Here is a 269246-nt window from a genome sequence, read left to right as displayed (position 1 = left end):
GTATATAGGTGACATCTCTGTTATGTTCTTGGTCCTGTATAAGCCTTGTGTTATTATCAGTGTGTGTGATGTGTGTATTAGTGTATATTATATATATATATTATATATAGTATATAGGTGACATCTCTGTTATGTTCTTGGTCCTGTATAAGCCTTGTGTTATTATCAGAGTGTGTGATTGTGTGTATTAGTGTATATTATATATATATATAGTATATAGGTGACATCTCTGTTATGTTCCTGGTCCTGTATAAGCCTTGTGTTATTATCAGAGTGTGTGATGTGTGTATTAGTGTATATTATATATATATATATAGTATATAGGTGACATCTCTGTTATGTTCTTGGTCCTGTCTAAGCCTTGTGTTATTATCAGAGTGTGTGATGTGTGTATTAGTGTATATATATATATATAGTATATATAGTATATAGGTGACATCTCTGTTATGTTCTCGGTCCTGTCTAAGCCTTGTGTTATTATCAGAGTGTGTGATGTGTGTATTAGTGTATAATATATATATATATATATAGTATATAGGTGACATCTCTGTTATGTTCTTGGTCCTGTATAAGCCTTGTGTTATTATCAGAGTGTGTGATGTGTGTATTAGTGTATATACTATATATATATATATATATAGTATATAGGTGACATCTCTGTTATGTTCTTGGTCCTGTCTAAGCCTTGTGTTATTATCAGAGTGTGTGATGTGTGTATTAGTGTATAATATATATATATATATATATTGTATATAGGTGACATCTCTGTTATGTTCTTGGTCCTGTATAAGCCTTGTGTTATTATCAGAGTGTGTGATGTGTGTATTAGTGTATATTATATATATATATATATATAGTATATAGGTGACATCTCTGTTATGTTCTTGGTCCTGTATAAGCCTTGTGTTATTATCAGAGTGTGTGATGTGTGTATTAGTGTATATTATATATATATATATATAGTATATAGGTGACATCTCTGTTATGTTCTTGGTCCTGTCTAAGCCTTGTGTTATTATCAGAGTGTGTGATGTGTGTATTAGTGTATATTATATATATATATATAGTATATAGGTGACATCTCTGTTATGATCTTGGTCCTGTCTAAGCCTTGTGTTATTATCAGAGTGTGTGATGTGTGTATTAGTGTATATTATATATATATATAGTATATAGGTGACATCTCTGTTATGTCCTTGGTCCTGTATAAGCCTTGTGTTATTATCAGAGTGTGTGATGTGTGTATTAGTGTATATTATATATATATATATATAGTATATAGGTGACATCTCTGTTATGTTCTTGGTCCTGTCTAAGCCTTGTGTTATTATCAGAGTGTGTGATGTGTGTATTAGTGTATATTATATATATATATAGTATATAGGTAACATCTCTGTTATGTTCTTGGTCCTGTCTAAGCCTTGTGTTATTATCAGAGTGTGTGATGTGTGTATTAGTGTATATTATATATATATATATAGTATATAGGTGACATCTCTGTTATGTTCTTGGTCCTGTCTAAGCCTTGTGTTATTATCAGAGTGTGTGATGTGTGTATTAGTGTATATTATATATATATATATAGTATATAGGTGACATCTCTGTTATGTTCTTGGTCCTGTATAAGCCTTGTGTTATTATCAGAGTGTGTGATGTGTGTATTAGTGTATATTATATATATATATATATATATAGTATATAGGTGACATCTCTGTTATGTTCTTGGTCCTGTATAAGCCTTGTGTTATTATCAGAGTGTGTGATGTGTGTATTAGTGTATATTATATATATATATATATATATAGTATATAGGTGACATCTCTGTTATGTTCTTGGTCCTGTCTAAGCCTTGTGTTATTATCAGAGTGTGTGATGTGTGTATTAGTGTATATTATATATATATATATAGTATATAGGTGACATCTCTGTTATGTTCTTGGTCCTGTATAAGCCTTGTGTTATTATCAGAGTGTGTGATGTGTGTATTAGTGTATATTATATATATATATATATATAGTATATAGGTGACATCTCTGTTATGTTCTTGGTCCTGTCTAAGCCTTGTGTTATTATCAGAGTGTGTGATGTGTGTATTAGTGTATATTATATATATATATAGTATATAGGTGACATCTCTGTTATGATCTTGGTCCTGTATAAGCCTTGTGTTATTATCAGAGTGTGTGATGTGTGGTTTAGTGTATATTATATATATATATAGTATATAGGTGACATCTCTGTTATGTTCTTGGTCCTGTATAAGCCTTGTGTTATTATCAGAGTGTGTGATGTGTGTATTAGTGTATATTATATATATATATAGTATATAGGTGACATCTCTGTTATGTTCTTGGTCCTGTCTAAGCCTTGTGTTATTATCAGAGTGTGTGATGTGTGTATTAGTGTATATTATATATATATATATAGTATATAGGTGACATCTCTGTTATGTTCTTGGTCCTGTATAAGCCTTGTGTTATTATCAGAGTGTGTGATGTGTGTATTAGTGTATATATATATATATAGTATATAGGTGACATCTCTGTTATGTTCTTGGTCCTGTATAAGCCTTGTGTTATTATCAGAGTGTGTGATGTGTGTATTAGTGTATATTATATATATATAGTATATAGGTGACATCTCTGTTATGTTCTTGGTCCTGTATAAGCCTTGTGTTATTATCAGAGTGTGTGATGTGTGTATTAGTGTATATTATATATATATATATATATAGTACATAGGTGACATCTCTGTTATGTTCTTGGTCCTGTCTAAGCCTTGTGTTATTATCAGAGTGTGTGATGTGTGTATTAGTGTATATTATATATATATAGTATATAGGTGACATCTCTGTTATGTTCTTGGTCCTGTCTAAGCCTTGTGTTATTATCAGAGTGTGTGATGTGTGTATTAGTGTATATTATATATATATAGTATATAGGTGACATCTCTGTTATGTTCTTGGTCCTGTATAAGCCTTGTGTTATTATCAGAGTGTGTGATGTATGTATTAGTGTATAATATATATATATATATAGTATATAGGTGACATCTCTGTTATGTTCTTGGTCCTGTATAAGCCTTGTGTTATTATCAGAGTGTGTGATGTGTGTATTAGTGTATATTATATATATATATAGTATATAGGTGACATCTCTGTTATGTTCTTGGTCCTGTATAAGCCTTGTGTTATTATCAGAGTGTGTGATGTGTGTATTAGTGTATATTATATATATATAGTATATAGGTGACATCTCTGTTATGTTCTTGGTCCTGTATAAGCCTTGTGTTATTATCAGAGTGTGTGATGTATGTATTAGTGTATAATATATATATATATATAGTATATAGGTGACATCTCTGTTATGTTCTTGGTCCTGTATAAGCCTTGTGTTATTATCAGAGTGTGTGATGTGTGTATTAGTGTATATTATATATATATATAGTATATAGGTGACATCTCTGTTATGTTCTTGGTCCTGTATAAGCCTTGTGTTATTATCAGAGTGTGTGATGTGTGTATTAGTGTATATTATATATATATATATATAGTATATAGGTGACATCTCTGTTATGTTCTTGGTCCTGTATAAGCCTTGTGTTATTATCAGAGTGTGTGATGTGTGTATTAGTGTATAATATATATATATATATAGTATATAGGTGACATCTCTGTTATGTTCTTGGTCCTGTATAAGCCTTGTGTTATTATCAGAGTTGTGATGTGTGTATTAGTGTATATTATATATATATATAGTATATAGGTGACATCTCTGTTATGTTCTTGGTCCTGTATAAGCCTTGTGTTATTATCAGAGTGTGTGATGTGTGTATTAGTGTATATATATATATATATATATATATATATATATAGTATATAGGTGACATCTCTGTTATGTTCTTGGTCCTGTCTAAGCCTTGTGTTATTATCAGAGTGTGTGATGTGTGTATTAGTGTATATTATATATATATATATATATATATATATATAGGTGACATCTCTGTTATGTTCTTGGTCCTGTATAAGCCTTGTGTTATTATCAGAGTGTGTGATGTGTGTATTAGTGTATATTTTATATATATATATATATATATATAGTATATAGGTGACATCTCTGTTATGTTCTTGGTCCTGTCTAAGCCTTGTGTTATTATCAGAGTGTGTGATGTGTGTATTAGTGTATATTATATATATATAGTATATAGGTGACATCTCTGTTATGTTCTTGGTCCTGTATAAGCCTTGTGTTATTATCAGAGTGTGTGATGTATGTATTAGTGTATATTATATATATATATAGTATATAGGTGACATCTCTGTTATGTTCTTGGTCCTGTCTAAGCCTTGTGTTATTATCAGAGTGTGTGATGTGTGTATTAGTGTATATTATATATATATAGTATATAGGTGACATCTCTGTTATGTTCTTGGTCCTGTCTAAGCCTTGTGTTATTATCAGAGTGTGTGATGTGTGTATTAGTGTATATTATATATATATATATATTATATATATATATAGTATATAGGTGACATCTCTGTTATGTTCTTGGTCCTGTCTAAGCCTTGTGTTATTATCAGAGTGTGTGATGTGTGTATTAGTGTATATTATATATATATATATATATAGTATATAGGTGACATCTCTGTTATGTTCTTGGTCCTGTATAAGCCTTGTGTTATTATCAGAGTGTGTGATGTGTGTATTAGTGTATATTTATATATATATATATATTATATATATATATAGTATAGGTGACATCTCTGTTATGTTCTTGGTCCTGTCTAAGCCTTGTGTTATTATCAGAGTGTGTGATGTGTGTATTAGTGTATATTATATATATATAGTATATAGGTGACATCTCTGTTATGTTCTTGGTCCTGTATAAGCCTTGTGTTATTATCAGAGTGTGTGATGTGTGTATTAGTGTATATTATATATATATATATATATATATATATATATAGTATATAGGTGACATCTCTGTTATGTTCTTGGTCCTGTATAAGCCTTGTGTTACTATCAGAGTGTGTGATGTGTGTATTAGTGTATATTATATATATATAGTATATAGGTGACATCTCTGTTATGATCTTGGTCCTGTCTAAGCCTTGTGTTATTATCAGAGTGTGTGATGTGTGTATTAGTGTATATTATATATATATAGTATATAGGTGACATCTCTGTTATGTTCTTGGTCCTGTCTAAGCCTTGTGTTATTATCAGAGTGTGTGATGTGTGTATTAGTGTATATTATATATATATATAGTATATAGGTGACATCTCTGTTATGATCTTGGTCCTGTCTAAGCCTTGTGTTATTATCAGAGTGTGTGATGTGTGTATTAGTGTATATTATATATATATATATAGTATATAGGTGACATCTCTGTTATGTTCTTGGTCCTGTATAAGCCTTGTGTTATTATCAGAGTGTGTGATGTGTGTATTAGTGTATATTATATATATATAGTATATAGGTGACATCTCTGTTATGTTCTTGGTCCTGTCTAAGCCTTGTGTTATTATCAGAGTGTGTGATGTGTGTATTAGTGTATATTATATATATATATAGTATATAGGTGACATCTCTGTTATGTTCTTGGTCCTGTCTAAGCCTTGTGTTATTATCAGAGTGTGTGATGTGTGTATTAGTGTATATTATATATATATATATATATATATATATATATAGTATTTAGGTGACATCTCTGTTATGTTCTTGGTCCTGTATAAGCCTTGTGTTATTATCAGAGTGTGTGATGTGTGTATTAGTGTATATTATATATATATAGTATATAGGTGACATCTCTGTTATGTTCTTGGTCCTGTCTAAGCCTTGTGTTATTATCAGAGTGTGTGATGTGTGTATTAGTGTATATTATATATATATATATATATATAGTATATAGGTGACATCTCTGTTATGTTCTTGGTCCTGTATAAGCCTTGTGTTATTATCAGAGTGTGTGATGTGTGTATTAGTGTATATTATATATATATATATTATATATATATATATAGTATATAGGTGACATCTCTGTTATGTTCTTGGTCCTGTCTAAGCCTTGTGTTATTATCAGAGTGTGTGATGTGTGTATTAGTGTATATTATATATATATAGTATATAGGTGACATCTCTGTTATGTTCTTGGTCCTGTATAAGCCTTGTGTTATTATCAGAGTGTGTGATGTGTGTATTAGTGTATATTATATATATATAGTATATAGGTGACATCTCTGTTATGTTCTTGGTCCTGTATAAGCCTTGTGTTATTATCAGAGTGTGTGATGTGTGTATTAGTGTATATTATATATATATATTTAGTATATAGGTGACATCTCTGTTATGTTCTTGGTCCTGTATAAGCCTTGTGTTATTATCAGAGTGTGTGATGTGTGTATTAGTGTATATTATATATATAGTATATAGGTGACATCTCTGTTATGTTCTTGGTCCTGTCTAAGCCTTGTGTTATTATCAGAGTGTGTGATGTGTGTATTAGTGTATATTATATATATATATAGTATATAGGTGACATCTCTGTTATGTTCTTGGTCCTGTCTAAGCCTTGTGTTATTATCAGAGTGTGTGATGTGTGTATTAGTGTATATTATATATATATATATATATATAGTATATAGGTGACATCTCTGTTATGTTCTTGGTCCTGTCTAAGCCTTGTGTTACTATCAGAGTGTGTGATGTGTGTATTAGTGTATATTATATATATATAGAGTATAGGTGACATCTCTGTTATGTTCTTGGTTCTGTCTAAGCCTTGTGTTATTATCAGAGTGTGTGATGTGTGTATTAGTGTATATTATATATATATATAGTATATAGGTGACATCTCTGTTATGATCTTGGTTCTGTCTAAGCCTTGTGTTATTATCAGAGTGTGTGATGTGTGTATTAGTGTATATTATATATATATATATAGTATATAGGTGACATCTCTGTTATGATCTTGGTCCTGTCTAAGCCTTGTGTTATTATCAGAGTGTGTGATGTGTGTATTAGTGTATATTATATATATATATATAGTATATAGGTGACATCTCTGTTATGTTCTTGGTCCTGTATAAGCCTTGTGTTACTATCAGAGTGTGTGATGTGTGTATTAGTGTATATTATATATATATAGTATATAGGTGACATCTCTGTTATGATCTTGGTCCTGTCTAAGCCTTGTGTTATTATCAGAGTGTGTGATGTGTGTATTAGTGTATATTATATATATATAGTATATAGGTGACATCTCTGTTATGTTCTTGGTTCTGTCTAAGCCTTGTGTTATTATCAGAGTGTGTGATGTGTGTATTAGTGTATATATATATATAGTATATAGGTGACATCTCTGTTATGTTCTTGGTCCTGTATAAGCCTTGTGTTATTATCAGTGTGTGTGATGTGTGTATTAGTGTATATTATATATATATATATTATATATAGTATATAGGTGACATCTCTGTTATGTTCTTGGTCCTGTATAAGCCTTGTGTTATTATCAGAGTGTGTGATGTGTGTATTAGTGTATATTATATATATATATAGTATATAGGTGACATCTCTGTTATGTTCCTGGTCCTGTATAAGCCTTGTGTTATTATCAGAGTGTGTGATGTGTGTATTAGTGTATATTATATATATATATATAGTATATAGGTGACATCTCTGTTATGTTCTTGGTCCTGTCTAAGCCTTGTGTTATTATCAGAGTGTGTGATGTGTGTATTAGTGTATATTATATATGTATATATAGTATATAGGTGACATCTCTGTTATGTTCTCGGTCCTGTCTAAGCCTTGTGTTATTATCAGAGTGTGTGATGTGTGTATTAGTGTATAATATATATATATATATAGTATATAGGTGACATCTCTGTTATGTTCTTGGTCCTGTCTAAGCCTTGTGTTATTATCAGAGTGTGTGATGTGTGTATTAGTGTATATACTATATATATATATATATATAGTATATAGGTGACATCTCTGTTATGTTCTTGGTCCTGTCTAAGCCTTGTGTTATTATCAGAGTGTGTGATGTGTGTATTAGTGTATAATATATATATATATATATTGTATATAGGTGACATCTCTGTTATGTTCTTGGTCCTGTATAAGCCTTGTGTTATTATCAGAGTGTGTGATGTGTGTATTAGTGTATATTATATATATATATATATAGTATATAGGTGACATCTCTGTTATGTTCTTGGTCCTGTCTAAGCCTTGTGTTATTATCAGAGTGTGTGATGTGTGTATTAGTGTATATTATATATATATATAGTATGTAGGTGACATCTCTGTTATGTTCTTGGTCCTGTATAAGCCTTGTGTTATTATCAGAGTGTGTGATGTGTGTATTAGTGTATATTATATATATATATATATATAGTATATAGGTGACATCTCTGTTATGTTCTTGGTCCTGTCTAAGCCTTGTGTTATTATCAGAGTGTGTGATGTGTGTATTAGTGTATATTATATATATATATATAGTATATAGGTGACATCTCTGTTATGATCTTGGTCCTGTCTAAGCCTTGTGTTATTATCAGAGTGTGTGATGTGTGTATTAGTGTATATTATATATATATAGTATATAGGTGACATCTCTGTTATGTCCTTGGTCCTGTATAAGCCTTGTGTTATTATCAGAGTGTGTGATGTGTGTATTAGTGTATATTATATATATATATATATAGTATATAGGTGACATCTCTGTTATGTTCTTGGTCCTGTCTAAGCCTTGTGTTATTATCAGAGTGTGTGATGTGTGTATTAGTGTATATTATATATATATAGTATATAGGTGACATCTCTGTTATGTTCTTGGTCCTGTATAAGCCTTGTGTTATTATCAGAGTGTGTGATGTGTGTATTAGTGTATATTATATATATATATATATATATAGTATATAGGTGACATCTCCGTTATGTTCTTGGTCCTGTATAAGCCTTGTGTTATTATCAGAGTGTGTGATGTGTGTATTAGTGTATATTATATATATATATATATATATATATATATATAGTATATAGGTGACATCTCTGTTATGTTCTTGGTCCTGTCTAAGCCTTGTGTTATTATCAGAGTGTGTGATGTGTGTATTAGTGTATATTATATATATATATATAGTATATAGGTGACATCTCTGTTATGTTCTTGGTCCTGTATAAGCCTTGTGTTATTATCAGAGTGTGTGATGTGTGTATTAGTGTATATTATATATATATATATATATAGTATATAGGTGACATCTCTGTTATGTTCTTGGTCCTGTCTAAGCCTTGTGTTATTATCAGAGTGTGTGATGTGTGTATTAGTGTATATTATATATATATATAGTATATAGGTGACATCTCTGTTATGATCTTGGTCCTGTATAAGCCTTGTGTTATTATCAGAGTGTGTGATGTGTGGTTTAGTGTATATTATATATATATATAGTATATAGGTGACATCTCTGTTATGTTCTTGGTCCTGTATAAGCCTTGTGTTATTATCAGAGTGTGTGATGTGTGTATTAGTGTATATTATATATATATATAGTATATAGGTGACATCTCTGTTATGTTCTTGGTCCTGTCTAAGCCTTGTGTTATTATCAGAGTGTGTGATGTGTGTATTAGTGTATATTATATATATATATAGTATATAGATGACATCTCTGTTATGTTCTTGGTCCTGTCTAAGCCTTGTGTTATTATCAGAGTGTGTGATGTGTGTATTAGTGTATATATATATATATAGTATATAGGTGACATCTCTGTTATGTTCTTGGTCCTGTATAAGCCTTGTGTTATTATCAGAGTGTGTGATGTGTGTATTAGTGTATATTATATATATATAGTATATAGGTGACATCTCTGTTATGTTCTTGGTCCTGTCTAAGCCTTGTGTTATTATCAGAGTGTGTGATGTGTGTATTAGTGTATATTATATATATATATATAGTATATAGGTGACATCTCTGTTATGTTCTTGGTCCTGTCTAAGCCTTGTGTTATTATCAGAGTGTGTGATGTGTGTATTAGTGTATATTATATATATATAGTATATAGGTGACATCTCTGTTATGTTCTTGGTCCTGTCTAAGCCTTGTGTTATTATCAGAGTGTGTGATGTGTGTATTAGTGTATATTATATATATATATATATAGTACATAGGTGACATCTCTGTTATGTTCTTGGTCCTGTCTAAGCCTTGTGTTATTATCAGAGTGTGTGATGTGTGTATTAGTGTATATTATATATATATAGTATATAGGTGACATCTCTGTTGTGTTCTTGGTCCTGTCTAAGCCTTGTGTTATTATCAGAGTGTGTGATGTGTGTATTAGTGTATATTATATATATATATATATATATATATATATATAGTATATAGGTGACATCTCTGTTATGTTCTTGGTCCTGTCTAAGCCTTGTGTTATTATCAGAGTGTGTGATGTGTGTATTAGTGTATAATATATATATTATATATATAGTATATAGGTGACATCTCTGTTATGTTCTTGGTCCTGTATAAGCCTTGTGTTATTATCAGAGTGTGTGATGTGTGTATTAGTGTATATTATATATATATTAGGGGTGTGCACCGGCCACTTTTCGTGTTTTGTGTTTTGGATCTGGATCTTTCTTCGTGTTTTGGATCTGGATTGGTTTTGCCAAAACCACCCTTGCGTGTTTTGGGTTCTGGGTTTTGTGTTTTGGATCTGTATTTTTTTGAAAAAAAGCATAGAAACAGCTAAAATCACAGAATTTGTAGGTTTTTCTGCTCCTATGCTATTATTAACCTCAATAACCTTAATTTCCACTCATTTCCAGTCTATTCTGAATACCTCACACCTCACAATAGTGTTTTTATGTCCAAAAGGTTGCACCGAGGTAGCTGGATGACTATGCTAAGCGACACAAGTGGGCGGCACAAACACGTGACCCATCTAGGCGTGAAACTGCAGTGGCAGACAGGATGGCATTGAAAAACTAGGCCCCAAACTGTACATAATGCAAAGAAAAAAAAGAGGTGCAAGATGGAATTGTCCTTGGGCCCTCCCACCCACCCTTATGTTGTATAAACAGGACATGCACACTTTAACAAACCAATCATTTCAGCGCCAGGGTCTGCCACACAACTGTGGCTGAAATGATTGGTTCGTTTGGGCCCCCACAAAACAAGCTGGCAATTTATCTGTCCCTGCACAAACTGGCTCTACGGAGGCAAGATGTCATCCTTATCCTCCTCATCCACCGATTCCTCACCCTCTTCAGTGTGTACATCCTCATCCTCACAGAGTATTAATTCGTCCCTGCTGGAACCACAGGTCCCTCTGTACGTTCTGGAGGCTGGTCTCCCTGGAAGAGTTGATAATTCATTTTATGAACATCATCTTCTCCACATTTTGTGGAAGCAACCTCCTACGCCTTTCGCTGACAAGGTTCCCGGCTGCACTAAACACTCTTTCGGAGTACACACTGGAGGGGGGGCAACTCAGGTAAAATAGAGCCAGTTTGTACAGGGACCTCCAAATTGCTTCTTTTTCCTGCCAGTACAGGTACGGACTGTCTGACATGCCTACTTGGATGCTGTCACCGATGTAATCCTTTAACAGACAGACGCACGCTTGTCGCTGCTGCTTTGAGGATTCAAGTGCGGCTACAGCCCACACAATTCACAAAGACAGAAAAAAAAAAGAATATTTTTATTGTTTGTGGAGCACACTTTGAGGGTTACACCACCCTTTAACAGACAGACGCACGCTTGTCGCTGCTGCTTTGAGGATGCAAGTGCGGCTACAGCCCACACAATTCACAAAGACAGAAAAAAGAAGAAGAATATTTTAATTGTTTGTGTAGAACACTTTGAGGTGTCACCACCCTTTAACAGACAGACGCACGCTTGTCGCTGCTGCTTTAAGGATGCAGGTGCGGCTACAGCCCACACATTTCACAAAGACCTACACAAACAATTAAAATATTGTTCTTTTTTTTTCGAACACTTTGAGGGTGTCACCACCCTTTAACAGACAGACGCATGCTTGTCGCTGCTGCTTTAAGGATGCAGGTGCGGCTACAGCCCACACAATTCACATAGACAGAAAAAAGAATATTTTTATTGTTTGTGTAGCACACTTTGAGGGTGTCACCACCCTTTAACAGACAGACGCACGCTTGTCGCTGCTGCTTTAAGGATGCAGGTGCGGCTACATCGCACACAAGTCACAAACACATTAAAAAAATAGTTTTTTATTTTTTGGAGCACTTTGAGAGTTACACCACCCTTTAACAGACAGACGCACGCTTGTCGCTGCTGCTTTAAGGATGCAGGTGCGGCTACAGCCCACACATTTCACAAAGACCGAAAAAAAAAGAACAATATTTTAATTGTTTGTGTAGAACACTTTGAGGGTGTCACCACCCTTTAACAGACAGACGCACGCTTGTCGCTGCTGCTTTAAGGATGCAGGTGCGGCTACAGCCCACACATTTCACAAAGACCAAAAAAAAAAGAACAATATTTTAATTGTTTGTGTAGCACACTTTGAGGGTGTCACCACCCTTTAACAGACAGACGCACGCTTGTCGCTGCTGCTTTAAGGATGCAGGTGCGGCTACAGCCCACACAATTCACAAAGACAGAAAAAAAAAGAACAATATTTTAATTGTTTGTGTAGCACACTTTGAGGGTGTCACCACCCTTTAACAGACAGACGCACGCTTGTCGCTGCTGCTTTAAGGATGCAGGTGCGGCTACAGCCCACACATTTCACCAAGACCAAAAAAAAAAGAACAATATTTTAATTGTTTGTGTAGCACACTTTGAGGGTGTCACCACCCTTTAACAGACAGACGCACGCTTGTCGCTGCTGCTTTAAGGATGCAGGTGCGGCTACAGCCCACACAATTCACAAAGACAGAAAAAAAAAGAACAATATTTTAATTGTTTGTGTAGCACACTTTGAGGGTGTCACCACCCTTTAACAGACAGACGCACGCTTGTCGCTGCTGCTTTAAGGATGCAGGTGAGGCTACAGCCCACACAATTCACAAAGACAGAAAAAAAAAGAACAATATTTTAATTGTTTGTGTAGCACACTTTGAGGGTGTCACCACCCTTTAACAGACAGACGCACGCTTGTCGCTGCTGCTTTGAGGCTGCAGGTGGAATCTAGACGGGATTTGGAACCGAGGACACACTACCTCCATCAATTGTCTAAATCCCACTGCACTAATGTCGGATACCGGACGCACGTCTAACACCAACATAGCAGTCAAGGCCTCAGTTATACGTTTTGCTTCAGGATGACTGCTGTCGTACTTCATCCTCATCACTAGGGACTGTTGGAGGGTCAATTGTTTAGTAAAAGTAGTGATGTTCCTACTTCCTCTCTGGGATGATGAACAACTCCCAGCAGCAGCAACAGCACTAGGAGGAAGTGGTTCTTGATCTTTCCCTATTTTATTTTTATCGGAGAAAGTTTGGTCCTCCATTTATGTTATATTGATATATATACGTGCGGCTAAAGCGCACACAAACACAGAAAATATTATTTTATTTTTGCTGGAGAGTAGTGCACTTTGTGGGTTACACCACCCTTTAAGAAATGAGCCAGCCGGCTCTTTACTTATGGGACACAGGCGCACGCTTGGCGCTGCTCCTTTGTTGATGCACGTGCAGCCACAGTGCACACAATTCACAAACACAGAAAATAATTTTTTTTTTGGTTTGGACTGGAGTGTACTTTCGGGGGTTACAGCACCCTTAACGGTCAAGCCAGCCGGCCCTTTACTTATGACACAGGCGCACGCTTGGCACTACTTTGTTGATGCACGTGCGGCTACTGCGCACACAATTCACAAACAGAAAATAATTTTTTTTTTGGTTTGGACTGGAGTGTACTTTCGGGGGTTACAGCACCCTTAACGGTCAAGCCAGCCGGCCCTTTACTTATGACACAGGCGCACGCTTGGCACTACTTTGTTGATGCACGTGCGGCTACTGCGCACACAATTCACAAACAGAAAATAATTTTTTTTTTGGTTTGGACTGGAGTGTACTTTCGGGGGTTACAGCACCCTTAACGGTCAAGCCAGCCGGCCGTTTACTTATGACACAGGCGCACGCTTGGCACTACTTTGTTGATGCACGTGCGGCTACTGCGCACACAATTCACAAACACAGAAAATAATTTTTTTTTTGGTTTGGACTGGAGTGTACTTTCGGGGGTTACAGCACCCTTAACGGTCAAGCCAGCCGGCCCTTTACTTATGACACAGGCGCACGCTTGGCACTACTTTGTTGATGCACGTGCGGCTACTGCGCACACAATTCACAAACACAGAAAATAATTTTTTTTTTGGTTTGGACTGGAGTGTACTTTCGGGGGTTACAGCACCCTTAACGGTCAAGCCAGCCGGCCCTTTACTTATGACACAGGCGCACGCTTGGCACTACTTTGTTGATGCACGTGCGGCTACTGCGCACACAATTCACAAACACAGAAAATAATTTTTTTTTTGTTTGGACTGGAGTGTACTTTCGGGGGTTACAGCACCCTTAACGGTCAAGCCAGCCGGCCCTTTACTTATGACACAGGCGCACGCTTGGCACTACTTTGTTGATGCACGTGCGGCTACTGCGCACACAATTCACAAACACAGAAAATAATTTTTTTTTTGGTTTGGACTGGAGTGTACTTTCGGGGGTTACAGCACCCTTAACGGTCAAGCCAGCCGGCCCTTTACTTATGACACAGGCGCACGCTTGGCACTACTTTGTTGATGCACGTGCGGCTACTGCGCACACAATTCACAAACACAGAAAATATATTATTTTTTTAGCACTTGGGGGGAGCACCCCTGATGGACAGAGCACCCCCTGGACAACACTGCAGCACTCCTTTAGGACTGGGACACTGCACAGGACTTTGGAGTGGACACAGCCCCTATGGAGAACTGACTGCACAACACAGTCCAGCCAGCCCCTATGGACTTTGAAGTAGTGGACACAGCCCCTATTAACAACAGCAGCACAGCACAACACAGCCAGCCCCTATGGACTTTGAAGTAGTGGACAACAGCAGCACTACACTACACTACACTACACAGCCCTAACTCCCACCCTCCCTCTTCACTGTCCACAGCCGAGTGAGAAAATGGCGCCGACGTGGGTACCTTATATAGGATCCAAAACCCGCGAGACTCGGAAGGCGGGATGATGACGTTTTGCCTCGATTTCAGATCCGAGTCAGGCGGGAAAAGTCGAGCCTGATTCGGATCGGACTCGGATCGGGGGGGCTCGGGGGGGTTCGGATTTCAGAAATCCGAACCCGCTCACCCCTAATATATATATAGTATATAGGTGACATCTCTGTTATGTTCTTGGTCCTGTCTAAGCCTTGTGTTATTATCAGAGTGTGTGATGTGTGTATTAGTGTATATTCTATATATATATATATAGTATATAGTAGGGGTGAGCGGGTTCGGTTTTACTCGGTTTTACCCGGATCTTTTTATTGGCTGTCGCCGAACATGTGTTTTGGATAGCGAATTAAATCGAGCCAAAGTTGCGGTAAAGTGGCGATAAGAACCGAGTAAAACCGAGTAGAACCGAACCCGCTCACCCCTAGTATATAGGTGACATCTCTGTTATGTTCTTGGTCCTGTCTAAGCCTTGTGTTATTATCAGAGTGTGTGATGTGTGTATTAGTGTATATTATATATATATATATTAGTATATAGATGACATCTCTGTTATGTTCTTGGTCCTGTCTAAGCCTTGTGTTATTATCAGAGTGTGTGATGTGTGTATTAGTGTATATTATATATATATATATAGTATATAGGTGACATCTCTGTTATGTTCTTGGTCCTGTATAAGCCTTGTGTTATTATCAGAGTGTGTGATGTGTGTATTAGTGTATATTATATATATAGTATATAGGTGACATCTCTGTTATGTTCTTGGTCCTGTCTAAGCCTTGTGTTATTATCAGAGTGTGTGATGTGTGTATTAGTGTATATTATATATATATATAGTATATAGGTGACATCTCTGTTATGTTCTTGGTCCTGTCTAAGCCTTGTGTTATTATCAGAGTGTGTGATGTGTGTATTAGTGTATATTATATATATAGTATATAGGTGACATATCTGTTATGTTCTTGGTCCTGTCTAAGCCTTGTGTTATTATCAGAGTGTGTGATGTGTGTATTAGTGTATATTATATATATAGTATATAGGTGACATATCTGTTATGTTCTTGGTCCTGTCTAAGCCTTGTGTTATTATCAGAGTGTGTGATGTGTGTATTAGTGTATATTATATATATATATAGTATATAGGTGACATCTCTGTTATGTTCTTGGTCCTGTCTAAGCCTTGTGTTATTATCAGAGTGTGTGATGTGTGTATTAGTGTATATTATATATATAGTATATAGTATATAGGTGACATCTCTGTTATGTTCTTGGTCCTGTATAAGCCTTGTGTTATTATCAGAGTGTGTGATGTGTGTATTAGTGTATATTATATATATATATATATATAGGTGACATCTCTGTTATGTTCTTGGTCCTGTCTAAGCCTTGTGTTATTATCAGAGTGTGTGATGTGTGTATTAGTGTATATTATATATATATAGTATATAGGTGACATCTCTGTTATGATCTTGGTCCTGTATAAGCCTTGTGTTATTATCAGAGTGTGTGATGTGTGTATTAGTGTATATTATATATATATATAGTATATAGGTGACATCTCTGTTATGTTCTTGGTCCTGTATAAGCCTTGTGTTATTATCAGAGTGTGTGATGTGTGGATTAGTGTATATTATATATATATAGTATATAGGTGACATCTCTGTTATGTTCTTGGTCCTGTCTAAGCCTTGTGTTATTATCAGAGTGTGTGATGTGTGTATTAGTGTATATTATATATATAGTATATAGTATATAGGTGACATCTCTGTTATGTTCTTGGTCCTGTATAAGCCTTGTGTTATTATCAGAGTGTGTGATGTGTGTATTAGTGTATATTATATATATATATATAGTATATAGGTGACATCTCTGTTATGTTCTTGGTCCTGTATAAGCCTTGTGTTATTATCAGTGTGTGATGTGTGTATTAGTGTATATTATATATATATATATATAGTATATAGGTGACATCTCTGTTATGTTCTTGGTCCTGTATAAGCCTTGTGTTATTATCAGAGTGTGTGATGTGTGTATTAGTGTATATTATATATATATATATAGTATATAGGTGACATCTCTGTTATGTTCTTGGTCCTGTATAAGCCTTGTGTTATTATCAGTGTGTGATGTGTGTATTAGTGTATATTATATATATATATATAGTATATAGGTGACATCTCTGTTATGTTCTTGGTCCTGTATAAGCCTTGTGTTATTATCAGAGTGTGTGATGTGTGTATTAGTGTATATTATATATATATAGTATATAGGTGACATCTCTGTTATGTTCTTGGTCCTGTATAAGCCTTGTGTTATTATCAGAGTGTGTGATGTGTGTATTAGTGTATATTATATATATATATACAGTATATAGGTGACATCTCTGTTATGTTCTTGGTCCTGTCTAAGCCTTGTGTTATTATCAGAGTGTGTGATGTGTGTATTAGTGTATATTATATATATAGTATATATAGTATATAGGTGACATCTCTGTTATGTTCTTGGTCCTGTCTAAGCCTTGTGTTATTATCAGAGTGTGTGATGTGTGTATTAGTGTATATTATATATATATATATATAGTATATAGGTGACATCTCTGTTATGTTCTTGGTCCTGTCTAAGCCTTGTGTTATTATCAGAGTGTGTGATGTGTGTATTAGTGTATATTATATATATATATAGTATATAGGTGACATCTCTGTTATGTTCTTGGTCCTGTATAAGCCTTGTGTTATTATCAGAGTGTGTGATGTGTGTATTAGTGTATATTATATATATATATATATATATAGTATATAGGTGACATCTCTGTTATGTTCTTGGTCCTGTCTAAGCCTTGTGTTATTATCAGAGTGTGTGATGTGTGTATTAGTGTATATTATATATATATATATATATATAGTATATAGGTGACATCTCTGTTATGATCTTGGTCCTGTCTAAGCCTTGTGTTATTATCAGAGTGTGTGATGTGTGTATTAGTGTATATTATATATATATATAGTATATAGGTGACATCTCTGTTATGTTCTTGGTCCTGTCTAAGCCTTGTGTTATTATCAGAGTGTGTGATGTGTGTATTAGTGTATATTATATATATATATATATAGTATATAGGTGACATCTCTGTTATGTTCTTGGTCCTGTCTAAGCCTTGTGTTATTATCAGAGTGTGTGATGTGTGTATTAGTGTATATTATATATATATATAGTATATAGGTGACATCTTTGTTATGTTCTTGGTCCTGTATAAGCCTTGTGTTATTATCAGAGTGTGTGATGTGTGTATTAGTGTATATTATATATATATATAGTATATAGGTGACATCTCTGTTATGTTCTTGGTCCTGTCTAAGCCTTGTGTTATTATCAGAGTGTGTGATGTGTGTATTAGTGTATAATATATATATATATAGTATATAGGTGACATCTCTGTTATGTTCTTGGTCCTGTCTAAGCCTTGTGTTATTATCAGAGTGTGTGATGTGTGTATTAGTGTATATTATATATATATATATATATAGTATATAGGTGACATCTCTGTTATGTTCTTGGTCCTGTCTAAGCCTTGTGTTATTATCAGAGTGTGTGATGTGTGTATTAGTGTATATTATATATATATATAGTATATAGGTGACATCTCTGTTATGTTCTTGGTCCTGTCTAAGCCTTTTGTTATTATCAGAGTGTGTGATGTGTGTATTAGTGTATATTATATATATATATATAGTATATAGGTGACATCTCTGTTATGTTCTTGGTCCTGTATAAGCCTTGTGTTATTATCAGAGTGTGTGATGTGTGTATTAGTGTATATTATATATATAGTATATAGGTGACATCTCTGTTATGTTCTTGGTCCTGTCTAAGTCTTGTGTTATTATCAGAGTGTGTGATGTGTGTATTAGTGTATATTATATATATATATAGTATATAGGTGACATCTCTGTTATGTTCTTGGTCCTGTCTAAGCCTTGTGTTATTATCAGAGTGTGTGATGTGTGTATTAGTGTATATTATATATATATATAGTATATAGGTGACATCTCTGTTATGTTCTTGGTCCTGTATAAGCCTTGTGTTATTATCAGAGTGTGTGATGTGTGTATTAGTGTATATTATATATATATATATATAGTATATAGGTGACATCTCTGTTATGTTCTTGGTCCTGTATAAGCCTTGTGTTATTATCAGAGTGTGTGATGTGTGTATTAGTGTATATATATATATATATATATATATAGGTGACATCTCTGTTATGTTCTTGGTCCTGTCTAAGCCTTGTGTTATTATCAGAGTGTGTGATGTGTGTATTAGTGTATATTATATATATATAGTATATAGGTGACATCTCTGTTATGATCTTGGTCCTGTATAAGCCTTGTGTTATTATCAGAGTGTGTGATGTGTGTATTAGTGTATATTATATATATATATATATATATAGTATATAGGTGACATCTCTGTTGTGTTCTTGGTCCTGTATAAGCCTTGTGTTATTATCAGAGTGTGTGATGTGTGTATTAGTGTATATTATATATATATATATAGTATATAGGTGACATCTCTGTTATGTTCTTGGTCCTGTCTAAGCCTTGTGTTATTATCAGAGTGTGTGATGTGTGTATTAGTGTATATTATATATATAGTATATAGTATATAGGTGACATCTCTGTTATGTTCTTGGTCCTGTATAAGCCTTGTGTTATTATCAGAGTGTGTGATGTGTGTATTAGTGTATATTATATATATATATATAGTATATAGGTGACATCTCTGTTATGTTCTTGGTCCTGTATAAGCCTTGTGTTATTATCAGTGTGTGATGTGTGTATTAGTGTATATTATATATATATATATAGTATATAGGTGACATCTCTGTTATGTTCTTGGTCCTGTATAAGCCTTGTGTTATTATCAGAGTGTGTGATGTGTGTATTAGTGTATATTATATATATATATAGTATATAGGTGACATCTCTGTTATGTTCTTGGTCCTGTATAAGCCTTGTGTTATTATCAGAGTGTGTGATGTGTGTATTAGTGTATATTATATATATATATAGTATATAGGTGACATCTCTGTTATGTTCTTGGTCCTGTCTAAGCCTTGTGTTATTATCAGAGTGTGTGATGTGTGTATTAGTGTATATTATATATATAGTATATATAGTATATAGGTGACATCTCTGTTATGTTCTTGGTCCTGTCTAAGCCTTGTGTTATTATCAGAGTGTGTGATGTGTGTATTAGTGTATATTATATATATAATAGTATATAGGTGACATCTCTGTTATGTTCTTGGTCCTGTCTAAGCCTTGTGTTATTATCAGAGTGTGTGATGTGTGTATTAGTGTATATTATATATATATATATATATAGTATATAGGTGACATCTCTGTTATGTTCTTGGTCCTGTCTAAGCCTTGTGTTATTATCAGAGTGTGTGATGTGTGTATTAGTGTATATTATATATATATATATAGTATATAGGTGACATCTCTGTTATGTTCTTGGTCCTGTATAAGCCTTGTGTTATTATCAGAGTGTGTGATGTGTGTATTAGTGTATATTATATATATATATAGTATATAGGTGACATCTCTGTTATGTTCTTGGTCCTGTCTAAGCCTTGTGTTATTATCAGAGTGTGTGATGTGTGTATTAGTGTATAATATATATATATATATATATAGTATATAGGTGACATCTCTGTTATGTTCTTGGTCCTGTATAAGCCTTGTGTTATTATCAGAGTGTGTGATGTGTGTATTAGTGTATATTATATATATATATATTAGGGGTGTGCACCGGCCACTTTTCGTGTTTTGTGTTTTGGTTTTGGATCTGGATCTTTCTTCGTGTTTTGGATCTGGATTGGTTTTGCCAAAACCACCCTTCCGTGTTTTGGGTTCTGGGTTTTGTGTTTTGGATCTGTATTTTTTTGAAAAAAAGCATAAAAACAGCTAAAATCACAGAATTTGTAGGTTTTTCTGCTCCTATGCTATTATTAACCTCAATAACCTTAATTTCCACTCATTTCCAGTCTATTCTGAACACCTCACACCTCACAATAGTGTTTTTATGTCCAAAAGGTTGCACCGAGGTAGCTGGATGACTATGCTAAGCGACACGAGTGGGCGGCACAAACACGTGACCCATCTAGGAGTGACACTGCAGTGGCAGACAGGATGGCAGTTAGAAAAACTAGGCCCCAAACTGTACATAATGCAAAGAAAAAAAGAGGTGCAAGATGGAATTGTCCTTGGGCCCTCCCACCCACCCTTATGTTGTATAAACAGGACATGCACACTTTAACAAATCAATCATTTCAGCGCCAGGGTCTGCCACACAACTGTGGCTGAAATGATTGGTTCGTTTGGGCCCCCACAAAACAAGCTGGCAATTAATGTGTCCCTGCACAAACTGGCTCTACGGAGGCAAGATGTCATCCTCATCCTCCTCATCCACCGATTCCTCACCCTCTTCAGTGTGTACATCCTCATCCTCACAAAGTATTAACTCGTCCCCACTTGAATCCACCACCACAGGTCCCTCTGTACGTTCTGGAGGCTGGTCTCCCTGGAAGAGCTGATAATTCATTTTGATGAACATCATCTTCTCCACATTCTGTGGAAGCAACCTCCTACGCCTTTCGCTGACAAGGTTCCCGGCTGCACTAAACACTCTTTCGGAGTACACACTGGAGGGGGGGCAACTCAGGTAAAATAGAGCCAGTTTGTACAGGGGCCTCCAAATTGCCTCTTTTTCCTGCCAGTACAGGTATGGACTGTCTGACATGCCTACTTGGATGCTGTCACCGATGTAATCCTCCACCATTCTGTCAATGGTGACAGTATCATATGCAGTGACAGTAGACATGTCAGAAATTGTTGCCAGGTCCTTCAGTCCGGACCAGATGTCCAAACTTGGTCCTGCCTGCCCTGCATCACCGCCAGCGGGTTGCTTAGGATACCTAAGTTTTTTCCTGGCAGCCCCAGTTGCGGGAGAAAATGAAGAAGGAGCCGTTGACGTGTCACGTTCCGCTTCAGCTGACAGTGTGTTCACCAGCAGGTCTTTGCACCTCTGCAGGCTTGTGTCGGCCGGAAAGAGAGACACCACATAGGCTTTAAACCTAGGATCGAGCACGGTGGCCAAAATGTAGTGGTCTGATTTCAACAGATTGACCACCCTGGAATCCTGGCAAAGCGAATGAAGGGCTTCATCCACAAGTCCCACATGCCGAGCGGAATCGCTCCGTCTTAGCTCCTCCTTCACTTTCTCCAGCTGCTTCTGCAAAAGCCTGATGAGGGGAATGACCTGACTCAAGCTGGCAGTGTCTGAACTGACTTCACGTGTGGCAAGTTCGAAGGGCTGAAGAACCTTGCACAACACGGAAATCATTCTCCACTGCGCTTGAGTCAGGTGCATACCCCCTCCTTTGCCTATGTCATAGGTGGATGTATAGGCTTGTATGGCCTTTTGCTGCTCCTCCATCCTCTGAAGCATATAGAGGGTTGAGTTCCACCGCGTCACAACCTCTTGCTTCAGGTGATGGCGGGGCAGGTTCAAGAGTGTTTGCTGGCGCTCCAGTCTTCGGCACGCAGTCGCTGAATGGCGAAAGTGGCCAGAAATTTTTCGGGCCACCCAAAGCGTCTCCTGCACGCCCCTGTCGCTTTTCAGAAAATTCTGCACCACCAAGTTTATTGTGTGAGCAAAACATGGGACGTGCTGGAATTTGCCCAGATGTAATGCCCGCACAATATTGGTGGCGTTGTCAGATATCACAAATCCCCAGGAGAGTCTAAGTGGGGTAAGCCACTGGGCGATGATTTCCCTCAGTTTCTCTAAGAGGTTGTCGGCGGTGTGCCTCTTACTGAAACCGGTGATACACAGCGTAGCCTGCCTTGTAACGAGCTGGCGTTTCTGAGATGCTGCTACTGGTGACGCTGCTGCTGTTGCTGCGTAAGGTGATACATCTACCCAGTGGGCTGTCACAGTCATATAGTCCTTAGTCTGCCCTGTTCCACTTGTTCACATGTCCGTGGTTAAGTGGACATTGTGTACAACGGCATTTTTCAGGACACTGAGGACACTTTTTCTGACGTTTCTGTACAGTCTCGGTATCGCCTGCCTAGTGAAGTGGAATCTAGACGGGATTTGGAACCGGGGACACACTACCTCCATCAATTGTCTAAATCCCACTGCACTAATGGCGGATACCGGACGCACGTCTAACACCAACATAGCAGTCAAGGCCTCAGTTATACGTTTTGCTTCAGGATGACTGCTGTCGTACTTCATCCTCCTCGCTAAGGACTGTTGGAGGGTCAATTGTTTAGTAAAAGTAGTGGTGTTCCTACTTCCTCTCTGGGATGATGAACGACTCCCAGCAGCAGCAGCAACAGCAGCAGCGGCAGCAGTAGGCGTAGCAATGCAGGATCCTCCGGAGGAATCCCGGATAGGAGAGTCAGTCATGCCAGTGATATGGCCTGCAGGACTACTTCCGATCCTGACTAAGGAGGAAATTGACGAGGAGGGAGTTGACGGTGTGGTTTGCAGGCGCTTGGATACAACAGGACAACGGGATTTAGGTGTCCCTGGACTGCTTACGGTCTGAGCCAAAGTTTCTGAACTTGACAGTAACTTTTTATGAACGCGCTGCAGGTGCCGTATAAGGGAGGATGTTCCTAGGTGGTTGACGTCCCTACCCCTACTTATTTCACCTTTACATATGGTACATATGGCAAGACAGTTGTTGTCCGGATTTGGATAGAAATATTGCCAGACCAAAGAGGTGGAATGTTTGGTCTTCTGCCCAGGCATGACCGTGATGGGCTTTTTCATCCCACGGACAACAACTGTCTCCCCCGGAGCCTGATTTAAACAAACCACATCACCATCAGAATCCTCCTCGCCAACTTCCTCCTCAGCGCCAGCTACACCAGTATCCTCATCCTGTTGTACTTCAACAGTGACATCTTCAATTTGCATATCAGCAAGTGGACTGTGGGTGCTCCTTTCAGCACTTGCAGGGGGCGTGCAAATGGTGGAAAGAGCCACCTCTTCCCGTCCAGTGCTGGGAAGGTCAGGCATCGCAACCACCACCACACTTGGACTCTCCTTGGGGATTTGTGATATCTTCTTAGAAAGCACAGTTCTTCGCTGTGCTTTTGCCAGCTTAACTCTTTTGATTTTTTTAGTGGGAGGAGTGCTTCCATCGTCATGTGAAGCTGAACCACTAGTCATGAACATACTAGGGATCGACCTTAGCCGTTCCTTGCCACTCCGTGTCGTAAATGGCATATTGGCAAGTTTACGTTTCTCTTCAGCTGATTTAAATGTCTTTTTCAAGGTCATTTTCCTGAACTTTGCCATTTGGGATTGTATGTGCCCTCTACTATGACATTGGGCATCGGCCTTGGCAGACGACGTTGATGGCATGTTATCGTCTATGTCATGACTAGTGGCAGCAGCTTCAGCACTAGGAGGAAGTGGTTCTTGATCTTTCTCTATTTTATTTTTATCGGAGAAAGTTTGGTCCTCCATTTATGTTATATCGATTTGATATATACGTGCGGCTAAACACAGAAAATAATTTTTTTTTTGGTTTGGACTGGAGTGTACTTTGTGGGTTACAGCACCCTTTAACGGTCAAGCCAGCCGGCCCTTTACTTATGACACAGGCGCACTCTTGGCACTACTTTGTTGATGCACGTGCGGCTACTGCGCACACAATTCACAAACACAGAAAATAATTTTTTTTTGGTTTGGACTGGAGTGTACTTTGGGGGTTACAGCACCCTTTAACGGTCAAGCCAGCCGGCCCTTTACTTATGACACAGGCGCACGCTTGGCACTACTTTGTTGATGCACGTGCGGCTACTGCGCACACAATTCACAAACACAGAAAATAATTTTTTTTTGGTTTGGACTGGAGTGTACTTTCGGGGGTTACAGCACCCTTTAACGGTCAAGCCAGCCGGCCCTTTACTTATGACACAGGCGCACGCTTGGCACTACTTTGTTGATGCACGTGCGGCTACTGCGCACACAATTCACAAACACAGAAAATAATTTTTTTTTGGTTTGGACTGGAGTGTACTTTCGGGGGTTACAGCACCCTTTAACGGTCAAGCCAGCCGGCCCTTTACTTATGACACAGGCGCACGCTTGGCACTACTTTGTTGATGCACGTGCGGCTACTGCGCACACAATTCACAAACACAGAAAATAATTTTTTTTTAGGTTTGGACTGGAGTGTACTTTCGGGGGTTACAGCACCCTTAACGGTCAAGCCAGCCGGCCCTTTACTTATGACACAGGCGCACGCTTGGCACTACTTTGTTGATGCACGTGCGGCTACTGCGCACACAATTCACAAACACAGAAAATAATTTTTTTTTTGGTTTGGACTGGAGTGTACTTTCGGGGGTTACAGCACCCTTTAACGGTCAAGCCAGCCGGCCCTTTACTTATGACACAGGCGCACGCTTGGCACTACTTTGTTGATGCACGTGCGGCTACTGCGCACACAATTCACAAACACAGAAAATAATTTTTTTTTGGTTTGGACTGGAGTGTACTTTCGGGGGTTACAGCACCCTTTAACGGTCAAGCCAGCCGGCCCTTTACTTATGACACAGGCGCACGCTTGGCACTACTTTGTTGATGCACGTGCGGCTACTGCGCACACAATTCACAAACACAGAAAATAATTTTTTTTTGGTTTGGACTGGAGTGTACTTTCGGGGGTTACAGCACCCTTTAACGGTCAAGCCAGCCGGCCCTTTACTTATGACACAGGCGCACGCTTGGCACTACTTTGTTGATGCACGTGCGGCTACTGCGCACACAATTCACAAACACAGAAAATAATTTTTTTTTGGTTTGGACTGGAGTGTACTTTCGGGGGTTACAGCACCCTTTAACGGTCAAGCCAGCCGGCCCTTTACTTATGACACAGGCGCACTCTTGGCACTACTTTGTTGATGCACGTGCGGCTACTGCGCACACAATTCACAAACACAGAAAATAATTTTTTTTGGTTTGGACTGGAGTGTACTTTCGGGGGTTACAGCACCCTTAACGGTCAAGCCAGCCGGCCCTTTACTTATGACACAGGCGCACGCTTGGCACTACTTTGTTGATGCACGTGCGGCTACTGCGCACACAATTCACAAACACAGAAAATAATTTTTTTTTGGTTTGGACTGGAGTGTACTTTCGGAGGTTACAGCACCCTTTAACGGTCAAGCCAGCCGGCCCTTTACTTATGACACAGGCGCACGCTTGGCACTACTTTGTTGATGCACGTGCGGCTACTGCGCACACAATTCACAAACACAGAAAATAATTTTTTTTTAGGTTTGGACTGGAGTGTACTTTCGGGGGTTACAGCACCCTTAACGGTCAAGCCAGCCGGCCCTTTACTTATGACACAGGCGCACGCTTGGCACTACTTTGTTGATGCACGTGCGGCTACTGCGCACACAATTCACAAACACAGAAAATAATTTTTTTTTTGGTTTGGACTGGAGTGTACTTTCGGGGGTTACAGCACCCTTTAACGGTCAAGCCAGCCGGCCCTTTACTTATGACACAGGCGCACGCTTGGCACTACTTTGTTGATGCACGTGCGGCTACTGCGCACACAATTCACAAACACAGAAAATAATTTTTTTTTGGTTTGGACTGGAGTGTACTTTCGGGGGTTACAGCACCCTTTAACGGTCAAGCCAGCCGGCCCTTTACTTATGACACAGGCGCACGCTTGGCACTACTTTGTTGATGCACGTGCGGCTACTGCGCACACAATTCACAAACACAGAAAATAATTTTTTTTTGGTTTGGACTGGAGTGTACTTTCGGGGGTTACAGCACCCTTTAACGGTCAAGCCAGCCGGCCCTTTACTTATGACACAGGCGCACGCTTGGCACTACTTTGTTGATGCACGTGCGGCTACTGCGCACACAATTCACAAACACAGAAAATAATTTTTTTTTGGTTTGGACTGGAGTGTACTTTCGGGGGTTACAGCACCCTTTAACGGTCAAGCCAGCCGGCCCTTTACTTATGACACAGGCGCACTCTTGGCACTACTTTGTTGATGCACGTGCGGCTACTGCGCACACAATTCACAAACACAGAAAATAATTTTTTTTTAGGTTTGGACTGGAGTGTACTTTCGGGGGTTACAGCACCCTTAACGGTCAAGCCAGCCGGCCCTTTACTTATGACACAGGCGCACGCTTGGCACTACTTTGTTGATGCACGTGCGGCTACTGCGCACACAATTCACAAACACAGAAAATAATTTTTTTTTGGTTTGGACTGGAGTGTACTTTCGGAGGTTACAGCACCCTTTAACGGTCAAGCCAGCCGGCCCTTTACTTATGACACAGGCGCACGCTTGGCACTACTTTGTTGATGCACGTGCGGCTACTGCGCACACAATTCACAAACACAGAAAATAATTTTTTTTTAGGTTTGGACTGGAGTGTACTTTCGGGGGTTACAGCACCCTTAACGGTCAAGCCAGCCGGCCCTTTACTTATGACACAGGCGCACGCTTGGCACTACTTTGTTGATGCACGTGCGGCTACTGCGCACACAATTCACAAACACAGAAAATAATTTTTTTTTTGGTTTGGACTGGAGTGTACTTTCGGGGGTTACAGCACCCTTAACGGTCAAGCCAGCCGGCCCTTTACTTATGACACAGGCGCACGCTTGGCACTACTTTGTTGATGCACGTGCGGCTACTGCGCACACAATTCACAAACACAGAAAATAATTTTTTTTTAGGTTTGGACTGGAGTGTACTTTCGGGGGTTACAGCACCCTTAACGGTCAAGCCAGCCGGCCCTTTACTTATGACACAGGCGCACGCTTGGCACTACTTTGTTGATGCACGTGCGGCTACTGCGCACACAATTCACAAACACAGAAAATAATTTTTTTTTTGGTTTGGACTGGAGTGTACTTTCGGGGGTTACAGCACCCTTAACGGTCAAGCCAGCCGGCCCTTTACTTATGACACAGGCGCACGCTTGGCACTACTTTGTTGATGCACGTGCGGCTACTGCGCACACAATTCACAAACACAGAAAATAATTTTTTTTTTGGTTTGGACTGGAGTGTACTTTCGGGGGTTACAGCACCCTTAACGGTCAAGCCAGCCGGCCCTTTACTTATGACACAGGCGCACGCTTGGCACTACTTTGTTGATGCACGTGCGGCTACTGCGCACACAATTCACAAACACAGAAAATATATTATTTTTTTAGCACTTGGGGGGAGCACCCCTGATGGACAGAGCACCCCCTGGACAACACTGCAGCACTCCTTTAGGACTGGGACACTGCACAGGACTTTGGAGTGGACACAGCCCCTATGGAGAACTGACTGCACAACACAGTCCAGCCAGCCCCTATGGACTTTGAAGTAGTGGACACAGCCCCTATTAACAACAGCAGCACAGCACAACACAGCCAGCCCCTATGGACTTTGAAGTAGTGGACAACAGCAGCACTACACTACACTACACTACACTACACTACACAGCCCTAACTCCCACCCTCCCTCTTCACTGTCCACAGCCGAGTGAGAAAATGGCGCCGACGTGGGTACCTTATATAGGATCCAAAACCCGCGAGACTCGGAAGGCGGGATGATGACGTTTTGCCTCGATTTCAGATCCGAGTCAGGCGGGAAAAGTCGAGCCTGATTCGGATCGGACTCGGATGGGGGGGGCTCGGGGGGGTTCGGAATTCAGAAATCCGAACCCGCTCACCCCTAATATATATATAGTATATAGGTGACATCTCTGTTATGTTCTTGGTCCTGTCTAAGCCTTGTGTTATTATCAGAGTGTGTGATGTGTGTATTAGTGTATATTATATATATATATATTAGTATATAGATGACATCTCTGTTATGTTCTTGGTCCTGTATAAGCCTTGTGTTATTATCAGAGTGTGTGATGTGTGTATTAGTGTATATTATATATATATATATATAGTATATAGGTGACATCTCTGTTATGTTCTTGGTCCTGTCTAAGCCTTGTGTTATTATCAGAGTGTGTGATGTGTGTATTAGTGTATATTATATATATATATAGTATATAGGTGACATCTCTGTTATGTTCTTGGTCCTGTATAAGCCTTGTGTTATTATCAGAGTGTGTGATGTGTGTATTAGTGTATATTATATATATATATATATATATATAGTATATAGGTGACATCTCTGTTATGTTCTTGGTCCTGTATAAGCCTTGTGTTATTATCAGAGTGTGTGATGTGTGTATTAGTGTATATTATATATATATATAGTATATAGGTGACATCTCTGTTATGTTCTTGGTCCTGTCTAAGCCTTGTGTTATTATCAGAGTGTGTGATGTGTGTATTAGTGTATATTATATATATATAGTATATAGGTGACATCTCTGTTATGATCTTGGTCCTGTATAAGCCTTGTGTTATTATCAGAGTGTGTGATGTGTGTATTAGTGTATATTATATATATATATAGTATATAGGTGACATCTCTGTTATGTTCTTGGTCCTGTATAAGCCTTGTGTTATTATCAGAGTGTGTGATGTGTGTATTAGTGTATATTATATATATATATATAGTATATAGGTGACATCTCTGTTATGTTCTTGGTCCTGTATAAGCCTTGTGTTATTATCAGAGTGTGTGATGTGTGTATTAGTGTATATTATATATATATATATATATAGTATATAGGTGACATCTCTGTTATGTTCTTGGTCCTGTATAAGCCTTGTGTTATTATCAGAGTGTGTGATGTGTGTATTAGTGTATATTATATATATATATAGTATATAGGTGACATCTCTGTTATGTTCTTGGTCCTGTATAAGCCTTGTGTTATTATCAGAGTGTGTGATGTGTGTATTAGTGTATATTATATATATAGTATATATAGTATATAGGTGACATCTCTGTTATGTTCTTGGTCCTGTCTAAGCCTTGTGTTATTATCAGAGTGTGTGATGTGTGTATTAGTGTATATTATATATATAATAGTATATAGGTGACATCTCTGTTATGTTCTTGGTCCTGTCTAAGCCTTGTGTTATTATCAGAGTGTGTGATGTGTGTATTAGTGTATATTATATATATATATATAGTATATAGGTGACATCTCTGTTATGTTCTTGGTCCTGTCTAAGCCTTGTGTTATTATCAGAGTGTGTGATGTGTGTATTAGTGTATATTATATATATATATAGTATATAGGTGACATCTCTGTTATGTTCTTGGTCCTGTATAAGCCTTGTGTTATTATCAGAGTGTGTGATGTGTGTATTAGTGTATATTATATATATATATATATAGTATATAGGTGACATCTCTGTTATGTTCTTGGTCCTGTCTAAGCCTTGTGTTATTATCAGAGTGTATTAGTGTATATTATATATATATATAGTATATAGGTGACATCTCTGTTATGTTCTTGGTCCTGTATAAGCCTTGTGTTATTATCAGAGTGTGTGATGTGTGTATTAGTGTATATTATATATATATATAGTATATAGGTGACATCTCTGTTATGTTCTTGGTCCTGTCTAAGCCTTGTGTTATTATCAGAGTGTGTGATGTGTGTATTAGTGTATAATATATATATATATAGTATATAGGTGACATCTCTGTTATGTTCTTGGTCCTGTATAAGCCTTGTGTTATCATCAGAGTGTGTGATGTGTGTATTAGTGTATATTATATATATATAGTATATAGGTGACATCTCTGTTATGTTCTTGGTCCTGTCTAAGCCTTGTGTTATTATCAGAGTGTGTGATGTGTGTATTAGTGTATATTATATATATATATATAGTATATAGGTGACATCTCTGTTATGTTCTTGGTCCTGTATAAGCCTTGTGTTATTATCAGAGTGTGTGATGTATGTATTAGTGTATATTATATATATATATATATATATATATATAGTATATAGGTGACATCTCTGTTATGTTCTTGGTCCTGTCTAAGCCTTGTGTTATTATCAGAGTGTGTGATGTGTGTATTAGTGTATATATATATATATATATATAGTATATAGGTGACATCTCTGTTATGTTCTTGGTCCTGTATAAGCCTTGTGTTATTATCAGAGTGTGTGATGTGTGTATTAGTGTATATTATATATATATATAGTATATAGGTGACATCTCTGTTATGTTCTTGGTCCTGTATAAGCCTTGTGTTATTATCAGAGTGTGTGATGTGTGTATTAGTGTATATTATATATATATAGTATATAGGTGACATCTCTGTTATGTTCTTGGTCCTGTATAAGCCTTGTGTTATTATCAGAGTGTGTGATGTGTGTATTAGTGTATATTATATATATATATAGTATATAGGTGACATCTCTGTTATGTTCTTGGTCCTGTATAAGCCTTGTGTTATTATCAGAGTGTATGATGTGTGTATTAGTGTATATTATATATATATAGTATATAGGTGACATCTCTGTTCTATCTCAGTACAGGAGGGGAGAGCTCAGCCATGTCACCCCCTAATATATGGTACAGGGCAGCCAGCACCACACACAGCGCCCCCTATATCACACCATCCTACACTCACACTGACGGGAACCCCAAGCCGGGGTTCTCAGCTGTAGCCGGACACTCCAGAGGCAGCGCACAATCCTTTTTCGGATGCTGCGTTCCAACGTACTTCCGCGTTCTACCCAACTTCCGGTCTTTGCGTTCCAGATTGTTCCAGGTTCCGCCCCTTCTTGAGGCCGCTGCGTTCCACCTGGTCCACGCCTCTTCCGCACTGCGCTGAGTTTTTTCTTCCATTAAAAGAACATCCGGGTGTTGTACGGGAGAGAGCGGAGGAGACATCAGGTGATCTACAGGGGGAGCAGCCTGTGGTGTCCTATGTATAGGGGGAGCAGCCTGTGGTGTCCTATGTACAGGGGGAGCAGCCTGTGGTGTCCTATGTACAGAGGGAGCAGCCTGTGGTGTCCTATGTACAAGGGGAGCAGCCTGTGGTGTCCTATGTACAGAGGGAGCAGCCTGTGGTGTCCTATATACAGGGGGAGCAGCCTGTGGAGTCCTATATACAGGGGGAGCAGTCTGTGGTGTCTTATGTACAAGGGGAGCAGCCTGTGGTGTCCTATATACAGGGGGAGCAGCCTGTGGTGTCCTATGTACAAGGGGAGCAGCCTGTGGTGTCCTATATACAGAGGGAGCAGCCTGTGGTGTCCTATGTACAGGGGGAGCAGCCTGTGGAGTCCTATATACAGGGGGAGCAGTCTGTGGTGTCCTGTTATTATTACTATTATTATACAGGGGGAGCAGCCTGTGGTGTCCTGTTATTATTATACAGGGGAGCAGCCTGTGGTGTCCTGTTATAATTATTCTATAGGGGGAGCAGCCTGTGGTGTCCTGTTATTATTATACAGGGGGAGCAGCCTGTGGTGTCCTGTTATTAATATTATACAGGGGGAGCAGCCCGTGTTAACCTGTTATTATTATTATACAGGTGGAGCAGCCTGTGGTGTCCTGTTATTATTATGCAGGGGGAGCAGCCTTTGGTGTTCTGTTATTATTCTTATTATACAGGGGGAGCAGCCTGTGGTGTCCTGTTATTATGATTATACAGGGTGAGCAGCCTGTGGTGTCCTGTTATTATGATTATACAGGGGGAGCAGCCTGTGGTGTCCTGTTACTATTATACAGGGAGAGCAGCCTGTGGTGTCCTGTTATTATTATACAGGGGAGCAGCCTGTGGTGTCCTGTTATTATTATTATACAGGGGGAGCAGCCTGTGGTGTCCTATTATGATTATTATACAGGGGGAGCAGCCTGTGGTGTCCTGTTATTATTATTCTACATGGGGAGCAGCCTGTGGTGTCCTGTTATTATTATTCTATAGGGGGAGCAGCCTGTGGTGTCCTGTTATTATTATACAGGGGTAGCAGCCTGTGGTGTCCTGTTATTATTATTATTATTATTATTATACGGCGGGAGCGCCTGTGGTGTCCTGTTATTATTATTATTATTATACAGGTGGAGCAGCCTGTGGTGTCCTGTTATTATTATAATACAGGGGGAGCAACCTGTGGTGTCCTGTTATTATTATTATACAGAGGGAGCAGCCTGTGGTGTCCTGTTATTGTTATTATACAGGGTGTGGAGCCTGTGTTGTCCTGTTATTGTTATTATACAGGGTGTGGAGCCTGTGTTGTCCTGTTATTAATATTTTACAGGGAGTGCAGCCTGTGGTGTCCTGTTATTATTATTATACAGGGGGAGCGTCTTGTGGTGTCCTGTTATTATTATACAGGGGGAGCAGCTTGTGGTGTCCTGTTATTATTATACAGGGGGAGCAGCCTGTGGTGTCCTGTTATTATTATACAGGGGGCGCAGCTTGTGGTGTCCTGTTATTATTATACAGGGGGAGCAGCTTGTGGTGTCCTGGTCTTATTATACAGGGGGAGCAGCCTGTGGTGTCCTGTTATTATTATTATTCTATTGGGGAAGCAGCCTGTGGTGTCCTGTTATTATTATTATACAGGGGGAGCAGCTTTTGGTGTCCTCTTATTATTAATATACAGGGGGAGCAGCCTGTGGTGTCCTGTTATTATTATTATACAGGGGGAGCAGCCTGTGGTGTCCTGTTATTATTATTATTCTACAGGGGGAGCAGCCTGAGGTGTCCTGTTATTATACAGTGGGAGCAGCCTGTGGTGTCCTGTTATTATTATTATACAGGGGGAGCAGCCTGTGGTGTCCTGTTATTATTATTTTACAGGGGGAGCAGCCTGTGCTGTCCTGTTATTATTATTATACAGGGGGAACAGCCTGTGCTGTCCTGTTATTATTATACAGGGGGAGCAGCTTGTGGTGTCCTGTTATTATTATTATACAGGGGGAGCAGCCTGTGGTGTCCTGTTATTATTATTATACAGGGGGAGCAGCCTGTGGTGTCTTGTTATTATGTTTATTATACAGGGGGAGCAGTCTGTGGTATCCTGTTATTTTTATACAGGGGGAGCAGCTTGTGGTGTCCTGTTATTATTATTATTCTATAGGGGGAGCAGCCTGTGGTGTCCTGTTATTATTATTATTCTATAGGGGGAGCAGCCTGTGGTGTCCTGTTATTATTATTATTATTATTATTTTATAGGGGGAGCAGCCTGTGGTGTCCTGTTATTATTATTATGCAGGGGGGGCAGCCTGTGGTGTCCTGTTATTATTATTATACAGGGGGAGCAGCCTGTGGTATCCTGTCATTATTATTATTCTATAGCGGGAGCAGCCTGTGGTGTCCTGTTATTATTATTCTACAGGGGGAGCAGCCTGTGGTGTCTTATTATTATTATTATTATTATTATTATTATACAGGGGGAGCAGCCTGTGGTGTCCTGTTATTATTATTCAGGGGTAGCAGCCTTTGGTGTTCTGTTATTATTATTATTATTTTACAGGGGGAGCAGCCCGTGGTGTCCTGTTGTTATTATTATACAGGGGGAGTGCCCTGTGGTGTCCTGTTGTTGTTGTTATTTTACAGGGGGAGCAGCCCGAGGTGTCCTGTTATTATTATTATTATTATTATTATTCAAGGGGGAGCAGCCTGTGGTGTCCTGTTATTATTATGCAGGGGGAGCAGCCTTTGGTGTTCTGTTATTATTATTATTATACAGGGGGAGCAGCCTGTGGTGTCCTGTTATTATGATTATACAGGGTGAGCAGCCTGTGGTGTCCTGTTATTATTATTATACAGGGGGAGCAGCCTGTGGTTTCCTATTATTATTATACAAGGGAGCAGCCTGTGGTGTCCTGTTATTATTATTTTACAGGGGGAGCAGCCTGTGGTGTCCTATTATGATTATTATACAGGGGGAGCAGCCTGTGGTGTCCTGTTATTATTATTATTATTATTATTCTACAGGGGGAGCAGCCTGTGGTGTCCTGTTATTATTAATCTATAGGGGGAGCAGCCTGTGGTGTCCTGTTATTATTATTATACAGGGGGAGCAGCCTGTGGTGTCCTATTATGATTATTATACAGGGGGAGCAGCCTGTGGTGTCCTGTTATTATTATTATTATACAGGGGGAGCAGCCTGTGGTGTCCTGTTATTATTATTCTATAAGGGGAGCAGCCTGTGGTGTCCTGTTATTATTATTATACAGGGGGAGCAGCCTGTGGTGTCCTTTTATGATTATTATACAGGGGGAGCAGCCTGTGGTGTCCTGTTATTATTATTCTACAGGGGGAGCAGCCTGTGGTGTCCTGTTATTATTATTTTATAGGGGGAGCAGCCTGTGGTGTCCTGTTATTATTATACAGGGGTAGCAGTCTGTGGTGTCCTGTTATTATTATTATTATTATTATTATTATTATTATACAGGGGGAGCAGCCTGTGGTGTCCTGTTATTATTATTATTATTATTATTATACAAGTGGAGCAGCCTGTTGTCTCCTGTTATTATTATAATACAGGGGGAGCAGCCTGTGGTGTCCTGTTATTATTATAATACAGGGGGAGCAACCTGTGGTGTCCTGTTATTATTATTATACAGAGGGAGCAGCCTGTGGTGTCCTGTTATTGTTATTATACAGGGTGTGGAGCCTGTGTTGTCCTGTTATTAATATTTTACAGGGAGTGCAGCCTGTGGTGTCCTGTTATTATTATTATACAGGGGGAGCGTCTTGTGGTGTCCTGTTATTATTATACAGGGGGAGCAGCTTGTGGTGTCCTGTTATTATTATACAGGGGGAGCAGCCTGTGGTGTCCTGTTATTATTATACAGGGGGCGCAGCTTGTGGTGTCCTGTTATTATTATACAGGGGGAGCAGCTTGTGGTGTCCTGGTCTTATTATACAGGGGGAGCAGCCTGTGGTGTCCTGTTATTATTATTATTCTATTGGGGGAGCAGCCTGTGGTGTCCTGTTATTATTATTATTATTATACAGGGGGAGCAGCTTTTGGTGTCCTCTTATTATTAATATACAGGGGGAGCAGCCTGTGGTGTCCTGTTATTATTATTATACATGGGGAGCAGACTGTGGTGTCCTGTTATTATTATTATACAGGGGGAGCAGCCTGTGGTGTCCTGTTATTATTATTATTCTACAGGGGGAGCAGCCTGAGGTGTCCTGTTATTATACAGTGGGAGCAGCCTGTGGTGTCCTGTTATTATTATTATACAGGGGGAGCAGCCTGTGGTGTCCTGTTATTATTATTTTACAGGGGGAGCAGCCTGTGCTGTCCTGTTATTATTATTATACAGGGGGAACAGCCTGTGCTGTCCTGTTATTATTATACAGGGGGAGCAGCTTGTGGTGTCCTGTTATTATTATTATACAGGGGGAGCAGCCTGTGGTGTCCTGTTATTATTATTATACAGGGGGAGCAGCCTGTGGTGTCTTGTTATTATGTTTATTATACAGGGGGAGCAGTCTGTGGTATCCTGTTATTTTTATACAGGGGGAGCAGCTTGTGGTGTCCTGTTATTATTATTATTCTATAGGGGGAGAAGCCTGTGGTGTCCTGTTATTATTATTATTATTTTATAGGGGGAGCAGCCTGTGGTGTCCTGTTATTATTATTATGCAGGAGGAGCAGCCTGTGGTGTCCTGTTATTATTATTATACAGGGGGAGCAGCCTGTGGTATCCTGTCATTATTATTATTCTATAGCGGGAGCAGCCTGTGGTGTCCTGTTATTATTATTCTACAGGGGGAGCAGCCTGTGGTGTCTTATTATTATTATTATTATTATACAGGGGGAGCAGCCTGTGGTGTCCTGTTATTATTATTCAGGGGTAGCAGCCTTTGGTGTTCTGTTATTATTATTATTATTTTACAGGGGGAGCAGCCCGTCTTGTCCTGTTGTTATTATTATACAGGGGGAGTGCCCTGTGGTGTCCTGTTGTTGTTGTTATTTTACAGGGGGAGCAGCCCGTGGTGTCCTGTTGTTGTTGTTATTATTATTATTATTATTATTATTATTCTAGGGGGAGCAGCCTGTGGTGTCCTGTTATTATTATGCAGGGGGAGCAGCCTTTGGTGTTCTGTTATTATTATTATTATACAGAGGGAGCAGCCTGTGGTGTCCTGTTATTATGATTATACAGGGTGAGCAGCCTGTGGTGTCCTGTTATTATTATTATACAGGGGGAGCAGCCTGTGGTTTCCTATTATTTTTATACAAGGGAGCAGCCTGTGGTGTCCTGTTATTATTATTTTACAGGGGGAGCAGCCTGTGGTGTCCTATTATGATTATTATACAGGGGGAGCAGCCTGTGGTGTCCTGTTATTATTATTATTATTATTATTATTATTCTACAGGGGGAGCAGCCTGTGGTGTCCTGTTATTATTAATCTATAGGGGGAGCAGCCTGTGGTGTCCTGTTATTATTATTATACAGGGGGAGCAGCCTGTGGTGTCCTATTATGATTATTATACAGGGGGAGCAGCCTGTGGTGTCCTGTTATTATTATTATTATTATTATTATACAGGGGGAGCAGCCTGTGGTGTCCTGTTATTATTATTCTATAAGGGGAGCAGCCTGTGGTGTCCTGTTATTATTATTATACAGGGGGAGCAGCCTGTGGTGTCCTTTTATGATTATTATACAGGGGGAGCAGCCTGTGGTGTCCTGTTATTATTATTCTACAGGGGGAGCAGCCTGTGGTGTCCTGTTATTATTATTTTATAGGGGGAGCAGCCTGTGGTGTCCTGTTATTATTATTATTATTATACAAGTGGAGCAGCCTGTTGTCTCCTGTTATTATTATAATACAGGGGGAGCAGCCTGTGGTGTCCTGTTATTATTATAATACAGGGGGAGCAACCTGTGGTGTCCTGTTATTATTATTATTATACAGATCGAGCAGCCTGTGGTGTCCTGTTATTGTTATTATACAGCGTGTGGAGCCTGTGTTGTCCTGTTATTAATATTATACAGGGGTGCAGCCTGTGGTGTCCTGTTATTATTATTATACAGGGGGAGCGTCTTGTGGTGTCCTGTTATTATTATACAGGGGGAGCAGCTTGTGGTGTCCTGTTATTATTATACAGGGGGAGCAGCCTGTGGTGTCCTGTTATTATTATACAGGGGGAGCAGCTTGTGGTGTCCTGTTATTATTATACAGGGGGAACAGCTTGTGGTGTCCTGGTCTTATTATACAGGGGGAGCAGCCTGTGTTGTCCTGTTATTATTATTATTCTATTGGGGGAGCAGCCTGTGGTGTCCTGTTATTATTATTATACAGGGGGAGCAGCTTTTGGTGTCCTTTTATTATTATTATAGAGGGGTAGCAGCCTGTGGTGTCCTCTTATTATTATTATACAGGGGTAGCAGCCTGTGGTGTCCTGTTATTATTATTATACAGGGGGAGCAGCCTGTGGTGTCCTGTTATTATTATTATACATGGGGAGCAGACTGTGGTGTCCTGTTATTATTATTATACAGGGGGAGCAGCCTGTGGTGTCCTGTTATTATTATTATTCTACAGGGGGAGCAGCCTGAGGTGTCCTGTTATTATACAGTGGGAGCAGCCTGTGGTGTCCTGTTATTATTATTATACAGGGGGAGCAGCCTGTGGTGTCCTGTTATTATTATTTTACAGGGGGAGCAGCCTGTGCTGTCCTGTTATTATTATTATACAGGGGGAACAGCCTGTGCTGTCCTGTTATTATTATACAGGGGGAGCAGCTTGTGGTGTCCTGTTATTATTATTATACAGGGGGAGCAGCCTGTGGTGTCCTTTTATTATTATTATACAGGGGGAGGAGCCTGTGGTGTCTTGTTATTATTTTTATTATACAGGGGGAGCAGCTTGTGGTGTCCTGTTATTATTATTATTCTATAGGGGGAGCAGCCTGTGGTGTCCTGTTATTATTATTATACAGGGGGAGCAGCCTGTTGTGTCCTGTTATTATTATTATTATTCTATAGGGGGAGCAGCCTGTGGTGTCCTGTCATTATTATTATTATGCAGGTGGAGCAGCCTGTGGTGTCCTGTTATTATTATTATACAGGGGGAGCAGCCTGTGGTATCCTGTTATTATTATTATTCTATAGGGGGAGCAGCCTGTGGTGTCCTGTTATTATTATTATACAGGGGGAGCAGCCTGTGGTGTCTTATTATTATTATTATTATTATACAGGGGGAGCAGCCTGTGGTGTCCTGTTATTATTATTCAGGGGTAGCAGCCTTTGGTGTTCTTTTATTATTATTATTATTATACAGGGGGAGCAGCCCGTGGTGTCCTGTTGTTATTATTATACAGGGGGAGTGCCCTGTGGTGTCCTGTTGTTGTTGTTATTTTACATGGGGAGCAGCCCGTGGTGTCCTGTTGTTGTTGTTGTTGTTATTATTATTATTATTATTATACAAGGGGGAGCAGCCTGTGGTGTCCTGTTATTATTATGCAGGGGGAGCAGCCTTTGGTGTTCTGTTATTATTATTATACAGGGGGAGCAGCCTGTGGTGTCCTGTTATTATGATTATACAGGGTGAGCATCCTGTGGTTTCCTGTTCTTATTATTATACAGGGGGAGCAGCCTGTGGTTTCCTATTATTATTATACAAGGGAGCAGCCTGTGGTGTCCTGTTATTATTATTTTACAGGGGGAGCAGCCTGTGGTGTCCTATTATGATTATTATACAGGGGGAGCAGCCTGTGGTGTCCTGTTATTATTAATCTATAGGGGGAGCAGCCTGTGGTGTCCTGTTATTATTATTATTATACAGGGGGAGCAGCCTGTGGTGTCCTATTATGATTATTATACAGGGGGAGTAGCCTGTGGTGTCCTGTTATTATTATTATTATTATTATACAGGGGGAGCAGCCTGTGGTGTCCTGTTATTATTATTCTATAAGGGGAGCAGCCTGTGGTGTCCTGTTATTATTATTATTATTATTCAGAGGGAGCAGCCTGTGGTGTCCTGTTATTGTTATTATACAGGGGGAGCAGCCAGTGGTGTCCTGTTATTATTATTATTCAGAGGGAGCAGCCTGTGGTGTCCTGTTATTCTTATTATACAGGGGGAGCAGCCAGTGGTGTCCTGTTATTATTATTATTATTATACAGGGGGAGCAGCCTGTGGTGTCCTGTTTTTATTATTCTATAGGGGGAGCAGCCTGTGGTGTCCTGTTATTATTATTATGCAGGGGGAGCAGCTTGTGGTGTCCTGTTATTATTATTATTCTATAGGGGGAGCAGACTGTGGTGTCCTGTTATTATTATTATACAGGGGGAGCAGCCTGTGGTGTCCTGTTATTATTATTATACAGGGGGAGCAGCCTGTGGTCTCCTGTTATTATTATACAGGGGGAGCAGCCTGTGGTGTCCTGTTATTATTATTATTATTATTATTATTATTATTATTATTATTATACAGGGGGAGCAGTCTGTGGTGTCCTGCTATTATTATTATACAGGGGGAGCAGCCTGTGGTGTCCTGTTATTATTATTCAGAGGGAGCAGCCTGTGGTGTCCTGTTATTATTATTATTATACAGGGGGAGCAGCCTATTGTGTCCTGTTATTATTATTATACAGGGGGAGCAGCCTGTGGTGTCCTGTTATTATTATTATACAGGGGGAGCATCCTGTAGTGTCCTATTATTATTATTATTATTCTATAGGGGGAGCAGCCTGTGGTGTCCTGTTATTATTATTATACAGGGGGAGCAGCCTGTGGTGTCCTGTTATTATTATACAGGGGGAGCAGCTTGTGGTGTCCTGTTATTATTATACAGGGGGAGCAGCTTGTGGTGTCCTGTTATTATTATTATTATTATTATACAGGGGGAGCAGCCTGTGGTGTCCTGTTATTATTATTCTATAGGGGGAGCAGCCTGTGGTGTCCTGTTATTATTATTATACAGGGGGAGCAGCCTGTGGTGTCCTGTTATTATTATTCTATAGGGGGAGCAGCCTGTGGTGTCCTCTTATTATTATACAGGGGGAGCAGCCTGTGGTGTCCTGTTCTTATTTTTATATAGCAGGAGCAGCCTGTTGTGTCCTGTTATTATTATTATACAGGGGGAGCAGCCTGTGGTGTCCTGTTATTATTATTATACAGAGGGAGCAGCCTGTGGTGTCCTGTTATTTTTATTATACAGGGGGAGCAGCCTGTGGTGTCCTGTTATTATTATTATACAGGGGGAGCAGTCTGTGGTGTCCTGTTATTATTATTATACAGGGGGAGCAGCCTGTGGTGTCATATTATTATTATACAGGGGGAGCAGCCTGTGGTGTCCTGTTGTTATTATTCAACAGGGGGAGCAGCCTGTGGTGTCCTTTTATTATTATACAGGGGGAGCAGCCTGTGGTGTCCTGTTATTATTATACAGGGGGAGCAGCTTGTGGTGTCCTGTTATTATTATAATTATTTTTATTATTATACAGGGGGAGCAGCCTGTGGTGTCCTGTTATTATTATTATTATACAGGGGGTGCAGCTTGTGGTGTCCTGTTATTATTATTATACAGGGGGAGCAGCTGGTGGTGTCCTGTTATTATTATTATACAGGGGGAGCAGCCTGTGGTGTCCTGGTATTATTATTCTATAGGGGAAGCAGCCTGTGGTGTCCTATTATTATTATTATACAGGGGGAGCAGCCTGTGGTGTCCTGTTATTTTTATTATACAGGAGGAGCAGCCTGTGGTGTCCTATTATTATTATTGTAATTGGGGGAGCAGCCTGTGGTGTCCTGTTATTATTATTCAACAGGGGGAGCAGCCTGTGGTGTCCTGTTATTATTATTATACAGGGGGAGCAGCCTGTGGTGTCCTGTTATTATTGTACAGGGGGAGCAGCTTGTGGTGTCCTGTTATTATTATTATACAGGGGTAGCAGCCTGTGGTGTCCTGTTATTATTATTATACAGGGGTGCAGCCTGTGGTGTCCTGTTATTATTATTATACAGGGGGAGCAGACTGTGGTGTCCTGTTATTATTATTATTATTCTATAGGGGGAGCTGACTGTGGTGTCCTGTTATTATTATTATACAGGGGGATCAGCCTGTGGTGTCCTGTTATTAATATTATACAGGGGGAGTGGCCTGTGGTGTCCTGTTATTATTATTATACAGGGGGAGCGGCCTGTGGTGTCCTGTTATTATTATTATTATTATACAGTGGGAGCAGCTTGTGGTGTCCTGTTATTATTATACAGAGGGAGCAGCTTGTGGTGTCCTGTTATTATTATTATACAGGGGGAGCAGCCTGTGTTGTCCTGTTTTTATTATACAGGGGGAGCAGCTTGTGGTGTCCTGTTATTATTATACAGGGGGAGCAGCCTGTGGTGTCCTGTTATTATTATTCTATAGTGGAAGCAGCCTGTGGTGTCCTGTTATTATTATTATACAGGGGGAGCAGCCTGTGGTGTCCTGTTATTTTTATTATACAGGGGGAGCAGCTTGTGGTGTCCTGTTATTATTATACTGGGGGAGCAGCCTGTGGTGTCCTGTTATTATTATATAGGGGGAGCAGCTTGTGGTGTCCTGTTATTATTATAATTATTTTTATTATTATACAGGGGGAGCAGCCTGTGGTGTCCTGTTATTATTATACAGGGGGAGCAGCTTGTGGTGTCCTGTTATTAATATTATACAGAGGGAGCAGCCTGTGGTGTCCTGTTATTATTATTATACAGGGGGAGCAGCCTGTGGTGTCCTGTTATTATAATTATACAGGGGGAGCAGCTTGTGGTGTCCTGTTATTATTATACAGGGGGAGCAGCTTGTGGTGTCCTGTTATTATTATTATTGTTATTATTATTATACAGGGGGAGCAGCCTGTGGTGTCCTGTTATTATTATACAGGCGGAGCAGCCTGTGGTGTCCTCTAATTATTATGCAGGGGAGCAGCCTTTGGTGTTCTGTTATTATTATTATTATACAGGGGGAGCAGCCTGTGGTGTCCTGTTATTATTATTATACAGGGGGAGCAGCCTGTGGTGTCCTGTTATTATAATTATACAGGGGGAAGCAGCCTGTGTTGTCCTGTTATTATTATTATACAGGGGGAGCAGCCTGTGGTGTCCTGTTATTATTATTATACAGGGGGAGCAGCCTGTGGTGTCCTGTTATTGTTATTATTATTATTATTATTATTATTATTATTATTATACAGGGGGAGCAGCCTGTGGTGCCCTGTTATTATTACTATTATTATACAGGGGGAGCAGCCTGTGGTGCCCTGTTATTATTATCATACAGGGGGAGCAGCCTGTGGTGTCCTGTTATTATTATAATACAAGGGGAGCAGCCTGTGGTGTCCTATTATTATTATTATTATTATTATTATACAGGGGGAGCAGCTTGTGGTGTCCTATTATAATTATACAGGATGAGCAACCTGTAGTGTCCTGTTATTATTATTATTATTATACCGGGGGAGCAGCCTGTGGTGTCCTGTTATTATTATACAGGTTGAGCAGCTTGTGGTGTCCGGTTGTTTTAATTATACAGGGGGAGCAGCCTGTGGTGTCCTCTTATTATTATTATACAGGGGGAGCAGCCTGAGGTGTCCTGTTATTATACAGTGGGAGCAGCCTGTGGTGTCCTGTTATTATGATTATACAGGGGGAGCAGCCTGTGGTGTCCTGTTATTATGATTATACAGGGGGAGCAGCCTGTGGTGTCCTGTTATTATTATTATTATACAGGGGGAGCAGCCAGTCGTGTCCTGTTATTATTATTATACAGGGGGAGCAGCCTGTGGTGTCCTGTTACTATTATACAGGGGGAGCAGCCTGTGGTGTCCTGTTGTTATTATTATTATACAGGGTGAGCAGCCTGTGGTGTCCTGTTATTATTATATAGGGGGAGCTGCCGGTGGTGTCCTGTTATTATTATTATACAGACGGAGCAGCCTGTGGTGTCTTGTTATTTTTATTATTATACAGGGGGAGCAGCCTGTGGTGTCCTGTTATTATTATAAAGGGGGAGCAGCCTGTGGTGTCCTGTTATTATTATTCTATAGGGGGAGCAGCCTGTGGTATCCTGTTATTATTATTATACAGGGGAGCAGCCTGTGGTGTCCTGTTATTATTATTATTATTATACAGGGTGAGCAGCCTGTGGTGTCCTATTATTAAAAATAACGACACCACAGGCTGCTCCCCCTGTATAATAATAATAATAGGACACGACAGGCTGCTCACCCTGTATAATAATAATAACAGGACACCACAGGCTGCTCCCCCTGTATAATAATATTATACAGGGGGAGCAGCCTGTGGTGTCCTATTATTATTATTATAAATGGGGGAGCAGCCTGTGGTGTCCTGTTGTTATTATTCAATAGGGGGAGCAGCCTGTGGTGTCCTGTTATTATTATACAGGGGGAGCAGCTTGTGGTGTCCTGTTATTATTATTATTATACAGGGGTAGCAGCCTGTGGTGTCCTGTTATTATTATTATACAGGGGGAGCAGCCTGTGGTGTCCTGTTATTATTATTATACAGGGGGTGCAGCTTGTGGTGTCCTGTTATTATTATTATTATACAGGGGGAGCAGCCTGTGGTGTCCTGTTATTATTATTATACAGGGGGAGCAGACTGTGGTGTCCTGTTATTATTATTATTCTATAGGGGGAGCAGACTGTGGTGTCCTGTTATTATTATTATACAGGGGGAGCAGCCTGTGGTGTCCTGTTATTATTATTATTATACAGGGGGAGCAGCTTGTGGTGTCCTGTTATTATTATTGGTATTATTATTATACAGGGGGAGCAGCCTGTGGTGTCCTGTTATTATTATTATACTGGTGGAGCAGACTGTGGTATCCTGTTATTATTATTATTCTATAGGGGGAGCAGACTCTGGTGTCCTGTTATTATTATTATACAGGGGGAGCAGCCTGTGGTGTCCTGTTATTATTATTATTATACAGGGGGAGCGGCCTGTGGTGTCCTGTTATTATTATTATACAGGGGGAGCAGCCTGTGGTGTCCTTTTATTATTATTATACAGGGGGAGCAGCCTGTGGTGTCCTGTTATTATTATTATTATACAGGGGGAGCAGCTTGTGGTGTCCTGTTGTTATTATTATTATTATTATTATTATACAGGGTTAGCAGCCTGTGGTGTCCTGTTATTATTATACAGGGGGAGCAGCTTGTGGTGTCCTGTTATTATTATTATACAGGGGGAGCAGCCTGTGGTGTCCTGTTATTATTATTCTATAGGGGGAGCAGCCTGTGGTGTCCTGTTATTATTATTATACAGGGGGAGCAGCCTGTGGTGTCCTGTTATTATTATTCTATAGGGGGAGCAGCCTGTGGTGTCCTGTTATTATTATTATACAGGGGAGCAGCCTGTGGTGTCCTGTTATTATTATTATACAGGGTGAGCAGCCTGTGGTGTCCTGTTATTATTATTATACAGGGGGAGCAGCCTGTGGTGTCCTATTATTATTATTATAAAGGGGGAGCAGCTTGTGGTGTCCTGTTATTATTATTCAATAGGGGGAGCAGCCTGTGGTGTCCTGTTATTATTATACAGGGGGAGCAGCTTGTGGTGTCCTGTTATTATTATTATACAGGGGTAGCAGCCTGTGGTGTCCTGTTATTATTATTATACAGGGGGAGCAGCCTGTGGTGTCCTGTTATTATTATTATTATACAGGGGGAGCAGCCTGTGGTGTCCTGTTATTATTATTATACAGGGGGAGCAGACTGTGGTGTCCTGTTATTATTATTCTATAGTGGGAGCAGACTGTGGTGTCCTGTTATTATTATAATACAGGGGGAGCAGCCTGTGGTGTCCTGTTGTTATTATTATTATTATTATACAGGGGGAGCAGCTTGTGGTGTCCTGTTATTATTATTATTGTTATTATTATTATACAGGGGGAGCAGCCTCTGGTGTCCTGTTATTATTATTATACAGGGGGAGCAGACTGTGGTGTCCTGTTATTATTATTATTCTATAGGGGGAGCAGACTGTGGTGTCCTGTTATTATTATTCAGGGGGAGCAGCCTGTGGTGTCCTGTTATTATTATTATACAGGGGGAGCGGCCTGTGGTGTCCTGTTATTATTATTATACAGGGGGAGCGGCCTGTGGTGTCCTTTTATTATTATTATACAGGGGGAGCAGCCTGTGGTGTCCTGTTATTATTATTATTATACAGGGGGAGCAGCCTGTGGTGTCCTGTTATTATTATTTTTATACAGGGGGAGCAGCTTGTGGTGTCCTGATAATAATAATAATAATAATAATAATAATATTATACAGGGGGAGCAGCCTGTTGTGTGCTGTTATTATTATTATACAGGGGAGCAGCCTGTGGTGTCCTGTTATTATTATTATTATACAGGGTGAGCAGCCTGTGGTGTCCTATTATTAAAAATAACAGGACACCACAGGCTGCTCCCCCTGTATAATAATAATAATAGGACACGACAGGCTGCTCACCCTGTATAATAATAATAACAGGACACCACAGGCTGCTCCCCCTGTATAATAATATTATACAGGGGGAGCAGCCTGTGGTGTCCTATTATTATTATTATAAATGGGGGAGCAGCCTGTGGTGTCCTGTTGTTATTATTCAATAGGGGGAGCAGCCTGTGGTGTCCTGTTATTATTATACAGGGGGAGCAGCTTGTGGTGTCCTGTTATTATTATTATACAGGGGTAGCAGCCTGTGGTGTCCTGTTATTATTATTATTGTTGTTATTCTTATACAGGGGGAGCAGCCTCTGGTGTCCTGTTATTATGATTATACAGGGGGAGCAGACTGTGGTGTCCTGTTATTATTATTATTCTATAGGGGGAGCAGACTGTGGTGTCCTGTTATTATTATTCAGGGGGAGCAGCCTGTGGTGTCCTGTTATTATTATTATACAGGGGGAGCGGCCTGTGGTGTCCTGTTATTATTATTATACAGGGGGAGCAGCCTGTGGTGTCCTTTTATTATTATTATACAGGGGGAGCAGCCTGTGGTGTCCTGTTATTATTATTCAACAGGGGGAGCAGCCTGTGGTGTCCTGTTATTATTATACAGGGGGAGCAGGTTGTGGTGTCCTGTTATTATTATTATTATACAGGGGGAGCAGCCTGTGGTGTCCTGTTATTATTATATAGGGGGAGCAGCTTGTGGTGTCCTGTTATTATTATTATACAGGGATAGCAGCCTGTGGTGTCCTGTTATTATTATTATACAGAGGGAGCAGCCTGTGGTGTCCTGTTGTTATTATTATACAGGGGGAGCAGACTGTGGTGTCCTCTTATTATTATTATTATTCTATAGGGGGAGCAGACTGTATTGTCCTGTTATTATTATTATACAGGGGGAGCAGCCTGTGCTATCCTGTTATTATTATTATTATACAGGGGGAGCAGCCTGTGTTGTCCTGGTATTATTATTCTATAGGGGAAGCAGCCTGTGGTGTCCTATTATTATTATACAAGTGGAGCAGCCTGTGGTATCCTGTTATTATTATACAGGGGGAGTAGCTTGTGGTGTCCTGTTATTATTATACAGGGGGAGCAGCTTGTGGTGTCCGGTTATTATTATTATACAGGGGGAGCAGCCTGTGGTGTCCTGTTATTATTATTATACAGGGGGAACAGCCTGTGGTGTTCTGGTATTATTATTCTATAGGGGAAGCAGCCTGTGGTGTCCTGTTATTATTATTATACAGGGGGAGCAGCCTGTGGTGTCCTGTTATTTTTATTATACAGGGGGAGCAGCTTGTGGTGTCCTGTTATTATTATATTTATTTTTATTATTATACAGGGGGAGCAGCCTGTGGTGTCCTGTTATTATACAGGGGGAGCAGCCTGTGGTGTCCTGTTATTATTATTCTTTAGGGGGAGCTGCCTGTGGTGTCCTGTTATTATTATACAGGGGGAGCAGCCTGTGTTGTCCTGGTATTATTATTCTATATGGGAAGCAGCCTGTGGTGTCCTATTATTATTATACAGGGGGAGCAGCCTATGGTGTCCTGTTATTTTTATTATACAGGGGGAGCAGCCTGTGATGTCCTATTATTATTATTATACAGGGGGAGCAGCCTGTGGTGTCCTGTTATAATTATTCATCAGGGGGAGCAGCCTGTGGTGTCCTGTTGTTGTTATTATACAGGGGGAGCAGCCTGTGGTGTCCTGTTATTATTATTATTATTATATAGGGGGAGCAGCTTGTGGTGTCCTGTTATTATTATTATTATTATTATTATTATTATTATACAGGGGGAGCAGCCTGTGGTGTCCTGTTATTATTATACAGGGGAAGCAGCTTGTGGTGTCCTGTTATTATTATTATACAGGGGGAGCAGCCTGTAGTGTCCTGTTGTTGTTATACAGGGGGAGCAGCTTGTGGTGTCCAGTTATTATTATACACTGGGAGCAGCCTGTGGTGGCCTGTTATTATTATTCTATTGGGGGAGCAGCCTGTGGTGTCCTGTTATTATTATTATACAGAGAGAGCAGCCTGTGGTGTCCTGTTATTATTATTATTCAGAGAGAGCAGCCTGTGGTGTCCTGTTATTATTATTATACAGGGGGAGCAGCCTGTGATGTCCTGTTATTATAATTATACAGGGGGAGCAGCCTGTGGTGTCCTGGTATTATTATTCTATAAGGGAAGCAGCCTGGTGTGTCCTCTTATTATTATTATACAGGGGGAGCAGCCTGTGGTGTCCTGTTATTTTTATTATACAGAAGGAGCAGCTTGTGGTGTCCTGTTATTATTATTATACAGGGGGAGCAGCCTCTGGTGTCCTGTTATTATTATACATGGGGAGCAGCTTGTGGTGTCCTGTTATTATTATAATTATTTTTATTATTATACAGGGGGAGCAGCCTGTGGTGTCCTGTTATTATTATTATACAGGGGGAGCAGCCTGTGGTGTCCTGTTATTACTATTATATAGGGGGAGCAGCCTGTGGTGTCCTGTTATTATTATACAGGGGGAGCAGCTTGTGGTGTCCTGTTATTATTATTATACAGGGGGAGCAGCCTGTGGTGTCCTGTTATTATTATTCTATAGGGGGAGCAGCCTGTGGTGTCCTGTTATTATTATTATACAGGGGGAGCAGCCTGTGTTGTCCTGGTATTATTATTCTATAGGGGAAGCAGCCTGTGGTGTCCTATTATTATTATACAGGGGGAGCAGCCTGTGGTGTCCTGTTATTATTATACAGGGGGAGCAGCTTGTGGTGTCCTGTTATTATTATACAGGGGGAGCAGCTTGTGGTGTCCTGTTATTATTATACAGGGGGAGCAGCTTGTGGTGTCCTGTTATTATTATACAGGGGGAGCAGCCTGTGGTGTCCTGTTATTATTATAATTATTTTTATTATTATACAGGGGGAGCAGCCTGTGGTGTCCTGTTATTATTATTATACAGGGGGAGCAGCCTGTGGTGTCCTGTTATTATTATTATACAGGGGGAGCAGCTTGTGGTGTCCTGTTATTATTATTATACAGGGGGAGCAGCTTGTGGTGTCCTGTTATTATTATTATACAGGGGGAGCAGCCTGTGGTGTCCTGTTATTATTATTCTTTAGGGGGAGCAGCCTGTGGTGTCCTGTTATTATTATTATACAGGGTGAGCAGCCTGTGTTGTCCTGGTATTATTATTCTATAGGGGAAGCAGCCTGTGGTGTCCTATTATTATTATTATACAGGGGGAGCAGCCTGTGGTGTCCTGTTATTATTATACAGGGGGAGCAGCTTGTGGTGTCCTGTTATTATTATACAGGGGGAGCAGCTTGTGGTGTCCTGTTATTATTATTATACAGGGGGAGCAGCCTGTGGTGTCCTGTTATTATTATTATACAGGGGGAGCAGCCTGTGGTGTCCTGGTATTATTATTCTATAGGGGAAGCAGCCTGTAGTGTCCTGTTATTATTATTATACAGGGGGAGCAGCCTGTGGTGTCCTGTTATTTTTATTATACAGTGGGAGCAGCTTGTGGTGTCCTGTTGTTATTATTATTATTATTATTATTATTATACAAGGGGAGCAGCCTGTGGTGTCCTGTTATTATTATACAGGGGGAGCAGCCTGTGGTGTCCTGTTATTATACAGGGGGAGCCGCTTGTGGTGTCCTGTTATTATTATAATTATTTTTATTATTATACAGGGGGAGCAGCCTGTGGTGTCCTGTTATTATTATTATACAGGGGGAGCAGCCTGTGGTGTCCTGTTATTATTATACAGGGGGAGCAGCCTGTGGTGTCCTGTTATTATTATTCTTTAGGGGGAGCTGCCTGTGGTGTCCTGTTATTATTATACAGGGGGAGCAGCCTGTGTTGTCCTGGTATTATTCTATAGGGGAAGCAGCCTGTGGTGTCCTATTATAATTATTATACAGGGGGAGCAGCCTGTGGTGTCCTGTTATTATTATTATACAGGGGGAGCAGCCTGTGGTGTCCTGTTATTATTATACAGGGGGAGCAGCTTGTGGTGTCCTGTTATTATTATAATTATTTTTATTATACAGGGGGAGCAGCCTGTGGTGTCCTGTTATTATTATTATACAGGGGGAGCAGCCTGTAGTGTCCTGTTATTATTATTATACTGGGGGAGCAGCCTGTGGTGTCCTGTTATTATTATAAAGGGGGAGCAGCCTGTGGTGTCCTGTTATTATTATTCTTTAGGGGGAGCAGCCTGTGGTGTCCTGTTATTATTATTATACAGAGAGAGCAGCCTGTGGTGTCCTGTTATTATAATTATACAGGGGGAGCAGCCTGTGGTGTCCTCGTATTATTATTCTTTAGGGGAAGCAGCCTGGTGTGTCTTCTTATTATTATTATACAGGGGGAGCAGCCTGTGGTGTCCTGTTATTTTTATTATACAGGGGGAGCAGCTTGTGGTGTCCTGTTATTATTATTATACAGGGGGAGCAGCCTGTGGTGTCCTGTTATTATTATACAGGGGGAGCAGCTTGTGGTGTCCTGTTATTATTATAATTATTTGTATTATTATACAGGGGGAGCAGCCTGTGGTGTCCTGTTATTATTATTATACAGGGGGAGCAGCCTGTGGTGTCCTGTTATTATTTTTATACAGGGGGAGCAGCCTGTGGTGTCCTGTTAATATTATTCTATAGAGGGAGCAGCCTGTGGTGTCCTGTTATTATTATACAGGGGGAGCAGCTTGTGGTGTCCTGTTATTATTATTATACAGGGGGAGCAGCCTGTGGTGTCCTGTTATTATTATTCTATAGGGGGAGCAGCCTGTGGTGTCCTGTTATTATTATTCTATAGGGGGAGCAGCCTGTGGTGTCCTGTTATTATTATTATACAAGGGGAGCAGCCTGTGTTGTCCTGGTATTATTATTCTATAGGGGAAGCAGCCTGTGGTGTCCTATTATTATTATACAGGGGGAGCAGCCTGTGGTGTCCTATTATTATTATACAGGGGGAGCAGCTTGTGGTGTCCTGTTATTATTATACAGGGGGAGCAGCTTGTGGTGTCCTGTTATTATTATACAGGGGGAGCAGCCTGTGGTGTCCTGTTATTATTATAATTATTTTTATTATTATACAGGGGGAGCAGCCTGTGGTGTCCTGTTATTATTATTATACAGGGGGAGCAGCCTGTGGTGTCCTGTTATTATTATTATACAGGGGGAGCAGCCTGTGGTGTCCTGTTATTTTTATTATACAGTGGGAGCAGCTTGTGGTGTCCTGTTATTATTATTATTATTATTATTATTATACAGGGGGAGCAGCCTGTGGTGTCCTGTTATTATTATACAGGGGGAGCAGCCTGTGGTGTCCTGTTATTATTATTCTTTAGGGGGAGCTGCCTGTGGTGTCCTGTTATTATTATACAGGGGGAGCAGCCTGTGTTGTCCTGGTATTATTATTCTATAGGGGAAGCAGCCTGTGGTGTCCTATTATTATTATTATACAGGGGGAGCAGCCTGTGGTGTCCTGTTATTAATATTATACAGGGGGAGCAGCCTGTGGTGTCCTGTTATTATTATACAGGGGGAGCAGCCTGTGGTGTCCTGTTATTATTATTATACAGGGGGAGCAGCCTGTGGTGTCCTGTTATTATTATACAGGGGGAGCAGCTTGTGGTGTCCTGTTATTATTATAATTATTTTTATTATTATACAGGGGGAGCAGCCTGTGGTGTCCTATTATTATTATTATACAGGGGGAGCAGCCTGTGGTGTCCTGTTATTATTATTATACAGGGGGAGCAGCCTGTGGTGTCCTGTTATTATTATTATACAGGGGGAGCAGCCTGTGGTGTCCTGTTATTATTATACAGGGGGAGCAGCCTGTGGTGTCCTGTTATTATTATTCTTTAGGGGGAGCTGCCTGTGGTGTCCTGTTATTATTATTATACAGGGGGAGCAGCCTGTGTTGTCCTGGTATTATTATTCTATAGGGGAAGCAGCCTGTGGTGTCCTATTATTATTATTATACAGGGGGAGCAGCCTGTGGTGTCCTGTTATTATTATTATACAGGGGGAGCAGCCTGTGGTGTCCTGTTATTATTATACAGGGGGAGCAGCTTGTGGTGTCCTGTTATTATTATAATTATTTTTATTATTATACAGGGGGAGCAGCCTGTGGTGTCCTGTTATTATTATTATACAGGGGGAGCAGCCTGTGGTGTCCTGTTATTATTATTATACAGGGGGAGCAGCCTGTGGTGTCCTGTTATTATTATACAGGGGGAGCAGCCTGTGGTGTCCTGTTATTATTATTCTTTAGGGTGAGCTGCCTGTGGTGTCCTGTTATTATTATACAGGGGGAGCAGCCTTTGTTGTCCTGGTATTATTATTCTATAGGGGAAGCAGCATGTGGTGTCCTATTATTATTATTATACAGGGGGAGCAGCCTGTGGTGTCCTGTTATTTTTATTATACAGGGGGAGCAGCCTGTGGTGTCCTATTATTATTATTATTATACAGGGGGAGCAGGCTGTGGTGTCCTATTATTATTATTATTATACAGGGGGAGCAGCCTATGGTGTCCTGTTATTTTTATTATACAGGGGGAGCAGCCTGTGATGTCCTATTATTATTATACATGGGGAGCAGCCTGTGGTGTCCTGTTATAATTATTCAACAGGGGGAGCAGCCTGTGGTGTCCTGTTGTTATTATACAGGGTGAGTGGCCTGTGGTGTCCTGTTATTATTATTATACAGGGGGAGCAGCTTGTGGTGTCCTGTTATTATTATTATTATTATACAGGGGGAGCAGCCTGTGGTGTCCTGTTATTACTATTATATAGGGGGAGCAGCCTGTGGTGTCCTGTTATTATTATACAGGGGGAGCAGCTTGTGGTGTCCTGTTATTATTATTATACAGGGGGAGCAGCCTGTGGTGTCCTGTTATTATTATTCTATAGGGGGAGCAGCCTGTGGTGTCCTGTTATTATTATTATACAGGGGGAGCAGCCTGTGTTGTCCTGGTATTATTATTATACAGGGGGAGCAGCCTGTGGTGTCCTATTATTATTATACAGGGGGAGCAGCCTGTGGTGTCCTGTTATTATTATACAGGGGGAGCAGCTTGTGGTGTCCTGTTATTATTATACAGGGGTAGCAGCTTGTGGTGTCCTGTTATTATTATACAGGGGGAGCAGCTTGTGGTGTCCTGTTATTATTATACAGGGGGAGCAGCCTGTGGTGTCCTGTTATTATTATAATTATTTTTATTATTATACAGGGGGAGCAGCCTGTGGTGTCCTGTTATTATTATTATACAGGGGGAGCAGCCTGTGGTGTCCTGTTATTATTATTATACAGGGGGAGCAGCTTGTGGTGTCCTGTTATTATTATTATACAGGGGGAGCAGCTTGTGGTGTCCTGTTATTATTATTATACAGGGGGAGCAGCCTGTGGTGTCCTGTTATTATTATTATACAGGGTGAGCAGCCTGTGTTGTCCTGGTATTATTATTCTATAGGGGAAGCAGCCTGTGGTGTCCTATTATTATTATTATACAGGGGGAGCAGCCTGTGGTGTCCTGTTATTATTATACAGGGGGAGCAGCTTGTGGTGTCCTGTTATTATTATACAGGGGGAGCAGCTTGTGGTGTCCTGTTATTATTATTATACAGGGGGAGCAGCCTGTGGTGTCCTGTTATTATTATTATACAGGGGGAGCAGCCTGTGGTGTCCTGGTATTATTATTCTATAACGGAAGCAGCCTGTGGTGTCCTGTTATTATTATTATACAGGGGGAGCAGCCTGTGGTGTCCTGTTATTTTTATTATACAGTGGGAGCAGCTTGTGGTGTCCTGTTGTTATTATTATTATTATTATTATTATTATACAGGGGGAGCAGCCTGTGGTGTCCTGTTATTATTATACAGGGGGAGCAGCCTGTGGTGTCCTGTTATTATACAGGGGGAGCCGCTTGTGGTGTCCTGTTATTATTATAATTATTTTTATTATTATACTGGGGGAGCAGCCTGTGGTGTCCTGTTATTATTATTATACAGGGGGAGCAGCCTGTGGTGTCCTGTTATTATTATACAGGGGGAGCAGCCTGTGGTGTCCTGTTATTATTATTCTTTAGGGGGAGCTGCCTGTGGTGTCCTGTTATTATTATACAGGGGGAGCAGCCTGTGTTGTCCTGGTATTATTCTATAGGGGAAGCAGCCTGTGGTGTCCTATTATAATTATTATACAGGGGGAGCAGCCTGTGGTGTCCTGTTATTATTATTATACAGGGGGAGCAGCCTGTGGTGTCCTGTTATTATTATACAGGGGGAGCAGCTTGTGGTGTCCTGTTATTATAATAATTATTTTTATTATACAGGGGGAGCAGCCTGTGGTGTCCTGTTATTATTATTATACAGGGGGAGCAGCCTGTAGTGTCCTGTTATTATTATTATACTGGGGGAGCAGCCTGTGGTGTCCTGTTATTATTATAAAGGGGGAGCAGCCTGTGGTGTCCTGTTATTATTATTCTTTAGGGGGAGCAGCCTGTGGTGTCCTGTTATTATTATTATACAGAGAGAGCAGCCTGTGGTGTCCTGTTATTATTATTATACAGAGAGAGCAGCCTGTGGTGTCCTGTTATTATTATTATACAGGGGGAGCAGCCTGTGGTGTCCTGTTATTATAATTATACAGGGGGAGCAGCCTGTGGTGTCCTCGTATTATTATTCTATAGGGGAAGCAGCCTGATGTGTCGTCTTATTATTATTATACAGGGGGAGCAGCCTGTGGTGTCCTGTTATTTTTATTATACAGGGGGAGCAGCTTGTGGTGTCCTGTTATTATTATTATACAGGGGGAGCAGCCTGTGGTGTCCTGTTATTATTATACAGGGGGAGCAGCTTGTGGTGTCCTGTTATTATTATAATTATTTGTATTATTATACAGGGGGAGCAGCCTGTGGTGTCCTGTTATTATTATTATACAGGGGGAGCAGCCTGTGGTGTCCTGTTATTATTTTTATACAGGGGGAGCAGCCTGTGGTGTCCTGTTAATATTATTCTATAGAGGGAGCAGCCTGTGGTGTCCTGTTATTATTATACAGGGGGAGCAGCTTGTGGTGTCCTGTTATTATTATTATACAGGGGGAGCAGCCTGTGGTGTCCTGTTATTATTATTCTATAGGGGGAGCAGCCTGTGGTGTCCTGTTATTATTATTCTATAGGGGGAGCAGCCTGTGGTGTCCTGTTATTATTATTCTATAGGGGGAGCAGCCTGTGGTGTCCTGTTATTATTATTATACAAGGGGAGCAGCCTGTGGTGTCCTATTATTATTATACAGGGGGAGCAGCTTGTGGTGTCCTGTTATTATTATACAGGGGGAGCAGCTTGTGGTGTCCTGTTATTATTATACAGGGGGAGCAGCTTGTGGTGTCCTGTTATTATTATACAGGGGGAGCAGCCTGTGGTGTCCTGTTATTATTATAATTATTTTTATTATTATACAGGGGGAGCAGCCTGTGGTGTCCTGTTATTATTATTATACAGGGGGAGCAGCCTGTGGTGTCCTGTTATTATTATTATACAGGGGGAGCAGCCTGTGGTGTCCTGTTATTTTTATTATACAGTGGGAGCAGCTTGTGGTGTCCTGTTTTTATTATTATTATTATTATTATTATTATTATTATTATACAGGGGGAGCAGCCTGTGGTGTCCTGTTATTATTATACAGGGGGAGCAGCCTGTGGTGTCCTGTTATTATTATTCTTTAGGGGGAGCTGCCTGTGGTGTCCTGTTATTATTATACAGGGGGAGCAGCCTGTGTTGTCCTGGTATTATTATTCTATAGGGGAAGCAGCCTGTGGTGTCCTATTATTATTATTATACAGGGGGAGCAGCCTGTGGTGTCCTGTTATTATTATTATACAGGGGGAGCAGCCTGTGGTGTCCTGTTATTATTATACAGGGGGAGCAGCCTCTGGTGTCCTGTTATTATTATTATACAGGGGGAGCAGCCTGTGGTGTCCTGTTATTATTATACAGGGGGAGCAGCTTGTGGTGTCCTGTTATTATTATAATTATTTTTATTATTATACAGGGGGAGCAGCCTGTGGTGTCCTATTATTATTATTATACAGGGGGAGCAGCCTGTGGTGTCCTGTTATTATTATTATACAGGGGGAGCAGCCTGTGGTGTCCTGTTATTATTATACAGGGGGAGCAGCCTGTGGTGTCCTGTTATTATTATTCTTTAGGGGGAGCTGCCTGTGGTGTCCTGTTATTATTATACAGGGGGAGCAGCCTGTGTTGTCCTGGTATTATTATTCTATAGGGGAAGCAGCCTGTGGTGTCCTATTATTATTATTATACAGGGGGAGCAGCCTGTGGTGTCCTGTTATTATTATTATACAGGGGGAGCAGCCTGTGGTGTCCTGTTATTATTATACAGGGGGAGCAGCTTGTGTCCTGTTATTATTATAATTATTTTTATTATTATACAGGGGGAGCAGCCTGTGGTGTCCTGTTATTATTATTATTATACAGGGGGAGCAGCCTGTGGTGTCCTGTTATTATTATTATACAGGGGGAGCAGCCTGTGGTGTCCTGTTATTATTATACAGGGGGAGCAGCCTGTGGTGTCTTGTTATTATTATTCTTTAGGGTGAGCTGCCTGTGGTGTCCTGTTATTATTATACAGGGGGAGCAGCCTTTGTTGTCCTGGTATTATTATTCTATAGGGGAAGCAGCATGTGGTGTCCTATTATTATTATTATACAGGGGGAGCAGCCTGTGGTGTCCTGTTATTTTTATTATACAGGGGGAGCAGCCTGTGGTGTCCTATTATTATTATTATACAGGGGGAGCAGCCTGTGGTGTCCTATTATTATTATACAGGGGGAGCAGCCTATGGTGTCCTGTTATTTTTATTATACAGGGGGAGCAGCCTGTGATGTCCTATTATTATTATACATGGGGAGCAGCCTGTGGTGTCCTGTTATAATTATTCAACAGGGGGAGCAGCCTGTGGTGTCCTGTTGTTGTTATTATACAGGGTGAGCGGCCTGTGGTGTCCTGTTATTATTATTATACAGGGGGAGCAGCTTGTGGTGTCCTGTTATTATTATTATTATTATTATTATTATACAGGGGGAGCAGCCTGTGGTGTCCTGTTATTATTATACAGGGGCAGCAGCTTGTGGTGTCCTGTTATTATTATTATACAGGGGGAGCAGCTTGTGGTGTCTTGTTATTATTATACAGGGGGAGCAGCCTGTGGTGTCCTGTTATTATTATTCTATTGGGGGAGCAGCCTGTGGTGTCCTGTTATTATTATTATTATACAGAGAGAGTAGCCTGTGGTGTCCTGTTATTATTATTATACAGAGAGAGCAGCCTGTGGTGTCCTGTTATTATTATTATACAGAGAGAGCAGCCTGTGGTGTCCTGTTATTATTATTATACAGGGGGAGCAGCCTGTGGTGTCCTGTTTTTATAATTATACAGGGGGAGCAGCCTGTGGTGTCCTGGTATTATTATTCTATAGGGGAAGCAGCCTGGTGTGTCCTCTTTTTATTTTTATACAGGGGGAGCAGCCTGTGGTGTCCTGTTATTTTTATTATACAAGGGGAGCAGCTTGTGGTGTCCTGTTATTATTATTATACAGGGGGAGCAGCCTGTGGTGTCCTGTTATTATTATTATACAGGGGGAGCAGCCTGTGGTGTCCTGTTATTATTATTATACAGGGGGAGCAGCCTGTGGTGTCCTGTTATTATTATTATTCAGGGGGAGCAGCCTGTGGTGTCCTGTTATTATTATTATACAGGGGGAGCAGCCTGTGGTGTCCTGTTATTATTATTATACAGGGGGGAGCAGCCTGTGGTGTCCTGTTATTATTATTATACAGGGGGAGCAGCCTGTGGTGTCCTGTTATTATTATTATACAGGGGGAGCAGCTTGTGGTGTCCTGTTATTATTATTATACAGGGGGAGCAGCCTGTGGTGTCCTGTTATTATTATTCTATAGGGGGAGCAGCCTGTGGTGTCCTGTTATTATTATTCTATAGGGGGAGCAGCCTGTGGTGTCCTGTTATTATTATTATACAGGGGGAGCAGCCTGTGTTGTCCTGGTATTATTATTCTATAGGGGAAGCAGCCTGTGGTGTCCTATTATTATTATTATACAGGGGGAGCAGCCTGTGGTGTCCTGTTATTATTATACAGGGGGAGCAGCTTGTGGTGTCCTGTTATTATTATACAGGGGGAGCAGCTTGTGGTGTCCTGTTACTATTATACAGGGGGGAGCAGCTTGTGGTGTCCTGTTATTATTATACAGGGGGAGCAGCCTGTGGTGTCCTATTATTATTATAATTATTTTTATTATTATACAAGGGGAGCAGCCTGTGGTGTCCTGTTATTATTATTATACAGGGGGAGCAGCCTGTGGTGTCCTGTTATTATTATACAGGGGGAGCAGCTTGTGGTGTCCTGTTATTATTATTATACAGGGGGAGCAGCCTGTGGTGTCCTGTTATTATTATTATTATTATACAGGGGGAGCAGCCTGTGGTGTCCTGTTATTATTATACAGGGGGAGCAGCTTGTCGTGTCCTGTTATTATTATTATACAGGGGGAGCAGCCTGTGGTGTCCTGTTATTATTATACAGGGGGAGCAGCTTGTGGTGTCCTGTTATTATTATTATACAGGGGGAGCAGCCTGTGGTGTCCTGTTATTATTATTCTATAGGGGGAGCAGCCTTTGGTGTCCTGTTATAATTATACAGGGGGAGCAGCTTGTGGTGTCCTGTTATTATTATTATTATTATTATACAGAGTGAGCAGCATGTGGTGTCCAGTTATTATTATTATACAGAGGGAGCAGCCTGTGGTGTCCTGTTATTATTATTATACAGGGGGAGTAGCCTGTGGTGTCCTGTTATTATTATTCAACAGGGGGAGCAGCCTGTGGTGTCCTGTTATTATTATACAGGGGGAGCAGCCTGTGGTGTCCTGTTATTATTATACAGGGGGAGCAGCTTGAGGTGTCCTGTTATTATTATTATACAGGGGGAGCAGCGTGTGGTGTCCTGTTATTATTATTATTATACAGGGGGAGCAGCCTGTGGTGTCCTGTTATTATTCTTTAGGGGGAGCTGCCTGTGGTGTCCTGTCATTATTATTCTATAGGGGGAGCAGCCTGTGGTGTCCTATTATTTTTATTATACAGGGGGAGCAGCCTGCGGTGTCCTATTATTATTATAAATGGTGGAGCAGCCTGTGGTGTCCTGTTATTATTATTCAACAGGGGGAGCAGCCTGTGGTGTCCTGTTATTATTATTATACAGGGGGAGCAGCTTGTGGTGTCCTGTTATTATTATTATACAGGGGTAGCAGCCTGTGGTGTCCTGTTATTATTATTATACAGAGGGAGCAGCCTGTGTTGTCCTGTTGTTATTATTATACAGGGGGAGCAGACTGTGGTGTCCTGTTATTATTATTATTATTATTCTATAGGGGGAGCAGACTGTGGTGTCCTGTTATTATTATTATACAGGGGGTGCAGCCTGTGGTGTCCTGTTATTATTATTATACAGGGGGAGCGGCCTGTGGTGTCCTGTTATTATTATTATACAGGGGGAGTGGCCTGTGGTGTCCTGTTATTATTACTATTATACAGGGGGAGCAGCTTGTGGTGTCCTGTTATTATTATTATTCAGAGGGAGCAGTTTGTGGTGTCCTGTTATTATTATACAGGGGGAGCAGCCTGTGGTGTCCTGTTATTATTATACAGGGGGAGCAGCTTGTGGTGTCCTGTTATTATTATTATTATTATTATTATTATTATTATTATTATACAGGGGGAGCAGCCTGTGGTGTCCTGTTATTATTATACAGGGGGAGCAGCTTGTGGTGTCCTGTTATTATTATTATACAGGGGGAGCAGCCTGTGGTGTCCTGTTATTATTATACAGGGGGAGCAGCTTGTGGTGTCCTGTTATTATTATAATTATTTTTATTATTATACAGGGGGAGCAGCCTGTGGTGTCCTGTTATTATTATTATACAGGGGGAGCAGCCTGTGGTGTCCTGTTATTATTATTATACAGGGGGAGCAGCCTGTGGTGTCCTGTTATTATTATTATACAGGGGGAGCAGCTTGTGGTGTCCTCTTATTATTATTATACAGGGGGAGCAGCCTGTGGTGTCCTGTTATTATTATTCTATAGGGGGAGCAGCCTGTGGTGTCCTGTTATAATTATACAGGGGGAGCAGCTTGTGGTGTCCTGTTATTATTATTATTATTATTATTATACAGAAGGAGCAGCCTGTGGTGTCCTGTTATTATTATTCTATAGGGGGAGCAGCCTGTGGTGTCCTGTTATTATTATACAGGGGGAGCAGCCTGTGGTGTCCTGTTATTATTATACAGGGGGAGCAGCCTGTGGTGTCCTTTTATTATTATTATACAGGGGGAGCAGCCTGTGGTGTCCTGTTATTATTATTATATTGGGGCAGCAGCCTGTGGTGTCCTGTTATTATTATTATACAGGGGGAGCAGCCTGTGGTGTCCTGTTATTATAATTATACAGGGGGAGCAGCCTGTGGTGTCCTCGTATTATTATTCTATAGGGGAAGCAGCCTGGTGTGTCTTCTTATTATTATTATACAGGGGGAGCAGCCTGTGGTGTCCTGTTATTTTTATTATACAGGGGGAGCAGCTTGTGGTGTCCTGTTATTATTATACAGGGGGAGCAGCCTGTGGTGTCCTGTTATTATTATACAGGGGGAGCAGCTTGTGGTGTCCTGTTATTATTATAATTATTTGTATTATTATACAGGGGGAGCAGCCTGTGGTGTCCTGTTATTATTATTATACAGGGGGAGCAGCCTGTGGTGTCCTGTTATTATTTTTATACAGGGGGAGCAGCCTGTGGTGTCCTGTTAATATTATTCTATAGAGGGAGCAGCCTGTGGTGTCCTGTTATTATTATACAGGGGGAGCAGCTTGTGGTGTCCTGTTATTATTATTATACAGGGGGAGCAGCCTGTGGTGTCCTGTTATTATTATTCTATAGGGGGAGCAGCCTGTGGTGTCCTGTTATTATTATTCTATAGGGGGAGCAGCCTGTGGTGTCCTGTTATTATTATTATACAAGGGGAGCAGCCTGTGTTGTCCTGGTATTATTATTCTATAGGGGAAGCAGCCTGTGGTGTCCTATTAATATTATACAAGGGGAGCAGCCTGTGGTGTCCTATTATTATTATACAGGGGGAGCAGCTTGTGGTGTCCTGTTATTATTATACAGGGGGAGCAGCTTGTGGTGTCCTGTTATTATTATACAGGGGGAGCAGCTTGTGGTGTCCTGTTATTATACAGGGGGAGCAGACTGTGGTGTCCTGTTATTATTATAATTATTTTTATTATTATACAGGGGGAGCAGCCTGTGGTGTCCTGTTATTATTATTATACAGGGGGAGCAGCCTGTGGTGTCCTGTTATTATTATTATACAGGGGGAGCAGCCTGTGGTGTCCTGTTATTTTTATTATACAGTGGGAGCAGCTTGTGGTGTCCTGTTATTATTATTATTATTATTATTATACAGGGGGAGCAGCCTGTGGTGTCCTGTTATTATTATACAGGGGGAGCAGCCTGTGGTGTCCTGTTATTATTATTCTTTAGGGGGAGCTGCCTGTGGTGTCCTGTTATTATTATACAGGGGGAGCAGCGCTGGTATTATTATTCTATAGGGGAAGCAGCCTGTGGTGTCCTATTATTATTATTATACAGGGGGAGCAGCCTGTGGTGTCCTGTTATTATTATTATACAGGGGGAGCAGCCTGTGGTGTCCTGTTATTATTATACAGGGGGAGCAGCCTCTGGTGTCCTGTTATTATTATTATACAGGGGGAGCAGCCTGTGGTGTCCTGTTATTATTATACAGGGGGAGCAGCTTGTGGTGTCCTGTTATTATTATAATTATTTTTATTATTATACAGGGGGAGCAGCCTGTGGTGTCCTATTATTATTATTATACAGGGGGAGCAGCCTGTGGTGTCCTGTTATTATTATTATACAGGGGGAGCAGCCTGTGGTGTCCTGTTGTTGTTATTATACAGGGTGAGCGGCCTGTGGTGTCCTGTTATTATTATTATACAGGGGGAGCAGCTTGTGGTGTCCTGTTATTATTATTATTATTATTATTATACAGGGGGAGCAGCCTGTGGTGTCCTGTTATTATTATACAGGGGCAGCAGCTTGTGGTGTCCTGTTATTATTATTATACAGGGGGAGCAGCTTGTGGTGTCTTGTTATTATTATACAGGGGGAGCACAGGGGGAGCAGCTTGTGGTGTCCTGTTATTATTATTATTATACAGGGGGAGCAGCCTGTGGTGTCCTGTTATTATTATACAGGGGGAGCAGCTTGTGGTGTCCTGTTATTATTATAATTATTTGTATTATTATACAGGGGGAGCAGCCTGTGGTGTCCTGTTATTATTATTATACAGGGGGAGCAGCCTGTGGTGTCCTGTTATTATTTTTATACAGGGGGAGCAGCCTGTGGTGTCCTGTTAATATTATTCTATAGAGGGAGCAGCCTGTGGTGTCCTGTTATTATTATACAGGGGGAGCAGCTTGTGGTGTCCTGTTATTATTATTATACAGGGGGAGCAGCCTGTGGTGTCCTGTTATTATTATTCTATAGGGGGAGCAGCCTGTGGTGTCCTGTTATTATTATTCTATAGGGGGAGCAGCCTGTGGTGTCCTGTTATTATTATTATACAAGGGGAGCAGCCTGTGTTGTCCTGGTATTATTATTCTATAGGGGAAGCAGCCTGTGGTGTCCTATTATTATTATACAAGGGGAGCAGCCTGTGGTGTCCTATTATTATTATACAGGGGGAGCAGCTTGTGGTGTCCTGTTATTATTATACAGGGGGAGCAGCTTGTGGTGTCCTGTTATTATTATACAGGGGGAGCAGCTTGTGGTGTCCTGTTATTATACAGGGGGAGCAGCCTGTGGTGTCCTGTTATTATTATAATTATTTTTATTATTATACAGGGGGAGCAGCCTGTGGTGTCCTGTTATTATTATTATACAGGGGGAGCAGCCTGTGGTGTCCTGTTATTATTATTATACAGGGGGAGCAGCCTGTGGTGTCCTGTTATTTTTATTATACAGTGGGAGCAGCTTGTGGTGTCCTGTTATTATTATTATTATTATTATTATTATTATTATACAGGGGGAGCAGCCTGTGGTGTCCTGTTATTATTATACAGGGGGAGCAGCCTGTGGTGTCCTGTTATTATTATTCTTTAGGGGGAGCTGCCTGTGGTGTCCTGTTATTATTATACAGGGGGAGCAGCGCTGGTATTATTATTCTATAGGGGAAGCAGCCTGTGGTGTCCTATTATTATTATTATACAGGGGGAGCAGCCTGTGGTGTCCTGTTATTATTATTATACAGGGGGAGCAGCCTGTGGTGTCCTGTTATTATTATTATACAGGGGGAGCAGCCTGTGGTGTCCTGTTATTATTATTATACAGGGGGAGCAGCCTGTGGTGTCCTGTTATTTTTATTATACAGTGGGAGCAGCTTGTGGTGTCCTGTTATTATTATTATTATTATTATTATACAGGGGGAGCAGCCTGTGGTGTCCTGTTATTATTATACAGGGGGAGCAGCCTGTGGTGTCCTGTTATTATTATTCTTTAGGGGGAGCTGCCTGTGGTGTCCTGTTATTATTATACAGGGGGAGCAGCGCTGGTATTATTATTCTATAGGGGAAGCAGCCTGTGGTGTCCTATTATTATTATTATACAGGGGGAGCAGCCTGTGGTGTCCTGTTATTATTATTATACAGGGGGAGCAGCCTGTGGTGTCCTGTTATTATTATACAGGGGGAGCAGCCTGTGTTGTCCTTTTATTATTATTCTATAGGGGAAGCAGCCTGTGGTGTCCTATTATTATTATTATACAGGGGGAGCAGCCTGTGGTGTCCTGTTATTATTATTATACAGGGGGAGCAGCCTGTGGTGTCCTGTTATTATGATACAGGGGGAGCAGCTTGTGGTGTCCTGTTATTATTATAATTATTTTTATTATTATACAGGGGGAGCAGCCTGTGGTGTCCTGTTATTATTATTATACAGGGGGAGCAGCCTGTGGTGTCCTGTTATTATTATACAGGGGGAGCAGCCTGTGGTGTCTTGTTATTATTATTATACAGGGGGAGCAGCCTGTGGTGTCCTATTATTATTATTATACAGGGGGAGCAGCCTATGGTGTCCTGTTATTTTTATTATACAGGGGGAGCAGCCTGTGATGTCCTATTATTATTATACATGGGGAGCAGCCTGTGGTGTCCTGTTATAATTATTCAACAGGGGGAGCAGCCTATGGTGTCCTGTTGTTGTTATTATACAGGGTGAGCGGCCTGTGGTGTCCTGTTATTATTATTATACAGGGGGAGCAGCTTGTGGTGTCCTGTTATTATTATTATTATTATTATTATACAGGGGGAGCAGCCTGTGGTGTCCTGTTATTATTATACAGGGGCAGCAGCTTGTGGTGTCCTGTTATTATTATTATACAGGGGGATCAGCTTGTGGTGTCTTGTTATTATTATACAGGGGGAGCAGCCTGTGGTGTCCTGTTATTATTATTCTATTGGGGGAGCAACCTGTGGTGTCCTGTTATTATTATTATTATACAGAGAGAGCAGCCTGTGGTGTCCTGTTATTATTATTATACAGAGAGAGCAGCCTGTGGTGTCCTGTTATTATTATTATACAGAGAGAGCAGCCTGTGGTGTCCTGTTATTATTATTATACAGGGGGAGCAGCCTGTGGTGTCCTGTTATTATAATTATACAGGGGGAGCAGCCTGTGGTGTCCTGGTATTATTATTCTATAGGGGAAGCAGCCTGGTGTGTCCTCTTCTTATTATTATACAGGGGGAGCAGCCTGTGGTGTCCTGTTATTTTTATTATACAGGGGGAGCAGCTTGTGGTGTCCTGTTATTATTATTATACAGGGGGAGCAGCCTGTGGTGTCCTGTTATTATTATTATACAGGGGGAGCAGCCTGTGGTGTCCTGTTATTATTATTATACAGAGGAAGCAGCCTGTGGTGTCCTGTTATTATTATACAGGGGGAGCAGCCTGTGGTGTCCTGTTATTATTATTATACAGGGGGAGCAGCCTGTGGTGTCCTGTTATTATTATTATACAGGGGGAGCAGCCTGTGGTGTCCTGTTATTATTATACAGGGGGAGCAGCTTGTGGTGTCCTGTTATTATTATTATACAGGGGGAGCAGCCTGTGGTGTCCTGTTATTATTATTCTATAGGGGGAGCAGCCTGTGGTGTCCTGTTATTATTATTCTATAGGGGGAGCAGCCTGTGGTGTCCTGTTATTATTATTATACAGGGGGAGCAGCCTGTGTTGTCCTGGTATTATTATTCTATAGGGGAAGCAGCCTGTGGTGTCCTATTATTATTATTATTATACAGGGGGAGCAGCCTGTGGTGTCCTGTTATTATTATACAGGGGGAGCAGCTTGTGGTGTCCTGTTATTATTATACAGGGGGAGCAGCTTGTGGTGTCCTGTTACTATTATACAGGGGGAGCAGCTTGTGGTGTCCTGTTATTATTATACAGGGGGAGCAGCCTGTGGTGTCCTATTATTATTATAATTATTTTTATTATTATACAAGGGGAGCAGCCTGTGGTGTCCTGTTATTATTATTATACAGGGGGAGCAGCCTGTGGTGTCCTGTTATTATTATACAGGGGGAGCAGCTTGTGGTGTCCTGTTATTATTATTATACAGGGGGAGCAGCCTGTGGTGTCCTGTTATTATTATTATTATTATACAGGGGGAGCAGCCTGTGGTGTCCTGTTATTATTATACAGGGGGAGCAGCTTGTCGTGTCCTGTTATTATTATTATACAGGGGGAGCAGCCTGTGGTGTCCTGTTATTATTATACAGGGGGAGCAGCTTGTGGTGTCCTGTTATTATTATTATACAGGGGGAGCAGCCTGTGGTGTCCTGTTATTATTATTCTATAGGGGGAGCAGCCTTTGGTGTCCTGTTATAATTATACAGGGGGAGCAGCTTGTGGTGTCCTGTTATTATTATTATTATTATACAGAGTGAGCAGCCTGTGGTGTCCTGTTATTATTATACAGGGGGAGTAGCCTGTGGTGTCCTGTTATTATTATTCAACAGGGGGAGCAGCCTGTGGTGTCCTGTTATTATTATACAGGGGGAGCAGCCTGTGGTGTCCTGTTATTATTATACAGGGGGAGCAGCTTGAGGTGTCCTGTTATTATTATTATACAGGGGGAGCAGCTTGTGGTGTCCTGTTATTATTATTATTATACAGGGGGAGCAGCCTGTGGTGTCCTGTTATTATTCTTTAGGGGGAGCTGCCTGTGGTGTCCTGTCATTATTATTCTATAGGGGGAGCAGCCTGTGGTGTCCTATTATTATTATTATACAGGGGGAGCAGCCTGTGGTGTCCTGTTATTTTTATTATACAGGGGGAGCAGCCTGCGGTGTCCTATTATTATTATAAATGGTGGAGCAGCCTGTGGTGTCCTGTTATTATTATTCAACAGGGGGAGCAGCCTGTGGTGTCCTGTTATTATTATTATACAGGGGGAGCAGCCTGTGGTGTCCTGTTATTATTATACAGGGGGAGCAGCTTGTGGTGTCCTGTTATTATTATTATACAGGGGTAGCAGCCTGTGGTGTCCTGTTATTATTATTATACAGAGGGAGCAGCCTGTGTTGTCCTGTTGTTATTATTATACAGGGGGAGCAGACTGTGGTGTCCTGTTATTATTATTATTATTCTATAGGGGGAGCAGACTGTGGTGTCCTGTTATTATTATTATACAGGGGGTGCAGCCTGTGGTGTCCTGTTATTATTATTATACAGGGGGAGCGGCCTGTGGTGTCCTGTTATTATTATTATACAGGGGGAGTGTCCTGTGGTGTCCTGTTATTATTACTATTATACAGGGGGAGCAGCTTGTGGTGTCCTGTTATTATTATTATTCAGAGGGAGCAGTTTGTGGTGTCCTGTTATTATTATTATACAGGGGGAGCAGCCTGTGGTGTCCTGTTGTTATTATACAGGGGGAGCAGCTTGTGGTGTCCTGTTATTATTATTATTATTATTATACAGGGGGAGCAGCCTGTGGTGTCCTGTTATTATTATTATACAGGGGGAGCAGCCTGTGGTGTCCTGTTATTATTCAGGGGGAGCAGCCTGTGGTGTCCTGTTATTATTATTATACAGGGGGAGCAGCTTGTGGTGTCCTCTTATTATTATTATACAGGGGGAGCAGCCTGTGGTGTCCTGTTATTATTATTCTATAGGGGGAGCAGCCTGTGGTGTCCTGTTATAATTATACAGGGGGAGCAGCTTGTGGTGTCCTGTTATTATTATTATTATTATTATTATTATTATTATACAGAAGGAGCAGCCTGTGGTGTCCTGTTATTATTATTCTATAGGGGGAGCAGCCTGTGGTGTCCTGTTATTATTATACAGGGGGAGCAGCCTGTGGTGTCCTGTTATTATTATACAGGGGGAGCAGCCTGTGGTGTCCTGTTATTATTATTATACAGGGGGAGCAGCCTGTGGTGTCCTGTTATTATTATTATACTGGGGCAGCAGCCTGTGGTGTCCTGTTATTATTATTATACAAGGGGAGCAGCCTGTGTTGTCCTGGTATTATTATTCTATAGGGGAAGCAGCCTGTGGTGTCCTATTATTATTATTATATAGGAGGAGCAGCCTGTGGTGTCCTGTTATTTTTATTATACAGGGGGAGCAGCCTGTGGTGTCCTGTTATTTTTATTATACAGGGGGAGCAGCCTGTGGTGTCCTATTATTATTATTATACAGGGGGAGCAGCCTGTGGTGTCCTGTTATTATTATTATACAGAGAGAGCAGCCTGTGGTGTTCTGTTATTATTATTATTATTATTATACAGGGGGAGCAGCCTGTGGTGTCCTGTTATTATTATGCAGGGGGAGCAGCTTGTGGTGTCCTGTTATTATTATACAGGGGGAGCAGCCTGTGGTGTCCTGTTATTATTATTCTATAGGGGGAGCAGCCTGTGGTGTCCTGTTATTATTATTATACAGGGGAGCAGCCTGTGGTGTCCTGTTGTTATAATTATACAGGGGGAGCAGCCTGTGGTGTCCTGGTATTATTATTCTATAGGGGAAGCACCCTGTGGTGTCCTGTTATTATTATTATACAGGGGGAGGAGCCTGTGGTGTCCTGTTATTATTATTATAAAGGGGGGGAGCAGGTTGTGGTGTCCTGTTATTATTATTATTATTATTATTATTATACAGGGGGAGCAGCCTGTGGTGTCCTGTTATTATTATACAGGGGGAGCAGCCTGTGGTGTCCTGTTATTATTATTCTTTAGGGGGAGCTGCCTGTGGTGTCCTGTTATTATTATACAGGGGGAGCAGCGCTGGTATTATTATTCTATAGGGGAAGCAGCCTGTGGTGTCCTATTATTATTATTATACAGGGGGAGCAGCCTGTGGTGTCCTGTTATTATTATTATACAGGGGGAGCAGCCTGTGGTGTCCTGTTATTATTATTATACAGGGGGAGCAGCCTGTGGTGTCCTGTTATTATTATTATACAGGGGGAGCAGCCTGTGGTGTCCTGTTATTTTTATTATACGGTGGGAGCAGCTTGTGGTGTCCTGTTATTATTATTATTATTATTATTATTATTATACAGGGGGAGCAGCCTGTGGTGTCCTGTTATTATTATACAGGGGGAGCAGCCTGTGGTGTCCTGTTATTATTATTCTTTAGGGGGAGCTGCCTGTGGTGTCCTGTTATTATTATACAGGGGGAGCAGCGCTGGTATTATTATTCTATAGGGGAAGCAGCCTGTGGTGTCCTATTATTATTATTATACAGGGGGAGCAGCCTGTGGTGTCCTGTTATTATTATTATACAGGGGGAGCAGCCTGTGGTGTCCTGTTATTATTATACAGGGGGAGCAGCCTCTGGTGTCCTGTTATTATTATTATACAGGGGGAGCAGCCTGTGGTGTCCTGTTATTATTATACAGGGGGAGCAGCTTGTGGTGTCCTGTTATTATTATAATTATTTTTATTATTATACAGGGGGAGCAGCCTGTGGTGTCCTATTATTATTATTATACAGGGGGAGCAGCCTGTGGTGTCCTGTTATTATTATTATACAGGGGGAGCAGCCTGTGGTGTCCTGTTATTATTATACAGGGGGAGCAGCCTGTGTTGTCCTTTTATTATTATTCTATAGGGGAAGCAGCCTGTGGTGTCCTATTATTATTATTATACAGGGGGAGCAGCCTGTGGTGTCCTGTTATTATTATTATACAGGGGGAGCAGCCTGTGGTGTCCTGTTATTATGATACAGGGGGAGCAGCTTGTGGTGTCCTGTTATTATTATAATTATTTTTATTATTATACAGGGGGAGCAGCCTGTGGTGTCCTGTTATTATTATTATACAGGGGGAGCAGCCTGTGGTGTCCTGTTATTATTATACAGGGGGAGCAGCCTGTGGTGTCTTGTTATTATTATTATACAGGGGGAGCAGCCTGTGGTGTCCTATTATTATTATTATTATACAGGGGGAGCAGCCTATGGTGTCCTGTTATTTTTATTATACAGGGGGAGCAGCCTGTGATGTCCTATTATTATTATACATGGGGAGCAGCCTGTGGTGTCCTGTTATAATTATTCAACAGGGGGAGCAGCCTATGGTGTCCTGTTGTTGTTATTATACAGGGTGAGCGGCCTGTGGTGTCCTGTTATTATTATTATACAGGGGGAGCAGCTTGTGGTGTCCTGTTATTATTATTATTATTATTATTATTATACAGGGGGAGCAGCCTGTGGTGTCCTGTTATTATTATACAGGGGCAGCAGCTTGTGGTGTCCTGTTATTATTATTATACAGGGGGATCAGCTTGTGGTGTCTTGTTATTATTATACAGGGGGAGCAGCCTGTGGTGTCCTGTTATTATTATTCTATTGGGGGAGCAACCTGTGGTGTCCTGTTATTATTATTATTATACAGAGAGAGCAGCCTGTGGTGTCCTGTTATTATTATTATACAGAGAGAGCAGCCTGTGGTGTCCTGTTATTATTATTATACAGAGAGAGCAGCCTGTGGTGTCCTGTTATTATTATTATACAGGGGGAGCAGCCTGTGGTGTCCTGTTATTATAATTATACAGGGGGAGCAGCCTGTGGTGTCCTGGTATTATTATTCTATAGGGGAAGCAGCCTGGTGTGTCCTCTTCTTATTATTATACAGGGGGAGCAGCCTGTGGTGTCCTGTTATTATTATTATACAGGGGGAGCAGCCTGTGGTGTCCTGTTATTATTATTATACAGGGGGAGCAGCCTGTGGTGTCCTGTTATTATTATTATACAGAGGAAGCAGCCTGTGGTGTCCTGTTATTATTATTATACAGGGGGAGCAGCCTGTGGTGTCCTGTTATTATTATTATACAGGGGGAGCAGCCTGTGGTGTCCTGTTATTATTATTATACAGGGGGAGCAGCCTGTGGTGTCCTGTTATTATTATACAGGGGGAGCAGCTTGTGGTGTCCTGTTATTATTATTATACAGGGGGAGCAGCCTGTGGTGTCCTGTTATTATTATTCTATAGGGGGAGCAGCCTGTGGTGTCCTGTTATTATTATTCTATAGGGGGAGCAGCCTGTGGTGTCCTGTTATTATTATTATACAGGGGGAGCAGCCTGTGTTGTCCTGGTATTATTATTCTATAGGGGAAGCAGCCTGTGGTGTCCTATTATTATTATTATACAGGGGGAGCAGCTTGTGGTGTCCTGTTATTATTATACAGGGGGAGCAGCTTGTGGTGTCCTGTTATTATTATACAGGGGGAGCAGCTTGTGGTGTCCTGTTACTATTATACAGGGGGAGCAGCTTGTGGTGTCCTGTTATTATTATACAGGGGGAGCAGCCTGTGGTGTCCTATTATTATTATAATTATTTTTATTATTATACAAGGGGAGCAGCCTGTGGTGTCCTGTTATTATTATTATACAGGGGGAGCAGCCTGTGGTGTCCTGTTATTATTATACAGGGGGAGCAGCTTGTGGTGTCCTGTTATTATTATTATACAGGGGGAGCAGCCTGTGGTGTCCTGTTATTATTATTATTATTATACAGGGGGAGCAGCCTGTGGTGTCCTGTTATTATTATACAGGGGGAGCAGCTTGTCGTGTCCTGTTATTATTATTATACAGGGGGAGCAGCCTGTGGTGTCCTGTTATTATTATACAGGGGGAGCAGCTTGTGGTGTCCTGTTATTATTATTATACAGGGGGAGCAGCCTGTGGTGTCCTGTTATTATTATTCTATAGGGGGAGCAGCCTTTGGTGTCCTGTTATAATTATACAGGGGGAGCAGCTTGTGGTGTCCTGTTATTATTATTATTATTATTATACAGAGTGAGCAGCCTGTGGTGTCCTGTTATTATTATACAGGGGGAGTAGCCTGTGGTGTCCTGTTATTATTATTCAACAGGGGGAGCAGCCTGTGGTGTCCTGTTATTATTATACAGGGGGAGCAGCCTGTGGTGTCCTGTTATTATTATACAGGGGGAGCAGCTTGTGGTGTCCTGTTATTATTATTATACAGGGGTAGCAGCCTGTGGTGTCCTGTTATTATTATTATACAGAGGGAGCAGCCTGTGTTGTCCTGTTGTTATTATTATACAGGGGGAGCAGACTGTGGTGTCCTGTTATTATTATTATTATTCTATAGGGGGAGCAGACTGTGGTGTCCTGTTATTATTATTATACAGGGGGTGCAGCCTGTGGTGTCCTGTTATTATTATTATACAGGGGGAGCGGCCTGTGGTGTCCTGTTATTATTATTATACAGGGGGAGTGTCCTGTGGTGTCCTGTTATTATTACTATTATACAGGGGGAGCAGCTTGTGGTGTCCTGTTATTATTATTATTCAGAGGGAGCAGTTTGTGGTGTCCTGTTATTATTATTATACAGGGGGAGCAGCCTGTGGTGTCCTGTTGTTATTATACAGGGGGAGCAGCTTGTGGTGTCCTGTTATTATTATTATTATTATTATACAGGGGGAGCAGCCTGTGGTGTCCTGTTATTATTATACAGGGGGAGCAGCTTGTGGTGTCCTGTTATTATTATACAGGGGGAGCAGCCTGTGGTGTCCTGTTATTATTATACAGGGGGAGCAGCTTGTGGTGTCCTGTTATTATTATAATTATTTTTATTATTATACAGGGGGAGCAGCCTGTGGTGTCCTGTTATTATTATTATACAGGGGGAGCAGCCTGTGGTGTCCTGTTATTATTCAGGGGGAGCAGCCTGTGGTGTCCTGTTATTATTATTATACAGGGGGAGCAGCTTGTGGTGTCCTCTTATTATTATTATACAGGGGGAGCAGCCTGTGGTGTCCTGTTATTATTATTCTATAGGGGGAGCAGCCTGTGGTGTCCTGTTATAATTATACAGGGGGAGCAGCTTGTGGTGTCCTGTTATTATTATTATTATTATTATTATTATTATTATACAGAAGGAGCAGCCTGTGGTGTCCTGTTATTATTATTCTATAGGGGGAGCAGCCTGTGGTGTCCTGTTATTATTATACAGGGGGAGCAGCCTGTGGTGTCCTGTTATTATTATACAGGGGGAGCAGCCTGTGGTGTCCTGTTATTATTATTATACAGGGGGAGCAGCCTGTGGTGTCCTGTTATTATTATTATACTGGGGCAGCAGCCTGTGGTGTCCTGTTATTATTATTATACAAGGGGAGCAGCCTGTGTTGTCCTGGTATTATTATTCTATAGGGGAAGCAGCCTGTGGTGTCCTATTATTATTATTATATAGGAGGAGCAGCCTGTGGTGTCCTGTTATTTTTATTATACAGGGGGAGCAGCCTGTGGTGTCCTGTTATTTTTATTATACAGGGGGAGCAGCCTGTGGTGTCCTATTATTATTATTATACAGGGGGAGCAGCCTGTGGTGTCCTGTTATTATTATTATACAGAGAGAGCAGCCTGTGGTGTTCTGTTATTATTATTATTATTATTATACAGGGGGAGCAGCCTGTGGTGTCCTGTTATTATTATGCAGGGGGAGCAGCTTGTGGTGTCCTGTTATTATTATACAGGGGGAGCAGCCTGTGGTGTCCTGTTATTATTATTCTATAGGGGGAGCAGCCTGTGGTGTCCTGTTATTATTATTATACAGGGGAGCAGCCTGTGGTGTCCTGTTGTTATAATTATACAGGGGGAGCAGCCTGTGGTGTCCTGGTATTATTATTCTATAGGGGAAGCACCCTGTGGTGTCCTGTTATTATTATTATACAGGGGGAGGAGCCTGTGGTGTCCTGTTATTATTATTATAAAGGGGGGGAGCAGGTTGTGGTGTCCTGTTATTATTATTATACAGGGGGAGCAGCCTGTGGTGTCATGTTATTATTATTATACAGGGGGAGCAGCCTGTGGTGTCCTGTTATTATTATTATACAGGGGGGGCAGCCGCTGGTGTCCTATTATTATTATTATATAGGGGGAGCAGCCTGTGGTGTCCTGTTATTTTTATTATACAGGGGGAGCAGCCTGTGGTGTCCTGTTATTATTATTATACAGGGGGAGCAGCCTGTGGTGTCCTGTTATTATTATACAGGGGGAGCAGCTTGTGGTGTCCTGTTATTATTATTATACAGGGGGAGCAGCCTGTGGTGTCCTGTTATTATTATTCTATAGGGGGAGCAGCCTTTGGTGTCCTGTTATAATTATACAGGGGGAGCAGCTTGTGGTGTCCTGTTATTATTATTATTATTATTATACAGAGTGAGCAGCCTGTGGTGTCCTGTTATTATTATACAGGGGGAGTAGCCTGTGGTGTCCTGTTATTATTATTCAACAGGGGGAGCAGCCTGTGGTGTCCTGTTATTATTATACAGGGGGAGCAGCCTGTGGTGTCCTGTTATTATTATACAGGGGGAGCAGCTTGTGGTGTCCTGTTATTATTATTATACAGGGGTAGCAGCCTGTGGTGTCCTGTTATTATTATTATACAGAGGGAGCAGCCTGTGTTGTCCTGTTGTTATTATTATACAGGGGGAGCAGACTGTGGTGTCCTGTTATTATTATTATTATTCTATAGGGGGAGCAGACTGTGGTGTCCTGTTATTATTATTATACAGGGGGTGCAGCCTGTGGTGTCCTGTTATTATTATTATACAGGGGGAGCGGCCTGTGGTGTCCTGTTATTATTATTATACAGGGGGAGTGTCCTGTGGTGTCCTGTTATTATTACTATTATACAGGGGGAGCAGCTTGTGGTGTCCTGTTATTATTATTATTCAGAGGGAGCAGTTTGTGGTGTCCTGTTATTATTATTATACAGGGGGAGCAGCCTGTGGTGTCCTGTTGTTATTATACAGGGGGAGCAGCTTGTGGTGTCCTGTTATTATTATTATTATTATTATACAGGGGGAGCAGCCTGTGGTGTCCTGTTATTATTATACAGGGGGAGCAGCTTGTGGTGTCCTGTTATTATTATACAGGGGGAGCAGCCTGTGGTGTCCTGTTATTATTATACAGGGGGAGCAGCTTGTGGTGTCCTGTTATTATTATAATTATTTTTATTATTATACAGGGGGAGCAGCCTGTGGTGTCCTGTTATTATTATTATACAGGGGGAGCAGCCTGTGGTGTCCTGTTATTATTCAGGGGGAGCAGCCTGTGGTGTCCTGTTATTATTATTATACAGGGGGAGCAGCTTGTGGTGTCCTCTTATTATTATTATACAGGGGGAGCAGCCTGTGGTGTCCTGTTATTATTATTCTATAGGGGGAGCAGCCTGTGGTGTCCTGTTATAATTATACAGGGGGAGCAGCTTGTGGTGTCCTGTTATTATTATTATTATTATTATTATTATTATTATTATACAGAAGGAGCAGCCTGTGGTGTCCTGTTATTATTATTCTATAGGGGGAGCAGCCTGTGGTGTCCTGTTATTATTATACAGGGGGAGCAGCCTGTGGTGTCCTGTTATTATTATACAGGGGGAGCAGCCTGTGGTGTCCTGTTATTATTATTATACAGGGGGAGCAGCCTGTGGTGTCCTGTTATTATTATTATACTGGGGCAGCAGCCTGTGGTGTCCTGTTATTATTATTATACAAGGGGAGCAGCCTGTGTTGTCCTGGTATTATTATTCTATAGGGGAAGCAGCCTGTGGTGTCCTATTATTATTATTATATAGGAGGAGCAGCCTGTGGTGTCCTGTTATTTTTATTATACAGGGGGAGCAGCCTGTGGTGTCCTGTTATTTTTATTATACAGGGGGAGCAGCCTGTGGTGTCCTATTATTATTATTATACAGGGGGAGCAGCCTGTGGTGTCCTGTTATTATTATTATACAGAGAGAGCAGCCTGTGGTGTTCTGTTATTATTATTATTATTATTATACAGGGGGAGCAGCCTGTGGTGTCCTGTTATTATTATGCAGGGGGAGCAGCTTGTGGTGTCCTGTTATTATTATACAGGGGGAGCAGCCTGTGGTGTCCTGTTATTATTATTCTATAGGGGGAGCAGCCTGTGGTGTCCTGTTATTATTATTATACAGGGGAGCAGCCTGTGGTGTCCTGTTGTTATAATTATACAGGGGGAGCAGCCTGTGGTGTCCTGGTATTATTATTCTATAGGGGAAGCACCCTGTGGTGTCCTGTTATTATTATTATACAGGGGGAGGAGCCTGTGGTGTCCTGTTATTATTATTATAAAGGGGGGGAGCAGGTTGTGGTGTCCTGTTATTATTATTATACAGGGGGAGCAGCCTGTGGTGTCATGTTATTATTATTATACAAGGGGAGCAGCCTGTGGTGTCCTGTTATTATTATTATACAGGGGGGGCAGCCGCTGGTGTCCTATTATTATTATTATATAGGGGGAGCAGCCTGTGGTGTCCTGTTATTTTTATTATACAGGGGTAGCAGCCTGTGGTGTCCTGTTATTATTATACAGGGGGAGCAGCTTGTGGTGTCCTGTTATTATTATTATACAGGGGGAGCAGCCTGTGGTGTCCTGTTATTATTATAAAGGGGGAGCAGCTTGTTGTGTCCTGTTATTATTATTATACAGGGGGAGCAGCCTGTGGTGTCCTATTATTATTATTATACAGGGGGAGCAGCCTGTGGTGTCCTGGTATTATTATTCTATAGGGGAAACAGCCTGTGGTGTCCTGTTATTATTATTATACAGGGGGAGCAGCCTGTGGTGTCCTGTTATTATTATTATACAGGGGGAGCAGCCTGTGGTGTCCTGTTATTATTATAATACAGGGGGAGCAGCCTGTGTTGTCCTGGTTTTATTATTCTATAGGGGAAGCAGCCTGTGGTGTCCTATTATTATTATTATATAGGGGGAGCAGCCTGTGGTGTCCTGTTATTTTTATTATACAGGGGGAGCAGCCTGTGGTGTCCTGTTATTTTTATTATACAGGGGGAGCAGCCTGTGGTGTCCTATTATTATTATTATACAGGGGGAGCAGCCTGTGGTGTCCTATTATTATTATTATACAGGGGGAGCAGCCTGTGGTGTCCTGTTATTATTATACAGGGGGAGCAGCTTGTGGTGTCCTGTTATTATTATAATTATTTTTATTATTATACAGGGGGAGCAGCCTGTGGTGTCCTGTTATTATTATTATACAGGGGGAGCAGCCTGTGTTGTCCTGGTATTATTATTCTATAGGGGAAGCAGCCTGTGGTGTCCTATCATTATTATACAGGGGGAGCAGCCTGTGGTGTCCTGTTATTATTATTATACAGGGGGAGCAGCCTGTGGTGTCCTATTATTATTATACAGGGGGAGCAGCCTGTGGTGTCCTGTTATTATTATACAGGGGGAGCAGCTTGTGGTGTCCTGTTATTATTATACAGGGGGAGCAGCTTGTGGTGTCTTGTTATTATTATACAGGGGGAGCAGCCTGTGGTGTCCTGTTATTATTATAATTATTTTTATTATTCTTTAGGGGGAGCAGCCTGTGGTGTCCTGTTATTATTATTATACAGGGGAGCAGCCTGTGTTGTCCTGGTATTATTCTATATAGGGGAAGCAGCCTGTGGTGTCCTATTATTATTATTATACAGGGTGAGCAGCCTGTGGTGTCCTGTTATTATTATACAGGGGGAGCAGCTTGTGGTGTCCTGTTATTATTATACAGGGGGAGCAGCTTGTGGTGTCCTTTTATTATTATTATACAGGGGGAGCAGCCTGTGGTGTCCTGTTATTATTATTATACAGGGGGATCAGCCTGTGGTGTCCTGGTATTATTATTCTATAGGGGAAGCAGCCTGTGGTGTCCTGTTATTATTATTATACAGGGGGAGCAGCCTGTGGTGTCCTGTTATTTTTATTATACAGGGGGAGCAGCTTGTGGTGTCCTGTTATTATTATTATTATTATTATTATTATTATACAGGGGGTGCAGCCTGTGGTGTCCTGTTATTATTATACAGGGGGAGCAGCTTGTGGTGTCCTGTTATTATTTTTATACAGGGGGAGCAGCCAGTGGTGTCCTGTTATTATTATACTGGGGGAGCATCTTGTGGTGTCCTGTTATTATTATAATTATTTTTATTATTATACAGGGGGAGCAGCCTGTGGTGTCCTGTTATTAATATTATACAGGGGGAGCAGCCTGTGGTGTCCTGTTATTATTATTATACAGGGGGAGCAGCCTGTGTTGTCCTGTTATTATTATTATACAGGGGGAGCAGCCTGTGGTGTCCTGTTATTATTATTATACAGGGGGAGCAGCCTGTGGTGTCCTGTTATTAATATTATACAGGGGGAGCAGCCTGTGTTGTCCTGGTATTATTATTCTATAGGGGAAGCAGCCTGTGGTGTCCTATTATTATTATTATTATTATACAGGGGGAGCAGCCTGTGGTGTCCTGTTGTTGTTATTATACAGGGGGAGCGGCCTGTGGTGTCCTGTTATTATTATTATTATTATTATTATAATACAGGGGGAGCAGCCTGTGGTGTCCTGTTATTATTATACAAGGGGAGCAGCTTGTGGTGTCCTGTTATTATTATTATACAGGGGGAGCAGCCTGTGGTGTCCTGTTATTATAATTTTACAGGGGGAGCAGCCTGTGGTGTCCTGGTATTATTATTCTATAGGGGAAGCAGCCTGTGGTGTCCTGTTATTATTATTATACAGGGGGAGCAGCCTGTGGTGTCCTGTTATTTTTATTAGACAGGGGGAGCAGCTTGTGGTGTCCTGTTATTATTATTATACAGGGGGTGCAGCCAGTGGTGTCCTGTTATTATTATACAGGGGAAGCAGCTTGTGGTGTCCTGTTATTATTATAATTATTTTTATTATTATACAGGGGGAGCAGCCTGTGGTGTCCTGTTATTCTTATTATACAGGGGGAGCAGCCTGTGGTGTCCTGTTATTATTATACAGGGGGAGCAGCTTGTGGTGTCCTGTTATTATTATTATACAGGGGGAGCAGCCTGTGGTGTCCTGTTATTATTATTCTATAGGGGGAGCAGCCTGTGGTGTCCTGTTATTATTATTATTATACAGTGGGAGCAGCCTGTGTTGTCCTGGTATTATTCTATAGGGGAAGCAGCCTGTGGTGTCGTATTATTATTATACAGGGGGAGCAGCCTGTGGTGTCCTGTTATTATTATACAGGGGGAGCAGCTTGTGGTGTCCTGTTATTATTATTATACAGGGGGAGCAGCCTGTGGTGTCCTGTTATTATTATTATTATTATTATTATTATTATTATTATACAGGGGGAGCAGTCTGTGGTGTCCTGTTATTATTATACAGGGGGAGCAGCCTGTGGTGTCCTGTTGTTATTCTATAGGGGGAGCAGCCTGTGGTGTCCTGTTATTATTATTATACAGAGAGAGCAGCCTGTGGTGTCCTGTTATTATTATTATACAGGGGGAGCAGCCTGTGGTGTCCTGTTATTATAATTTTACAGGGGGAGCAGCCTGTGGTGTCCTGGTATTATTATTATACAGGGGGAGCAGCTTGTGGTGTCCTGTTATTATTATTATACAGGGTGAGCAGCCTGTGGTGTCCTGGTATTATTATTCTATAGGGGAAGCAGCCTGTGGTGTCCTGTTATTATTATTATACAGGGGGAGGAGCCTGTGGTGTCCTGTTATTATTATAATTATTTTTATTATACAGAGGGAGCAGCCTGTGGTGTCCTGTTGTTGTTATTATTATTATTATACAGGGGGAGCAGTCTGTGGTGTCCTGTTATTATTATACAGGGGGAGTAGCTTGTGGTGTCCTGTTATTATTATTATACAGGGGGAGCAGCCTGTGGTGTCCTGTTATTATTATTATACAGGGGGAGCAGCCTGTGGTGTCCTGGTATTATTATTATACAGGGGGAGCAGCCTGTGGTGTCCAGTTATTATTATCCGGGGGGAGCAGCTTGTGGTGTCCTGTTATTATTATACAGGGGGAGCAGCCTGTGGTGTCCTGTTATTATTATTATACAGGGGGAGCAGCTTGTGGTGTCCTATTATTTTTATTATACAGGTGGAGCAGCCTGTGGTGTCCTGTTATTATTATTATTATTATTATTATACAGGGGGAGCAGCCTGTGGTGTCCTGTTATTATTATACAGGGGGAGCAGCCTGTGGTGTCCTGTTGTTGTTATTCTATAGGGGGAGTAGCCTGTGGTGTCCTGTTATTATTATTATACAGAGAGAGCAGCCTGTGGTGTCCTGTTATTATTATTATACAGGGGGAGCAGCCTGTGGTGACCTGTTATTATAATTTTACAGGGGGAGCAGCCTGTGGTGTCCTGGTATTATTATTCTATAGGGGAAGCAGCCTGTGGTGTCCTCTTATTATTATTATACAGGGGGAGCAGCCTGTGGTGTCCTGTTATTTTTATTATACAGGGTGAGCAGCTTGTGGTGTCCTGTTATTATTATTATACAGGGGGAGCAGCCTGTGGTGTCCTGTTATTATTATACAGGGGGAGCAGCTTGTGGTGTCCTGTTATTATTATCATTATTTTTATTATTATACAGGGGGAGCAGCCTGTGGTGTCCTGTTATTATTATTATACAGGGGGAGCAGCCTGTAGTGTCCTGTTATTCTTATTCTATAGGGGGAGCAGCCTGTGGTGTCCTGTTATTACTATTATTATACAGGGGGAGCAGCCTGTGTTGTCCTGGTATTATTCTATAGGGTGAGCAGCTTGTGGTGTCCTGTTATTATTATTATTATACAGGGGGAGCAGCCTGTGGTGTCCTGTTATTATTATACAGGGGGAGCAGCTTGTGGTGTCCTGTTATTATCATTATTTTTATTATTATACAGGGGGAGCAGCCTGTGTTGTCCTGTTGTTGTTGTTATTATTATTATTATTATTATTATTATTATTATTATTATTATACAGGGGGAGCAGCCTGTGGTGTCCTGTTATTATTATACAGGGGAGCAGCTTGTGGTGTCCTGTTATTATTATTATACAGGGGGAGCAGCCTGTGGTGTCCTGTTATTATTATACAGGGGGAGCAGCCTGTGGTGTCCTGTTATTATTATTATACAGGGGGAGCAGCCTGTGGTGTCCTGGTATTATTATTCTATAGGGGAAGCAGCCTGTGGTGTCCTGTTATTATTATAATTATTTTTATTATTATACAGAGGGAGCAGCCTGTGGTGTCCAGTTATTATTATCCAGGGGGAGCAGCTTGTGGTGTCCTGTTATTATTATTATACAGGGGGAGCAGCCTGTGGTGTCCTGTTATTATTATTATTATTATACAGGGGGAGCAGCCTGTGGTGTCCAGTTATTATTATCCGGGGGGGAGCAGCTTGTGGTGTCCTGTTATTATTATTATACAGGGGGAGCAGCCTGTGGTGTCCTGTTATTATTACTATACAGGGGGAGCAGCTTGTGGTGTCCTGTTATTTTTATTATACAGGTGGAGCAGCCTGTGGTGTCCTGTTATTATTATTATTATTATACAGGGGGAGCAGCCTGTGGTGTCCAGTTATTATTATCCGGGGGGGAGCAGCTTGTGGTGTCCTGTTATTATTATTATACAGGGGGAGCAGCCTGTGGTGTCCTGTTATTATTACTATACAGGGGGAGCAGCTTGTGGTGTCCTGTTATTTTTATTATACAGGTGGAGCAGCCTGTGGTGTCCTGTTATTATTATTATACAGGGGGAGCAGCCTGTGGTGTCCTGTTATTATTATACAGGGGGAGCAGCTTGTGGTGTCCTGTTATTATTATTATACAGGGGGAGCAGCCTGTGGTGTCCTGTTATTATTATACAGGAGGAGCAGCTTGTGGTGTCCTGTTATTATTATTATACAGGGGGAGCAGCCTGTGGTGTCCTGTTATTATAATTTTACAGGGGGAGCAGCCTGTGGTGTCCTGGTATTATTATTCTATAGGGGAAGCAGCCTGTGGTGTCCTGTTATTATTATTATACAGGGGGAGCAGCCTGTGGTGTCCTGTTATTTTTATTATACAGGGGGAGCAGCTTGTGGTGTCCTGTTATTATTATTATACAGGGGGTGCAGCCTGTGGTGTCCTGTTATTATTATACAGGGGGAGCAGCCTGTGGTGTCCTGTTATTATTATACAGGGGGAGCAGCTTGTCGTGTCCTGTTATTATTATTATACAGGGGGAGCAGCCTGTGGTGTCCTGTTATTATTATACAGGGGGAGCAGCTTGTGGTGTCCTGTTATTATTATTATACAGGGGGAGCAGCCTGTGGTGTCCTGTTATTATTATTCTATAGGGGGAGCAACCTTTGGTGTCCTGTTATAATTATACAGGGGGAGCAGCTTGTGGTGTCCTGTTATTATTATTATTATTATACAGAGTGAGCAGCCTGTGGTGTCCAGTTATTATTATTATACAGAGGGAGCAGCCTGTGGTGTCCTGTTATTATTATTATACAGGGGGAGTAGCCTGTGGTGTCCTGTTATTATTATTCAACAGGGGGAGCAGCCTGTGGTGTCCTGTTATTATTATACAGGGGGAGCAGCCTGTGGTGTCCTGTTATTATTATACAGGGGGAGCAGCTTGAGGTGTCCTGTTATTATTATTATACAGGGGGAGCAGCTTGTGGTGTCCTGTTATTATTATTATTATTATACAGGGGGAGCAGCCTGTGGTGTCCTGTTATTATTCTTTAGGGGGAGCTGCCTGTGGTGTCCTGTCATTATTATTCTATAGGGGGAGCAGCCTGTGGTGTCCTATTATTATTATTATACAGGGGGAGCAGCCTGTGGTGTCCTGTTATTTTTATTATACAGGGGGAGCAGCCTGCGGTGTCCTATTATTATTATAATTGGTGGAGCAGCCTGTGGTGTCCTGTTATTATTATTCAACAGGGGCAGCAGCCTGTGGTGTCCTGTTATTATTATTATACAGGGGGAGCAGCCTGTGGTGTCCTGTTATTATTATACAGGGGGAGCAGCTTGTGGTGTCCTGTTATTATTATTTTACAGGGGTAGCAGCCTGTGGTGTCCTGTTATTATTATTATACAGAGGGAGCAGCCTGTGTTGTCCTGTTGTTATTATTATACAGGGGGAGCAGACTGTGGTGTCCTGTTATTATTATTATTATTCTATAGGGGGAGCAGACTGTGGTGTCCTGTTATTATTATTATACAGGGGGTGCAGCCTGTGGTGTCCTGTTATTATTATTATACAGGGGGAGCGGCCTGTGGTGTCCTGTTATTATTATTATACAGGGGGAGTGGCCTGTGGTGTCCTGTTATTATTACTATTATACAGGGGGAGCAGCTTGTGGTGTCCTGTTATTATTATTATTCAGAGGGAGCAGTTTGTGGTGTCCTGTTATTATTATTATACAGGGGGAGCAGCCTGTGGTGTCCTGTTATTATTATACAGGGGGAGCAGCTTGTGGTGTCCTGTTATTATTATTATTATTATTATTATTATACAGGGGGAGCAGCCTGTGGTGTCCTGTTATTATTATACAGGGGGAGCAGCTTGTGGTGTCCTGTTATTATTATTATACAGGGGGAGCAGCCTGTGGTGTCCTGTTATTATTATACAGGGGGAGCAGCTTGTGGTGTCCTGTTATTATTATAATTATTTTTATTATTATACAGGGGGAGCAGCCTGTGGTGTCCTGTTATTATTATTATACAGGGGGAGCAGCCTGTGGTGTCCTGTTATTATTATTATACAGGGGGAGCAGCCTGTGGTGTCCTGTTATTATTATTATACAGGGGGAGCAGCTTTTGGTGTCCTCTTATTATTATTATACAGGTGGAGCATCCTGTGGTGTCCTGTTATTATTATTCTATAGGGGGAGCAGCCTGTGGTGTCCTGTTATAATTATACAGGGGGAGCAGCTTGTGGTGTCCTGTTATTATTATTATTATTATTATACAGAGGGAGCAGCCTGTGGTGTCCTGTTATTATTATACAGGGGGAGCAGCCTGTGGTGTCCTGTTATTATTATACAGGGGGAGCAGCCTGTGGTGTCCTGTTATTATTATTATACAGGGGGAGCAGCCTGTGGTGTCCTGTTATTATTATTATACAGGGGCAGCAGCCTGTGGTGTCCTGTTATTATTATTATACAAGGGGAGCAGCCTGTGTTGTCCTGGTATTATTATTCTATAGGGGAAGCAGCCTGTGGTGTCCTATTATTATTATTATATAGGGGGAGCAGCCTGTGGTGTCCTGTTATTTTTATTATACAGGGGGAGCAGCCTGTGGTGTCCTGTTATTTTTATTATACAGGGGGAGCAGCCTGTGGTGTCCTATTATTATTATTATACAGGGGGAGCAGCCTGTGGTGTCCTGTTATTATTATTATACAGATAGAGCAGCCTGTGGTGTTCTGTTATTATTATTATTATTATTATACAGGGGGAGCAGCCTGTGGTGTCCTGTTATTATTATTATTCAGAGGGAGCAGTTGGTGGTGTCCTGTTATTATTATTACACAGGGGGAGCAGCCTGTGGTGTCCTGTTATTATTATGCAGGGGGAGCAGCTTGTGGTGTCCTGTTATTATTATACAGGGGGAGCAGCCTGTGGTGTCCTGTTATTATTATTCTATAGGGGGAGCAGCCTGTGGTGTCCTGTTATTATTATTCTATAGGGGGAGCAGCCTGTGGTGTCCTGTTATTATTATTATACAGAGAGAGCAGCCTGTGGTGTCCTGTTATTATTATTATACAGGGGAGCAGCCTGTGGTGTCCTGTTGTTATAATTATACAGGGGGAGCAGCCTGTGGTGTCCTGGTATTATTATTCTATAGGGGAAGCACCCTGTGGTGTCCTGTTATTATTATTATACAGGGAGAGGAGCCTGTGGTGTCCTGTTATTATTATTATAAAGGGGGGGAGCAGCCTGTGGTGTCCTGTTATTATTATACAGTGGGAGCAGGTTGTGGTGTCCTGTTATTATTATAATTATATTTATTATTATACAGGGGGAGCAGCCTGTGGTGTCATGTTATTATTATTATACAGGGGGAGCAGCCTGTCGTGTCCTGTTATTATTATTATACAGGGTTGGGCAGCCTCTGGTGTCCTGTTTTTATTATTATACAGGGGTAGCAGCCTGTGGTGTCCTGTTATTATTATACAGGGGGAGCAGCTTGTGGTGTCCTGTTATTATTATTATACAGGGGGAGCAGCCTGTGGTGTCCTGTTATTATTATTCTATAGGGGGAGCAGCCTGTGGTGTCCTGTTATTATTATTATACAGGGGGAGCAGCCTGTGGTGTCCTGTTATTATTATTATACAGGGGTAGCAGCCTGTGGTGTCCTGTTATTATTATTATACAGAGGGAGCAGCCTGTGTTGTCCTGTTGTTATTATTATACAGGGGGAGCAGACTGTGGTGTCCTGTTATTATTATTATTATTCTATAGGGGGAGCAGACTGTGGTGTCCTGTTATTATTATTATACAGGGGGTGCAGCCTGTGGTGTCCTGTTATTATTATTATACAGGGGGAGCGGCCTGTGGTGTCCTGTTATTATTATTATACAGGGGGAGTGTCCTGTGGTGTCCTGTTATTATTACTATTATACAGGGGGAGCAGCTTGTGGTGTCCTGTTATTATTATTATTCAGAGGGAGCAGTTTGTGGTGTCCTGTTATTATTATTATACAGGGGGAGCAGCCTGTGGTGTCCTGTTGTTATTATACAGGGGGAGCAGCTTGTGGTGTCCTGTTATTATTATTATTATTATTATTATTATTATACAGGGGGAGCAGCCTGTGGTGTCCTGTTATTATTATACAGGGGGAGCAGCTTGTGGTGTCCTGTTATTATTATTATACAGGGGGAGCAGGCTGTGGTGTCCTGTTATTATTATACAGGGGGAGCAGCTTGTGGTGTCCTGTTATTATTATAATTATTTTTATTATTATACAGGGGGAGCAGCCTGTGGTGTCCTGTTATTATTATTATACAGGGGGAGCAGCCTGTGGTGTCCTGTTATTATTATTCAGGGGGAGCAGCCTGTGGTGTCCTGTTATTATTATTATACAGGGGGAGCAGCTTGTGGTGTCCTCTTATTATTATTATACAGGGGGAGCAGCCTGTGGTGTCCTGTTATTATTATTCTATAGGGGGAGCAGCCTGTGGTGTCCTGTTATAATTATACAGGGGGAGCAGCTTGTGGTGTCCTGTTATTATTATTATTATTATTATTATACAGAAGGAGCAGCCTGTGGTGTCCTGTTATTATTATTCTATAGGGGGAGCAGCCTGTGGTGTCCTGTTATTATTATACAGGGGGAGCAGCCTGTGGTGTCCTGTTATTATTATTATACAGGGGGAGTGTCCTGTGGTGTCCTGTTATTATTACTATTATACAGGGGGAGCAGCTTGTGGTGTCCTGTTATTATTATTATTCAGAGGGAGCAGTTTGTGGTGTCCTGTTATTATTATTATACAGGGGGAGCAGCCTGTGGTGTCCTGGTATTATTATTCTATAGGGGAAGCAGCCTGTGGTGTCCTGTTATTATTATAATTATTTTTATTATTATACAGAGGGAGCAGCCTGTGGTGTCCAGTTATTATTATCCGGGGGGAGCAGCTTGTGGTGTCCTATTATTATTATAAATGGTGGAGCAGCCTGTGGTGTCCTGTTATTATTATTCAACAGGGGCAGCAGCCTGTGGTGTCCTGTTATTATTATTATACAGGGGGAGCAGCCTGTGGTGTCCAGTTATTATTATCCGGGGGGAGCAGCTTGTGGTGTCCTGTTATTATTATTATACAGGGGGAGCAGCCTGTGGTGTCCTGTTATTATTATACAGGGGGAGCAGCCTGTGGTGTCCTGTTGTTGTTATTCTATAGGGGGAGCAGCCTGTGGTGTCCTGTTATTATTATTATACAGAGAGAGCAGCCTGTGTGTCCTGTTATTATTATTATAAAGGGGGAGCAGCCTGTGGTGACCTGTTATTATAATTTTACAGGGGGAGCAGCCTGTGGTGTCCTGGTATTATTATTCTATAGGGGAAGCAGCCTGTGGTGTCCTCTTATTATTATTATACAGGGGGAGCAGCCTGTGGTGTCCTGTTATTTTTATTATACAGGGTGAGCAGTTTGTGGTGTCCTGTTATTATTATTATACAGGGGGAGCAGCCTGTGGTGTCCTGTTATTATTATACAGGGGGAGCAGCTTGTGGTGTCCTGTTATTATTATCATTATTTTTATTATTATACAGGGGGAGCAGCCTGTGGTGTCCTGTTATTATTATTATACAGGGGGAGCAGCCTGTAGTGTCCTGTTATTCTTATTCTATAGGGGGAGCAGCCTGTGGTGTCCTGTTATTACTATTATTATACAGGGGGAGCAGCCTGTGTTGTCCTGGTATTATTCTATAGGGTGAGCAGCTTGTGGTGTCCTGTTATTATTATTATACAGGGGGAGCAGCCTGTGGTGTCCTGTTATTATTATACAGGGGGAGCAGCTTGTGGTGTCCTGTTATTATCATTATTTTTATTATTATACAGGGGGAGCAGCCTGTGTTGTCCTGTTGTTGTTATTATTATTATTATTATTATTATTATTATTATTATTATTATTATACAGGGGGAGCAGCCTGTGGTGTCCTGTTATTATTATACAGGGGAGCAGCTTGTGGTGTCCTGTTATTATTATTATACAGGGGGAGCAGCCTGTGGTGTCCTGTTATTATTATACAGGGGGAGCAGCCTGTGGTGTCCTGTTATTATTATTATACAGGGGGAGCAGCCTGTGGTGTCCTGGTATTATTATTCTATAGGGGAAGCAGCCTGTGGTGTCCTGTTATTATTATAATTATTTTTATTATTATACAGAGGGAGCAGCCTGTGGTGTCCAGTTATTATTATCCAGGGGGAGCAGCTTGTGGTGTCCTGTTATTATTATTATACAGGGGGAGCAGCCTGTGGTGTCCTGTTATTATTATTATTATTATTATTATTATACAGGGGGAGCAGCCTGTGGTGTCCAGTTATTATTATCCGGGGGGGAGCAGCTTGTGGTGTCCTGTTATTATTATTATACAGGGGGAGCAGCCTGTGGTGTCCTGTTATTATTACTATACAGGGGGAGCAGCTTGTGGTGTCCTGTTATTTTTATTATACAGGTGGAGCAGCCTGTGGTGTCCTGTTATTATTATTATTATTATACAGGGGGAGCAGCCTGTGGTGTACTGTTATTATTATACAGGGGGAGCAGCTTGTGGTGTTCTGTTATTATTATTATACAGGGGGAGCAGCCTGTGGTGTCCTGTTATTATTATACAGGAGGAGCAGCTTGTGGTGTCCTGTTATTATTATTATACAGGGGGAGCAGCCTGTGGTGTCCTGTTATTATAATTTTACAGGGGGAGCAGCCTGTGGTGTCCTGGTATTATTATTCTATAGGGGAAGCAGCCTGTGGTGTCCTGTTATTATTATTATACAGGGGGAGCAGCCTGTGGTGTCCTGTTATTTTTATTATACAGGGGGAGCAGCTTGTGGTGTCCTGTTATTATTATTATACAGGGGGTGCAGCCTGTGGTGTCCTGTTATTATTATACAGGGGGAGCAGCCTGTGGTGTCCTGTTATTATTATACAGGGGGAGCAGCTTGTCGTGTCCTGTTATTATTATTATACAGGGGGAGCAGCCTGTGGTGTCCTGTTATTATTATACAGGGGGAGCAGCTTGTGGTGTCCTGTTATTATTATTATACAGGGGGAGCAGCCTGTGGTGTCCTGTTATTATTATTCTATAGGGGGAGCAACCTTTGGTGTCCTGTTATAATTATACAGGGGGAGCAGCTTGTGGTGTCCTGTTATTATTATTATTATTATTATACAGAGTGAGCAGCCTGTGGTGTCCAGTTATTATTATTATACAGAGGGAGCAGCCTGTGGTGTCCTGTTATTATTATTATACAGGGGGAGTAGCCTGTGGTGTCCTGTTATTATTATTCAACAGGGGGAGCAGCCTGTGGTGTCCTGTTATTATTATACAGGGGGAGCAGCCTGTGGTGTCCTGTTATTATTATACAGGGGGAGCAGCTTGAGGTGTCCTGTTATTATTATTATTATACAGGGGGAGCAGCTTGTGGTGTCCTGTTATTATTATTATTATACAGGGGGAGCAGCCTGTGGTGTCCTGTTATTATTCTTTAGGGGGAGCTGCCTGTGGTGTCCTGTCATTATTATTCTATAGGGGGAGCAGCCTGTGGTGTCCTATTATTATTATTATACAGGGGGAGCAGCCTGTGGTGTCCTGTTATTTTTATTATACAGGGGGAGCAGCCTGCGGTGTCCTATTATTATTATAATTGGTGGAGCAGCCTGTGGTGTCCTGTTATTATTATTCAACAGGGGCAGCAGCCTGTGGTGTCCTGTTATTATTATTATACAGGGGGAGCAGCCTGTGGTGTCCTGTTATTATTATACAGGGGGAGCAGCTTGTGGTGTCCTGTTATTATTATTTTACAGGGGTAGCAGCCTGTGGTGTCCTGTTATTATTATTATACAGAGGGAGCAGCCTGTGTTGTCCTGTTGTTATTATTATACAGGGGGAGCAGACTGTGGTGTCCTGTTATTATTATTATTATTCTATAGGGGGAGCAGACTGTGGTGTCCTGTTATTATTATTATACAGGGGGTGCAGCCTGTGGTGTCCTGTTATTATTATTATACAGGGGGAGCGGCCTGTGGTGTCCTGTTATTATTATTATACAGGGGGAGTGGCCTGTGGTGTCCTGTTATTATTACTATTATACAGGGGAGCAGCTTGTGGTGTCCTGTTATTATTATTATTCAGAGGGAGCAGTTTGTGGTGTCCTGTTATTATTATTATACAGGGGGAGCAGCCTGTGGTGTCCTGTTATTATTATACAGGGGGAGCAGCTTGTGGTGTCCTGTTATTATTATTATTATTATTATTATTATTATACAGGGGGAGCAGCCTGTGGTGTCCTGTTATTATTATACAGGGGGAGCAGCTTGTGGTGTCCTGTTATTATTATTATACAGGGGGAGCAGCCTGTGGTGTCCTGTTATTATTATACAGGGGGAGCAGCTTGTGGTGTCCTGTTATTATTATAATTATTTTTATTATTATACAGGGGGAGCAGCCTGTGGTGTCCTGTTATTATTATTATACAGGGGGAGCAGCCTGTGGTGTCCTGTTATTATTATTATACAGGGGGAGCAGCCTGTGGTGTCCTGTTATTATTATTATACAGGGGGAGCAGCTTTTGGTGTCCTCTTATTATTATTATACAGGTGGAGCAGCCTGTGGTGTCCTGTTATTATTATTCTATAGGGGGAGCAGCCTGTGGTGTCCTGTTATAATTATACAGGGGGAGCAGCTTGTGGTGTCCTGTTATTATTATTATTATTATACAGAGGGAGCAGCCTGTGGTGTCCTGTTATTATTATTTTACAGGGGTAGCAGCCTGTGGTGTCCTGTTATTATTATACAGGGGGAGCAGCCTGTGGTGTCCTGTTATTATTATACAGGGGGAGCAGCCTGTGGTGTCCTGTTATTATTATTATACAGGGGGAGCAGCCTGTGGTGTCCTGTTATTATTATACAGGGGCAGCAGCCTGTGGTGTCCTGTTATTATTATTATACAAGGGGAGCAGCCTGTGTTGTCCTGGTATTATTATTCTATAGGGGAAGCAGCCTGTGGTGTCCTATTATTATTATTATATAGGGGGAGCAGCCTGTGGTGTCCTGTTATTTTTATTATACAGGGGGAGCAGCCTGTGGTGTCCTGTTATTTTTATTATACAGGGGGAGCAGCCTGTGGTGTCCTATTATTATTATTATACAGGGGGAGCAGCCTGTGGTGTCCTGTTATTATTATTATACAGATAGAGCAGCCTGTGGTGTTCTGTTATTATTATTATTATTATTATTATACAGGGGGAGCAGCCTGTGGTGTCCTGTTATTATTATTATTCAGAGGGAGCAGTTGGTGGTGTCCTGTTATTATTATTACACAGGGGGAGCAGCCTGTGGTGTCCTGTTATTATTATGCAGGGGGAGCAGCTTGTGGTGTCCTGTTATTATTATACAGGGGGAGCAGCCTGTGGTGTCCTGTTATTATTATTCTATAGGGGGAGCAGCCTGTGGTGTCCTGTTATTATTATTCTATAGGGGGAGCAGCCTGTGGTGTCCTGTTATTATTATTATACAGAGAGAGCAGCCTGTGGTGTCCTGTTATTATTATTATACAGGGGAGCAGCCTGTGGTGTCCTGTTGTTATAATTATACAGGGGGAGCAGCCTGTGGTGTCCTGGTATTATTATTCTATAGGGGAAGCACCCTGTGGTGTCCTGTTATTATTATTATACAGGGAGAGGAGCCTGTGGTGTCCTGTTATTATTATTATAAAGGGGGGGAGCAGCCTGTGGTGTCCTGTTATTATTATACAGTGGGAGCAGGTTGTGGTGTCCTGTTATTATTATAATTATTTTTATTATTATACAGGGGGAGCAGCCTGTGGTGTCATGTTATTATTATTATACAGGGGGAGCAGCCTGTGGTGTCCTGTTATTATTATTATACAGGGTTGGGCAGCCTCTGGTGTCCTGTTTTTATTATTATACAGGGGTAGCAGCCTGTGGTGTCCTGTTATTATTATACAGGGGGAGCAGCTTGTGGTGTCCTGTTATTATTATTATACAGGGGGAGCAGCCTGTGGTGTCCTGTTATTATTATTCTATAGGGGGAGCAGCCTGTGGTGTCCTGTTATTATTATTATACAGGGGGAGCAGCCTGTGTTGTCCTGGTATTATTATTCTATAGGGGAAGCAGCCTGTGGTGTCCTATTATTATTATACAGGGGGAGCAGCCTGTGGTGTCCTGTTATTATTATACAGGGGGAGCAGCTTGTGGTGTCCTGTTATTATTATAAAGGGGGAGCAGCTTGTTGTGTCCTGTTATTATTATTATACAGGGGGAGCAGCCTGTGGTGTCATGTTATTATTATTATACAGGGGGAGCAGCCTGTGGTGTCCTGTTATTATTATTATACAGGGGGGGCAGCCTCTGGTGTCTTATTATTATTATTATTATATAGGGGGAGCAGCCTGTGGTGTCCTGTTATTTTTATTATACAGGGGTAGCAGCCTGTGGTGTCCTGTTATTATTATACAGGGGGAGCAGCTTGTGGTGTCCTGTTATTATTATTATACAGGGGGAGCAGCCTGTGGTGTCCTGTTATTATTATAAAGGGGGAGCAGCTTGTTGTGTCCTGTTATTATTATTATACAGGGGGAGCAGCCTGTGGTGTCCTATTATTATTATTATACAGGGGGAGCAGCCTGTGGTGTCCTGGTATTATTATTCTATAGGGGAAGCAGCCTGTGGTGTCCTGTTATTATTATTATACAGGGGGAGCAGCCTGTGGTGTCCTGTTATTATTATTATACAGGGGGAGCAGCCTGTGGTGTCCTGTTATTATTATAATACAGGGGGAGCAGCCTGTGTTGTCCTGGTTTTATTATTCTATAGGGGAAGCAGCCTGTGGTCTTCTATTATTATTATTATATAGGGGGAGCAGCCTGTGGTGTCCTGTTATTTTTATTATACAGGGGGAGCAGCCTGTGGTGTCCTGTTATTTTTATTATACAGGGGGAGCAGCCTGTGGTGTCCTGTTATTATTATTATACAGGGGGAGCAGCCTGTGGTGTCCTATTATTATTATTATACAGGGGGAGCAGCCTGTGATGTCCTATTATTATTATTATACAGGGGGAGCAGCCTGTGGTGTCCTGTTATTATTATTCAACAGGGGAAGCAGCCTGTGGTGTCCTGTTGTTGTTATTATACAGGGGGAGCGGCCTGTGGTGTCCTGTTATTATTATTATTTTTATACAGGGGGAGCAGCTTGTGGTGTCCTGTTGTTGTTATTATTATTATTATTATTATTATTATTATTATACAGGGGGAGCAGCCTGTGGTGTCCTGTTATTATTATACAGGGGGAGCAGCTTGTGGTGTCCTGTTATTATTATAATTATTTTTATTATTATACAGGGGGAGCAGCCTGTGGTGTCCTGTTATTATTATTATACAGGGGGAGCAGCCTGTGTTGTCCTGGTATTATTATTCTATAGGGGAAGCAGCCTGTGGTGTCCTATCATTATTATACAGGGGGAGCAGCCTGTGGTGTCCTGTTATTATTATTATACAGGGGGAGCAGCCTGTGGTGTCCTATTATTATTATACAGGGGGAGCAGCCTGTGGTGTCCTGTTATTATTATACAGGGGGAGCAGCTTGTGGTGTCCTGTTATTATACAGGGGGAGCAGCTTGTGGTGTCTTGTTATTATTATACAGGGGGAGCAGCCTGTGGTGTCCTGTTATTATTATAATTATTTTTATTATTCTTTAGGGGGAGCAGCCTGTGGTGTCCTGTTATTATTATTATACAGGGGAGCAGCCTGTGTTGTCCTGGTATTATTATTCTTTATAGGGGAAGCAGCCTGTGGTGTCCTATTATTATTATTATACAGGGGGAGCAGCCTGTGGTGTCCTGTTATTATTATACAGGGGGAGCAGCTTGTGGTGTCCTGTTATTATTATACAGGGGGAGCAGCTTGTGGTGTCCTGTTATTATTATTATACAGGGGGAGCAGCCTGTGGTGTCCTGTTATTATTATTATACAGGGGGATCAGCCTGTGGTGTCCTGGTATTATTATTCTATAGGGGAAGCAGCCTGTGGTGTCCTGTTATTATTATTATACAGGGGGAGCAGCCTGTGGTGTCCTGTTATTTTTATTATACAGGGGGAGCAGCTTGTGGTGTCCTGTTATTATTATTATTATTATTATTATACAGGGGGAGCAGCCTGTGGTGTCCTGTTATTATTATACAGGGGGAGCAGCTTGTGGTGTCCTGTTATTATTATTATACAGGGGGAGCAGCCAGTGGTGTCCTGTTATTATTATACAGGGGGAGCATCTTGTGGTGTCCTGTTATTATTATAATTATTTTTATTATTATACAGGGGGAGCAGCCTGTGGTGTCCTGTTATTAATATTATACAGGGGGAGCAGCCTGTGGTGTCCAGTTATTATTATTATACAGGGGGAGCAGCCTGTGGTGTCCTGTTATTATTATTATACAGGGGGAGCAGCCTGTGGTGTCCTGTTATTATTATTATACAGGGGGAGCAGCCTGTGGTGTCCTGTTATTAATATTATACAGGGGGAGCAGCCTGTGTTGTCCTGGTATTATTATTCTATAGGGGAAGCAGCCTGTGGTGTCCTATTATTATTATTATTATTATTATTATTATTATTATACAGGGGGAGCAGCCTGTGGTGTCCTGTTGTTGTTATTATACAGGGGGAGCGGCCTGTGGTGTCCTGTTATTATTATTATTATTATTATTATTATTATACAGGGGGAGCAGCTTGTGGTGTCCTGTTATTATTATTATTATTATTATTATTATAATACAGGGGGAGCAGCCTGTGGTGTCCTGTTATTATTATACAAGGGGAGCAGCTTGTGGTGTCCTGTTATTATTATTATACAGGGGGAGCAGCCTGTGGTGTCCTGTTATTATAATTTTACAGGGGGAGCAGCCTGTGGTGTCCTGGTATTATTATTCTATAGGGGAAGCAGCCTGTGGTGTCCTGTTATTATTATTATACAGGGGGAGCAGCCTGTGGTGTCCTGTTATTTTTATTATACAGGGGGAGCAGCTTGTGGTGTCCTGTTATTATTATTATACAGGGGGTGCAGCCAGTGGTGTCCTGTTATTATTATACAGGGGAAGCAGCTTGTGGTGTCCTGTTATTATTATAATTATTTTTATTATTATACAGGGGGAGCAGCCTGTGGTGTCCTGTTATTCTTATTATACAGGGGGAGCAGCCTGTGGTGTCCTGTTATTATTATACAGGGGGAGCAGCTTGTGGTGTCCTGTTATTATTATTATACAGGGGGAGCAGCCTGTGGTGTCCTGTTATTATTATTCTATAGGGGGAGCAGCCTGTGGTGTCCTGTTATTATTATTATTATACAGGGGGAGCAGCCTGTGTTGTCCTGGTATTATTCTATAGGGGAAGCAGCCTGTGGTGTCGTATTATTATTATACAGGGGGAGCAGCCTGTGGTGTCCTGTTATTATTATACAGGGGGAGCAGCTTGTGGTGTCCTGTTATTATTATTATACAGGGGGAGCAGCCTGTGGTGTCCTGTTATTATTATTATTATTATTATTATTATTATTATTATTATTATACAGGGGGAGCAGTCTGTGGTGTCCTGTTATTATTATACAGGGGGAGCAGCCTGTGGTGTCCTGTTGTTGTTATTCTATAGGGGGAGCAGCCTGTGGTGTCCTGTTATTATTATTATACAGAGAGAGCAGCCTGTGGTGTCCTGTTATTATTATTATACAGGGGGAGCAGCCTGTGGTGTCCTGTTATTATAATTTTACAGGGGGAGCAGCCTGTGGTGTCCTGGTATTATTATTATACAGGGGGAGCAGCTTGTGGTGTCCTGTTATTATTATTATACAGGGTGAGCAGCCTGTGGTGTCCTGGTATTATTATTCTATAGGGGAAGCAGCCTGTGGTGTCCTGTTATTATTATTATACAGGGGGAGGAGCCTGTGGTGTCCTGTTATTATTATAATTATTTTTATTATTATACAGAGGGAGCAGCCTGTGGTGTCCTGTTGTTGTTATTATTATTATTATACAGGGGGTGCAGTCTGTGGTGTCCTGTTATTATTATACAGGGGGAGTAGCTTGTGGTGTCCTGTTATTATTATTATACAATGGGAGCAGCCTGTGGTGTCCTGTTATTATTATTATACAGGGGGAGCAGCCTGTGGTGTCCTGGTATTATTATTCTATAGGGGAAGCAGCCTGTGGTGTCCTGTTATTATTATAATTATTTTTATTATTATACAGAGGGAGCAGCCTGTGGTGTCCAGTTATTATTATCCGGGGGGAGCAGCTTGTGGTGTCCTATTATTATTATAAATGGTGGAGCAGCCTGTGGTATCCTGTTATTATTATTCAACAGGGGCAGCAGCCTGTGGTGTCCTGTTATTATTATCCGGGGGGAGCAGCTTGTGGTGTCCTGTTATTATTATTATACAGGGGGAGCAGCCTGTGGTGTCCTGTTATTATTATTATACAGGGGGAGCAGCTTGTGGTGTCCTGTTATTTTTATTATACAGGTGGAGCAGCCTGTGGTGTCCTGTTATTATTATTATTATTATACAGGGGGAGCAGCCTGTGGTGTCCTGTTATTATTATACAGGGGGAGCAGCCTGTGGTGTCCTGTTGTTGTTATTCTATAGGGGGAGCAGCCTGTGGTGTCCTGTTATTATTATTATACAGAGAGAGCAGCCTGTGGTGTCCTGTTATTATTATTATACAGGGGGAGCAGCCTGTGGTGACCTGTTATAATTTTACAGGGGGAGCAGCCTGTGGTGTCCTGGTATTATTATTCTATAGGGGAAGCAGCCTGTGGTGTCCTCTTATTATTATTATACAGGGGGAGCAGCCTGTGGTGTCCTGTTATTTTTATTATACAGGGTGAGCAGCTTGTGGTGTCCTGTTGTTATTATTATTATACAGGGGGAGCAGCCTGTGGTGTCCTGTTATTATTATACAGGGGGAGCAGCTTGTGGTGTCCTGTTATTATTATCATTATTTTTATTATTATACAGGGGGAGCAGCCTGTGGTGTCCTGTTATTATTATTATACAGGGGGAGCAGCCTGTAGTGTCCTGTTATTCTTATTCTATAGGGGGAGCAGCCTGTGGTGTCCTGTTATTACTATTATTATACAGGGGGAGCAGCCTGTGTTGTCCTGGTATTATTCTATAGGGTGAGCAGCTTGTGGTGTCCTGTTATTATTATTATACAGGGGGAGCAGCCTGTGGTGTCCTGTTATTATTATACAGGGGGAGCAGATTGTGGTGTCCTGTTATTATCATTATTTTTATTATTAGACAGGGGGAGCAGCCTGTGTTGTCCTGTTGTTATTATTATTATTATTATTATTATACAGGGGGAGCAGCCTGTGGTGTCCTGTTATTATTATACAGGGGAGCAGCTTGTGGTGTCCTGTTATTATTATTATACAGGGGGAGCAGCCTGTGGTGTCCTGTTATTATTATACAGGGGGAGCAGCCTGTGGTGTCCTGTTATTATTATTATACAGGGGGAGCAGCCTGTGGTGTCCTGGTATTATTATTCTATAGGGGAAGCAGCCTGTGGTGTTCGGTTATTATTATAATTATTTTTATTATTATACAGGGGGAGCAGCCTGTGGTGTCCTGTTATTATTACTATACAGGGGGAGCAGCTTGTGGTGTCCTGTTATTTTTATTATACAGGTGGAGCAGCCTGTGGTGTTCTGTTATTATTATTATTATTATTATTATTATACAGGGGGAGCAGCCTGTGGTGTACTGTTATTATTATACAGGGGGAGCAGCTTGTGGTGTCCTGTTATTATTATTATACAGGGGGAGCAGCCTGTGGTGTCCTGTTATTATTATACAGGAGGAGCAGCTTGTGGTGTCCTGTTATTATTATTATACAGGGGGAGCAGCCTGTGGTGTCCTGTTATTATAATTTTACAGGGGGAGCAGCCTGTGGTGTCCTGGTATTATTATTCTATAGGGGAAGCAGCCTGTGGTGTCCTGTTATTATTATTATACAGGGGGAGCAGCCTGTGGTGTCCTGTTATTTTTATTATACAGGGGGAGCAGCTTGTGGTGTCCTGTTATTATTATTATACAGGGGGTGCAGCCTGTGGTGTCCTGTTATTATTATACAGGGGGAGCAGCCTGTGGTGTCCTGTTATTATTATACAGGGGGAGCAGCTTGTCGTGTCCTGTTATTATTATACAGGGGGAGCAGCCTGTGGTGTCCTGTTATTATTATACAGGGGGAGCAGCTTGTGGTGTCCTGTTATTATTATTATACAGGGGGAGCAGCCTGTGGTGTCCTGTTATTATTATTCTATAGGGGGAGCAACCTTTGGTGTCCTGTTATAATTATACAGGGGGAGCAGCTTGTGGTGTCCTGTTATTATTATTATTATTATACAGAGTGAGCAGCCTGTGGTGTCCAGTTATTATTATTATACAGAGGGAGCAGCCTGTGGTGTCCTGTTATTATTATTATACAGGGGGAGTAGCCTGTGGTGTCCTGTTATTATTATTCAACAGGGGGAGCAGCCTGTGGTGTCCTGTTATTATTATACAGGGGGAGCAGCCTGTGGTGTCCTGTTATTATTATACAGGGGGAGCAGCTTGAGGTGTCCTGTTATTATTATTATACAGGGGGAGCAGCTTGTGGTGTCCTGTTATTATTATTATTATACAGGGGGAGCAGCCTGTGGTGTCCTGTTATTATTCTTTAGGGGGAGCTGCCTGTGGTGTCCTGTCATTATTATTCTATAGGGGGAGCAGCCTGTGGTGTCCTATTATTATTATTATACAGGGGGAGCAGCCTGTGGTGTCCTGTTATTTTTATTATACAGGGGGAGCAGCCTGCGGTGTCCTATTATTATTATAAATGGTGGAGCAGCCTGTGGTGTCCTGTTATTATTATTCAACAGGGGCAGCAGCCTGTGGTGTCCTGTTATTATTATTATTATACAGGGGGAGCAGCCTGTGGTGTCCTGTTATTATTATACAGGGGGAGCAGCTTGTGGTGTCCTGTTATTATTATTTTACAGGGGTAGCAGCCTGTGGTGTCCTGTTATTATTATTATACAGAGGGAGCAGCCTGTGTTGTCCTGTTGTTATTATTATACAGGGGGAGCAGACTGTGGTGTCCTGTTATTATTATTATTATTCTATAGGGGGAGCAGACTGTGGTGTCCTGTTATTATTATTATACAGGGGGTGCAGCCTGTGGTGTCCTGTTATTATTATTATACAGGGGGAGCGGCCTGTGGTGTCCTGTTATTATTATTATACAGGGGGAGTGGCCTGTGGTGTCCTGTTATTATTACTATTATACAGGGGGAGCAGCTTGTGGTGTCCTGTTATTATTATTATTCAGAGGGAGCAGTTTGTGGTGTCCTGTTATTATTATTATACAGGGGGAGCAGCCTGTGGTGTCCTGTTATTATTATACAGGGGGAGCAGCTTGTGGTGTCCTGTTATTATTATTATTATTATTATACAGGGGGAGCAGCCTGTGGTGTCCTGTTATTATTATACAGGGGGAGCAGCTTGTGGTGTCCTGTTATTATTATTATACAGGGGGAGCAGCCTGTGGTGTCCTGTTATTATTATACAGGGGGATCAGCTTGTGGTGTCCTGTTATTATTATAATTATTTTTATTATTATACAGGGGGAGCAGCCTGTGGTGTCCTGTTATTATTATTATACAGGGGGAGCAGCCTGTGGTGTCCTGTTATTATTATTATACAGGGGGAGCAGCCTGTGGTGTCCTGTTATTATTATTATACAGGGGGAGCAGCTTTTGGTGTCCTCTTATTATTATTATACAGGTGGAGCAGCCTGTGGTGTCCTGTTATTATTATTCTATAGGGGGAGCAGCCTGTGGTGTCCTGTTATAATTATACAGGGGGAGCAGCTTGTGGTGTCCTGTTATTATTATTATTATACAGAGGGAGCAGCCTGTGGTGTCCTGTTATTATTATTCTATAGGGGGAGCAGCCTGTGGTGTCCTGTTATTATTATACAGGGGGAGCAGCCTGTGGTGTCCTGTTATTATTATACAGGGGGAGCAGCCTGTGGTGTCCTGTTATTATTATTATACAGGGGGAGCAGCCTGTGGTGTCCTGTTATTATTATTATACAGGAGCAGCAGCCTGTGGTGTCCTGTTATTATTATTATACAAGGGGAGCAGCCTGTGTTGTCCTGGTATTATTATTCTATAGGGGAAGCAGCCTGTGGTGTCCTATTATTATTATTATATAGGGGGAGCAGCCTGTGGTGTCCTGTTATTTTTATTATACAGGGGGAGCAGCCTGTGGTGTCCTGTTATTTTTATTATACAGGGGGAGCAGCCTGTGGTGTCCTATTATTATTATTATTATACAGGGGGAGCAGCCTGTGGTGTCCTGTTATTATTATTATACAGAGAGAGCAGCCTGTGGTGTTCTGTTATTATTATTATTATTATTATTATACAGGGGGAGCAGCCTGTGGTGTCCTGTTATTATTATTATTCAGAGGGAGCAGTTGGTGGTGTCCTGTTATTATTATTACACAGGGGGAGCAGCCTGTGGTGTCCTGTTATTATTATGCAGGGGGAGCAGCTTGTGGTGTCCTGTTATTATTATACAGGGGGAGCAGCCTGTGGTGTCCTGTTATTATTATTCTATAGGGGGAGCAGCCTGTGGTGTCCTGTTATTATTATTCTATAGGGGGAGCAGCCTGTGGTGTCCTGTTATTATTATTATACAGGGGAGCAGCCTGTGGTGTCCTGTTGTTATAATTATACAGGGGGAGCAGCCTGTGGTGTCCTGGTATTATTATTCTATAGGGGAAGCACCCTGTGGTGTCCTGTTATTATTATTATACAGGGAGAGGAGCCTGTGGTGTCCTGTTATTATTATTATAAAGGGGGGGAGCAGCCTGTGGTGTCCTGTTATTATTATACAGTGGGAGCAGGTTGTGGTGTCCTGTTATTATTATAATTATTTTTATTATTATACAGGGGGAGCAGCCTGTGGTGTCATGTTATTATTATTATACAGGGGGAGCAGCCTGTGGTGTCCTGTTATTATTATTATACAGGGTTGGGCAGCCTCTGGTGTCCTGTTTTTATTATTATACAGGGGTAGCAGCCTGTGGTGTCCTGTTATTATTATACAGGGGGAGCAGCTTGTGGTGTCCTGTTATTATTATTATACAGGGGGAGCAGCCTGTGGTGTCCTGTTATTATTATTCTATAGGGGGAGCAGCGTGTGGTGTCCTGTTATTATTATTATTATACAGGGGGAGCAGCCTGTGTTGTCCTGGTATTATTATTCTATAGGGGAAGCAGCCTGTGGTGTCCTATTATTATTATACAGGGGGAGCAGCCTGTGGTGTCCTGTTATTATTATACAGGGGGAGCAGCTTGTGGTGTCCTGTTATTATTATAAAGGGGGAGCAGCTTGTTGTGTCCTGTTATTATTATTATACAGGGGGAGCAGCCTGTGGTGTCCTATTATTATTATTATACAGGGGGAGCAGCCTGTGGTGTCCTGGTATTATTATTCTATAGGGGAAGCAGCCTGTGGTGTCCTGTTATTATTATTATACAGGGGGAGCAGCCCGTGGTGTCCTGTTATTATTATTATACAGGGGGAGCAGCCTGTGGTGTCCTGTTATTATTATTATACAGGGGGAGCAGCCTGTGTTGTCCTGGTTTTATTATTCTATAGGGGAAGCAGCCTGTGGTGTCCTGTTATTATTATTATATAGGGGGAGAAGCCTGTGGTGTCCTGTTATTTTTATTATACAGGGGGAGCAGCCTGTGGTGTCCTGTTATTTTTATTATACAGGGGGAGCAGCCTGTGGTGTCCTATTATTATTATACAGGGGGAGCAGCCTGTGGTGTCCTATTATTATTATTATACAGGCGGAGCAGCCTGTGATGTCCTATTATTATTATTATACAGGGGGAGCAGCCTGTGGTGTCCTGTTATTATTATTCAACAGGGGGAGCAGCCTGTGGTGTCCTGTTGTTGTTATTATACAGGGGGAGCGGCCTGTGGTGTCCTGTTATTATTATTATTATACAGAGGGAGCAGCTTGTGGTGTCCTGTTATTATTATAAAGGGGGAGCAGCTTGTGGTGTCCTGTTATTATTATACAGGGGGAGCAGCTTGTGGTGTCCTGTTATTATTATAATTATTTTTATTATTATACAGGGGGAGCAGCCTGTGGTGTCCTGTTATTATTATTCTATAGGGGGAGCAGCCTGTGGTGTCCTGTTATTATTATTATACAGGTGGAGCAGCCTGTGTTGTCCTGGTATTATTATTCTATAGGGGAAGCAGCCTGTGGTGTCCTATCATTATTATACAGGGGGAGCAGCCTGTGGTGTCCTGTTATTATTATTATACAGGGGGAGCAGCCTGTGGTGTCCTATTATTATTATACAGGGGGAGCAGCCTGTGGTGTCCTGTTATTATTATACAGGGGCAGCAGCTTGTGGTGTCCTGTTATTATTATACAGGGGGAGCAGCTTGTGGTGTCTTGTTATTATTATACAGGGGGAGCAGCCTGTGGTGTCCTGTTATTATTATAATTATTTTTATTATTCTTTAGGGGGAGCAGCCTGTGGTGTCCTGTTATTATTATACAGGGGAGCAGCCTGTGTTGTCCTGGTATTATTATTCTATATAGGGGAAGCAGCCTGTGGTGTCCTATTATTATTATTATTATTATTATACAGGGGGAGCAGCCTGTGGTGTCCTGTTATTATTATACAGGGGGAGCAGCTTGTGGTGTCCTGTTATTATTATACAGAGGGAGCAGCTTGTGGTGTCCTGTTATTATTATTATACAGGGGGAGCAGCCTGTGGTGTCCTGTTATTATTATTATACAGGGGGATCAGCCTGTGGTGTCCTGGTATTATTATTCTATAGGGGAAGCAGCCTGTGGTGTCCTGTTATTATTATTATACAGGGGGAGCAGCCTGTGGTGTCCTTTTATTTTTATTATACAGGGGGAGCAGCTTGTGGTGTCCTGTTATTATTATTATTATTATTATTATTATTATTATACAGGGGGAGCAGCCTGTGGTGTCCTGTTATTATTATACAGGGGGAGCAGCTTGTGGTGTCCTGTTATTATTATTATACAGGGGGAGCAGCCAGTGGTGTCCTGTTATTATTATACAGGGGGAGCATCTTGTGGTGTCCTGTTATTATTATAATTATTTTTATTATTATACAGGGGGAGCAGCCTGTGGTGTCCTGTTATTATTATTATACAGGGGGAGCAGCCTGTGGTGTCCTGTTATTATTATTATACAGGTGGAGCAGCCTGTGGTGTCCTGTTATTATTATTATACAGGGGGAGCAGCCTGTGGTGTCCTGTTATTAATATTATACGGGGGGAGCAGCCTGTGTTGTCCTGGTATTATTATTCTATAGGGGAAGCAGCCTGTGGTGTCCTATTATTATTATTATTATTATACAGGGGGAGCAGCCTGTGGTGTCCTGTTATTTTTATTATACAGGGGGAGCAGCCTGTGATGTCCTATTATTATTATTATACAGGGGGAGCAGCCTGTGGTGTCCTGTTATTATTATTCAACAGGGGGAGAAGCCTGTGGTGTCCTGTTGTTGTTATTATACAGGGGGAGCGGCCTGTGGTGTCCTGTTATTATTATTATTATTATTATTATTATTATACAGGGGGAGCAGCTTGTGGTGTCCTGTTATTATTATTATTATTATTATTATTATAATACAGGGGGAGCAGCCTGTGGTGTCCTGTTATTATTATACAAGGGGAGCAGCTTGTGGTGTCCTGTTATTATTATTATACAGGGGGAGCAGCCTGTGGTGTCCTGTTATTATAATTTTACAGGGGGAGCAGCCTGTGGTGTCCTGGTATTATTATTCTATAGGGGAAGCAGCCTGTGGTGTCCTGTTATTATTATTATACAGGGGGAGCAGCCTGTGGTGTCCTGTTATTTTTATTATACAAGGGGAGCAGCTTGTGGTGTCCTGTTATTATTATTATACAGGGGGTGCAGCCTGTGGTGTCCTGTTATTATTATACAGGGGAAGCAGCTTGTGGTGTCCTGTTATTATTATAATTATTTTTATTATACAGGGGGAGCAGCCTGTGATGTCCTGTTATTCTTATTATACAGGGGGAGCAGCCTGTGGTGTCCTGTTATTATTATTATACAGGGGGAGCAGCCTGTGGTGTCCTGTTATTATTATACAGGGGGAGCAGCCTGTGGTGTCCTGTTATTATTATTCTTTAGGGAGAGCTGCCTGTGGTGTCCTGTTATTATTATACAGGGGGAGCAGCCTGTGTTGTCCTGGTATTATTATTCTATAGGGGAAGCAGCCTGTGGTGTCCTATTATTATTATACAGGGGGAGCAGCCTGTGGTGTCCTGTTATTATTATACAGGGGGAGCAGCTTGTGGTGTCCTGTTATTATTATAAAGGGGGAGCAGCTTGTTGTGTCCTGTTATTATTATTATACAGGGGGAGCAGCCTGTGGTGTCCTATTATTATTATTATTATACAGGGGGAGCAGCCTGTGGTGTCCTGGTATTATTATTCTATAGGGGAAGCAGCCTGTGGTGTCCTGTTATTATTATTATACAGGGGGAGCAGCCTGTGGTGTCCTGTTATTATTATTATACAGGGGGAGCAGCCTGTGGTGTCCTGTTATTATTATTATACAGGGGGAGCAGCCTGTGTTGTCCTGGTTTTATTATTCTATAGGGGAAGCAGCCTGTGGTGTCCTGTTATTATTATTATATAGGGGGAGAAGCCTGTGGTGTCCTGTTATTTTTATTATACAGGGGGAGCAGCCTGTGGTGTCCTGTTATTTTTATTATACAGGGGGAGCAGCCTGTGGTGTCCTATTATTATTATACAGGGGGAGCAGCCTGTGGTGTCCTATTATTATTATTATACAGGGGGAGCAGCCTGTGATGTCCTATTATTATTATTATACAGGGGGAGCAGCCTGTGGTGTCCTGTTATTATTATTCAACAGGGGGAGCAGCCTGTGGTGTCCTGTTGTTGTTTTTCTTATACAGGGGGAGCGGCCTGTGGTGTCCTGTTATTATTATTATACAGGGGGAGCAGCTTGTGGTGTCCTGTTATTATTATACATGGGGAGCAGCTTGTGGTGTCCTGTTATTATTATACAGGGGGAGCAGCTTGTGGTGTCCTGTTATTATTATAATTATTTTTATTATTATACAGGGGGAGCAGCCTGTGGTGTCCTGTTATTATTATTCTATAGGGGGAGCAGCCTGTGGTGTCCTGTTATTATTATTATACAGGGGGAGCAGCCTGTGTTGTCCTGGTATTATTATTCTATAGGGGAAGCAGCCTGTGGTGTCCTATCTTTATTATACAGGGGGAGCAGCCTGTGGTGTCCTGTTATTATTATTATACAGGGGGAGCAGCCTGTGGTGTCCTATTATTATTATACAGGGGGAGCAGCCTGTGGTGTCCTGTTATTATTATACAGGGGCAGCAGCTTGTGGTGTCCTGTTATTATTATACAGGGGGAGCAGCTTGTGGTGTCTTGTTATTATTATACAGGGGGAGCAGCCTGTGGTGTCCTGTTATTATTATAATTATTTTTATTATTCTTTAGGGGGAGCAGCCTGTGGTGTCCTGTTATTATTATACAGGGGAGCAGCCTGTGTTGTCCTGGTATTATTATTCTATATAGGGGAAGCAGCCTGTGGTGTCCTATTATTATTATTATTATACAGGGGGAGCAGCCTGTGGTGTCCTGTTATTATTATACAGGGGGAGCAGCTTGTGGTGTCCTGTTATTATTATACAGGGGGAGCAGCTTGTGGTGTCCTGTTATTATTATTATACAGGGGGAGCAGCCTGTGGTGTCCTGTTATTATTATTATACAGGGGGATCAGCCTGTGGTGTCCTGGTATTATTATTCTATAGGGGAAGCAGCCTGTGGTGTCCTGTTATTATTATTATACAGGGGGAGCAGCCTGTGGTGTCCTGTTATTTTTATTATACAGGGGGAGCAGCTTGTGGTGTCCTGTTATTATTATTATTATTATTATTATTATTATTATTATTATTATTATACAGGGGGAGCAGCCTGTGGTGTCCTGTTATTATTATACAGGGGGAGCAGCTTGTGGTGTCCTGTTATTATTATTATACAGGGGGAGCAGCCAGTGGTGTCCTGTTATTATTATACAGGGGGAGCATCTTGTGGTGTCCTGTTATTATTATAATTATTTTATTATTATACAGGGGGAGCAGCCTGTGGTGTCCTGTTATTATTATTATACAGGGGGAGCAGCCTGTGGTGTCCTGTTATTATTATTATACAGGGGGAGCAGCCTGTGGTGTCCTGTTATTATTATTATACAGGGGGAGCAGCCTGTGGTGTCCTGTTATTAATATTATACGGGGGGAGCAGCCTGTGTTGTCCTGGTATTATTATTCTATAGGGGAAGCAGCCTGTGGTGTCCTATTATTATTATTATTATACAGGGGGAGCAGCCTGTGGTGTCCTGTTATTTTTATTATACAGGGGGAGCAGCCTGTGGTGTCCTATTATTAATATTATACAGGGGGAGCTGCCTGTGGTGTCTTATTATTATTATTATACAGGGGGAGCAGCCTGTGGTGTCCTGTTATTTTTATTATACAGGGGGAGCAGCCTGTGATGTCCTATTATTATTATTATACAGGGGGAGCAGCCTGTGGTGTCCTGTTATTATTATTCAACAGGGGGAGAAGCCTGTGGTGTCCTGTTGTTGTTATTATACAGGGGGAGCGGCCTGTGGTGTCCTGTTATTATTATTATTATTATTATTATTATTATTATTAACAGGGGGAGCAGCTTGTGGTGTCCTGTTATTATTATTATTATTATTATTATTGGTGTCCTGTTATTATTATACAAGGGGAGCAGCTTGTGGTGTCCTGTTATTATTATTATACAGGGGGAGCAGCCTGTGGTGTCCTGTTATTATAATTTTACAGGGGGAGCAGCCTGTGGTGTCCTGGTATTATTATTCTATAGGGGGAGCAGCCTGTGGTGTCCTGTTATTTTTATTATACAGGGGGAGCAGCTTGTGGTGTCCTGTTATTATTATTATACAGGGGGTGCAGCCTGTGGTGTCCTGTTATTATTATACAGGGGAAGCAGCTTGTGGTGTCCTGTTATTATTATAATTATTTTTATTATTATACAGGGGGAGCAGCCTGTGGTGTCCTGTTATTCTTATTATACAGGGGGAGCAGCCTGTGGTGTCCTGTTATTCTTATTATACAGGGGGAGCAGCCTGTGGTGTCCTGTTATTATACAGGGGGAGCAGCTTGTGGTGTCCTGTTATTATTATTATACAGGGGGAGCAGCCTGTGGTGTCCTGTTATTATTATTCTATAGGGGGAGCAGCCTGTGGTGTCCTGTTATTATTATTATTATACAGGGGGAGCAGCCTGTGTTGTCCTGGTATTATTCTATAGGGGAAGCAGCCTGTGGTGTCCTATTATTATTATACAGGGGGAGCAGCCTGTGGTGTCCTGTTATTATTATACAGGGGGAGCAGCTTGTGGTGTCCTGTTATTATTATACAGGGGGAGCAGCTTGTGGTGTCCTGTTAATATTATTATACAGGGGGAGCAGCCTGTGGTGTCCTGGTATTATTATTCTATAGGGGAAGCAGCCTGTGGTGTCCTGTTATTATTATTATACAGGGGGAGCAGCCTGTGGTGTCCTGTTTTTATTATAATTATTTTTATTATTATACAGAGGGAGCAGCCTGTGGTGTCCTGTTGTTGTTGTTGTTATTATTATTATTATTATTATAGAGGGGGAGCAGCCTGTGGTGTCCTGTTATTATTATACAGGGGGAGTAGCTTGTGGTGTCCTGTTATTATTATTATACAGGGGGAGCAGCCTGTGGTGTCCTGTTATTATTATTATACAGGGGGAGCAGCCTGTGGTGTCCTGGTATTATTATTCTATAGGGGAAGCAGCCTGTGGTGTCCTGTTGTTATTATTATAATTATTTTTATTATTATACAGAGGGAGCAGCCTGTGGTGTCCAGTTATTATTATCCGGGGGGAGCAGCTTGTGGTGTCCTGTTATTATTATTATACAGGGGGAGCAGCCTGTGGTGTCCTGTTAATAATAATAATAATAATAATATTATTATTATTATACAGGGGAAGCAGCCTGTGGTGTCCAGTTATTATTATCCGGGGGGAGCAGCTTGTGGTGTCCTGTTATTATTATTATACAGGGGGAGCAGCCTGTGGTGTCCTGTTATTATTATTATACAGGGGGAGCAGCTTGTGGTGTCCTGTTATTTTTATTATACAGGTGGAGCAGCCTGTGGTGTCCTGTTATTATTATTATTATTATTATTATACAGGGGGAGCAGCCTGTGGTGTCCTGTTATTATTATACAGGGGGTGCAGCCTGTGGTGTCCTGTTGTTATTATTCTATAGGGGGAGCAGCCTGTGGTGTCCTGTTATTATTATTATACAGAGAGAGCAGCCTGTGGTGTCCTGTTATTATTATTATACAGGGGGAGCAGCCTGTGGTGTCCTGTTGTTATAATTTTACAGGGGGAGCAGCCTGTGGTGTCCTGGTATTATTATTCTATAGGGGAAGCAGCCTGTGGTGTCCTCTTATTATTATTATACAGGGGGAGCAGCCTGTGGTGTCCTGTTATTTTTATTATACAGGGTGAGCAGCTTGTGGTGTCCTGTTATTATTATTATACAGGGGGAGCAGCCTGTGGTGTCCTGTTATTATTATACAGGGGGAGCAGCTTGTGGTGTCCTGTTATTATTATCATTATTTTTATTATTATACAGGGGGAGCAGCCTGTGGTGTGCTGTTATTATTATTATACAGGGGGAGCAGCCTGTGGTGTCCTGTTATTCTTATTATACACGGGGAGCAGCCTGTGGTGTCCTGTTATTATTATACAGGGGGAGCAGCTTGTGGTGTCCTGTTATTATTATTATACAGGGGGAGCAGCCTGTGGTGTCCTGTTATTTTTATTATACAAGGGGAGCAGCTTGTGGTGTCCTGTTATTATTATTATACAGGGGGTGCAGCCTGTGGTGTCCTGTTATTATTATACAGGGGAAGCAGCTTGTGGTGTCCTGTTATTATTATAATTATTTTTATTATACAGGGGGAGCAGCCTGTGATGTCCTGTTATTCTTATTATACAGGGGGAGCAGCCTGTGGTGTCCTGTTATTATTATTATACAGGGGGAGCAGCCTGTGGTGTCCTGTTATTTTTATTATACAAGGGGAGCAGCTTGTGGTGTCCTGTTATTATTATTATACAGGGGGTGCAGCCTGTGGTGTCCTGTTATTATTATACAGGGGAAGCAGCTTGTGGTGTCCTGTTATTATTATAATTATTTTTATTATACAGGGGGAGCAGCCTGTGATGTCCTGTTATTCTTATTATACAGGGGGAGCAGCCTGTGGTGTCCTGTTATTATTATTATACAGGGGGAGCAGCCTGTGGTGTCCTGTTATTATTATACAGGGGGAGCAGCCTGTGGTGTCCTGTTATTATTATTCTTTAGGGGGAGCTGCCTGTGGTGTCCTGTTATTATTATACAGGGGGAGCAGCCTGTGTTGTCCTGGTATTATTATTCTATAGGGGAAGCAGCCTGTGGTGTCCTATTATTATTATACAGGGGGAGCAGCCTGTGGTGTCCTGTTATTATTATACAGGGGGAGCAGCTTGTGGTGTCCTGTTATTATTATAAAGGGGGAGCAGCTTGTTGTGTCCTGTTATTATTATTATACAGGGGGAGCAGCCTGTGGTGTCCTATTATTATTATACAGGGGGAGCAGCCTGTGGTGTCCTGGTATTATTATTCTATAGGGGAAGCAGCCTGTGGTGTCCTGTTATTATTATTATACAGGGGGAGCAGCCTGTGGTGTCCTGTTATTATTATTATACAGGGGGAGCAGCCTGTGGTGTCCTGTTATTATTATTATACAGGGGGAGCAGCCTGTGTTGTCCTGGTTTTATTATTCTATAGGGGAAGCAGCCTGTGGTGTCCTGTTATTATTATTATATAGGGGGAGAAGCCTGTGGTGTCCTGTTATTTTTATTATACAGGGGGAGCAGCCTGTGGTGTCCTGTTATTTTTATTATACAGGGGGAGCAGCCTGTGGTGTCCTATTATTATTATACAGGGGGAGCAGCCTGTGGTGTCCTATTATTATTATTATACAGGGGAGGCAGCCTGTGATGTCCTATTATTATTATTATACAGGGGGAGCAGCCTGTGGTGTCCTGTTATTATTATTCAACAGGGGGAGCAGCCTGTGGTGTCCTGTTGTTGTTTTTCTTATACAGGGGGAGCGGCCTGTGGTGTCCTGTTATTATTATTATACAGGGGGAGCAGCTTGTGGTGTCCTGTTATTATTATACAGGGGGAGCAGCTTGTGGTGTCCTGTTATTATTATACAGGGGGAGCAGCTTGTGGTGTCCTGTTATTATTATAATTATTTTTATTATTATACAGGGGGAGAAGCCTGTGGTGTCCTGTTATTATTATTCTATAGGGGGAGCAGCCTGTGGTGTCCTGTTATTATTATTATACAGGGGGAGCAGCCTGTGTTGTCCTGGTATTATTATTCTATAGGGGAAGCAGCCTGTGGTGTCCTATCATTATTATACAGGGGGAGCAGCCTGTGGTGTCCTGTTATTATTATTATACAGGGGGAGCAGCCTGTGGTGTCCTATTATTATTATACAGGGGGAGCAGCCTGTGGTGTCCTGTTATTATTATACAGGGGCAGCAGCTTGTGGTGTCCTGTTATTATTATACAGGGGGAGCAGCTTGTGGTGTCTTGTTATTATTATACAGGGGGAGCAGCCTGTGGTGTCCTGTTATTATTATAATTATTTTTATTATTCTTTAGGGGGAGCAGCCTGTGGTGTCCTGTTATTATTATACAGGGGAGCAGCCTGTGTTGTCCTGGTATTATTATTCTATATAGGGGAAGCAGCCTGTGGTGTCCTATTATTATTATTATTATACAGGGGGAGCAGCCTGTGGTGTCCTGTTATTATTATACAGGGGGAGCAGCTTGTGGTGTCCTGTTATTATTATACAGGGGGAGCAGCTTGTGGTGTCCTGTTATTATTATTATACAGGGGGAGCAGCCTGTGGTGTCCTGTTATTATTATTATACAGGGGGATCAGCCTGTGGTGTCCTGGTATTATTATTCTATAGGGGAAGCAGCCTGTGGTGTCCTGTTATTATTATTATACAGGGGGAGCAGCCTGTGGTGTCCTGTTATTTTTATTATACAGGGGGAGCAGCTTGTGGTGTCCTGTTATTATTATTATTATTATTATTATTATTATTATTATACAGGGGGAGCAGCCTGTGGTGTCCTGTTATTATTATACAGGGGGAGCAGCTTGTGGTGTCCTGTTATTATTATTATACAGGGGGAGCAGCCAGTGGTGTCCTGTTATTATTATACAGGGGGAGCATCTTGTGGTGTCCTGTTATTATTATAATTATTTTATTATTATACAGGGGGAGCAGCCTGTGGTGTCCTGTTATTATTATTATACAGGGGGAGCAGCCTGTGGTGTCCTGTTATTATTATTATACAGGGGGAGCAGCCTGTGGTGTCCTGTTATTATTATTATACAGGGGGAGCAGCCTGTGGTGTCCTGTTATTAATATTATACGGGGGGAGCAGCCTGTGTTGTCCTGGTATTATTATTCTATAGGGGAAGCAGCCTGTGGTGTCCTATTATTATTATTATTATACAGGGGGAGCAGCCTGTGGTGTCCTGTTATTTTTATTATACAGGGGGAGCAGCCTGTGGTGTCCTATTATTAATATTATACAGGGGGAGCTGCCTGTGGTGTCTTATTATTATTATTATACAGGGGGAGCAGCCTGTGGTGTCCTGTTATTTTTATTATACAGGGGGAGCAGCCTGTGATGTCCTATTATTATTATTATACAGGGGGAGCAGCCTGTGGTGTCCTGTTATTATTATTCAACAGGGGGAGAAGCCTGTGGTGTCCTGTTGTTGTTATTATACAGGGGGAGCGGCCTGTGGTGTCCTGTTATTATTATTATTATTATTATTATTATTATTATTATACAGGGGGAGCAGCTTGTGGTGTCCTGTTATTATTATTATTATTATTATTATTATTATAATACAGGGGGAGCAGCCTGTGGTGTCCTGTTATTATTATACAAGGGGAGCAGCTTGTGGTGTCCTGTTATTATTATTATACAGGGGGAGCAGCCTGTGGTGTCCTGTTATTATAATTTTACAGGGGGAGCAGCCTGTGGTGTCCTGGTATTATTATTCTATAGGGGAAGCAGCCTGTGGTGTCCTGTTATTATTATTATACAGGGGGAGCAGCCTGTGGTGTCCTGTTATTTTTATTATACAGGGGGAGCAGCTTGTGGTATCCTGTTATTATTATTATACAGGGGGTGCAGCCTGTGGTGTCCTGTTATTATTATACAGGGGAAGCAGCTTGTGGTGTCCTGTTATTATTATAATTATTTTTATTATTATACAGGGGGAGCAGCCTGTGGTGTCCTGTTATTCTTATTATACAGGGGGAGCAGCCTGTGGTGTCCTGTTATTCTTATTATACAGGGGGAGCAGCCTGTGGTGTCCTGTTATTATACAGGGGGAGCAGCTTGTGGTGTCCTGTTATTATTATTATACAGGGGGAGCAGCCTGTGGTGTCCTGTTATTATTATTCTATAGGGGGAGCAGCCTGTGGTGTCCTGTTATTATTATTATTATACAGGGGGAGCAGCCTGTGTTGTCCTGGTATTATTCTATAGGGGAAGCAGCCTGTGGTGTCCTATTATTATTATACAGGGGGAGCAGCCTGTGGTGTCCTGTTATTATTATACAGGGGGAGCAGCTTGTGGTGTCCTGTTATTATTATACAGGGGGAGCAGCTTGTGGTGTCCTGTTAATATTATTATACAGGGGGAGCAGCCTGTGGTGTCCTGGTATTATTATTCTATAGGGGAAGCAGCCTGTGGTGTCCTGTTATTATTATTATACAGGGGGAGCAGCCTGTGGTGTCCTGTTTTTATTATAATTATTTTTATTATTATACAGAGGGAGCAGCCTGTGGTGTCCTGTTGTTGTTGTTGTTATTATTATTATTATTATTATTATTATAGAGGGGGAGCAGCCTGTGGTGTCCTGTTATTATTATACAGGGGGAGTAGCTTGTGGTGTCCTGTTATTATTATTATACAGGGGGAGCAGCCTGTGGTGTCCTGTTATTATTATTATACAGGGGGAGCAGCCTGTGGTGTCCTGGTATTATTCTATAGGGGAAGCAGCCTGTGGTGTCCTGTTGTTATTATTATAATTATTTTTATTATTATACAGAGGGAGCAGCCTGTGGTGTCCAGTTATTATTATCCGGGGGGAGCAGCTTGTGGTGTCCTGTTATTATTATTATACAGGGGGAGCAGCCTGTGGTGTCCTGTTAATAATAATAATAATAATAATATTATTATTATTATACAGGGGAAGCAGCCTGTGGTGTCCAGTTATTATTATCCGGGGGGAGCAGCTTGTGGTGTCCTGTTATTATTATTATACAGGGGGAGCAGCCTGTGGTGTCCTGTTATTATTATTATACAGGGGGAGCAGCTTGTGGTGTCCTGTTATTTTTATTATACAGGTGGAGCAGCCTGTGGTGTCCTGTTATTATTATTATTATTATTATTATACAGGGGGAGCAGCCTGTGGTGTCCTGTTATTATTATACAGGGGGAGCAGCCTGTGGTGTCCTGTTGTTATTATTCTATAGGGGGAGCAGCCTGTGGTGTCCTGTTATTATTATTATACAGAGAGAGCAGCCTGTGGTGTCCTGTTATTATTATTATACAGGGGGAGCAGCCTGTGGTGTCCTGTTGTTATAATTTTACAGGGGGAGCAGCCTGTGGTGTCCTGGTATTATTATTCTATAGGGGAAGCAGCCTGTGGTGTCCTCTTATTATTATTATACAGGGGGAGCAGCCTGTGGTGTCCTGTTATTTTTATTATACAGGGTGAGCAGCTTGTGGTGTCCTGTTATTATTATTATACAGGGGGAGCAGCCTGTGGTGTCCTGTTATTATTATACAGGGGGAGCAGCTTGTGGTGTCCTGTTATTATTATCATTATTTTTATTATTATACAGGGGGAGCAGCCTGTGGTGTGCTGTTATTATTATTATACAGGGGGAGCAGCCTGTGGTGTCCTGTTATTCTTATTATACACGGGGAGCAGCCTGTGGTGTCCTGTTATTATTATACAGGGGGAGCAGCTTGTGGTGTCCTGTTATTATTATTATACAGGGGGAGCAGCCTGTAGTGTCCTGTTATTATTATTCTATAGGGGGAGCAGCCTGTGGTGTCCTGTTATTATTATTATTATACAGGGGGAGCAGCCTGTGTTGTCCTGGTATTATTCTATAGGGGAAGCAGCCTGTGGTGTCCTATTATTATTATACAGGGGGAGCAGCCTGTGGTGTCCTGTTATTATTATACAGGGGGAGCAGCTTGTGGTGTCCTGTTATTATTATACAGGGGGAGCAGCTTGTGGTGTCCTGTTATTATTATTATACAGGGGGAGCAGCCTGTGGTGTCCTGGTATTATTATTCTATAGGGGAAGCAGCCTGTGGTGTCCTCTTATTATTATTATACAGGGGGAGCAGCCTGTGGTGTCCTGTTATTTTTATTATTCAGGGTGAGCAGCTTGTGTTGTCCTGGTATTATTATTCTATAGGGGAAGCAGCCTGTGGTGTCCTATTATTATTATACAGGGGGAGCAGCCTGTGGTGTCCTGTTATTATTATACAGGGGGAGCAGCTTGTGGTGTCCTGTTATTATTATAAAGGGGGAGCAGCTTGTTGTGTCCTGTTATTATTATTATACAGGGGGAGCAGCCTGTGGTGTCCTATTATTATTATTATTATACAGGGGGAGCAGCCTGTGGTGTCCTGGTATTATTATTCTATAGGGGAAGCAGCCTGTGGTGTCCTGTTATTATTATTATACAGGGGGAGCAGCCTGTGGTGTCCTGTTATTATTATTATACAGGGGGAGCAGCCTGTGGTGTCCTGTTATTATTATTATACAGGGGGAGCAGCCTGTGTTGTCCTGGTTTTATTATTCTATAGGGGAAGCAGCCTGTGGTGTCCTGTTATTATTATTATATAGGGGGAGAAGCCTGTGGTGTCCTGTTATTTTTATTATACAGGGGGAGCAGCCTGTGGTGTCCTGTTATTTTTATTATACAGGGGGAGCAGCCTGTGGTGTCCTATTATTATTATACAGGGGGAGCAGCCTGTGGTGTCCTATTATTATTATTATACAGGGGGAGCAGCCTGTGATGTCCTATTATTATTATTATACAGGGGGAGCAGCCTGTGGTGTCCTGTTATTATTATTCAACAGGGGGAGCAGCCTGTGGTGTCCTGTTGTTGTTTTTCTTATACAGGGGGAGCGGCCTGTGGTGTCCTGTTATTATTATTATACAGGGGGAGCAGCTTGTGGTGTCCTGTTATTATTATACATGGGGAGCAGCTTGTGGTGTCCTGTTATTATTATACAGGGGGAGCAGCTTGTGGTGTCCTGTTATTATTATAATTATTTTTATTATTATACAGGGGGAGCAGCCTGTGGTGTCCTGTTATTATTATTCTATAGGGGGAGCAGCCTGTGGTGTCCTGTTATTATTATTATACAGGGGGAGCAGCCTGTGTTGTCCTGGTATTATTATTCTATAGGGGAAGCAGCCTGTGGTGTCCTATCTTTATTATACAGGGGGAGCAGCCTGTGGTATCCTGTTATTATTATTATACAGGGGGAGCAGCCTGTGGTGTCCTATTATTATTATACAGGGGGAGCAGCCTGTGGTGTCCTGTTATTATTATACAGGGGCAGCAGCTTGTGGTGTCCTGTTATTATTATACAGGGGGAGCAGCTTGTGGTGTCTTGTTATTATTATATAGGGGGAGCAGCCTGTGGTGTCCTGTTATTATTATAATTATTTTTATTATTCTTTAGGGGGAGCAGCCTGTGGTGTCCTGTTATTATTATACAGGGGAGCAGCCTGTGTTGTCCTGGTATTATTATTCTATATAGGGGAAGCAGCCTGTGGTGTCCTATTATTATTATTATTATACAGGGGGAGCAGCCTGTGGTGTCCTGTTATTATTATACAGGGGGAGCAGCTTGTGGTGTCCTGTTATTATTATACAGGGGGAGCAGCTTGTGGTGTCCTGTTATTATTATTATACAGGGGGAGCAGCCTGTGGTGTCCTGTTATTATTATTATACAGGGGGATCAGCCTGTGGTGTCCTGGTATTATTATTCTATAGGGGAAGCAGCCTGTGGTGTCCTGTTATTATTATTATACAGGGGGAGCAGCCTGTGGTGTCCTGTTATTTTTATTATACAGGGGGAGCAGCTTGTGGTGTCCTGTTATTATTATTATTATTATTATTATTATTATTATTATTATTATTATACAGGGGGAGCAGCCTGTGGTGTCCTGTTATTATTATACAGGGGGAGCAGCTTGTGGTGTCCTGTTATTATTATTATACAGGGGGAGCAGCCAGTGGTGTCCTGTTATTATACAGGGGGAGCATCTTGTGGTGTCCTGTTATTATTATAATTATTTTATTATTATACAGGGGGAGCAGCCTGTGGTGTCCTGTTATTATTATTATACAGGGGGAGCAGCCTGTGGTGTCCTGTTATTATTATTATACAGGGGGAGCAGCCTGTGGTGTCCTGTTATTATTATTATACAGGGGGAGCAGCCTGTGGTGTCCTGTTATTAATATTATACGGGGGGAGCAGCCTGTGTTGTCCTGGTATTATTATTCTATAGGGGAAGCAGCCTGTGGTGTCCTATTATTATTATTATTATACAGGGGGAGCAGCCTGTGGTGTCCTGTTATTTTTATTATACAGGGGGAGCAGCCTGTGGTGTCCTATTATTAATATTATACAGGGGGAGCTGCCTGTGGTGTCTTATTATTATTATTATACAGGGGGAGCAGCCTGTGGTGTCCTGTTATTTTTATTATACAGGGGGAGCAGCCTGTGATGTCCTATTATTATTATTATACAGGGGGAGCAGCCTGTGGTGTCCTGTTATTATTATTCAACAGGGGGAGAAGCCTGTGGTGTCCTGTTGTTGTTATTATACAGGGGGAGCGGCCTGTGGTGTCCTGTTATTATTATTATTATTATTATTATTATTATTATTATACAGGGGGAGCAGCTTGTGGTGTCCTGTTATTATTATTATTATTATTATTATTATTATTATAATACAGGGGGAGCAGCCTGTGGTGTCCTGTTATTATTATACAAGGGGAGCAGCTTGTGGTGTCCTGTTATTATTATTATACAGGGGGAGCAGCCTGTGGTGTCCTGTTATTATAATTTTACAGGGGGAGCAGCCTGTGGTGTCCTGGTATTATTATTCTATAGGGGGAGCAGCCTGTGGTGTCCTGTTATTTTTATTATACAGGGGGAGCAGCTTGTGGTGTCCTGTTATTATTATTATACAGGGGGTGCAGCCTGTGGTGTCCTGTTATTATTATACAGGGGAAGCAGCTTGTGGTGTCCTGTTATTATTATAATTATTTTTATTATTATACAGGGGGAGCAGCCTGTGGTGTCCTGTTATTCTTATTATACAGGGGGAGCAGCCTGTGGTGTCCTGTTATTCTTATTATACAGGGGGAGCAGCCTGTGGTGTCCTGTTATTATACAGGGGGAGCAGCTTGTGGTGTCCTGTTATTATTATTATACAGGGGGAGCAGCCTGTGGTGTCCTGTTATTATTATTCTATAGGGGGAGCAGCCTGTGGTGTCCTGTTATTATTATTATTATACAGGGGGAGCAGCCTGTGTTGTCCTGGTATTATTCTATAGGGGAAGCAGCCTGTGGTGTCCTATTATTATTATACAGGGGGAGCAGCCTGTGGTGTCCTGTTATTATTATACAGGGGGAGCAGCTTGTGGTGTCCTGTTATTATTATACAGGGGGAGCAGCTTGTGGTGTCCTGTTAATATTATTATACAGGGGGAGCAGCCTGTGGTGTCCTGGTATTATTCTATAGGGGAAGCAGCCTGTGGTGTCCTGTTATTATTATTATACAGGGGGAGCAGCCTGTGGTGTCCTGTTTTTATTATAATTATTTTTATTATTATACAGAGGGAGCAGCCTGTGGTGTCCTGTTGTTGTTGTTGTTATTATTATTATTATTATTATAGAGGGGGAGCAGCCTGTGGTGTCCTGTTATTATTATACAGGGGGAGTAGCTTGTGGTGTCCTGTTATTATTATTATACAGGGGGAGCAGCCTGTGGTGTCCTGTTATTATTATTATACAGGGGGAGCAGCCTGTGGTGTCCTGGTATTATTATTCTATAGGGGAAGCAGCCTGTGGTGTCCTGTTGTTATTATTATAATTATTTTTATTATTATACAGAGGGAGCAGCCTGTGGTGTCCAGTTATTATTATCCGGGGGGAGCAGCTTGTGGTGTCCTGTTATTATTATTATACAGGGGGAGCAGCCTGTGGTGTCCTGTTAATAATAATAATAATAATATTATTATTATTATACAGGGGAAGCAGCCTGTGGTGTCCAGTTATTATTATCCGGGGGGAGCAGCTTGTGGTGTCCTGTTATTATTATTATACAGGGGGAGCAGCCTGTGGTGTCCTGTTATTATTATTATACAGGGGGAGCAGCTTGTGGTGTCCTGTTATTTTTATTATACAGGTGGAGCAGCCTGTGGTGTCCTGTTATTATTATTATTATTATTATACAGGGGGAGCAGCCTGTGGTGTCCTGTTATTATTATACAGGGGGAGCAGCCTGTGGTGTCCTGTTGTTATTATTCTATAGGGGGAGCAGCCTGTGGTGTCCTGTTATTATTATTATACAGAGAGAGCAGCCTGTGGTGTCCTGTTATTATTATTATACAGGGGGAGCAGCCTGTGGTGTCCTGTTGTTATAATTTTACAGGGGGAGCAGCCTGTGGTGTCCTGGTATTATTATTCTATAGGGGAAGCAGCCTGTGGTGTCCTCTTATTATTATTATACAGGGGGAGCAGCCTGTGGTGTCCTGTTATTTTTATTATACAGGGTGAGCAGCTTGTGGTGTCCTGTTATTATTATTATACAGGGGGAGCAGCCTGTGGTGTCCTGTTATTATTATACAGGGGGAGCAGCTTGTGGTGTCCTGTTATTATTATCATTATTTTTATTATTATACAGGGGGAGCAGCCTGTGGTGTGCTGTTATTATTATTATACAGGGGGAGCAGCCTGTGGTGTCCTGTTATTCTTATTATACACGGGGAGCAGCCTGTGGTGTCCTGTTATTATTATACAGGGGGAGCAGCTTGTGGTGTCCTGTTATTATTATTATACAGGGGGAGCAGCCTGTGGTGTCCTGTTATTTTTATTATACAAGGGGAGCAGCTTGTGGTGTCCTGTTATTATTATTATACAGGGGGTGCAGCCTGTGGTGTCCTGTTATTATTATACAGGGGAAGCAGCTTGTGGTGTCCTGTTATTATTATAATTATTTTTATTATACAGGGGGAGCAGCCTGTGATGTCCTGTTATTCTTATTATACAGGGGGAGCAGCCTGTGGTGTCCTGTTATTATTATTATACAGGGGGAGCAGCCTGTGGTGTCCTGTTATTTTTATTATACAAGGGGAGCAGCTTGTGGTGTCCTGTTATTATTATTATACAGGGGGTGCAGCCTGTGGTGTCCTGTTATTATTATACAGGGGAAGCAGCTTGTGGTGTCCTGTTATTATTATAATTATTTTTATTATACAGGGGGAGCAGCCTGTGATGTCCTGTTATTCTTATTATACAGGGGGAGCAGCCTGTGGTGTCCTGTTATTATTATTATACAGGGGGAGCAGCCTGTGGTGTCCTGTTATTATTATACAGGGGGAGCAGCCTGTGGTGTCCTGTTATTATTATTCTTTAGGGGGAGCTGCCTGTGGTGTCCTGTTATTATTATACAGGGGGAGCAGCCTGTGTTGTCCTGGTATTATTATTCTATAGGGGAAGCAGCCTGTGGTGTCCTATTATTATTATACAGGGGGAGCAGCCTGTGGTGTCCTGTTATTATTATACAGGGGGAGCAGCTTGTGGTGTCCTGTTATTATTATAAAGGGGGAGCAGCTTGTTGTGTCCTGTTATTATTATTATACAGGGGGAGCAGCCTGTGGTGTCCTATTATTATTATTATTATACAGGGGGAGCAGCCTGTGGTGTCCTGGTATTATTATTCTATAGGGGAAGCAGCCTGTGGTGTCCTGTTATTATTATTATACAGGGGGAGCAGCCTGTGGTGTCCTGTTATTATTATTATACAGGGGGAGCAGCCTGTGGTGTCCTGTTATTATTATTATACAGGGGGAGCAGCCTGTGTTGTCCTGGTTTTATTATTCTATAGGGGAAGCAGCCTGTGGTGTCCTGTTATTATTATTATATAGGGGGAGAAGCCTGTGGTGTCCTGTTATTTTTATTATACAGGGGGAGCAGCCTGTGGTGTCCTGTTATTTTTATTATACAGGGGGAGCAGCCTGTGGTGTCCTATTATTATTATACAGGGGGAGCAGCCTGTGGTGTCCTATTATTATTATTATACAGGGGGAGCAGCCTGTGATGTCCTATTATTATTATTATACAGGGGGAGCAGCCTGTGGTGTCCTGTTATTATTATTCAACAGGGGGAGCAGCCTGTGGTGTCCTGTTGTTGTTTTTCTTATACAGGGGGAGCGGCCTGTGGTGTCCTGTTATTATTATTATTATACAGGGGGAGCAGCTTGTGGTGTCCTGTTATTATTATACAGGGGGAGCAGCTTGTGGTGTCCTGTTATTATTATACAGGGGGAGCAGCTTGTGGTGTCCTGTTATTATTATAATTATTTTTATTATTATACAGGGGGAGCAGCCTGTGGTGTCCTGTTATTATTATTCTATAGGGGGAGCAGCCTGTGGTGTCCTGTTATTATTATTATACAGGGGGAGCAGCCTGTGTTGTCCTGGTATTATTATTCTATAGGGGAAGCAGCCTGTGGTGTCCTATCATTATTATACAGGGGGAGCAGCCTGTGGTGTCCTGTTATTATTATTATACAGGGGGAGCAGCCTGTGGTGTCCTATTATTATTATACAGGGGGAGCAGCCTGTGGTGTCCTGTTATTATTATACAGGGGCAGCAGCTTGTGGTGTCCTGTTATTATTATACAGGGGGAGCAGCTTGTGGTGTCTTGTTATTATTATACAGGGGGAGCAGCCTGTGGTGTCCTGTTATTATTATAATTATTTTTATTATTCTTTAGGGGGAGCAGCCTGTGGTGTCCTGTTATTATTATACAGGGGAGCAGCCTGTGTTGTCCTGGTATTATTATTCTATATAGGGGAAGCAGCCTGTGGTGTCCTATTATTATTATTATTATACAGGGGGAGCAGCCTGTGGTGTCCTGTTATTATTATACAGGGGGAGCAGCTTGTGGTGTCCTGTTATTATTATACAGGGGGAGCAGCTTGTGGTGTCCTGTTATTATTATTATACAGGGGGAGCAGCCTGTGGTGTCCTGTTATTATTATTATACAGGGGGATCAGCCTGTGGTGTCCTGGTATTATTATTCTATAGGGGAAGCAGCCTGTGGTGTCCTGTTATTATTATTATACAGGGGGAGCAGCCTGTGGTGTCCTGTTATTTTTATTATACAGGGGGAGCAGCTTGTGGTGTCCTGTTATTATTATTATTATTATTATTATTATTATACAGGGGGAGCAGCCTGTGGTGTCCTGTTATTATTATACAGGGGGAGCAGCTTGTGGTGTCCTGTTATTATTATTATACAGGGGGAGCAGCCAGTGGTGTCCTGTTATTATTATACAGGGGGAGCATCTTGTGGTGTCCTGTTATTATTATAATTATTTTATTATTATACAGGGGGAGCAGCCTGTGGTGTCCTGTTATTATTATTATACAGGGGGAGCAGCCTGTGGTGTCCTGTTATTATTATTATACAGGGGGAGCAGCCTGTGGTGTCCTGTTATTATTATTATACAGGGGGAGCAGCCTGTGGTGTCCTGTTATTAATATTATACGGGGGGAGCAGCCTGTGTTGTCCTGGTATTATTATTCTATAGGGGAAGCAGCCTGTGGTGTCCTATTATTATTATTATTATACAGGGGGAGCAGCCTGTGGTGTCCTGTTATTTTTATTATACAGGGGGAGCAGCCTGTGGTGTCCTATTATTAATATTATACAGGGGGAGCTGCCTGTGGTGTCTTATTATTATTATTATACAGGGGGAGCAGCCTGTGGTGTCCTGTTATTTTTATTATACAGGGGGAGCAGCCTGTGATGTCCTATTATTATTATTATACAGGGGGAGCAGCCTGTGGTGTCCTGTTATTATTATTCAACAGGGGGAGAAGCCTGTGGTGTCCTGTTGTTGTTATTATACAGGGGGAGCGGCCTGTGGTGTCCTGTTATTATTATTATTATTATTATTATTATTATTATTATTATTATACAGGGGGAGCAGCTTGTGGTGTCCTGTTATTATTATTATTATTATTATTATTATTATTATTATTATTATTATTATAATACAGGGGGAGCAGCCTGTGGTGTCCTGTTATTATTATACAAGGGGAGCAGCTTGTGGTGTCCTGTTATTATTATTATACAGGGGGAGCAGCCTGTGGTGTCCTGTTATTATAATTTTACAGGGGGAGCAGCCTGTGGTGTCCTGGTATTATTATTCTATAGGGGAAGCAGCCTGTGGTGTCCTGTTATTATTATTATACAGGGGGAGCAGCCTGTGGTGTCCTGTTATTTTTATTATACAGGGGGAGCAGCTTGTGGTGTCCTGTTATTATTATTATACAGGGGGTGCAGCCTGTGGTGTCCTGTTATTATTATACAGGGGAAGCAGCTTGTGGTGTCCTGTTATTATTATAATTATTTTTATTATTATACAGGGGGAGCAGCCTGTGGTGTCCTGTTATTCTTATACAGGGGGAGCAGCCTGTGGTGTCCTGTTATTCTTATTATACAGGGGGAGCAGCCTGTGGTGTCCTGTTATTATACAGGGGGAGCAGCTTGTGGTGTCCTGTTATTATTATTATACAGGGGGAGCAGCCTGTGGTGTCCTGTTATTATTATTCTATAGGGGGAGCAGCCTGTGGTGTCCTGTTATTATTATTATTATACAGGGGGAGCAGCCTGTGTTGTCCTGGTATTATTCTATAGGGGAAGCAGCCTGTGGTGTCCTATTATTATTATACAGGGGGAGCAGCCTGTGGTGTCCTGTTATTATTATACAGGGGGAGCAGCTTGTGGTGTCCTGTTATTATTATACAGGGGGAGCAGCTTGTGGTGTCCTGTTAATATTATTATACAGGGGGAGCAGCCTGTGGTGTCCTGGTATTATTATTCTATAGGGGAAGCAGCCTGTGGTGTCCTGTTATTATTATTATACAGGGGGAGCAGCCTGTGGTGTCCTGTTTTTATTATAATTATTTTTATTATTATACAGAGGGAGCAGCCTGTGGTGTCCTGTTGTTGTTGTTGTTATTATTATTATTATTATTATTATAGAGGGGGAGCAGCCTGTGGTGTCCTGTTATTATTATACAGGGGGAGTAGCTTGTGGTGTCCTGTTATTATTATTATACAGGGGGAGCAGCCTGTGGTGTCCTGTTATTATTATTATACAGGGGGAGCAGCCTGTGGTGTCCTGGTATTATTATTCTATAGGGGAAGCAGCCTGTGGTGTCCTGTTGTTATTATTATAATTATTTTTATTATTATACAGAGGGAGCAGCCTGTGGTGTCCAGTTATTATTATCCGGGGGGAGCAGCTTGTGGTGTCCTGTTATTATTATTATACAGGGGGAGCAGCCTGTGGTGTCCTGTTAATAATAATAATAATAATAATATTATTATTATTATACAGGGGAAGCAGCCTGTGGTGTCCAGTTATTATTATCCGGGGGGAGCAGCTTGTGGTGTCCTGTTATTATTATTATACAGGGGGAGCAGCCTGTGGTGTCCTGTTATTATTATTATACAGGGGGAGCAGCTTGTGGTGTCCTGTTATTTTTATTATACAGGTGGAGCAGCCTGTGGTGTCCTGTTATTATTATTATTATTATTATTATACAGGGGGAGCAGCCTGTGGTGTCCTGTTATTATTATACAGGGGGAGCAGCCTGTGGTGTCCTGTTGTTATTATTCTATAGGGGGAGCAGCCTGTGGTGTCCTGTTATTATTATTATACAGAGAGAGCAGCCTGTGGTGTCCTGTTATTATTATTATACAGGGGGAGCAGCCTGTGGTGTCCTGTTGTTATAATTTTACAGGGGGAGCAGCCTGTGGTGTCCTGGTATTATTATTCTATAGGGGAAGCAGCCTGTGGTGTCCTCTTATTATTATTATACAGGGGGAGCAGCCTGTGGTGTCCTGTTATTTTTATTATACAGGGTGAGCAGCTTGTGGTGTCCTGTTATTATTATTATACAGGGGGAGCAGCCTGTGGTGTCCTGTTATTATTATACAGGGGGAGCAGCTTGTGGTGTCCTGTTATTATTATCATTATTTTTATTATTATACAGGGGGAGCAGCCTGTGGTGTGCTGTTATTATTATTATACAGGGGGAGCAGCCTGTGGTGTCCTGTTATTCTTATTATACACGGGGAGCAGCCTGTGGTGTCCTGTTATTATTATACAGGGGGAGCAGCTTGTGGTGTCCTGTTATTATTATTATACAGGGGGAGCAGCCTGTAGTGTCCTGTTATTATTATTCTATAGGGGGAGCAGCCTGTGGTGTCCTGTTATTATTATTATTATACAGGGGGAGCAGCCTGTGTTGTCCTGGTATTATTCTATAGGGGAAGCAGCCTGTGGTGTCCTATTATTATTATACAGGGGGAGCAGCCTGTGGTGTCCTGTTATTATTATACAGGGGGAGCAGCTTGTGGTGTCCTGTTATTATTATACAGGGGGAGCAGCTTGTGGTGTCCTGTTATTATTATTATACAGGGGGAGCAGCCTGTGGTGTCCTGGTATTATTATTCTATAGGGGAAGCAGCCTGTGGTGTCCTCTTATTATTATTATACAGGGGGAGCAGCCTGTGGTGTCCTGTTATTTTTATTATTCAGGGTGAGCAGCTTGTGGTGTCCTGTTATTATTATTATACAGGGGGAGCAGCCTGTGGTGTCCTGTTATTATTATACAGGGGGAGCAGCTTGTGGTGTCCTGTTATTATCATTATTTTTATTATTATACAGGGGGAGCAGCCTGTGGTGTCCTGTTGTTATTATTATTATTATACAGGGGGAGCAGCCTGTGGTGTCCTGTTATTATTATACAGGGGAGCACCTTGTGGTGTCCTGTTATTATTATTATACAGGGGGAGCAGCCTGTGGTGTCCTGTTATTATTATTATACAGGTGGAGCAGCCTGTGGTGTCCTGGTATTATTATTCTATAGGTGAAGCAGCCTGTGGTGTCCTGTTATTATTATAATTATTTTTATTATTATACAGAGGGAGCAGCCTGTGGTGTCCAGTTATTATTATCCGGGGGGAGCAGCTTGTGGTGTCCTGTTATTATTATTATACAGGGGGAGCAGCCTGTGGTGTCCTGTTATTATTATTATTATTATTATACAGGGGGAGCAGCCTGTGGTGTCCAGTTATTATTATCCGGGGGGAGCAGCTTGTGGTGTCCTGTTATTATTATTATACAGGGGGAGCAGCCTGTGGTGTCCTGTTATTATTATTATACAGGGGGAGCAGCTTGTGGTGTCCTGTTATTTTTATTATACAGGTGGAGCAGCCTGTGGTGTCCTGTTATTATTATTATTATTATTATTATTATTATACAGGGGGAGCAGCCTGTGGTATCCTGTTATTATTATACAGGGGGAGCAGCTTGTGGTGTCCTGTTATTATTATTATACAGGGGGAGCAGCCTGTGGTGTCCTGTTATTATTATACAGGAGGAGCAGCCTGTGGTGTCCTGTTATTATTATACAGGGGGAGCAGCTTGTGGTGTCCTGTTATTATTATAAAGGGGGAGCAGCTTGTTGTGTCCTGTTATTATTATTATACAGGGGGAGCAGCCTGTGGTGTCCTATTATTATTATTATTATACAGGGGGAGCAGCCTGTGGTGTCCTGGTATTATTATTCTATAGGGGAAGCAGCCTGTGGTGTCCTGTTATTATTATTATACAGGGGGAGCAGCCTGTGGTGTCCTGTTATTATTATTATACAGGGGGAGCAGCCTGTGGTGTCCTGTTATTATTATTATACAGGGGGAGCAGCCTGTGTTGTCCTGGTTTTATTATTCTATAGGGGAAGCAGCCTGTGGTGTCCTGTTATTATTATTATATAGGGGGAGAAGCCTGTGGTGTCCTGTTATTTTTATTATACAGGGGGAGCAGCCTGTGGTGTCCTGTTATTTTTATTATACAGGGGGAGCAGCCTGTGGTGTCCTATTATTATTATACAGGGGGAGCAGCCTGTGGTGTCCTATTATTATTATTATACAGGGGGAGCAGCCTGTGATGTCCTATTATTATTATTATACAGGGGGAGCAGCCTGTGGTGTCCTGTTATTATTATTCAACAGGGGGAGCAGCCTGTGGTGTCCTGTTGTTGTTTTTCTTATACAGGGGGAGCGGCCTGTGGTGTCCTGTTATTATTATTATTATACAGGGGGAGCAGCTTGTGGTGTCCTGTTATTATTATACAGGGGGAGCAGCTTGTGGTGTCCTGTTATTATTATACAGGGGGAGCAGCTTGTGGTGTCCTGTTATTATTATAATTATTTTTATTATTATACAGGGGGAGCAGCCTGTGGTGTCCTGTTATTATTATTCTATAGGGGGAGCAGCCTGTGGTGTCCTGTTATTATTATTATACAGGGGGAGCAGCCTGTGTTGTCCTGGTATTATTATTCTATAGGGGAAGCAGCCTGTGGTGTCCTATCATTATTATACAGGGGGAGCAGCCTGTGGTGTCCTGTTATTATTATTATACAGGGGGAGCAGCCTGTGGTGTCCTATTATTATTATACAGGGGGAGCAGCCTGTGGTGTCCTGTTATTATTATACAGGGGCAGCAGCTTGTGGTGTCCTGTTATTATTATACAGGGGGAGCAGCTTGTGGTGTCTTGTTATTATTATACAGGGGGAGCAGCCTGTGGTGTCCTGTTATTATTATAATTATTTTTATTATTCTTTAGGGGGAGCAGCCTGTGGTGTCCTGTTATTATTATACAGGGGAGCAGCCTGTGTTGTCCTGGTATTATTATTCTATATAGGGGAAGCAGCCTGTGGTGTCCTATTATTATTATTATTATACAGGGGGAGCAGCCTGTGGTGTCCTGTTATTATTATACAGGGGGAGCAGCTTGTGGTGTCCTGTTATTATTATACAGGGGGAGCAGCTTGTGGTGTCCTGTTATTATTATTATACAGGGGGAGCAGCCTGTGGTGTCCTGTTATTATTATTATACAGGGGGATCAGCCTGTGGTGTCCTGGTATTATTATTCTATAGGGGAAGCAGCCTGTGGTGTCCTGTTATTATTATTATACAGGGGGAGCAGCCTGTGGTGTCCTGTTATTTTTATTATACAGGGGGAGCAGCTTGTGGTGTCCTGTTATTATTATTATTATTATTATTATTATTATTATTATACAGGGGGAGCAGCCTGTGGTGTCCTGTTATTATTATACAGGGGGAGCAGCTTGTGGTGTCCTGTTATTATTATTATACAGGGGGAGCAGCCAGTGGTGTCCTGTTATTATTATACAGGGGGAGCATCTTGTGGTGTCCTGTTATTATTATAATTATTTTATTATTATATAGGGGGAGCAGCCTGTGGTGTCCTGTTATTATTATTATACAGGGGGAGCAGCCTGTGGTGTCCTGTTATTATTATTATACAGGGGGAGCAGCCTGTGGTGTCCTGTTATTATTATTATACAGGGGGAGCAGCCTGTGGTGTCCTGTTATTAATATTATACGGGGGGAGCAGCCTGTGTTGTCCTGGTATTATTATTCTATAGGGGAAGCAGCCTGTGGTGTCCTATTATTATTATTATTATACAGGGGGAGCAGCCTGTGGTGTCCTGTTATTTTTATTATACAGGGGGAGCAGCCTGTGGTGTCCTATTATTAATATTATACAGGGGGAGCTGCCTGTGGTGTCTTATTATTATTATTATACAGGGGGAGCAGCCTGTGGTGTCCTGTTATTTTTATTATACAGGGGGAGCAGCCTGTGATGTCCTATTATTATTATTATACAGGGGGAGCAGCCTGTGGTGTCCTGTTATTATTATTCAACAGGGGGAGAAGCCTGTGGTGTCCTGTTGTTGTTATTATACAGGGGGAGCGGCCTGTGGTTTCCTGTTATTATTATTATTATTATTATTATTATTATTATTATTATTATTATACAGGGGGAGCAGCTTGTGGTGTCCTGTTATTATTATTATTATTATTATTATTATTATTATTATAATACAGGGGGAGCAGCCTGTGGTGTCCTGTTATTATTATACAAGGGGAGCAGCTTGTGGTGTCCTGTTATTATTATTATACAGGGGGAGCAGCCTGTGGTGTCCTGTTATTATAATTTTACAGGGGGAGCAGCCTGTGGTGTCCTGGTATTATTATTCTATAGGGGAAGCAGCCTGTGGTGTCCTGTTATTATTATTATACAGGGGGAGCAGCCTGTGGTGTCCTGTTATTTTTATTATACAGGGGGAGCAGCTTGTGGTGTCCTGTTATTATTATTATACAGGGGGTGCAGCCTGTGGTGTCCTGTTATTATTATACAGGGGAAGCAGCTTGTGGTGTCCTGTTATTATTATAATTATTTTTATTATTATACAGGGGGAGCAGCCTGTGGTGTCCTGTTATTCTTATTATACAGGGGGAGCAGCCTGTGGTGTCCTGTTATTCTTATTATACAGGGGGAGCAGCCTGTGGTGTCCTGTTATTATACAGGGGGAGCAGCTTGTGGTGTCCTGTTATTATTATTATACAGGGGGAGCAGCCTGTGGTGTCCTGTTATTATTATTCTATAGGGGGAGCAGCCTGTGGTGTCCTGTTATTATTATTATTATACAGGGGGAGCAGCCTGTGTTGTCCTGGTATTATTCTATAGGGGAAGCAGCCTGTGGTGTCCTATTATTATTATACAGGGGGAGCAGCCTGTGGTGTCCTGTTATTATTATACAGGGGGAGCAGCTTGTGGTGTCCTGTTATTATTATACAGGGGGAGCAGCTTGTGGTGTCCTGTTAATATTATTATACAGGGGGAGCAGCCTGTGGTGTCCTGGTATTATTATTCTATAGGGGAAGCAGCCTGTGGTGTCCTGTTATTATTATTATACAGGGGGAGCAGCCTGTGGTGTCCTGTTTTTATTATAATTATTTTTATTATTATACAGAGGGAGCAGCCTGTGGTGTCCTGTTGTTGTTGTTGTTATTATTATTATTATTATTATTATAGAGGGGGAGCAGCCTGTGGTGTCCTGTTATTATTATACAGGGGGAGTAGCTTGTGGTGTCCTGTTATTATTATTATACAGGGGGAGCAGCCTGTGGTGTCCTGTTATTATTATTATACAGGGGGAGCAGCCTGTGGTGTCCTGGTATTATTATTCTATAGGGGAAGCAGCCTGTGGTGTCCTGTTGTTATTATTATAATTATTTTTATTATTATACAGAGGGAGCAGCCTGTGGTGTCCAGTTATTATTATCCGGGGGGAGCAGCTTGTGGTGTCCTGTTATTATTATTATACAGGGGGAGCAGCCTGTGGTGTCCTGTTAATAATAATAATAATAATAATATTATTATTATTATACAGGGGAAGCAGCCTGTGGTGTCCAGTTATTATTATCCGGGGGGAGCAGCTTGTGGTGTCCTGTTATTATTATTATACAGGGGGAGCAGCCTGTGGTGTCCTGTTATTATTATTATACAGGGGGAGCAGCTTGTGGTGTCCTGTTATTTTTATTATACAGGTGGAGCAGCCTGTGGTGTCCTGTTATTATTATTATTATTATTATTATACAGGGGGAGCAGCCTGTGGTGTCCTGTTATTATTATACAGGGGGAGCAGCCTGTGGTGTCCTGTTGTTATTATTCTATAGGGGGAGCAGCCTGTGGTGTCCTGTTATTATTATTATACAGAGAGAGCAGCCTGTGGTGTCCTGTTATTATTATTATACAGGGGGAGCAGCCTGTGGTGTCCTGTTGTTATAATTTTACAGGGGGAGCAGCCTGTGGTGTCCTGGTATTATTATTCTATAGGGGAAGCAGCCTGTGGTGTCCTCTTATTATTATTATACAGGGGGAGCAGCCTGTGGTGTCCTGTTATTTTTATTATACAGGGTGAGCAGCTTGTGGTGTCCTGTTATTATTATTATACAGGGGGAGCAGCCTGTGGTGTCCTGTTATTATTATACAGGGGGAGCAGCTTGTGGTGTCCTGTTATTATTATCATTATTTTTATTATTATACAGGGGGAGCAGCCTGTGGTGTGCTGTTATTATTATTATACAGGGGGAGCAGCCTGTGGTGTCCTGTTATTCTTATTATACACGGGGAGCAGCCTGTGGTGTCCTGTTATTATTATACAGGGGGAGCAGCTTGTGGTGTCCTGTTATTATTATTATACAGGGGGAGCAGCCTGTAGTGTCCTGTTATTATTATTCTATAGGGGGAGCAGCCTGTGGTGTCCTGTTATTATTATTATTATACAGGGGGAGCAGCCTGTGTTGTCCTGGTATTATTCTATAGGGGAAGCAGCCTGTGGTGTCCTATTATTATTATACAGGGGGAGCAGCCTGTGGTGTCCTGTTATTATTATACAGGGGGAGCAGCTTGTGGTGTCCTGTTATTATTATACAGGGGGAGCAGCTTGTGGTGTCCTGTTATTATTATTATACAGGGGGAGCAGCCTGTGGTGTCCTGGTATTATTATTCTATAGGGGAAGCAGCCTGTGGTGTCCTCTTATTATTATTATACAGGGGGAGCAGCCTGTGGTGTCCTGTTATTTTTATTATTCAGGGTGAGCAGCTTGTGGTGTCCTGTTATTATTATTATACAGGGGGAGCAGCCTGTGGTGTCCTGTTATTATTATACAGGGGGAGCAGCTTGTGGTGTCCTGTTATTATCATTATTTTTATTATTATACAGGGGGAGCAGCCTGTGGTGTCCTGTTGTTATTATTATTATTATACAGGGGGAGCAGCCTGTGGTGTCCTGTTATTATTATACAGGGGAGCACCTTGTGGTGTCCTGTTATTATTATTATACAGGGGGAGCAGCCTGTGGTGTCCTGTTATTATTATTATACAGGTGGAGCAGCCTGTGGTGTCCTGGTATTATTATTCTATAGGTGAAGCAGCCTGTGGTGTCCTGTTATTATTATAATTATTTTTATTATTATACAGAGGGAGCAGCCTGTGGTGTCCAGTTATTATTATCCGGGGGGAGCAGCTTGTGGTGTCCTGTTATTATTATTATACAGGGGGAGCAGCCTGTGGTGTCCTGTTATTATTATTATTATTATTATACAGGGGGAGCAGCCTGTGGTGTCCAGTTATTATTATCCGGGGGGAGCAGCTTGTGGTGTCCTGTTATTATTATTATACAGGGGGAGCAGCCTGTGGTGTCCTGTTATTATTATTATACAGGGGGAGCAGCTTGTGGTGTCCTGTTATTTTTATTATACAGGTGGAGCAGCCTGTGGTGTCCTGTTATTATTATTATTATTATTATTATTATACAGGGGGAGCAGCCTGTGGTATCCTGTTATTATTATACAGGGGGAGCAGCTTGTGGTGTCCTGTTATTATTATTATACAGGGGGAGCAGCCTGTGGTGTCCTGTTATTATTATACAGGAGGAGCAGCTTGTGGTGTCCTGTTATTATTATTATACAGGGGGAGCAGCCTGTGGTGTCCTGTTATTATTATACAGGGGGAGCAGCTTGTGGTCTCCTGTTATTATTATTATACAGGGGGAGCAGCCTGTGTTGTCCTGTTATTATTATTCTATAGGGGAGCAGCCTGTGGTGTCCTGTTATTATTATTATACAGGGGGAGCAGCCTGTGTTGTCCTGGTATGATTATTCTATAGGGGAAGCAGCCTGTGGTGTCCTATTATTATTATTATACAGGGGGAGCAGCCTGTGGTGTCCTGTTATTTTTATTATACAGGAGGAGCAGCCTGTGGTGTCCTATTATTATTATTATACAGGGGGAGCAGCCTGTGGTGTCCTGTTATTATTATTCAACAGGGGGAGCAGCCTGTGGTGTTCTGTTATTATTATTATACAGGGGGAGCAGCTTGTGGTGTCCTGTTATTATTATTATACAGGGGTAGCAGCCTGTGGTGTCCTGTTATTATTATAATTATTTTTATTATTATACAGATGGAGCAGCCTGTGGTGTCCTGTTATTATTATTATACAGGGGGAGCAACCTGTGGTGTCCTGTTATTATTATTATTATTATACAGGGGGAGCAGCCTGTGGTATCCTGTTATTATTATACAGGGGGAGCAGCTTGTGGTGTCCTGTTATTATTATTATACAGGGGGAGCAGCCTGTGGTGTCCTGTTATTATTATACAGGGGAGCACCTTGTGGTGTCCTGTTATTATTATTATACAGGGGGAGCAGCCTGTGGTGTCCTGTTATTATTATTATACAGGTGGAGCAGCCTGTGGTGTCCTGGTATTATTATTCTATAGGTGAAGCAGCCTGTGGTGTCCTGTTATTATTATAATTATTTTTATTATTATACAGAGGGAGCAGCCTGTGGTGTCCAGTTATTATTATCCGGGGGGAGCAGCTTGTGGTGTCCTGTTATTATTATTATACAGGGGGAGCAGCCTGTGGTGTCCTGTTATTATTATTATTATTATTATACAGGGGGAGCAGCCTGTGGTGTCCAGTTATTATTTTCCGGGGGGAGCAGCTTGTGGTGTCCTGTTATTATTATTATACAGGGGGAGCAGCCTGTGGTGTCCTGTTATTATTATTATACAGGGGGAGCAGCTTGTGGTGTCCTGTTATTTTTATTATACAGGTGGAGCAGCCTGTGGTGTCCTGTTATTATTATTATTATTATTATTATTATACAGGGGGAGCAGCCTGTGGTATCCTGTTATTATTATACAGGGGGAGCAGCTTGTGGTGTCCTGTTATTATTATTATACAGGGGGAGCAGCCTGTGGTGTCCTGTTATTATTATACAGGAGGAGCAGCTTGTGGTGTCCTGTTATTATTATTATACAGGGGGAGCAGCCTGTGGTGTCCTGTTATTATTATACAGGGGGAGCAGCTTGTGGTCTCCTGTTATTATTATTATACAGGGGGAGCAGCCTGTGTTGTCCTGTTATTATTATTCTATAGGGGAGCAGCCTGTGGTGTCCTGTTATTATTATTATACAGGGGGAGCAGCCTGTGTTGTCCTGGTATGATTATTCTATAGGGGAAGCAGCCTGTGGTGTCCTATTATTATTATTATACAGGGGGAGCAGCCTGTGGTGTCCTGTTATTTTTATTATACAGGAGGAGCAGCCTGTGGTGTCCTATTATTATTATTATACAGGGGAAGCAGCCTGTGGTGTCCTGTTATTATTATTCAACAGGGGGAGCAGCCTGTGGTGTTCTGTTATTATTATTATACAGGGGGAGCAGCTTGTGGTGTCCTGTTATTATTATTATACAGGGGTAGCAGCCTGTGGTGTCCTGTTATTATTATAATTATTTTTATTATTATACAGATGGAGCAGCCTGTGGTGTCCTGTTATTATTATTATACAGGGGGAGCAACCTGTGGTGTCCTGTTATTATTATTATTATTATTATACAGGGGGAGCAGCCTGTGGTATCCTGTTATTATTATACAGGGGGAGCAGCTTGTGGTGTCCTGTTATTATTATTATACAGGGGGAGCAGCCTGTGGTGTCCTGTTATTATTATACAGGAGGAGCAGCTTGTGGTGTCCTGTTATTATTATTATACAGGGGGAGCAGCCTGTGGTGTCCTGTTATTATTATTATACAGGTGGAGCAGCCTGTGGTGTCCTGGTATTATTATTCTATAGGTGAAGCAGCCTGTGGTGTCCTGTTATTATTATAATTATTTTTATTATTATACAGAGGGAGCAGCCTGTGGTGTCCAGTTATTATTATCCGGGGGGAGCAGCTTGTGGTGTCCTGTTATTATTATTATACAGGGGGAGCAGCCTGTGGTGTCCTGTTATTATTATTATTATTATTATACAGGGGGAGCAGCCTGTGGTGTCCAGTTATTATTTTCCGGGGGGAGCAGCTTGTGGTGTCCTGTTATTATTATTATACAGGGGGAGCAGCCTGTGGTGTCCTGTTATTATTATTATACAGGGGGAGCAGCTTGTGGTGTCCTGTTATTTTTATTATACAGGTGGAGCAGCCTGTGGTGTCCTGTTATTATTATTATTATTATTATTATTATACAGGGGGAGCAGCCTGTGGTATCCTGTTATTATTATACAGGGGGAGCAGCTTCTGGTGTCCTGTTATTATTATTATACAGGGGGAGCAGCCTGTGGTGTCCTGTTATTATTATACAGGAGGAGCAGCTTGTGGTGTCCTGTTATTATTATTATACAGGGGGAGCAGCCTGTGGTGTCCTGTTATTATTATACAGGGGGAGCAGCTTGTGGTCTCCTGTTATTATTATTATACAGGGGGAGCAGCCTGTGTTGTCCTGTTATTATTATTATTCTATAGGGGAGCAGCCTGTGGTGTCCTGTTATTATTATTATACAGGGGGAGCAGCCTGTGTTGTCCTGGTATGATTATTCTATAGGGGAAGCAGCCTGTGGTGTCCTATTATTATTATTATACAGGGGGAGCAGCCTGTGGTGTCCTGTTATTTTTATTATACAGGAGGAGCAGCCTGTGGTGTCCTATTATTATTATTATACAGGGGGAGCAGCCTGTGGTGTCCTGTTATTATTATTCAACAGGGGGAGCAGCCTGTGGTGTTCTGTTATTATTATTATACAGGGGGAGCAGCTTGTGGTGTCCTGTTATTATTATTATACAGGGGTAGCAGCCTGTGGTGTCCTGTTATTATTATAATTATTTTTATTATTATACAGATGGAGCAGCCTGTGGTGTCCTGTTATTATTATTATACAGGGGGAGCAACCTGTGGTGTCCTGTTATTATTATTATTATTATTATACAGGGGGAGCAGCCTGTGGTATCCTGTTATTATTATACAGGGGGAGCAGCTTGTGGTGTCCTGTTATTATTATTATACAGGGGGAGCAGCCTGTGGTGTCCTGTTATTATTATACAGGAGGAGCAGCTTGTGGTGTCCTGTTATTATTATTATACAGGGGGAGCAGCCTGTGGTGTCCTGTTATTATTATACAGGGGGAGCAGCTTGTGGTCTCCTGTTATTATTATTATACAGGGGGAGCAGCCTGTGTTGTCCTGTTATTATTATTCTATAGGGGAGCAGCCTGTGGTGTCCTGTTATTATTATTATACAGGGGGAGCAGCCTGTGTTGTCCTGGTATGATTATTCTATAGGGGAAGCAGCCTGTGGTGTCCTATTATTATTATTATACAGGGGGAGCAGCCTGTGGTGTCCTGTTATTTTTATTATACAGGAGGAGCAGCCTGTGGTGTCCTATTATTATAATTATACAGGGGGAGCAGCCTGTGGTGTCCTGTTATTATTATTCAACAGGGGGAGCAGCCTGTGGTGTTCTGTTATTATTATTATACAGGGGGAGCAGCTTGTGGTGTCCTGTTATTATTATTATACAGGGGTAGCAGCCTGTGGTGTCCTGTTATTATTATAATTATTTTTATTATTATACAGATGGAGCAGCCTGTGGTGTCCTGTTATTATTATTATACAGGAGGAGCAACCTGTGGTGTCCTGTTATTATTATTATTATACAGGGGGAGCAGCCTGTGGTGTCCTGTTATTATTATTATACAGTTGGAGCAGCCTGTGATGTTCTGTTATTATTATACAGGGGGAGCAGCTTGTGGTGTCCTGTGATTATTATTATTATTAAACAGGGGGAGAAGCTTGTGTCCTGTTATTATTATTATTATTATTATACAGTGGGAGCAGCCCGTGGTGTCCTGTTATTATTATTATTGTACAGGGGGAGCAGCCAGTGGTGTCCTGTTATTATTATTATACAGGCGGAGCAGCCTTTGGTGTCCTGTTATTATTATTATGCAGGGGGAGCAGCGTGTGGTGTCCTGTTATTATTATTATACAGGGGGAGCAGCCTGTGGTGTCCTATATACAGGGGAAGCAGCCTGTGGTGTCCTATATACAGGGGGAGCAGCCTGTGGTGGACTATATACAGGGGGAGCAGCCTGTGGTGTCCTATATACAGGGGAAGCAGCCTGTGGTGTCCTATATACAGGGGGAGCAGCCTGTGGTGTCCTATATACAGCGGAAGCAGCCTGTGGTGTTTTTTTATTATTATTATACAGGGGGTGCAGCCTGTGGTGTCCTGTTATTATTATTATACAGGGGGAGCAGCCTGTGGTGTCCTATTAATATTATTATACAGGAGGAGCAGCCTGTGGTGTCCTATTATTATTTTTATTATACAAGGGGAGCAGCCAATGGTATCCTGTTATTATTATGCAGGGGGAGCAGCATGTGGTGTCCTGTTATTATTATACAGGCGGAGCAGCCTTTGGTGTCCTGTTTTTATTATTATTCAGGCGGAGCAGCCTGTGGTGTCCTGTTATTATTATACAGGCGGAGCAGCCTGTGATGTACTTTTTACTGGGGGAGCAGCCTGTGGTGTCCTACTGTACAGGGGGAGCAGTCTGTGGTGTCCTACTGTACAGGGGGAGCAGTCTTTGGTTTCCTGGTATTATTATACAGGGTGAGCAGCATGTGGTGTACTATATACAGGAGGAGCAGCGTGTGATGTCCTATGTACAGGGGGAGCAGCCTGTGGTGTCCTATGTACAGGGGTAGCAGCCTGTGGTGTCCTGTTATTATTATTGTACAGGGGGAGCAGCCTGTGGTGTCCTGTTATTATAGTGCAAGTGGAGCAGCCTGTGGTTTCCTGTTATTATTATTATACAGGGGGAGCAGCCTGTGGTGTCCTGTTATTAGTATTATACAGGGAGAGCAGTCTATGGTGTCCTACATACAGGGGGAGCAGCCTGTGGTGTCCTGTTATTATTATACAGTGGGAGCAGCCTGTGGTGTCCTGTTATTATTATTATACAGGGGGAGCAGCCTGTGGTGTCCTATATACAGGGGGAGCAGGCTGTGGTGTCCTATTATTATTATACAGGGGGAGCAGCCTGTGGTGTCCTGTTATTATACAGGGGGAGCAGCCTGTGGTGTCCTGTTATTATTATTCTATAGGGGGTGCAGCCTGTGGTGTCCTATTATTATTATTATTATTATACAGAGGGAGCAGCCTGTGGTGTCCTGTTATTATTATACAGAGGGAGCAGCCTGTGGTGTCCTGTTATTATTATTATACAGGGGGAGCAGCCTGTGGTGTCCTGTTATTTTTATTATACAGGTGGAGCAGCCTGTGGTGTCCTGTTATTATTATTATTATACAAGGGGAGCAGCCAATGGTATCCTGTTATTATTATGCAGGGGGAGCAGTCTGTGGTGTCCTGTTATTATTATACAGGTGGAGCAGCCTTTGGTGTCCTGTTTTTATTATACAGGCGGAGCAGCCTATGGTGTCCTGTTATTATTATACAGGCGGATCAGCCTGTGATGTACTATTTACTGGTGGAGCAGCCTGTGGTGTCCTACTGTACAGGGGGAGCAGTCTGTGGTGTCCTACTGTACAGGGGGAGCAGTCTTTGGATTCCTGGTATTATTATACAGGGGTAGCAGCATGTGGTGTACTATATACAGGAGGAGCAGCGTGTGATGTCCTATGTACAGGGGGAGCAGCCTGTGGTGTCCTATGTACAGGGGGAGCAGCCTGTGGTGTCCTGTTATTATTATTGTACAGGGGGAGCAGCCTGTGGTGTCCTGTTATTATAGTACAAGTGGAGCAGCCTGTGGTTTCCTGTTATTATTATTATACAGGGGGAGCAGCCTGTGGTGTCCTGTTATTAATATTATACAGGGAGAGCAGTCTATGGTGTCCTACATACAGGGGGAGCTGCCTGTGGTGTCCTGTTATTATTATTATACAGTGGGAGCAGCCTGTTGTGTCCTATTATTATACAGGGGGAGCTGCCTGTGGTGTCCTACATACAGGGGGAGCAGGCTGTGGTATCCTATTATTATTATACAGGGGGAACAGCCCGTGGTGTCCTGTTGTTGTTATGCAGTGGGAGCAGCCTGTGGTGTCCTGTTATTATTATTGTACAGGGGGAGCAGCCTGTGGTGTCCTGTTATTATTATTATACAGGCGGAGCAGCCTTTGGTGTCTTGTTATTATTATTATGCAGGGGGAGCAACGTGTGGTGTCCTGTTATTATTATTATACAGGGGGAGCAGCCTGTGGTGTCCTATATACAGGGGAAGCAGCCTGTGGTGTCCTATATACAGGGGGAGCAGCCTGTGGTGGACTATATTCAGGGGGAGCAGCCTGTGGTGTCCTATATACAGGGGAAGCAGCCTGTGGTGTCCTATATACAGGGGGAGAAGCCTGTGGTGTCCTATATACAGCGGAAGCAGCCTGTGGTGTTTTTTTATTATTATTATACAGGGGGAGCAGCCTGTGGTGTCCTGTTATTATTATTATACAGGGGGAGCAGCCTGTGGTGTCCTATTAATACTATTATACAGGAGGAGCAGCCTGTGGTGTCCTATTATTATTATTATACAAGGGGAGCAGCCAATGGTATCCTGTTATTATTATGCAGGGGGAGCAGCCTGTGGTGTTCTGTTATTATTATACAGGCGGAGCAGCCTGTGATGTACTTTTTACTGGGGGAGCAGCCTGTGGTGTCCTACTGTACAGGGGGAGCAGTCTGTGGTGTCATACTGTACAGGGGAACAGTCTTTGGTTTCCTGGTATTGTTATACAGGGTGAGCAGCATGTGGTGTACTATATACAGGAGGAGCAGCGTGTGATGTCCTATGTACAGGGCGAGCAGCCTGTGGTGTCCTATGTACAGGGGTAGCAGCCTGTGGTGTCCTGTTATTATTATTGTACAGGGGGAGCAGCCTGTGGTGTCCTGTTATTATTATTATACAGGGGGAGCAGCCTGTGGTGTCCTGTTATTAGTATTATACAGGGAGAGCAGTCTATGGTGTCCTACTTACAGAGGGAGCAGCCTGTGGTGTCCTGCTATTATTATACAGTGGGAGCAGCCTGTGGTGTCCTGTTATTATTATTATACAGGGGGAGCAGCCTGTGGTATCCTACATACAGGGGGAGCAGGCTGTGGTGTCCTATTATTATTATTATTATACAGGGGGAGCAGCCTGTGGTGTCCTATTATTATTATTATACAGAGGGAGCAGCCTGTGGTGTCCTGTTATTATTATACAGGGGGAGCAGCCTGTGGTGTCCTGTTATTATTATTCTATAGGTTGAGCAGCCTGTGGTGTCCTATTATTATTATTATTATTATTATTATTATACAGAGGGAGCAGCCTGTGGTGTCCTGTTATTATTATACAGAGGGAGCAGCCTGTGGTGTCCTGTTATTATTATTATTATACAGGGGGAGCAGCCTGTGGTGTCCTGTTATTATTATACAGGGGGAGCAGCCTGTGGTGTCCTGTTATTATTATACAGGGAGAGCAGCTTGTGGTGTCCTGTTATTATTATTATACAGAGGGAGCAGCCTATGGTGTCCTGTTATTATTATACAGGGGGAGCAGCCTGTGGTGTCCTGTTATTATTCTTATTATACAGGGGGAGCAGCCTGTGGTGTCCTGTTATTATTATTATACAGGGGGAGCAGCTTGTGGTGTCCTGTTATTTTTATTATACAGGTGGAGCAGCCTGTGGTGTCCTGTTATTATTATTATTATTATTATACAGGGGGAGCAGCCTGTGGTATCCTGTTATTATTATACAGGGGGAGCAGCTTGTGGTGTCCTGTTATTATTATTATACAGGGGGAGCAGCCTGTGGTGTCCTGTTATTATTATACAGGAGGAGCAGCTTGTGGTGTCCTGTTATTATTATTATACAGGGGGAGCAGCCTGTGGTGTCCTGTTATTATTATACAGGGGGAGCAGCTTGTGGTGTCCTGTTCTTATTATTATACAGGTGGAGCAGCCTGTGGTGTCCTGTTTTTATTATTATACAGGGGGAGCAGCCTGTGGTGTCCTGTTATTATTATACAGGGGGAGCAGCTTGTGGTCTCCTGTTATTATTATTATACAGGGGGAGCAGCCTGTGTTGTCCTGTTATTATTATTCTATAGGGGAGCAGCCTGTGGTGTCCTGTTATTATTATTATACAGGGGGAGCAGCCTGTGTTGTCCTGGTATGATTATTCTATAGGGGAAGCAGCCTGTGGTGTCCTATTATTATTATTATACAGGGGGAGCAGCCTGTGGTGTCCTGTTATTTTTATTATACAGGGGGAGCAGCCTGTGGTGTCCTATTATTATTATTATACAGGGGGAGCAGCCTGTGGTGTCCTGTTATTATTATTATACAGGGGTAGCAGCCTGTGGTGTCCTGTTATTATTATAATTATTTTTATTATTATACAGATGGAGCAGCCTGTGGTGTCCTGTTATTATTATTATTATACAGGGGGAGCAACCTGTGGTGTCCTGTTATTATTATTATACAGGGGGAGCAGCCTGTGGTGTCCTGTTATTATTATTATACAGTTGGAGCAGCCTGTGATGTTCTGTTATTATTATACAGGGGGAGCAGCTTGTGGTGTCCTGTGATTATTATTATTATTATACAGGGGGAGAAGCTTGTGTCCTGTTATTATTATTATTATTATTATTATTATACAGGGGGAGCAGCCTGTGGTGTCCTGTTATTATTATTATACAGGGGGAGCAGCCTGTGGTGTCCTATATACAGGGGAAGCAGCCTGTGGTGTCCTATATACAGGGGGAGCAGCCTGTGGTGGACTATATACAGGGGGAGCAGCCTGTGGTGTCCTATATACAGGGAAAGCAGCCTGTGGTGTCCTATATACAGGGGGAGCAGCCTGTGGTGTCCTATATACAGCGGAAGCAGCCTGTGGTGTTTTTTTATTATTATTATACAGGGGGAGCAGCCTGTGGTGTCCTGTTATTATTATTATACAGGGGGAGCAGCCTGTGGTGTCCTATTAATATTATTATACAGGAGGAGCAGCCTGTGGTGTCCTATTATTATTTTTATTATACAAGGGGAGCAGCCAATGGTATCCTGTTATTATTATGCAGGTGGAGCAGCATGTGGTGTCCTGTTATTATTATACAGGCGGAGCAGCCTTTGGTGTCCTGTTTTTATTATTATTCAGGCGGAGCAGCCTGTGGTGTCCTGTTATTATTATACAGGCGGAGCAGCCTGTGATGTACTTTTTACTGGGGGAGCAGCCTGTGGTGTCCTACTGTACAGGGGGAGCAGTCTGTGGTGTCCTACTGTACAGGGGGAGCAGTCTTTGGTTTCCTGGTATTATTATACAGGGTGAGCAGCATGTGGTGTACTATATACAGGAGGAGCAGCGTGTGATGTCCTATGTACAGGGGGAGCAGCCTATGGTTTCCTATGTACAGGGGTAGCAGCCTGTGGTGTCCTGTTATTATTATTGTACAGGGGAGCAGCCTGTGGTGTCCTGTTATTATAGTGCAAGTGGAGCAGCCTGTGGTTTCCTGTTATTATTATTATACAGGGGGAGCAGCCTGTGGTGTCCTGTTATTAGTATTATACAGGGAGAGCAGTCTATGGTGTCCTACATACAGGGGGAGCAGCCTGTGGTGTCCTGTTATTATTATACAGTGGGAGCAGCCTGTGGTGTCCTGTTATTATTATTATACAGGGGGAGCAGCCTGTGGTGTCCTATATACAGGGGGAGCAGGCTGTGGTGTCCTATTATTATTATACAGGGGGAGCAGCCTGTGGTGTCCTATTATTATTATTATTATACAGAGGGAGCAGCCTGTGGTGTCCTGTTATTATACAGGGGGAGCAGCCTGTGGTGTCCTGTTATTATTATTCTATAGGGGGTGCAGCCTGTGGTGTCCTATTATTATTATTATTATACAGAGGGAGCAGCCTGTGGTGTCCTGTTATTATTATACAGAGGGAGCAGCCTGTGGTGTCCTGTTATTATACAGGGGGAGCAGCCTGTGGTGTCCTGTTATTTTTATTATACAGGTGGAGCAGCCTGTGGTGTCCTGTTATTATTATTATTATACAAGGGGAGCAGCCAATGGTATCCTGTTATTATTATGCAGGGGGAGCAGTCTGTGGTGTCCTGTTATTATTATACAGGTGGAGCAGCCTTTGGTGTCCTGTTTTTATTATACAGGCGGAGCAGCCTATGGTGTCCTGTTATTATTATACAGGCGGATCAGCCTGTGATGTACTATTTACTGGTGGAGCAGCCTGTGGTGTCCTACTGTACAGGGGGAGCAGTCTGTGGTGTCCTACTGTACAGGGGGAGCAGTCTTTGGATTCCTGGTATTATTATACCGGGGGAGCAGCATGTGGTGTACTATATACAGGAGGAGCAGCGTGTGATGTCCTATGTACAGGGGGAGCAGCCTGTGGTGTCCTATGTACAGGGGGAGCAGCCTATGGTGTCCTGTTATTATTATTGTACAGGGGGAGCAGCCTGTGGTGTCCTGTTATTATAGTACAAGTGGAGCAGCCTGTGGTTTCCTGTTATTATTATTATACAGGGGGAGCAGCCTGTGGTGTCCTGTTATTAATATTATACAGGGAGAGCAGTCTATGGTGTCCTACATACAGGGGGAGCTGCCTGTGGTGTCCTGTTATTATTATTATACAGTGGGAGCAGCCTGTTGTGTCCTATTATTATACAGGGGGAGCTGCCTGTGGTGTCCTACATACAGGGGGAGCAGGCTGTGGTATCCTATTATTATTATACAGGGGGAGCAGCCCGTGGTGTCCTGTTGTTGTTATGCAGTGGGAGCAGCCTGTGGTGTCCTGTTATTATTATTGTACAGGGGGAGCAGCCTGTGGTGTCCTGTTATTATTATTAAACAGGCGGAGCAGCCTTTGGTATCTTGTTATTATTATTATGCAGGGGGAGCAGCGTGTGGTGTCCTGTTATTATTATTATACAGGGGGAGCAGCCTGTGGTGTCCTATATACAGGGGAAGCAGCCTGTGGTGTCCTATATACAGGGGGAGCAGCCTGTGGAGGACTATATACAGGGGGAGCAGCCTGTGGTGTCCTATATACAGGGGAAGCAGCCTGTGGTGTCCTATATACAGGGGGAGAAGCCTGTGGTGTCCTATATACAGCGGAAGCAGCCTGTGGTGTTTTTTTATTATTATTATACAGGGGGAGCAGCCTGTGGTGTCCTGTTATTATTATTATACAGGGTGAGCAGCCTGTGGTGTCCTATTAATACTATTATACAGGAGGAGCAGCCTGTGGTGTCCTATTATTATTATTATACAAGGGGACCAGCCAATGGTATCCTGTTATTATTATGCAGGGGGAGCAGCCTGTGGTGTTCTGTTATTATTATACAGGCGGAGCAGCCTGTGATGTACTTTTTACTGGGGGAGCAGCCTGTGGTGTCCTACTGTACAGGGGGAGCAGTCTGTGGTGTCATACTGTACAGGGGGAGCAGTCTTTGGTTTCCTGATATTGTTATACAGGGTGAGCAGCATGTGGTGTACTATATACAGGAGGAGCAGCGTGTGATGTCCTATGTTCAGGGCGAGCAGCCTGTGGTGTCCTATGTACAGGGGTAGCAGCCTGTGGTGTCCTGTTATTATTATTGTACAGGGGGAGCAGCCTGTGGTGTCCTGTTATTATTATTATACAGGGGGAGCAGCCTGTGGTGTGCTGTTATTAGTATTATACAGGGAGAGCAGTCTATGGTGTCCTACTTACAGAGGGAGCAGCCTGTGGTGTCCTGTTATTATTATACAGTGGGAGCAGCCTGTGGTGTCCTGTTATTATTATTATACAGGTGGAACAGCCTGAGGTGTCCTACATACAGGGGGAGCAGGCTGTGGTGTCCTATTATTATTATTATTATACAGGGGGAGCAGCCTGTGGTGTCCTATTATTTTTATTATTATACAGCGGGAGCAGCTTGTGGTGTCCTGTTATTATTATACAGGGGGAGCAGCCTGTGGTGTCCTGTTATTATTATTCTATAGGTTGAGCAGCCTGTGGTGTCCTATTATTATTATTATTATTATTATTATACAGAGGGAGCAGCCTGTGGTGTCCTGTTATTATTATACAGAGGGAGCAGCCTGTGGTGTCCTGTTATTATTATTCTATAGGTTGAGCAGCCTGTGGTGTCCTATTATTATTATTATTATTATTATTATTATTATTATTATTATACAGAGGGAGCAGCCTGTGGTGTCCTGTTATTATTATACAGAGGGAGCAGCCTGTGGTGTCCTGTTATTATTATTATTATACAGGGGGAGCAGCCTGTGGTGTCCTGTTATTATTATACAGGGGGAGCAGCCTGTGGTGTCCTGTTATTATTATACAGGGAGAGCAGCTTGTGGTGTCCTGTTATTATTATTATACAGAGGGAGCAGCCTATGGTGTCCTGTTATTATTATACAGGGGGAGCAGCCTGTGGTGTCCTGTTATTATTCTTATTATACAGGGGGAGCAGCCTGTGGTGTCCTGTTATTATTATTATTATTATTATTATTATACAGTGGGAGCAGCCTGTGGTGTCCTGTTATTATTATTATTATACAGGGGGAGCAGCTTGTGGTGTCCTGTTATTATTATTATTATTATACAGGGGGAGCGGCCTGTGGTGTCCTGTTATTATTATAATACAGGGGGAGCAGCCTGTGGTGTCCTTTTATTATTATTATTATTATTATTATTATTATTATTATACAGAGGGAGCAGCCTGTGGTGTCCTGTTATTATTATTATACAGGGGGAGCAACTTGTGGTGCCCTGTTATTATTATACAGGGGGAGCAGCCTGTGGTGTCCTGTTAATATTATTATTCAGGGGGAGCAGCCTGTGGTGTCCTGTTATTATTATTATACAGGGGGAGCAGCCTGTGGTGGCCTGTTATTATACAGGTGGAGCAGCCTGTGGTTTCCTATATACAGGGGGAGCAGCCTGTGGTGTCATATATACAGGGCGAGCAGCCTGTGATGTTCTAAATACAGGGGGAGTAGATTATGGTGTCCTATGTACGGGGGGCACAGCCTGTGTTGTCCTATGTACAGGGGAAGCAGCCTGTGTTGTCCTATGTACAGGGGGAGCAGCCTGTGTTGTCCTATGTACAGGGGGCGCAGCCTGTGTTGTCCTATGTACAGGGGGAGCAGCCTGTGTTGTCCTATGTACATGGGGAGCAGCCTGTGTTGTCCTATGTACAGGGGAGCAGCCTGTCGTGTCCTATATACAAGGGGAGCAGCCTGTGGTGTCCTATGTACAAGGGGAGCCGCCTGTGGTGTCCTATATTCAGGGGGAGCAGCCTGTGGTGTCCTATTTACAGGGGAAGCTGCCTGTGGTTTTTTTTTTATTATTATTATACAGGGGGAGCAGCCTGTGGTGTCTTGTTATTATTATTATACAGGGGGAGCAGCCTGTGGTGTCCTATTATTATTATTATTATACAGGGTGAGCAGCTTGTGGTGTCCTGTTGTTATAATTATACAGGGGGAGCAGCCTGTTGTGGACTATATACAGGGGGAGCAGCCTGTGGTGTCATATGTACAGGGGGAGCAGCCTGTGATGTCCTATATACAGGGGGAGCAGCCTGTGGTGTCGTGTTATTATTATTATTATTATACAGGGTGAGCAGCTTGTGGTGTCCTGTTATTATTATTATAATACAGGGGGAGCAGCCTGTGGTGTCCTGTTATTATTATTATACAGGGGGAGCAGCTTGTGGTGTCCGGTTGTTATAATTATACAAGGGGAGTAGCCTGTGGTTTCCTGTTATTATACAGGAGGAGCAGCCTGTGGTGTCCTGTTGTTATTGTACAGGGGGAGCAGCCTGTGATGTCCTGTTATTATTGTACAGGAGGAGCAGCCTGTGGTGTCCTGTTTTTATTATTATTATTATACTGGAGGAGCAGGCTGTGTTGTCCTGTTATTATTATTCTATAGGGGGAGCAGCCTGTGGTGTCCTGTTGTTATTATTATACAGGGGGAGCAGCCTGTGGTGTCCTGGTATTATTATTCTACAGGGGGAGCAGCCTTTGGTGTCCTGTTATTATTATACAGGGGGAGCAGCCTGTGGTGTCGTGTTATTATCATTATTTTTATTATTATACAGGGGAGCAGCCTGTGTTGTCCTGTTGTTATTATTATTATTATTATTATACAGGGGGAGCAGCCTGTGGTGTCCTGTTATTATTATACAGGGGAGCAGCTTGTGGTGTCCTGTTATTATTATTATACAGGGGGAGCAGCCTGTGGTGTCCTGTTATTATTATACAGGGGGAGCAGCCTGTGGTGTCCTGTTATTATACAGGGGGAGCAGCCTGTGGTGTCCTGGTATTATTATTCTATAGGGGAAGCAGCCTGTGGTGTCCTGTTATTATTATAATTATTTTTATTATTATACAGAGGGAGCAGCCTGTGGTGTCCAGTTATTATTTTCCAGGGGGAGCAGCTTGTGGTGTCCTGTTATTATTATTATACAGGGGGAGCAGCCTGTGGTGTCCTGTTATTATTATTATTATTATTATTATTATTATACAGGGGGAGCAGCCTGTGGTGTCCAGTTATTATTATCCGGGGGGGAGCAGCTTGTGGTGTCCTGTTATTTTTATTATACAGGGGGAGCAGCCTGTGGTGTCCTGTTATTATTACTATACAGGGGGAGCAGCTTGTGGTGTCCTGTTATTTTTATTATACAGGTGGAGCAGCCTGTGGTGTTCTGTTATTATTATTATTATTATTATTATTATACAGGGGGAGCAGCCTGTGGTGTCCTGTTATTATTATACAGGGGGAGCAGCTTGTGGTGTCCTGTTATTATTATTATACAGGGGGAGCAGCCTGTGGTGTCCTGTTATTATTATACAGGAGGAGCAGCTTGTGGTGTCCTGTTATTATTATTATACAGGGGGAGCAGCCTGTGGTGTCCTGTTTTTATAATTTTACAGGGGGAGCAGCCTGTGGTGTCCTGGTATTATTATTCTATAGGGGAAGCAGCCTGTGGTGTCCTGTTATTATTATTATACAGGGGGAGCAGCCTGTGGTGTCCTGTTATTTTTATTATACAGGGGGAGCAGCTTGTGGTGTCCTGTTATTATTATTATACAGGGGGTGCAGCCTGTGGTGTCCTGTTATTATTATACAGGGGGAGCAGCCTGTGGTGTCCTGTTATTATTATACAGGGGGAGCAGCTTGTCGTGTCCTGTTATTATTATTATACAGGGGGAGCAGCCTGTGGTGTCCTGTTATTATTATACAGGGGGAGCAGCTTGTGGTGTCCTGTTATTATTATTATACAGGGGGAGCAGCCTGTGGTGTCCTGTTATTATTATTCTATAGGGGGAGCAACCTTTGGTGTCCTGTTATAATTATACAGGGGGAGCAGCTTGTGGTGTCCTGTTATTATTATTATTATTATACAGAGTGAGCAGCCTGTGGTGTCCAGTTATTATTATTATACAGAGGGAGCAGCCTGTGGTGTCCTGTTATTATTATTATACAGGGGGAGTAGCCTGTGGTGTCCTGTTATTATTATTCAACAGGGGGAGCAGCCTGTGGTGTCCTGTTATTATTATACAGGGGGAGCAGCCTGTGGTGTCCTGTTATTATTATACAGGGGGAGCAGCTTGAGGTGTCCTGTTATTATTATTATACAGGGGGAGCAGCTTGTGGTGTCCTGTTATTATTATTATTATACAGGGGGAGCAGCCTGTGGTGTCCTGTTATTATTCTTTAGGGGGAGCTGCCTGTGGTGTCCTGTCATTATTATTCTATAGGGGGAGCAGCCTGTGGTGTCCTATTATTATTATTATACAGGGGGAGCAGCCTGTGGTGTCCTGTTATTTTTATTATACAGGGGGAGCAGCCTGCGGTGTCCTATTATTATTATAAATGGTGGAGCAGCCTGTGGTGTCCTGTTATTATTATTCAACAGGGGCAGCAGCCTGTGGTGTCCTGTTATTATTATTATACAGGGGGAGCAGCCTGTGGTGTCCTGTTATTATTATACAGGGGGAGCAGCTTGTGGTGTCCTGTTATTATTATTTTACAGGGGTAGCAGCCTGTGGTGTCCTGTTATTATTATTATACAGAGGGAGCAGCCTGTGTTGTCCTGTTGTTATTATTATACAGGGGGAGCAGACTGTGGTGTCCTGTTATTATTATTATTATTCTATAGGGGGAGCAGACTGTGGTGTCCTTTTATTATTATTATACAGGGGGTGCAGCCTGTGGTGTCCTGTTATTATTATTATACAGGGGGAGCGGCCTGTGGTGTCCTGTTATTATTATTATACAGGGGGAGTGGCCTGTGGTGTCCTGTTATTATTACTATTATACAGGGGGAGCAGCTTGTGGTGTCCTGTTATTATTATTATTCAGAGGGAGCAGTTTGTGGTGTCCTGTTATTATTATTATACAGGGGGAGCAGCCTGTGGTGTCCTGTTATTATTATACAGGGGGAGCAGCTTGTGGTGTCCTGTTATTATTATTATTATTATTATACAGGGGGAGCAGCCTGTGGTGTCCTGTTATTATTATACAGGGGGAGCAGCTTGTGGTGTCCTGTTATTATTATTATACAGGGGGAGCAGCCTGTGGTGTCCTGTTATTATTATACAGGGGGAGCAGCTTGTGGTGTCCTGTTATTATTATAATTATTTTTATTATTATACAGGGGGAGCAGCCTGTGGTGTCCTGTTATTATTATTATACAGGGGGAGCAGCCTGTGGTGTCCTGTTATTATTATTATACAGGGGGAGCAGCCTGTGGTGTCCTGTTATTATTATTATACAGGGGGAGCAGCTTTTGGTGTCCTCTTATTATTATTATACAGGTGGAGCAGCCTGTGGTGTCCTGTTATTATTATTCTATAGGGGGAGCAGCCTGTGGTGTCCTGTTATAATTATACAGGGGGAGCAGCTTGTGGTGTCCTGTTATTATTATTATTATACAGAGGGAGCAGCCTGTGGTGTCCTGTTATTATTATTCTATAGGGGGAGCAGCCTGTGGTGTCCTGTTATTATTATACAGGGGGAGCAGCCTGTGGTGTCCTGTTATTATTATACAGGGGGAGCAGCCTGTGGTGTCCTGTTATTATTATTATACAGGGGGAGCAGCCTGTGGTGTCCTGTTATTATTATTATACAGGGGCAGCAGCCTGTGGTGTCCTGTTATTATTATTATACAAGGGGAGCAGCCTGTGTTGTCCTGGTATTATTATTCTATAGGGGAAGCAGCCTGTGGTGTCCTATTATTATTATTATATAGGGGGAGCAGCCTGTGGTGTCCTGTTATTTTTATTATACAGGGGGAGCAGCCTGTGGTGTCCTGTTATTTTTATTATACAGGGGGAGGAGCCTGTGGTGTCCTATTATTATTATTATTATACAGGGGGAGCAGCCTGTGGTGTCCTGTTATTATTATTATACAGAGAGAGCAGCCTGTGGTGTTCTGTTATTATTATTATTATTATTATTATTATACAGGGGGAGCAGCCTGTGGTGTCCTGTTATTATTATTATTCAGAGGGAGCAGTTGGTGGTGTCCTGTTATTATTATTACACAGGGGGAGCAGCCTGTGGTGTCCTGTTATTATTATGCAGGGGGAGCAGCTTGTGGTGTCCTGTTATTATTATACAGGGGGAGCAGCCTGTGGTGTCCTGTTATTATTATTCTATAGGGGGAGCAGCCTGTGGTGTCCTGTTATTATTATTCTATAGGGGGAGCAGCCTGTGGTGTCCTGTTATTATTATTATACAGAGAGAGCAGCCTGTGGTGTCCTGTTATTATTATTATACAGGGGAGCAGCCTGTGGTGTCCTGTTGTTATAATTATACAGGGGGAGCAGCCTGTGGTGTCCTGGTATTATTATTCTATAGGGGAAGCACCCTGTGGTGTCCTGTTATTATTATTATACAGGGAGAGGAGCCTGTGGTGTCCTGTTATTATTATAAAGGGGGGGAGCAGCCTGTGGTGTCCTGTTATTATTATACAGTGGGAGCAGGTTGTGGTGTCCTGTTATTATTATAATTATTTTTATTATTATACAGGGGGAGCAGCCCGTGGTGTCATGTTATTATTATTATACAGGGGGAGCAGCCTGTGGTGTCCTGTTATTATTATTATACAGGGTTGGGCAGCCTCTGGTGTCCTGTTTTTATTATTATACAGGGGTAGCAGCCTGTGGTGTCCTGTTATTATTATACAGGGGGAGCAGCTTGTGGTGTCCTGTTATTATTATTATACAGGGGGAGCAGCCTGTGGTGTCCTGTTATTATTATTCTATAGGGGGAGCAGCGTGTGGTTTCCTGTTATTATTATTATACAGGGGGAGCAGCCTGTGTTGTCCTGGTATTATTATTCTATAGGGGAAGCAGCCTGTGGTGTCCTATTATTATTATACAGGGGGAGCAGCCTGTGGTGTCCTGTTATTATTATACAGGGGGAGCAGCTTGTGGTGTCCTGTTATTATTATAAAGGGGGAGCAGCTTGTTGTGTCCTGTTATTATTATTATACAGGGGGAGCAGCCTGTGGTGTCCTATTATTATTATTATACAGGGGGAGCAGCCTGTGGTGTCCTGGTATTATTATTCTATAGGGGAAACAGCCTGTGGTGTCCTGTTATTATTATTATACAGGGGGAGCAGCCTGTGGTGTCCTGTTATTATTATTATACAGGGGGAGCAGCCTGTGGTGTCCTGTTATTATTATTATACAGGGGGAGCAGCCTGTGTTGTCCTGGTTTTATTATTCTATAGGGGAAGCAGCCTGTGGTGTCCTGTTATTATTATTATATAGGGGGAGAAGCCTGTGGTGTCCTGTTATTTTTATTATACAGGGGGAGCAGCCTGTGGTGTCCTGTTATTTTTATTATACAGGGGGAGCAGCCTGTGGTGTCCTATTATTATTATACAGGGGGAGCAGCCTGTGGTGTCCTATTATTATTATTATACAGGCGGAGCAGCCTGTGATGTCCTATTATTATTATTATACAGGGGGAGCAGCCTGTGGTGTCCTGTTATTATTATTCAACAGGGGGAGCAGCCTGTGGTGTCCTGTTGTTGTTATTATACAGGGGGAGCGGCCTGTGGTGTCCTGTTATTATTATTATTATACAGAGGGAGCAGCTTGTGGTGTCCTGTTATTATTATAAAGGGGGAGCAGCTTGTGGTGTCCTGTTATTATTATACAGGGGGAGCAGCTTGTGGTGTCCTGTTATTATTATAATTATTTTTATTATTATACAGGGGGAGCAGCCTGTGGTGTCCTGTTATTATTATTCTATAGGGGGAGCAGCCTGTGGTGTCCTGTTATTATTATTATACAGGTGGAGCAGCCTGTGTTGTCCTGGTATTATTATTCTATAGGGGAAGCAGCCTGTGGTGTCCTATCATTATTATACAGGGGGAGCAGCCTGTGGTGTCCTGTTATTATTATTATACAGGGGGAGCAGCCTGTGGTGTCCTATTATTATTATACAGGGGGAGCAGCCTGTGGTGTCCTGTTATTATTATACAGGGGCAGCAGCTTGTGGTGTCCTGTTATTATTATACAGGGGGAGCAGCTTGTGGTGTCTTGTTATTATTATACAGGGGGAGCAGCCTGTGGTGTCCTGTTATTATTATAATTATTTTTATTATTCTTTAGGGGGAGCAGCCTGTGGTGTCCTGTTATTATTATACAGGGGAGCAGCCTGTGTTGTCCTGGTATTATTATTCTATATAGGGGAAGCAGCCTGTGGTGTCCTATTATTATTATTATTATACAGGGGGAGCAGCCTGTGGTGTCCTGTTATTATTATACAGGGGGAGCAGCTTGTGGTGTCCTGTTATTATTATACAGGGGGAGCAGCTTGTGGTGTCCTGTTATTATTATTATACAGGGGGAGCAGCCTGTGGTGTCCTGTTATTATTATTATACAGGGGGATCAGCCTGTGGTGTCCTGGTATTATTATTCTATAGGGGAAGCAGCCTGTGGTGTCCTGTTATTATTATTATACAGGGGGAGCAGCCTGTGGTGTCCTGTTATTTTTATTATACAGGGGGAGCAGCTTGTGGTGTCCTGTTATTATTATTATTATTATTATTATTATTATTATTATTATACAGGGGGGCAAGCCTGTGGTGTCCTGTTATTATTATACAGGGGGAGCAGCTTGTGGTGTCCTGTTATTATTATTATACAGGGGGAGCAGCCAGTGGTGTCCTGTTATTATTATACAGGGGGAGCATCTTGTGGTGTCCTGTTATTATTATAATTATTTTTATTATTATACAGGGGGAGCAGCCTGTGGTGTCCTGTTATTATTATTATACAGGGGGAGCAGCCTGTGGTGTCCTGTTATTATTATTATACAGGTGGAGCAGCCTGTGGTGTCCTGTTATTATTATTATACAGGGGGAGCAGCCTGTGGTGTCCTGTTATTAATATTATACGGGGGGAGCAGCCTGTGTTGTCCTGGTATTATTATTCTATAGGGGAAGCAGCCTGTGGTGTCCTATTATTATTATTATTATACAGGGGGAGCAGCCTGTGGTGTCCTGTTATTTTTATTATACAGGGGGAGCAGCCTGTGATGTCCTATTATTATTATTATACAGGGGGAGCAGCCTGTGGTGTCCTGTTATTATTATTCAACAGGGGGAGAAGCCTGTGGTGTCCTGTTGTTGTTATTATACAGGGGGAGCGGCCTGTGGTGTCCTGTTATTATTATTATTATTATTATTATTATTATTATTATTATTATACAGGGGGAGCAGCTTGTGGTGTCCTGTTATTATTATTATTATTATTATTATTATTATTATAATACAGGGGGAGCAGCCTGTGGTGTCCTGTTATTATTATACAAGGGGAGCAGCTTGTGGTGTCCTGTTATTATTATTATACAGGGGGAGCAGCCTGTGGTGTCCTGTTATTATAATTTTACAGCGGGAGCAGCCTGTGGTGTCCTGGTATTATTATTCTATAGGGGAAGCAGCCTGTGGTGTCCTGTTATTATTATTATACAGGGGGAGCAGCCTGTGGTGTCCTGTTATTTTTATTATACAGGGGGAGCAGCTTGTGGTGTCCTGTTATTATTATTATACAGGGGGTGCAGCCTGTGGTGTCCTGTTATTATTATACAGGGGAAGCAGCTTGTGGTGTCCTGTTATTATTATAATTATTTTTATTATACAGGGGGAGCAGCCTGTGGTGTCCTGTTATTCTTATTATACAGGGGGAGCAGCCTGTGGTGTCCTGTTATTATTATTATACAGGGGGAGCAGCCTGTGGTGTCCTGTTATTATTATACAGGGGGAGCAGCCTGTGGTGTCCTGTTATTATTATTCTTTAGGGGGAGCTGCCTGTGGTGTCCTGTTATTATTATACAGGGGGAGCAGCCTGTGTTGTCCTGGTATTATTCTATAGGGGAAGCAGCCTGTGGTGTCCTATTATTATTATACAGGGGGAGCAGCCTGTGGTGTCCTGTTATTATTATACAGGGGGAGCAGCCTGTGGTGTCCTGTTATTATTATTATACAGGGGGAGCAGCCTGTGTTGTCCTGGTTTTATTATTCTATAGGGGAAGCAGCCTGTGGTGTCCTGTTATTATTATTATATAGGGGGAGAAGCCTGTGGTGTCCTGTTATTTTTATTATACAGGGGGAGCAGCCTGTGGTGTCCTGTTATTTTTATTATACAGGGGGAGCAGCCTGTGGTGTCCTATTATTATTATACAGGGGGAGCAGCCTGTGGTGTCCTATTATTATTATTATACAGGCGGAGCAGCCTGTGATGTCCTATTATTATTATTATACAGGGGGAGCAGCCTGTGGTGTCCTGTTATTATTATTCAACAGGGGGAGCAGCCTGTGGTGTCCTGTTGTTGTTATTATACAGGGGGAGCGGCCTGTGGTGTCCTGTTATTATTATTATTATACAGAGGGAGCAGCTTGTGGTGTCCTGTTATTATTATAAAGGGGGAGCAGCTTGTGGTGTCCTGTTATTATTATACAGGGGGAGCAGCTTGTGGTGTCCTGTTATTATTATAATTATTTTTATTATTATACAGGGGGAGCAGCCTGTGGTGTCCTGTTATTATTATTCTATAGGGGGAGCAGCCTGTGGTGTCCTGTTATTATTATTATACAGGTGGAGCAGCCTGTGTTGTCCTGGTATTATTATTCTATAGGGGAAGCAGCCTGTGGTGTCCTATCATTATTATACAGGGGGAGCAGCCTGTGGTGTCCTGTTATTATTATTATACAGGGGGAGCAGCCTGTGGTGTCCTATTATTATTATACAGGGGGAGCAGCCTGTGGTGTCCTGTTATTATTATACAGGGGCAGCAGCTTGTGGTGTCCTGTTATTATTATACAGGGGGAGCAGCTTGTGGTGTCTTGTTATTATTATACAGGGGGAGCAGCCTGTGGTGTCCTGTTATTATTATAATTATTTTTATTATTCTTTAGGGGGAGCAGCCTGTGGTGTCCTGTTATTATTATACAGGGGAGCAGCCTGTGTTGTCCTGGTATTATTATTCTATATAGGGGAAGCAGCCTGTGGTGTCCTATTATTATTATTATTATACAGGGGGAGCAGCCTGTGGTGTCCTGTTATTATTATACAGGGGGAGCAGCTTGTGGTGTCCTGTTATTATTATACAGGGGGAGCAGCTTGTGGTGTCCTGTTATTATTATTATACAGGGGGAGCAGCCTGTGGTGTCCTGTTATTATTATTATACAGGGGGATCAGCCTGTGGTGTCCTGGTATTATTATTCTATAGGGGAAGCAGCCTGTGGTGTCCTGTTATTATTATTATACAGGGGGAGCAGCCTGTGGTGTCTTGTTATTTTTATTATACAGGGGGAGCAGCTTGTGGTGTCCTGTTATTATTATTATTATTATTATTATTATTATACAGGGGGGCAAGCCTGTGGTGTCCTGTTATTATTATACAGGGGGAGCAGCTTGTGGTGTCCTGTTATTATTATTATACAGGGGGAGCAGCCAGTGGTGTCCTGTTATTATTATACAGGGGGAGCATCTTGTGGTGTCCTGTTATTATTATCATTATTTTTATTATTATACAGGGGGAGCAGCCTGTGGTGTCCTGTTATTATTATTATACAGGGGGAGCAGCCTGTGGTGTCCTGTTATTATTATTATACAGGTGGAGCAGCCTGTGGTGTCCTGTTATTATTATTATACAGGGGGAGCAGCCTGTGGTGTCCTGTTATTAATATTATACGGGGGGAGCAGCCTGTGTTGTCCTGGTATTATTATTCTATAGGGGAAGCAGCCTGTGGTGTCCTATTATTATTATTATTATACAGGGGGAGCAGCCTGTGGTGTCCTGTTATTTTTATTATACAGGGGGAGCAGCCTGTGATGTCCTATTATTATTATTATACAGGGGGAGCAGCCTGTGGTGTCCTGTTATTATTATTCAACAGGGGGAGAAGCCTGTGGTGTCCTGTTGTTGTTATTATACAGGGGGAGCGGCCTGTGGTGTCCTGTTATTATTATTATTATTATTATTATTATTATTATTATACAGGGGGAGCAGCTTGTGGTGTCCTGTTATTATTATTATTATTATTATTATTATAATACAGGGGGAGCAGCCTGTGGTGTCCTGTTATTATTATACAAGGGGAGCAGCTTGTGGTGTCCTGTTATTATTATTATACAGGGGGAGCAGCCTGTGGTGTCCTGTTATTATAATTTTACAGCGGGAGCAGCCTGTGGTGTCCTGGTATTATTATTCTATAGGGGAAGCAGCCTGTGGTGTCCTGTTATTATTATTATACAGGGGGAGCAGCCTGTGGTGTCCTGTTATTTTTATTATACAGGGGGAGCAGCTTGTGGTGTCCTGTTATTATTATTATACAGGGGGTGCAGCCTGTGGTGTCCTGTTATTATTATACAGGGGAAGCAGCTTGTGGTGTCCTGTTATTATTATAATTATTTTTATTATACAGGGGGAGCAGCCTGTGGTGTCCTGTTATTCTTATTATACAGGGGGAGCAGCCTGTGGTGTCCTGTTATTATTATTATACAGGGGGAGCAGCCTGTGGTGTCCTGTTATTATTATACAGGGGGAGCAGCCTGTGGTGTCCTGTTATTATTATTCTTTAGGGGGAGCTGCCTGTGGTGTCCTGTTATTATTATACAGGGGGAGCAGCCTGTGTTGTCCTGGTATTATTCTATAGGGGAAGCAGCCTGTGGTGTCCTATTATTATTATACAGGGGGAGCAGCCTGTGGTGTCCTGTTATTATTATACAGGGGGAGCAGCTTGTGGTGTCCTGTTATTATTATAAAGGGGGAGCAGCTTGTTGTGTCCTGTTATTATTATTATACAGGGGGAGCAGCCTGTGGTGTCCTATTATTATTATTATTATACAGGGGGAGCAGCCTGTGGTGTCCTGGTATTATTATTCTATAGGGGAAGCAGCCTGTGGTGTCCTGTTATTATTATTATACAGGGGGAGCAGCCTGTGGTGTCCTGTTATTATTATTATACAGGGGGAGCAGCCTGTGGTGTCCTGTTATTATTATTATACAGGGGGAGCAGCCTGTGTTGTCCTGGTTTTATTATTCTATAGGGGAAGCAGCCTGTGGTGTCCTGTTATTATTATTATATAGGGGGAGAAGCCTGTGGTGTCCTGTTATTTTTATTATACAGGGGGAGCAGCCTGTGGTGTCCTGTTATTTTTGTTATACAGGGGGAGCAGCCTGTGGTGTCCTATTATTATTATACAGGGGGAGCAGCCTGTGGTGTCCTATTATTATTATTATACAGGGGGAGCAGCCTGTGATGTCCTATTATTATTATTATACAGGGGGAGCAGCCTGTGGTGTCCTGTTATTATTATTCAACAGGGGGAGCAGCCTGTGGTGTCCTGTTGTTGTTATTATACAGGGGGAGCGGCCTGTGGTGTCCTGTTATTATTATTATTATACAGGGGGAGCAGCTTGTGGTGTCCTGTTATTATTATACAGGGGGAGCAGCTTGTGGTGTCCTGTTATTATTATACAGGGGGAGCAGCTTGTGGTGTCCTGTTATTATTATAATAATTTTTATTATTATACAGGGGGAGCAGCCTGTGGTGTCCTGTTATTATTATTCTATAGGGGGAGCAGCCTGTGGTGTCCTGTTATTATTATTATACAGGGGGAGCAGCCTGTGTTGTCCTGATATTATTATTCTATAGGGGAAGCAGCCTGTGGTGTCCTATCATTATTATACAGGGGGAGCAGCCTGTGGTGTCCTGTTATTATTATTATACAGGGGGAGCAGCCTGTGGTGTCCTATTATTATTATACAGGGGGAGCAGCCTGTGGTGTCCTGTTATTATTATACAGGGGCAGCAGCTTGTGGTGTCCTGTTATTATTATACAGGGGGAGCAGCTTGTGGTGTCTTGTTATTATTATACAGGGGGAGCAGCCTGTGGTGTCCTGTTATTATTATAATTATTTTTATTATTCTTTAGGGGGAGCAGCCTGTTGTGTCCTGTTATTATTATACAGGGGAGCAGCCTGTGTTGTCCTGGTATTATTATTCTATATAGGGGAAGCAGCCTGTGGTGTCCTATTATTATTATTATTATACAGGGGGAGCAGCCTGTGGTGTCCTGTTATTATTATACAGGGGGAGCAGCTTGTGGTGTCCTGTTATTATTATACAGGGGGAGCAGCTTGTGGTGTCCTGTTATTATTATTATACAGGGGGAGCAGCCTGTGGTGTCCTGTTATTATTATTATACAGGGGGATCAGCCTGTGGTGTCCTGGTATTATTATTCTATAGGGGAAGCAGCCTGTGGTGTCCTGTTATTATTATTATACAGGGGGAGCAGCCTGTGGTGTCCTGTTATTTTTATTATACAGGGGGAGCAGCTTGTGGTGTCCTGTTATTATTATTATTATTATTATTATTATTATTATTATTATTAAACAGGGGGAGCAGCTTGTGGTGTCCTGTTATTATTATTATTATTATTATTATTATAATACAGGGGGAGCAGCCTGTGGTGTCCTGTTATTATTATACAAGGGGAGCAGCTTGTGGTGTCCTGTTATTATTATTATACAGGGGGAGCAGCCTGTGGTGTCCTGTTATTATAATTTTACAGGGGGAGCAGCCTGTGGTGTCCTGGTATTATTATTCTATAGGGGAAGCAGCCTGTGGTGTCCTGTTATTATTATTATACAGGGGGAGCAGCCTGTGGTGTCCTGTTATTTTTATTATACAGGGGGAGCAGCTTGTGGTGTCCTGTTATTATTATTATACAAGGGGTGCAGCCTGTGGTGTCCTGTTATTATTATACAGGGGAAGCAGCTTGTGGTGTCCTGTTATTATTATAATTATTTTTATTATTATACAGGGGGAGCAGCCTGTGGTGTCCTGTTATTCTTATTATACAGGGGGAGCAGCCTGTGGTGTCCTGTTATTCTTATTATACAGGGGGAGCAGCCTGTGGTGTCCTGTTATTATACAGGGGGAGCAGCTTGTGGTGTCCTGTTATTATTATTATACAGGGGGAGCAGCCTGTGGTGTCCTGTTATTATTATTCTATAGGGGGAGCAGCCTGTGGTGTCCTGTTATTATTATTATTATACAGGGGGAGCAGCCTGTGTTGTCCTGGTATTATTCTATAGGGGAAGCAGCCTGTGGTGTCCTATTATTATTATACAGGGGAGCAGCCTGTGGTGTCCTGTTATTATTATACAGGGGGAGCAGCTTGTGGTGTCCTGTTATTATTATACAGGGGGAGCAGCTTGTGGTGTCCTGTTAATATTATTATACAGGGGGAGCAGCCTGTGGTGTCCTGGTATTATTATTCTATAGGGGAAGCAGCCTGTGGTGTCCTGTTATTATTATTATACAGGGGGAGCAGCCTGTGGTGTCCTGTTTTTATTATAATTATTTTTATTATTATACAGAGGGAGCAGCCTGTGGTGTCCTGTTGTTGTTGTTGTTATTATTATTATTATTATTATTATACAGGGGGAGTAGCTTGTGGTGTCCTGTTATTATTATTATACAGGGGGAGCAGCCTGTGGTGTCCTGTTGTTATTATTATACAGGGGGAGCAGCCTGTGGTGTCCTGGTATTATTATTCTATAGGGGAAACAGCCTGTGGTGTCCTGTTATTATTATAATTATTTTTATTATTATACAGAGGGAGCAGCCTGTGGTGTCCAGTTATTATTATCCGGGGGGAGCAGCTTGTGGTGTCCTGTTATTATTATTATACAGGGGGAGCAGCCTGTGGTGTCCTGTTATTATTATTATACAGGGGGAGCAGCTTGTGGTGTCCTGTTATTTTTATTATACAGGTGGAGCAGCCTGTGGTGTCCTGTTATTATTATTATTATACAGGGGGAGCAGCCTGTGGTGTCCTGTTATTATTATACAGGGGGAGCAGCCTGTGGTGTCCTGGTATTATTATTCTATAGGGGAAGCAGCCTGTGGTGTCCTGTTGTTATTATTATAATTATTTTTATTATTATACAGAGGGAGCAGCCTGTGGTGTCCAGTTATTATTATCCGGGGGGAGCAGCTTGTGGTGTCCTGTTATTATTATTATACAGGGGGAGCAGCCTGTGGTGTCCTGTTAATAATAATAATAATAAAAATAATAATATTATTATTATTATACAGGGGAAGCAGCCTGTGGTGTCCAGTTATTATTATCCGGGGGGAGCAGCTTGTGGTGTCCTGTTATTATTATTATACAGGGGGAGCAGCCTGTGGTGTCCTGTTATTATTATTATACAGGGGGAGCAGCTTGTGGTGTCCTGTTATTTTTATTATACAGGTGGAGCAGCCTGTGGTGTCCTGTTATTATTATTATTATTATTATACAGGGGGAGCAGCCTGTGGTGTCCTGTTATTATTATACAGGGGGAGCAGCCTGTGGTGTCCTGTTGTTATTATTCTATAGGGGGAGCAGCCTGTGGTGTCCTGTTATTATTATTATACAGAGAGAGCAGCCTGTGGTGTCCTGTTATTATTATTATACAGGGGGAGCAGCCTGTGGTGTCCTGTTGTTATAATTTTACAGGGGGAGCAGCCTGTGGTGTCCTGGTATTATTATTCTATAGGGGAAGCAGCCTGTGGTGTCCTCTTATTATTATTATACAGGGGGAGCAGCCTGTGGTGTCCTGTTATTTTTATTATACAGGGTGAGCAGCTTGTGGTGTCCTGTTATTATTATTATACAGGGGGTGCAGCCTGTGGTGTCCTGTTATTATTATACAGGGGGAGCAGCTTGTGGTGTCCTGTTATTATTATCATTATTTTTATTATTATACAGGGGGAGCAGCCTGTGGTGTGCTGTTATTATTATTATACAGGGGGAGCAGCCTGTGGTGTCCTGTTATTCTTATTATACACGGGGAGCAGCCTGTGGTGTCCTGTTATTATTATACAGGGGGAGCAGCTTGTGGTGTCCTGTTATTATTATTATACAGGGGGAGCAGCCTGTAGTGTCCTGTTATTATTATTCTATAGGGGGAGCAGCCTGTGGTGTCCTGTTATTATTATTATTATACAGGGGGAGCAGCCTGTGTTGTCCTGGTATTATTCTATAGGGGAAGCAGCCTGTGGTGTCCTATTATTATTATACAGGGGGAGCAGCCTGTGGTGTCCTGTTATTATTATACAGGGGGAGCAGCTTGTGGTGTCCTGTTATTATTATACAGGGGGAGCAGCTTGTGGTGTCCTGTTATTATTATTATACAGGGGGAGCAGCCTGTGGTGTCCTGGTATTATTATTCTATAGGGGAAGCAGCCTGTGGTGTCCTCTTATTATTATTATACAGGGGGAGCAGCCTGTGGTGTCCTGTTAATTTTATTATACAGGGTGAGCAGCTTGTGGTGTCCTGTTATTATTATTATACAGGGGGAGCAGCCTGTGGTGTCCTGTTATTATTATACAGGGGGAGCAGCTTGTGGTGTCCTGTTATTATCATTATTTTTATTATTATACAGGGGGAGCAGCCTGTGGTGTCCTGTTGTTGTTATTATTATTATTATTATTATACAGGGGGAGCAGCCTGTGGTGTCCTGTTATTATTATACAGGGGAGCACCTTGTGGTGTCCTGTTATTATTATTATACAGGGGGAGCAGCCTGTGGTGTCCTGTTATTATTATTATACAGGGGGAGCAGCCTGTGGTGTCCTGGTATTATTATTCTATAGGTGAAGCAGCCTGTGGTGTCCTGTTATTATTATAATTATTTTTATTATTATACAGAGGGAGCAGCCTGTGGTGTCCAGTTATTATTATCCGGGGGGAGCAGCTTGTGGTGTCCTGTTATTATTATTATACAGGGGGAGCAGCCTGTGGTGTCCTGTTATTATTATTATTATTATTATACAGGGGGAGCAGCCTGTGGTGTCCAGTTATTATTATCCGGGGGGAGCAGCTTGTGGTGTCCTGTTATTATTATTATACAGGGGGAGCAGCCTGTGGTGTCCTGTTATTATTATTATACAGGGGGAGCAGCTTGTGGTGTCCTGTTATTTTTATTATACAGGTGGAGCAGCCTGTGGTGTCCTGTTATTATTATTATTATTATTATACAGGGGGAGCAGCCTGTGGTATCCTGTTATTATTATACAGGGGGAGCAGCTTGTGGTGTCCTGTTATTATTATTATACAGGGGGAGCAGCCTGTGGTGTCCTGTTATTATTATACAGGAGGAGCAGCTTGTGGTGTCCTGTTATTATTATTATACAGGGGGAGCAGCCTGTGGTGTCCTGTTATTATTATACAGGGGGAGCAGCTTGTGGTCTCCTGTTATTATTATTATACAGGGGGAGCAGCCTGTGTTGTCCTGTTATTATTATTCTATAGGGGAGCAGCCTGTGGTGTCCTGTTATTATTATTATACAGGGGGAGCAGCCTGTGTTGTCCTGGTATGATTATTCTATAGGGGAAGCAGCCTGTGGTGTCCTATTATTATTATTATACAGGGGGAGCAGCCTGTGGTGTCCTGTTATTTTTATTATACAGGAGGAGCAGCCTGTGGTGTCCTATTATTATTATTATACAGGGGGAGCAGCCTGTGGTGTCCTGTTATTATTATTCAACAGGGGGAGCAGCCTGTGGTGTTCTGTTATTATTATTATACAGGGGGAGCAGCTTGTGGTGTCCTGTTATTATTATTATACAGGGGTAGCAGCCTGTGGTGTCCTGTTATTATTATAATAATTTTTATTATTATACAGATGGAGCAGCCTGTGGTGTCCTGTTATTATTATTATTATACAGGGGGAGCAACCTGTGGTGTCCTGTTATTATTATTATTATACAGGGGGAGCAGCCTGTGGTGTCCTGTTATTATTATTATACAGTTGGAGCAGCCTGTGATGTTCTGTTATTATTATACAGGGGGAGCAGCTTGTGGTGTCCTGTGATTATTATTATTATTATACAGGGGGAGAAGCTTGTGTCCTGTTATTATTATTATTATTATTATTATACAGTGGGAGCAGCCCGTGGTGTCCTGTTATTATTATTATTGTACAGGGGGAGCAGCCAGTGGTGTCCTGTTATTATTATTATACAGGCGGAGCAGCCTTTGGTGTCCTGTTATTATTATTATGCAGGGGGAGCAGCGTGTGGTGTCCTGTTATTATTATTATACAGGGGGAGCAGCCTGTGGTGTCCTATATACAGGGGAAGCAGCCTGTGGTGTCCTATATACAGGGGGAGCAGCCTGTGGTGGACTATATACAGGGGGAGCAGCCTGTGGTGTCCTATATACAGGGGAAGCAGCCTGTGGTGTCCTATATACAGGGGGAGCAGCCTGTGGTGTCCTATATACAGCGGAAGCAGCCTGTGGTGTTTTTTTATTATTATTATACAGGGGGTGCAGCCTGTGGTGTCCTGTTATTATTATTATACAGGGGGAGCAGCCTGTGGTGTCCTATTAATATTATTATACAGGAGGAGCAGCTTGTGGTGTCCTGTTATTATTATTATACAGGGGGAGCAGCCTGTGGTGTCCTGTTATTATTATACAGGGGGAGCAGCTTGTGGTGTCCTGTTATTATCATTATTTTTATTATTATACAGGGGGAGCAGCCTGTGGTGTCCTGTTGTTGTTATTATTATTATTATTATTATACAGGGGGAGCAGCCTGTGGTGTCCTGTTATTATTATACAGGGGAGCACCTTGTGGTGTCCTGTTATTATTATTATACAGGGGGAGCAGCCTGTGGTGTCCTGTTATTATTATTATACAGGGGGAGCAGCCTGTGGTGTCCTGGTATTATTATTCTATAGGTGAAGCAGCCTGTGGTGTCCTGTTATTATTATAATTATTTTTATTATTATACAGAGGGAGCAGCCTGTGGTGTCCAGTTATTATTATCCGGGGGGAGCAGCTTGTGGTGTCCTGTTATTATTATTATACAGGGGGAGCAGCCTGTGGTGTCCTGTTATTATTATTATTATTATTATTATTATTATACAGGGGGAGCAGCCTGTGGTGTCCAGTTATTATTATCCGGGGGGAGCAGCTTGTGGTGTCCTGTTATTATTATTATACAGGGGGAGCAGCCTGTGGTGTCCTGTTATTATTATTATACAGGGGGAGCAGCTTGTGGTGTCCTGTTATTTTTATTATACAGGTGGAGCAGCCTGTGGTGTCCTGTTATTATTATTATTATTATTATTATACAGGGGGAGCAGCCTGTGGTATCCTGTTATTATTATACAGGGGGAGCAGCTTGTGGTGTCCTGTTATTATTATTATACAGGGGGAGCAGCCTGTGGTGTCCTGTTATTATTATACAGGAGGAGCAGCTTGTGGTGTCCTGTTATTATTATTATACAGGGGGAGCAGCCTGTGGTGTCCTGTTATTATTATACAGGGGGAGCAGCTTGTGGTCTCCTGTTATTATTATTATACAGGGGGAGCAGCCTGTGTTGTCCTGTTATTATTATTCTATAGGGGAGCAGCCTGTGGTGTCCTGTTATTATTATTATACAGGGGGAGCAGCCTGTGTTGTCCTGGTATGATTATTCTATAGGGGAAGCAGCCTGTGGTGTCCTATTATTATTATTATACAGGGGGAGCAGCCTGTGGTGTCCTGTTATTTTTATTATACAGGAGGAGCAGCCTGTGGTGTCCTATTATTATTATTATACAGGGGGAGCAGCCTGTGGTGTCCTGTTATTATTATTCAACAGGGGGAGCAGCCTGTGGTGTTCTGTTATTATTATTATACAGGGGGAGCAGCTTGTGGTGTCCTGTTATTATTATTATACAGGGGTAGCAGCCTGTGGTGTCCTGTTATTATTATAATTATTTTTATTATTATTATAGAGATGGAGCAGCCTGTGGTGTCCTGTTATTATTATTATTATACAGGGGGAGCAACCTGTGGTGTCCTGTTATTATTATTATTATACAGGGGGAGCAGCCTGTGGTGTCCTGTTATTATTATTATACAGTTGGAGCAGCCTGTGATGTTCTGTTATTATTATACAGGGGGAGCAGCTTGTGGTGTCCTGTGATTATTATTATTATTATACAGGGGGAGAAGCTTGTGTCCTGTTATTATTATTATTATTATTATACAGTGGGAGCAGCCCGTGGTGTCCTGTTATTATTATTATTGTACAGGGGGAGCAGCCAGTGGTGTCCTGTTATTATTATTATACAGGCGGAGCAGCCTTTGGTGTCCTGTTATTATTATGCAGGGGGAGCAGCGTGTGGTGTCCTGTTATTATTATTATAAAGGGGGAGCAGCCTGTGGTGTCCTATATACAGGGGGAGCAGCCTGTGGTGGACTATATACAGGGGGAGCAGCCTGTGGTGGACTATATACAGGGGGAGCAGCCTGTGGTGTCCTATATACAGGGGGAGCAGCCTGTGGTGTCCTATATACAGGGGGAGCAGCCTGTGGTGTCCTATATACAGCGGAAGCAGCCTGTGGTGTTTTTTTATTATTATTATACAGGGGGTGCAGCCTGTGGTGTCCTGTTATTATTATTATACAGGGGGAGCAGCCTGTGGTGTCCTATTAATATTATTATACAGGAGGAGCAGCCTGTGGTGTCCTATTATTATTTTTATTATACATGGGGAGCAGCCAATGGTATCCTGTTATTATTATGCAGGGGGAGCAGCATGTGGTGTCCTGTTATTATTATACAGGCGGAGCAGCCTTTGGTGTCCTGTTTTTATTATTATTCAGGCGGAGCAGCCTGTGGTGTCCTGTTATTATTATACAGGCGGAGCAGCCTGTGATGTACTTTTTACTGGGGGAGCAGCCTGTGGTGTCCTACTGTACAGGGGGAGCAGTCTGTGGTGTCCTACTGTACAGGGGGAGCAGTCTTTGGTTTCCTGGTATTATTATAGAGGGTGAGCAGCATGTGGTGTACTATATACAGGAGGAGCAGCGTGTGATGTCCTATGTACAGGGGGAGCAGCCTGTGGTGTCCTATGTACAGGGGTAGCAGCCTGTGGTGTCCTGTTATTATTATTGTACAGGGGGAGCAGCCTGTGGTGTCCTGTTATTATAGTGCAAGTGGAGCAGCCTGTGGTTTCCTGTTATTATTATTATACAGGGGGAGCAGCCTGTGGTGTCCTGTTATTAGTATTATACAGGGAGAGCAGTCTATGGTGTCCTACATACAGGGGGAGCAGCCTGTGGTGTCCTGTTATTATTATACAGTGGGAGCAGCCTGTGGTGTCCTGTTATTATTATTATACAGGGGGAGCAGCCTGTGGTGTCCTATATACAGGGGGAGCAGGCTGTGGTGTCCTATTATTATTATACAGGGGGAGCAGCCTGTGGTGTCCTATTATTATTATTATTATTATACAGAGGGAGCAGCCTGTGGTGTCCTGTTATTATACAGGGGGAGCAGCCTGTGGTGTCCTGTTATTATTATTCTATAGGGGGTGCAGCCTGTGGTGTCCTATTATTATTATTATTATTATTATTATTATTATTATTATACAGAGGGAGCAGCCTGTGGTGTCCTGTTATTATTATACAGAGGGAGCAGCCTGTGGTGTCCTGTTATTATTATACAGGGGGAGCAGCCTGTGGTGTCCTGTTATTTTTATTATACAGGTGGAGCAGCCTGTGGTGTCCTGTTATTATTATTATTATACAAGGGGAGCAGCCAATGGTATCCTGTTATTATTATGCAGGGGGAGCAGTCTGTGGTGTCCTGTTATTATTATACAGGTGGAGCAGCCTTTGGTGTCCTGTTTTTATTATACAGGCGGAGCAGCCTATGGTGTCCTGTTATTATTATACAGGCGGATCAGCCTGTGATGTACTATTTACTGGTGGAGCAGCCTGTGGTGTCCTACTGTACAGGGGGAGCAGTCTGTGGTGTCCTACTGTACAGGGGGAGCAGTCTTTGGATTCCTGGTATTATTATACCGGGGGAGCAGCATGTGGTGTACTATATACAGGAGGAGCAGCGTGTGATGTCCTATGTACAGGGGGAGCAGCCTGTGGTGTCCTATGTACAGGGGGAGCAGCCTGTGGTGTCCTGTTATTATTATTGTACAGGGGGAGCAGCCTGTGGTGTCCTGTTATTATAGTACAAGTGGAGCAGCCTGTGGTTTCCTGTTATTATTATTATACAGGGGGAGCAGCCTGTGGTGTCCTGTTATTAATATTATACAGGGAGAGCAGTCTATGGTGTCCTACATACAGGGGGAGCTGCCTGTGGTGTCCTGTTATTATTATTATACAGTGGGAGCAGCCTGTTGTGTCCTATTATTATACAGGGGGAGCTGCCTGTGGTGTCCTACATACAGGGGGAGCAGGCTGTGGTATCCTATTATTATTATACAGGGGGAGCAGCCCGTGGTGTCCTGTTGTTGTTATGCAGTGGGAGCAGCCTGTGGTGTCCTGTTATTATTATTGTACAGGGGGAGCAGCCTGTGGTGTCCTGTTATTATTATTAAACAGGCGGAGCAGCCTTTGGTGTCTTGTTATTATTATTATGCAGGGGGAGCAGCGTGTGGTGTCCTGTTATTATTATTATACAGGGGTAGCAGCCTGTGGTGTCCTATATACAGGGGAAGCAGCCTGTGGTGTCCTATATACAGGGGGAGCAGCCTGTGGAGGACTATATACAGGGGGAGCAGCCTGTGGTGTCCTATATACAGGGGAAGCAGCCTGTGGTGTCCTATATACAGGGGGAGAAGCCTGTGGTGTCCTATATACAGCGGAAGCAGCCTGTGGTGTTTTTTTATTATTATTATACAGGGGGAGCAGCCTGTGGTGTCCTGTTATTATTATTATACAGGGTGAGCAGCCTGTGGTGTCCTATTAATACTATTATACAGGAGGAGCAGCCTGTGGTGTCCTATTATTATTATTATACAAGGGGAGCAGCCAATGGTATCCTGTTATTATTATGCAGGGGGAGCAGCCTGTGGTGTTCTGTTATTATTATACAGGCGGAGCAGCCTGTGATGTACTTTTTACTGGGGGAGCAGCCTGTGGTGTCCTACTGTACAGGGGGAGCAGTCTGTGGTGTCATACTGTACAGGGGGAGCAGTCTTTGGTTTCCTGATATTGTTATACAGGGTGAGCAGCATGTGGTGTACTATATACAGGAGGAGCAGCGTGTGATGTCCTATGTTCAGGGCGAGCAGCCTGTGGTGTCCTATGTACAGGGGTAGCAGCCTGTGGTGTCCTGTTATTATTATTGTACAGGGGGAGCAGCCTGTGGTGTCCTGTTATTATTATTATACAGGGGGAGCAGCCTGTGGTGTGCTGTTATTAGTATTATACAGGGAGAGCAGTCTATGGTGTCCTACTTACAGAGGGAGCAGACTGTGGTGTCCTGTTATTATTATACAGTGGGAGCAGCCTGTGGTGTCCTGTTATTATTATTATACAGGTGGAACAGCCTGTGGTGTCCTACATACAGGGGGAGCAGGCTGTGGTGTCCTATTATTATTATTATTATACAGGGGGAGCAGCCTGTGGTGTCCTATTATTTTTATTATTATACAGAGGGAGCAGCTTGTGGTGTCCTGTTATTATTATACAGGGGGAGCAGCCTGTGGTGTCCTGTTATTATTATTCTATAGGTTGAGCAGCCTGTGGTGTCCTATTATTTTTATTATACAGAGGGAGCAGCCTGTGGTGTCCTGTTATTATTATACAGGGGGAGCAGCCTGTGGTGTCCTGTTATTATTATTCTATAGGTTGAGCAGCCTGTGGTGTCCTATTATTATTATTATTATTATACAGAGGGAGCAGCCTGTGGTGTCCTGTTATTATTATACAGAGGGAGCAGCCTGTGGTGTCCTGTTATTATTATTATTATACAGGGGGAGCAGCCTGTGGTGTCCTGTTATTATTATACAGGGGGAGCAGCCTGTGGTGTCCTGTTATTATTATACAGGGAGAGCAGCTTGTGGTGTCCTGTTATTATTATTATACAGAGGGAGCAGCCTATGGTGTCCTGTTATTATTATACAGGGGGAGCAGCCTGTGGTGTCCTGTTATTATTCTTATTATACAGGGGGAGCAGCCTGTGGTGTCCTGTTATTATTATTATTATACAGTGGGAGCAGCCTGTGGTGTCCTGTTATTATTATTATTATACAGGGGGAGCAGCTTGTGGTGTCCTGTTATTATTATTATTATTATTATACAGGGGGAGCGGCCTGTGGTGTCCTGTTATTATTATAATACAGGGGGAGCAGCCTGTGGTGTCCTTTTATTATTATTATTATTATTATTATTATTATTATTATTATTATTATTATTATTATACAGAGGGAGCAGCCTGTGGTGTCCTGTTATTATTATTATACAGGGGGAGCAACTTGTGGTGCCCTGTTATTATTATACAGGGGGAGCAGCCTGTGGTGTCCTGTTAATATTATTATTCAGGGGGAGCAGCCTGTGGTGTCCTGTTATTATTATTATACAGGGGGAGCAGCCTGTGGTGGCCTGTTATTATACAGGTGGAGCAGCCTGTGGTTTCCTATATACAGGGGGAGCAGCCTGTGGTGTCATATATACAGGGCGAGCAGCCTGTGATGTTCTAAATACAGGGGGAGTAGATTATGGTGTCCTATGTACGGGGGGCACAGCCTGTGTTGTCCTATGTACAGGGGAAGCAGCCTGTGTTGTCCTATGTACAGGGGGAGCAGCCTGTGTTGTCCTATGTACAGGGGGCGCAGCCTGTGTTGTCCTATGTACAGGGGGAGCAGCCTGTGTTGTCCTATGTACAGGGGAGCAGCCTGTCGTGTCCTATATACAAGGGGAGCAGCCTGTGGTGTCCTATGTACAAGGGGAGCCGCCTGTGGTGTCCTATATTCAGGGGGAGCAGCCTGTGGTGTCCTATTTACAGGGGAAGCTGCCTGTGGTTTTTTTTTTATTATTATTATACAGGGGGAGCAGCCTGTGGTGTCTTGTTATTATTATTATACAGGGGGAGCAGCCTGTGGTGTCCTATTATTATTATTATTATACAGGGTGAGCAGCTTGTGGTGTCCTGTTGTTATAATTATACAGGGGGAGCAGCCTGTTGTGGACTATATACAGGGGGAGCAGCCTGTGGTGTCATATGTACAGGGGGAGCAGCCTGTGATGTCCTATATACAGGGGGAGCAGCCTGTGGTGTCGTGTTATTATTATTATTATTATACAGGGTGAGCAGCTTGTGGTGTCCTGTTATTATTATTATAATACAGGGGGAGCAGCCTGTGGTGTCCTGTTATTATTATTATACAGGGGGAGCAGCTTGTGGTGTCCGGTTGTTATAATTATACAAGGGGAGTAGCCTGTGGTTTCCTGTTATTATACAGGAGGAGCAGCCTGTGGTGTCCTGTTGTTATTGTACAGGGGGAGCAGCCTGTGATGTCCTGTTATTATTGTACAGGAGGAGCAGCCTGTGGTGTCCTGTTTTTATTATTATTATTATACTGGAGGAGCAGGCTGTGTTGTCCTGTTATTATTATTCTATAGGGGGAGCAGCCTGTGGTGTCCTGTTGTTATTATTATACAGGGGGAGCAGCCTGTGGTGTCCTGGTATTATTATTCTACAGGGGGAGCAGCCTTTGGTGTCCTGTTATTATTATACAGGGGGAGCAGCCTGTGGTGTCGTGTTCTTTTTATTATTCAGGGGGAGCAGCCTGTGGTGTCCTATTATTGTTATTATTATTATTATTATTATTATTATACAGGGGGAGCAGTCTTTGGTGTCCTATTATTATTATTATTATACAGGGGGAACAGTCTTTGGTGTCCTACTGTACGGGGGAGCAGTCTGTTTTGTCCTATGTGCAGTTGGAGCAGCCTGTGGTGTCCTATATACAGGGGGAGCACCTGTGGTGTCCTACATACAGGCGGAGCAGGATGTGGTGTCCTATTATTATTATTATTTTCTAATTCAGGGTCCATAGGGTATCCACAGGATACCTTGGGGTATAGGTGTGACGTCAGTCGCCGGGCTCCATAGAGTTAAGCTTTTCAGCCTCCCAGGATGCACTACGGTCCCCCTCCTATACCCCGCCCCCGTGCCAAGGCACCTCAGTTTCGTTTGGTGCCCGGCCGGAGTCGGGTGAACCTGTCGGAGTGGGGGCTAGAAGAGCCCTGAAGCTTTTTCTTCATGCAGCTGTGGCTGCACATCTGGATGAACAGCATGGACAGTCAGTCCTGATGTCCATGCTGTCTTCCCTACACCCCCGCCGGTACCAGAACGCCGGTACCGATCCGGGGATGCTGGTGAGCATCTGGGGTCACAGCTAGCGGTGACCCCAGATGTTCCGGACCATGGCCGGATCCAAGGGGGACAAAGGTAAGCAGCGGGGTCCCGCGGTGGGTCCCCGCTGGTCACATGGTCCTAAGTCCCCAGGCAGGGGGCTCCCTGGGGACTGGCTGCAGCTTGGAGCCAGGCGACCAACCTGCGCTTCCACTACCTGCTGGGACAGCGGACCGCAGCAGAGCGGTAGCGATGCGGCGTCCCAGGGGTTAAATGCATGCCAGGGGAGCGCGCCTTCCCTGTCTCACAGCCGGCGCCTCCCCCGCTGCACACAGCCCTCTCTGCACGCTGCCGACTGGTCCTGTGTCAGCGCTCCTCCCCCAGGCCAGCCTCCTCTCTGCTCCTCGGCGGCCATCTTCTCCTGAACGCATGGTGAACGCTGCTGGAAGCCTGGATGGAAGCATCGTGGTCTGGGTCCCCCCGCATACCTCTCCTCTGCTGTGGCCAGGTCTGTGTATGCTGCGCTGTGTCCTACCAGGCCCTGTGTCTGCGTTGTTGAGTGATCAGCGCTGGTTAGTGCAGGAATTGTTATTTCTTTGCATTGTATGTGACTGTGCTAGCGCTGCCTGTAACTTTTCTTCTATTCTGACTGTCAGCTTTATTACTGTCCCTGTTCTTTCTGCTAAGCCCTTGCGGTGCGGTGCTGCAGGGTGGTCTCTCACCTATTTACCATATAATTGGTGAGAGGGGTCACATACTTGGTGCCATCATGTCTGAAAGTGATTTTCCTCTCCGGCTACAGTGTACTACGTGTAAAGTACCGTTAGCGGAGGGGGAGGGTAGCGCGGAGGGCCTTTGCCGGCAGTATTTGTCCATGGCGCGGCCGCTTACGGTTACAGCACCAGTTAGCTCCACAGCCCGCGTTTACACCAATGGGTTTGTCCCAGCAGTCAGTGGTGTCGTCACCCATGCAGGGTTTCCCACGACAATTGGTGGTACCCTACAGTCTCCCTATTTCCCCGCTCCCGGGTTCTCAGGAGCCAGCGTGGGTTAACTCCCTGACGAGTTCTGTACAGCACTTGTCAGATGTGTTGCAAGGGGAGTCTGTGATGCGGCCACATAAACGGCCGGTGGTGTCTCTGTCGGCTCCTTATGAGGATGACGAAGGGACGTCTGATGATGGGGAGATTCTGGATCCTTACGATCAGGAACCTTTCCATGCTAAGGACGCTGATGCTAAGTCCAAAGTATATATTCCTGGACTTATTCGGGCGGTCCGCACAGCCTTGGTGATTGAGGACGAAGATCCCCCAGCGGCTAAATCTAAGTATGCCTTTTTCAAAGATGTGAAGGGCGATGCCACAGTCTTTCCTCTTTCGGGTCAGTTAGTGGACCATTTAGAGGAGGCGTGGAAACAGCCTGGCAAAAGATACCAGCCGCAGAGACGCCTGGCGGTGGCTTATCCGTTCGCGGATAATTATTTTGCAAAGTGGGAATCCCCTCCACAGGTGGATTCTCACGTAACCCGTCTTGTCCGTAGTGCCACATTGCCGATGCCATCCATGTCATCCCTTAAGGATGCTACGGACCGCAAGGTGGAGATCTGCCTGAAGTCCACTTATTCCATTGCGGGGGGGGGGGCAGCACGGCCGGCTATGGCCATTTGCTGAGTTGCCAGAGCGATGGAGCGCTGGGCGGATTCATTAGAGGCTTCTTTTGATTCTGACTGTCCGGCCGAACAGGCGGAGTTGATTGGTAATCTCCGTGATTCGGCCACTTATATCAACGAGGCGGCCCTAGACGTTAGTACTCTGGTGTCTAGAATTTCTTCAGCAGCGGTGGCTGCTCGTCGCACCTTGTGGCTGCGATCCTGGAAGGCGGACGCAGATTCCAAAAAGGGTCTGGAGGCGTTGCCGTTTAGCGGAGAAGTTCTCTTCGGTCCGGATCTGGATAAGATTGTGGCCACGCTGGCGGCAGCCAAATCGGCTTGTCTCCCGTCGGCCGCTGCTCCTTCTGCTCTGGACCATCGTCCTTTCGGTCATCTAGGGCCCAGGGCAGGCCCAAACCACAGTCGTTTCCTCGACAGGCTGGCCCTAAGAAATCGGCCAGGCCCCGGAAGCAGGCATGGAGTACCAGACGTCCGGCCCCCAAGCCAGATGACAAGCCTGCGGCCTGACGGTCCGGGCCTCCGTTTGGGGGATCCCAACGTGGGAGGCCGCCTGCTGCAGTTCGCCCAGTGTTGGTCGGCCACTACGACAGACACTTGGGTTCTCGAGGTGGTCTCCCACGGGTACGCCCTCTCCTTCCGGCGCAGACCCCCGGCTCCATTCTTCACCACGGGTCTACCATCAGACCGGAACAAGGTACGGAGCTGCGGAAGGTATTGCACACTATGCTCCAGGCTGGAGTTATAGTGCCTGTTCCATTCTCCCAGAGGGGCCAGGGTTTCTATTCAAATCTTTTTTTGGTACAGAAACCCAATGGGTCGTATCGTCCGATTCTCACCCTCAAAGCACTCAACAAGTCTTTGCGGGTTTCGGATGGAGACCCTACAGTCCATCATTCTGGCGCTGGAACCTGGGGACTACATGGTGTCATTGGACATACAGGACGCTTACCTGCATGTCCCTATTCTTTTGCACCATCAACAGTTCCTCAGGTTTGCAATCCGCAGCAACCACTTCCAGTTTCGGGCGTTACCTTTTGGCCTGGCGACAGCACCACGTGTTTTCACCAAGGTGATGGCGGTCATGGCGGCTTCTCTGCGGCTGCAGGGAGTCCGCATGTTGCCGTACTTGGACGACCTGTTATTGGTGGCAGGATCTCCAGAGCTCCTGTTACGCCACTTGGACCTGACCATTGCACTGCTGCAATGGCACGGCTGGCTAATCAACTGGCAGAAGTCCACTCTAATCCCGTCTTGGAGGATTCTGCATCTTGGAGCCTTATTGGACTCGGGACAGCAAAGGATCTTCGTGACGGAGGACAAGATCTCTGCTTTACAGTCAAGGGTGCGCAGTTGTCTGCACAGCCGCCGGGTGTCCCTACACTCGGCGATGAGGTTACTGGGCTCCATGGTGTCGGTGTTCGACATGGTGGAATTCGCCCAGTTTCACTCCAGACCTCTGCAGCACCTGATCCTGTCCAAGTGGAATGGGCTGCCTCAGTCTCTGAAGTCCCAGACGATTGTGATCACTCCGGAGGTTCGCCTATCCCTTGCTTGGTGGTTACAGACGACCCACCTCAACAAGGGACGTCCGTTCTGGGTTCCAAATTGGGTCCTGTTGACAACGGACACCAGTCTTCGGGGCTGGGGAGCAGTTTCGGGTCCACACTTGTTCCAGGGCAGGTGGACGCCGACAGAAGCGGAGCTTCCAATAAATATCTTGGAACTCTGTGTGGTCTTCAATGCTCTCCAGCAGGCACATTGGTTTCTCCAGGGTCACCCGGTGCAGGTCCAGTCGGACAACGCTACCACCGTGGCCTACATAAACAGGCAAGGAGGAACTCGCAGTCGGGCGGCTCTCGTAGAGGTGTCTCGGATCCTGGTTTGGGCGGAGCGCAATCTTCCGGCCATATCAGCGGTCTTTATCTCGGGAGTGCTAAATTGGGAGGCGGACTTTCTAAGTCACCAGGACGTTCATCCGGGGGAATGGTCCCTGCACCCGGACGTTTTTCAACTGCTGGTGGACAGGTGGGGTCTTCCAGAGATCGACCTCATGGCGTCCCGGCACAACAACAAGTTGCCGGTGTACGGGTCTCGCACAAGAGACGAAGGGGCGTCTCTGGTGGATGCTCTGTCCGTCCGGTGGACGTTCCGGTTCGCATACCTGTTCCCTCCGGTCTCCCTTCTTCCACGGGTAATCCGGAAATTCAAACAGGAAGGAGGGACGCTCCTGTTGATAGCTCCCGCGTGGCCCAGACGGCACTGGTTCTCAGACCTTCAGGGTCTGTCCGTGGACAGTCCTCTGCGGTTGCCGCTACGGCCGGACCTTCTGTCTCAGGGTCCTTGTCTTCACCCGGACCTGACTCGGCTGTCTTTGACGGCGTGGCTGTTGAGATGGCCATGCTGAGGTCCCGGGGGTTTTCCAGCTCTGTGGTGCGTACCATGTTGCGAGCTCGGAAACCGTCTTCCGCGAGGATATACCATCGCGTGTGGCATACGTTCTTCCAGTGGTGTCGATCGAGAGGTTATGCACCGCGGGAGTTTCATCTGTCTCGGATTCTCGCCTTCCTGCAAGCGGGACTAGATCATGGGCTTCGCCTTGCTTCTTTGAAGGTACAGGTTTCGGCCCTATCTGTCTGGTTTCACCGTAGGATTGCTACAATCCCGGATGTGCGCACCTTTATGCAAGGTGTTCTCCGCATTCAGCTTCCCTTTCTTCCACCTGTGGAACCTTGGGATTTGGCTGTGGTCCTGAGGGCTCTCCAAGGACCGCCGTTTGAACCACTGGGCTCAGTGGATCTTAAATGGCTAACAGCTAAGACTGTTTTCCTTCTGGCTATTGCTTCGGCCAGACGTGTTTCTGATTTAGGGGCTCTTTCTTGTAAACCCCCTTTCTTGGTTTTTCATGGGTACAGGGCAGTGCTCCGCACTCGGTCCGAGTTTCTTCCCAAAGTTGTTTCCCAGTTTCATGTTAACGAGGAAATCGTTGTTCCGGCCTTTAACTCACCGGGTCTTTCCGTGGGTTAGGCCTCTTTGGATGTTGTGCAGGCCTTAAGGACTTATGTTGACCGCACTTCTTCGTTTAGGAAGTCGGACGCTTTGTTTGTCCTCTATGGCTTCCGTAAAAAGGGTTGGCCTGCTTCAAAGCAAACTTTGGCAGCCTGGATCCGTATGGCTATTTCTGAAGCTTATCTTCATGAAGGCCTACCGGTTCCTCTTTCTCTGAAGGCTCATTCCACTAGGCCTGTGGGTCCTTCGTGGGCAGCTCGACGTGGTGCCTCTGCAGTCCAGATCTGCAAGGCTGCTACGTGGTCTTCTGTCCATACCTTCGTGAGGTATTACAGGTTTGACACCTTCGCCTCTCAGGATGCTTCCTTCGGGCGGCGGATTCTCCTTTCTGCACAGGAGCGTCCCCACCCTTAAAGGATACTGCTTTGGGACATCCCCAAGGTATCCTGTGGATACCCTATGGACCCTGAAGTAGAAAATATGAGATATGGTAAGAACTTACCCTTGTTATCTCTATTTCTACGAAGTCCATAGGGTTCCACAGGACTCCCGCCCTGTCGCACCTGTGCTGCAGATGGGCTTTGCTCTGGTCACCGGTTTTCCGTCTCCCTCTGGTGAGAATGTGATTCTTGTATGTGTCCAGATCTTTTTTCTCTCTCTTCCTTCTCCTCCTCCGGCCTATGGCTTGATAACTAACTGAGGTGCCTTGGCTCGGGGGCGGGGTATAGGAGGGGGTCCCTAGTGCATCCTGGGAGGCTGAAAAGCTTAACTCTCTGGTGCCCGGCGACTGACGTCACACCCAAGGTATCCTGTGGAACCCTATGGACTACGTAGAAATAGAGATAACAAAGGTAAGTTCTTACCATATCTCATATTATTATACAGTGGGAGCAGCTTGTGGTGTCCTGTTATTATTATTATACAGGGGGAGCATTCTGTGGTGTCCTATGTACAGGGGGAGCAGCCTGTGGTGTCCTATGTACAGGGGGAGCAGCCTGTTGTGGACTATATACAGGGGGAGCAGCCTGTGGTATCCTATGTACAGGGGGAGCAGCCTGTGGTATCCTATGTACAGGGGGAGCAGCCTGTGGTGTCCTATGTACAGGGGGAGCAGCCTGTGATGTCCTATATACAGGGGGAGCAGCCTGTGATGTACTATATACAGGGGGAGCAGCCTGTGATGTACTATATACAGGGGGAGCAGCCTATGGTGGACTATATCCAGAGGGAGCAGCCTATGGTGTCCTATGTACAGGAGGAGCAGCCTGTAGTGTACTGTTATTATTATACAGGGGGAGCATGCTGTGGTGTCCTATTATTATTATACAAGGGGAGCAGCCCGTGGTGTCCTGTTATTATTATGCAGGGGGAGCAGCCTGTGGTGTCCTGTTATTATTATACAGGGGGAGCAGCCTGTGGTGTCCTGTTATTATTATTATACAGGGGGAGCAGCCTGTGGTGTCTTATATACAATAGGAGCAGCGTGTGATGTCCTATGTACAGTGGGAGCAGCCTGTGGTGTCCTATGTAAAGGGGGAGCAGCCTGTGGTGTACTGTTGTTATTATTATTATACAGGGGGAGCAATCTATGGTGTCCTCTTATTAGTATTATACAGGGGGAGCAGCCTGTGGTGTCCTGTTATTATTATTCTATAGGGGGAGCAGCCTGTGGTGTCCTGTTATTATTATTATTATTATTATTATTATTATACAGGGGGAGCAATCTATGGTGTCCTCTTATTAGTATTATACAGGGGGAGCAGCCTGTGGTGTCCTCTTATTAGTATTATGCAGGGGGAGCAGCCTGTGGTGTCCTGTTATTATTATACAGGGGGAGCAGCCTGTGGTGTCCTGTTATTATTATTATACAGGGGGAGCTGCCTGTGGTGTCTTATATACAATAGGAGCAGCGTGTGATGTCCTATGTACAGTGGGAGCAGCCTGTGGTGTCCTATGTAAAGGGGGAGCAGCCTGTGGTGTACTGTTGTTATTAGTATTATACAGGGGGAGCAGCCTGTGGTGTCCTGTTATTATTATTCTATAGGGGGAGCAGCCTGTGGTGTCCTGTTATTATTATTATCATTATTATTATTATTATACAGGGGGAGCAATCTATGGTGTCCTCTTATTAGTATTATACAGGGGGAGCAGCCTGTGGTGTCCTATTTTTATTATTGTACAGGGGGAGCAGCCTGTGGTGTCCTGTTATTATTATACAGGGGGAGCAGCCTGTGGTGTCCTGTTATTATTATTATACAGGGGGAGCTGCCTGTGGTGTCTTATATACAATAGGAGCAGCGTGTGATGTCCTATGTACAGTGGGAGCAGCCTGTGGTGTCCTATGTAAAGGGGGAGCAGCCTGTGGTGTACTGTTGTTATTAGTATTATACAGGGGGAGCAGCCTGTGGTGTCCTGTTATTATTATTCTATAGGGGGAGCAGCCTGTGGTGTCCTGTTATTATTATTATCATTATTATTATTATTATACAGGGGGAGCAATCTATGGTGTCCTCTTATTAGTATTATACAGGGGGAGCAGCCTGTGGTGTCCTATTTTTATTATTGTACAGGGGGAGCAGCTTGTGGTGTCCTGTTATTATTATACAGGGGGAGCAGCCTGTGGTGTCCTGTTATTATTATTCTATAGGGGGAGCAGCCTGTGGTGTCCTGTTATTATTATTATTATTATACAGGGGGAGCAATCTATGGTGTCCTCTTATTAGTATTATACAGGGGGAGCAGCCTGTGGTGTCCTGTTATTATTATTATACAGGGGGAGCAGCCTGTGGTGTCCTGTTATTATTATACAGGGGGAGCAGCCTGTGGTGTCCTATTATTATTATTATACATGGGGAGCAGCCTGTGGTGTCCTGTTATTATTATTATACAGGGAGAGCAGTCTGTGGTGTCCTGGTATTATTTTACAGGGGGGGGCAGCCTGTGGTGTCCTCTTATTAGTATTATACAGGGGGAGCAGCCTGTGGTGTCCTGTTGTTATTATTATTATTATTATTATTATTAATATACAGGGGGAGCAGCCTGCTGTTTTCTACACCATGTTTGACATTTTATTTAACTATTATTGTTAAGTTGGTTGGATGTATAGTGCAAAAACATCATTTTCTTGTCTTTATTCCTAGATTGTGAGGAATTGTAAGCCACACGAGGATGGACACGGACAGGAGTCACATGACTGAGAAGATAATAAATCTCACCCTGGAGATGATCTACCTGCTGACGGGGGAGGTGAGACGTCACAGTGACATCACTTATATCTATAGTAATAATACAGGGACATGACTGGGGAGGTGAGGGAATCTGGGGGTGTCACAGTGACATCACTTATATCTATAGTAATAATACAGGGACATGACTGGGGTGGTGAGAGGATCTGGGAGTGTAACAGTGACATCACTTATATCTATAGTAATAATACAGGGACATGACTGGGGAGGTGAGGGAATCTGGGGGTGTCACAGTGACATCACTTATATCTATAGTAATAATACAGGGACATGACTGGGGTGGTGAGAGGATCTGGGAGTGTAACAGTGACATCACTTATATCTATAGTAATAATACAGGGACATGACTGGGGAGGTGAGGGGATCTGGGAGTGTCACAGTGACATCAGTTATATCTATAGTAATAATACAGGGACATGACTGGGGAGGTGAGGGGATCTGGGAGTGTCACAGTGACATCACTTATATCTATAGTAATAATACAGGGACATGACTGGGGAGGTGAGGGGATCTGGGAGTGTCACAGTGACATCACTTATATCTATAGTAATAATACAGGGACATGACTGGGGAGGTGAGGGGATCTGGGAGTGTATGCAGTGACATCACTTATATCTATAGTAATAATACAGGGACATGACTGGGGAGGTGAGGGGATCTGGGAGTGTCACAGTGACATCACTTATATCTATAGTAATAATACAGGGACATGACTGGGGAGGTGAGGGGATCTGGGGGTGTCACAGTGACATCACTTATATCTATAGTAATAATACAGGGACATGACTGGGGAGGTGAGGGGATCTGGGGGTGTCACAGTGACATCACTTATATCTATAGTAATAATACAGGGACATGACTGGGGAGGTGAGAGGATCTGGGAGGATCACAGTGACATCACTTATATCTATAGTAATAATACAGGGACATGACTGGGGAGGTGAGTGGATCTGGGAGTGTCACAGTGACATCACTTATATCTATAGTAATAATACAGGGACATGACTGGGGAGGTGAGGGGATCTGGGAGTGTCACAGTGACATCACTTATATCTATAGTAATAATACAGGGACATGACTGGGGAGGTGAGGGGATCTGGGAGAGTCACAGTGACATCACATACCTATAGTAATAATACAGGGACATGACTGGGGAGGTGAGGGGATCTGGGAGTGTCACAGTGACATCACATATCCATAGTAATAATACAGGGACATGACTGGGGAGGTGAGGGGATCTGGGAGTGTCACAGTGACATCACTTATATCTATAGTAATAATACAGGGACATGACTGGGGAGGTGAGGGGATCTGGGAGTGTCACAGTGACATCACTTATATCTATAGTAATAATACAGGGACATGACTGGGGAGGTGAGGGGATCTGGGAGTGAGGGGATCTGGGAGTGTCACAGTGACATCACTTATATCTATAGTAATAATACAGGGACATGACTGGGGAGGTGAGGGGATCTGGGGGTGTCACAGTGACATCACTTATATCTATAGTAATAATACAGGGACATGACTGGGGAGGTGAGAGGATCTGGGAGTGTCACAGTGACATCACTTATATCTATAGTAATAATACAGGGACATGACTGGGGAGGTGAGGGGATCTGGGAGTGTCACAGTGACATCACTTATATCTATAGTAATAATACAGGGACATGACTGGGGAGGTGAGGGGATCTGGGAGTGTCACAGTGACATCACTTATACCTATAGTAATAATACAGGGACATGACTGGGGAGGTGAGGGGATCTGGGGGTGTCACAGTGACATCACATATCCATAGTAATAATACAGGGACATGACTGGGGAGGTGAGGGGATCTGAGAGTGTCACAGTGACATCACTTATATCTATAGTAATAATACAGGGACATGACTGGGGAGGTGAGGGGATCTGGGAGTGTCACAGTGACATCACTTATATCTATAGTAATAATACAGGGACATGACTGGGGAGGTGAGAGGATCTGGGAGTGTCACAGTGACATCACATATCCATAGTAATAATACAGGGACATGACTGGGGAGGTGAGGGGATCTGGGAGTGTCACAGTGACATCACATATCCATAGTAATAATACAGGGACATGACTGGGGAGGTGAGGGGATCTGGGAGTGTCACAGTGACATCACTTATATCTATAGTAATAATACAGGGACATGACTGGGGAGGTGAGGGGATCTGGGAGTGTCACAGTGACATCACTTATATCTATAGTAATAATACAGGGACATGACTGGGGAGGTGAGGGGATCTGGGAGTGTCACAGTGACATCACTTATATCTATAGTAATAATACAGGGACATGACTGGGGAGGTGAGGGGATCTGGGAGTGTCACAGTGACATCACTTATATCTATAGTAATAATACAGGGACATGACTGGGGTGGTGAGAGGATCTGGGAGTGTCACAGTGACATCACTTATATCTATAGTAATAATACAGGGACATGACTGGGGAGGTGAGAGGCTCTGGGAGTGTCACAGTGACATCACTTATATCTATAGTAATAAAACAGGGACATGACTGGGGAGGTGAGAGGATCTGGGATTGTCACAGTGACATCACTTATATCTATAGTAATAATACAGGGACATGACTGGGGAGGTGAGGGGATCTGGGAGTGTCACAGTGACATCACTTATATCTATAGTAATAATACAGGGACATGACTGGGGAGGTGAGGGGATCTGGGAGTGTCACAGTGACATCACTTATATCTATAGTAATAATACAGGGACATGACTGGGGAGGTGAGGGGATCTGGGAGTGTCACAGTGACATCACATATCCATAGTAATAATACAGGGACATGACTGGGGAGGTGAGGGGATCTGGGAGTGTCACAGTGACATCACTTATATCTATAGTAATAATACAGGGACATGACTGGGGAGGTGAGAGGATCTGGGAGTGTCACAGTGACATCACTTATATATCTATAGTAATAATACAGGGACATGACCGGGGAGGTGAGGGGATCTGGGAGTGTCACAGTGACATCACTTATATCTATAGTAATAATACAGGGACATGACCGGGGAGGTGAGGGGATCTGGGGGTGTCACAGTGACATCACTTATATCTATAGTAATAATACAGGGACATGACCGGGGAGGTGAGGGGATCTGGGAGTGTCACAGTGACATCACTTATATCTATAGTAATAATACAGGGACATGACTGGGGAGGTGAGGGGATCTGGGAGTGTCACAGTGACATCACTTATATCTATAGTAATAATACAGGGACATGACTGGGGAGGTGAGGGGATCTGGGAGTGTCACAGTGACATCACTTATATCTATAGTAATAATACAGGGACATGACTGGGGAGGTGAGGGGATCTGGGAGTGTCACAGTGACATCATTTATATCTATAGTAATAATACAGGGACATGACTGGGGAGGTGAGGGGATCTGGGAGTGTCACAGTGATATCACTTATATCTATAGTAATAATACAGGGACATGACTGGGGAGGTGAGGGGATCTGGGGGTGTCACAGTGACATCACTTATATCTATAGTAATAATACAGGGACATGACTGGGGAGGTGAGGGGATCTGGGAGTGTCACAGTGACATCACTTATATCTATAGTAATAATACAGGGACATGACTGGGGAGGTGAGGGGATCTGGGAGTGTCACAGTGACATCACTTATATCTATAGTAATAATACAGGGACATGACTGGGGAGGTGAGGGGATCTGGGAGGATCACAGTGACATCACTTATATCTATAGTAATAATACAGGGACATGACTGGGGAGGTGAGGGGATCTGGGGGTGTCACAGTGACATCACTTATATCTATAGTAATAATACAGGGACATGACTGGGGAGGTGAGGGGATCTGGGGGTGTCACAGTGACATCACTTATATCTATAGTAATAATACAGGGACATGACTGGGGAGGTGAGGGGATCTGGGAGTGTCACAGTGACATCACTTATATCTATAGTAAAAATACAGGGACATGACTGGGGAGGTGAGGGGATCTGGGAGTGTCACAGTGACATCACTTATATCTATAGTAATAATACAGGGACATGACTGGGGAGGTGAGGGGATCTGGGAGTGTCACAGTGACATCACTTATATCTATAGTAATAATACAGGGACATGACTGGGGAGGTGAGGGGATCTGGGGGTGTCACAGTGACATCACTTATATCTATAGTAATAATACAGGGACATGACTGGGGAGGTGAGGGGATCTGCTCGTGTCACAGTGACATCACTTATACCTATAGTAATAATACAGGGACATGACTGGGGAGGTGAGGGGATCTTTGGAGTCACAGTGACATCACTTATATCTATAGTAATAATACAGGGACATGACTGGGGAGGTGAGGGGATCTGGGGGTGTCACAGTGACATCACTTATATCTATAGTAATAATACAGGGACATGACTGGGGAGGTGAGGGGATCTGGGAGTGTCACAGTGACATCACTTATATCTATAGTAAAAATACAGGGACATGACTGGGGAGGTGAGGGGATCTGGGAGTGTCACAGTGACATCACTTATATCTATAGTAATAATACAGGGACATGACTGGGGAGGTGAGGGGATCTGGGAGTGTCACAGTGACATCACTTATATCTATAGTAATAATACAGGGACATGACTGGGGAGGTGAGGGGATCTGTGAGTGTCACAGTGACATCACTTATATCTATAGTAATAATACAGATACATGACTGGGGAGGTGAGGGGATCTGTGAGTGTCACAGTGACATCACTTATATCTATAGTAATAATACAGGGACATGACTGGGGAGGTGAGGGGATCTGGGAGTGTCACAGTGACATCACTTATATCTATAGTAATAATACAGGGACATGACTGGGGAGGTGAGGGGATCTGGGGGTGTCACAGTGACATCACTTATATCTATAGTAATAATACAGGGACATGACTGGGGAGGTGAGGGGATCTGCTCGTGTCACAGTGACATCACTTATACCTATAGTAATAATACAGGGACATGACTGGGGAGGTGAGGGGATCTTTGGAGTCACAGTGACATCACTTATATCTATAGTAATAATACAGGGACATGACTGGGGAGGTGAGGGGATCAGGGGGTGTCACAGTGATATCACTTATATCTATAGTAATAATACAGGGACATGACTGGGGAGGTGAGGGGATCTGCTTGTGTCACAGTGACATCACTTATACCTATAGTAATAATACAGGGACATGACTGGGGAGGTGAGGGGATCTTTGGAGTCACAGTGACATCACTTATATCTATAGTAATAATACAGGGACATGACTGGGGAGGTGAGAGGGGATCTGGGAGTGTCACAGTGACATCACTTATATCTATAGTAATAATACAGGGACATGACTGGGGAGGTGAGGGAATCTGGGAGTGTCACAGTGACCTCACTTATATCTATAGTAATAATACAGGGACATGACTGGGGAGGTGAGGGGATCTGGGAGTGTCACAGTGATATCACTTATATCTATAGTAATAATACAGGGACATAACTGGGGAGGTGAGGGGATCTGGGGGTGTCACAGTGACATCACTTATATCTATAGTAATAATACAGGGACATGACTGGGGAGGTGAGGGGATCTGGGAGTGTCACAGTGACATCACTTATATCTATAGTAATAATACAGGGACATGACTGGGGAGGTGAGGGGATCTGGGAGTGTCACAGTGACATCACTTATATCTATAGTAATAATACAGGGACATAACTGGGGAGGTGAGGGGATCTGGGGGTGTCACAGTGACATCACTTATATCTATAGTAATAATACAGGGACATGACTGGGGAGGTGAGGGGATCTGGGAGTGTCACAGTGACATCACTTATATCTATAGTAATAATACAGGGACATGACTGGGGAGGTGAGGGGATCTGCTCGTGTCACAGTGACATCACTTATATCTATAGTAATAATACAGGGACATGACTGGGGAGGTGAGGGGATCTTTGGAGTCACAGTGACATCACTTATATCTATAGTAATACAAGGACATGACTGGGGAGGTGAGGGGATCTGGGGGTGTCACAGTGACATCACTTATATCTATAGTAATAATACAGGGACATGACTGGGGAGGTGAGGGGATCTTTGGAGTCACAGTGACATCACTTATATCTATAGTAATAATACAGGGACATGACTGGGGAGGTGAGAGGATCTGGGAGTGTCACAGTGACATCACTTATATCTATAGTAATAATACAGGGACATGACTGGGGAGGTGAGAGGATCTGGGAGTGTCACAGTGACATCACTTATATCTATAATAATAATACAGGGACATGACTGGGGAGGTGAGGGGATCTGTGAGTGTCACAGTGACATCACTTATATCTATAGTAATAATACAGGGACATGACTGGGGAGGTGAGGGGATCTGTGAGTGTCACAGTGACATCACTTATATCTATAGTAATAATACAGGGACATGACTGGGGAGGTGAGGGGATCTGGGAGTGTCACAGTGACATCACTTATATCTATAGTAATAATACAGGGACATGACTGGGGAGGTGAGGGGATCTGGGGGTGTCACAGTGACATCACTTATATCTATAGTAATAATACAGGGACATGACTGGGGAGGTGAGGGGATCTGCTCGTGTCACAGTGACATCACTTATACCTATAGTAATAATACAGGGACATGACTGGGGAGGTGAGGGGATCTTTGGAGTCACAGTGACATCACTTATATCTATAGTAATAATACAGGGACATGACTGGGGAGGTGAGGGGATCAGGGGGTGTCACAGTGATATCACTTATATCTATAGTAATAATACAGGGACATGACCGGGGAGGTGAGGGGATCTGGGGGTGTCACAGTGACATCACTTATATCTATAGTAATAATACAGGGACATGACTGGGGAGGTGAGGGGATCTGGGAGTGTCACAGTGACATCACTTATATCTATAGTAATAATACAGGGACATGACTGGGGAGGTGAGGGGATCTGGGGGTGTCACAGTGACATCACTTATATCTATAGTAATAATACAGGGACATGACTGGGGAGGTGAGGGGATCTGCTCGTGTCACAGTGACATCACTTATACCTATAGTAATAATACAGGGACATGACTGGGGAGGTGAGGGGATCTTTGGAGTCACAGTGACATCACTTATATCTATAGTAATAATACAGGGACATGACTGGGGAGGTGAGGGGATCTGGGGGTGTCACAGTGACATCACTTATATCTATAGTAATAATACAGGGACATGACTGGGGAGGTGAGGGGATCTGGGGGTGTCACAGTGACATCACTTATATCTATAGTAATAATACAGGGACATGACTGGGGAGGTGAGGGGATCTGGGGGTGTCACAGTGACATCACTTATATCTATAGTAATAATACAGGGACATGACTGGGGAGGACAGAGGATCTGGGAGTGTCACAGTGACATCACTTATATCTATAGTAATAATACAGGGACATGACTGGGGAGGTGAGGGGATCTGGGGGTGTCACAGTGACATCACTTATATCTATAGTAATAATACAGGGACATGACTGGGGAGGGGATCTGGGGGTGTCACAGTGACATCACTTATATCTATAGTAATAATACAGGGAGATGACTGGGGAGGTGAGAGGATCTGTGAGTGTCACAGTGACATCACTTATATCTATAGTAATAATACAGGGACATGACTGGGGAGGTGAGGGGATCTGGGAGTGTCACAGTGACATCACTTATATCTATAGTAATAATACAGGGACATGACTGGGGAGGTGAGGGGATCTTTGGAGTGTCACAGTGACATCACTTATATCTATAGTAATAATACAGGGACATGACTGGGCAGGTGAGGGGATCTGGGGGTGTCACAGTGACATCACTTATGTCTATAGTAATAATACAGGAACATGACTGGGGAGGTGAGAGGACTTGGGGTGTCACAGTGACATCACTTATATCTATAGTAATAATACAGGGACATGACTGGGGAGGTGAGAGGATCTGGGAGTGTCACAGTGACATCACTTATATCTATAGTAATAATACAGGGACATGACTGGGGAGGTGAGGGGATCTGGGAGTGTCACAGTGACATCACTTATATCTATAGTAATAACACGGACATGACTGGGGAGGTGAGAGGATCTGGGAGTGTCACAGTGACATCACTTATATCTATAGTAATAATACAGGGACATGACTGGGGAGGTGAGGGGATCTGGGGGTGTCACAGTGACATCACTTATATCTATAGTAATAATACAGGGACATGACTGGGGAGGTGAGAGGATCTGGGAGTGTCACAGTGACATCACTTATATCTATAGTAATAATACAGGGACATGACTGGGGAGGTGAGTATATCTATAGTAATAATACAGGGACATGACTGGGGAGGTGAGGGGATCTGGGAGTGTCACAGTGACATCACTTATATCTATAGTAATAATACAGGGACATGACTGGGGAGGTGAGGGGATCTGGGGGTGTCACAGTGACATCACTTATATCTATAGTAATAATACAGGGACATGACTGGGGAGGTGAGGGGATCTGGGGGTGTCACAGTGATATCACTTATATCTATAGTAATAATACAGGGACATGACTGGGGAGGTGAGGGGATCTGGGAGTGTCACAGTGACATCACTTATATCTATAGTAATAATACAGGGACATGACTGGGGAGGTGAGAGGATCTGGGAGTGTCACAGTGACATCACTTATATCTATAGTAATAATACAGGGACATGACTGGGGAGGTGAGAGGATCTGGGAGTGTCACAGTGACATCACTTATATCTATAGTAATAATACAGGGACATGACTGGGGAGGTGAGAGGATCTGGGAGTGTCACAGTGACATCACTTATATCTATAGTAATAATACAGGGACATGACTGGGGAGGTGAGAGGATCTGGGAGTGTCACAGTGATATGACTTATATCTATAGTAATAATACAGGGACATGACTGGGGAGGTGAGGGGATCTGGGAGTGTCACAGTGACATCACTTATATCTATAGTAATAATACAGGGACATGACTGGGGAGGTGAGGGGATCTGGGAGTGTCACAGTGACATCACTTATATCTATAGTAATAATACAGGGACATGACTGGGGAGATGAGGGGATCTGGGAGTGTCACAGTGACATCACTTATATCTATAGTAATAATACAGGGACATGACTGGGGAGGTGAGGGGATCTGGGAGTCACAGTGACATCACTTATATCTATAGTAATAATACAGGGACATGACTGGGGAGGTGAGCGGATCTGGGAGTGTCACAGTGACATCACTTATATCTATAGTAATAATACAGGGACATGACTGGGGAGGTGAGGGGATCTGGGAGTGTCACAGTGACATCACTTATATCTATAGTAATAATACAGGGACATGACTGGGGAGGTGAGGGGATCTGGGAGTGTCACAGTGACATCACTTATATCTATAGTAATAATACAGGGACATGACTGGGGAGGTGAGGGGATCTGGGAGTGTCACAGTGACATCACTTATATCTATAGTAATAATACAGGGACATGACTGGGGAGGTGAGGGGATCTGGGGGTGTCACAGTGACATCACTTATATCTATAGTAATAATACAGGGACATGACTGGGGAGGTGAGGGGACCTGGGAGTGTCACAGTGACATCACTTATATCTATAGTAATAATACAGGGACATGACTGGGGAGGTGAGGGGATCTGGGGGTGTCACAGTGATATCACTTATATCTATAGTAATAATACAGGGACATGACTGGGGAGGTGAGGGGATCTGGGGGTGTCACAGTGATATCACTTATATCTATAGTAATAATACAGGGACATGACTGGGGAGGTGAGGGGATCTGGGAGTGTTACAGTGACATCACTTATATCTATAGTAATAATACAGGGACATGACTGGGGAGGTGAGGGGACCTGGGAGTGTCACAGTGACATCACTTATATCTATAGTAATAATACAGGGACATGACTGGGGAGGTGAGGGGATCTGGGAGTGTCACAGTGACATCACTTATATCTATAGTAATAATACAGGGACATGACGGGGGAGGTGAGGGGATCTGGGAGTGTCACAGTGACATCACTTATATCTATAGTAATAATACAGGGACATGACTGGGGAGATGAGGGGATCTGAGAGTGTATGTAGTGATATTTGGTGTTTCCCCCAATACACAGGATTACGCAGTAGTGAAGAAGACATCCGGTGAGTGTGAGACACCCAGTAGCCATTCCTGTGTGTCAAGAGGACTGAGCAGCACCCAGAGCCCCACCACGGTGCCTCCACCTCATTCACTGATACATGAGAGACACAATGACCAGAAGATCATGGAACTCGCAAACAAGATCATTCAGCTGCTGACTGGAGAGGTGACTTCTGGGAATGGGACATTATACAGTAACACCAGGGGATGTGTCTTGGTGATGACTGGAGAGGTGTCTGCTGGGAATGGGACATTATACAGTAACACCAGGGAATGTGTCTGGGTGATGACTGGAGAGGTGACAGCTGGGAATGGGACATTATATAGTAACACCAGGGGATGTGTCTGGGTGATGACAGGAGAGGTGACTGCTGGGAATGGGACATTATACAGTAACACCAGGGAATGTGTCTGGGTGATGACTGGGGAGGTGACTGCTGGGAAGGGGACATTATATAGTAACACCAGGGGATGTGTCTGGGTGATGACAGGAGAGGTGACTGCTGGGAATGGGACATTATACAGTAACACAAGGGAATGTGTCTGGGTGATGACTGGAGAGGTGACTGCTGGGAAGGGGACATTATACAGTAACACCAGGGGATGTGTCTGGGTGATGACTGGAGAGGTGACTGCTGGGAATGGGACATTATACAGTAACACCAGGGGATGTGTCTGGGTGATGACTGTATCATTGTGTGTCAGGTTCCTAAAAGGTGTCAGGATGTCACTGTCTATGTCTCCATGCAGGAGGGAGAGTATATAGAGGAACACAGGGCCCTGTACAAGGACGTGATGATGGAGAATCACCGGCCCCTCACATCACTGGGTAAGAGGAGACTGTCATGTATTATACAGGGGAGAGCAGGTATGGGGACCCCCTATATACACACATCATCTGATAATCACATATATACAATGTACTCAGTCACTGTGTCTCTCCTACAGATGGACCCAGTAATAGAAATACCCCAGAGAGATGCCCCCATCCTCTTTATTCCCAGGATTGTACAGATGGGAATCACAGGATCCCAAAGGAGGATCAGGTAGGCGGGATTTAGGGTCTCACCAATATACCAAAGTGACTGTCACTATATGATCTGTAGAGAATCTGTGTTTGTTTTATATACTGATATTATACTTTCTTCTCAATGAAATGTAACTTTATTATTTAATGGGTATTTAGGGTGAAGATCTGTTTGATGTAAAGGCAGAAGATACAGAGAGAGAAGAGATGTATGTGACTGATATAAAGGCAGAAGGTACAGAGGGAGAAGAAGAGACCTATGTGACTGATATGATGGCAGAAGATATAGAGGGAGAAGAAGAGACCTATGTGACTGATACAAATGCAGAAGATATTGAGGGAGAAGAGACGTATGTGACTGATATAAAGGCAGAAGATATAGAGGGAGAGGAAGAGACATATATGAAGGCAGAATATATAGAAGGAGAAGAGACGTATGTGACTGATATGAAAGCAGAAGATATAGATGGTGAAAAAGAGACGTATGAAATTGATAATAAGACAGAAGATATAGAGAGAGAAGAAGAGACACATGTGACTGATATAAAGGCAGAAGATATAGAGGGAGAAGAAGAGATGTATGTGAGTCATGATCAGCAGTGTAAGGAGGAGGAAATCCCTACAGATATCAGCACAGGTAAGTAATAAACACTTATTGAAGAAAAGAGTCACATTTTTTTTGCGCAGTCACTACAGCAATCACTTATCCTACACCCTCCTCTGTCACTAATGTGGGAAATGTATCTGCCCAGTGGGGGGAGCCAGCAGCCATCAGGCCCTACTATACTCCTGCTTTCCTCCTCACATCATGTCACTGTGTTACCTGCCTAGAGATCTGACCAGTCTCCTCCTTACAGTCTCTGGTATATCTCATACATCAGGAGCCATCAGCCCCTATTATACTCCTGCTCTCCTCATCACATCATGTCACTGTGTGTTACCAGCCCAGAGATCTGACCAGTCTCCTACTCACACTCTGTGGTGTATCTCATACAGCAGGAGCCATCAGCCCCTATTATACTCCTGCTCTCCTCACATCATATCACTGTGTGTTACCAGCCCAGAGATCTGACCAGTCTCCTCCCCACACTCTCTGGTGTATCTCATACAACAGGAGCCATCAGCCCCTATTATACTCCTGTTCTCCCCTCACATCATGTCACTGTGTGTTACAGCTGAGAGATCTGACCAGTCTCCTCCCCACACTCTCTGGTGTATCTCATACATCAGGTGCCATCAGCCCCTATTATACTCCTGTTCTCCCCTCACATCATGTCACTGTGTGTTATCGGGAAGCCGACGGACGGAATCCCGACCATCGACTTCCTGACTGTTTAATCCCGGCAAGGGGTTAAATGACAGGTGTCGAAATCCTGTCGCCTGTTATTTTACCTATCCCTGGAGCCTGACACCCAGCTTACCGATCAAAGGTAAGCCGGGCGCGGACAGCCGCAGGGGGGGTTAGGTTTAGGGTTCACAGGGGGGACTTAGGGTTAGACCCCCCCGGGAGTTTAGGGTTAGGCTATGGGAAGGGAGGATTAGGGTTAGGCACCCCCGGGGGGAGGTTAGGGTTAGGCCCCCCCCCCGGGGGACTTAGGTTTAGGCGGAAGGGAAGGGGGGGTTAGGTTTAGGCACTTGGGGGGTTGGTTAGGGTTAGGCACCCCTATGGGAGGGTTAGTGGGTAGAATTAGGTTAGTGTATTCTTACCTTGGGATGATCAGGATTTTCACTGCAGCAAATCCATTTTATTCATTATATCCATTTTAAATCCATTGTATTTTCAATACAGCAATCACATCACCAAATCCTTGAGCTCTTTTCTCAGCAGCTTGAGGCTGGATTACATTCAGAACGTCCTAGCACTTCTGCAGTTAGTGTTGTTCCAGAAATAAGGCTGATTCTACTCTGACACATTATATCTTCTATAGGCTGCTCTCTGAGAGAGAAAACTCCAGAATAAGCAATATTCTAGATTTAAAGGTCGTCTTAGAAATATACATAAATACTAATAGACAGTAGGCGAGACTGTTGCCTCAATTATGAGTATTGAAGATAACATCTCTGTACAATGTATACATGGATTAAGACAAGGTGACACAATATTGACCTGGTCATTTAACCAAACAGTGATCTTTGTCCTTTCACAAAGCATAGATATAATTACTAAATAAAACTGTTGATTGATTATAGTAAGTTATATAGCCTGACATTTGTAATTGCTAGGATCCTAAAGCAAGGTGACCTATACTGGACTTGGTCTTAATCTGTATATGATGAAAAACCATCTGAGGGTGCCAAGCAGCAAAATGCTCCAGAAACTCTATTTTGATCACTTCTTACAATAACTGTTAAGTGTCTTAATGCTAGGGTTCTGTGACTGTGGGTCATAATTCATTATATTTACTTAGTCAACTATTTTATTTCTACCAGATGGACTCGACGCACGGAATACCTCAGCGAGGCATCTCATTTGGTCTCCAGATTTTAAATTAGAAGATGAGAACATCACACGAGGGTCCCTAGAAGAAAACCCCATTACCCTAAATATACATCCAGATCTTCTTAGTGCAGATATATCATCTGATCCCTCTATTCTTGAGGAATGTTCTCCTGGTAACTCACGTATTGCTGCACATAGTACAGATCATAGCGGTGATACAGTCACTTCCTCTTCTAAATTTCAGAAATGTTTTACAGATAAACCTGCTGTTAGACATGAGACTAGTCACACAGGTGAGAGGCCATTTACATGCTCGGAGTGTGGGAAATGTTTTACTCTGAAATTATATCTTCTTAGACATAAGAGAAGTCACACAGGTGAGACACCATTTCCATGTTCTGAGTGTGGGAAATGTTTTACACGGAAATCAGCTTTTGTTAGACATAAGAGAAGTCACACAGGTGAGAAGCCATTTCCATGTTCTGAGTGTGGGAAATGTTTTACACAGAAATCAAATCTTGTTGTACATGAGCGACATCACACAGGTGAGAATCCATTTCCATGTTCTGAGTGTGAGAAATGCTTTAAACGAAAAACACATCTTACTGAACATCAGAAAACACACACATGTGAAAAACCATATCCATGCTCTGAGTGTGGGAAATGTTTTACACAGAGATCACAGCTTGCTAGGCATGAGAGAAGACACACAGGTGAGAAACCATTTCCATGCTCTGAGTGCGGGAAATGTTTTAATGAGAAATCAAATCTTATTATACATCAAAGATGTCACACAGGTGAAAAACCATTTCCATGTTCTGAGTGTGGGAAATGTTTTTCAAATCAATCATCTCTTGCTAGACATAAGAAAAGTCACACACGTGAGAAGCCATTTCCATGCCCTGAGTGTGGGAAAAATTTTACAAAGAAATCGCAGCTGATTATACATGAGAGAAATCACACAGGTGAGAAGCCATATTCATGTTCTGAATGTGAGAAATGTTTTAAACTTAAATCTCATCTTGTTATGCATCAGAGAAGTCACACAGGTGAGAAGCCATTTATATGTGCTGAGTGTGGAAAATGTTATACACATAAATCAGCCCTTGCTATACATGAGAGAAGTCACACGGGTGAGAAGCCATTTCCATGTTCTGAGTGTGGAAAATGTTATACACATAAATCAGCCCTTGCTATACATGAGAGAAGCCACACAGGTGAGAAGCCATTTACATGTTCTGATTGTGGAAAATGTTTTATACAGAGATCAGATTGTGTTAGACATCAGAGAACACACACAGATGAGAAGCCATTTCCATGCCCTGAGTGTGGGAAAAAGTTTTTACAGAAATCACAGCTGATTATACATGAGAGAAATCACACAGGTGAGAAGCCATATTCATGTTCCGAATGTGAGAAATGTTTTAAACTTAAATCTCATCTTGTTATGCATCGGAGAAGTCACACAGGTGAGAAGGCATTTATATGTTCTGAGTGTGAGAAATGTTTCTCACATAAATCAGCTCTTGTTCAACATCAGAGAAGTCACACAGGTGATAGGCCATTTCCATGTTCTGAGTGTGGAAAATGTTATACACATAAATCAGCCCTTGCTATACATGAGAGAAGTCACACAGGTGAGAAGCCATTTCCATGTTCTGAGTGTGGAAAATGTTATACACAAAAATCAGCCCTTGCTATACATGAGAGAAGTCACAGAGGTGAGAGGCCGTTTCCATGTTCTGAGTGTGGGAAATGTTTTATACAGAGATCAGATTGTGTTAGACATCAGAAAACACACACAGGTGAGAAGCCATTTTCATGTTCTGAGTGTGGGAAATGTTTTATACAGAAATCCGATCTTGTTAAACATGAGAGAAGTCACACAGGTGAGAAACCATTTCCATGTTCTGAGTGTGGGAAATGGTTTTCACAAACATCTGATCTAATTAAACATCAGAGAAATCACACAGGTGAGACCCAGCTATTGTAAGACCTCTAAAAGTCAGATTTGAATTTCCTCTACTTGGTAGATATGAAACAGGGTTGCATAAGTATTTTACATATAAGAAAACTATTTACATTATTTGTTTATATAACACCTTTCTCTAATTAGGATTCAAAGCACTTTGCATATTTGTACACAATCGAGTCACAGTATTATGTCCAGCAGCTAATAGCCAGAGTAACCGCCGTGTGCAGCACGGACAGCAGCTAGATGGGCTGGGGGTGACTCAGGTGCTGGTAGGTTGGCACAGGTATCTGGAGCCATGCTGACTGCATCCCACAGCTGCTGGGGGGTGCGTGTGGAGTATCCATAGACCAAACACAATGATCGAGGTGGTCCCATAGATGCTCAATTGGGTTCTAGTCCAGGGAATTAGGGATTTGTCTCAACAAAAATTAACCCTATTGTGTCTGCATTTGTTAATGTAGTAGAGAATATGGATTGTAAGCTCCACTGGTACAGGGACTTCTGTGAATGGCCAAATCATTGAGTGCTATATAAATAACTGATAATACATAATAAACTCCCCACACACCATAACAGAGCAACCTTCATCCTGGACTTTCCCTTGTTGGTTTGAAGTGTCCATTGCCTTGTGGGGTTTCCTCAATCATCTCCATGAAACAGTTGGAACCTCGACTCATTAAACCAGGCCACATAATACCAGTGGTGTTCTTGAGGTCAGGCGGTGGGCAGAGCCTTGTGCCCTGAGGTTAGCAATGTGGCCCAAGTAGGGAATCAGCTTCGATGCCAAATAGAAGAAAGGGAAATGTCGCACTGTACAAATGCTGACATTCGTTGTGGCCCCGGAATTGCATTTTGCTGTTATCTGCATCAGTGTCATATGCCGGTTGTGTGTGTTACAGTGTGTGATAGATTATCTTGTCCACGGTGACTCAGAGTGTTTTGTCAGCCACAGTGGTGTTGCACGCTGGATGTCTTCCCTGTTGTGTAGTTGCTGTACACCATAAAAACTTACACATACAAATCTAAATTTCATGTTGATTTTGGTAGATGTAGAGACCCATTTCTCAGGCACCTATCAAGCTGTGTTCAAAGTCACTTAAATCATGATACGCTGCCATCTTCCTGCAAACTATATGTGAGTCCAGATTCAGGGACTGAGCTAATTGCTGCAGTTGCAACTTTATGCTGTTGTCCTATGATGTTCTGTTCAAATGTAGAGCAATCTTATGTACAATAAACAGGTATTACACCACTGTTGGTAATCTCTGGTAATTTGCTTCACCCTGGTATGTACACATGCCTCCTCACCTCCAGGTGTCCTTCTAGTAACAATCTCATTCCCAACACCACTTCTGGTAATCTCTGCTACCGCACCTCACCCTGGTATGTACACATGCCTCCTCACCTCCAGGTGTCCTTCTAGTAACAATCTCATTCCCAACACCACTTCTGGTAATCTCTGCTACCGCACCTCACCCTGGTATGTACACATGCCTCCTCACCTCCAGGTGTCCTTCTAGTAACAATCTCATTCCCAACACCACTTCTGGTAATCTCTGCTACCGCACCTCACCCTGGTATGTACACATGCCTCCTCACCTCCAGGTGTCCTTCTAGTAACAATCTCATTCCCAACACCACTTCTGGTAATCTCTGCTACCGCACCTCACCCTGGTATGTACACATGCCTCCTCACCTCCAGGTGTCCTAGTAACAATCTCATTCCCAACACCACTTCTGGTAATCTCTGAAACCGCACCTCACCCTGGTATGTACACATGCCTCCTCACCTCCAGGTGTCCTTCTAGTAACAATCTCATTCCAAACACCACTTCTGGTAATCTCTGCTAACGCACCTCACCCTGATATATACACATGCCTCCTCACCTCCGGGTGTCCCTCTAGTAACAATCTCATTCCAAACACAATTTCTGGTAATCTCTAGTAATGCATTTCACCCTGGTATGTACACATGCCTCCTCACCTCCAGGTGTTCCTCTAGTAACATTCTCACTCCCAACACCACTTCTGGTAATCTCAGCTAACGCACCTCACCCTGGTATGTACATATGCCTCCTCACCTCCGGGTGTTCCTCTAGTAACATTCTCACTCCCAACACCACTTCTGGTAATCTCAGCTAACGCATTTCACCCTGGTATGTACACATGCCTCCTCACCTCCGGGTGTTCCTTTACTAACAATCTCACTCCCAACACCACTTTTGGTAATCTCTGCTAATACGCTTCACCCTGGTATGCACACATGCCTCCTCACCTCCGGGTGTTCCTCTAGTAACATTCTCACTCCCAACACCACTTCTGGTAATCTCAGCTAACGCATTTCACCCTGGTATGCACACATGCCTCCTCACCTCCAGGTGTTCACCTAGTAACATTTGTCATTTGTTAACAAAGAAAGTGGTGCAAATGTCACTTCTAGGTTAATCTGCGTTGACCTAAGGGCTACTTTACCCACAAGATGTGGAAGCGTTTCACACTGGAACACAGACATGTTTATAACGACCAGCATTACTCTCATAAACAAAGGGAGTGACGTATATATTTCATCCTGGCAGCAAGTAAACTCAGCTGGTTAGAACAAATATACTTAATACAAACAAAATGTCTTAAGGTGTAAAATAATTATAGATATGTACAATGTGTTTATCACATCAACAAGCCCTAATACTAAATACTTATACACAAGTGACATAAACACCTATCACTTAGATGTACCGCCCCAAAAACATAGTAAGGATAATCACATCAACAAAGGAAAAGAATACCAAGGTGCTTAAATATACACTGTTAATCGTAACTGCAGGGGTCAATAAAGAAAGGGGAAAAAATTGCAACCCCACAGAAAACCTAAAAATAGAGAAAAACCACGCTAATATACAAACATCAATATAGAAAAATAGAGAAATATTTAATTGTAATACTTAGATGATATATATAAAAAAGGCATAAATGACAATACACATACAACACAAAGATAAATTGAATAGACAGGTGTAAAAAAGTATTGAAATAATAATATTGTATACAACAATTGGAGGAGATAATGAAATAGATGATTATTTGTGTCAATGAATTGTAAATGAATACAAAATTGATAATGTTCTCTTTTAATGAATGTATCTGGCTGTACCGTGTCTTGGAAAAAAGATCAATGGTCTGTGACTTCAAATGCAACAGCTGCCACAGGTTATTTTCCACAAATGTCAGTCAATGGTACCTGTAGTGATACAAAGTATCAGCTTTCCGTGTCGAGTCTGTATAGATAGATGGTTCAGGGCTGAACGTGTTGGTAGAAGCTGCTGTACAAATAGCCGGCCACGGAGCACTCCGTCAGCTGCAGCACCCAGCCGACGTGGTGAAACGATTAGTGGCAACCAGCGTAAAGGTCTTGGGCTGGTGTGAGTGGTCCAATATCAGGCTCTCTGTTGTACTCACATTGGTGTGAGGGAGCCGCCCGGGTAAAGAAAGCCTGGATGGGTGCTGAAAAGAAATCCAAAGTGTGGGAAGGCGCAGCCGCGGCTTGTTGGAATATCCACAGCACCGAGGAGAGCGGCAGGTGCACAGGTATTAGTGGTGGTAACCGATGACAACAGAAACAGCAGTGGGATAAAAAGGGCAGCAACGCGTTTCGTCCCGATCCTGGGACTTATTCAAACTAAGTGGATAATCACATCCAAAAATTATATATAAAATACATACAAAAATAATTTTCAACAAAAGGCAGCACTAGATAGATACAATCATATCAGATATGAAGGGCTCAGCATCTTGTAGATGGGTTGGGCACGTGATCCCGTCACACACAGTTATGGCAGTCAGAATCCCAATGGTGGTAATCCTGATGCATGCAGATAAGTATCCTAACCCTTAACCCACCTTTCCTGCAGCCTAATCCTCCCCCTAGTGCATAACCCGTAAACCCAACCCTAATACTATCGGGATCACAGCCGCCAGGATTTTGACTTCTGTCGGGATTCCGGTGTCGAGATTCTCAGCGCCAGTATTGCATACACCGTGATGCTGACTACATCCCCTGGTAAACTCAGTGTCTGAGATACTATATAAATAGGCAGCCTGCTCATTGCTGCAACTTGCTATCATTAGATGAAATATCTTCGATACTTAAGTGAATTGTGAGTAGGAAACAGAAACAGGTGAGTTAGAATACAGTAACAGGTGAGTTAGAATACAGTAACAGGTGAGTTAGAATACAGAAACAGATGAGTTAGAATACAGAAGCAGGTGAGTTAGAATACAGAAGCAGGTAAGAAATAGAAGCAGGTGGGTTAGAATAAAGAAACACAAGAGTTAGAAAAAAAAAAACAGGTGTTAGACTACAGAAGCAGGTGTTACAATAAGGAAACAGTTGAGTTAGAATACAGAAGCAGGTGAGTTAGAATACAGAAACAGATGAGATAGAATACAAAAGCAGGTGAGTTAGAATACAGAAACAGTTGAGTTAGAATACAGAAACAGGTGAGTTAGAATACAGAAACAGCAGGTGAGTTAGAATACAGAAACAGGTGAGATAGAATACAGAAGCAGGTGAGTTATAATAAAGAAGCAGGTGAGTTAGAATACAGAAATAGATGAGATAGAATACAAAAGCAGGTGAGTTAGAATACAGAAACAGGTGAGTTAGAATACAGAAACAGGTGAGTTAGAATACAGAAACAGGTGAGTTAGAATACAGAAACAGCAGGTGAGTTAGAATACAGAAACAGGTGAGATAGAATACAGAAGCAGGTGAGTTATAATAAAGAAGCAGGTGAGTTAGAATACAGAAATAGATGAGATAGAATACAGAAGCAGGTGAGTTATAATAAAGAAGCAGGTGAGTTAGAATACAGAAACACGTGAGTTAGAATAAAGAAACAGGTGAGTTAGAAAAAAGAAAATAGCCCCCCAGCACACTGCAGATAAATCAAAAATACTTGAATCCTACAAGATAATAGAAATTCAGAGGTATTGGTTTACATACATTTGCAAATATATGAATACGCGCTGGGCCGATGTCAAAGATCCTCTAAACCAGCGTCCCTAACATTAAGGGGTTCACATCCAAGAAGCAATGCACCCCAAAAAATTCCAGCCAAGGACCATCCCCAGGGCATCACACGAAAAAAGGGGAAAAAAGGTGATATTGATTTATCTTTACACATCTATACACTTCACTAAGTGTTAATGAAATGTAAAATAATTAAAATGACAAAAATAATATACAAACGAATAGAGAAGTGAAAAAAATATTCTATGCGAATTAACTGGTGATGCCATGAGAGAGGTCCAGCCAGAACAGAAGCAGGTGAGTTAGAATAAAGAAACAGGTGAGTTAGAATACAGAAGCTTGTGAGTTAGAATACAGAGGCAGGTGAGTAAGAAATAGAAGCAGGTGAGTTAGAATACAGAGGCAGGTGAGTTACAATAGAGGCAGGTGAGTAAGAAATAGAAGCACGTGAGTTAAAATACAGAAGCAGGTGAGTAAGAAATAGAAGTAGGTGAGTTAGAATACAGAGGAAGGTGAGTAAGAAATAGAAGTAGGTGAGTTAGAATACAGAGACAGGTGAGTAAGAAATAGAAGCAGGTGAGTAAGAATACAGAAGCAGGTGAGAAAGAAACAGAAGCAGGTGAGTTAGAATACAGAAGCAGGTGAGTTAGAATACAGAGGCAGGTGAGTAAGAAATAGAAGCAGGTGAGTAAGAATACAGAGGCAGGTGAGTTAAAATACAGAAGCAGGTGAGTAAGAAATAGAAGTAGGTGAGTTAGAATACAGAGGAAGGTGAGTAAGAAATAGAAGTAGGTGAGTTAGAATACAGAAGCAGGTAAGAAATAGAAGCAGATGAGAAAGAAACAGAAGCATGTGAGTTAGAATAGAGGCATGTGAGTAAGAAATAGAAGCAGGTGAGTTAGAATACAGAAGCAGGTGAGTTAAAATACAGAAGCAGGTGAGTAAGAAATAGAAGTAGGTGAGTTAGAATACAGAGGAAGGTGAGTAAGAAATAGAAGTAGGTGAGTTAGAATACAGAGGAAGGTGAGTAAGAAATAGAAGTAGGTGAGTTAGAATACAGAGACAGGTGAGTTAGAATACAGAGGCAGGTGAGTAAGAAATAGAAGCAGGTGAGTTAGAATACAGAAGCAGGTGAGTTAGAATACAGAGGCAGGTGAGTAAGAAATAGAAGCAGGTGAGTTAGAATACAGAAGCAGGTCAGTAAGAAAAAGAAGCAGGTGAGTTAGAATACAGAGGCAGGTGCGTTAGAATAAAGAAACAGGTGAGATAGAATACAGAAACAGGCGAGTTATAATAAAGAAACACGTGAGATAGAATAAAGAAGCAGGTGAGTTAGAATACAGAAACACAAGACTTAGAAAAAAAAAACAGGTGAGTTAGAATACAGTAACAGGTGAGTTAGAATACAGTAACTGGTGAGTTAGAATACAGTAACTGGTGAGTTAGAATACAGAAACAGGTGAGTTAGAATACAGAAGCAGGTGAGTTAGAATACAGAGGCAGGTGAGTTAGAATACAGAAACAGATGAGTTAGATACAAAAGCAGACGAGAAAGAAACAAAAGCAGGTGAGTTAGAATAAAGAAGCAGGTGAGTTAGAATAAAGAAAATAGCCCCCCAGCACACTGCAGTTAAATCAAAAATACTTGAATCCTACAAGATAATAGAAATTCAGAGGTATTGGTTTACATACATTTGCAAATATATGAATACGCGCTGGGCTGACGTCAAAGCTCCTCTATACCAGCGTCCCTAACATTAAGGGGTTCACATCCAAGAAGCAATGCACCCCAAAAAATTCCAGCCAAGGACCATCCCCAGGGCATCACACGAAAAAAGGGGAAAAAAGGTGATATTGATTTATCTTTACACATCTATACACTTCACTAAGTGTTAATGAAATGTAAAATAATTAAAATGACATAAATAATATACAAACGAATAGAGAAGTGAAAAAAATATTCTATGTGAATTAAATGGTGATGCCATGAGAGAGGTCCAGCCAGAACAGAAGCAGGTGAGTTAGAATAAAGAAACAGGTGAGTTAAAATACAGAAACAGGTGAGTTAGAATACAGAAGCAGGTGAGTTATAATAAAGAAACACGTAAGTTAGAATAAAGAAGCAGGTGAATTAGAATATAGAAACAGGTGAGTTAGAATAAAGAAACAGGTGAGTTAGAATACAGAAACAGGTGAGTTAGAATACAGAAGCAGGTGAGAAAGAAACAAAAGCAGGTGAGTTAGAATACAGAAGCAGGTAAGAATACAGAAGCTTGTGAGTTAGAATACAGAAGCAGGTGAGTAAGAAATAGAAGCAGGTGAGTTAGAATACAGAGGCAGGTGAGTAAGAAATAGAAGCAGGTGAGTTAGAATACAGAGGCAGGTGAGTAAGAAATAGAAGCAGGTGAGTTAGAATACAGAAACAGGTGAGTAAGAAATAGAAGCGGGTGAGTAAGAAACAGAAGCAGGTAAGAAATAGAAGCAGATGAGAAAGAAACAAGCATGTGAGTTAGAATACAGAAGCAGGTAAGAAATAGAAGCAGGTGAGTAAGAAATAGAATCGGGTGAATTAGAATACAGAAGCAGGTGAGTTACAATAGAGGCAGGTGAGTAAGAAATAGAAGCAGGTGAGTAAGAATACAGAAGCAGGTGAGTTAGAATACAGAGGCAGGTGAGTAAGAAATAGAAGTAGGTGAGTTAGAATACCGAGACAGGTGAGTTAGAATACAGAGGCAGGTGAGTAAGAAATAGAAGCTGGTGAGTAAGAATACAGAACCAGGTGAGAAAAAAACAGAAGCAGGTGAGTTAGAATACAGAGGCAGGTGAGTTAGAATACAGAGGCAGGTGAGTAAGAAATAGAAGCAGGTGAGTTAGAATACAGAAGCAGGTGAGTAAGAATACAGAAGCAGGTGAGTAAGAAATAGAAGCAGGTGAGTTAGAATACAGAGGCAGGTGAGTAAGAATACAGAAGCAGGTGAGTAAGAAATAGAAGCAGGTGAGTTAGAATACAGAGGCAGGTGAGTAAGAAATAGAAGCAGGTGAGTAAGAAAAAGAAGCAGGTGAGTTAGAATACAGAGGCAGGTGAGTTAGAATAAAGAAACAGGTGAGTTAGAATACAGAGGCAGGTGAGTAAGAATACAGAAGCAGGTGAGTAAGAAATAGAAGCAGGTGAGTTAGAATACAGAGGCAGGTGAGTAAGAAATAGAAGCAGGTGAGTAAGAAAAAGAAGCAGGTGAGTTAGAATACAGAGGCAGGTAAGTTAGAATAAAGAAACAGGTGAGTTAGAATACAGAAACAGGCAAGTTAGAATACAGAAACAGGTGAGTTATAATAAAGAAACACGTAAGTTAGAATAAAGAAGCAGGTGAAGTAGAATATAGAAACAGGTGAGTTAGAATAAAGAAGCAGGTGAGTTAGAATACAGAAACACAAGACTTAGAATAAAAAAACAGGTGAGTTAGAATACAGAAGCAGTTGTTACAATAAGGAAACAGTTGAGTTAGAATACAGAAGCAGTTGTTACAATAAGGAAACAGTTGAGTTAGAATACCAAAACAGGTGAGTTAGAATACAGAAGCAGGTGAGTTACAATACAGAAGCAGGTGAGTTAGAATAAAGAAACAGGTGAGTTATAATAAAGAAACACGTGAGTTAGAATAAAGAAGAAGGTGAATTAGAATATAGAAACAGGTGAGTTAGAATAAAGAAACACGTGAGTTAGAATAAAGAAACGTGAGTTTGAAGACAGAAACAGGTGAGTTACAATAAACAGGTGAGTTAGAATACAGAAACAGCAGGTGAGTTAGAATACAGAAGCAGGCAAGAAAGAAACAAAAGCAGGTGAGTTACAATACAGAAGCAGGTGAGTTAGAATAAAGATGCAGATGAGTTAGAATACAGAAACAGGTGAGTTAGAATACAGAAGAAGGTGAGTTAGAATATAAAAGCAGGTGAGTAAGAAACAAGCAGGTGAGTTAGAATACAGAAACAGGTGAGTTAGAATACAGAATCAGGCGAGAAAGAAACAAAAGCAGGTGAGTTAGAATAAATATGCAGGTGAGTAAGAAACAGAAGCAGGTGAGTTAGAATACAGAAGCAGGTGAGTTAGAATATAGAAGCAGGTGAGTAAGAAACAAGCAGGTGAGTTAGAATAAATATGCAGGTGAGTTAGAATACAGAAGCAGGTGAGTAAGAAACAGAAGCAGGTGAGTTAGAATACAGAGGCAGGTGAGTAAGAATACAGAAGCAGGTGAGTAAGATTACAGAAGCAGGTAAGAATACAGAAGCTTGTGAGTTAGAATACAGAAGCAGGTGAGTTAGAATACAGAGGCAGGTGAGTAAGAAATAGAAGCAGGTGAGTTAGAATACAGAGGCAGGTGAGTAAGAAATAGAAGCAGGTGAGTAAGAAATAGAAGCAGGTAAGAAATAGAAGCAGATGAGAAAGAAACAGAAGCATGTGAGTTAGAATACAGAAGCAGGTAAGAAATAGAAGCAGGTGAGTAAGAAATAGAATCGGGTGAATTCGAATACAGAAGCAGGTGAGTAAGAAATAGAAGTAGGTGAGTTAGAATACAGAAGCAGGTGAGTTACAATACAGAAGCAGGTGAGAAAGAAACAAAAGCAGGTGAGTTAGAATACAGAAGCAGGTGAGTTAGAATACAGAAACACGTGAGTTAGAATAAAGAAACAGGTGTTAGAATAAGGGAAAAAGAAAATTGCCCCCCAGTACACTGCAGATAAATCAAAAATACTTGAATCCTACATGATAATAGAAATTCAGAGGTATTGGTTTACATACATTTGCAAATATATGAATAAGCGTTGGGCCGACGTCAAAGCTCCTCTATACCAGCGTCCCTAACATTAAGGGGTTCATGTCCAAGAAGCAACGCACCCCAAAAAATTCCAGCCAAGGACCATCCCAAGGGCATCCCACGAAAATGGGAAAAAAGGTGATAGTGAAGTGTATAAGAATAGATGTGTAAAGATAAATCAATAAGTGTTAATGAAATGTAAAATAATTAAAATGACATAAATAATATACAAACGAATAGGGAAGTGAAAAAAATATTCTATGTGAATTAAGTGGCGATGCCATGAGAAAGGTCCAGCCAGAACAGAAGCAGGTGAGTTAGAATACAGAAGCAGGTGAGTTAGAATACAGAAACAGCAGGTGAATTAGAATATAGAAACAGGTGAGTTAGAATAAAGATGCAGATGAGTTAGAATACAGAAACAGGTGAGTAAGATTACAGAACCAGGTAAAAATACAGAAGCAGGTGAGTTAGAATACAGAGGCAGGTGAGTAAGAAATAGAAGCGGGTGAGTAAGAAACAGAAGCAGGTAAGAAATAGAAGCAGATGAGAAAGAAACAGAAGCATGTGAGTTAGAATACAGAAGCAGGTAAGAAATAGAAGCAGGTGAGTAAGAAATAGAATCGGGAGAATTTGAATACAGAAGCAGGTGAGTAAGAAATAGAAGTAGGTGAGTTAGAACACAGAGGCAGGTGAGTAAGAATACAGAGGCAGGTGAGTAAGAAATAGAAGCAGGTGAGTTAGAATACAGAAGCAGGTCAGTAAGAAAAAGAAGCAGGTGAGTTAGAATACAGAGGCAGGTGCGTTAGAATAAAGAAACAGGTGAGATAGAATACAGAAACAGGCGAGTTATAATAAAGAAACACGTGAGATAGAATAAAGAAGCAGGTGAGTTAGAATACAGAAACACAAGACTTAGAAAAAAAAAACAGGTGAGTTAGAATACAGTAACAGGTGAGTTAGAATACAGTAACTGGTGAGTTAGAATACAGTAACTGGTGAGTTAGAATACAGAAACAGGTGTTAGAATACAGAAGCAGGTGAGTTAGAATACAGAGGCAGGTGAGTTAGAATACAGAAACAGATGAGTTAGATACAAAAGCAGACGAGAAAGAAACAAAAGCAGGTGAGTTAGAATAAAGAAGCAGGTGAGTTAGAATAAAGAAAATAGCCCCCCAGCACACTGCAGTTAAATCAAAAATACTTGAATCCTACAAGATAATAGAAATTCAGAGGTATTGGTTTACATACATTTGCAAATATATGAATACGCGCTGGGCTGACGTCAAAGCTCCTCTATACCAGCGTCCCTAACATTAAGGGGTTCACATCCAAGAAGCAATGCACCCCAAAAAATTCCAGCCAAGGACCATCCCCAGGGCATCACACGAAAAAAGGGGAAAAAAGGTGATATTGATTTATCTTTACACATCTATACACTTCACTAAGTGTTAATGAAATGTAAAATAATTAAAATGACATAAATAATATACAAACGAATAGAGAAGTGAAAAAAATATTCTATGTGAATTAAATGGTGATGCCATGAGAGAGGTCCAGCCAGAACAGAAGCAGGTGAGTTAGAATAAAGAAACAGGTGAGTTAAAATACAGAAACAGGTGAGTTAGAATACAGAAGCAGGTGAGTTATAATAAAGAAACACGTAAGTTAGAATAAAGAAGCAGGTGAATTAGAATATAGAAACAGGTGAGTTAGAATAAAGAAACAGGTGAGTTAGAATACAGAAACAGGTGAGTTAGAATACAGAAGCAGGTGAGAAAGAAACAAAAGCAGGTGAGTTAGAATACAGAAGCAGGTAAGAATACAGAAGCTTGTGAGTTAGAATACAGAAGCAGGTGAGTAAGAAATAGAAGCAGGTGAGTTAGAATACAGAGGCAGGTGAGTAAGAAATAGAAGCAGGTGAGTTAGAATACAGAGGCAGGTGAGTAAGAAATAGAAGCAGGTGAGTTAGAATACAGAAACAGGTGAGTAAGAAATAGAAGCGGGTGAGTAAGAAACAGAAGCAGGTAAGAAATAGAAGCAGATGAGAAAGAAACAAGCATGTGAGTTAGAATACAGAAGCAGGTAAGAAATAGAAGCAGGTGAGTAAGAAATAGAATCGGGTGAATTAGAATACAGAAGCAGGTGAGTTACAATAGAGGCAGGTGAGTAAGAAATAGAAGCAGGTGAGTAAGAATACAGAAGCAGGTGAGTTAGAATACAGAGGCAGGTGAGTAAGAAATAGAAGTAGGTGAGTTAGAATACCGAGACAGGTGAGTTAGAATACAGAGGCAGGTGAGTAAGAAATAGAAGCTGGTGAGTAAGAATACAGAACCAGGTGAGAAAAAAACAGAAGCAGGTGAGTTAGAATACAGAGGCAGGTGAGTTAGAATACAGAGGCAGGTGAGTAAGAAATAGAAGCAGGTGAGTTAGAATACAGAAGCAGGTGAGTAAGAATACAGAAGCAGGTGAGTAAGAAATAGAAGCAGGTGAGTTAGAATACAGAGGCAGGTGAGTAAGAATACAGAAGCAGGTGAGTAAGAAATAGAAGCAGGTGAGTTAGAATACAGAGGCAGGTGAGTAAGAAATAGAAGCAGGTGAGTAAGAAAAAGAAGCAGGTGAGTTAGAATACAGAGGCAGGTGAGTTAGAATAAAGAAACAGGTGAGTTAGAATACAGAGGCAGGTGAGTAAGAATACAGAAGCAGGTGAGTAAGAAATAGAAGCAGGTGAGTTAGAATACAGAGGCAGGTGAGTAAGAAATAGAAGCAGGTGAGTAAGAAAAAGAAGCAGGTGAGTTAGAATACAGAGGCAGGTAAGTTAGAATAAAGAAACAGGTGAGTTAGAATACAGAAACAGGCAAGTTAGAATACAGAAACAGGTGAGTTATAATAAAGAAACACGTAAGTTAGAATAAAGAAGCAGGTGAAGTAGAATATAGAAACAGGTGAGTTAGAATAAAGAAGCAGGTGAGTTAGAATACAGAAACACAAGACTTAGAATAAAAAAACAGGTGAGTTAGAATACAGAAGCAGTTGTTACAATAAGGAAACAGTTGAGTTAGAATACAGAAGCAGTTGTTACAATAAGGAAACAGTTGAGTTAGAATACCAAAACAGGTGAGTTAGAATACAGAAGCAGGTGAGTTACAATACAGAAGCAGGTGAGTTAGAATAAAGAAACAGGTGAGTTATAATAAAGAAACACGTGAGTTAGAATAAAGAAGAAGGTGAATTAGAATATAGAAACAGGTGAGTTAGAATAAAGAAACACGTGAGTTAGAATAAAGAAACGTGAGTTTGAAGACAGAAACAGGTGAGTTACAATAAACAGGTGAGTTAGAATACAGAAACAGCAGGTGAGTTAGAATACAGAAGCAGGCAAGAAAGAAACAAAAGCAGGTGAGTTACAATACAGAAGCAGGTGAGTTAGAATAAAGATGCAGATGAGTTAGAATACAGAAACAGGTGAGTTAGAATACAGAAGAAGGTGAGTTAGAATATAAAAGCAGGTGAGTAAGAAACAAGCAGGTGAGTTAGAATACAGAAACAGGTGAGTTAGAATACAGAATCAGGCGAGAAAGAAACAAAAGCAGGTGAGTTAGAATAAATATGCAGGTGAGTAAGAAACAGAAGCAGGTGAGTTAGAATACAGAAGCAGGTGAGTTAGAATATAGAAGCAGGTGAGTAAGAAACAAGCAGGTGAGTTAGAATAAATATGCAGGTGAGTTAGAATACAGAAGCAGGTGAGTAAGAAACAGAAGCAGGTGAGTAAGAATACAGAAGCAGGTGAGTAAGATTACAGAAGCAGGTAAGAATACAGAAGCTTGTGAGTTAGAATACAGAAGCAGGTGAGTTAGAATACAGAGGCAGGTGAGTAAGAAATAGAAGCAGGTGAGTAAGAAATAGAAGCAGGTGAGTTAGAATACAGAGGCAGGTGAGTAAGAAATAGAAGCAGGTGAGTAAGAAATAGAAGCAGGTAAGAAATAGAAGCAGATGAGAAAGAAACAGAAGCATGTGAGTTAGAATACAGAAGCAGGTAAGAAATAGAAGCAGGTGAGTAAGAAATAGAATCGGGTGAATTCGAATACAGAAGCAGGTGAGTAAGAAATAGAAGTAGGTGAGTTAGAATACAGAAGCAGGTGAGTTACAATACAGAAGCAGGTGAGAAAGAAACAAAAGCAGGTGAGTTAGAATACAGAAGCAGGTGAGTTAGAATACAGAAACACGTGAGTTAGAATAAAGAAACAGGTGTTAGAATAAGGGAAAAAGAAAATTGCCCCCCAGTACACTGCAGATAAATCAAAAATACTTGAATCCTACATGATAATAGAAATTCAGAGGTATTGGTTTACATACATTTGCAAATATATGAATAAGCGTTGGGCCGACGTCAAAGCTCCTCTATACCAGCGTCCCTAACATTAAGGGGTTCATGTCCAAGAAGCAACGCACCCCAAAAAATTCCAGCCAAGGACCATCCCAAGGGCATCCCACGAAAATGGGAAAAAAGGTGATAGTGAAGTGTATAAGAATAGATGTGTAAAGATAAATCAATAAGTGTTAATGAAATGTAAAATAATTAAAATGACATAAATAATATACAAACGAATAGGGAAGTGAAAAAAATATTCTATGTGAATTAAGTGGCGATGCCATGAGAAAGGTCCAGCCAGAACAGAAGCAGGTGAGTTAGAATACAGAAGCAGGTGAGTTAGAATACAGAAACAGCAGGTGAATTAGAATATAGAAACAGGTGAGTTAGAATAAAGATGCAGATGAGTTAGAATACAGAAACAGGTGAGTAAGATTACAGAACCAGGTAAAAATACAGAAGCAGGTGAGTTAGAATACAGAGGCAGGTGAGTAAGAAATAGAAGCGGGTGAGTAAGAAACAGAAGCAGGTAAGAAATAGAAGCAGATGAGAAAGAAACAGAAGCATGTGAGTTAGAATACAGAAGCAGGTAAGAAATAGAAGCAGGTGAGTAAGAAATAGAATCGGGAGAATTTGAATACAGAAGCAGGTGAGTAAGAAATAGAAGTAGGTGAGTTAGAACACAGAGGCAGGTGAGTAAGAATACAGAAGCAGGTGAGTTAGAATATAGAAGCAGGTGAGTAAGAAATAGAAGTAGGTGAGTTAGAATACAGAGGCAGGTGAGTTAGAATACAGAGGTAGGTGAGTAAGAAATAGAAGCAGGTGAGAAAGAAACAGAAGCAGGTGAGTTAGAATACAGAAACAGGAGTTAGAATACAGAAGCAGGTGAGTTAGAATACAGAGGCAGGTAAGAAATAGAGGCAGGTGAGTTAGAATACAGAAGCAGGTAAGAAATAAAAGTAGGTGAGTTAGAATACAGAGGCAGGTGAGTAAGAAATAGAAGCAGGTGAGTTAGAATACAGAAACAGGCGAGTTAGAATACAGAAACAGCAGGTGAGTTAGAATACAGAAACAGGTGAGTTAGAATACAGAAGCAGTTGTTACAATAAGGAAACAGTTGAGTTAGAATACAAAATCAGGTAAGTTAGAATACAGAAGCAGGTGAGTTAGAATAAAGAAACATGTGAGTTAGAATAAAGAAGAAGGTGAATTAGAATATAGAAACAGGAGAGTTAGAATTAAGAAACACGTGAGTTAGAATAAAAAAACGTGAGTTAGAAGACAGAAACAGGTGAGTTACAATAAACAGGTGAGTTAGAATACAGAAATAGCAGGTGAGTTAGAATAAAGAAACGTGAGTTAGAAGACAGAAACAGGTGAGTTACAATAAACAGGTGAGTTACAATCAAGAAACAGGTGAGTTAGAGTAAAGAAGCAGGTGAGTTAGAATACAGAAACAGCAGGTGAGTTAGAATACAGAAACAGGTGAGTTAGAATACAGAATCAGGCGAGAAAGAAACAAAAGCAGGTGAGTTAGAATAAATATGCAGGTGAGTAAGAAACAGAAGCAGGTGAGTTAGAATACAGAAGCAGGTGAGTTAGAATATAGAAGCAGGTGAGTAAGAAACAAGCAGGTGAGTTAGAATACAGAAGCAGGTGAGTTAGAATAAATATGCAGGTGAATTAGAATACAGAAGCAGGTGAGTTAGAATACAGAGGCAGGTGAGTAAGAATACAGAAGCAGGTGAGTTGGAATACAGAGGCAGGTGAGTAAGAAATAGAAGCAGGTGAGTTAGAATACAGAGGCAGGTGAGTAAGAAATAGAAGCAGGTGAGAAAGAAATAGAAGCAGGTAAGAAATAGAAGCAGATGAGAAAGAAACAGAAGCATGTGAGTTAGAATACAGAAGCAGGTGAGTAAGAAATAGAATCGGGTGAATTAGAATACAGAAGCAGGTGAGTAAGCAATAGAAGTAGGTGAGTTAGAATACAGAAGCAGGTGAGTAAGAAATAGAAGCAGGTGAGTTAGAATACAGAGGCAGGTGAGTTAGAATACAGAGGCAGGTGAGTAAGAAATAGAAGCAGGTGAGTTAGAATACAGAGGCAGGTGAGTTAGAATATAGAAACAGGTGAGTTAGAATACAGAAACAGGTGAGTTACAATACAGAAGCAGGTGAGAAAGAAACAAAAGCAGGTGAGTTAGAATACAGAAGCAGGTGAGTCAGAATACAGAAACACGTGAGTTAGAATAAAGAAACAGGTGTTAGAATAAGGAAAAAAGAAAATTGCCCCCCAGTACACTGCAGATAAATCAAAAATACTTGAATCCTACATGATAATAGAAATTCAGAGGTATTGGTTTACATACATTTGCAAATATATGAATAAGCGTTGGGCCGACGTCAAAGCTCCTCTATACCAGCGTCCCTAACATTAAGGGGTTCACGTCCAAGAAGCAACGCACCCCAAAAAATTCCAGCCAAGGACCATCCCAAGGGCATCCCACGAAAAGGGGAAAAAATGTGATAGTGAAGTGTATAAGAATAGATGTGTAAAGATAAATCAATAAGTGTTAATGAAATGTAAAATAATTAAAATGACATAAATAATATACAAACGAATAGAGAAGTGAAAAAAATATTCTATGTGAATTAAGTGGTGATGCCATGAGAAAGGTCCAGCCAGAACAGAAGCAGGTGAGTTAGAATACAGAAACAGCAGGTGAATTAGAATATAGAAACAGGTGAGTTAGAATAAAGATGCAGATGAGTTAGAATACAGAAACAGGTGAGTAAGATTACAGAACAAGGTAAGAATACAGAAGCAGGTGAGTTAGAATACAGAGGCAGGTGAGTAAGAAATAGAAGCGGGTGAGTAAGAAACAGAAGCAGGTAATAAATAGAAGCAGATGAGAAAGAAACAGAAGCATGTGAGTTAGAATACAGAAGCAGGTGAGTAAGAAATAGAATCGGGAGAATTTGAATACAGAAGCAGGTGAGTTAGAATACAGAGGCAGGTGAGTAAGAAATAGAAGTAGGTGAGTTAGAATACAGAGGCAGGTGAGTAAGAAACAAAAGCAGGTGAGTTAGAATACAGAGGCAGGTGAGTAAGAATACAGAAGCAGGTGAGTTAGAATATAGAAGCAGGTGAGTAAGAAATAGAAGTAGGTGAGTTAGAATACAGAGGCAGGTGAGTTAGAATACAGAGGTAGGTGAGTAAGAAATAGAAGCAGGTGAGTAAGAATACAGAAGCAGGTGAGAAAAAAAAAGAGGCAGGTGAGTTAGAATACAGAAACAGGAGTTAGAATACAGAGGCAGGTAAGAAATAGAGGCAGGTGAGTTAGAATACAGAAGCAGGTAAGAAATAAAAGTAGGTGAGTTAGAATACAGAGGCAGGTGAGTAAGAAATAGAAGCAGGTGAGTAAGAAATAGAAGCAGGTGAGTTAGAATACAGAAACAGGCGAGTTAGAATACAGAAATAGGTTAGTTATAATAAAGAAACACGTAAGTTAGAATATAGAAACAGGTGAGTTAGAATAAAGAAGCAGGTGAGTTAGAATACAGAAACAGCAGGTGAGTTAGAATACAGAAACAGGTGAGTTAGAATACAGAAGCAGTTGTTACAATAAGGAAACAGTTGAGTTAGAATACAAAATCAGGTAAGTTAGAATACAGAAGCAGGTGAGTTAGAATAAAGAAACACGTGAGTTAGAATAAAAAAACGTGAGTTAGAAGACAGAAACAGGTGAGTTACAATAAACAGGTGAGTTAGAATACAGAAATAGCAGGTGAGTTAGAATAAAGAAACGTGAGTTAGAAGACAGAAACAGGTGAGTTACAAGAAACAGGTGAGTTAGAGTAAAGAAGCAGGTGAGTTAGAATACAGAAACAGCAGGTGAGTTAGAATACAGAAACAGGTGAGTTAGAATACAGAAGCAGGCGAGAAAGAAACAAAAGCAGGTGAGTTAGAATACAGAAGCAGGTGAGTTAGAATAAAGATGCAGTTGAGTTAGAATACAGAAACAGGTGAGTTAGAATACAGAAGCAGGTGAGTTAGAATATAGAAGCAGGTGAGTAAGAAACAAGCAGGTGAGTTAGAAAACAGAAACAGGTGAGTTACAATACAGAAGCAGGAGAGAAAGAAACAGAAGCAGGTGAGTTAGAATACAGAGGCAGGTGAATAAGAATACAGAAGCAGTCGAGTTAAAATACAGAAGCAGGGGAGTAAGATTAAAGAAGCAGGTAAGAATACAGATGCTTGTGAGTTAGAATACAGAAGCAGGTGAGTTAGAATACAGAGGCAGGTGAGTAAGAATAAAGAAGCAGGTGAGTTAGAATACAGAAGCAGGTGAGTAAGATTACAGAAGCAGGTAAGAATACAGATGCTTGTGAGTTAGAATACAGAAGCAGGTGAGTTAGAATACAGAGGCAGGTGAGTAAGAAATAGAAGCAGGTGAGTTAGAATACAGAGGCAGGTGAGTAAGAAATAGAAGCAGGTGAGTTAGAATACAGAAACAGGTGAGTAAGAAATAGAAGCGGGTGAGTAAGAAACAGAAGCAGGTAAGAAATAGAAGCAGGTGAGTTAGAATACAGAAGCAGGTGAGTAAGAAATAGAACCAGGTGAGTTAGAATACAGAGGCAGGTGAGTTAGAATACAGAAGCAGTTGAGTTAGAATACAGAAGCAGGTGAGTAAGAAATAGAAGCAGGTGAGTTAGAATACAGAGGCAGGTGAGTAAGAAATAGAAGCAGGTGAGTTAGAATATAGAAACAGGTGAGTTAGAATACAGAAACAGGTGAGTTAGAATACAGAAACAGGTGAATTAGAATACAGAAGCAGGCAAGAGAAACAAAAGCAGATGAGTTAGAATACAGAAGCAGGTGAGTTAGAATACAGAAGCAGGTGAGTTAGAATATAGATGCAGGTGAGTAAGAATACAGAAGCAGGTGAGTAAGAATACAGAAGCAGGTGAGTTAGAATACAGAAGCAGGTGAGTAAGATTACAGAAGCAGGTAAGAATACAGAATCTTGTGAGCTAGAATACAGAGGCAGGTGAGTTAGAATACAGAGGCAGGTGAGTTAGAATACAGAGGCAGGTGAGTAAGAAATAGAAGCAGGTGAGTTAGAATACAGAAACAGGTGAGTAAGAAATAGAAGCGGGTGAGTAAGAAACAGAAGCAGGTAAGAAATAGAAGCAGGTGAGTAAGAATACAGAAGCAGGTAAGAAAGAAATAGAACCTGGTGAGTTAGAATACAGAAACAGGTGAGTTATAATAAAGAAACACGTCAGTTAGAATAAAAAAAACAGGTGAGTTAGAATACAGAAGCAGGTGAGTTAGAATACAGAAGCAGTTGTTAGAATACAGAAACAGGTGAGTTACAATAAGGAAACAGTTGAGATAGAATACAGAAACAGGTGAGTTAGAATACAGAAGCAGTTGAGTTATAATAAAGAAACACGTCAGTTTGTTATAAAGAAACAGGTGAGTTAGAATACAGAAACACGTGATTAGAATAAAGAAACAGGTGAGTTAGAATAAATAAAAAAGAAAATTGCCCCCCAGCACACTGCAGATAAATCAAAAATACTTGAATCCTACATGATAATAGAAATTAAGAGGTATTGGTTTACATACATTTGCAAATATATGAATAAGCGCTGGGCCGACATCAAAGCTCCTCTATACCAGCGTCCCTAACATTAAGGGGTTCACGTCCAAGAAGCAACGCACTCCAAAAAATTCCAGCCAAGGACCATCCCCAGGGCATCACACGAAAAGGGGAAAAAACACGTGATCGTGAAGTGTATAAGAATAGATGTGTAAAGATAAATCAATAAGTGTTAATGAAATGTAAAATAATTAAAAAGACATAAATAATATACAAACGAATAGAGAAGTGAAAAAAATATTCTATGTGAATTAAGTGGTGATGCCATGAGAAAGGTCCAGCCAGAACAGAAGCAGGTGAGTTAGAATACAGAAGCAGGTGAGTTATAATAAAGAAACACGTATGTTAGAATAAAGAAGCAGGTGAATTAGAATATAGAAACTGGTGAGTCAGAATACAGGAACAGGTGAGTTAGAATAAAAAAACAGGTGAGTTAGAATACAGAAGCAGGTGAGTTAGAATACAGAAGCAGTTGTTACAATAAGGAAGCAGTTGAGTTAGAATACAGAAGCAGGCGAGAAAGAAACAAAAGCAGGTGAGTTAGAATACAGAAGCACGTGAGTTAGAATAAAGAAACAGGTGAGTTATAATAAAGAAACACGTGAGTTAGAATAAAGAAGAAGGTGAATTAGAATATAGAAACAGGTGAGTTAGAATAAAGAAATGTGAGTTAGAAGACAGAAACAGGTGAGTTACAATAAAGAAACAGGTGAGTTAGAGTAAAGAAGCAGGTGAGTTAGAATACAGAAACAGCAGGTGAGTTAGAATACAGAAACAGGTGAGTTAGAATACAGAAGAAGGCGAGAAAGAAACAAAAGCAGATGAGTTAGAATACAGAAGCAGGTGAGTTAGAATACAGAAGCAGGTGAGTTAAATATAGAAGCAGGTGAGTAAGAAACAAGCAGGTGAGTTAGAATACAGAAACAGGTGAGTTAGAATAGAAAAGCAGGTGAGTTAGAATACAGAAACAGGTGAGTTAGAATACAGAAGCAGGTGCGTTAAATATAGAAGCAGGTGAGTTAGAATACAGAAGCAGGTGAGTTAGAATAAATAAGCAGGTGAGTTAGAATACAGAAGCAGGTGAGTAAGAAACAGAAGCAGGTGAGTTAGAATACAGAAGCAGGTGAGTAAGATTACAGAAGCAGGTAAGAATACAGATGCTTGTGAGTTAGAATACAGAAGCAGGTGAGTTAGAATACAGAGGCAGGTGAGTAAGAAATAGAAGCAGGTGAGTTAGAATACAGAGGCAGGTGAGTAAGAAATAGAAGCAGGTGAGTTAGAATACAGAAACAGGTGAGTAAGAAAAAGAAGCGGGTGAGTAAGAAACAGAAGCAGGTAAGAAATAGAAGCAGGTGAGTAAGAATACAGAAGCAGGTAAGAAATAGAAGCAGGTGAGTTAGAATACAGAAGCAGGTAAGAAATAGAAGTAGGTGAGTTAGAAATAGAATCGGGTGAATTAGAATACAGAAGCAGGTGAGTTAGAATACAGAGGCAGGTGAGTAAGAAATAGAAGTAGGTGAGTTAGAAATAGAAGTAGGTGAGTAAGAAATAGAAGCAGGTGAGTAAGAATACAAAAGCAGGTGAGTTAGAATACAGAAGCAGGTGAGTTAGAATACAGAGGCAGCTGAGTAAGAAATAGAAGTAGGTGAGTTAGAATACAGAGGAAGGTAAGAAATAGAAGAAGGTGAGTTAGTATACAGAGGCAGGTGAGTAAGAAATAGAAGCAGGTGAGTAATAATATAGAAGCAGGTGAGTTAGAATAAAGAAACACGTATGTTAGAATAAAGAAGCAGGTGAATTAGAATATAGAAACTGGTGAGTTAGAATACAGAAACAGGTGAGTTAGAATAAAGAAACACAAGACTTAGAATAAAAAAACAGGTGAGTTAGAATACAGAAGCAGTTGTTACAATAAGGAAGCAGTTGAGTTAGAATACCGAAACAGGTGAGTTAGAATACAGAAGCAGGTGAGTTAGAATACAGAAACAGGTGAGTGAGAATACAGAAGCAGGGGAGTTAGAATACAGAAGCAGGCGAGAAAGAAACAAAAGCAGGTGAGTTAGAATACAGAAGCAAGTGAGTTAGAATACAGAAGCAGGTGAGTTAGAATAAAGAAACACGTATGTTAGAATAAAGAAGCAGGTGAATTAGAATATAGAAACTGGTGAGTTAGAATACAGAAACAGGTGAGTTAGAATAAAGAAACACAAGACTTAGAATAAAAAAACAGGTGAGTTAGAATACAGAAGCAGTTGTTACAATAAGGAAGCAGTTGAGTTAGAATACCGAAACAGGTGAGTTAGAATACAGAAGCAGGTGAGTTAGAATACAGAAACAGGTGAGTTAGAATACAGAAGCAGGTGAGTTAGAATACAGAAGCAGGCGAGAAAGAAACAAAAGCAGGTGAGTTAGAATACAGAAGCACGTGAGTTAGTATACAGAAGCAGGTGAGTTCGAATAAAGAAACAGGTGAGTTATAATAAAGAAACACGTGAGTTAGAATAAAGAAGAAGGTGAATTAGAATATAGAAACAGGTGAGTTAGAATAAAGAAATGTGAGTTAGAAGAAAGAAACAGGTGAGTTACAATAAAGAAACAGGTGAGTTAGAGTAAAGAAGCAGATGAGTTAGAATACAGAAGCAGGTGAGTTAAATATAGAAGCAGGTGAGTAAGAAACAAGCAGGTGAGTTAGAATACAGAAACAGGTGAGGTAGAATACAGAAGCAGGTGAGTTAAATATAGAAGCAGGTGAGTAAGAAACAAGCAGGTGAGTTAGAATACAGAAACAGGTGAGTTAGAATACAAAAGCAGGTGAGTTAGAATACAGAAGCAGGTGAGTTAGAATACAGAAGCAGGTGAGTAAGAAACAGAAGCAGGTGAGTAAGAATACAGAAGCAGTTGAGTTAAAATAAAGAGTCAGATGAGTTAGAATACAGAAGCAGGTGAGTTAGAATACAGAGGCAGGTGAGTAAGAATACAGAAGCAGGTGAGTTAGAATAGAGAAGCAGGTGAGTAAGATTACAGAAGCAGGTGAGTTAGAATATAGAGGCAGGTGAGTAAGAAATAGAAGCAGGTGAGTTAGAATACAGAGGCAGGTGAGAAGAAATAGAAGCAGGTGAGTAAGAATATAGAAACAGGTAAGAAATAGAAGCAAGCGAGTAAGAATCCAGAAGCAGATGAGAAAGAAACAGAAGCATGTGAGTTAGAATACAGAGGCATGTGAGTAAGAAATAGAAGTATGTAAGTTAGAATACAGAAGCAGGTGAGTTAGAATAAAGATGCAGATGAGTTAGAATACAGAAGCAGGTGAGTTAGAATAAAGATGCAGATGAGTTAGAATACAGAAACAGGTGAGTTAGAATACAGAAGCAGGTGAGTTAGAATACAGAAACAGGTGAGTTAGAATACAGAAGCAGGTGAGTTAGAATATAGAAGCAGGTGAGTTAGAATACAGAAACAGGTGTTAGAATAAAGAAAAAAGAAAATTGCCCCCCAGTACACTGCAGATAAATCAAAAATACTTGAATCCTACATGATAATAGAAATTCAGAGGTATTGGTTTACATACATTTGCAAATATATGAATAAGCGCTGGCCTGACGTCAAAGCTCCTCTATACCAGCGTCCCTAACATTAAGGGGTTCACGTCCAAGAAGCAATGCACCCCAGAAAATTCCAGCCAAGGACCATCCCCAGGGCATCACACGAAAAGGGGAAAAAAAGTGATAGCGAAGTGTATAAGAATAGATGTGTAAAGATAAATCAATAAGTGTTAATGAAATGTAAAATAATTAAAATGACATAAATAATATACAAACGAATAGAGAAGTGAAAAAAATATTCTATGTGAATTAAGTGGTGATGCCATGAGAAAGGTCCAGCCAGAACAGAAGCAGGTGAGTTAGAATAAAGAAACAGGTGAGTTAGAATAAAGAAACAGGTGAGTTAGAATACAGAAACAGGCGAGTAACAATAAAGAAACAGGTGAGTTAGAATAAAGAAACACAAGACTTAGAATAAAAAAAACAGGTGAGTTAGAATACAGAAGGAGTTGTTACAATATGGAAACAGTTGAGTTAGAATACAGAAGCAGGTGAGTTACAATAAAGAAACAGGTGAGTTAGAATAAAGAAACAGGTGAGTTAGAATACAGAAACAGGCGAGTAACAATAAAGAAACAGGTGAGTTAGAATAAAGAAACACAAGACTTAGAATAAAAAAAACAGGTGAGTTAGAATACAGAAGCAGTTGTTACAATATGGAAACAGTTGAGTTAGAATACAGAAGCAGGAGAGTTAGAATACAGAGGAAGGTGAGTAAGAAATAGAAGCAGGTGAGAAAGAAACAGAAGCAGGTGAGTGAAAATACAGAAGCAGGTAAGAAATAGAAGCAGGTGAGTAAGAAATAGAATCGGGTGAATTAGAATACAGAAGCAGGTGAGTTAGAATACAGAAGCAGGTGAGTTAGAATAAAGAAACAGGTGAGTTAGAATAAAGAAACACGTGAGTTAGAATAAAGAAGAAGGTGAATTAGAATATAGAAACAGGTGAGTAAGAATAAAGAAACAGATGAGTTAGAATACAGAAGCAGGTGAGTTAGAATAAAGATGCAGATGAGTTAGAAAACAGAAACAGGTGAGTTAGAATACAGAAGCAGGTGAGTTAGAATATAGACGCAGGTGAGTAAGAAACAGAAGCAGGTGAGTAAGAATACAGAAGCAGGTGAGTTAGAATACAGAAGCAAGTGATTAAGAAACAGAAGCAGGTGAGTTAGAATACAGAGGCAGGTGAGTAAGATTACAGAAGCAGGTAAGAATACAGAAGCTTGTGAGTTAGAATACAGAAGCAGGTGAGTAAGAAATAGAACAGGTGAGTTAGAATACAGAAACAGGTGAGTAAGAAACAGAAGCAGGTAAGAAATAGAAGCAGATGAGAAAGAAACAGAAGCAGGTGAGTAAGAAATAGAATTGGGTGAATTAGAATACAGAAGCAGGTGAGTTAGAATACAGAAGCAGGTGAGTAAGAAATAGAAGGAGGTGAGTTAGAATACAGAGGCAGTTGAGTAAGAAATAGAAGTAGCTGAGTTAGAATACAGAGGAAGGTGAGTAAGAAATAGAAGTAGGTGAGTTAGAATACAGAAGCAGGTGAGAAAGAAATAGAAGCAGGTGAGTAAGAATACAGAAGCAGGTGAGAAAGAAACAGAAGCAGGAGAGTTAGAATACAGAGGCAGGTGAGTTAGAATACAGAAGCAGGTGAGTTAGAATACAGAGGCAGGGGAGTAAGAAATAGAAGCAGGTGAGTTAGAATACAGAAGCAGGTGAGTTAGAATACAGAGGCAGGTGATTAAGAACACAGAAGCAGGTGAGTAAGAAATAGAAGCAGGTGAGTTAGAATACAGAGGCAGGTGAGTAAGAAATAGAAGCAGGTGAGTAAGAAATAGAAGCAGGTGAGTTAGAATACAGAGGCAGTTGAGTTAGAATAAAGAAACAGGTGAGTTAGAATACAGAAACAGGCGAATTAGAATACAGAAACAGGTTAGTTATAATAAAGAAACACGTAAGTTAGAATAAAGAAACAGGTGAGTTAGAATAAAGAAACAGGTGAGTTAGAATACAGAAACAGGTGAGTTACAATAAAGAAACAGGTAAGTTAGAGTAAAGAAGCAGGTGAGTTAGAATACAGAAACAGCAGGTGAGTTAGAATACAGAAGCAGTTGTTACAATAAGGAAACAGTTGAGTTAGAATACCGAAACAGGTGAGTTAGAATACAGAAGCAGGTGAGTTAGAATACAGAAACAGGTGAGTTAGAATACAAAATCAGGTAAGTTAGAATACAGAAGCAGGTGAGTTAGAATAAAGAAACACGTGAGTTAGAATAAAGAAGAAGGTGAATTAGAATATAGAAACAGGTGAGTTAGAATAAAGAAACACGTGAGTTAGAATAAAAAAACGTGAGTTAGAAGACAGAAACAGGTGAGTTACAATAAACAGGTGAGTTAGAATACAGAAACAGCAGATGAGTTAGAATAAAGAAACGTGAGTTAGAAGACAGAAACAGGTGAGTTACAATAAAGAAACAGGTGAGTTAGAGTACAGAAACAGGTGAGTTAGAATACAGAAGCAGGTGAGTTAGAATATAGAAGCAGGTGAGTAAGAAACAAGCATGTGAGTTAGAATACAGAAGCAGGTGAGTTAGAATATATAAGCAGGTGAGTAAGAAACAAACAAACAGGTGAGTTAGAATACAGAAGCAGGCGAGAAAGAAACAAAAGCAGGTGAGTTAGAATACAGAAGCAGGTGAGTTAGAATAAATATGCAGGTGAGTTAGAATACAGAAGCAGGTGAGTAAGAAACAGAAGCAGGTGAGTAAGAATACAGAAGCAGGTGAGTTAGAATACAGAAGCAGGTGAGTAAGATTACAGAAGCAGGTAAGAATACAGATGCTTGTGAGTTAGAATACAGAAGCAGTTGAGTTAGAATACAGAGGCAGGTGAGTAAGAAATAGAAGCAGGTGAGTTAGAATACAGAGGAAGGTGAGTAAGAAATAGAAGCAGGTGAGTTAGAATACAGAAACAGGTGAGTAAGAAAAAGAAGTGGGTGAGTAAGAAACAGAAGCAGGTAAGAAATAGAAGCAGGTGAGTAAGAATACAGAAGCAGGTAAGAAATAGAAGCAGGTGAGTTAGAATACAGAAGCAGGTAAGAAATAGAAGTAGGTGAGTTAGAAATAGAATCGGGTGAGTTAGAATACAGAAGCAGGTGAGTTAGAATACAGAGGCAGGTGAGTAAGAAATAGAAGTAGGTGAGTTAGAAATAGAAGTAGGTGAGTAAGAAATAGAAGCAGGTGAGTAAGAATACAGAAGCAGGTGAGTTAGAATACAGAAGCAGGTGAGTACGAAATAGAAGCAGGTGAGTAAGAATACAGAGGCAGCTGAGTAAGAAATAGAAGTAGGTGAGTTAGAATACAGAGGAAGGTAAGAAATAGAAGAAGGTGAGTTAGTATACAGAGGCAGGTGAGTAAGAAATAGAAGCAGGTGAGTAATAATATAGAAGCAGGTGAGAAAGAAACAGAAGCAGGTGAGTTAGAATACAAAAACAGGTGTTAGAATACAGAAGCAGGTGAATTAGAATATAGAAACTGGTGAGTTAGAATACAGAAACAGGTGAGTTAGAATAAAGAAACACGTATGTTAGAATAAAGAAGCAGGTGAATTAGAATATAGAAACTGGTGAGTTAGAATACAGAAACAGGTGAGTTAGAAAAAAAGAAACACAAGATTTAGAATAAAAAAACAGGTGAGTTAGAATACAGAAGCAGTTGTTACAATAAGGAAGCAGTTGAGTTAGAATACCAAAACAGGTGAGTTAGAATACAGAAGCAGGTGAGTTAGAATACAGAAGCAGGTGAGTTAGAATACAGAAGCAGGTGAGTTAGAATACAGAAGCAGGCGAGAAAGAAACAAAAGCAGGTGAGTTAGAATACAGAAGCACGTGAGTTAGAATACAGAAGCAGGTGAGTTAGAATAAAGAAACAGGTGAGTTATAATAAAGAAACACGTGAGTTAGAATAAAGAAGAAGGTGAATTAGAATATAGAAACAGGTGAGTTAGAATAAAGAAATGTGAGTTAGAAGACAGAAACAGGTGAGTTACAATAAAGAAACAGGTGAGTTAGAGTAAAGAAGCAGGTGAGTTAGAATACAGAAACAGCAGGTGAGTTAGAATACAGAAACAGGTGAGTTAGAATACAGAAGAAGGCGAGAAAGAAACAAAAGCAGATGAGTTAGAATACAGAAGCAGGTGAGTTAGAATACAGAAGCAGGTGAGTTAAATATAGAAGCAGGTGAGTAAGAAACAAGCAGGTGAGTTAGAATACAGAAACAGGTGAGTTTGGATACAAAAGCAGGTGAGTTAGAATACAGAAACAGGTGAGTTAGAATACAGAAGCATGTGAGTTAAAAAAAGAAGCAGGTGAGTAAGAAACAAGCAGGTGAGTTAGAATACAGAAACAGGTGAGTTAGAATACAGAAGCAGGTGAGTAAGAATACAGAAGCAGGTGAGTTAAAATAAAGAGTCAGATGAGTTAGAATACAGAAGCAGGTGAGTTAGAATACAGAGGCAGGTGAGTAAGAATACAGAAGCAGGTGAGTTAGAATAGAGAAGCAGGTGAGTAAGATTACAGAAGCAGGTAAGAATACAGAAGCTTGTGAGTTAGAATACAGAGGCAGGTGAGTAAGAAATAGAAGCAGGTGAGTTAGAATACAGAGGCAGGTGAGAAAGAAATAGAAGCAGGTGAGTAAGAATACAGAAACAGGTAAGAAATAGAAGCAAGCGAGTAAGAATCCAGAAGCAGATGAGAAAGAAACAGAAGCATGTGAGTTAGAATACAGAGGCATGTGAGTAAGAAATAGAAGTAGGTAAGTTAGAATACAGAAGCAGGTGAGTTAGAATACAGAAACAGGCGAGTAACAATAAAGAAACAGGTGAGTTAGAATAAAGAAACACAAGACTTAGAATAAAAAAAACAGGTGAGTTAGAATACAGAAGGAGTTGTTACAATATGGAAACAGTTGAGTTAGAATACAGAAGCAGGTGAGTTACAATAAAGAAACAGGAGAGTTAGAATAAAGAAACAGGTGAGTTAGAATAAAGAAACAGGTGAGTTAGAATACAGAAACAGGCGAGTAACAATAAAGAAACAGGTGAGTTAGAATAAAGAAACACAAGACTTAGAATAAAAAAAACAGGTGAGTTAGAATACAGAAGCAGTTGTTACAATATGGAAACAGTTGAGTTAGAATACAGAAGCAGGAGAGTTAGAATACAGAGGAAGGTGAGTAAGAAATAGAAGCAGGTGAGAAAGAAACAGAAGCAGGTGAGTGAAAATACAGAAGCAGGTAAGAAATAGAAGCAGGTGAGTAAGAAATAGAATCGGGTGAATTAGAATACAGGAGCAGGTGAGTTAGAATACAGAAGCAGGTGAGTTAGAATAAAGAAACAGGTGAGTAAGAATAAAGAAGAAGGTGAATTAGAATATAGAAACAGGTGAGTAAGAATAAAGAAACAGATGAGTTAGAATACAGAAGCAGGTGAGTTAGAATAAAGATGCAGATGAGTTAGAAAACAGAAACAGGTGAGTTAGAATACAGAAGCAGGGGAGTTAGAATATAGACGCAGGTGAGTAAGAAACAGAAGCAGGTGAGTAAGAATACAGAAGCAGGTGAGTTAGAATACAGAAGCAAGTGATTAAGAAACAGAAGCAGGTGAGTTAGAATACAGAGGCAGGTGAGTAAGATTACAGAAGCAGGTAAGAATACAGAAGCTTGTGAGTTAGAATACAGAAGCAGGTGAGTAAGAAATAGAACAGGTGAGTTAGAATACAGAAACAGGTGAGTAAGAAACAGAAGCAGGTAAGAAATAGAAGCAGATGAGAAAGAAACAGAAGCAGGTGAGTAAGAAATAGAATTGGGTGAATTAGAATACAGAAGCAGGTGAGTTAGAATACAGAAGCAGGTGAGTAAGAAATAGAAGGAGGTGAGTTAGAATACAGAGGCAGTTGAGTAAGAAATAGAAGTAGCTGAGTTAGAATACAGAGGAAGGTGAGTAAGAAATAGAAGTAGGTGAGTTAGAATACAGAAGCAGGTGAGAAAGAAATAGAAGCAGGTGAGTAAGAATACAGAAGCAGGTGAGAAAGAAACAGAAGCAGGAGAGTTAGAATACAGAGGCAGGTGAGTTAGAATACAGAAGCAGGTGAGTTAGAATACAGAGGCAGGGGAGTAAGAAATAGAAGCAGGTGAGTTAGAATACAGAAGCAGGTGAGTTAGAATACAGAGGCAGGTGATTAAGAACACAGAAGCAGGTGAGTAAGAAATAGAAGCAGGTGAGTTAGAATACAGAGGCAGGTGAGTAAGAAATAGAAGCAGGTGAGTAAGAAATAGAAGCAGGTGAGTTAGAATACAGAGGCAGGTGAGTTAGAATAAAGAAACAGGTGAGTTAGAATACAGAAACAGGCGAATTAGAATACAGAAACAGGTTAGTTATAATAAAGAAACACGTAAGTTAGAATAAAGCAGGTGAGTTACAATAAAGAAACAGGTAAGTTAGAGTAAAGAAGCAGGTGAGTTAGAATACAGAAACAGCAGGTGAGTTAGAATACAGAAGCAGTTGTTACAATAAGGAAACAGTTGAGTTAGAATACCGAAACAGGTGAGTTAGAATACAGAAGCAGGTGAGTTAGAATACAGAAACAGGTGAGTTAGAATACAAAATCAGGTAAGTTAGAATACAGAAGCAGGTGAGTTAGAATAAAGAAACACGTGAGTTAGAATAATGAAGAAGGTGAATTAGAATATAGAAACAGGTGAGTTAGAATAAAGAAACACGTGAGTTAGAATAAAAAAACGTGAGTTAGAAGACAGAAACAGGTGAGTTACAATAAACAGGTGAGTTAGAATACAGAAACAGCAGATGAGTTAGAATAAAGAAACGTGAGTTAGAAGACAGAAACAGGTGAGTTACAATAAAGAAACAGGTGAGTTAGAGTACAGAAGCAGGTGAGTTAGAATACAGAAGCAGATGAGTTAGAATAAAGATGCAGTTGAGTTAGAATACAGAAACAGGTGAGTTAGAATACAGAAGCAGGTGAGTTAGAATATAGAAGCAGGTGAGTAAGAAACAAGCATGTGAGTTAGAATACAGAAGCAGGTGAGTTAGAATATATAAGCAGGTGAGTAAGAAACAAACAGGTGAGTTAGAATACAGAAGCAGGCGAGAAAGAAACAAAAGCAGGTGAGTTAGAATACAGAAGCAGGTGAGTTAGAATAAATATGCAGGTGAGTTAGAATACAGAAGCAGGTGAGTAAGAAACAGAAGCAGGTGAGTTAGAATACAGAAGCAGGTGAGTAAGATTACAGAAGCAGGTAAGAATACAGATGCTTGTGAGTTAGAATACAGAGGAAGGTGAGTAAGAAATAGAAGCAGGTGAGTTAGAATACAGAGGAAGGTGAGTAAGAAATAGAAGCAGGTGAGTTAGAATACAGAAACAGGTGAGTAAGAAAAAGAAGTGGGTGAGTAAGAAACAGAAGCAGGTAAGAAATAGAAGCAGGTGAGTAAGAATACAGAAGCAGGTAAGAAATAGAAGCAGGTGAGTTAGAATACAGAAGCAGGTAAGAAATAGAAGTAGGTGAGTTAGAAATAGAATCGGGTGAATTAGAATACAGAAGCAGGTGAGTTAGAATACAGAGGCAGGTGAGTAAGAAATAGAAGTAGGTGAGTTAGAAATAGAAGTAGGTGAGTAAGAAATAGAAGCAGGTGAGTAAGAATACAGAAGCAGGTGAGTTAGAATACAGAAGCAGGTGAGTACGAAATAGAAGCAGGTGAGTAAGAATACAGAGGCAGCTGAGTAAGAAATAGAAGTAGGTGAGTTAGAATACAGAGGAAGGTAAGAAATAGAAGAAGGTGAGTTAGTATACAGAGGCAGGTGAGTAAGAAATAGAAGCAGGTGAGTAATAATATAGAAGCAGGTGAGAAAGAAACAGAAGCAGGTGAGTTAGAATACAGAAGCAGGTGAATTAGAATATAGAAACTGGTGAGTTAGAATACAGAAACAGGTGAGTTAGAATAAAGAAACACGTATGTTAGAATAAAGAAGCAGGTGAATTAGAATATAGAAACTGGTGAGTTAGAATACAGAAACAGGTGAGTTAGAATAAAGAAACACAAGATTTAGAATAAAAAAACAGGTGAGTTAGAATACAGAAGCAGTTGTTACAATAAGGAAGCAGTTGAGTTAGAATACCGAAACAGGTGAGTTAGAATACAGAAGCAGGTGAGTTAGAATACAGAAGCAGGTGAGTTAGAATACAGAAGCAGGCGAGAAAGAAACAAAAGCAGGTGAGTTAGAATACAGAAGCACGTGAGTTAGAATACAGAAGCAGGTGAGTTAGAATAAAGAAACAGGTGAGTTATAATAAAGAAACACGTGAGTTAGAATAAAGAAGAAGGTGAATTAGAATATAGAAACAGGTGAGTTAGAATAAAGAAATGTGAGTTAGAAGACAGAAACAGGTGAGTTACAATAAAGAAACAGGTGAGTTAGAGTAAAGAAGCAGGTGAGTTAGAATACAGAAACAGCAGGTGAGTTAGAATACAGAAACAGGTGAGTTAGAATACAGAAGAAGGCGAGAAAGAAACAAAAGCAGATGAGTTAGAATACAGAAGCAGGTGAGTTAAATATAGAAGCAGGTGAGTAAGAAACAAGCAGGTGAGTTAGAATACAGAAACAGGTGAGTTAGAATACAAAAGCAGGTGAGTTAGAATACAGAAACAGGTGAGTTAGAATACAGAAGCATGTGAGTTAAATATAGAAGCAGGTGAGTAAGAAACAAGCAGGTGAGTTAGAATACAGAAACAGGTGAGTTAGAATACAAAAGCAGGTGAGTTAGAATACAGAAGCAGGTGAGTAAGAATACAGAAGCAGGTGAGTTAAAATAAAGAGTCAGATGAGTTAGAATACAGAAGCAGGTGAGTTAGAATACAGAGGCAGGTGAGTAAGAATACAGAAGCAGGTGAGTTAGAATAGAGAAGCAGGTGAGTAAGATTACAGAAGCAGGTAAGAATACAGAAGCTTGTGAGTTAGAATACAGAGGCAGGTGAGTAAGAAATAGAAGCAGGTGAGTTAGAATACAGAGGCAGGTGAGAAAGAAATAGAAGCAGGTGAGTAAGAATACAGAAACAGGTAAGAAATAGAAGCAAGCGAGGAAGAATCCAGAAGCAGATGAGAAAGAAACAGAAGCATGTGAGTTAGAATACAGAGGCATGTGAGTAAGAAATAGAAGTAGGTAAGTTAGAATACAGAAGCAGGTGAGTTAGAATAAAGATGCAGATGAGTTAGAATACAGAAGCAGGTGAGTTAGAATAAAGATGCAGATGAGTTAGAATACAGAAACAGGTGAGTTAGAATATAGAAGCAGGTGAGTTAGAATACAGAAACAGGTGTTAGAATAAAGAAAAAAGAAAATTGCCCCCCAGTACACTGCAGATAAATCAAAAATACTTGAATCCTACATGATAATAGAAATTCAGAGGTATTGGTTTACATACATTTGCAAATATATGAATAAGCGCTGGCCTGACGTCAAAGCTCCTCTATACCAGCGTCCCTAACATTAAGGGGTTCACGTCCAAGAAGCAATGCACCCCAGAAAATTCCAGCCAAGGACCATCCCCAGGGCATCACACGAAAAGGGGAAAAAAAGTGATAGTGAAGTGTATAAGAATAGATGTGTAAAGATAAATCAATAAGTGTTAATGAAATGTAAAATAATTAAAATTACATAAATAATATACAAACGAATAGAGAAGTGAAAAAAATATTCTATGTGAATTAAGTGGTGATGCCATGAGAAAGGTCCAGCCAGAACAGAAGCAGGTGAGTCAGAATAAAGAAACAGGTGAGTTAGAATAAAGAAACAGGTGAGTTAGAATACAGAAACAGGCGAGTAACAATAAAGAAACAGGTGAGTTAGAATACAGAAGCAGTTGTTACAATATGGAAACAGTTGAGTTAGAATACAGAGGAAGGTGAGTAAGAAATAGAAGCAGGTGAGAAAGAAACAGAAGCAGGTAAGAAATAGAAGCAGGTGAGTAAGAAATAGAATCGGGTGAATTAGAATACAGAAGCAGGTGAGTTAGAATACAGAAGCAGGTGAGTTAGAATAAAGAAACAGGTGAGTTAGAATAAAGAAACACGTGAGTTAGAATAAATAAGAAGGTGAATTAGAATATAGAAACAGGTGAGTTAGAATAAAGAAACAGATGAGTTAGAATACAGAAGCAGGTGAGTTAGAATAAAGATGCAGATGAGTTAGAAAACAGAAACAGGTGAGTTAGAATACAGAAGCAGGTGAGTTAAAATATAGACGCAGGTGAGTAAGAAACAGAAGCAGGTGAGTAAGAATACAGAAGCAGGTGAGTTAGAATACAGAAGCAAGTGATTAAGAAACAGAAGCAGGTGAGTTAGAATACAGAGGCAGGTGAGTAAGAATACAGAAGCAGGTGAGTAAGATTACAGAAGCAGGTAAGAATACAGAAGCTTGTGAGTTAGAATACAGAAGCAGGTGAGTTAGAATACAGAGGCAGGTGAGTAAGAAATAGAACAGGTGAGTTAGAATACAGAAACAGGTGAGTAAGAAACAGAAGCAGGTAAGAAATAGAAGCAGATGAGAAAGAAACAGAAGCAGGTGAGTAAGAAATAGAATCGGGTGAATTAGAATACAGAAACAGGTGAGTTAGAATACAGAAGCAGGTGAGTTAGAATACAGAGGCAGGTGAGTAAGAAATAGAAGCAGGTGAGTTAGAATACAAAAGCAGGCGAGAAAGAAACAAAAGCAGGTGAGTTAGAATACAGAAACAGGTGAGTTAGAATACAGAAGCAGGCGAGAAAGAAACAAAAGCAGGTGAGTTAGAATAAAGAAGCAGGTGAGTTAGAATAAAGAAAAAAGAAAATAGCCCCCCAGCACACTGCAGTTAAATCAAAAATACTTGAATCCTACAAGATAATAGAAATTCAGAGGTATTGGTTTACATACATTTGCAAATATATGAATACGCGCTGGGCCGACGTCAAAGCTCCTCTATACCTGCATCCCTAACATTAAGGGGTTCACATCCAAGAAGCAATGCACCCCAAAAAATTCCAGCCAAGGACCATCCCCAGGGCATCACACGAAAAAAGGTGATATTGATTTATCTTTACACATCTATACACTTCACTAAGTGTTAATGAAATGTAAAATAATTAAAATGACATAAATAATATACAAACGAATAGAGAAGTGAAAAAAATATTCTATGCGAATTAAATGGTGATGCCATGAGAGAGGTCCAGCCAGAACAGAAGCAGGTGAGTTAGAATAAAGAAACAGGTGAGTTAGAATACAGAAGCAGGTGAGTTAGAATACAGAAGCAGGTGAGTTATAATAAAGAAACACGTAAGTTAGAATAAAGAAGCAGGTGAATTAGAATATAGAAACAGGTGAGTTAGAATACAGAAACAGGTGAGTTAGAATACAGAAGCAGGTAAGAATACAGAAGCTTGTGAGTTAGAATACAGAAGCAGGTGAGTTAGAATACAGAGGCAGGTGAGTAAGAAATAGAAGCAGGTGAGTTAGAATACAGAGGCAGGTGAGTAAGAAATAGAAGCAGGTGAGTTAGAATACAGAAACAGGTGAGTAAGAAATAGAAGCGGGTGAGTAAGAAACAGAAGCAGGTAAGAAATAGAAGCAGATGAGAAAGAAACAGAAGCATGTGAGTTAGAATACAGAAGCAGGTAAGAAATAGAAGCAGGTGAGTAAGAAATAGAATCGGGTGAATTAGAATACAGAAGCAGGTGAGTTACAATAGAGGCAGGTGAGTAAGAATACAGAAGCAGGTGTGTTAGAATACAGAGGCAGGTGAGAAAGAAATAGAAGTAGGTGAGTTAGAACACAGAGGAAGGTGAGTAAGAAATAGAAGTAGGTGAGTTAGAATACAGAGGAAGGTGAGTAAGAAATAGAAGTAGGTGAGTTAGAATACCGAGACAGGTGAGTTAGAATACAGAGGCAGGTGAGTAAGAAATAGAAGCTGGTGAGTAAGAATACAGAACCAGGTGAGAAAAAAACAGAAGCAGGTGAGTTAGAATACAGAGGCAGGTGAGTTAGAATACAGAGGCAGGTGAGTAAGAAATAGAAGCAGGTGAGTTAGAATACAGAAGCAGTTGAGTTAGAATACAGAGGCAGGTGAGTAAGAATACAGAAGCAGGTGAGTTAGAATACAGAGGCAGGTGAGTAAGAAATAGAAGCAGGTGAGTAAGAAAAAGAAGCAGGTGAGTTAGAATACAGAGGCAGGTGAGTTAGAATACAGAAACAGGCGAGTTAGAATACAGAAACAGGTGAGTTATAATAAAGAAACACGTAAGTTAGAATAAAGAAGCAGGTGAAGTAGAATATAGAAACAGGTGAGTTAGAATAAAGAAGCAGGTGAGTTAGAATACAGAAACAGAAGACTTAGAATAAAAAAACAGGTGAGTTAGAATACAGAAGCAGTTGTTACAATAAGGAAACAGTTGAGTTAGAATACAGAAGCAGTTGTTACAATAAGGAAACAGTTGAGTTAGAATACCAAAACAGGTGAGTTAGAATACAGAAGCAGGTGAGTTAGAATACAGAGGAAGGTGAGTAAGAAATAGAAGCAGGTGAGAAAGAAACAGAAGCAGGTGAGTTAAAATACAGAAGCAGGTAAGAAATAGAAGCAGGTGAGTAAGAAATAGAATCGGGTGAATTAGAATACAGAAGCAGGTGAGTTAGAATACAGAAGCACGTGAGTTAGAATACAGAAGCAGGTGAGTTAGAATAAAGAAACAGGTGAGTTAGAATAAAGAAACACGTGAGTTAGAAAAAAGAAGAAGGTGAATTAGAATATAGAAACAGGTGAGTTAGAATAAAGAAACAGATGAGTTAGAATACAGAAGCAGGTGAGTTAGAATAAAGATGCAGATGAGTTAGAAAACAGAAACAGGTGAGTTAGAATACAGAAGCTGGTGAGTTAGAATATAGACGCAGGTGAGTAAGAAACAGAAGCAGGTGAGTAAGAATACAGAAGCAGGTGAGTTAGAATACAGAAGCAAGTGATTAAGAAACAGAAGCAGGTGAGTTAGAATACAGAGGCAGGTGAGTAAGAATACAGAAGCAGGTGAGTAAGATTACAGAAGCAGGTAAGAATACAGAAGCTTGTGAGTTAGAATACAGAAGCAGGTGAGTAAGAATACAGAAGCAGGTGAGTTAGAATACAGAAGCAAGTGATTAAGAAACAGAAGCAGGTGAGTTAGAATACAGAGGCAGGTGAGTAAGAATACAGAAGCAGGTGAGTAAGATTACAGAAGCAGGTAAGAATACAGAAGCTTGTGAGTTAGAATACAGAAGCAGGTGAGTTAGAATACAGAGGCAGGTGAGTAAGAAATAGAACAGGTGAGAAATAGAAGCAGATGAGAAAGAAACAGAAGCAGGTGAGTAAGAAATATAATCGGGTGAATTAGAATACAGAAGCAGGTGAGTTAGAATACAGAAGCAGGTGAGTAAGAAATAGAAGGAGGTGAGTTAGAATACAGAGGCAGTTGAGTAAGAAATAGAAGTAGCTGAGTTAGAATACAGAGGAAGGTGAGTAAGAAATAGAAGTAGGTGAGTTAGAATACAGAAGCAGGTGAGAAAGAAATAGAAGCAGGTGAGTAAGAATACAGAAGCAGGTGAGAAAGAAACAGAAGCAGGAGAGTTAGAATACAGAGGCAGGTGAGTTAGAATACAGAAGCAGGTGAGTTAGAATACAGAGGCAGGGGAGTAAGAAATAGAAGCAGGTGAGTTAGAATACAGAAGCAGGTGAGTTAGAATACAGAGGCAGGTGATTAAGAACACAGAAGCAGGTGAGTAAGAAATAGAAGCAGGTGAGTTAGAATACAGAGGCAGGTGAGTAAGAAATAGAAGCAGGTGAGTAAGAAATAGAAGCAGGTGAGTTAGAATACAGAGGCAGGTGAGTTAGAATAAAGAAACAGGATAGTTAGAATACAGAAACAGGCAAATTAGAATACAGAAACAGGTTAGTTATAATAAAGAAAAACGTAAGTTAGAATAAAGAAGCAGGTGAGTTAGAATAAAGAAACAGGTGAGTTAGAATACAGAAACAGGTGAGTTACAATAAAGAAACAGGTAAGTTAGAGTAAAGAAGCAGGTGAGTTAGAATACAGAAACAGCAGGTGAGTTAGAATACAGAAGCAGGTGAGTTAGAATACAGAAGCAGTTGTTACAATAAGGAAACAGTTGAGTTAGAATACCGAAACAGGTGAGTTAGAATACAGAAGCAGGTGAGTTAGAATACAGAAACAGGTGAGTTAGAATACAGAAGCAGGTGAGTTAGAATAAAGAAACACGTGAGTTAGAATAAAGAAGAAGGTGAATTAGAATATAGAAACAGGTGAGTTAGAATAAAGAAACACGTGAGTTAGAATAAAAAAACGTGAGTTAGAAGACAGAAACAGGTGAGTTAGAATACAGAAACAGCAGATGAGTTAGAATAAAGAAACGTGAGTTAGAAGACAGAAACAGGTGAGTTACAATAAAGAAACAGGTGAGTTAGAGTAAAGAAGCAGGTGAGTTAGAATACAGAAGCAGATGAGTTAGAATAAAGATGCAGTTGAGTTAGAATACAGAAACAGGTGAGTTAGAATACAGAAGCAAGTGAGTTAGAATATAGAAGCAGGTGAGTAAGAAACAAGCAGGTGAGTTAGAATACAGAAACAGGTGAGTTAGAATACAGAAGCAGGTGAGTTAGAATATATAAGCAGGTGAGTAAGAAACAAACAGGTGAGTTAGAATACAGAAGCAGGCGAGAAAGAAACAAAAGCAGGTGAGTTAGAATAAAGAAGCAGGTGAGTTAGAATAAATATGCAGGTGAGTTAGAATACAGAAGCAGGTGAGTAAGAAACAGAAGCAGGTGAGTAAGAATACAGAAGCAGGTGAGTTAGAATACAGAAGCAGGTGAGTAAGATTACAGAAGCAGGTAAGAATACAGATGCTTGTGAGTTAGAATACAGAAGCAGGTGAGTTAGAATACAGAGGCAGGTGAGTAAGAAATAGAAGCAGGTGAGTTAGAATACAGAGGCAGGTGAGTAAGAAATAGAAGCAGGTGAGTTAGAATACAGAAACAGGTGAGTAAAAAAAAGAAGCGGGTGAGTAAGAAACAGAAGCAGGTAAGAAATAGAAGCAGGTGAGTAAGAATACAGAAGCAGGTAAGAAATAGAAGCAGGTGAGTTAGAATACAGAAGCAGGTAAGAAATAGAAGTAGGTGAGTTAGAAATAGAATCGGGTGAATTAGAATACAGAAGCAGGTGAGTTAGAATACAGAGGCAGGTGAGTAAGAAATAGAAGTAGGTGAGTTAGAAATAGAAGTAGGTGAGTAAGAAATAGAAGCAGGTGAGTAAGAATACAGAAGCAGGTGAGTAAGAATACAGAAGCAGGTGAGTTAGAATACAGAAGCAGGTGAGTACGAAATAGAAGCTGGTGAGTTAGAATACAGAGGCAGCTGAGTAAAAAATAGAAGTAGGTGAGTTAGAATACAGAGGAAGGTAAGAAATAGAAGAAGGTGAGTAAGAAATAGGAGCAGGTGAGTAATAATATAGAAGCAGGTGAGAAAGAAACAGAAGCAGGTGAGTTAGAATACAAAAACAGGTGTTAGAATACAGAAGCAGGTGAATTAGAATATAGAAACTGGTGAGTTAGAATAAAGAAACACGTATGTTAGAATAAAGAAGCAGGTGAATTAGAATATAGAAACTGGTGAGTTAGAATAAAGAAACACAAGACTTAGAATAAAAAAACAGGTGAGTTAGAATACAGAAGCAGGTGAATTAGAATACAGAAGCAGTTGTTACAATAAGGAAGCAGTTGAGTTAGAATACCGAAACAGGTGAGTTAGAATACAGAAGCAGGTGAGTTAGAATACAGAAACAGGTGAGTTAGAATACAGAAGCAGGTGAGTTAGAATACAGAAGCAGGCGAGAAAGAAACAAAAGCAGGTGAGTTAGAATACAGAAGCACGTGAGTTAGAATACAGAAGCAGGTGAGTTAGAATAAAGAAACAGGTGAGTTATAATAAAGAAACACGTGAGTTAGAATAAAGAAGAAGGTGAATTAGAATATAGAAACAGGTGAGTTAGAATAAAGAAATGTGAGTTAGAAGACAGAAACAGGTGAGTTACAATAAAGAAACAGGTGAGTTAGGGTAAAGAAGCAGGTGAGATAGAATACAGAAACAGCAGGTGAGTTAGAATACAGAAACAGGTGAGTTAGAATACAGAAGAAGGCGAGAAAGAAACAAAAGCAGGTGAGTTAAATATAGAAGCAGGTGAGTAAGAAACAAGCAGGTGAGTTAGAATACAGAAACAGGTGAGTTAGAATACAAAAGCAGGTGAGTTAGAATACAGAAACAGGTGAGTTAGAATACAGAAGCAGGTGAGTTAAATATAGAAGCAGGTGAGTAAGAAACAAGCAGGTGAGTTAGAATACAGAAACAGGTGAGTTAGAATACAAAAGCAGGTGAGTTAGAATACAGAAGCAGGTGAGTAAGAATACAGAAGCAGGTGAGTTAGAATAGAGAAGCAGGTGAGTAAGATTACAGAAGCAGGTAAGAATACAGAAGCTTGTGAGTTAGAATACAGAAGCAGGTGAGTTAGAATACAGAGGCAGGTGAGTAAGAAATAGAAGCAGGTGAGTTAGAATACAGAGGCAGGTGAGAAAGAAATAGAAGCAGGTGAGTAAGAATACAGAAACAGGTAAGAAATAGAAGCAAGCGAGTAAGAATCCAGAAGCAGATGAGAAAGAAACAGAAGCATGTGAGTTAGAATACAGAGGCATGTGAGTAAGAAATAGAAGTAGGTAAGTTAGAATACAGAAGCAGGTGAGTTAGAATAAAGATGCAGATGAGTTAGAATACAGAAGCAGGTGAGTTAGAATAAAGATGCAGATGAGTTAGAATACAGAAACAGGTGAGTTAGAATACAGAAGCAGGTGAGTTAGAATATAGAAGCAGGTGAGTTAGAATACAGAAACAGGTGTTAGAATAAAGAAAAAAGAAAATTACCCCCCAGTACACTGCAGATAAATCAAAAATACTTGAATCCTACATGATAATAGAAATTCAGAGGTATTGGTTTACATACATTTGCAAATATATGAATAAGCGCTGGCCTGACGTCAAAGCTCCTCTATACCAGCGTCCCTAACATTAAGGGGTTCATGTCCAAGAAGCAACGTACCCCAGAAAATTCCAGCCAAGGACCATCCCCAGGGCATCACACGAAAAGGGGAAAAAAGTGATAGCGAAGTGTATAAGAATAGATGTGTAAAGATAAATCAATAAGTGTTAATGAAATGTAAAATAATTAAAATGACATAAATAATATACAAACGAATAGAGAAGTGAAAAAAATATTCTATGTGAATTAAGTGGTGATGCCATGAGAAAGGTCCAGCCAGAACAGAAGCAGGTGAGTTAGAATAAAGAAACAGGTGAGTTAGAATAAAGAAACACAAGACTTAGAATAAAAAAAACAGGTGAGTTAGAATACAGAAGCAGTTGTTACAATGTGGAAACAGTTGAGTTAGAATACAGAAGCAGGTGAGTTACAATAAAGAAACAGGTGAGTTAGAATAAAGAAACAGGTGAGTTAGAATAAAGAAACAGGTGAGTTAGAATACAGAAAAAGGCGAGTAACTAAAGAAACAGGTGAGTTAGAATAAAGAAACACAGGACTTAGAATAAAAAAAACAGGTGAGTTAGAATACAGAAGCAGTTGTTACAATATGGAAACAGTTGAGTTAGAATACAGAAGCAGGTGAGTTAGAATACAGAGGAAGGTGAGTAAGAAATAGAAGCAGGTGAGAAAGAAACAGAAGCAGGAGAGTTAAAATACAGAAGCAGGTAAGAAATAGAAGCAGGTGAGTAAGAAATAGAATCGGGTGAATTAGAATACAGAAGCAGGTGAGTTAGAATACAGAAGCACGTGAGTTAGAATACAGAAGCAGGTGAGTTAGAATAAAGAAACAGGTGAGTTAGAATAAAGAAACACGTGAGTTAGAATAAAGAAGAAGGTGAATTAGAATATAGAAACAGGTGAGTTAGAATAAAGAAACAGATGAGTTAGAATACAGAAGCAGGTGAGTTAGAATAAAGATGCAGATGAGTTAGAAAACAGAAACAGGTGAGTTAGAATACAGAAGCAGGTGAGTTAGAATATAGACGCAGGTGAGTAAGAAACAGAAGCAGGTGAGTAAGAATACAGAAGCAGGTGAGTTAGAATACAGAAGCAAGTGATTAAGAAACAGAAGCAGGTGAGTTAGAATACAGAGGCAGGTGAGTAAGAATACAGAAGCAGGTGAGTAAGATTACAGAAGCAGGTAAGAATACAGAAGCTTGTGAGTTAGAATACAGAAGCAGGTGAGTTAGAATACAGAAACAGGTGAGTAAGAAACAGAAGCAGGTAAGAAATAGAAGCAGATGAGAAAGAAACAGAAGCAGGTGAGTAAGAAATAGAATCGGGTGAATTAGAATACAGAAGCAGGTGAGTTAGAATACAGAAGCAGGTGAGTAAGAAATAGAAGGAGGTGAGTTAGAATACAGAGGCAGTTGAGTAAGAAATAGAAGTAGCTGAGTTAGAATACAGAGGAAGGTGAGTAAGAAATAGAAGTAGGTGAGTTAGAATACAGAAGCAGGTGAGAAAGAAATAGAAGCAGGTGAGTAAGAACACAGAAGCAGGTGAGAAAGAAACAGAAGCAGGAGAGTTAGAATACAGAAGCAGGTGAGTTAGAATACAGAAGCAGGTGAGTAAGAACTAGAAGCAGGTGAGTTAGAATACAGAGGCAGGTGAGTAAGAAATAGAAGCAGGTGAGTAAGAAATAGAAGCAGGTGAGTTAGAATAAAGAAACAGGTGAGTTAGAATACAGAAACAGGCGAATTAGAATACAGAAACAGGTTAGTTATAATAAAGAAACACGTAAGTTAGAATACAGAAGCAGGTGAGTAAGAAACAGAAGCAGGTGAGTAAGAATACAGAAGCAGGTGAGTTAAAATAAAGTGTCAGATGAGTTAGAATACAGAAGCAGGTGAGTTAGAATACAGAGGCAGGTGAGTAAGAATACAGAAGCAGGTGAGTTAGAATAGAGAAGCAGGTGAGTAAGATTACAGAAGCAGGTAAGAATACAGAAGCTTGTGAGTTAGAATACAGAAGCAGGTGAGTTAGAATACAGAGGCAGGTGAGTAAGAAATAGAAGCAGGTGAGTTAGAATACAGAGGCAGGTGAGAAAGAAATAGAAGCAGGTGAGTAAGAATACAGAAACAGGTAAGAAATAGAAGCAAGCGAGTAAGAATCCAGAAGCAGATGAGAAAGAAACAGAAGCATGTGAGTTAGAATACAGAGGCATGTGAGTAAGAAATAGAAGTAGGTAAGTTAGAATACAGAAGCAGGTGAGTTAGAATAAAGATGCAGATGAGTTAGAATACAGAAGCAGGTGAGTTAGAATAAAGATGCAGATGAGTTAGAATACAGAAACAGGTGAGTTAGAATACAGAAGCAGGTGAGTTAGAATATAGAAGCAGGTGAGTTAGAATACAGAAACAGGTGTTAGAATAAAGAAAAAAGAAAATTACCCCCCAGTACACTGCAGATAAATCAAAAATACTTGAATCCTACATGATAATAGAAATTCAGAGGTATTGGTTTACATACATTTGCAAATATATGAATAAGCGCTGGCCTGACGTCAAAGCTCCTCTATACCAGCGTCCCTAACATTAAGGGGTTCACGTCCAAGAAGCAACGTACCCCAGAAAATTCCAGCCAAGGACCATCCCCAGGGCATCACACGAAAAGGGGAAAAAAGTGATAGCGAAGTGTATAAGAATAGATGTGTAAAGATAAATCAATAAGTGTTAATGAAATGTAAAATAATTAAAATGACATAAATAATATACAAACGAATAGAGAAGTGAAAAAAAAATTCTATGTGAATTAAGTGGTGATGCCATGAGAAAGGTCCAGCCAGAACAGAAGCAGGTGAGTTAGAATAAAGAAACAGGTGAGTTAGAATAAAGAAACACAAGACTTAGAATAAAAAAAACAGGTGAGTTAGAATACAGAAGCAGTTGTTACAATGTGGAAACAGTTGAGTTAGAATACAGAAGCAGGTGAGTTACAATAAAGAAACAGGTGAGTTAGAATAAAAAAACAGGTGAGTTAGAATAAAGAAACAGGTGAGTTAGAATACAGAAAAAGGCGAGTAACAATAAAGAAACAGGTGAGTTAGAATAAAGAAACACAGGACTTAGAATAAAAAAAACAGGTGAGTTAGAATACAGAAGCAGTTGTTACAATATGGAAACAGTTGAGTTAGAATACAGAAGCAGGTGAGTTAGAATACAGAGGAAGGTGAGTAAGAAATAGAAGCAGGTGAGAAAGAAACAGAAGCAGGTGAGTTAAAATACAGAAGCAGGTGAGTAAGAAATAGAATCGGGTGAATTAGAATACAGAAGCAGGTGAGTTAGAATACAGAAGCACGTGAGTTAGAATACAGAAGCAGGTGAGTTAGAATAAAGAAACAGGTGAGTTAGAATAAAGAAACACGTGAGTTAGAATAAAGAAGAAGGTGAATTAGAATATAGAAACAGGTGAGTTAGAATAAAGAAACAGATGAGTTAGAATACAGAAGCAGGTGAGTTAGAATAAAGATGCAGATGAGTTAGAAAACAGAAACAGGTGAGTTAGAATACAGAAGCAGGTGAGTTAGAATATAGACGCAGGTGAGTAAGAAACAGAAGCAGGTGAGTAAGAATACAGAAGCAGGTGAGTTAGAATACAGAAGCAAGTGATTAAGAAACAGAAGCAGGTGAGTTAGAATACAGAGGCAGTTGAGTAAGAATACAGAAGCAGGTGAGTAAGATTACAGAAGCAGGTAAGAATACAGAAGCTTGTGAGTTAGAATACAGAAGCAGGTGAGTTAGAATACAGAAACAGGTGAGTAAGAAACAGAAGCAGGTAAGAAATAGAAGCAGATGAGAAAGAAACAGAAGCAGGTGAGTAAGAAATAGAATCGGGTGAATTAGAATACAGAAGCAGGTGAGTTAGAATACAGAAGCAGGTGAGTAAGAAATAGAAGGAGGTGAGTTAGAATACAGAGGCAGTTGAGTAAGAAATAGAAGTAGCTGAGTTAGAATACAGAGGAAGGTGAGTAAGAAATAGAAGTAGGTGAGTTAGAATACAGAAGCAGGTGAGAAAGAAATAGAAGCAGGTGAGTAAGAATACAGAAGCAGGTGAGAAAGAAACAGAAGCAGGAGAGTTAGAATACAGAGGCAGGTGAGTTAGAATACAGAAGCAGGTGAGTAAGAAATAGAAGCAGGTGAGTTAGAATACAGAGGCAGGTGAGTAAGAAATAGAAGCAGGTGAGTAAGAAATAGAAGCAGGTGAGTTAGAATACAGAAACAGGCGAATTAGAATACAGAAACAGGTTAGTTATAATAAAGAAACACGTAAGTTAGAATAAAGAAGCAGGTGAGTTAGAATAAAGAAACAGGTGAGTTAGAATACAGAAACAGGTGAGTTACAATAAAGAAACAGGTAAGTTAGAGTAAAGAAGCAGGTGAGTTAGAATACAGAAACAGCAGGTGAGTTAGAATACAGAAGCCGGTGAGTTAGAATACAGAAGCAGTTGTTACAATAAGGAAACAGTTGAGTTAGAATACCGAAACAGGTGAGTTAGAATACAGAAGCAGGTGAGTTAGAATACAGAAACAGGTGAGTTAGAATACAGAAGCAGGTGAGTTAGAATACAAAATCAGGTAAGTTAGAATACAGAAGCAGGTGAGTTAGAATAAAGAAACACGTGAGTTAGAATAAAGAAGAAGGTGAATTAGAATATAGAAACAGGTGAGTTAGAATAAAGAAACACGTGAGTTAGAATAAAAAAACGTGAGTTAGAAGACAGAAACAGGTGAGTTACAATAAACAGGTGAGTTAGAATACAGAATCAGCAGATGAGTTAGAATAAAGAAACGTGAGTTAGAAGACAGAAACAGGTGAGTTACAATAAAGAAACAGGTGAGTTAGAGTAAAGAAGCAGGTGAGTTAGAATACAGAAGCAGATGAGTTAGAATAAAGATGCAGTTGAGTAAGAAACAAGCAGGTGAGTTAGAATACAGAAACAGGTGAGTTAGAATACAGAAGCAGGTGAGTTAGAATATATAAGCAGGTGAGTAAGAAACAAACAGGTGAGTTAGAATACAGAAGCAGGCGAGAAAGAAACAAAAGCAGGTGAGTCAGAATACAGAAGCAGGTGTGTTAGAATACAGAAGCAGGTGAGTAAGAAACAGAAGCCGGTGAGTAAGAATACAGAAGCAGGTGAGTTAGAATACAGAAGCAGGTAAGATTACAGAAGCAGGTAAGAATACAGATGCTTGTGAGTTAGAATACAGAAGCAGGTGAGTTAGAATACAGAGGCAGGTGAGTAAGAAATAGAAGCAGGTGAGTTAGAATACAGAGGCAGGTGAGTAAGAAATAGAAGCAGGTGAGTTAGAATACAGAAACAGGTGAGTAAGATAAAGAAGCGGGTGAGTAAGAAACAGAAGCAGGTAAGAAATAGAAGCAGGTGAGTAAGAATACAGAAGCAGGTAAGAAATAGAAGCAGGTGAGTTAGAATACAGAAGCAGGTAAGAAATAGAAGTAGGTGAGTTAGAAATAGAATCGGGTGAATTAGAATACAGAAGCAGGTGAGTTAGAATACAGAGGCAGGTGAGTAAGAAATAGAAGTAGGTGAGTTAGAAATAGAAGTAGGTGAGTAAGAAATAGAAGCAGGTGAGTAAGAATACAGAAGCAGGTGAGTTAGAATACAGAAGCAGGTGAGTACGAAATAGAAGCAGGTGAGTTAGAATACAGAGGCAGCTGAGTAAGAAATAGAAGTAGGTGAGTTAGAATACAGAGGAAGGTAAGAAATAGAAGAAGGTGAGTTAGTATACAGAGGCAGGTGAGTAAGAAATAGAAGCAGGTGAGTAATAATATAGAAGCAGGTGAGAAAGAAACAGAAGCAGGTGAGTTAGAATACAAAAACAGGTGAGTTAGAATACAGAAGCAGGTGAGTTAGAATACAGAGGCAGGTATGAAATAGAAGCAGGTGAGTTAGAATACAGAAGCAGGTGAGTAAGAAATAGAAGCAGGTGAGTTAGAATACAGAGGCAGGTGAGTAAGAAATAGAAGCAGGTGAGTTAGAATACAGAGGCAGGTGAGTAAGAAATAGAAGCAGGTGAGTTAGAATACAGAGGCAGGTGAGTAAGAAATAGAATCGGGTGAATTAGAATACAGAAGCAGGTGAGTTAGAATACAGAAGCAGGTGAGTAAGAAATAGAAGGAGGTGAGTTAGAATACAGAGGCAGTTGAGTAAGAAATAGAAGTAGCTGAGTTAGAATACAGAGGAAGGTGAGTAAGAAATAGAAGTAGGTGAGTTAGAATACAGAAGCAGGTGAGAAAGAAATAGAAGCAGGTGAGTAAGAATACAGAAGCAGGTGAGAAAGAAACAGAAGCAGGAGAGTTAGAATACAGAGGCAGGTGAGTTAGAATACAGAAGCAGGTGAGTAAGAAATAGAAGCAGGTGAGTTAGAATACAGAGGCAGGTGAGTAAGAAATAGAAGCAGGTGAGTAAGAAATAGAAGCAGGTGAGTTAGAATAAAGAAACAGGTGAGTTAGCATACAGAAACAGGCGAATTAGAATACAGAAACAGGTTAGTTATAATAAAGAAACACGTAAATTAGAATAAAGAAGCAGGTGAGTTAGAATAAAGAAACAGGTGAGTTAGAATACAGAAACAGGTTAGTTATAATAAACACGTAAGTTAGAATAAAGAAGCAGGTGAGTTAGAATTAAGAAGCAGGTGAGTTAGAATACAGAAACAGCAGGTGAGTTAGAATACAGAAGCCGGTGAGTTAGAATACAGAAGCAGTTGTTACAATAAGGAAACAGTTGAGTTAGAATACCGAAACAGGTGAGTTAGAATACAGAAGCAGGTGAGTTAGAATACAGAAACAGGTGAGTTAGAATACAGAAGCAGGTGAGTTAGAGTACAAAATCAGGTAAGTTAGAATACAGAAGCAGGTGAGTTAGAATAAAGAAACACGTGAGTTAGAATAAAGAAGAAGGTGAATTAGAATATAGAAACAGGTGAGTTAGAATAAAGAAACACGTGAGTTAGAATAAAAAAACGTGAGATAGAAGACAGAAACAGGTGAGTTACAATAAACAGGTGAGTTAGAATACAGAATCAGCAGATGAGTTAGAATAAAGAAACGTGAGTTAGAAGACAGAAACAGGTGAGTTACAATAAAGAAACAGGTGAGTTAGAGTAAAGAAGCAGGTGAGTTAGAATACAGAAGCAGATGAGTTAGAATAAAGATGCAGTTGAGTTAGAATACAGAAACAGGTGAGTTAGAATACAGAAGCAGGTGAGTTAGAATATAGAAGCAGGTGAGTAAGAAACAAGCAGGTGAGTTAGAATACAGAAACAGGTGAGTTAGAATACAGAAGCAGGTGAGTTAGAATATATAAGCAGGTGAGTAAGAAACAAACAGGTGAGTTAGAATACAGAAGCAGGCGAGAAAGAAACAAAAGCAGGTGAGTCAGAATACAGAAGCAGGTGTGTTAGAATACAGAAGCAGGTGAGTAAGAAACAGAAGCCGGTGAGTAAGAATACAGAAGCAGGTGAGTTAGAATACAGAAGCAGGTAAGATTACAGAAGCAGGTAAGAATACAGATGCTTGTGAGTTAGAATACAGAAGCAGGTGAGTTAGAATACAGAGGCAGGTGAGTAAGAAATAGAAGCAGGTGAGTTAGAATACAGAGGCAGGTGAGTAAGAAATAGAAGCAGGTGAGTTAGAATACAGAAACAGGTGAGTAAGATAAAGAAGCGGGTGAGTAAGAAACAGAAGCAGGTAAGAAATAGAAGCAGGTGAGTAAGAATACAGAAGCAGGTAAGAAATAGAAGCAGGTGAGTTAGAATACAGAAGCAGGTAAGAAATAGAAGTAGGTGAGTTAGAAATAGAATCGGGTGAATTAGAATACAGAAGCAGGTGAGTTAGAATACAGAGGCAGGTGAGTAAGAAATAGAAGTAGGTGAGTTAGAAATAGAAGTAGGTGAGTAAGAAATAGAAGCAGGTGAGTAAGAATACAGAAGCAGGTGAGTTAGAATACAGAAGCAGGTGAGTACGAAATAGAAGCAGGTGAGTTAGAATACAGAGGCAGCTGAGTAAGAAATAGAAGTAGGTGAGTTAGAATACAGAGGAAGGTAAGAAATAGAAGAAGGTGAGTTAGTATACAGAGGCAGGTGAGTAAGAAATAGAAGCAGGTGAGTAATAATATAGAAGCAGGTGAGAAAGAAACAGAAGCAGGTGAGTTAGAATACAAAAACAGGTGAGTTAGAATACAGAAGCAGGTGAGTTAGAATACAGAGGCAGGTATGAAATAGAAGCAGGTGAGTTAGAATACAGAAGCAGGTGAGTAAGAAATAGAAGCAGGTGAGTTAGAATACAGAGGCAGGTGAGTAAGAAATAGAAGCAGGTGAGTTAGAATAGAGAAGCAGGTGAGTTAGAATACAGAGGCAGGTGAGTAAGAAATAGAAGCAGGTGAGTTAGAATACAGAGGCAGGTGAGTAAGAAATAGAATCAGGTGAGTTAGAATACAGAAGCAGGTGAGTTAGAATACAGAGGCAGGTGAGTAAGAAATAGAAGCAGGTGAGTTAGAATACAGAGGCAGGTGAGTAAGAAATAGAAGCAGGTCAGTTAGAATACAGAGGCAGGTGAGTTAGAATATAGAAAGAGGTGAGTTAGAATACAGAAGCAGGTGAGTTAGAATACAGAGGCAGGTGAGTAAGAAATAGAAGCAGGTGAGTAAGAATACAGAAACAGGTGAGTTAGAATACAGAAGCAGGCGAGAAAGAAACAAAAGCAGGTGAGTTAGAATACAGAAGCAGGTGAGTTATAATAAAGAAACAGGTGAGTTAGAATACAGAAACAGGTGAGTTAGAATAAAGAAACACAAGACTTAGAATAAAAAAACAGGTGAGTTAGAATACAGAAGCATGTGAGTTAGAATACAGAAACAGGTGCGTTACAATAAGGAATCAATTGAGTTAGAATACAGAAACAGGTGAGTTAGAATACAGAAGCAGGTGAGTTGGAATACAGAAACAGGTGAGTTAGAATACAGAAGCAGGCGAGAAAGAAACAAAAGCAGGTGAGTTAGAATACAGAAGCAGTTGAGTTATAATAAAGAAACACGTCAGTTTGTTATAAAGAAACAGGTGAGTTAGAATACAGAAACACGTGAGTGGAATAAAGAAACAGGTGAGTTAGAATAAATAAAAAAGAAAATTGCCCCCCAGCACACTGCAGATAAATCAAAAATACTTGAATCCTACATGATAATAGAAATTCAGAGGTATTGGTTTACATACATTTGCAAATATATGAATAAGCGCTGGGCCGACGTCAAAGCTCCTCTATACCAGCGTCCCTAACATTTAGGGGTTCACGTCCAAGAAGCAACGCACCCCAAAAAATTCCAGCCAAGGACCATCCCCAGGGCATCACACGAAAAGGGGAAAAAAGGTGATAGTGAAGTGTATAAGAATAGATGTGTAAAGATAAATCAATGTGTTAATGAAATGTAAAATAATTAAAATGACATAAATAATATACAAACGAATAGAGAAGTGAAAAAAATATTCTATGTGAATTAAGTGGTGATGCCATGAGAAAGGTCCAGCCAGAACAGAATCAGGTGAGTTAGAATACAGAAGCAGGTGAGTTAGAATAAAGAAACAGGTGAGTTAGAATAAAGAAACAGGTGAGTTAGAGTAAAGAAACACAAGACTTAGAATAAAAAAACAGGTGAGTTAGAATACAGAAGCAGGTGAGTTAGAATAAAGAAGCAGGTGAGTTAGAATACAGAAACAGGTGAGTTAGAATAAAGAAACAGGTGAGTTAGAGTAAAGAAACACCAGACTTAGAATAAAAAAACAGGTGAGTTAGAATACAGAAGCAGGTGAGTTAGAATAAAGAAACAGGTGAGTTAGAATACAGAAACAGGCGAGTAACAATAAAGAAACAGGTGAGTTAGAATAAAGAAACAGGTGAGTTATAATAAAGAAACACCTATGTTAGAATAAAGAAGCAGGTGAATTAGAATATAGAAACTGGTGAGTTAGAATACAGAAACAGGTGAGTTAGAGTAAAGAAACACAAGACTTAGAATAAAAAAACAGGTGAGTTAGAATACAGAAGCAGGTGAGTTAGAATACAGAAACAGCAGGTGAGTTAGAATACAGAAACAGGTGAGTTAAAATAAAGAAACACAAGACTTAGAATAAAAAAACAGGTGAGTTAGAATACAGAAGCAGTTGTTACAATAAGGAAACAGTTGCGTTAGAATACCGAAACAGGTGAGTTAGAATACAGAAGCAGGTGAGTTAGAATACAGAAACAGGTGAGTTAGAATACAGAAGCAGGTGAGTTAGAATACAGAAACAGGTGAGTTAGAATACAGAAGCACGTGAGTTAGAATACAGAAGCAGGTGAGTTAGAATAAAGAAACAGGTGAGTTATAATAAAGAAACACGTGAGTTAGAATAAAGAAGAAGGTGAATTAGAATATAGAAACAGGTGAGTTAGAATAAAGAAACACGTGAGTTAGAATAAAGAAACGTGAGTTAGAAGACAGAAACAGGTGAGTTACAATAAAGAAACAGGTGAGTTAGAGTAAAGAAGCAGGTGAGTTAGAATACAGAAACAGGTGAGTTAGAATACAGAAGAAGGCGAGAAAGAAACAAAAGCAGATGAGTTAGAATACAGAAGCAGGTCAGTTAGAATAAAGATGCAGATGAGTTAGAATACAGAAGCAGGTCAGTTAGAATAAAGATGCAGATGAGTTAGAATACAGAAACAGGTGAGTTAGAATACAGAAGCAGGTGAGTTAAATATAGAAGCAGGTGTGTAAGAAACAAGCAGGTGAGTTAGAATACAGAAACAGGTGAGTTAGAATACAAAAGCAGGTGAGTTAGAATACAGAAGCAGGTGAGTTAGAATAAATATGCAGGTGAGTAAGAAACAGAAGCAGGTGAGTTAGAATACAAAATCAGGTAAGTTAGAATACAGAAGCAGGTGAGTTAGAATAAAGAAACACGTGAGTTAGAATAAAGAAGAAGGTGAATTAGAATATAGAAACAGGTGAGTTAGAATAAAGAAACACGTGAGTTAGAATAAAGAAACGTGAGTTAGAAGACAGAAACAGGTGAGTTACAATAAACAGGTGAGTTAGAATACAGAATCAGCAGATGAGTTAGAATAAAGAAACGTGAGTTAGAAGACAGAAACAGGTGAGTTACAATAAAGAAACAGGTGAGTTAGAGTAAAGAAGCAGGTGAGTTAGAATACAGAAGCAGATGAGTTAGAATAAAGATGCAGTTGAGTAAGAAACAAGCAGGTGAGTTAGAATACAGAAACAGGTGAGTTAGAATACAGAAGCAGGTGAGTTAGAATATATAAGCAGGTGAGTAAGAAACAAACAGGTGAGTTAGAATACAGAAGCAGGCGAGAAAGAAACAAAAGCAGGTGAGTCAGAATACAGAAGCAGGTGTGTTAGAATACAGAAGCAGGTGAGTAAGAAACAGAAGCCGGTGAGTAAGAATACAGAAGCAGGTGAGTTAGAATACAGAAGCAGGTAAGATTACAGAAGCAGGTAAGAATACAGATGCTTGTGAGTTAGAATACAGAAGCAGGTGAGTTAGAATACAGAGGCAGGTGAGTAAGAAATAGAAGCAGGTGAGTTAGAATACAGAGGCAGGTGAGTAAGAAATAGAAGCAGGTGAGTTAGAATACAGAAACAGGTGAGTAAGATAAAGAAGCGGGTGAGTAAGAAACAGAAGCAGGTAAGAAATAGAAGCAGGTGAGTAAGAATACAGAAGCAGGTAAGAAATAGAAGCAGGTGAGTTAGAATACAGAAGCAGGTAAGAAATAGAAGTAGGTGAGTTAGAAATAGAATCGGGTGAATTAGAATACAGAAGCAGGTGAGTTAGAATACAGAGGCAGGTGAGTAAGAAATAGAAGTAGGTGAGTTAGAAATAGAAGTAGGTGAGTAAGAAATAGAAGCAGGTGAGTAAGAATACAGAAGCAGGTGAGTTAGAATACAGAAGCAGGTGAGTACGAAATAGAAGCAGGTGAGTTAGAATACAGAGGCAGCTGAGTAAGAAATAGAAGTAGGTGAGTTAGAATACAGAGGAAGGTAAGAAATAGAAGAAGGTGAGTTAGTATACAGAGGCAGGTGAGTAAGAAATAGAAGCAGGTGAGTAATAATATAGAAGCAGGTGAGAAAGAAACAGAAGCAGGTGAGTTAGAATACAAAAACAGGTGAGTTAGAATACAGAAGCAGGTGAGTTAGAATACAGAGGCAGGTATGAAATAGAAGCAGGTGAGTTAGAATACAGAAGCAGGTGAGTAAGAAATAGAAGCAGGTGAGTTAGAATACAGAGGCAGGTGAGTAAGAAATAGAAGCAGGTGAGTTAGAATACAGAAGCAGGTGAGTTAGAATACAGAGGCAGGTGAGTAAGAAATAGAAGCAGGTGAGTTAGAATACAGAGGCAGGTGAGTAAGAAATAGAATTGGGTGAATTAGAATACAGAAGCAGGTGAGTTAGAATACAGAAGCAGGTGAGTAAGAAATAGAAGGAGGTGAGTTAGAATACAGAGGCAGTTGAGTAAGAAATAGAAGTAGCTGAGTTAGAATACAGAGGAAGGTGAGTAAGAAATAGAAGTAGGTGAGTTAGAATACAGAAGCAGGTGAGAAAGAAATAGAAGCAGGTGAGTAAGAATACAGAAGCAGGTGAGAAAGAAACAGAAGCAGGAGAGTTAGAATACAGAGGCAGGTGAGTTAGAATACAGAAGCAGGTGAGTAAGAAATAGAAGCAGGTGAGTTAGAATACAGAGGCAGGTGAGTAAGAAATAGAAGCAGGTGAGTAAGAAATAGAAGCAGGTGAGTTAGAATAAAGAAACAGGTGAGTTAGCATACAGAAACAGGCGAATTAGAATACAGAAACAGGTTAGTTATAATAAAGAAACACGTAAGTTAGAATAAAGAAGCAGGTGAGTTAGAATAAAGAAACAGGTGAGTTAGAATACAGAAACAGGTTAGTTATAATAAACACGTAAGTTAGAATAAAGAAGCAGGTGAGTTAGAATTAAGAAGCAGGTGAGTTAGAATACAGAAACAGCAGGTGAGTTAGAATACAGAAGCCGGTGAGTTAGAATACAGAAGCAGTTGTTACAATAAGGAAACAGTTGAGTTAGAATACCGAAACAGGTGAGTTAGAATACAGAAGCAGGTGAGTTAGAATACAGAAACAGGTGAGTTAGAATACAGAAGCAGGTGAGTTAGAGTACAAAATCAGGTAAGTTAGAATACAGAAGCAGGTGAGTTAGAATAAAGAAACACGTGAGTTAGAATAAAGAAGAAGGTGAATTAGAATATAGAAACAGGTGAGTTAGAATAAAGAAACACGTGAGTTAGAATAAAAAAACGTGAGATAGAAGACAGAAACAGGTGAGTTACAATAAACAGGTGAGTTAGAATACAGAATCAGCAGATGAGTTAGAATAAAGAAACGTGAGTTAGAAGACAGAAACAGGTGAGTTACAATAAAGAAACAGGTGAGTTAGAGTAAAGAAGCAGGTGAGTTAGAATACAGAAGCAGATGAGTTAGAATAAAGATGCAGTTGAGTTAGAATACAGAAACAGGTGAGTTAGAATACAGAAGCAGGTGAGTTAGAATATAGAAGCAGGTGAGTAAGAAACAAGCAGGTGAGTTAGAATACAGAAACAGGTGAGTTAGAATACAGAAGCAGGTGAGTTAGAATATATAAGCAGGTGAGTAAGAAACAAACAGGTGAGTTAGAATACAGAAGCAGGCGAGAAAGAAACAAAAGCAGGTGAGTCAGAATACAGAAGCAGGTGTGTTAGAATACAGAAGCAGGTGAGTAAGAAACAGAAGCCGGTGAGTAAGAATACAGAAGCAGGTGAGTTAGAATACAGAAGCAGGTAAGATTACAGAAGCAGGTAAGAATACAGATGCTTGTGAGTTAGAATACAGAAGCAGGTGAGTTAGAATACAGAGGCAGGTGAGTAAGAAATAGAAGCAGGTGAGTTAGAATACAGAGGCAGGTGAGTAAGAAATAGAAGCAGGTGAGTTAGAATACAGAAACAGGTGAGTAAGATAAAGAAGCGGGTGAGTAAGAAACAGAAGCAGGTAAGAAATAGAAGCAGGTGAGTAAGAATACAGAAGCAGGTAAGAAATAGAAGCAGGTGAGTTAGAATACAGAAGCAGGTAAGAAATAGAAGTAGGTGAGTTAGAAATAGAATCGGGTGAATTAGAATACAGAAGCAGGTGAGTTAGAATACAGAGGCAGGTGAGTAAGAAATAGAAGTAGGTGAGTTAGAAATAGAAGTAGGTGAGTAAGAAATAGAAGCAGGTGAGTAAGAATACAGAAGCAGGTGAGTTAGAATACAGAAGCAGGTGAGTACGAAATAGAAGCAGGTGAGTTAGAATACAGAGGCAGCTGAGTAAGAAATAGAAGTAGGTGAGTTAGAATACAGAGGAAGGTAAGAAATAGAAGAAGGTGAGTTAGTATACAGAGGCAGGTGAGTAAGAAATAGAAGCAGGTGAGTAATAATATAGAAGCAGGTGAGAAAGAAACAGAAGCAGGTGAGTTAGAATACAAAAACAGGTGAGTTAGAATACAGAAGCAGGTGAGTTAGAATACAGAGGCAGGTATGAAATAGAAGCAGGTGAGTTAGAATACAGAAGCAGATGAGTAAGAAATAGAAGCAGGTGAGTTAGAATACAGAGGCAGGTGAGTAAGAAATAGAAGTAGGTGAGTTAGAAATAGAAGTAGGTGAGTAAGAAATAGAAGCAGGTGAGTAAGAATACAGAAGCAGGTGAGTTAGAATACAGAAGCAGGTGAGTACGAAATAGAAGCAGGTGAGTTAGAATACAGAGGCAGCTGAGTAAGAAATAGAAGTAGGTGAGTTAGAATACAGAGGAAGGTAAGAAATAGAAGAAGGTGAGTTAGTATACAGAGGCAGGTGAGTAAGAAATAGAAGCAGGTGAGTAATAATATAGAAGCAGGTGAGAAAGAAACAGAAGCAGGTGAGTTAGAATACAAAAACAGGTGAGTTAGAATACAGAAGCAGGTGAGTTAGAATACAGAGGCAGGTATGAAATAGAAGCAGGTGAGTTAGAATACAGAAGCAGGTGAGTAAGAAATAGAAGCAGGTGAGTTAGAATACAGAGGCAGGTGAGTAAGAAATAGAAGCAGGTGAGTTAGAATAGAGAAGCAGGTGAGTTAGAATACAGAGGCAGGTGAGTAAGAAATAGAAGCAGGTGAGTTAGAATACAGAGGCAGGTGAGTAAGAAATAGAATCAGGTGAGTTAGAATACAGAAGCAGGTGAGTTAGAATACAGAGGCAGGTGAGTAAGAAATAGAAGCAGGTGAGTTAGAATACAGAGGCAGGTGAGTAAGAAATAGAAGCAGGTCAGTTAGAATACAGAGGCAGGTGAGTTAGAATATAGAAAGAGGTGAGTTAGAATACAGAAGCAGGTGAGTTAGAATACAGAGGCAGGTGAGTAAGAAATAGAAGCAGGTGAGTAAGAATACAGAAACAGGTGAGTTAGAATACAGAAGCAGGCGAGAAAGAAACAAAAGCAGGTGAGTTAGAATACAGAAGCAGGTGAGTTATAATAAAGAAACAGGTGAGTTAGAATACAGAAACAGGTGAGTTAGAATAAAGAAACACAAGACTTAGAATAAAAAAACAGGTGAGTTAGAATACAGAAGCATGTGAGTTAGAATACAGAAACAGGTGCGTTACAATAAGGAATCAATTGAGTTAGAATACAGAAACAGGTGAGTTAGAATACAGAAGCAGGTGAGTTGGAATACAGAAACAGGTGAGTTAGAATACAGAAGCAGGCGAGAAAGAAACAAAAGCAGGTGAGTTAGAATACAGAAGCAGTTGAGTTATAATAAAGAAACACGTCAGTTTGTTATAAAGAAACAGGTGAGTTAGAATACAGAAACACGTGAGTGGAATAAAGAAACAGGTGAGTTAGAATAAATAAAAAAGAAAATTGCCCCCCAGCACACTGCAGATAAATCAAAAATACTTGAATCCTACATGATAATAGAAATTCAGAGGTATTGGTTTACATACATTTGCAAATATATGAATAAGCGCTGGGCCGACGTCAAAGCTCCTCTATACCAGCGTCCCTAACATTTAGGGGTTCACGTCCAAGAAGCAACGCACCCCAAAAAATTCCAGCCAAGGACCATCCCCAGGGCATCACACGAAAAGGGGAAAAAAGGTGATAGTGAAGTGTATAAGAATAGATGTGTAAAGATAAATCAATGTGTTAATGAAATGTAAAATAATTAAAATGACATAAATAATATACAAACGAATAGAGAAGTGAAAAAAATATTCTATGTGAATTAAGTGGTGATGCCATGAGAAAGGTCCAGCCAGAACAGAATCAGGTGAGTTAGAATACAGAAGCAGGTGAGTTAGAATAAAGAAACAGGTGAGTTAGAATAAAGAAACAGGTGAGTTAGAGTAAAGAAACACAAGACTTAGAATAAAAAAACAGGTGAGTTAGAATACAGAAGCAGGTGAGTTAGAATAAAGAAGCAGGTGAGTTAGAATACAGAAACAGGTGAGTTAGAATAAAGAAACAGGTGAGTTAGAGTAAAGAAACACCAGACTTAGAATAAAAAAACAGGTGAGTTAGAATACAGAAGCAGGTGAGTTAGAATAAAGAAACAGGTGAGTTAGAATACAGAAACAGGCGAGTAACAATAAAGAAACAGGTGAGTTAGAATAAAGAAACAGGTGAGTTATAATAAAGAAACAGGTGAGTTAGAATAAAGAAACAGGTGAGTTAGAGTAAAGAAACACAAGACTTAGAATAAAAAAACAGGTGAGTTAGAATACAGAAGCAGGTGAGTTAGAATACAGAAACAGCAGGTGAGTTAGAATACAGAAACAGGTGAGTTAAAATAAAGAAACACAAGACTTAGAATAAAAAAACAGGTGAGTTAGAATACAGAAGCAGTTGTTACAATAAGGAAACAGTTGCGTTAGAATACCGAAACAGGTGAGTTAGAATACAGAAGCAGGTGAGTTAGAATACAGAAACAGGTGAGTTAGAATACAGAAGCAGGTGAGTTAGAATACAGAAACAGGTGAGTTAGAATACAGAAGCACGTGAGTTAGAATACAGAAGCAGGTGAGTTAGAATAAAGAAACAGGTGAGTTATAATAAAGAAACACGTGAGTTAGAATAAAGAAGAAGGTGAATTAGAATATAGAAACAGGTGAGTTAGAATAAAGAAACACGTGAGTTAGAATAAAGAAACGTGAGTTAGAAGACAGAAACAGGTGAGTTACAATAAAGAAACAGGTGAGTTAGAGTAAAGAAGCAGGTGAGTTAGAATACAGAAACAGGTGAGTTAGAATACAGAAGAAGGCGAGAAAGAAACAAAAGCAGATGAGTTAGAATACAGAAGCAGGTCAGTTAGAATAAAGATGCAGATGAGTTAGAATACAGAAGCAGGTCAGTTAGAATAAAGATGCAGATGAGTTAGAATACAGAAACAGGTGAGTTAGAATACAGAAGCAGGTGAGTTAAATATAGAAGCAGGTGTGTAAGAAACAAGCAGGTGAGTTAGAATACAGAAACAGGTGAGTTAGAATACAAAAGCAGGTGAGTTAGAATACAGAAGCAGGTGAGTTAGAATAAATATGCAGGTGAGTAAGAAACAGAAGCAGGTGAGTAAGAATACAAAAGCAGGTGAGTTAAAATAAAGAGTCAGATGAGTTAGAATACAGAAGCAGGTGAGTTAGAATACAGAGGCAGGTGAGTAAGAATACAGAAGCAGGTGAGTTAGAATACAGAAGCAGGTAAGAATACAGAAGCTTGTGAGTTAGAATACAGAAGCAGGTGAGTTAGAATACAGAGGCAGGTGAGTAAGAAATAGAAGCAGGTGAGTTAGAATACAGAGGCAGGTGAGTAAGAAATAGAAGCAGGTGAGTAAGAATACAGTAACAGGTAAGAAATAGAAGCAGGTGAGTAAGAATCCAGAAGCAGATGAGAAAGAAACAGAAGCATGTGAGTTAGAATACAGAAGCAGGTGAGTAAGAAATAGAATCGGGTGAATTAGAATACAGAAGCAGGTGAGTTAGAATACAGAGGCATGTGAGTAAGAAATAGAAGTAGGTGAGTTAGAATACAGAGGCAGGTGAGTAAGAAATATAAGTAGGTAAGTTAGAATACAGAAGCAGGTAAGAAATAGAATCAGGTGAGTAAGAATACAGAAGCAGGTGAGTTAGAATACAGAAGCAGGTGAGTTAGAATACAGAGGCAGGTGAGTTAGAAATAGAAGCAGGTGAGTAAGAATACAGAAGCAGGTGAGTTAGAATACAGAGGCAGGTGAGTAAGAAATAGAAGCAGGTGAGTAAGAATACAGAAGCAGGTGAGTTAGAATACAGAAGCAGGTGAGTTAGAACACAGAAGCAGGTGAGTAAGAATACAGAGGCAGGTGAGTAAGAAATAGAAGCAGGTGAGTTAGAATACAGAGGTAGGTGAGTAAGAAATAGAAGCAGGTGTGTTAGAATACAGAGGCAGGTGAGTAAGAATACAGAAGCAGGTGCACATGTAACAGTACCCCCTACCTTGAGGGTAGACTCCAGACACACCAACAGGACTAAGAGGAACTGAAAACAAGAAAACAGATGGACAAGGCAGACTCAACATTTACGTCGAGACTTCTTCTTCTTTCTGGAAGATTGCTGAGGTCCGAGTATGGTAAGTCCAAAAATATTGTCGGAACTGATGGTACCCTCAATCAAAGCGATTTCTTTGGCTTCAGAGTTGTAATCAGAGTTAGAATCCACATCCAAAGGAAAGACTACGGTGTTCTTCTCAGAGACAGATGATACCGGAAAAGAAACACGTTTAGATCGGGCATAGGCAGAATGTCCAAGAGCCTGGCCGGTTATTGGATACAACAGTTATCTCTAGGAGGCTCATGCAAGTAGTGCTGGTAGACTCATAACATAATCACCAGCCCTTCTCTGGAGTGTAGCAAGATGAGTCCAGCTCTGGAAAATCCGGTCCAGTCTTCACCCTCAAGCCAGGCCACCTCAAGTCAGAATCTGGATGAGGATCCAGTTCTGGTTCTGATCAGCAGATTGAAAAGCTGTGAAGCCATGCAAATTCTCGCATCACAAGCCTTCCTCGGGCTATCCATCTGTGTAAATGTTGTACAAATAATTTTTGTCCTGACAATTCTCAGCTTTGTAAATCACGTGGTAGGGACAGGAATGGAATCACTATGGAAAGAAAGACTTGAGGAATATCTCAGATCCAACAATTTACAGGATACCAACCAGCATGGGTTTACTGGGGGGAGATCATGCCAAAGAAATCTTATTGACGTTTTTGACTCGGTGACTAAAGTTATACACCAAGGGAGAATGGGCCATGGATGAAGCTTATCTAGACTCTAGGAAGGCTTTTGACTCAGGGATTGCATGCTGCAGGCCAACCGCTGGTGGTCTGGAGCTTGGCTCCTGGCGCCCCAGCACTCTAGGGCTATTCAATTTGAGCCGAGCCACATTAACTTAACGCGGCCCGGACTTAACGCCGATGTCACCTGTTTTCCAGGCGTTAAAGTATCGCGGCGTGCCCGCGTATCCCCGTATTCAATTTGATAGTAGGCAAAAATGGGACCCGACGATACTTGGATCGGCGGTAACAAAACAGGAATTTTTGGGAAATAATCCTAGGACCACCCTAAAGATGTGTAGACATGGATGATCACTATGGGTACCCCCATTTTAACTACTGAAGGAAGTCGGGGTTTCTAATAGCCTCGGCAGGTGCATAATTGCGGCTTTGAATAAGGTGATGCAGAAGAGCATTTAGAAGTTTTTTTTAGGGCAAAACAACTATGCCCATCAAATTTGGGGTACTTGAAAATGGGGGTCAGCATATTTTAAAGTTGCTAAAGTGACTTAAAAAAATCATGAAAAACCCGCCTGCCGCAAACACCTGCAATCAAAAAAACACTTGGGGCGTACTTGGGGAGTCAAGTTCGCTATTTTTTAAGTTTGTACCCCAATTTTTTTATTTTTGCCCCCTTTTTCAAAGTCAATTTTTGGGGTGTCCTTAATTTATTATTTTTTTTTTTTTACACAGATTACCTTTGGGGGACTGTCTGAAGGCTGCACGGGGGTTTCAGAAACATTGCACCCCAAAACCCCAATTCTGCACTTTTTAACGCCTGCCATTCATAGTCGATACTTTACCGCCTATTACATTGCATTGACTCCGCCTAGGCGGAAAGTCTTTCAAATTGAATACGGGGTAAAACCAAAACAGGCGATAATGACGTCATCGGCGGTAAATTACCGCGAATCCGGACTTAACGCCTCAAATTGAATACGTCCCTATGTAATTTTGTAAGGGGCGCTTTAAGAGAGGAGGGTCCCCTTGTGCCAACTCTGCGTGGGCCCCCTCTTCTCTTCGGCAGCGCCGCGGTGCAGTAGATTCTGGCTTAGTGTGGGAATCTTCTGCACATGCGCGGGTCTCTGAGAAAATGTCCGCTGCTAATTTCCCAGTTATATTTGCTGATCTGCGGTGCCTGCTCGGCAGCGCCATGAACAGGTAAGTATAAGACTATATGGGTGTAAGGTGTTTGGTGTGGGGCCCCCCCTGGACTCGGGGGCCCGGGTGCACGGCACACCCTGCACCCATTATAGATACACCCCTGTATATAAAATTAATAGTGTATTTTAAAAAGTGTGTGAGACACTGAAGCCAGGAAAGCTACATGCCGGGCTGCAGTGCCTGTATGTAAAGCCTTGTGTTGTGCACAGGAGCATGTATATAACTCTATATACATTTAATGTAAGATGCACTTTCCCTGGTGGTTAGGAGGATCCGGAGCTCTCTGTGGGCTTCTCGGTCCCCCAGCCCCCCCCCCCCAGGTAAACGGAATTTCTTCCTCTGCAGCCTCATTATCAGACTTACTGGCACCTGGGCAGTGACTATCTTTCCAGGTGGTCTCAGGCACAGAAGAGTGACCACTCCCCACTGCCACAAAAGCTAGGAACACACTATGAGATTTTTTTAGATCGGGACAACAAACGGGGTAAGTTGAAAGCCCCAATATCAGTGCTACACATTGAGCCATTTTTATTACAAGCTACGGCTTTCCACCACGCTGATTTTCCATATGACTGGTCACAAGGAGGACATAGTGTGCCTGATTCAGGTTGGATCGCAACTTCCATCGCGGATGCAATTACACAAGCAATCTCATTGCGATGATATGCTAAATCCATTGTGATGGCTATGCCGGCACATCCTAACATGCCCACCTTACCTTACACACATCCTAACATGCCCACCTTACCTTACACACATCCTAACATGCCCACCTTACCTTACACACATCCTAACATGCCCACCTTACCTTACACACATCCTAACATGCCCACCTTACCATACACACATCCTAACATGCCCACCTTACCTTACACACATCCTAACATGCCCACCTTACCTTACACACATCCTAACATGCCCACCTTACCTTACACACATCCTAACATGCCCACCTTACTTTACACACATCCTAACATGCCCACCTTACCTTACACACATCCTAACATGCCCACCTTACCTTACACACATCCTAACATGCCCACCTTACCTTACACACATCCTAACATGCCCACCTTACCTTACACACATCCTAACATGCCCACCTTACCTTACACACATCCGTGATACTTTGTAAGGCAGTGAAACCATTAGTAACTTGGAGTACCATCGCAGCCTCGCACACACTTACACAAGGTCCGACCTCACTCAGGAATTACTAACCTTGCGGTATGCAGTAAGACCTCAGGCTATGTAGGCCGTCCCAGTGGATAATTTATGCACGCCTGCGTTTCACCGCAGCCCCCCATCCCCCGTCACCTCCCCCTAATGGTGCTTCCTGTCAATCACTGTATGGGGTGCTGCTGGTTTCTGTGTATGGGGTGATGATGGTGTCAGTGTGTATGTATAGTGGGTGAAGCTGGTGTCAGTGTGTGTGTATAGTGGGTGAGGCTGGTGTCAGTGTGTGTGTATAGTGGGTGAGGCTAGTGTCAGTGTGTGTGTATGGGGTGATGATGGTGTCTGTGTGTGTGTGTGTGTATGGGGTGATGTTGGTGTCAGTGTGTGTGTGTATGGGGTGATGATGGTGTCAGTGTGTGTATGGGGTGATGATGGTGTCAGTGTGTGTGTGTATGGGGTGATGATGGTGTCAGTGTGTGTGTGTATGGGGTGATGATGGTGTCAGTGTGTGTGTGTATGGGGTGATGATGGTGTCAGTGTGTGTGTGTATGGGGTGATGATGGTGTCAGTGTGTGTGTGTGTATGGGGTGATGATGGTGTCTGTGTGTGTATGGGGTGATGATGGTGTCAGTGTGTGTGTGTATGGGGTGATGCTGGTGTTAGTGTGTGTGTATGGGGTGATGCTGGTGTCACTGTGTGTGTATGGGGTGATGCTGGTGTCAGTGTGTGTGTATGGGGTGATGATGGTGTCTTTGTGTGTGTATGGGGTGATGATGGTGTCAGTGTGTATAGGGTGATGATGGTGTCAGTGTGTGTGTATGGGGTGATGCTGGTGTCAGTGTGTGTGTATGGGGTGATGATGGTGTCAGTGTGTGTGTATGGGGTGATGATGGTGTCTTTGTGTGTGTATGGGGTGATGATGGTGTCAGTGTGTATAGGGTGATGATGGTGTCTGTGTGTGTATAGGGTGATGATGGTGTCTGTGTGTGTGTATGGGGTGATGATGGTGTTAGTGTGTGTGTATGGGATGATGATGGTGTCAGTGTGTGTGTATGGTGTGATGATGGTGTCTGTGTGTGTGTGGTGATGATGGTGTCAGTGTATGGGGTGATGATGGTGTCAGTGTGTGTGTATGGGGTGATGATGGTGTCAGTGTATGGGGTGATGATGGTGTCAGTGTGTGTGTATGGGGTGATGCTGGTGTCAGTGTGTGTGTGTACCAGTCAGTGAGCAGTGTGGAGCATGTGACAGTCAGGCACAGGAGCGGGCAGGAAGCATTGGTGAGTGCCCATTGGTCTGTGGCTGCAGTGTGGGATGAGGCACCTTCCTGTGTACTGGATACAGCGGGGTATGGAGCGGGCACATACCCCACAGTCATTCATCATTGGGTGTGAGGTGCAGAACATTGTTGCAGGCAGAATCCCGCACCCAATGGAATAAGCCCCTTACAGCCCCTCTGCATGGAGAGCACCTGAGGTCTGATGGGAACTGCAGAGATTATGGCGACATTTTATCACTCCTGAGTCTTACAGGAAATAGTTCCAGGACGCGTCCAGGGGCCCCAACAGCAGCCATGAGCAGGTGGCCCCCCCAGCGGGGCAGGACGCGGTGAGGTGGGTGCAGCGATCTGGTGCTACCACCTGGGATGCACAGGGGAGACCTGAGAGATGTGGTCACCGGCACTAGTGGCAATGACGTAGTGTGAGAGACTGCGACACCATCGGTAACAGTGAGTATCATCGGTAACAGCGAGTACCAGTCGTAACAGTGAGTACAATGGGTGACAGCGAGTAACAGTGAGTACCATGGGTGACAGTGAGTACCATGGGTAACAGCGAGTAACAGTGAGTACCATGGGTGACAGTGAGTACCATGGGTGACAGCGAGTAACAGTGAGTACCATGGGTGACAGTGAGTACCATGGGTAACAGCGAGTAACAGTGAGTACCATGGGTGACAGTGAGTACCATGGGTAATAGCGAGTAACAGTGAGTACCATGGGTAACTGTTAGTAACAGTGAGTACCATGGGTGACAGCGAGTAACAGTGAGTACCATGGGTGACAGTGAGTACCGTGGGTAATAGCGAGTAACAGTGAGTACCGTTGGTAATAGCGAGTAACAGTGAGTACCATGGGTGACAGTGAGTAACAATGAGTACCATGGGTGACAGTGAGTACTATGGGTAATAGCGAGTAACAGTGAGTACCATGGGTAATAGCGAGTAACAGTGAGTACCATGGGTAATAGCGAGTAATAGTGAGGACCATGGGTAACAGTGAGTACCATGGGTAACAGTGAGTACCATGGGTGACAGTGAGTGCCATTGTAGCCTCACGCACACTGGCACGAGCTCTGACCTCACTCAGGAATTGCTGACCTCATCACATGCTATGAAGCTTCTGGCTGCGTACGGCATCGCAGCGGCTGATTTATCCATGCCCCTGTAATGGCGCTCACACAGACAGGCCCGCCCGTGTTTCTCTGACCCCCCCTAAACGCTTGCTGCCGGTCACTCCCTCTGCGATGGATTTTATTCTGCCCTGTGTGATGGGGCGATGTTACGTCATTCCTGCACGCTGCATACGTATGTGCGGTACGTGTCATCGGCCGATCTGCGTGAGCTATCGCAGCTGCGATCCGTGCTGGCACACCCTGCACCCATTATAGATACACCCCTGTATATAAAATTAATAGTGTATTTTAAAAAGTGTGTGAGACACTGAAGCCAGGAAAGCTACATGCCGGGCTGCAGTGCCTGTATGTAAAGCCTTGTGTTGTGCACAGGAGCATGTATATAACTCTATATACATTTAATGTAAGATGCACTTTCCCTGGTGGTTAGGAGGATCCGGAGCTCTCTGTGGGCTTCTCGGTCCCCCAGCCCCCCCCCCAGGTAAACGGAATTCCTTCCTCTGCAGCCTCATTATCAGACTTACTGGCACCTGGGCAGCGACTATCTTTCCAGGTGGTCTCAGGCACAGAAGAGTGACCACTCCCCACTGCCACAAAAGCTAGGAACACACTATGAGATTTTTTAGATCGGGACAACAAACGGGGTAAGTTGAAAGCCCCAATATCAGTGCTACACATTGAGCCATTTTTATTACAAGCTACGGCTTTCCACCACGCTGATTTTCCATATGACTGGTCACAAGGAGGACATAGTGTGCCTGATTCAGGTTGGATCGCAACTTCCATCGCGGATGCAATTACACAAGCAATCTCATTGCGATGATATGCTAAATCCATTGTGATGGCTATGCCGGCACATCCTAACATGCCCACCTTACCTTACACACATCCTAACATGCCCACCTTACCTTACACACATCCTAACATGCCCACCTTACCTTACACACATCCTAACATGCCCACCTTACCTTACACACATCCTAACATGCCCACCTTACCATACACACATCCTAACATGCCCACCTTACCTTACACACATCCTAACATGCCCACCTTACCTTACACACATCCTAACATGCCCACCTTACCTTACACACATCCTAACATGCCCACCTTACTTTACACACATCCTAACATGCCCACCTTACCTTACACACATCCGTGATACTTTGTAAGGCAGTGAAACCATTAGTAACTTGGAGTACCATCGCAGCCTCGCACACACTTACACAAGGTCCGACCTCACTCAGGAATTACTAACCTTGCGGTATGCAGTAAGACCTCAGGCTATGTAGGCCGTCCCAGTGGATAATTTATGCACGCCTGCATTTCACCGCAGCCCCCCATCCCCCGTCACCTCCCCCTAATGGTGCTTCCTGTCAATCACTGTATGGGGTGCTGCTGGTTTCTGTGTATGGGGTGATGATGGTGTCAGTGTGTATGTATAGTGGGTGAAGCTGGTGTCAGTGTGTGTGTATAGTGGGTGAGGCTGGTGTCAGTGTGTGTGTATAGTGGGTGAGGCTAGTGTCAGTGTGTGTGTATGGGGTGATGATGGTGTCTGTGTGTGTGTGTGTGTGTATGGGGTGATGCTGGTGTCTGTTTGTGTGTATGGGGTGATGATGGTGTCAGTGTGTGTGTGTATGGGGTGATGTTGGTGTCAGTGTGTGTGTGTATGGGGTGATGATGGTGTCAGTGTGTGTATGGGGTGATGATGGTGTCAGTGTGTGTGTGTATGGGGTGATGATGGTGTCAGTGTGTGTGTGTATGGGGTGATGATGGTGTCAGTGTGTGTGTGTATGGGGTGATGATGGTGTCAGTGTGTGTGTGTATGGGGTGATGATGGTGTCAGTGTGTGTGTGTGTATGGGGTGATGATGGTGTCTGTGTGTGTATGGGGTGATGATGGTGTCAGTGTGTGTGTGTATGGGGTGATGCTGGTGTTAGTGTGTGTGTATGGGGTGATGCTGGTGTCACTGTGTGTGTATGGGGTGATGCTGGTGTCAGTGTGTGTGTATGGGGTGATGATGGTGTCTTTGTGTGTGTATGGGGTGATGATGGTGTCAGTGTGTATAGGGTGATGATGGTGTCAGTGTGTGTGTATGGGGTGATGCTGGTGTCAGTGTGTGTGTATGGGGTGATGCTGGTGTCAGTGTGTGTGTATGGGGTGATGATGGTGTCTTTGTGTGTGTATGGGGTGATGATGGTGTCAGTGTGTATAGGGTGATGATGGTGTCAGTGTGTGTGTATGGGGTGATGCTGGTGTCAGTGTGTGTGTATGGGGTGATGCTGGTGTCAGTGTGTGTGTATGGGGTGATGATGGTGTCTTTGTGTGTGTATGGGGTGATGATGGTGTCAGTGTGTATAGGGTGATGATGGTGTCTGTGTGTGTATAGGGTGATGATGGTGTCTGTGTGTGTGTATGGGGTGATGATGGTGTTAGTGTGTGTGTATGGGATGATGATGGTGTCAGTGTGTGTGTATGGGGTGATGATGGTGTCTTTGTGTGTGTATGGGGTGATGATGGTGTCAGTGTGTATAGGGTGATGATGGTGTCTGTGTGTGTATAGGGTGATGATGGTGTCTGTGTGTGTGTATGGGGTGATGATGGTGTTAGTGTGTGTGTATGGGATGATGATGGTGTCAGTGTGTGTGTATGGTGTGATGATGGTGTCTGTGTGTGTGTGGTGATGATGGTGTCAGTGTATGGGGTGATGATGGTGTCAGTGTGTGTGTATGGGGTGATGATGGTGTCAGTGTATGGGGTGATGATGGTGTCAGTGTGTGTGTATGGGGTGATGCTGGTGTCAGTGTGTGTGTGTACCAGTCAGTGAGCAGTGTGGAGCATGTGACAGTCAGGCACAGGAGCGGGCAGGAAGCATTGGTGAGTGCCCATTGGTCTGTGGCTGCAGTGTGGGATGAGGCACCTTCCTGTGTACTGGATACAGCGGGGTATGGAGCGGGCACATACCCCACAGTCATTCATCATTGGGTGTGAGGTGCAGAACATTGTTGCAGGCAGAATCCCGCACCCAATGGAATAAGCCCCTTACAGCCCCTCTGCATGGAGAGCACCTGAGGTCTGATGGGAACTGCAGAGATTATGGCGACATTTTATCACTCCTGAGTCTTACAGGAAATAGTTCCAGGACGCGTCCAGGGGCCCCAACAGCAGCCATGAGCAGGTGGCCCCCCCAGCGGGGCAGGACGCGGTGAGGTGGGTGCAGCGATCTGGTGCTACCACCTGGGATGCACAGGGGAGACCTGAGAGATGTGGTCACCGCCACTAGTGGCAATGACGTAGTGTGAGAGACTGCGACACCATCGGTAACAGTGAGTATCATCGGTAACAGCGAGTACCAGTCGTAACAGTGAGTACAATGGGTGACAGCGAGTAACAGTGAGTACCATGGGTGACAGTGAGTACCATGGGTGACAGCGAGTAACAGTGAGTACCATGGGTGACAGTGAGTACCATGGGTAACAGCGAGTAACAGTGAGTACCATGGGTGACAGTGAGTACCATGGGTAATAGCGAGTAACAGTGAGTACCATGGGTAACTGTTAGTAACAGTGAGTACCATGGGTGACAGCGAGTAACAGTGAGTACCATGGGTGACAGTGAGTACCGTGGGTAATAGCGAGTAACAGTGAGTACCGTTGGTAATAGCGAGTAACAGTGAGTACCATGGGTGACAGTGAGTAACAATGAGTACCATGGGTGACAGTGAGTACCATGGGTAATAGCGAGTAACAGTGAGTACCATGGGTAATAGCGAGTAACAGTGAGTACCATGGGTAATAGCGAGTAATAGTGAGGACCATGGGTAACAGTGAGTACCATGGGTGACAGTGAGTGCCATTGTAGCCTCACGCACACTGGCACGAGCTCTGACCTCACTCAGGAATTGCTGACCTCATCACATGCTATGAAGCTTCTGGCTGCGTACGGCATCGCAGCGGCTGATTTATCCATGCCCCTGTAACGGCGCTCACACAGACAGGCCAGCCCGCGTTTCTCTGACCCCCCCTAAACGCTCGCTGCCGGTCACTCCCTCTGCGATGGATTTTATTCTGCCCTGTGTGATGGGGCGATGTTACGTCATTCCTGCACGCTGCATACGTATGTGCGGTACGTGTCATCGGCCGATCTGCGTGAGCTATCGCAGCTGCGATCCGTGCTGGCACACCCTGCACCCATTATAGATACACCCCTGTATATAAAATTAATAGTGTATTTTAAAAAGTGTGTGAGACACTGAAGCCAGGAAAGCTACATGCCGGGCTGCAGTGCCTGTATGTAAAGCCTTGTGTTGTGCACAGGAGCATGTATATAACTCTATATACATTTAATGTAAGATGCACTTTCCCTGGTGGTTAGGAGGATCCGGAGCTCTCTGTGGGCTTCTCGGTCCCCCAGCCCCCCCCCCCAGGTAAACGGAATTCCTTCCTCTGCAGCCTCATTATCAGACTTACTGGCACCTGGGCAGCGACTATCTTTCCAGGTGGTCTCAGGCACAGAAGAGTGACCACTCCCCACTGCCACAATAGCTAGGAACACACTATGAGATTTTTTTAGATCGGGACAACAAACGGGGTAAGTTGAAAGCCCCAATATCAGTGCTACACATTGAGCCATTTTTATTACAAGCTACGGCTTTCCACCACGCTGATTTTCCATATGACTGGTCACAAGGAGGACATAGTGTGCCTGATTCAGGTTGGATCGCAACTTCCATCGCGGATGCAATTACACAAGCAATCTCATTGCGATGATATGCTAAATCCATTGTGATGGCTATGCCGGCACATCCTAACATGCCCACCTTACCTTACACACATCCTAACATGCCCACCTTACCTTACACACATCCTAACATGCCCACCTTACCTTACACACATCCTAACATGCCCACCTTACCTTACACACATCCTAACATGCCCACCTTACCATACACACATCCTAACATGCCCACCTTACCTTACACACATCCTAACATGCCCACCTTACCTTACACACATCCTAACATGCCCACCTTACCTTACACACATCCTAACATGCCCACCTTACTTTACACACATCCTAACATGCCCACCTTACCTTACACACATCCTAACATGCCCACCTTACCTTACACACATCCTAACATGCCCACCTTACCTTACACACATCCTAACATGCCCACCTTACCTTACACACATCCTAACATGCCCACCTTACCTTACACACATCCGTGATACTTTGTAAGGCAGTGAAACCATTAGTAACTTGGAGTACCATCGCAGCCTCGCACACACTTACACAAGGTCCGACCTCACTCAGGAATTACTAACCTTGCGGTATGCAGTAAGACCTCAGGCTATGTAGGCCGTCCCAGTGGATAATTTATGCACGCCTGCGTTTCACCGCAGCCCCCCATCCCCCGTCACCTCCCCCTAATGGTGCTTCCTGTCAATCACTGTATGGGGTGCTGCTGGTTTCTGTGTATGGGGTGATGATGGTGTCAGTGTGTATGTATAGTGGGTGAAGCTGGTGTCAGTGTGTGTGTATAGTGGGTGAGGCTGGTGTCAGTGTGTGTGTATAGTGGGTGAGGCTAGTGTCAGTGTGTGTGTATGGGGTGATGATGGTGTCTGTGTGTGTGTGTGTGTATGGGGTGATGCTGGTGTCTGTTTGTGTGTATGGGGTGATGATGGTGTTAGTGTGTGTGTATGGGGTGATGATGGTGTCAGTGTGTGTGTATAGTGGGTGAGGCTAGTGTCAGTGTGTGTGTATGGGGTGATGATGGTGTCTGTCTGTGTGTGTGTGTGTGTATGGGGTGATGCTGGTGTCTGTTTGTGTGTATGGGGTGATGATGGTGTTAGTGTGTGTGTATGGGGTGATGATGGTGTCAGTGTGTGTGTATAGTGGGTGAGGCTGGTGTCAGTGTGTGTGTATGGGGTGATGATGGTGTTAGTGTGTGTGTATGGGGTGATGATGGTGTCAGTGTGTGTGTATGGGGTGATGATGGTGTCAGTGTGTATGGGGTGATGATGGTGTCAGTATGTGTGTATGGGGAGATGATGGTGTCAGTGTGTGTGTATGGGGAGATGATGGTGTCAGTGTGTGTGTATGGGGTGATGCTGGTGTCAGTGTGTGTGTATGGGGTGATACTGGTGTTAGTGTGTGTGTGTGTATGGGGTGATGATGGTGTCAGTGTGTGTGTATGGGATGATGATGATGGTGTCAGTGTGTGTGTATGGGGTGATGATGGTGTCAGTGTGTGTATATGGGGTGATGATGGTGTCAGTGTGTGTATATGGGGTGATGTTGGTGTCAGTGTGTGTGTATGGGGTGATTTTGGTGTCAGTGTGTGTGTGTATGGGGTGATGATGGTGTCAGTGTGTGTATGGGGTGATGATGGTGTCAGTGTGTTTGTGTATGGGGTGATGTTGGTGTCAGTGTGTGTGTGTATGGGGTGATGATGGTGTCAGTGTGTGTATGGGGTGATGATGGTGTCAGTGTGTGTGTGTATGGGGTGATGATGGTGTCAGTGTGTGTGTGTATGGGGTGATGATGGTGTCAGTGTGTGTGTGTATGGGGTGATGATGGTGTCAGTGTGTGTGTGTATGGGGTGATGATGGTGTCAGTGTGTGTGTGTATGGGGTGATGATGGTGTCTGTGTGTGTATGGGGTGATGATGGTGTCAGTGTGTGTGTGTATGGGGTGATGCTGGTGTTAGTGTGTGTGTATGGGGTGATGCTGGTGTCACTGTGTGTGTATGGGGTGATGCTGGTGTCAGTGTGTGTGTATGGGGTGATGATGGTGTCTTTGTGTGTGTATGGGGTGATGATGGTGTCAGTGTGTATAGGGTGATGATGGTGTCAGTGTGTGTGTATGGGGTGATGCTGGTGTCAGTGTGTGTGTATGGGGTGATGCTGGTGTCAGTGTGTGTGTATGGGGTGATGATGGTGTCTTTGTGTGTGTATGGGGTGATGATGGTGTCAGTGTGTATAGGGTGATGATGGTGTCTGTGTGTGTATAGGGTGATGATGGTGTCTGTGTGTGTGTATGGGGTGATGATGGTGTTAGTGTGTGTGTATGGGATGATGATGGTGTCAGTGTGTGTGTATGGTGTGATGATGGTGTCTGTGTGTGTGTGGTGATGATGGTGTCAGTGTATGGGGTGATGATGGTGTCAGTGTGTGTGTATGGGGTGATGATGGTGTCAGTGTATGGGGTGATGATGGTGTCAGTGTGTGTGTATGGGGTGATGCTGGTGTCAGTGTGTGTGTGTACCAGTCAGTGAGCAGTGTGGAGCATGTGACAGTCAGGCACAGGAGCGGGCAGGAAGCATTGGTGAGTGCCCATTGGTCTGTGGCTGCAGTGTGGGATGAGGCACCTTCCTGTGTACTGGATACAGCGGGGTATGGAGCGGGCACATACCCCACAGTCATTCATCATTGGGTGTGAGGTGCAGAACATTGTTGCAGGCAGAATCCCGCACCCAATGGAATAAGCCCCTTACAGCCCCTCTGCATGGAGAGCACCTGAGGTCTGATGGGAACTGCAGAGATTATGGCGACATTTTATCACTCCTGAGTCTTACAGGAAATAGTTCCAGGACGCGTCCAGGGGCCCCAACAGCAGCCATGAGCAGGTGGCCCCCCCAGCGGGGCAGGACGCGGTGAGGTGGGTGCAGCGATCTGGTGCTACCACCTGGGATGCACAGGGGAGACCTGAGAGATGTGGTCACCGCCACTAGTGGCAATGACGTAGTGTGAGAGACTGCGACACCATCGGTAACAGTGAGTATCATCGGTAACAGCGAGTACCAGTCGTAACAGTGAGTACAATGGGTGACAGCGAGTAACAGTGAGTACCATGGGTGACAGTGAGTACCATGGGTGACAGCGAGTAACAGTGAGTACCATGGGTGACAGTGAGTACCATGGGTAACAGCGAGTAACAGTGAGTACCATGGGTGACAGTGAGTACCATGGGTAATAGCGAGTAACAGTGAGTACCATGGGTAACTGTTAGTAACAGTGAGTACCATGGGTGACAGCGAGTAACAGTGAGTACCATGGGTGACAGTGAGTACCGTGGGTAATAGCGAGTAACAGTGAGTACCGTTGGTAATAGCGAGTAACAGTGAGTACCATGGGTGACAGTGAGTAACAATGAGTACCATGGGTGACAGTGAGTACCATGGGTAATAGCGAGTAACAGTGAGTACCATGGGTAATAGCGAGTAACAGTGAGTACCATGGGTAATAGCGAGTAATAGTGAGGACCATGGGTAACAGTGAGTACCATGGGTGACAGTGAGTGCCATGGGTGACAGTGAGTGCCATTGTAGCCTCACGCACACTGGCACGAGCTCTGACCTCACTCAGGAATTGCTGACCTCATCACATGCTATGAAGCTTCTGGCTGCGTACGGCATCGCAGCGGCTGATTTATCCATGCCCCTGTAACGGCGCTCACACAGACAGGCCCGCCCGTGTTTCTCTGACCCCCCCTAAACGCTTGCTGCCGGTCACTCCCTCTGCGATGGATTTTATTCTGCCCTGTGTGATGGGGCGATGTTACGTCATTCCTGCACGCTGCATACGTATGTGCGGTACGTGTCATCGGCCGATCTGCGTGAGCTATCGCAGCTGCGATCCGTGCTGGATCAGGCCCTTTGTCCATGGGAGTGCGCGTAACTAGGGGGTCAGAGGCGCAGTATGAGCCGCATGTATTCTGGGGTCTATGGTGGGAGGGGTCAGTGACCATATAATGGCGGCTCATCCCCATGTCCACCCCCAGCCTAGTCACTGAGGGGTCTCCCAGCACCGCACATAGCGCCCCCTGCTGTATCACTCACCATCCTACACTCACACTGGCCGGAACCCCAGGCCGGGGTGCTCTGCTGCAGCCGGACACTCCGGGGGCTGCGCACACAACACTTCCGCCTTCTGCGTTCCAATAGACTTCCGCGTTTCACATTTTTTCCGGTCTTTGCGTTCCAGTGTACTCCCGGGTTCAGCCCCTTTTCCGGCTACTGCGTTCCACCTGGCCCCGCCCCCTCAGCGCTGCAGGATGTTTTTGTGCCATAACAACATCCGGGTCTTGTACGGGAGAGAGCGGAGGAGACATCAGGTGATCTACAGGGGGAGCAGCCTGTAGTGTCCTATTACTATTATTATACAGGGGGAGCAGCCTGTGGTGTCCTGTTATTATTATACAGGGGGAGCAGCCTGTGGTGTCCTATTACTATTATTATACAGGGGGAGCAGCCTGTGGTGTCCTGTTATTATTATACAGGGGGAGCAGCCTGTGGTGTCCTATTACTATTATTATACAAGGGGAGCAGCCTGTGGTGTCCTATTATTATTATTATACAGGGGGAGCAGCCTGTGGTGTCCTATTACTATTATTATACAATGGGAGCAGCCTGTGGTGTCCTATTATTATTATTATACAGGGGGAGCAGCCTGTGGTGTCCTGTTATTATTTTTATAATACAGAGGGAGCAGCCTGTGGTGTCATGTTATTATTATTATACAGGGGAAGCCGCCTGTGGTGTCCTATTATTATTATACAGGGGGAGCAGCCTGTGGTGTCCTATTACTATTATTATACAGGGGGAGCAGCCTGTGGTGTCCTGTTATTATTATACAGGGGGAGCAGCCTGTGGTGTCCTATTACTATTATTATACAAGGGGAGCAGCCTGTGGTGTCCTATTATTATTATTATACAGGGGGAGCAG

At 42.1% G+C, this 269246-nt stretch overlaps 2 protein-coding genes across 2 annotated transcripts in view; both read left to right on the top strand.

The window, feature by feature from the left end:
- The first annotated feature begins 32024 nt into the window (after positions 1-32024).
- On the top strand, positions 32025-195908 carry LOC148431500 (uncharacterized). The gene is made up of 7 exons (XM_088465981.1): positions 32025-32109; positions 178859-178964; positions 189189-189380; positions 189965-190043; positions 190163-190260; positions 190401-190878; positions 192672-195908. The coding sequence occupies exons 2-7, from the start codon at positions 178887-178889 to the stop codon at positions 194672-194674; spliced, it is 2928 nt and encodes a 975-aa protein (XP_088322107.1). The 5' UTR covers positions 32025-32109; positions 178859-178886; the 3' UTR covers positions 194675-195908.
- Positions 195909-268598: 72690 nt separating this feature from the next.
- Positions 268599-269246, top strand: part of LOC148431499 (uncharacterized) — a 34865-nt gene continuing 34217 nt past the window's right edge. Inside the window, 1 exon segment of the mRNA XM_088465982.1 lies at positions 268599-268635. The gene's annotated coding sequence lies outside the window, so the exon portion shown is untranslated.

The sequence above is a fragment of the Taudactylus pleione genome, unplaced genomic scaffold (genome assembly GCF_031769625.1).
Source record: "Taudactylus pleione unplaced genomic scaffold, aTauple2 ptg002219l, whole genome shotgun sequence".
In the NCBI taxonomy this organism is placed as follows: domain Eukaryota; kingdom Metazoa; phylum Chordata; class Amphibia; order Anura; family Myobatrachidae; genus Taudactylus; species Taudactylus pleione.
Note: the sequence above shows the minus strand (reverse complement) of the source record. Positions and strands in the feature narration are given on the sequence as shown.

Bases quoted from the DNA above. Each gene is read 5' to 3' on its own strand.
- LOC148431500 (XM_088465981.1), top strand. From the start codon at position 178,887: ATGGACACGGACAGGAGTCACATGACTGAGAAGATAATAAATCTCACC. The intron at 189,381-189,964 runs GTGACTTCTGGG...GTCTCCATGCAG, and splicing joins TTCAGCTGCTGACTGGAGAG to GAGGGAGAGTATATAGAGGA. The intron at 190,261-190,400 runs GTAGGCGGGATT...ATGGGTATTTAG, and splicing joins GGATCCCAAAGGAGGATCAG to GGTGAAGATCTGTTTGATGT.